Source organism: Lissotriton helveticus, chromosome 5_1 (genome assembly GCF_964261635.1).
Source record: "Lissotriton helveticus chromosome 5_1, aLisHel1.1, whole genome shotgun sequence".
Taxonomy (NCBI): domain Eukaryota; kingdom Metazoa; phylum Chordata; class Amphibia; order Caudata; family Salamandridae; genus Lissotriton; species Lissotriton helveticus.
This window is the reverse complement of record NC_136065.1, coordinates 2,016,946,219-2,017,234,576: the sequence shown is the minus strand read 5'-3', so window position 1 is coordinate 2,017,234,576 and position 288,358 is coordinate 2,016,946,219. Positions and strand designations below refer to the sequence as shown.

The 288,358-nt window shown below is 46.2% G+C and overlaps 1 protein-coding gene and 3 non-coding genes across 4 annotated transcripts; 2 read left to right on the top strand and 2 right to left on the bottom strand.

Moving 5' to 3' along the window:
• Positions 1-121,993: 121,993 nt before the first annotated feature.
• LOC144756187 (putative splicing factor YJU2B) lies at positions 121,994-251,842 on the bottom strand. The gene is made up of 10 exons (XM_078645786.1): positions 251,605-251,842; positions 246,676-246,725; positions 243,575-243,628; positions 226,581-226,663; positions 224,889-224,944; positions 221,589-221,649; positions 217,988-218,130; positions 181,304-181,476; positions 144,459-144,597; positions 121,994-123,078 (listed from the first exon to the last, which is right to left on the bottom strand). The coding sequence occupies exons 2-10, from the start codon at positions 246,676-246,678 to the stop codon at positions 122,582-122,584; spliced, it is 1,209 nt and encodes a 402-aa protein (XP_078501912.1). The 5' UTR covers positions 246,679-246,725; positions 251,605-251,842; the 3' UTR covers positions 121,994-122,581.
• Positions 251,843-252,253: 411 nt separating this feature from the next.
• On the top strand, positions 252,254-252,325 carry TRNAW-CCA (transfer RNA tryptophan (anticodon CCA)). Its single transcript has one exon. It is a non-coding gene; the product is annotated as a tRNA-Trp (tRNA).
• A 214-nt stretch (positions 252,326-252,539) lies between these two features.
• TRNAS-UGA (transfer RNA serine (anticodon UGA)) lies at positions 252,540-252,621 on the bottom strand. Its single transcript has one exon. It is a non-coding gene; the product is annotated as a tRNA-Ser (tRNA).
• Positions 252,622-253,257: 636 nt separating this feature from the next.
• TRNAT-AGU (transfer RNA threonine (anticodon AGU)) lies at positions 253,258-253,331 on the top strand. Its single transcript has one exon. It is a non-coding gene; the product is annotated as a tRNA-Thr (tRNA).
• Positions 253,332-288,358: the final 35,027 nt, after the last annotated feature.

The following is a 288,358-nucleotide window of genomic DNA, read 5'->3' as shown; positions in this document are numbered from 1 at the left end:
TCGATCACTAGTCTATTAAACTACGTAATTTGCAGGATCATCGTGAAACACCCAAGGTTTATATAGAAAATGTAATCTGCACTGGTTCAAGAAGGTCTCGAACTTCCTGGGGTCCCCATAAAAGCGCTCAGGGGGTGCCAACGGGATTCCCACGTTTTGTATGACGTGTACTGTATGGACAGGGTCAGTATGGGGAGATGTGGAAGGGGGATTTACAGGGGGATTAGCAAAAAAACCATCCCCTTCTGCTCCTAAAGAGGGAGTGTGTGTGGTTGAAACAGGAGGAGGCAGTGTAGCAGGTTTAATATAGGGAGTCCCACCAGTACCTTTACGTGTTAGTCCTGCTACCTCTCTCCGCAAGGTGCCTACTTCCTTATATAGTACCTGGTTCTCAGTTCTTGATGTGTGGACCTCTTGCTGCAAAGCTGCCAAGCTTTCCACCACAGAGGCCAACACGACCTCAATATCCATCGTCTAGGCCGGGCGTGTATACTTGGGCTTGTCAATCTGTCGGGATTGGCAGCAGCGCAAGAATAGATAGTCGCCACTAACCTTGTTCTGATGACCAGTAGAAACGATGTCTGGCGATAAGCCCCTAGTCCCGCCTAGACACGATCCCAACAGCGGAATTACTAACCCTCTGCGTGACTTCATGCCAAGGGGGGAAAAGGGGAAGTGGATAAAATAATAAACAGGCTGTGGTGGACTTCTGTGGGGTCCCTCAAGGGTCGGGCCAATGGACTGCGTGATATCAGAAGGAGTGTCCACACTGCGTAGGGGAATGACAAAACAGAAGGATTAACACCAATCCTCTGGTGAGCTATAGTAAAGCCCAGAAGCCTTCTCCTGTTACTCACCAGAATGTCGCACAACCCAACCATGTAATTCCGGCTCTTTGCATGACTGCAGACAAGACAAACAGGGAAGACGTTTTCAACCCGTAGGAGAAATGCTGATTTATAATTCCTCCCAAAGGACAGTCTACATATGCCGCCAGAGAACAGAACAACAGGAGCGCACTAGAAACGAAGTTCATCAAGGTATTAGTTTTTGTTGTTGATTGCACAACATGAGTTCAAGAAATGTCTGTTTGTAATGCTCCTCTGTGAATTACACATAAAACAGCAACCATCCAATTAGGATTCCCCTGTTTACAAAACAACGCAGTACAGAGTCAATGAGGAACTTGGCACCCAAAACGTGACCCTTGCTAGATCTGAAAGGTATTTCAGAGAGCGCGTCTTTAAGCAGCAGATGCGTTCCCTAACAATGACCTTCCTTTACCCGCAAATGCCAGGTAAACGCAAACCGCACGTTTAAAAGACACCGCGGCTATTACTCTAACGAAGTAAACAAAGGAACAGAAATAAACACGAAGGAGGCAAGCCCGCACTCCTTTCGTTCCAGTACTTAGCGCAATTCACGAACTGCACCCGAAATCCAGGAAACCAGGTCCGAAACGTTGTCCAGGCACAGCAGGCTACTATCTTCCAGCTGAAATCCGGCGGGGATCACCATCCGCCATCTCCACGCGATCCAGGTTGATTGACAAGCACCTTCCCCTTGGGAGGGAGGTGCTTTTGTAAGATCTGCCCTGTGACTCCGTCTGCCTGCCCTTTAGCATGCTGGTAGTTGTAGTGCTTCCGGCCGTTGTCACTCACACTTAATGGACACACAAACAACGGGGTACCCTAGGATGGTATGGCATGCGCCCCCTTGACCACGAGATCGCTACACAAGGTTGGTTTGCATATGGCTGGATCCAAACCGGAGTAGTGTGGTTAGCAAAAGAACAATGGGTTAAACCCAAATCTTTTAGTGGGGATAAATATTTTATTTGTTCCCCATTCTGTCTATCAGTTGTCTTGTGCTAATTCTTCACCCTAAGTGGGGTGGGTATACCCAGATGTGGGTCCTACGCATGCTGCGTCACAGTATTCAAGCTAGCTGGGGAGATGCCCCCAAACTAGTCCCAGCATGCTTGTTTTCCGAACCAGGGATGACCAGGCCTGGCAGTTCAGGCTTGACTGTTCCCCTAGGGAGCAGGGTCAAGACTGATTTGCACCCCCAGATCTGTGATGGGTAGTGAATGTTTGATTTGTTCCACATTCCTTCCATCAGTTGTTTTGTGCGGCCAAGAAGACTTGCCAAGAACCTGTACTGATGACAATCAGCTTAAATAGTGTGGGCACAACTTATCCAAGCCTGTCAATCGTAGACTCTGAGCAGACTAATTCTTTGCCAACCACGAATCAGCAGCATGTGCAGCAGATATGGGAAGAGTGCTCACACCGGGGCACAGCGGCACCCACTTGAAATAACACCTAGTAATCAAGAGAGAAACAGTGTCCAAAAGTGAGTCGTCACCAAAGGTGAGACGGCCATGACCACAGAACAAACAGCAGCAGCTCACTGCAGGAACTGTGAGAGAGAAAACCACCCCTTCAACAACTGTCCAGTGCAGGTGAAAACATGCGCCAACTGTGGAAAACCCAATCACTTAGCTTAGGTCTGCAGAAGTGGACAGAAGATCTGGGGGACACAGGCAAGGACAACACCCGAGAGACACAGTTCCCTGCTGATCTTGAACACCAGATGGATCAAAACCTGGAAGATCCCAAAGATGAGGAAGTGTTCCTCATTTCCTTCACAGGACACATGAAGAGAGTCGAAGGTTGCAGCCCATGTGTGAGGTAATAATTGCAGGGACGGTTGTCATAGCAGTCATTGACATGGGGGCATCAGTCAATGTAATGAGCAAACTACAGTATTCCCACCTCAAACCTCAATCAATCCTATCTCCGAACTCAACCAGGATATTGATATATGGGGAACTAAACTACTTCCACTCATGGGAGTGATGAATGTCACTGTGAAGCATAGAGACAAAAGAATTACCAATGAAATTCCAGGGTTATCTCTGTCTAACACTTCCGTCAGTTGCGCCACCAGACGTGGATGCTTTACTGGACCCGTTAAAGGCCCAGGTATTGCTGTGTCTTCAGTGTACTCCCATGTTGATGTTGGCATTCTTGAAGCCCCCACTGGATGCTTCAGCTCCTGTTTGAACAGATACCGGCTCCTCTACTGGCACACAAGTCATAGATACCATACAGGCTTCCCCAGCATCGGCTGTGGGCACTGCAAAAGATCATCTGTGCTCAATTGACTTGATCTGTGAGGTGTTGCAGGGATCGTCATCTGCGCTGGCAAGCAACAGTGGCGTTGTGTCTCCCAGCCAGGACACACAAACATTTGGCTCATCGTGTGCTGGGAAAATTTTGGAATTTTAAATAACAGACACTTTTACTGAACTGCATGGCTTTCAGGCATTCATAGTTGCTCGGACCATATATACGAACATATTTTAATAGACGTCTAGGCTTATGCTAGAATTTTAGCAATTCTTATGCACTTTTTCCTGTCTTTTTATGGACATATTAATTGTCTACTTAGTTAAAAAAAACATACATTAATAAACCTTTTTAGTATGTCGTCCAGTCGGATGAGGATTGGGTGTTATGTTTCATACAGGTACCCCAAAATAGGCTCCTATATTCCCCTGACATTACACTGCATAACAGTTCTCAGTACTGACCTTTTGCCTAGTTACGGTAATGCATAAATGACATGGGGTTTTCTCTGAAAATTAGCCTAATTTATTATGCATGAGGATTCTTTGAATCACAGCGGGACTACCATCTCCTGCATAACTATGTATAAGGGTCATTGCTCCTGTTATCCTAGTCCGACATGACACAGCAAGGTTATCCTCTGAGAGTACCACTTTTGGTATATAAATACCATATCTTTGCTGAGGCAGGGAGAGTAGAAAAGGACTTCCATGCTGACACACTGACATGAGACACTGAGGTTCCTGCATGCAGACACTCCTGCACCCAGTGGTCTGACATCCCTTGCGGGGTGTCCATCTCGAGACCCAGACAGGGTCCCACAATCTCTCACTTCAGGTAAAGGGGTTGACTTTATCCTAGGGATTCTTGGCTCCAAATCTGCATGCATGCGAGGTACACTTAAGTACAACTAGTTAGGCTCGCATCGTAGGAGTACGCATTTTATTGTCATGTATTTTTATACCTGCCTGTATTTATCGTTTTAGCACTATGGTAGAAATGTACCATCCTTTTACTCTGTTAGTGCTTATAATCATTAATATCTGTTTCTGTCTACTGGTTGTTTCAGCACACCTATTTTACACTAGAATAACACTGGTTCAATAAATGCTTATTGAAAAACGTCCCTACAGTTTATTCTGTGTATCTCTCTCTCAGACAAAGTGAGCACGAAAGACTGAGCAAAAAGTATCGCACTGTTTCCATGATCCCTGATGGGACAGAGTTGTCATGTTCGATAGTTGCCAAGAACTATTCTCTCTATGGTAAGAAGGGTTTATAGTGGCACTGTGATCTAGATGGTATATGTTATGTTAAAATGTTATGTTAAAAACTTCTTGTAAAGCGCATGTACACCGAATGGTTTCTTGGCGCTGTCCTAGGATTTTGCCTGAGCCCTTCATGTTTGGTCATTTGCTTAGTATTTAGATGTAGGCTTGGAGAAATAGTCAGGTCTTGAAAAGCCTTCTGAATCTCAGGAAATGGTATACGGGGTAACATACCCATTGGGGATGTCCGTAATCAGTCTAGACACCGATCCCATAGTCTATGTTGTCTAAACTCGGAGATCCTTTATAGGTTTATAGGAACTACAAGACACCTGAAGAGACTCAGTGATCATGGCTTCACTCTGTATAGCGACAAGTGCTTGTTCTTCAAGACGAAGCTAGAGTTCTTCGGATATGTGTTCACCAAAGATCGCATCCGAGTAGACCACTGGAAATCGCTGGCCATCCTACAGGCCCTTGCTCACAGGACTGTCACAGAGATCCGCAGTTTACTGTGGATGGCAATGTACTGCGGTAGGTTAATTTGGGGCCAGGACACACTAGCTGAGCCACTCCGCTAACCGTGGGTGCAAAATCCGTTCCGTTCTCGGAATTTGCGGATTTTTGGTAATTTCGCGGTCCGCGAATCCTGCGAATTTGCCCAAAAATGCGTAAATTCGCAAGCTGGCGAATTGTTTTGCTGGGTCGCGCTTGAAAAATACAATATCGCTATAGCGGCATTGACATACCGCGATTCTGTGTTCGCCGAGTTGTTTTTCTCCCGGTTTGCATGTGCTGCACCATTTTGGATCTTGCTGCGTGATCGCGCGAGAGTTTTTCGACCGAGATTATGTCATCGCGGTCCGCCATCTTGCACAGCGAGAGTTCGACAACGCGAGTACATCATAAGGGCCCGCGATTGCGCATCGCAGGATTAAACAATTGCGAACACGTAGATGCGGCGCGCAGCTGACTTCCGGCGGGAGATTTGAACAGCTCGCTTTCCCGAACTTGCAAAAATTGCAATTCTCCTCAAGAAATCCACCGCAGGCAGCATAAACCTTCTGAAAATGATGATTTTGATCAGAATAACTCCTCAGATTGACATTTGGCTGCACTTTTTTGTGCAAGGAGTCCATTTTTGTGGGGGGGGTGGGAGGAAGGTCTCCAACTTCCTGTTCCTGTCCAGCAGGCTCCTCCCAGTGCTTTGTCCATGCCCTGGTCACTTTTGATTTGGATCTGGAGCTGGAAGGATTACTTTATGTGGCTGCTGCTGGATATTTGTATTTGAGGACTTTGGAGTTTGGATCACTTTTGGGTTTGAGATTTTACAAGTAAGTTGGTGTTGTTTGTTTGGGGCATTGCAGTTGCTGCAACTACAATTTTCAAACTTTTTCACAACTTTAAAAAATATATATTGTGCGTAGCCACAGTATTCAGTAGGCCCAGGGTTAGTCATGGGTGCATGATACAACTGTTTCTGTGAGTTTTTGAACTTAAATCTCATTTATGTCATGGAATTTTTGCTCACTGTTATATCTGGATTTTTTTAAATTTTGGGGTGCCTGTAAAGCCTCACTAGCCAGTAGGCCCAGGGGTAGTGAGTGGTGCATGGACCAAGTCTTTCTGTGGGGAGTCTTGAATTTAAACATCATTGAGGCATTGGATTGTGGTGGTTTTTGTGTGTTTTTCGACTTTTTGGGGTGTTGTTGGGGCCTGGCCATGTGGGTGGGGGACATTTTGAGGCCTGGTCCAGGCAGGGCCTGGCCATGTGGTGGGGGTCAAGGGGCCATTTTGAAGCCAGGCAGTGTGCTCAGACCTGCACCCAGTTTGCCTGGCTTTCATACATTATGCCCAGGGGTAGTGAGTGGTGCATGTACCAAGTCTTTCTGTGGGGTGTCTTGAATTTAAACATCATTGAGGGCATGGATGGAATTGGATTGTGGTGATTTTTGTGTGTTTTTCGACTTTTTGGGTGCTGTTGGGGCATGGCCATGTGGGTGGGGGCCATTTTGAGGCCTGGTCCAGGCAGGGCCTGGCCATGTGTGGGGGTCAAGGGGTCATTTTGAAGCCAGGCAGTGTGCTTTGTGCCATAGGCCTGCACCCAGTCTGCCCTGCTTTCATCCATTATGCCGAGGGGTAGTGAGTGGTGCATGGACCAAGTCTTTCTGTGTGTTCTCTTGATTTTAAACATCATTGAGGGCATGGATGCCATTGGAGTGGGGTGATTTTTGTGTGTTTTTTGACTTTTTGGGGTGTTGTTGGGGCCTGGCCATGTGGGTGGGGCCATTTTGAGGCCTGGTCCAGGCAGGGCCTGGCCATGTGGGTGGGGGTATAGGGGCCATTTTGAAGCCAGGCAGTGTGCTCAGGCCTGCACCCAGTTTGCCTTGCTTTCATCCATTATGCCCAGTGGAAGTGCGTGGTGCATGGACCAAGTCTTTCTGTGGGGTGTCTTGAATTTAAACATCATTGAGGGCATGGATGGCATTGGATTGTGGTGATTTTTGTGTGTTTTTCGACTTTTGGGGGTGTTTAACCTCTGGCTTCCTTTGCTTTTAGGTGCACAAGAGAACCACCAGGGCCAGGAAGAAGTCCTGCAGCGGTGTGTGCAGCACAATGTCACGTGATGTCAGGTGTGGCCACAGACAACTCTGCGACTCGTGCAACTGCGGCCTGCTGTTCTGACATCTGAAGAAGATGGGCCCAAAGAAATGTGGCCGTAGCGCCTCTACGAAAAAAGTTGCCAGTGCCACTGCTAGTAAGAAGGAGCAGAAGAAGCAAGTGCCACCACCTACCAAGGAGACTGGTGTGCCCACAGACACCTTTTTTTGGGAGAGAAAAAAACTACGCCTGCAGCAGCAGCGGTGTCCGCCGAGGACCAAGCTGGGAGCAGCACCTCCGCTTCATTGGGCTCAGTGCCACCACGCCGAGTTAGGTCCAAGCCCATGAGTTTTGCAGGGGCAGCCACTTTAATTGTTCAATCACCATCGACCAGTGATGTTGGCTCATCGCAAGAAAGTAGCATCCAATCAACGCCGGGTGTAACTCAGCTGACGAGTGTTCAACAACCACAGCTGCAACGACAACCACAGGTGCAACTAGTACAAGCGCAAGTACAAGGGCAAGGAGAGGCGCAAGTACATGCGCAAGGAGAGGCGCAAGTACATGCGCAAGGAGAGGCGCAAGGAGAGGCGCAAGTAGAGATGCAAGGAGAGGCGCATCGAGAGGCACATCGAGAGGCGCATCGAGAGGCGCAACTAGAGGCGCATGGAGCGGCACAACTGCCCACAATGCTTGTTCCTCCAGAAGTAGGGGCACATCAGTATCATCCGTGGAAGCCACTCCTCCTGATGGTAATCCATCGTCTTCCAGATCCCGAGCAAGAAAAAGGTCAAGGAGGGCTACTACAAGTTATGTATGTTAATTGGTTTTTATATAGCGCTGGTTCACCATCAGGTCTCTCCGCGCTTCTGGAGGGGAATATTACAACAGACAATGCCTGTGAGCTAGTGTGGACGGGATTATTTCGTGGTCAGTGCCCCCACAAACAAGATAGTCTTGAGTTTTTTTCTGAACGAAAGGAGGACAGGTTCCTTGCGCAGGTTTTCAGGTAGGTTGTTCCAGAGCTGTGGAATCAAGGTGGAGAAGGCTATGCCCCCTTTACGAGAAGAATGTAATCGAGGGGTGATCAGGCGGCAGGCTACAGAGGAACGGAGGGTCCGAGCAGGGATGTAACTCGTCAGGCGATCCTTGATGTATGCTGGGGGCTGACCGTAGATGGCCTTATGAGCAATGCAAAGGCCCTTGAAGGATGCTCGCTGCCTGATAGGGAGCCAATTATGTAAGTATACAAGTTCTTCTTCAAGCCCCCTTCCTTCTGATGATCTTGATGTTGATTGGACCCACCAATACAGTCTGAGAGTGAGGCACGCCATGAGCCGACAAAGGTAGCTAAGCCTAAAAGGAAGGTTCCCGCAAGGCTTCCACTTATGGGTGATGACGACGAACAAGAAGTGTTGTATTCTGCTTTTGATGAACAGTCTGACGACGACCCAGTCATCACAGTCGTCACTCCAAGCCCAGCGGGCATGCAGCAGACAGACATCTTTACCCTATCCCGAATTGCTGCTGAGCGTGATGTGGGCGGCGTGGCACTGGTACCACCACCAATGCAGTTAACTACTACACCAACACGACCTACAGCTTCCATATTTTCTCGTCAGAAGGTCCGGCAGGGACCTCCATCCAGCTCGACCTCCATTACCTCAAGTAGTGGTGCTGTAAGTGCACAACAGAGTCAAATTCAACCACGCCCATCCTCCACTTCATCTGGCATTGAAAGTAGCACCTCCACCACCAGTAGACATCTCCAGTCCCCAGTTTGGGACTTTTTTAGTGTTGGCAAAAAGGCCGAAAACATGGTAGTTTGTTCGATTTGTAAAGCTGTAGTTAGTCGGGGTAAGCTTGGTACCAACTATGGTACCGGAGGTCCAAGATGTCATCTCCAAAAACAGCAAGCTATCATTTGGGAGGCGCACATGAGCAAGATCCGGGAAACCACACGTACAACAAATCCAAATGTATCCATTCATATTACATCTGATGATGACGAAGGGCTGATCGTGCAGGGGGAAGTGAAGAAGGGACAGACATTTTTTCTGGTACACCCAGTACCCCTGGCAGCAGCACTGCAGTGGTAGCGCCCACACCCTCTACCCCAGCAACATCTATGAGACACACTAAGAATCTGGGAGAGACACCAATGCGATAAAGTACATCAATGAGCCAAACTGGCTTGAAGAAGTCTGCATCATCATCATCACGTAAAATGGTCCAGCCCACCATTAGAAGCATTGTTTGGTCGGAGGCGCCATTTGAACGCAACCACCCAACGGCACGTCTGTATAACGCAAAGTTGGCTAAAATGCTAGCGCTGGACCTTCTCTCTTTTTCTTTCGTGGAAGGGGTGGGTTTTCTAGAATTTGTGGCAACAGTCTGCCCTAAATGGAAGGTTCCTAGCCGGTCCTATTTTGCCAGAGTTGCTGTTCCAGCACTACATCAAGATGTGCTGGAGGTGATTGGCGCAGCTATTCAGAAGAGTGCTGTTCACACTATCCACCTGACAACAGACATGTGGACCAGTTGCCAAGCCCTTGATTACATGTGCATCACTGCACACTGGGTCTCTTTTGCAGAGGTTAAAGACAAGTTAAAAGCAGGTGTTGACACAGACACAGTTTTTCAAGCTACTCGGAAACATGCACCAGTAGCCATGTTTGCCATGGAGAAATCTCATACTACACCTAAACTTTTGAAGGAGTTTGACAGGAAGGCCTATGAATGGCTGAATCCAAGAAATCGCATGATTGGTTATGTTTCCACGGATAATGGCAGTAATATAGTTAAGGCCATGCAGCAAGGTGGCTATTTCAGAGTGCCGTGTTTGGCGCACAGTATTAACATTGTTGTGCAAGATTTTCACAGTCAGCATTTTACTGACCACCTGCCGAAGAATCCGCACACATTTCAGCCATTCTTTTAAGGCCCGGAAGAAGCTGAGGAGCATGCAACATGAACGTAGACTGCCAGTCAAAGGACTCATCCAGGAGGTGGCAACACGTTGGAACTCAACCTTCTACATGCTTGAGCGTCTGTCTGAGCAGTGGGGGGTAATCAATGAGTCTTTGCCCTGGGTTCTACTATGAAATACATGAGGCTAGAGTTGGAGGAATGGAAGCTAGTTGCAAGCCTGACAGACATGCTTTGTCCTTTTGAGGTCTTCACGCGTGAAGTCAGCAGGGAGGACTGTTCTTTGGCAAAGCTATCCCATAGTTGCGCATGCTAAAGCACCAACTGAAGGCGGTGTCTTCAACGTTTCGGAATGATGCTGAAAAGCAAGACGCATATCAGTTGGCGGAGAAGTTATTAAGCCGCCTATTTGCCAATGAAAGGCTTAAAAACATACATACAGAACAACATTATATTTGTGCCACTATTCTGGATCCATGGTACAAAAAAGCCGTGGCCAGAAAAGCATTAATTCCTTTTGATGAAGCAGATGTTTCAAAGTACAAACATTGGCTAGCTCTGTCAGCCACTCGGTTCGAAAAAGAGCGGCAGAAAATTGAAGGAGCCGGCAGAAGTACTACTGAATCAGCAGGCCATTCTGCGTCAAGTTCCACTTCTGAATCTGTGGCCGAAGGGAGTCACTTTTCCTCACAGCCGTTAATGACACCAGCAACCGTATCATCATCGTCACCTGCACCAGGCCCAGCCATAATATTGTCGGAAGCAGATTGGCTAACTCATCAAGGGTTTGCTCGTTCCAGTGATGCAAAGGCCACAGATGGTACGCAAAGTGGAGCAACCCTGGAGAACCTTGAGTCGATGGCGCAGGCCTATCTGGATGACCCAACAGAGGTCTTTGTTAATCAGAACCCATTGCTGTATTGGTATGGGAAAAGGCCTCTATGGCGACTGATCACCAACCTGGCTCTAAATTATTGGTCTTGCCCACTCGCAAGCGTGTCTTCTGAACGTGTTTTCAGTGCTACTGGTGCCATTGTAACTTCAAAAAGGACCCGCCTCTCGCCCAAAAATGTGGAGAGGTTAACACTGATCAAGATGAATCAGCACTTCATACCACCAGATTACAAAATACGTGAATGCACGCAGGAAGAAGAGGACACCGACTTAGGTGACGTAAGGTCTTCTCTATTAGCTGACCTACTCCCGTCTCAATTCACATAGTTTGAGGACGAGCTCTACTTCCCTGACACCGAGCCCTGAAAATTACTTCCTTTTTTTTCGTCCTTATTCACTTTTATTCCTGTGTGTCTTTCTTTGTTTTGCAACTTTTACCACAACAAAACTCTAATCACCTAATCACAACAAGTCCATCAGCAGCACTGTCTTCATCTTATTTCCTTATTGATTTGAAGGTGCCACAGTCTGCATTCCAGAGGTTCACAAGTTCACAACTCAATCATGCTCCTCTATCCTCCTCCTCCAGACTCCCCCTATCCATTTCCCTCAAGGCAGATGGCTGGATTATGCAGAATCAAGAAACTTTGTCTTCGTAGATGATCTCAAGTGGGACTGGAATTACTGACTTCATGCTGATTGCTGACAGTTACTTCTGAAATTGACAGGAGAGGCTGCCCTGTGGGCCTTCACTTTCAGAACAAGATGTGGACAAAAAGTGGAACAGGTAATGAATAATGAGAAGATGGCATGCAGTGGACAGCAATGGCTGTCTGGCTCTGATGAAAGCAGTTGCTGTTTGTTTGTTGTGCATGAAATGAATCATATGTCTTTTGTCATTATTTAATCTTTTACACACTAAATGTAACTCAAGTCTACTCAGCTTTTTTTTACCTTGTTTAATTCAAATTGTACTTCAACGGCAGGGGCCACTACGTTGCATTTTCCAACATGCAAAATGTCCTTGGACTTACTGTTGGCCAATATACCATGATGATTGATTAAATAATATATCTTTTTTCTTTACAGTCACTCACTGGGATGGATGGATCATCAGCATCGGTTTACGGAAGAACTATGGCCAATTCGTGAGTGGTAAACCAGTCTACAACTACTACAGCAGAACTACATGTCTGTCTAGTAGTGGTATGGAGTGGTCGAGGCACTGTAGTGTTGTTATGCCAGGCAGAGTCCAGACAGCAGTTCATGTAAAATTGGGGCTATGTGGCTTGCTGCATACAATTAGATATGCTTTGTCTGTCTGTGACAAAGAGCCTAGGTATGCTACATCAGGTTGCTTCACTCATAGGTGCCTGCCTTGACAGTCTGCATGGCCCTGTCGCAAGCATGGGCCAAAAATCCGTTCCGCTCGCGAAATTTGCTGGTTTTCGGCGGCAAATTCGCAATACGTGAATCTCTGGAAATTGCCGAAAATTCGCAAATTCTTGAGCGTAACGGATTTTTGGCCCATGCTTGCGGCAGGGCCATGCAGATGGTCAAGGCAGGCACCACTGAGTGAAGCAACCTGATGTAGCCTACCTAGGCTCTTTGACACAGACAGACAAAGCATATCTAGGGTTTAGGGTTCAGTGCTGTTTACATGGGTTTTTGGGTTTAATTTGGTAGGGTTCCCGCGGAGTCTAGGGCTCAGGGCCCGAAGCAGGCTCGTTCATAATGATGTTGGCAAGGTTTTAGGGGGGTTTGGCGTTTTTGGTCCAGAATTGGCTGAATTGTGGCCTTTTTTGGTGTTTTGCGGGCGCGTGTGTTTGGGTGAAAACTAGTCGTACACCGTCCAGTGGATCGATTTTGTTCTGCCTTGCTGAGATTCGTGGGAATCGCTGGAACAAGTGTCCTGGTAAGTTTCAACAGGATCGAAGTAGTGGAAGTGCTGAAAACAGCAATATTTTGTCAAGGCACGATTTGCCATGTTTTGGGGATAGCAGTATTGCATGTTTTTGGGGGGCTGTTTGGTCATGTTCTACATTTTTGGGGGTGGGTTGAGGGGTCTGGTAGCACTGGTGGGAAGGTCTAATTTTGATTGCAAGTGGTTTGAAGAAAATCCATGGTGGCAAAGTTTTTTTTTTAGCAGTATTGCATGTTTTTGGGGGGCTGCTTGTGGGTGTTCTAGATTTGTGGGGGTGGGTTGAGGGGTCTGGGAGCACTGCTGGGAAGGTCTAATTTTGATTGCAAGTGGTTTGAAGAAAATCCATGGTGGAAAGGGGGGTTTGGGCCTATTTCAGGGAGCGTTTTGGCCCAATTTAAACTTAGGCCTAGTAGTATTGCATGTTTGTGGGGGGCTGCTTGGGGGTGTTCTAGATTGTTGGGGGTGGGTTGAGGGGTCTGGGAGCACTGCTGGGAAGGTCTAATTTTGATTGCAAGTGGTTTGAAGAAAATCCATGGTGGAAAAGGGGGGTTTGGGCCTAGTTGCAGACAGCGTTTTGGCACGATTTAAACTTAGGCCTAGCAGTATTGCATGTTTTTGGGGGGATGCTTGGGGGTGTTCTACATTTTTGGGGGTGGGTTGAGGGATCTGGGAGCACTGCTGGGAAGGTCTAATTTTGATTGCAAGTGGTTTGAAGAAAATCCATGGTGGGAAAGGGGGGGTTGGGCATAGTTGCAGAGAGCGTTTTGGCACGATTTAAACTTAGGCCTAGTCGTATTGCATGTTTTTGGGGGGCTGCTTGGGGGTGTTCTAGATTTTGGGGGGTGGGTTGAGGGGTCTGGGAGCACTGCTGGGAAGGTCTAATTTTGATGGCAAGTGGTTTGAAGAAAATCCATGGTGGCAAAGTTTTTTTTTTAGCAGTATTGCATGTTTTTGGGGGGCTGCTTGTGGGTGTTCTAGATTTGTGGGGGTGGGTTGAGGGATCTGGGAGCACTGCTGGGAAGGTCTAATTTTGATTGCAAGTGGTTTGAAGAAAATCCATGGTGGCAAAGTTTTTTTTTTAGCAGTATTGCATGTTTTTGGGGGGCTGCTTGTGGGTGTTCTAGATTTGTGGGGGTGGGTTGAGGGATCTGGGAGCACTGCTGGGAAGGTCTAATTTTGATTGCAAGTGGTTTGAAGAAAATCCATGGTGGGAAAGGGGGGGTTGGGCATAGTTGCAGAGAGCGTTTTGGCACGATTTAAACTTAGGCCTAGTCGTATTGCATGTTTTTGGGGGGCTGCTTGGGGGTGTTCTAGATTTTGGGGGGTGGGTTGAGGGGTCTGGGAGCACTGCTGGGAAGGTCTAATTTTGATGGCAAGTTGTTTGAAGAAAATCTATGGTGGAAAAGTTTTTTTTTTTTGCAGTATTGCATGTTTTTGGGGGGGTGCTTGGGGTGTTCTAGATTTTTGTAGTGGGTTGAGGGGTCTGGGAGCTCTGCTGGGAAGGTCTAATTTTGATTGCAAATGGTTTGAAGAAAATCCATGGTGGAAAAGGGGGGTTGGGCATAGTTGCAGAGAGCGTTTTGGCACGATTTAAACTTAGGCCTAGTAGTATTGCATGTTTTTGGGGGGCTGCTTGGGGTGTTCTAGATTTTTGGGGGTGGGTTGAGGGGTCTGGGAGCACTGCTGGGAAGGTCTAATTTTGATTGCAAGTGGTTTGAAGAAAATCCATGGTGGAAAAGGGGGATTTGGGCCTAGTTGCAGAGAGCGTTTTGGCACGATTTAAACTTAGGCCTAGTAGTATTGCATGTTTTTGGGGGGCTGTTCTACATTTTTGGGGTTGGGTTGAGGGGTCTGGGAGCACTGCTGGGAAGGTCTAATTTTGATGGCAAGTGGTTTGAAGAAAATCTATGGTGGAAACGTTTTTTTTTAGCAGTATTGCATGTTTTTGGGGGGGTGTTCTAGATTTTTGGGGGTGGGTTGAGGGGTCTGGGAGCACTGCTGGGAAGGTCTAATTTTGATTGCAAATGGTTTGAAGAAAATCCATGGTGGAAAAGGGGGGTTGGGCCTAATTGCAGACAGCGTTTTGGCACGATTTAAACTTAGGCCTAGTAGTATTGCATGTTTTTGGGGGGCTGCTTGGGGTGTTCTAGATTTTTGGGGGTGGGTCCAGGGGTCTGGGAGCACTGATGGGAAGGTCTAATTTTGATTGCAAGTGGTTTGAAGAAAATCCATGGTGGAAAAGGGGAGTTTGGGCATAGGTGCAGAGAGCGTTTTCGCATGATTTAAACTTAGGCCTAGTAGTATTGCATGTTTGTGGAGGGCTGCTTGGGGGTGTTCTAGATTTTTGGGGGTGGGTTGAGGGGTCTGGGAGCACTGCTGGGAAGGTTTAATTTTGATTGCAAGTGGTTTGAAGAAAATCCATGGTGGAAAAGGGGGGTTTGGGCCTAGTTGCAGACAGCGTGTTGACACGATTTAAACTTAGGCCTAGCAGTATTGCATGTTTTTGGGAGGCTGCTTGGGGGTGTTCTAGATTTTTGGGGGTGGGTTGAGGGGTCTGGGAGCACTGCTGGGAGGGTCTAATTTTGATTGCAAGTGGTTTGAAGAAAATCCATGGTGGAAAAGGGGGTTTTGGGCCTAGTTTCAGGGTGCGTTTTGGCACGATTTTAAGTTAGGGCGCATGCCAGGTAGCAGTATTGCATGTTTTTGGGAGGGTACTGTGGGGTGTTCTTGATTTTTGGGAGTGGGTTTAGGGGTCTGGGAGTACTGCTGGGAAGGTCTAATTTTGTTCTAAAATAGCAGTTTGCACCTAGTTTGAGAGGAAAGATCTGTAAAATGTGCCCATACTTACTAATTACTATCCTTGAAAAGGAGACTCAGAGTACGCACTTTCAAAATGATGCTTGTATGTAATACTGTCGACTCTGAAACTGAAAGTGTTATTTTTGCACTACACAGGGTACCTTATATTTTTTTCTCCGTGGTGTTTTAATATCACTTCTTGTTTTTCCATCTACAATGACAGGCCGGCTTTTACCCTGTGCAATGGGAAAAACGATGAACTCAGGCTTACCATTAGCGATCCGCAATTCCGCATCCGCCAGGCAGGCAGTGGACAAGGTGTCTTCTAGTCACCAACATTGATCGACTGAGCGTCACATGGAATGGAGGAGTACCGCGAATAAGAGGAATGGCTGGATGCATGCAACTTCCCAAATTCAACAGGACAACTACAACATACATGTTAGAAACGGGACCCCCGGCCGGCCAATGCTCACGCCAAGGTCAGTCAGGGATCGCCATTTCTAAGTCAGGGCAAGGGAGTCACACAACAAGATAACCCCTGCTCACCCTCTAGGTAACGTGACGCGAGCAGCAAGGCTAATCTCGGAGGCGATGTGTAAAGCGTTTGCGCGCGCACCCCAGCGACAACACCCTAGGCCCACCAAAAAGGAAACTCCACACAAGGTTATATCAAAAATAGCCTTTGTATTATAATAAAACACATTAGATAAGACACACACTTTACAATGTGCCAACAGGCACGGGCAAGATTTTCAAGGGATTATGTACAGGACAGGGCCACCTGGACCACTGTCAGGGGTATGCACTTTTTAGAAATAATACTTGTAGGTAGAACACTTAGCACCTAAACATATAATGACTGTAACACAAAAATAGTAAATGTAGCATACAACCAGTAACTACTGGTAAAGGGTAAATACCTCCTACGCCACCCTAAACACTGTAGGGAAATCACGCAGGGAACTAGGATCTTATCATCAGGACCTATGGAAGGAAAACCATCACCTAAGCAAGTCACATTTAGCAAAGGGAAGGAAACCTAAAATAATCACCTAAGCAAGTAACATTTAGCAAAGGCAATAAAACATCAACATTCCTCTAAGCAGGTCACTTTTAGCAAAGGGAAATGAAAGCATAAGGAATCACCTAAGCAGGTCACTTTTAGCAAAGGTAATAACATAAACAATCCTCTAAGCAGGTCACTTTTAGCAAAGGGGATAAAACATAAAGAATCACCTAAGCAGGTCACTTTTAGCAAAGGTAATAACAAACAAGTGCACATGAAACATTAAAACACATTCAGAGATGCAGGTAGAACATTTGCGCAGGAATCACATAAGCAGTAAATCATAAATTGCGCAGGGTGCACGTAGCACCACACTAGAAATGTCCCTCAGGCCAACTGGCCTCGCAAGGGCTGGAATGCCCTGAGTCTCAATGTCAGGGAAGCTGCGCAGGCAGCACAGCACACAAAGCCTAAACGTAGCAACTGTCCACTAAGTGCTGGACATTTGTGAATCACAGATCATGCCAACGTTGGAGCCTCGTGGGCTCAAGAACACAGAATGGCGCCCAAGAGCCTCTCTGGGGCTCTAAGACAAATCTGGGCGCTGTGAGCCTTCTCTGGGCTCTGAACGAAGAACAGCCCCCTCGAGCCTTGCAGGCTCGTAAATTCACTAGGGCGGGGGCCTCTCGGGCTCTAAATAAACAAATTGCCCCCAGGAGCCTCGGGGCTCCTACATACAAGGCACTGGCCCTCAAGCCTCTCTGGCTCTCTCCCAATGGGGCCGGTCGTTGGAGTCCCTCACGGGGAACTCAGAACAAATGAATGCCCCCTTTGAAGCCCTCGTGGCTTCACTCTAGAGACTAGCGCGAGCTCGCGCTACCGGGCAGAGGGGGGGGCGGACACCGACAATGTGTCCCGGTGCCCCTCCCTTCCTGACACTCACCGGCTGTCTGGGGCTGCAGGACGGCTCCTCGGCGACTCTGCTGGGGCCGCGGGCGGGGCTCCCCTTCACTCGGGAGCCTCGCAAGGACGCGGCAGGCTGCTTCCTGCGTCTCCCGCCTGGCCTTGTCTCGCTGCCCTCTGCCTGACTTCCGCTGGGGCCGCCAATGGCAGCGCGGCCCTGCGGGTCAGGAGGCGGGACTTCCGGGTCACACTAGGCAGCGGCCCGGCAACGGTTTCCAATGCTCCTGGGCTGCGGCGGTGATCACGGGCGGCCAATGCCGGGTGGGCACCGGCTTGTAAATACTAAAATAAACCGGGGCAATGCCGGGTGGGCACCGGCTTCCAAGATAAATATAAAGCGAGGTAGGCACTCGCGATGCGCCGCAATTCGGACAAATGCCGGGTAGGCACCGGCTGCACAAAACGCGCTCCCAAGCGCTATGAGCAAAGGGGAAAGCGCTCCCAGCGCTGGGAATACGAATAAAGCGCTCTTCAGCGCTAGGGGCAAAAGAAAAGCTCCAGCAAGGTCTGGAGGCAGGCAGGGGGGCAAGGCTGGGCCAGAGCCAGCACACTGGGTCTCCAGGCAGGGAGACAGTCCAAGTGGTGGTCCTCCTGGCCCCAGCAGCAGCAACAGCCCCCTCTGGCAAGGATCCAAAAGTAGAACAACTTCTGTGGGGACACAGCCCCATTTGTATACTAAGAAATCCTTTGTTTCAGGGTGCAGGGTGGGGGGAAACCAGTTGCAGCTGGCTTGGGAGTACCCTTGATGGCCCAACCACCCCTTTCATTCACTGGGGAGGCTTGGGTCGTTAGACAAACCACAGGGGGGCGGAGCCAGCATTGTGTGGGGAAAAACCCAGCCCATCCAGGACCCAGGTGCACTCCTCCCACACATCACTCATGCTGATCTCACACTCACCACCGGGCAGACCCATCCAGACTTCCTGGAGCCTGGCATGCCAGCCAGCTCCAGCCAATCACGCTCCAGCACCCTCACTGCACACATACATCAATGTCCAGAAGTAGCACTTCCCTTCTGGACACATACAAGCCGCACATACCATCGCGCAGCATTCATTCTCCCGAGTTCACACATACCAAACTCGAGCCTGCACTCCCCACACATCAGGAACTAACATGGACACACACATTCCCCATGCATTCCTATGGGAGGACAGGCCAGCCATACTACACGCACGCACTTTACTCTGGGACACAGGGAAAAAGTGCGCAGAGACCCAAAAATCACTAACACTGGGTCAAAAACAAAAGCAAAAAAGATTAGCGGTGAACCTGCCCTAAGGCCCAAGTCCAACACAACCCCCTTCCAGCCAAAACGCAGTGCAGACCAATCACCACCGTGATGGACTTCCCTGCTTGGGGCGATAAAACACGGACGCGGGCCAGCAACTGCAGGGACACCCTCCTGTTTTACGCCACGGTGAACCCCTAGGGTTCCTTCTAAAACTACTGTAGGGACTAACTGGGGTACCCCACTGATACTCTCCAGCTGCCCTCGGCCAGGACCAGGCCCTAGGCCACCCAGGTGCCACTGGATCCTGCCTACTCACAAAGTGGGTGGTAGTAACCCCTGGCACATAATAGCCATTTTCCACCCTTCCTGTCTGCAAGACAGGGCTAGACTGCCACTGGTTCTCCAACCTAGGGTCTACAGCCTCAGGCGGACCAGGAGTCGGAGGGAATGCTCTCCTCCCCCTACCTCTTCTCCTAGGGTTCCTCCTCCTCCTGCGAGGGGTCCCCTCTAAACAACATTCTCCCAACCTAGGGTTTAACCCCTCAGGTTGCACCGGGGTCAGAGGTGGGCTCTCCCACCCTCTGCACCCCCTTCCAGAGTCCTGCTCCCTCCCAACCGGGGCGGTACCTCTGGAAAAAGAACTGGTCAGGACACTGATTACAGTAGTCCCACCCTTCAGGTCAGGCGGATCCTGAACCTGGCCTTCCAACCTCCGATCTACAACCTTTGGTGGAACCAATGCCTGGCACTCCAGGACTTCTGGGGACTCACATACTATCCCCCAATCACTCCTTTCGCTGGACTCCTGTACCCTCCCCACTGGAGCGGTACTGCCAGACTCTAGAACCATAGAAGCTCCGCTTACAGATGCTCCAGGTCCTCTACACACTAGGAGATCTCCCTCAAGTGAACTAACAGGCAAGCCTAGGTTCCCATCCTGGTGTTCCCTAAAAAAAACATCCAGGCTCTGTGACAGGGCTTCGGGCGTCTGGGGACTCTCGGTCACACACTCACTCCTGCTCCACTGAGACAGGCAGTCAGCCCCTACACCCTCCTCACTAACCTGGGACCTAGCTGGGCTACTCTCACCCTCCTCCACCACGCTGGGCTGGAGGACACCTGACCCACTATTGTTGGAATCACTCACCAGTGACTCTAAAGAACCTCTCGCACTGTCCCAGCGGTCTGCTTCCTTTGCAAGCTCCCAAGGATCAAAGGTCAACCTCAACAGGTGTTGCCGCAACTCCGGCCGACAATGACTGAGCACCTGTTCCTTGAGAATAAGACAAAACAGTTTGTCAAAATCATGTCCCGTGGGAACCTCTAACCACTCAATCAGTGCACACTGACAGTCCTCTGTAAACTCCTCCCAAGACTGGTGAGACAGTTTCCTACTGTCCCTGAACTGCAACCTATACTCCTCTTCTAGGGAAACAGGTACCATACTTGGGGAACTGGGAGTGGGGCTGTCTACACTAACACTTAGATAGCTGCCACCACTGGATTCAACCCTCCCTGGGGAATCCAGAAAACCATAACTGCACTCAGGGGATAACCTATCCTCTAGGGTTACCTTCTCCCTGAACAAGGCCCTCTCAGCCTCTAGCTTGGCATGCTCCCACCTGAGCTGTTCCATCGCTAGCTGATGCTCCCGCTCTTCCCTTCTATCCAACCACTCCTCTGGGGACAGGACAAGGGATGGGGCGCTGGTACTGACACTGGACCCAGCAAGGGACTCCCTATCTATGGGGTCCTCACTATCTGTGGGTGTCCATTCACTGTCATCCTCATTCACTTCACATTCTTCAGGGCTCCCCACAGACTCACCACCCTCATGGCGTGCGCCCGGGCCCTCTCTCTCTCACTGTGCTCAAGATCCCACTGACCCTTTTGCCATTGGATCAGGCTGTCCCTAAGCTGGGACTGAGTATCCGACTCACTCACCTCCATGCCTCCCTCTTCACAGCATCTGACCAGCTCTGACCTACTGTACCTAAAAAGACCACAGAGATCAAAAACAGGCTCCATTTTGGCAGACGTTTTCAAGAAGAGTTTTGACACAGGGAACCTGGGGGTCTGAGCTTAACAGGAGTACACAATTACAAAAATTCAGCAAGATTCCTATCTCAGAGAACTTGCACTCCACTATCCAGTGTAACACACCCTCATTCACACACACCCCCCCTGGTAAGGCAGTTTCTACCACCCCTGACTTCTCAACCTGACCATAAAGTCACACAGGTACCAATGTGGGATTAGGGCGGGGAACAAGGTACTGGACACAAATCACAAAATGACACCTTTCAGGAGAAGCAATACTGATCTTCCCTAAAAAACAATAATCCCCAAAATGTGTTTATCTAAAATTGCAGAGTTTTGTAGAGTGGCCTGTCGCCACTGTGGTACAGCGCAAACGCAAGTCCAATCCGCACTGCTTGCCACCAATGTTAGAAATGGGACCCCCGGCTGGCCAATGCTCACGCCAAGGTCAGTCAGGGATCGCCATTTCTAAGTCAGGGCAAGGGAGTCACACAACAAGATAACCCCTGCTCACCCTCTAGGTAACGTGACGCGAGCAGCAAGGCTAATCTCGGAGGCGATGTGTAAAGCGCGCACCCCAGCGACAACACCCTAGGCCCACCACAAAGGAAACTCCACACAAGGTTATATCAAAAATAGCCTTTGTATTATAATAAAAACACATTAGATAAGACACACACTTTACAATGTGCCAACAGGCACGGGCAAGATTTACAAGGGATTATGTACAGGACAGGGCCACCTGGACCACTGTCAGGGGTATGCACTTTTTAGAAATAATACTTGTAGGTATAACACTTAGCACCTAAACATATAATGACTGTAACACAAAAATAGTAAATGTAGCATACAACCAGTAACTACTGGTAAAGGGTAAATACCTCCTACGCCACCCTAAACACTGTAGGGAAATCACGCAGGGAACTAGGACCTTATCATCAGGACCTATGGAAGGAAAACCATCACCTAAGCAAGTCACATTTAGCAAAGGGAAGGAAACCTAAAATAATCACCTAAGCAAGTCACATTTAGCAAAGGCAATAAAACATCAACATTCCTCTAAGCAGGTCACTTTTAGCAAAGGGAAATGAAAGCATAAGGAATCACCTAAGCAGGTCACTTTTAGCAAAGGTAATAACATAAACAATCCTCTAAGCAGGTCACTTTTAGCAAAGGGGATAAAACATAAAGAATCACCTAAGCAGGTCACTTTTAGCAAAGGTAATAACAAACAATTGCACATGAAACATTAAAACACATTCAGAGGTGCAGGTAGAACATTTGCGCAGGAATCACATAAGCAGTAAATCATAAATTGCGCAGGGTGCACGTAGCACCACACTAGAAATGTCCCTCAGGCCAACTGGCCTCGCAAGGGCTGGAATGCCCTGAGTCTCAATGTCAAGGAAGCTGCGCAGGCAGCACAGCACACAAAGCCTAAACGTAGCAACTGTCCACTAAGTGCTGGACAGTTGTGAATCACAGATAATGCCATTGTTGGAGCCTCGTGGGCTCAAGAACACAGAATGGCGCCCAAGAGCCTCTCTGGGGCTCTAAGACAAATGTGGGCGCTGTGAGCCTTCTCTGGGCTCTGAACGAAGAACGGCCCCCTCGAGCCTTGCAGGCTCTTAAATTCACTAGGGCGGGGGCCTCTCGGGCTCTAAATAAACAAATTGTCCCCAGGAGCCTCGGGGCTCCTACATACAAGGCACTGGCCCTCGAGCCTCTCTGGCTCTCTCCCAATGGGGCCGGTCGTTGGAGTCCCTCACGGGGGACTCAGAACAAATGAATGCCCCCTTTGAAGCCCTCGTGGCTTCACTCTAGAGACTAGCGCGAGCTCGCGCTACCGGGCAGAGGGGGGTCGGACACCGACAATGTGTCCCGGCGCCCCTCCCTTCCTGACACTCACCGGCTGTCTGGGGCTGCAGGACGGCTCCTCGGCGACTCTGCTGGGGCCGCGGGCGGGGCTCCCCTTCACTCGGGAGCCTCGCAAGGACGCGGCAGGCTGCTTCCTGCGTCTCCCGCCTGGCCTTGTCTCGCTGCCCTCCGCCTGACTTCCGCTGGGGCCGCCAATGGCAGCGCGGCCCTGCGGGTCAGGAGGCGGGACTTCCGGGTCACACTAGGCAGCGGCCCGGCAACGGTTTCCAATGCTCCTGGGCTGCGGCGGTGATCACGGGCGGCCAATGCCGGGTGGGCACCGGCTTGTAAATACTAAAATAAACCGGGGCAATGCCGGGTGGGCACCGGCTTCCAAGATAAATATAAAGCGAGGTAGGCACTCGCGATGCGCCGCAATTCGGACAAATGCCGGGTAGGCACCGGCTGCACAAAACGCGCTCCCAAGCGCTATGAGCAAAGGGGAAAGCGCTCCCAGCGCTGGGAATACGAATAAAGCGCTCTTCAGCGCTAGGGGCAAAAGAAAAGCTCCAGCAAGGTCTGGAGGCAGGCAGGGGGGCAAGGCTGGGCCAGAGCCAGCACACTGGGTCTCCAGGCAGGGAGACAGTCCAAGTGGTGGTCCTCCTGGCCCCAGCAGCAGCAACAGCCCCCTCTGGCAAGGATCCAAAAGTAGAACAACTTCTGTGGGGACACAGCCCCATTTTTATACTAAGAAATCCTTTGTTTCAGGGTGCAGGGTGGGGGGAAACCAGTTGCAGCTGGCTTGGGAGTACCCTTGATGGCCCAACCACCCCTTTCATTCACTGGGGATGCTTGGGTCGTTAGACAAACCACAGGGGGGCGGAGCCAGCATTGTGTGGGGAAAAACCCAGCCCATCCAGAACCCAGGTGCACTCCTCCCACACATCACTCATGCTGATCTCACACTCACCACCGGGCAGACCCATCCAGACTTCCTGGAGCCTGGCATGCCAGCCAGCTCCAGCCAATCACGCTCCAGCACCCTCACTGCACACATACATCAATGTCCAGAAGTAGCACTTCCCTTCTAGACACATACAAGCCGCACATAATATCGCGCAGCATTCATTCTCACGAGTTCACACATACCAAACTCGAGCCTGCACTCCCCACACATCAGGAACTAACATGGACACACACATTCCCCATGCATTCCTATGGGAGGACAGGCCAGCCATACTACACGCACGCACTTTACTCTGGGACACAGGGAAAAAGTGCGCAGAGACCCAAAAATCACTAACACTGGGTCACAAACAAAAGCAAAAAAGATTAGGGGTGAACCTGCCCTAAGGCCCAAGTCCAACACAACCCCCTTCCAGCCAAAACGCAGTGCAGACCAATCACCACCGTGATGGACTTCCCTGCTTGGGGCGATAAAACACGGACGCGGGCCCGCAACTGCAGGGACACCCTCCTGTTTTACGCCACGGTGAACCCCTAGGGATCCTTCTAAAACTACTGTAGGGACTAACTGGGGTACCCCACTAATACTCTCCAGCTGCCCTCGGCCAGGACCAGGCCCTAGGCCACCCAGGTGCCACTGGATCCTGCCTACTCACAAAGTGGGGGGTAGTAACCCCTGGCACATAATAGCCATTTTCCACCCTTCCTATCTGCAAGACAGGGCTAGACTGCCACTGGTTCTCCAACCTAGGGTCTACAGCCTCAGGCGGACCAGGAGTCGGAGGGAATGCTCTCCTCCCCCTACCTCTTCTCCTAGGGTTCCTCCTCCTCCTGCGAGGGGTCCCCTCTAAACAACATTCTCGCAACCTAGGATTTAACCCCTCAGGTTGCACCGGGGTCAGAGGTGGGCTCTCCCACCCTCTGCACCCCCTTCCAGAGTCCTGCTCCCTCCCAACCGGGGCGGTACCTCTGGAAAAAGAACTGGTCAGGACACTGATTACAGTAGTCCCACCCTTCTGGTCAGGCGGATCCTGAACCTGGCCTTCCAACCTCCGGTCTACAACCTTTGGTGGAACCAATGCCTGGCACTCCAGGACTTCTGGGGACTCGCATACTATCCCCCAATCACTCCTTTCGCTGGACTCCTGTACCCTCCCCACTGGAGCGGTACTGCCAGACTCTAGAACCATAGAAGCTCCGCTTACAGATGCTCCAGGTCCTCTACACACTAGGAGATCTCCCTCAAGTGAACTAACAGGCAAGCCTAGGTTCCCATCCTGGTGTTCCCTAAAAAAAACATCCAGGCTCTGTGACAGGGCTTCGGGCGTCTGGGGACTCTCGGTCACACACTCACTCCTGCTCCACTGAGACAGGAAGTCAGCCCCTACACCCTCCTCACTAACCTGGGACCTAGCTGGGCTACTCTCACCCTCCTCCACCACGCTGGGCTGGAGGACACCTGACCCACTATTGTTGGAATCACTCACCAGTGACTCTAAAGAACCTCTCGCACTGTCCCAGCGGTCTGCTTCCTTTGCAAGCTCCCAAGGATCAAAGGTCAACCTCAACAGGTGTTGCCGCAACTCCGGCCGACAATGACTGAGCACCTGTTCCTTGAGAATAAGACAAAACAGTTTGTCAAAATCATGTCCCGTGGGAACCTCTAACCACTCAATCAGTGCACACTGACAGTCCTCTGTAAACTCCTCCCAAGACTGGTGAGACAGTTTCCTACTGTCCCTGAACTGCAACCTATACTCCTCTTCTAGGGAAACAGGTACCATACTTGGGGAACTGGGAGTGGGACTGTCTACACTAACACTTAGATAGCTGCCACCACTGGATTCAACCCTCCCTGGGGAATCCAGAAAACCATAACTGCACTCAGGGGATAACCTATCCTCTAGGGTTACCTTCTCCCTGAACAAGGCCCTCTCAGCCTCTAGCTTGGCATGCTCCCACCTGAGCTGTTCCATCGCTAGCTGATGCTCCCGCTCTTCCCTTCTATCCAACCACTCCTCTGGGGACAGGACAAGGGATGGGGCGCTGGTACTGACACTGGACCCAGCAAGGGACTCCCTATCTATGGGGTCCTCACTATCTGTGGGTGTCCATTCACTGTCATCCTCATTCACTTCACATTCTTCAGGGCTCCCCACAGACTCACCACCCTCATGGCGTGCGCCCGGGCCCTCTCTCTCTCACTGTGCTCAAGATCCCACTGACCCTTTTGCCATTGGATCAGGCTGTCCCTAAGCTGGACCTGAGTATCCGACTCACTCACCTCCATGCCTCCCTCTTCACAGCATCTGACCAGCTCTGACCTACTGTACCTAAAAAGACCACAGAGATCAAAAACAGGCTCCATTTTGGCGGACGTTCTCAAGAAGAGTTTTGACACAGGGAACCTGGGGGTCTGAGCTTAACAGGAGTACACAATTACAAAAATTCAGCAAGATTCCTATCTCAGAGAACTTGCACTCCACTATCCAGTGTAACACACCCTCATTCACACACACCCCCCCTGGTAAGGCAGTTTCTACCACCCCTGACTTCTCAACCTGACCATAAAGCGACACAGGTACCAATGTGGGAGTAGGGCGGGGAACAAGGTACTGGACACAAATCACAAAATGACACCTTTCAGGAGAAGCAATACTGATCTTCCCTAAAAAACAATAATCCCCAAAATGTGTTTATCTAAAATTGCAGAGTTTTGTAGTGTGGCCTGTCGCCACTGTTGTACAGCGCAAACGCAAGTCCAATCCGCACTGCTTGCCACCAATGTTAGAAACGGGACCCCCGGCCGGCCAATGCTCACGCCAAGGTCAGTCAGGGATCGCCATTTCTAAGTCAGGGCAAGGGAGTCACACAACAAGATAACCCCTGCTCACCCTCTAGGTAACGTGACGCGAGCAGCAAGGCTAATCTCGGAGGCGATGTGTAAAGCGCGCACCCCAGCGACAACACCCTAGGCCCACCACAAAGGAAACTCCACACAAGGTTATATCAAAAATAGCCTTTGTATTATAATAATAACACATTAGATAAGAACACACACTTTACAATGTGCCAACAGGCACGGGCAAGATTTACAAGGGATTATGTACAGGACAGGGCCACCTGGACCACTGTCAGGGGTATGCACTTTTTAGAAATAATACTTGTAGGTATAACACTTAGCACCTAAACATATAATGACTGTAACACAAAAATAGTAAATGTAGCATACAACCAGTAACTACTGGTAAAGGGTAAATACCTCCTACGCCACCCTAAACACTGTAGGGAAATCACGCAGGGAACTAGGACCTTATCATCAGGACCTATGGAAGGAAAACCATCACCTAAGCAAGTCACATTTAGCAAAGGGAAGGAAACCTAAAATAATCACCTAAGCAAGTCACATTTAGCAAAGGCAATAAAACATCAACATTCCTCTAAGCAGGTCACTTTTAGCAAAGGGAAATGAAAGCATAAGGAATCACCTAAGCAGGTCACTTTTAGCAAAGGTAATAACATAAACAATCCTCTAAGCAGGTCACTTTTAGCAAAGGGGATAAAACATAAAGAATCACCTAAGCAGGTCACTTTTAGCAAAGGTAATAACAAACAATTGCACATGAAACATTAAAACACATTCAGAGGTGCAGGTAGAACATTTGCGCAGGAATCACATAAGCAGTAAATCATAAATTGCGCAGGGTGCACGTAGCACCACACTAGAAATGTCCCTCAGGCCAACTGGCCTCGCAAGGGCTGGAATGCCCTGAGTCTCAATGTCAGGGAAGCTGCGCAGGCAGCACAGCACACAAAGCCTAAACGTAGCAACTGTCCACTAAGTGCTGGACAGTTGTGAATCACAGATAATGCCATCGTTGGAGCCTCGTGGGCTCAAGAACACAGAATGGCGCCCAAGAGCCTCTCTGGGGCTCTAAGACAAATGTGGGCGCTGTGAGCCTTCTCTGGGCTCTGAACGAAGAACGGCCCCCTCGAGCCTTGCAGGCTCGTAAATTCACTAGGGCGGGGGCCTCTCGGGCTCTAAATAAACAAATTGCCCCCAGGAGCCTCGGGGCTCCTACATACAAGGCACTGGCCCTCGAGCCTCTCTGGCTCTCTCCCAATGGGGCCGGTCGTTGGAGTCCCTCACGGGGGACTCAGAACAAATGAATGCTCCCTTTGAAGCCCTCGTGGCTTCACTCTAGAGACTAGCGCGAGCTCGCGCTACCGGGCAGAGGGGGGTCGGACACCGACAATGTGTCCCGGCGCCCCTCCCTTCCTGACACTCACCGGCTGTCTGGTGCTGCAGGACGGCTCCTCGGCGACTCTGCTGGGGCCGCGGGCGGGGCTCCCCTTCACTCGGGAGCCTCGCAAGGACGCGGCAGGCTGCTTCCTGCGTCTCCCGCCTGGCCTTGTCTCGCTGCCCTCCGCCTGACTTCCGCTGGGGCCGCCAATGGCAGCGCGGCCCTGCGGGTCAGGAGGCGGGACTTCCGGGTCACACTAGGCAGCGGCCCGGCAACGGTTTCCAATGCACCTGGGCTGCGGCGGTGATCACGGGCGGCCAATGCCGGGTGGGCACCGGCTTGTAAATACTAAAATAAACCGGGGCAATGCCGGGTGGGCACCGGCTTCCAAGATAAATATAAAGCGAGGTAGGCACTCGCGATGCGCCGCAATTCGGACAAATGCCGGGTAGGCACCGGCTGCACAAAACGCGCTCCCAAGCGCTATGAGCAAAGGGGAAAGCGCTCCCAGCGCTGGGAATACGAATAAAGCGCTCTTCAGCGCTAGGGGCAAAAGAAAAGCTCCAGCAAGGTCTGGAGGCAGGCAGGGGGGCAAGGCTGGGCCAGAGCCAGCACACTGGGTCTCCAGGCAGGGAGACAGTCCAAGTGGTGGTCCTCCTGGCCCCAGCAGCAGCAACAGCCCCCTCTGGCAAGGATCCAAAAGTAGAACAACTTCTGTGGGGACACAGCCCCATTTTTATACTAAGAAATCCTTTGTTTCAGGGTGCAGGGTGGGGGGAAACCAGTTGCAGCTGGCTTGGGAGTACCCTTGATGGCCCAACCACCCCTTTCATTCACTGGGGATGCTTGGGTCGTTAGACAAACCACAGGGGGGCGGAGCCAGCATTGTGTGGGGAAAAACCCAGCCCATCCAGAACCCAGGTGCACTCCTCCCACACATCACTCATGCTGATCTCACACTCACCACCGGGCAGACCCATCCAGACTTCCTGGAGCCTGGCATGCCAGCCAGCTCCAGCCAATCACGCTCCAGCACCCTCACTGCACACATACATCAATGTCCAGAAGTAGCACTTCCCTTCTAGACACATACAAGCCGCACATACCATCGCGCAGCATTCATTCTCACGAGTTCACACATACCAAACTCGAGCCTGCACTCCCCACACATCAGGAACTAACATGGACACACACATTCCCCATGCATTCCTATGGGAGGACAGGCCAGCCATACTACACGCACGCACTTTACTCTGGGACACAGGGAAAAAGTGCGCAGAGACCCAAAAATCACTAACACTGGGTCACAAACAAAAGCAAAAAAGATTAGGGGTGAACCTGCCCTAAGGCCCAAGTCCAACACAACCCCCTTCCAGCCAAAACGCAGGGCAGACCAATCACCACCGTGATGGACTTCCCTGCTTGGGGCGATAAAACACGGACGCGGGCCCGCAACTGCAGGGACACCCTCCTGTTTTACGCCACGGTGAACCCCTAGGGTTCCTTCTAAAACTACTGTAGGGACTAACTGGGGTACCCCACTGATACTCTCCAGCTGCCCTCGGCCAGGACCAGGCCCTAGGCCACCCAGGTGCCACTGGATCCTGCCTACTCACAAAGTGGGGGGTAGTAACCCCTGGCACATAATAGCCATTTTCCACCCTTCCTGTCTGCAAGACAGGGCTAGACTGCCACTGGTTCTCCAACCTAGGGTCTACAGCCTCAGGCAGACCAGGAGTCGGAGGGAATGCTCTCCTCCCCCTACCTCTTCTCCTAGGGTTCCTCCTCCTCCTGCGAGGGGTCCCCTCTAAACAACATTCTCGCAACCTAGGGTTTAACCCCTCAGGTTGCACCGGGGTCAGAGGTGGGCTCTCCCACCCTCTGCACCCCCTTCCAGAGTCCTGCTCCATCCCAACCGGGGCGGTACCTCTGGAAAAAGAACTGGTCAGGACACTGATTACAGTAGTCCCACCCTTCAGGTCAGGCGGATCCTGAACCTGGCCTTCCAACCTCCGGTCTACAACCTTTGGTGGAACCAATGCCTGGCACTCCAGGACTTCTGAGGACTCACATACTATCCCCCAATCACTCCTTTCGCTGGACTCCTGTACCCTCCCCACTGGAGCGGTACTGCCAGACTCTAGAACCATAGAAGCTCCGCTTACAGATGCTCCAGGTCCTCTACACACTAGGAGATCTCCCTCAAGTGAACTAACAGGCAAGCCTAGGTTCCCATCCTGGTGTTCCCTAAAAAAACCATCCAGGCTCTGTGACAGGGCTTCGGGCGTCTGGGGACTCTCGGTCACACACTCACTCCTGCTCCACTGAGACAGGCAGTCAGCCCCTACACCCTCCTCACTAACCTGGGACCTAGCTGGGCTACTCTCACCCTCCTCCACCACGCTGGGCTGGAGGACACCTGACCCACTATTGTTGGAATCACTCACCAGTGACTCTAAAGAACCTCTCGCACTGTCCCAGCGGTCTGCTTCCTTTGCAAGCTCCCAAGGATCAAAGGTCAACCTCAACAGGTGTTGCCGCAACTCCGGCCGACAATGACTGAGCACCTGTTCCTTGAGAATAAGACAAAACAGTTTGTCAAAATCATGTCCCGTGGGAACCTCTAACCACTCAATCAGTGCACACTGACAGTCCTCTGTAAACTCCTCCCAAGACTGGTGAGACAGTTTCCTACTGTCCCTGAACTGCAACCTATACTCCTCTTCTAGGGAAACAGGTACCATACTTGGGGAACTGGGAGTGGGACTGTCTACACTAACACTTAGATAGCTGCCACCACTGGATTCAACCCTCCCTGGGGAATCCAGAAAACCATAACTGCACTCAGGGGATAACCTATCCTCTAAGGTTACCTTCTCCCTGAACAAGGCCCTCTCAGCCTCTAGCTTGGCATGCTCCCACCTGAGCTGTTCCATCGCTAGCTGATGCTCCCGCTCTTCCCTTCTATCCAACCACTCCTCTGGGGACAGGACAAGGGATGGGGCGCTGGTACTGACACTGGACCCAGCAAGGGACTCCCTATCTATGGGGTCCTCACTATCTGTGGGTGTCCATTCACTGTCATCCTCATTCACTTCACATTCTTCAGGGCTCCCCACAGATTCACCACCCTCATGGCGTACGCCCGGGCCCTCTCTCTCTCACTGTGCTCAAGATCCCACTGACCCTTTTGCCATTGGATCAGGCTGTCCCTAAGCTGGGACTGAGTATCCGTCTCACTCACCTCCATGCCTCCCTCTTCACAGCATCTGACCAGCTCTGACCTACTGTACCTAAAAAGACCACAGAGATCAAAAACAGGCTCCATGTTGGCGGACGTTCTCAAGAAGAGTTTTGACACAGGGAACCTGGGGGTCTGAGCTTAACAGGAGTACACAATTACAAAAATTCAGCAAGATTCCTATCTCAGAGAACTTGCACTCCACTATCCAGTGTAACACACCCTCATTCACACACACCCCCCCTGGTAAGGCAGTTTCTACCACCCCTGACTTCTCAACCTGACCATAAAGCGACACAGGTACCAATGTGGGAGTAGGGCGGGGAACAAGGTACTGGACACAAATCACAAAATGACACCTTTCAGGAGAAGCAATACTGATCTTCCCTAAAAAACAATAATCCCCAAAATGTGTTTATCTAAAATTGCAGAGTTTTGTAGTGTGGCCTGTCGTCACTGTGGTACAGCGCAAACGCAAGTCCAATCCGTACTGCTTGCCACCAATGTTAGAAACGGGACCCCCGGCCGGCCAATGCTCACGCCAAGGTAAGTCAGGGATCGCCATTTCTAAGTCAGGGCAAGGGAGTCACACAACAAGATAACCCCTGCTCACCCTCTAGGTAACGTGACGCGAGCAGCAAGGCTAATCTCGGAGGCGATGTGTAAAGCGCGCACCCCAGCGACAACACCCTAGGCCCACCACAAAGGAAACTCCACACAAGGTTATATCAAAAATAGCCTTTGTATTATAATAAAAACACATTAGATAAGACACACACTTTACAATGTGCCAACAGGCACGGGCAAGATTTACAAGGGATTATGTACAGGACAGGGCCACCTGGACCACTGTCAGGGGTATGCACTTTTTAGAAATAATACTTGTAGGTATAACACTTAGCACCTAAACATATAATGACTGTAACACAAAAATAGTAAATGTAGCATACAACCAGTAACTACTGGTAAAGGGTAAATACCTCCTACGCCACCCTAAACACTGTAGGGAAATCACGCAGGGAACTAGGACCTTATCATCAGGACCTATGGAAGGAAAACCATCACCTAAGCAAGTCACATTTAGCAAAGGGAAGGAAACCTAAAATAATCACCTAAGCAAGTCACATTTAGCAAAGGCAATAAAACATCAACATTCCTCTAAGCAGGTCACTTTTAGCAAAGGGAAATGAAAGCATAAGGAATCACCTAAGCAGGTCACTTTTAGCAAAGGTAATAACATAAACAATCCTCTAAGCAGGTCACTTTTAGCAAAGGGGATAAAACATAAAGAATCACCTAAGCAGGTCACTTTTAGCAAAGGTAATAACAAACAATTGCACATGAAACATTAAAACACATTCAGAGGTGCAGGTAGAACATTTGCGCAGGAATCACATAAGCAGTAAATCATAAATTGCGCAGGGTGCACGTAGCACCACACTAGAAATGTCCCTCAGGCCAACTGGCCTCGCAAGGGCTGGAATGCCCTGAGTCTCAATGTCAGGGAAGCTGCGCAGGCAGCACAGCACACAAAGCCTAAACGTAGCAACTGTCCACTAAGTGCTGGACAGTTGTGAATCACAGATAATGCCATCGTTGGAGCCTCGTGGGCTCAAGAACACAGAATGGCGCCCAAGAGCCTCTCTGGGGCTCTAAGACAAATGTGGGCGCTGTGAGCCTTCTCTGGGCTCTGAACGAAGAACGGCCCCCTCGAGCCTTGCAGGCTCGTAAATTCACTAGGGAGGGGGCCTCTCGGGCTCTAAATAAACAAATTGCCCCCAGGAGCCTCGGGGCTCCTACATACAAGGCACTGGCCCTCGAGCCTCTCTGGCTCTCTCCCAATGGGGCCGGTCGTTGGAGTCCCTCACGGGGGACTCAGAACAAATGAATGCCCCCTTTGAAGCCCTCGTGGCTTCACTCTAGAGACTAGCGGGAGCTCGCGCTACCGGGCAGAGGGGGGTCGGACACCGACAATGTGTCCCGGCGCCCCTCCCTTCCTGACACTCACCGGCTGTCTGGGGCTGCAGGACGGCTCCTCGGCGACTCTGCTGGGGCCGCGGGCGGGGCTCCCCTTCACTCGGGAGCCTCGCAAGGACGCGGCAGGCTGCTTCCTGCGTCTCCCGCCTGGCCTTGTCTCGCTGCCCTCCGCCTGACTTCCGCTGGGGCCGCCAATGGCAGCGCGGCCCTGCGGGTCAGGAGGCGGGACTTCCGGGTCACACTAGGCAGCGGCCCGGCAACGGTTTCCAATGCTCCTGGGCTGCGGCGGTGATCACGGGCGGCCAATGCCGGGTGGGCACCGGCTTGTAAATACTAAAATAAACCGGGGCAATGCCGGGTGGGCACCGGCTTCCAAGATAAATATAAAGCGAGGTAGGCACTCGCGATGCGCCGCAATTCGGACAAATGCCGGGTAGGCACCGGCTGCACAAAACGCGCTGCCAAGCGCTATGAGCAAAGGGGAAAGCGCTCCCAGCGCTGGGAATACGAATAAAGCGCTCTTCAGCGCTAGGGGCAAAAGAAAAGCTCCAGCAAGGTCTGGAGGCAGGCAGGGGGGCAAGGCTGGGCCAGAGCCAGCACACTGTGTCTCCAGGCAGGGAGACAGTCCAAGTGGTGGTCCTCCTGGCCCCAGCAGCAGCAACAGCCCCCTCTGGCAAGGATCCAAAAGTAGAACAACTTCTGTGGGGACACAGCCCCATTTTTATACTAAGAAATCCTTTGTTTCAGGGTGCAGGGTGGGGGGAAACCAGTTGCAGCTGGCTTGGGAGTACCCTTGATGGCCCAACCACCCCTTTCATTCACTGGGGAGGCTTGGGTCGTTAGACAAACCACAGGGGGGCGGAGCCAGCATTGTGTGGGGAAAAACCCAGCCCATCCAGGACCCAGGTGCACTCCTCCCACACATCACTCATGCTGATCTCACACTCACCACCGGGCAGACCCATCCAGACTTCCTGGAGCCTGGCATGCCAGCCAGCTCCAGCCAATCACGCTCCAGCACCCTCACTGCACACATACATCAATGTCCAGAAGTAGCACTTCCCTTCTAGACACATACAAGCCGCACATACCATGGCGCAGCATTCATTCTCACGAGTTCACACATACCAAACTCGAGCCTGCACTCCCCACACATCAGGAACTAACATGGACACACACATTCCCCATGCATTCCTATGGGAGGACAGGCCAGCCATACTACACGCACGCACTTTACTCTGGGACACAGGGAAAAAGTGCGCAGAGACCCAAAAATCACTAACACTGGGTCACAAACAAAAGCAAAAAAGATTAGGGGTGAACCTGCCCTAAGGCCCAAGTCCAACAATACAGTTACAGTATCCATCTTCATTTGTTATTGCTGTGAACTTCTTTGAGTGTGCATTTGTTTGCTCTCTGCTTCAATTCATCCCTCCAGCCATTGTATACGTTTTTCTTTGCTATTTTTTAAACTTATTTAATGTACTAAGTGGTTCTTCTCTCTGAAGGCAGATAGGCAAGTGAAATTGCGTAAATACTGCAGCCCTGTACTGTCACATTGTTTCTTCATAGTTAGTAAGTTGTAGAAAGTACTAATTAGTTTAAGTAACCTAACCATCCATTTAGCAATCAACTTCATGCATGCAGTAGTGCATGCACTTCCTTTATGTCCCTTAAAAGATTTCTGGATATCTTCGTATCCAAAGATTTGTGACCAGTGACCACTGTGCCTCTCGAGGCCGGGTCACCCCCTTGCTCACTCGCCTGCTGTCCTGCTAGACTCCTTGCCAGCCTCCTGCCTGCCTGCCGCCACCGCCGCCCCCCCAGCACCCCCGAGCGGCCCAGCCACAGTTGAGCCGCCCACTCCCCACTTTTCCCGCCGCTGGCCCCCTGCGGCCCGCCCACCACCGGCCCATTGGCCCAGACGCTCGCCCAGCCCAGCAGACCCGCCCTCCCGTCCCCCTTCTTATGACGCCCCCAGAGCGACCGCGCAGGGGACGCGCGCAGCGGGAGCACCGAATGAGCGCCGAAGGTGCGCCAAAGGTAAGCCCGTCTGCGCCCGTCCGCGCCTGGCCCGCGCCCAGTGCCAGGACCCCTGGCCCCCACCGCCGGAAGCCGACCAGACGAACCTACGACTCCACCGAACTCAACGCTCTCAACACCGGCCGAATCCCGGGCTGCTACCGAGCCACACCGAGACGCACCCACGGACCCTTCAGCTGCCACTCCTGCAAGTTCACCTGCGACCGGACCCACGCTACACCAGCACCCACCAAGCTGAACTCCAGCAGCACCCACCTGAAGTGCATCCTGCTCAACACCCGCTCCGTCCACAGACACGCCGTCGAGCTCTGGAACCTGCTCGACACCACAGACCCAGACGTCGCCTTCCTCACGGAAACCTGGATGAACGCCTCCTCAGCGCCCGACATCGCCATCCCGGACGGCTACAAGATCATCCGGAGGGACCGCGTCAACCAGACAGGAGGAGGCATCGCCATCATCCACAGAAACACCATCCGCATCACGACCAACACCGACGACAACCTCGCACCCGCCGAACACCTGCACTTCCAGATCCACGTCAACCCCAAGACCACCCTCAGAGGCACCCTCATCTACAGACCCCCGGGACCACGCACACAAATCAGCGAGGACATCGCCGACTTCATCAGCCCACACGCCCTCCCCTCCGCCGACTACATCCTCCTCGGAGACCTCAACTTCCACCTGGAGAACAACAACGACCGCAACACCACCACCCTGCTGGACAACCTCGCCAACCTCGGACTCAAGCAACTGGTGACCACCCCCACCCACTACGCCGGACACACACTCGACCCGATCTTCTCTTCCAGCAAGGACATCGCCTTCAGCCACGCCACGGGACTCCACTGGACGGACCACAGCTGCGTCCACTTCAGCTTCAGAAGGACCACGCTCCACCATCACCAGCAACAGGCTCCCCGCAAAGGCTGGAACAAGATCACTGCAGACCAGCTCACTACTTCCCTGAGCAAGAACCCTCCCACCAGCACAACGAACCCCAGCCAAGCAGCCACCAACCTCACGAAATGGATCAGCGACTGCGCAGACGACCTCGCCCCGCTGAAGACCCCGCCGAGCAGACCCGGCAGCAAGAAAGCCCCATGGTTTAACGACGAACTCAAGAGCTCCAAGAAGAACTGCAGAGCACTCGAGAAAACCTGGCGCAGAGACCCAACACCGGACAACATGACTGCCCTCAAGCTCGCCACCCGAAAACACCACCAGCTGATCCGCGCCACCAAGAAAACCGCATTCAAGGAACGACTGGACACCAACGCACACAACAGCAAGGAACTCTTCAACATCGTGAAAGAGCTGTCCAACCCCAACGCCGGTCAACGACATCACCCCTTCGCAAGACCTCTGCAACTCCCTCGCCTCCTACTTCCACAACAAGATCGCGGACATACACAACAGCACTCAACTAACGCACGCCACGACCGAACCACCGCCCCCCACCACCACCCTCCGCGCCTGGACCTCGATCAGCACCGAAGACACCATCCGCACGATGAACTCCATCCAATCCGGATCTCCGACAGAGCCCTGCCCTCACCACGTCTTCAACAAGGCCAACGCTGTCATCGCACCCCACCTGCGGGACATCATCAACACCTCCTTCGACGTCGCCACCTTCCCGGAGAGCTGGAAGCACGCCGAACTCAGCGCTCTACTCAAGAAACCATCAGCAGACCCCACCGACCTCAAGAACTACCGCCCCATCTCGCTGCTCCCGTTTCCGGCCAAAGTCATCGAGAAGACTGTCAACAAGCAATTGGCCGCCTTCCTCGAGACGAACGGCTCCCTCGACCTCTCGCAGTCTGGCTTCCGGGCCAACGACCGCCCTGATCGCAGCTACAGATGACATCCGAGCCCTGCTCGACAACGGAGAAACAACGGCCCTCATCCTCCTGGACCTCTCCGCGGCCTTCGACACTGTCTGCCACCGTACCCTAGTACAGCGCCTCAGCAACGTCGGAATCCAGGAGAAGGCACTGGAGTGGATCACCTCCTTCCTCGCCGGAAGGACACAGAGAGTCCGCCTCCCCCCGTTCAGAGGCCACCAAAGTCATCTGCGGCGTTCCTCAAGGCTCCTCGCTCAGCCCAACTCTCTTCAACGTCTACATGAGCCCCCTCGCAGCCATCGCACGCCAGCACAACCTGAACATCATCTCCTACGCCGACGACACCCAGATGATCCTCTCCCTCACTAACGACCCCGCCACCGCCAGAGCCAACCTGCACGAAGGGATGACAGACGTAGCTAAATGGATGTCGAACAGCCGCCTGAAACTGAAGTCGGACAAGACGGAAGTCCTCATCCTGGGATCCTCACCCTCCGCCTGGGACGACTCCTGGTGGCCCCCCGCCCTGGGCAGCGCACCCAAACCAACTGACCACGCACGCAGCCTGGGCTTCATCCTGGACTCCTCCCTCTCCATGACCTGACAAGTCAACGCCGTCTCCTCGTCGTGCTTCAACATCCTGCGAATGCTACGCAAGATCTTCCGATGGATCCCCACCGAGACCAGGAAGACGGTCACCCAGGCCCTCGTCACCAGCCGTCTGGACTGCGGCAACTCCCTCTACGCCGGAACCACTGCCAAACTCCAGAAGAGACTCCAGCGGATCCAGAACACCTCAGCACGACTCATCCTGGACATCCCCCGCCGCAGCCACATCTCCGGACACCTGAGAGACCTGCACTGGCTCCCGGTCAACAAGAGAATCACCTTCTGGCTCCTCACCCACGCACACAAAGCCCTACACAACCAAGGACCAGGATACCTCAACAGCCGCCTCAACTTCTACGCTCCCACGCGCCAGCTTCGATCGACCAGCCACGCCCTCGCCGCCGTCCCCCGCATCCGAAGAGCCACCACAGGAGGAAGGTCCTTCTCCTACCTGGCCGCCAAGACTTGGAACTCCCTTCCGACCCACCTCCGCCTGACCCAGGACCACCTCGCCTTCAGGAGCAGCTCAAGACCTGGCTGTTCGAGCAGTAGCGGACCCCCCCCCCCCCCCCCCCAGCGCCTTGAGACCCTCCGGGTGAGTAGTACGCTATACAAATGCTCTGATTGATTGATTGATTTATCTTCATTTGTTGTTTGTCCATGCTGTGTTTTTTTTTCCTCTCCCCACAAAACTTTCCCCAAAAACCCATTCCCATCCAATTTTCAAACCCTAACCCTCTTTCCCCGGGCTGTGTGGTTTTTATTGAGGTGTTACTAAATGACAACAATAATTCCACACACTTGCTGGCGAGGAAGCTACAGAAAATCGATTTCAAGGCTGGTGAAGGAATCCGAGGATATATTCTTACTCAGCTTGACACAGACCCATGACTATTTGCAAATCAAATCTGATTTTCATGGGCACCATCAACTGGATTGATCATCAAGAACATCCTCCTCCTACACGTGGCGAATGATTACGCTGCTGTGTCCTTCACCTTCAGTACTATTTCTTGTAGTAGCCAAAGCCAAACTCCACGCAACTAGTAGTTATACTTTGAATACTTTAGCATTTGTTAGGCTAAATTATGGCACTGTTCTTGTGTACTCCTCTATCTATCATACGGTTATAATGCTCCGCTCAGGCCACTCAAGGTTTCATTTTCTTTTTTTTCATATGCTGCTACTGCCACTGTGTACCACCACTACTACCACCACAACTATGCCATTTCACCGCCCAGGATTGCCAACCTTAATCGCCATTTGACATTCAGCCAGCCTGTGCCTAACCCTATTCTCAAACACGAATCACAGGTAAGATAAACATTTGGGGGGAGGAAGAATAATGGAGTAGGAGGAGAGAGGAGAGACTGCTGGTAGTACTAGTAAAGAAGTAGGACAACTGAATTCACTAACTCTGTGAGTGGCACTTACTTTTGTAAACATTTGGGCGATTACTTAGACAATTTAAATCAAGCAGCCCGTTAAGTTTCAGGAAAACAAACGTACAGTTAACCCCCCCATCTCCCCGCAAAACAGTAAAAACGTGTATGCTATGTTTAAGTTGAACATCAAAAAATGGGGTAGACCCTAAAGTCAACAGACCTGGGCAGTATTCATTATACAAAAACAATGGTCTTGGACGATTCCTTTTTCAGAATTGATTAAATCAATTATCAATTCAAAATTTAACTCATTAGATGGGCACATATACCATGTTACCCACGGTACACTCAATGTCTGAGTATATGAACAAGCACAACAAACATTTAGCAACAACAATGACTCAAAAGACAATTATTCTAGGGCAATTTAATTCATTGCATTTCTGGCTGTCTCATTCTTAAAGCAATTCAGGTTGCCCAAAGAGAATGTGCAGGAAATTAGAAATATAGTGTGATTTGAAAGATAAGTGAAGAGAAAGACATAAGAAAATACAAAATTTACAATATTTCACAGTACTATATACAATATACAGATTTGTCCAACAAGTTTTATCAAAATCCTGGTGTGTAAAGGCAACTACACAAAGTTCATCAGATGGTGGAGACACTGCTTCCACGCTATTGTTTGCACCAAAAATATATATAGGAAACCATCCAGGACAAGCTAAAGTGTCGACGTTTCGACTCGTCTTAAGGCCATCGAGGCGATTTAAACCTTGGCCGTGCGAGTCTTCTTCAGGACTGCGATTAGGGCCAACCGGAGGAGCAGCACCTGCCCTAAAACATAATTAATATATGTGTCATGATGTTGCTAATGTACCAAATCAGATCATCTGTAAATCGCATACGTGCAAGGTAAGAGTTAAACTTACCATGTGATGATTCAACCTTATTAGGAATGGCTCTTAATTCCAATGGTAAATTAATTACCTAAAGACATAACAGAAAGGTCATTAGACCTCATCTCTATCCACAACCCAACTCACTTAACGTCTTAACCTATGTATAACATAACCTTTGAATAAAAGGTGAAGACGGGAGTGATAATTCCTCTGAAAGGCCGGGTGTGTAATCCAATTTAATGACCCTGTTATAAAAAACATGGGTGGAGTAAGGGTAATGTTTAGAATCAACTGCAGCATTTCTCTGCGTAGTGATACAACATATCCAAATTAGATCTTACCACAACTGTGTAGGAGCGGAGTCTGCACAGTAGATTCCAAGCTTGTAATGTTCGGATTTTGATCACTTCCTATGAATTAAGAAGGCAGTAATACCCTGGATAAATGCCATCGTATATCAGTTAAAATCAGGGGTTAAGTGAAATGCAGACACACTCACCAACTCGATGTGAGTAATGGAAGTCCGCTTCGTGTCACGTTACACGCTGCAAGTATCCTAAGTGAACGCAAATGAGCTTTGATAAGTAAGCGTATGCATGGTCTAATATTTAGATAGACATAGTGACTCTAAGATGTATACGCTTACCAGGCTCGTAATTCACATGTCCCCACAGGTTCAAAGACGAGTGATTCGGCGTCCTCTTTCTCCAGCCAACAGAGCGACCAGTGGCAGGAGGGGACACACTACAGCTTAAACGGCATCAGTAAAAATAAAAAACGGCTTGGTCCCGTTAATACAAAGTGTGTCGGCCATTTTGGGTAGGGGTCACACCAACCTTTGAGCAACCAATCAAATACTTGATCTAAGAACAGTCTACTTGATCTAGGCATCCAACACAAATAACGATAATAATAATAATTCGGATGCCAAAACTGTGGAGATATAGGTATTGCAAGATGTACAAAGCATTTTGACATAGCGAGTAAGGGGGGTTCTTTCGCTTCTAAATCACCACGGTAACATAATAAATAGGAAGCATTTCAAACCCAAAATAATGTAAAATGTGTCGGCCATTTTTGAAAGCAGGGCACGGCCACATTACAACATCTAAGTACATGCCCAATACAGTGCGATCATACACTAAAGCTGCAAATGCCCATCCAGTAACGTAAATTATCACGGTAACATAGTGAAAAACATCATTATTGCCATCATAGTCAGCTAATTTACAAGCATGTGGCAAAACCACAATTCCCCTAAGTGTTGGGGATGCACTGAATCTACCCCTCATTCATTGTTGCAATTATACCGATCTTAAAAACGCGATAACATGACAGTGTATGCACAACTTCTCATTTCAAAAAGCTGACTTCCAAGGTTAATACATGACAATGTATTTCTACATACTGGAATGGCATTCAACGTTGGCATCTCGAATTACACCCTCAAAACGGACACCTGTCTATTGATCTCCTCTTGTTCATTTAGCCCTTGATTTACTGTGTTTAGTGAATAAATCCACTTGCATTCTCTAATATTTAGGACATTTCCAAAGTCCCCACCCCGGGCATTCCTGGCCACTTTCTCAATCACCCACCATCGGAGACTGTCACAGTCATGTCCAACGGTGGCGAAGTGTTCGACCAAAGGGGCCCCTGGCGTTCTACATCTAATACGACTACAGTGCTGTAGGATTCTGCACTTAACTCTCTGGGATGTTTGACCCACATACAGAAGGCCACAGGGGCACAAGATGGCATATATGACCCCCGCGGTATTGCAGTTGCTGTGCTGTGTGAGAGTATATATTTGGTTGTTATGATGGAATGTTGTACCTTCGTTTGTCAAAGGACATGCACGGCATGTACCACACTTCGTGTGGCCTTTGATTGGGGGAAGGTCCCACAGGGTTGTCTGGCCTGAAATTGGGTTTGAGGGTAGCAAAGCTCGCACCAGATGGTCTCTCACACTCATTCCCTTACGGAATGCATGTAGAGGTGGGGGCATATGTCCCAACTCCTCACCCACCAGGTGCCAATGTCGATTGATTGACTTATTGATCGCACTGCTCTTGCTGTTAAAAGTAGTAACGCATACAAGGCGTTCTTCACTCTGCTTCTTTTGGTTAGGTATTAATAGATCTTCCCTATGGTTATACCATGCCCTTTTACGTGCCTTTCTTACCAGACGGGTAGGATAGCCACGTTCTTGGAGTCTCACCATTAGTAAAGAAGACTCTTCAAAATAGTCCTCTTTCTTAGTGCAGTTCCTCCGCAACCTCAAAAACTGGCCAAAAGGCAGATTATCTCTGAGGTTGCGGGGATGATGGCTAGTGTATCTGAGAAAGTGTTACGCTCACTGTTCTTCCGGTAGAGGGTAGTGTATAAATGTCCGTCCTCTAACTTAATTAGAATGTCCAGGAAGTTGATCGATGTTTTATCATACTCCAAAGTAAATTGAATATCATCAGAGCATGAATTCAAGCCACTCTGGAAATCAAAAAGTTCTTCAATAGTCCCCTGCCAAATTAAAAGCACATCATCGATGTAGCGGGCCCATAAGGCAATCTGGTTATAGTGCTGATTCACCTGATTAAGAACATACCTCTGCTCAAATTCGCTCATGTATATTATGGCCAGCTTTGGAGCAAAGCTAGCCCCCATCGCTACCCCTTTGATCTGGAAATAGAGTTGGCCTAAAAACATGAAAAAGTTTTTGGTCATTGCTATAGTCAGCAACTCAATGATGAATTCAGTGGGCACTTGGTGCGGTCTAGGTCTCTCATCCAACACCTTTTCCATACACATCAGTGCTTCTTGTTGGGGGATATTTGTATACAAGGACGTAATGTCCATAGTTGCCAAAATATTATTTCTTGGATCAACACTACGTCCTTCCACGAGTTGAATCACATTCATAGTATCCCTCAGATATGTCGGGGTTGATACTGCAATCGGCTTTAAGAATATATCTATGAACTTGCAGAGAGGCTCCAGTAACGAACCACACCCGGAGATGATTGGTCTGCCAGGGGGATCTGTCATCCGTTTATGGACTTTAGGTAATGTATAAATTGTAGGCATCCGTGGATGCTTGTTGTTCAAAAATTCAAATTCTTGTTTCGTAATAATGCCATCACCCAGAGCCCTTGCCGTTACCAAGTTAATGGATGCACTGATCTTACATGTAGGATCGGATTTTAGAAGGGTGTAGTTATCCGCCACCGATAGTTGGGATAAAATTTCATTCTTATATTTTTCAACACTCTGGACAACAATGGCACCACCCTTGTCCGCGGGTTTTATCACAATTTTGTGATTATTTTTCAACGTGCCCAATGCCTCTCTCTCGGATTTGGTAATGTTATACGCGACATAGCGTCGTTCTTATAAGATTGTATCAACATCGCGCAGTACCATTTGTTCATAAGTTTTAATTTTGTGATCAATTTGGTAAGCCGGAGGATTAAATTTAGAAGGTGGTCTAAGGCCACTGGCTGAAAAGACTGGTTTAAAGGGTATCCTAAGGAAGTGGTATTTGAGTCTCACTTTCCTAAAGAATTGTTGAAGTTCCATTCTCAAGGAGAAATTGTCCGGCATAGAGGTAGGGACAAACGATAAACCCTTACACAAAATTTGTTGTTCATTAGGATTTAATTCATGGCCAGATATATTGATGATGGGATTTTCAGGGGCGTATCTTACCATCTGTAGACTTGCCGCCTCGTTTGGATCTCGCCATGCGAGTCCTGTTGGAACTGGACTTGTTTGTTGCCCCTGCCCCTGCCTGGGCCTCGATTCCACCGATATTGGAGGACCAATGGTGGGAACCACAAGGCCGATCACGCCCCTGGGGCAGACCCAGGGGTCAACGCCCTGGTCGGTGGAATCGAGGCCCAGGCAGGGGCAGGGGCAACAAACAAGTCCAGTTCCAACAGGACTCGCATGGCGAGATCCAAACGAGGCGGCAAGTCTACAGATGGTAGGATACGCCCCTGAAAATCCCATCATCAATATATCTGGCCATGAATTAAATCCTAATGAACAACAAATTTTGTGTAAGGGTTTATCGTTTGTCCCTACCTCTATGCCGGACAATTTCTCCTTGAGAATGGAACTTCAACAATTCTTTAGGAAAGTGAGACTCAAATACCACTTCCTTAGGATACCCTTTAAACCAGTCTTTTCAGCCAGTGGCCTTAGACCACCTTCTAAATTTAATCCTCCGGCTTACCAAATTGATCACAAAATTAAAACTTATGAACAAATGGTACTGCGCGATGTTGATACAATCTTATCAGAACGACGCTATGTCGTGTATAACATTACCAAATCCGAGAGAGAGGCATTGGGCACGTTGAAAAATAATCACAAAATTGTGATAAAACCCGCGGACAAGGGTGGTGCCATTGTTGTCCAGAGTGTTGAAAAATATAAGAATGAAATTTTATCCCAACTATCGGTGGCGGATAACTACACCCTTCTAAAATCCGATCCTACATGTAAGATCAGTGCATCCATTAACTTGGTAACGGCAAGGGCTCTGGGTGATGGCATTATTACGAAACAAGAATTTGAATTTTTGAACAACAAGCATCCACGGATGCCTACAATTTATATATTACCTAAAGTCCATAAACGGATGACAGATCCCCCTGGCAGACCAATCATCTCCGGGTGTGGTTCGTTACTGGAGCCTCTCTGCAAGTTCATAGATATATTCTTAAAGCCGATTGCAGTATCAACCCCGACATATCTGAGGGATACTATGAATGTGATTCAACTTGTGGAAGGACGTAGTGTTGATCCAAGAAATAATATTTTGGCAACTATGGACATTACGTCCTTGTATACAAATATCCCCCAGCAAGAAGCACTGATGTGTATGGAAAAGGTGTTGGATGAGAGACCTAGACCGCACCAAGTGCCCACTGAATTCATCATTGAGTTGCTGACTATAGCAATGACCAAAAACTTTTTCATGTTTTTAGGCCAATTCTATTTCCAGATCAAAGGGGTAGCTATGGGGGCTAGCTTTGCTCCAAATCTGGCCATAATATACATGAGCGAATTTGAGCAGAGGTATGTTCTTAATCAGATGAATCAGCACTATAACCAGATTGCCTTATGGGCCCTCTACATCGATGATGTGCTTTTAATTTGGCAGGGGACTATTGAAGAACTTTTTGATTTCCAGAGTGGCTTGAATTCATGCTCTGATGATATTCAATTTACTTTGGAGTATGATAAAACATCGATCAACTTCCTGGACATTCTAATTAAGTTAGAGGACGGACATTTATACACTACCCTCTACCGCAAGAACAGTGAGCGTAACACTTTGCTCAGATACACTAGCCATCATCCCCGCAACCTCAGAGATAATCTGCCTTTTGGCCAGTTTTTGAGGTTGCGGAGGAACTGCACTAAGAAAGAGGACTATTTTGAAGAGTCTTCTTTACTAATGGTGAGACTCCAAGAACGTGGCTATCCTACCCGTCTGGTAAGAAAGGCACGTAAAAGGGCATGGTATAACCATAGGGAAGATCTATTAATACCTAACCAAAAGAAGCAGAGTGAAGAACGCCTTGTATGCGTTACTACTTTTAACAGCAAGAGCAGTGCCATCAAGAAGTCAATCAATCGACATTGGCACCTGGTGGGTGAGGAGTTGGGACATATGCCCCCACCTCTACATGCATTCCGTAAGGGAATGAGTGTGAGAGACCATCTGGTGCGAGCTTTGCTACCCACAAACCCAATTTCAGGCCAGACAACCCTGTGGGACCTTCCCCCAATCAAAGGCCACACGAAGTGTGGTACATGCCGTGCATGTCCTTTGACAAACGAAGGTACAACATTCCATCATAACAACCAAATATATACTCTCACACAGCACAGCAACTGCAATACCGCGGGGGTCATATATGCCATCTTGTGCCCCTGTGGCCTTCTGTATGTGGGTCAAACATCCCAGAGAGTTAAGTGCAGAATCCTACAGCACTGTAGTCGTATTAGATGTAGAACGCCAGGGGCCCCTTTGGTCGAACACTTCGCCACCGTTGGACATGACTGTGACAGTCTCCAATGGTGGGTGATTGAGAAAGTGGCCAGGAATGCCCGGGGTGGGGACTTTGGAAATGTCCTAAATATTAGAGAATGCAAGTGGATTTATTCACTAAACACAGTAAATCAAGGGCTAAATGAACAAGAGGAGATCAATAGACAGGTGTCCCTTTTGAGGGTGTAATTCGAGATGCCAACGTTGAATGCCATTCCAGTATGTAGAAATACATTGTCATGTATTAACCATGGAAGTCAGCTTTTTGAAATGAGAAGTTGTGCATACACTGTCATGTTATCGCGTTTTTAAGATCGGTATAATTGCACCAATGAATGAGGGGTAGATTCAGTGCATCCCCAACACTTAGGGGAATTGTGGTTTTGCCACATGCTTGTAAATTAGCTAACTATGATGGCAATAATGATGTTTTTCACTATGTTACCGTGATAATTTACGTTACTGGATGGGCATTTGCAGCTTTAGTGTATGATCGCACTGTATTGGGCATGTACTTAGATGTTGTAATGTGGCCGTGCCCTGCTTTCAAAAATGGCCGACACATTTTAAATTATTTTGGGTTTGAAATGCTTCCTATTTATTATGTTACCGTGGTGATTTAGAAGCGAAAGAACCCCCCTTACTCGCTATGTCAAAATGCTTTGTACATCTTGCAATACCTATATCTCCACAGTTTTGGCATCCGAATTATTATTATTATCGTTATTTGTGTTGGATGCCTAGATCAAGTAGACTGTTCTTAGATCAAGTATTTGATTGGTTGCTCAAAGGTTGGTGTGACCCCTACCCAAAATGGCCGACACACTTTGTATTAACGGGACCAAGCCGTTTTTTATTTTTACTGATGCCGTTTAAGCTGTAGTGTGTCCCCTCCTGCCACTGGTCGCTCTGTTGGCTGGAGAAAGAGGACGCCGAATCACTCGTCTTTGAACCTGTGGGGACATGTGAATTACGAGCCTGGTAAGCGTATACATCTTAGAGTCACTATGTCTATCTAAATATTAGACCATGCATACGCTTACTTATCAAAGCTCATTTGCGTTCACTTAGGATACTTGCAGCGTGTAACGTGACACGAAGCGGACTTCCATTACTCACATCGAGTTGGTGAGTGTGTCTGCATTTCACTTAACCCCTGATTTTAACTGATATACGATGGCATTTATCCAGGGTATTACTGCCTTCTTAATTCATAGGAAGTGATCAAAATCCGAACATTACAAGCTTGGAATCTACTGTGCAGACTCCGCTCCTACACAGTTGTGGTAAGATCTAATTTGGATATGTTGTATCACTACGCAGAGAAATGCTGCAGTTGATTCTAAACATTACCCTTACTCCACCCATGTTTTTTATAACAGGGTCATTAAATTGGATTACACACCCGGCCTTTCAGAGGAATTATCACTCCCGTCTTCACCTTTTATTCAAAGGTAATGTTATACATAGGTTAAGACGTTAAGTGAGTTGGGTTGTGGATAGAGATGAGGTCTAATGACCTTTCTGTTATGTCTTTAGGTAATTAATTTACCATTGGAATTAAGAGCCATTCCTAATAAGGTTGAATCATCACATGGTAAGTTTAACTCTTACCTTGCACGTATGCGATTTACAGATGATCGCATTTGGTACATTAGCAACATCATGACACATATATTAATTATGTTTTAGGGCAGGTGCTGCTCCTCCGGTTGCCCCTAATCGCAGTCCTGAAGAAGACTCGCACGGCCAAGGTTTAAATCGCCTCGATGGCCTTAAGACGAGTCGAAACGTCGACACTTTAGCTTGTCCTGGATGGTGTCCTATATATATTTTTGGTGCAAACAATAGCGTGGAAGCAGTGTCTCCACCATCTGATGAACTTTGTGTAGTTGCCTTTACACACCAGGATTTTGATAAAACTTGTTGGACAAATCTGTATATTGTATATAGTACTGTGAAATATTGTAAATTTTGTATTTTCTTATGTCTTTCTCTTCACTTATCTTTCAAATCACACTATATTTCTAATTTCCTGTACATTCTCTTTGGGCAACCTGAATTGCTTTAAGAATGAGACAGCCAGAAATGCAATGAATTAGATTGCCCTAGAATAATTGTCTTTTGAGTCATTGTTGTTGCTAAATGTTTGTTGTGCTTGTTCATATACTCAGACATTGAGTGTACCGTGGGTAACATGGTATATGTGCCCATCTAATGAGTTACATTTTGAATTGATAATTGATTTAATCAATTCTGAAAAAGGAATAGTCCAAGACCATTGTTTTTGTATAATGTTTAAGTTGAAAGCAAATAATTATTTTTATCCCTAACAAAAATAAACTATCCCGCAAGACCCTACCCACCCCCTCCCTAACCCCAAAGAATGCCCGTGAAATAAAAACGGCCCCAAAGTCCAAAAAACCCAACTCCCAATTCCCCCCCCCCGCCCCCCCAAAAGTCTTTACAAAAGGGGCAAGGGACAGTCTCTCCTCTTTACTGCCGCTGGCGGTGTCCTTTGGCCAGGTAGTCCCGTTGCTCCTTGGAGCAGGGAGGTTCTTGAGCAGGGTTTTGACTCTCTCCATCTCCTGCTCAAGGTTGGACACCTGAGGGTTAGGCGGTGGATGCGTGCCTTGCACCTGCTGTGGGGGGCAGCTGCTTTTTTAGCTGCTTGGCGGTGGCGGGTGGCTGCGGTACCATGGCTCTGTACCACTGGAGGCTTGCGCTGACTGGCTGACCCAGGGAGCGCGGAGGAGGATGAAACAGTCGTGGTGGATGTTGTGGACTGAGACTGCGTTTCCTCATCCTCCTGGGCCACCAGCCGCCGATATTCGGCGAAAATCGCCTCCAGCTTCCTTTGCCGGGCCCGTCTAGCCAGCTCCTTCAGTGTTAGTCTGGAAGGAGCATCTATATGAAGAAAGAAAAACATACTGTAACCAATGCTCTTTAAGATGAACACAAAATAATTCAGCAGAAAGTTGTGTCACAGTAGCACTAGCAACTTGCAAGCCCAGTACATAACATTTGTGGCCTGTATCTATCTAACCTCCCACTTCGTCGGCCTCTGCTCTAACATTAGTGGGAGTTTCAGGAATCAATTCTACTAGCACTATATGGACTCACTACATTAGACTCAGACAGTACACCAGTCTTCTTCTTCTTCTTCTTCTCTCTTGTTTAGCGAAATTGGTACGTAAACTTCTGGAAGCCGGCATAATGCCAGCGCAGTCAACTTGCACCCGAGAAAAACATACGCAAGCCATGATGACACAGACTTGCGTTACTGTACCACTCTAGTACATGCAGGTGGTGAAGCTCTTACTTTTCTATTACGGGTGGCACTGGCCATACTCTGTTACAAGGGCTACTGCTTAATTAATTTAACTTTCACCCTTCAGTGACAATGACTACTAGAAAAGGAAAATGAAGAAGATAAATAATATGATTATCTATCCCTTCACAGGATATTTGCTTACATATGGGATGACTTTAGGTGCTTTGTTTTTTATTGAGTGAACACTGATAGGGCACACATGAATGACAGAGTTGTAATAAAATTATTAACAGAGGTAGTGAGTGGCCCCCGTAATCGCAGGATATATGCTGTGCTTGCAAACTACTGTTACTAGTCATGGTAGTATTCTGAAAAATTACAACTTCTTTTCCTCGCCTTTGCTACACTGGAACGGACGTGCGGGTGCAGTTTTAAATGCTCTTCAAAGTAACACTTACTTCATCCAGTTACCGTCTACTCTGTGTACATACACCTATGCTATCTATGAGTAAGATAATACCATGATCCAGGCATCCATCCATTCAAAGTAAATGTCAATCATTCTTCTTAATGTCTCAACTGGACAAGCCTTAGTTTTTCTCACGGAAAAACAACCTTTTTATTTTATTTTGGAAACCGCCAGCCGTGCATCCGTGCTTGACTTGCATTTGAATTTGAACCAAAGGATATATTGCGCACACATACAGTTCTGTTTCACCCACCCAGGCAGTCTTCTTCCCTTTCTCCTTCCACCCATCCTTGCTTCAGCCTTCAACCGGCCATGCATCATATTCCCAGCCACCTTGGGCAGCATTCAAAAACGTATCATTCTTTGCCAGTCATTACTTTTAACTCGCTCATCCTTCCTTACACCCTTCTTTCCCTTTTCGTTCATCCCATCCATCAAGTTCATCTCTGATCTGACTTGGCTTCTCGATAAAACTTTCACAGCTGTGTTGAAGTCAAATTTAGAGGCGGCCATTGGGTACTCGTCAACTCCCGCCGCTAATGCTATTGCTCATGCGAAGTCAAGGGTGAATGTCTTCTACCTGATTGACAAAAAAGTACTTCTAAATTTGTAAGTCTTCTTAAAAGTAAAGTGTACTTGTACTGTACAACATATACACCCATGCAGAGAGCACACTCTGCAGTCTGCAATCTCAATAAGTAAGGAATATAATAGCTTACCACTGCCCGCCACTACCGTGGCATCCCCCACTGCAGTTCCGGATGGTTGTTCCACCGCCTCCGCCCCAGGAGTGCCCACCTCCGCACTGGCCCCGGCAATGGTGGATGGATGTGCCGATGTTCCGCCTAGAAAATACATTTCATATTCTTAGATGCCATATAGACCACTCCCTATTTTGTCTAGGAATGAAAAAATGTTACTAGTACTACATAAACAAATTTAATAATTTGTGACTCTCTAGTCTCTAAACTACAAATTTCCCTTTCTTCAGGAAAGGTTTTTTGTATTTATGCTTAGCCGTAACATGTCTTGCTACACTTTTTGGCACAATTGATGAATGCTTGCTTTTTAACACACACCATTTTTCTCAAAACAGACAGCAGCTTCCCTTCTAAGAACAAGAGCAAGATCAGATCATCATCACTTGGAGTCAGCAACGATTCATCCCCACAAAGAAGACTTGAAGTTCCAACCAGGTGATGGCTTTCCCACAATTAATGTGTGAAATCAGCCACTTTTCAGTTTTGAATCCTTCACTGTTTATCTTATATAGTGAAGTTGATTTTAATAAATGTTTTTACTTTTAATAAAGCTTTAAAACTTACATAGACTCTGTGGTTTTTGGTCATGAGTGAGTGAGCGAAAGGGTTTGCAATTTGCAAGCATGAGTCCATGGCTCAGAGAGGTCGGGACTCTGACTCTGTAGTCTTATGTCATGGGTTGTATAATCATTGGGGATCAATCATCACTGCATTCGGGAGCTAAATGATGACTCTGACACACTAGCTAGTCAGTAAGGAGATTGGGGGTTCAACTTCTGTTATGACTGAGGTATGTGGAAAGTCTAACTGCGCCTATTATAATTTATAACCAATGCCCTATTTCTTGTCCATAGTTCTGTTTGTGCAGAATAGTCCCTGCAACAGTAGTAGTATGGATTGTCCTCCTATCCAATCAAAAAGTAAACTAGTATCTTATTCTTGGTGGCCATTGACATTTTATTGTTGTGAATTGTCAAAGCATAAACATTTAGAAGACTTCAATAGACATTAAGGACAACCCAGAGGACTGCACTCAGTGCATAGAGCTATTGCTGAATAGAATAGGAGTTTTGTTTAACACCTTTTGCCAACTGTGCAAGCTTAGAGGGGGAGAGGGGGAGAGGTGTGGCGCCGCGGCCAGGGCGACTGACGCTGGAATCTGGGGACCACGGTTCGATCCCCAGCTCTGGCGGCAGGGTAGCCCAGCACCATGTGACTCTGGGCAATAGCTCGCTTAATCTTCCCGACGGCCCCCAGCGCCTAGAGACCCTTACGGGTGATTGTGCGCTTTACAAATGTGGACTTTACTTTACTTTACTTTAGTTAGCTACACAGACAATAATCTAGTAGTACCACAGGGAGTCATACTAGAGGCAGGATAAGAATTTAGAAACAGTCTACAAGAAGATCAAAGACAATTTAGGAAAAAATAGAATGAGGAACGTTTGGAAAAAATACAGGTGCTGTAAAAGATAGGGAAGTATAATTATTAATATTAACAGGAAAACTTACTGCGGCCAGCAGAGGAGCCCTCCCTGGACCGATCCTGGCCTTCCTGCTGTTGTCCCTTCTACGCCGGCGCCGCTACCTCCTCCTGTGTCCCCTTGCCCCTGGGGGAAGCTGATGTACAACATGAAAGAAAGACACAAACATGGATGATTGTTGTCAACCACATCAAACATTTCAAAAAAACAATAACAAATTATTTCGGGGAAATAGACAACAATTACACAAAATTTATTGACCTATCTGATGTGGTCTACGAGGATATTGCTGGATTCGCGGACCGTCTACTTGGAAAGTTATGTTACTCACTAAACCAACTACAAAAAGGTTCTACTAGGACTGGCAGGCAGCACTCCGCAGCACGCTAAGTGACAGACACAGTCTGTCATGATCACCACCACTATCTCTTCTTAGTGGCAGGAGCACAAAGGAAGGACTGGACTTGAGTCTCTAATGTCTAGCATTACGCAGTTCTGTAAAGTACACTCATACATAATCATCACCCAGGCCAAATGAACACAAAATTGAAAACAAGTAAGCATAGTAGCACTGTCCGTGAGCAGGCCAGCACCTGCAATCACAGAAGCTTTTAAAACACAATTTTCCCTGCAATGTAATCGGCAGCATTCTTGCTCTTCGGAAAAATCAAACATTTGCAATATGATAACATAGAGCAGGAGAAAACAGAGTAGTGATTAAATAGCTACTACTACTCACCAAGCCCAGGGATCTCGACGCCTAGCAGGTTGAGCAGGTCGTGTTCCCCGTCCAGGACGTCGGACCACCGGTGCGTCGCCTGGCTGTAGATACGCCGGACCCCAGACTCACGATACATGGCCCGGCACACCTTCACCCATAGCTGGCGATGCTCCCGGAGCCCGTACCCGGCACCGAGCCTGCCGCCTGCCGCGACGGTTTTGGGGAGGTGGCGCTGAACGGAGAAAATCAGTGTGGCTACCTCCACTGCGCTGAAAATCTCCCGGGCTACTACTGCTTCCCCCCTTAAGCGCCCGCATGGGAGCTGGGTACGGGGTGCGGGACCCTTCCCCTTGCTCTTCCCGGCTCCCTTTGCCATGGTCCTGGACAGCTGAAAAAAAAAATAGGAAAGAATAGGGAAAAAGTAAAGAAAAGAAAAGAGTTTAAAAAAGTAGCTTTAAAGTAACCAAAAGTAGAAAAAAACACAAAATATGGATGTAGAAAAAGAGAGGGATAGATAATGAGTAAAAAAGATTTAAAAAAAGTTCAAAGAAAAAAAGGATTGCAAACATTAGGGGAGGATTGAAAAAGCATGCCCAGAACCATAGCAATGAATGAAAAACAAGATGGCCTCGCCCATTGAGGACCGCGTGGGTAAGTTTGCGCGATATTTCCCCCGTGAGCACACAGAAACGCACGTGAACACGTAATCGCGCCCCGCGAGCTTGCAAATAGCGCCCGGAAACGGAAATACACAACGCGGACAAGATGGCCACGCCCATGTACGACCGCATGGGTAACTTCGCGGTCGATGCGCTGCAAGCGGCTGCAAACACGCAAAAAGCCCCGCGAACACGCCCCAAAAAATCTGCAAATTCGCGCGAATTCGCTGTTTATGCAAAAAGCGAATTTGCTTTTGCGCGTATTCGCATACCGCGAATTTGCGCATTTCGCCCATACTTACACTCCGCACACTCATGAAAATAAAGGCGAACTGGTGTGTGGCCCCAGATAAAGTGACCGATTTGGTGGTGGATGCCAGTCCGGTAGGGTTGGGGGCTGTGCTGCCCACCGGTTGAGCACTCACCACCACGGAGACTCGATACACCCACATTGAAAGAGAAGCCCAGGCGATCAAGTGGGGCTGCAAATACCTTCACCTCTCCTTATGTGGGCGATCATTCAGAGTTATAACAGACCATCAGCCACTGGTCTCCCTAGTTAATGGAAGTGCACCACATCCACTACCTTGGATGGAGCGATGGACCTGGCTGAATTTATATCGTAGCACCTGATAACAGACAAAAGGGCACACTGCGGACCACTCAGCCATGGAAGAATAGATACAGATGGTGAGCCAAGAAGCATGCCTCGTTACCCTAACCATTCTGGAGATCAGCCAGGCAATTACTGAGGATGAAGTACTCCAAAAGGACACAGTGACCCTCCAAGAAGGAATGTGGAAGACGTTCCTCGCAGATGCCAACCAGTGAGTAGAGGGTGCTAAGACTAGATTGATCCACTTGAGAAAGGTCAGGAACAGGACAGGTTACTGCTGAGGGAGCACCGCAGAGTGCTGTCCACATCGCTGGCCCATCATATTATACAGACTTCCCCCTGGGGTACATCACAGGACAGCTAAAACGATAGTCAGACTGCAGGAAAATGTATGTTTCCTGAGTTAAACGAAGTGAAAGAGGAGCTAATATAACTAAATATGGCATACCAACCAACAAGTGAGGAAGAAAACTCTGCCTCATTATCAAGGAGGAACCGTGCAATGTGCCATGGTCAAATGTCAGTCTGGACTTTGGCAGTTTTCCCGATGCACACCTCACAATGGTAATGCAGGACGGCACTCCAAGTACCCAGTAGTTGAAATTTCCAAGATGACAGTTTCTCAAACGTTAGGCCCCTACTGGAGAAAGTCTTTGCCCTCCTTGGTGTTCCAAATGGAGTAAGAAAAGACAACGGGCCACCGTTTAAAGAAACTTAATTCCAAGACTTTCTTTGCCAGCTTCGGATCAAACACAGGAGAGTGACTCTGCAGTGGCACCAGTCCAATGGGGATGTGGAGCAGTTAATGTGCTCCCTCAATAAAACCCTACACATTGCTGCTCATGAAGGAACTGACCTGAAAACAAGCCTCCACAGGTTCCTTAAAACAAATATGGAGCACTCCGCACTTCACAACCCAGTGTCCTCCATGGTCATTGATGTTCAAAGGAGGCTGATGTGATACGATCTACAACTGGGCACTTTGGAAAGCCACCAGATATGACCCCGTCAGCAAACAGGAATGGAGAAAGCATACTAATGATCAGGCAAGCAGTAAATGTAAGGCCCAGAATTCTCTAATAGCCCTAGGAGGCCGAGTGTTGATCCGCTACTGTCGCCCAGCTGGGTGGTTCTGCACACAATTAGAAAAAGGACACTGGACAGTCATTGCTGTCCGCTGCACCATGGTGAGACCCTCCAGAAGAAGAGATATGGTGGCCAGAAACGTCTTCTGGTTGAAGAAAGTGTGGGCCCCACCTGAGAAAAAGCAGGAGGCGGAGGAATGAGACAACACCATTAACCCTAACGAGTGGTCTGAAAACTCATCAGTGAGAAATGGATCCAGTCCTTGTGGATCGACATTGGACATCCCCTGAAACCAGACATGAATTCATCTTATCTGTGTCAACATTGGAAATGCCTTCACACTAGACATTGATCCAGCTCTTGCGGTGAGTGATCAATGTTGGAAAACTCGTGCATTCTCCAAAACAATGTTATGTTATGTTATGTTATAAGTTCTTATATAGCGCACAGCTGCCCCAGCTAAGGGGCGTCCCGGCGCTTTAACAGACAGGAGAGTCGGCTACCGCAGAAGTGGACTCGCGGCTATAACATAACAAAGCAGTTAACAGAAAAGGTAGGTTTTGATAGCCCTTCAAAACCTCAGAAGGTCCTTTAGGCCAAGGACCTGGAGTGGTAGAGTGTTCCATAGTTTCGCTGTCAGGTAGCGGAAGGAGCGCCCTCCCATCCTCGCACGCTTTATTCGAGGGACCACTACCAGGTGCTGACCCTCTGAGCATAAAGTTCGCCGAGGGATGTAGGGGGTCAGGAGGGGACAAAGCATGGAAGGAGAAGCAAATTTCAAAATTTTAAATGACAGACATAGGGTTTTGAATTGGATCCTCTTATCCACGGGCAGCCAGTGAAGTTTGGTCAGGGTACTGGAAACTGAGTGGAAGCGGGGAAACCTATCAAGGCTCTAGCCGCCGCGTTTTGCACTTGTTGTAATATTCCCACCTCGGCCTGATTGGCCCCTAAAAGTAGAGAGCTCGCATAGTCCAGTCGAGATAAAATAGAAGACTGCACTATGAGCTGACGAGTGGGAGGATCAAGAATTTTAAAATCGGCTTAAGGTTCCGAAGAATCCCGAAGCACGTGGCGGCGACCTTTTTAGTGTGGTGGATAAAGTTAAGCGAGGAATCTAGCCAGACTCCGAGGTTTTTTACCTCATTCTTGGGCTTGGGAGGATTCCCGAGAATTTCAGGCCACCATTTATCTCCCCATGCAGAGACATCCTTATCTAGGAGTAAGACCTCAGTCTTGTTGGCGTTAAGCTGTAGGTAGTTAGATGTCATCCAGTTGGTGACTGCTGTTAGGCCTAGTTTAAAATTGGACGCACTCAGCCCTGAGTCTTCACTCAGCAATACCACTAGCTGAGTGTCGTCCGCGTATGAGACTATGGAGAGCTCCCAGCATTTGGCGACATCAGCCAGTGGCTGGACGTAGAGATTAAATAACGTCAGGCTGAGAGCAGATCCCTGGGGTACTACCTGCTCAATTAAGCATTCCTTTGATAGAAACAGGGGGGGTGGAAACTCGGAAGGACCTTCCAGTCAAAAATGCTCTGAACCAGTCTAGTGCTTGTCCACAGATCCCTGCTGCCTCCAGTCGATACAGCAATACCTCGTGTGAGACCGTGTCGAAGGCAGCGCTGAGATCTAAAAGGATCAGCGCTGCCGTCTGACCGGAATCCATGATGGTCCGCAGATGTTCCGTTACACTCAGGAATGCTGTCTCGGTGCTGTGCCCCGCACGGAAACCATGCTGGGAGGCGTCTAGAGTGGAGTTGGAGCAGAGGAATTTCGTTAGAATATTATTCACGTGGGACTCAGCCACCTTGGCTGGCCAGGGTAACAATGAAATTGGCCTAAAATGTTCCGGTCTTGTGGGGTCTAGCGTGGGCTTTTTAATAATAGGGGATACCCAAGCTTGCTTCCATCTAGTGGGTATGGTGGCAGATGTAAAGGATGAATTAATGATTTCACGAAGGGGGTGGAGTATGAGCGTAGAAGCCTCTCTGAAATGGGCAGGTTTTAGAGGGTCTGCAGGAGAACCCGACTTGATGTTCCCACAAAGTCTGAGAAAATCGTCCTGATTTAAGTCAGGTATAGTCATAAGTTTATTTGTTGGCCCGCTGCTAGAGGGGGGTAAGCCGGGAGTGGCTGGGAAGGAACTGTAGATAGTTTGTACCTTATCAATAAAGAAGGAGGCCAGTGTTTCACAGTGCAGATAAGAGGCAGTTGTCGCTACAACCGCTTTTTTGGCGCTAAGGTCTTTCAGAATTTTAAAAATAGTTTTCGAGGGGTTCTGACTAGCCTTGATCTCATTGGCATAGTAGGTGGCTCTAGTCCTACAGATTTTCTGTGATAATTCTTTTGTGCGGCCAGGTATTGGGTTTTTAACAACAGGAAATGCCTCTAAGGATTGTTTTATTTGCAGGGATGTTTTCCTTCCTTCAATGAAGAAGTGGGGGGACAAAAACTTGAAGGGCAATGCAAATTTGTATCAAAAATAGAAGGGGACATCTTCTCTTTGCCTTCAAAAAACTTTTGCAGCTTAATCTTCCTCATCATTTCTGACAACTCAATTCTACATAGAAAGGAGTCGTGTCTCGGGGTGGGAACAAAACCAAGTCCCTTATTTAAAACCTGTGTTCTGTCGATGTTAATTCATAGGAGGAAAGATTAACCACAATGTCATTGCTATTGGTTGTTTGACGTATGTTCTCGTCACCTAATTCTGGAAGGTTCTGCCTCTTCTCCGTGTAATGCAGGGGGAGTACGTATGCCATGTCGATTGAGCCCTGCCTCGTCCCCTCTGGGCTTGGCCCCCTCCCTCTCGAGCGCCTCTCTGGGTTTGCTCTAAAAAAGCCCTCAGGAGAACCCCCAAATCCTCGTCAGATCTATTGTCAGGTGCAAAGTTGACCTTGCTCTGATTGGATACTAGTGGCCGATCAGCCACCTCCTCTTCTTCACGGCTAGTATTGTCAAACGCCAATTGTTTGGCATTCGCCTCTGCCCTTTTAGACCACCCCTCTGAAAATTCTGCCCCCTTCTCTGGAAATTCTGAAAGCGTGGCTGTTCTACATGTGTTTCATAATATTCATCTTCAAGATAAGGGAATGCCCATGCATGTGAATAACGGTCTAGATATTTTCTGGTTGACCAAATAGGTTTTGTAATCCAGAAGATCTCCCTGGATCCGTGCTAGTTGCTCCTTAGCATCCGTAAGTGCAGTATCACTTTTTAGTGATTCTTCTAAATCCAAGATCTCTTTTAATAGAGCCTCATTTAACCTTTTGCCGCTGTTTATAATTAAAATCAACCAATTTCAAGTGCATTTGTTTGCTATGAAGCTCCAGTCAACCCGAAATTGTTTATCCTCCAGAAAAATCTTAGGTTCTAGTCTCACCAATAAACTTGGGGGAGAGGCTTCTGCACGCAACTACTCAGTCATGAGCGCCCCATGAAGAGCGACCCGTATCTGGCGTTTTTGAAGATTGGTCAATTTATCCCATTCCTCCCTTGTCGTGCTATTAGTTGTCAATGGAGCATCTGGCAACAGAGAGGGGCCAGAGAGAATTAAAGCTATCTGCTCATCTGAAAATGCAAGGCAATTCATTACAATTCAACAGTTGACTGATAAACCTGTGATTCAATAATCACTGCGGTGTGTTTTTTAAGAATTCAGTTCCAAGTATCAATTACTGTTGGTTCCCAAATAAAAACACGCTCAGCTAATATAACTCTCACGGCTAAGCCGCCGTACACAAAACAACCAATCTATAGGAGTTACAGGGGGACTTAGGTACATTCAGACAAATATCCCCAACAGATGGCCTCACCTTGATGACACCTAAATTGCCACAATCTCAGGGTATTATAATAATTCTTCTCTTAGTCCCCCAAGTGTGTTAATTAACACTACTGTCGTTGGTCACGGTGCACTTTAACTTTAGAAGGTCATCACAGGTCTAGTTCCACAAGTCTAAAATTTAGTGAACAAAGAGAGAGTACCTCATGGTAGCTGCACCCGAGGGGGTTGCTGGCTGCTGATTGCCAGTTTACCCACTTCTCATCATCGGCCACTCTCTCTTTGTTAGGTGTGAAAAAAAGAAAAATGGGATCCCTTTTCCAAACAATAATCGTGTGGTGAAGAAATAGTGAACGCAACCAATGTGCCCACTATTTGCAAAATGTGTATGTGCTCAGAGAACCCCAGTGAAAATCAGTGAAAATAGTTCTCACTTTTTAAAAAACACATGGTAAGGCTTGCTGGCCATCCAATTTTATTTTCTTGCTGCAAGACCTCCCAATTAAAAATGGTTACCAATATACCATGATTATTTTCTCATTGCCAACATGTTTCGTTGCTAATTTATTCTCGCAACTTCATCAGGGCTAGTAGGGGTTCTATATTCTCAATCTTCACTCTCACATATTCCCAAGACCTGCAATGACATTAAAAACAACACAAACCAGCAGTAAATATATGTCCGCCCTCTCCAAGGGGCATGCTTTAAACCATGATTTATCAACACACACTCTAATTTATGAAGATCAAACGGATTTAATCCTCCTCATCATTACCTGATGGTTGCCAAGTTACTGCATACCTACAACCATCAATGCGCTGGACGCCTTGTCGAAAGATCACGTGTCCTCCGATTTGACAATGGGCGTCATATTTAAAGGTCTTGGCGACATTTTGTTGAAGTTACCAGTCTACATGATCTGGATTTTTTCATTGAATTTTTTTTTTCCGTAGGGGGCTAGACATTGAATAGCCACTCGGAGGACACGTGATCTTTCAACACGGGGTCCAACGCATTGATGGTTGTAGGTATGCAGTGGCGGCTCTGCCATTAGGGCGGAAGGGCTTCACCTCACTGCTTTCTTGTAGTGCGAGAAGCAGAAATATAAAATGACAAAACTACTGCTTCTCCTACTGCGAGAAAGGAGAAGTGCCTGAATGGGCGGACTAGGTGGCGGGGGGCGGTCCTGCTCGAGGGCAGGGGTGAGTGGCCTGCCTACCGTTGCGGGCCCTGACTGTTTGGTCGGCCCTGGGGTCGACCAAACCAGTCATGCACACTCTCCCTTTTTCTCTATGTAGGCTGCATGGCGCCCGGTGGGGGGAGGGAGGTTGCCCGTGAAAAACGCAGACACAGCCAGGAGCAGCAGGAGCTGAGGTGGCGGCGCGTGACCAGGGAAAGGTAAGTTTTTTAAACTGGAATTACTTTCCTGCTCCCCCCTTCCACACGAACCCATGCAATCCCCCCTCCTCCCCCCACCACCACCCGCGCGTCATGCTGGCCGCAACTGTTTGCTCCTGTGACTCAGCTGAGCACGTAGTGTCTGCAGCACGATGGGTTCATGCCTGTGAATTATGGCCGCTTTTCTCAGGATTTCGTGCTCAACTTGGGATATTAAGGCAGTCATTATCAGTTTTGTAATAAATACTGGTAGTTCAGACTTGATTATATTTATTAGAGGGGGAAATGGTCAGTAAATAGTGCACTAAAATCTGCACGTTTTTTCAACAACAAAAAAACTGTTGGAGTCAATAATAATTGTTTGTTGTAAATACCTAACACCTCGGTGTCAGTTTTAATTGTATGTGACAATTATTACACCCCATTACCTTCAGCTCAAAATGAAGGGCTTAGCTTTTCAGCTGTACCTGTCAATGGGGTTCAGTATTAGTTCTGCAGGAATGTCACAGAGATGCGTATTTCACATTTTATGTCAGAAATATATAACGTATCCCATTCCCAGGACTATCTGCTGATATTAAAGCTCGTATTACATAGTGACGGACCTGATTCTCAAAGTTGTTTGAGCTTGTAAGCCAGAAATTCACAAATACCCTTACTTAGAGCTGCCAAAGTTGGTTTCATTCACATAAATGTATGGACTCACAGGAATATTTTCATGTGAATAAATGTAAAAACGTACGTTTTTGGGTGTTTACAAACTCATAGGCCATTCTTTCCTGGGTACGACAACTGAGGGCCTAGTCGTCCCTGACCCAAACTCATCAAAGACCCTTCATCATGCTGGAAATGGTTGACAAATTCTTGCTTTCTTAGCTGGCAACTCGGAGGCTCCATGGCATCAGCAGAACAGAAATGTGGTGCTGAGGAATGGAACCAGCAAGCTTGGCCCTTCCGCCACGGTGGATTTCTGCAGGCCTCTCTATTGCCCTTTCATGACAGGGCCTTGTTTCAGCGTCGGCTTTAGCTTTGTAAATTTGTATATCTTTTGTGTTTATTTTTCAGCTTTCCCTTTAGAAGGAAGAAGTAAACACAGGCTTTTAAGCCTGGGCACCGGCCTCCCATTTTCCAAGAGCCCACTCCCCGCCTCCCCCAACTGATAAAGTGATCTCTGGTTCTTCCCCTGTCTCTTTAGCTCAACCTCCTTCTACCTCCTTCTACCCCTGACTCTCTCTCACTCTCTCGCTACCTATCCGATGTCAGCCATCTTTCTATACTATCTCAGCCATCTTTCTATACCTACCCTCACCAATTTGTACCTCTGTCTACCTCCATTAACTTACTCTTCACATCATCTCCCTCTACCTTGGCTCTCTCTAATCTTTCTACCTCACTTCTTTCTACCTCCCGATATTGTAGTATCTTATCTCTCTATCTCACAATAAATAAATTGCAGCTCTTATCTATCTACCTCTGACTCTTTCACCTCCAGTACCACCCTCTAGGCCTCTTCTGCGCCTCACTGATCTCTGTCATGCCTCTGTCCTTACTTTGCCTGTCTCCTAACCCACGCACTCTACATCTTGATGTTCCCACTCCCATCTCACCTCTGTCTGTCCCACACCTCTACAGCACCCCTCAACTGTTGCAGGTACACTTCTATGTACCTGTCCTCTCTGTCACTCACTATCATGACCTCACCATGTCAGTATTCTCTTTGAACCCCACCACACTGTTCCCATGTCACTGCCTCACCTCTCTCTCAACCTCATCTTTTCTTTTAACCCTACTCTTTTCATCTCACTTTACCTCACCTCTCTTTGCCCTACTTTCCCCACACTTTCACTCACCACCTCCATTTCATTTCTCTCTCTTCCCCGTCTCACTCACTATTTATTTATTTATTTATTATTTTAATTATTTATATAGCGCAGCTGATACCTTGCAGGCTTCCTGGCGCTGGAGAATACTTTACTGAGGAAGAGACCGAGGTGTATAGAGACGGGAAGGTCTAAGGGAAAAGCCAGGTCTTAATGCGCTTCCTAAATGGAAGAAGTTGAGGGGTCTGGCGTATGTCAACGGGCAAGCTGTTCCATAATTTGGCAGCTGCGACCCTAAAGGATCTACCCCCAGTTCTGGCTTTATTGTATCTGGGCACCCTTACCAGATACGCCGAGGATGATCGCAGATCTCTGGCGGGAGTATACCACTGAAACAGGGCTTGCAAGGGCCTGGGCCCGAGTCCATGCAGAGCCCTGAATACAATGCAAAGGGACTTGAAAGCCACTCGCTGCTTTAGGGGTAGCCAGTGCAGATCGGCCAATGCCGCTGTGGCCGAAGACCTTCTCGACCGGCCAAGAGCCAGCTTGGCCGCGGCTGATTGAATTCGTTGCAGCCGGTCCAGTAACGTGACAGGGGACTCAAGGAGCAGGGCGTTGCAGTAGTCAAGGCGACTCAGAATCGTACACCTGACTACCAACGCCCGGGCTTGTGCAGGGAGAAGTGGCATAATTTTTCGCAGGGAGCGTAGCAAAGCCGTGCAGATCCCCACTGTTTTTGCAACCTGGGTTTCCATGCTCAGCTTGTTATTGAGCATGACTATCATCTTTGTACCCCACCTCACTCACAAGCTAACCTCTCAGTTTGCCTAACATTTATTCACGGCCTCACCTCTCCACCTCCCTTCTTTCTCCCGGTTTTCTCCTCCTAACTCGCCTCTCATTACCTTCCTCCTCTGTTGCTACCGTTTTCTCTACAGCAACCCTTTATTGAGTCTGTCGTTCTCTTTTTGCTCCACTTTATCTGTACCACCTCTGTTTTAGTCCATCCTATCTACCTCGCTCTTTACCCCTTCATCCATTGTTGGACCTGTCTCTCTACTTTTCTCTCGTACTCTACTTTATCGTTTCCCTCTACAAATCATCTTTCTGTTTGTTCTTCATCTCTCTTGCACTGTGCTTCTACTTGCTTTAGCTAACCTATCTTTCTACACCTCACTTCTCATTTTGTCCCTCTCTGTCACCACTCCACCTCTGCTTTTCATCTATTTATACTTTTAGAAAACGATAACATGGGAAGCCTTTACTATTACATACATGCATTTTTTATACAGGGTACTACTTGAAATGCATTCATATTTTCTGCACTTTTTTTTAATGGCATTTCTTGCATGAAAACAGAACATTAATTTAAGGAAATAGTGTAATCATATTGCTGTACAGCACTGCACAGTCAATGAATGTATTTATTGTATAGTTAAAACCATTACAAGTGTAGCAGTGTGTTCAAAAGTCAATATGGGCAAATGGTAACATCAACATACGCAAATATTGTCCTCATAACTCATAAAAATTAGCAATTTCTTAAATGATAAATAATTTAATCATATTGCTTTATTAACCTTCCTGCTTCCTCAAATTTCCTTGAAAATGCACCTTTTATCCACTCTTTTTTTAACTTTTCTTTTCCAAAGGCTGTTCAGGCTCGCACACTACGCTCGCCGCAGTGCAGTACGACAATACGTTTATGCCCGACCACTTTCAAATGTCACCAGTCGCCACTGAAGCAGAGGTCGCGGTAAGGGATGGGTTTCAAGCACGATCAGTGTGGTCTGTATGGGCATCTCTGTAAAATTTCAGCCGCCTAAATAATTAAGACGATACAACCTTGAAAAATAAAAAAAACATCAAGGCTGCACAGTACTAAAGTGTGTTGCGCTTATTTTGAGAAACCTATCTGATGAACCTCTAATCCTAATGTGTCAGCACTCTTTCGCTTAACTTTCTTAAGTGTGTTCTTGAGAAAAGGTTCAACCCAGCTTTGAGACATTTGACATGTAATTTTTATGCCATGTGGATTTGGCTATTTTCAGAGGACATCCAGTACCTACGTTTTTCTCTCAACTATTGTGTAGCGTCGGGCGCCTTCAACAGAGTGTATAAAATAGAGGCATGGCAGTCAGGTTTCAGATAATAAACAGTGAGTTTGTTAAAAGTAAGGACCCATAGCGACATCATGAGGAGCCAGAGCGAAGGACAGCAGTCAAGCACCATGTAGTCCACTATCCTTTAGTGGACTTGCTCCTTTCACAGTGCAGCTCCGTCTGGTAGCTGCTGCTGTCCCCGCTTGCTGCTGCTGACCCTAAGGTCAGGAGTTCGAAGCCATCCTCCACCCGCAGGCTCCTGCCTGCGCCTCATCCCTGGTGGTCCAGTTGTCGAGCGTCACTGCTCTGCTGCTTGACTGCCCTTCTGTCTCTTTTTCTGATTTCTGTATCTGTCTTTCTGCTTGTCACTCTGTCTTTTATTTTGCCTCTGCCTTTTGGGCTTTGCTTTTTCCTTATTCCTCCTGTTTTCCTCTTTTTGATTTGCCTCTGGCTTTTGGGCTCTGCTTCTCTTTCCTTTTTCCTTATTCCTCCTGTTTGTCCTGTTTATCACCCCCACCGAAGTGATCCCCCAAATCCCACCCACCTCCAGTGTCCCCCCTCCTCCCCACAGCACTACTTAATGGCGGCCATGTGCACAGACCCTGGTTCTCAGACCTTCCACCGCTACAACACCAGCACCCTCCTTGCCCTCAACCCTGGAGGCCATGTCACCTGCCGTCTCGTATCACCGTAGAAGATCCATGGACCTACTGGAACTGGAACCACGCCCTCACCAATGCCAACACACCAGCTCCTGTCGCCACTCAGTCGACCAACAGTGCACCTGACCGGCTCAACTGCATCCTCCTCAACATGCGATCCCTCCACAAATGGGCCACAGAAATCTTAGACCTCCTTGACGCCACCTCCCCCAACATCGCTATCCTCATGGAAACCTTGACTAACCCTTGCTCCGGACCGAACATCACCATCACCATCCCCTACGGCTAAAAAATCACCCGCAATGACCGTATGTCCACCCAGGAGGAGGCATCGCCATCATCCTCAACAACACCTTCTGACTAACTACATACTCTAACGATTCAATGACAACCAAGGAACACCTCCATTTCCAGACCAACGCCAAACCCACCCTACACAGCATCCTCGTCTACAGACCCCCCCGGACCTTGACCGCCGCTCACTAATGCCATCGTAGACCTCATCGCACACCAGGCTCTCCCATCCACCGAATACATCCTACGTGGAGACCTCAACATCCACATGAACAAACAGCAACCAGAACACCACCTCCCTACTGGAAAACCTCACCAGCATCGGGCTCAATCAGCTAGTCACCGCAATGACCAACACAGTCGGACACATGCTAGCGCCAAGATGCCCCCGGGCATGAGCTGCACTCTATAAGTTACATTTACATTACTTTACCCCGTCTTCTCCACCAGCAGTAACATCAGCTACAGCCACACCAATTAACTCTCCCGGACCGACCACCATTGCATGCATTTCGGCATTGCCACACCCACCGTACACTACCACCCTTACCGTCCCCCCTTCACAGCTGGATAAAGGTCACTGAAGAGCTTCTCGGCAACTCCCTCAGCACAACCATTTTACCAATGCTAATAGAAGCCAACACCGCAGTATGCAACCTCCACCGATGGAGCACCAACTGCGCCGATACTCTGGCACCCCATTAGGGAAAGACCAGGCAAGCAACACTCCAAGAAAGCCAGCTGGTTCACTCCCTCCCTCCCTCCACGAGTCCAGACGTACCCGCAGATGATTCGAGAGAGATGGAGGAACATCAAAACCACGGAAGAGCACAGTACCTTCAAATCTGCCATCAACGTACACCACCTCCTCCTCACAAAGAAAACGGCCCTCCAAGACAACATCAGCACCAACACACACAACAGCAAAGAGCTCTTTGCCATCATCAAGGAGTATTCATGGAGAAGTGTGGCTCACTGGTTAGAAGGGGCAGACCCTAAAGCAGAGGTCGGCCTGGGACCAGGGTTCAATTCCCGACGCGGCAGGGTCTTGGGTCAATGTCCGCGGACTCGACAATTCTCGCTTAGGTGCCTACGCTAATTATGGGTCCCACTCTGCAACTCTGGGCAATAGCTTGCTTAATCTCCACAACGGCCCCAGCAACGCCGGGGATGCCTGGCTTCACCTTGGGGTTCCCTCTCACAGGGAAAGCCAGGACGGGTTCCCCAGCGGTATACAGCGCCAGGACACCACGTAACGAGGTAACAGTGCGCTTTACAAGTATACATACATTACATTACATTACATTCATCGCCCCCACCGACTACTTTCGCTCCCTCCTAGTCCGGGGTGAGATTCCAGCCCTCATCCTACTTGACCTATCGGCCACATTCGGCACCATCTCCCACGCACCCTAATCACAAGACTTCACGACGCTGGCATCCCCGAAAAGGCACTGGACTGGATCCACTCCTTCCTCACCGGCCAGATTCAGTGAGCCAGATTACCCCTGTTCCTCTCAGAACCTACAGAGATCAGCTGCGGGCAGCCACAGGGTTCCTCCATGAGCCCCAACTTCTTTAACATCTATGTGGCCTCCCTCGCAACCATTGCAACCATTGTGAAGCCACGGACTCAACATCATCTCAGATGATGACACCCAGCTGATCCTCTCCCTCACCAACGAACCCACAACCACCAGAACCAACTTTCACAGCGGAATGAAGGCAGTTTCCACCTGGATGAAAGACAGCTGTCTCAAACTCAAGTCAGACAAGACCGAAGTACTCACCCCGGGACTCCCCCCTTCAGCCTGGGTTGACTCTTGGTGGCCAGGAACTCTGGGACACCCCACCCCTACCGCGACAGACCATGCTCGCAACCTCGGCATTATACTGGACTCATCACTCACAATGAACCGCCAAATCAATGCAGTTTTTACAGCCTTCTTCCACACGCTCCGCCTGCTTTGAAAAAACTTCAGATGGATCCCCACAGAATCCCCGAAAGACGGTTACCCATGCACTCATCACCAGCAGACTCGACTACAGTAACACACTATGCCGGCGTCACCCAGAACCATCTCAAGAAACTACAGAACATCAAAAATGCCACAGCTAGACTGGTCCTCGAAACCCCCGCCACATCAAGGAACACCTCTGACAACTCCACTGGCTCCCAGTCAACAAGATAATCACCTTCAAGCTCCTCACACATGCCTTTCATTCTTTGCTTATCTGACGTTTATTGTTATCTCTGTAGCGGGTTATGAGCATTTTTTAATTGTGGTGTATTGCCTTAATTAATTAATTCTCCGTGCAGCAGGCTTTTGCCCGAGCGCGTTCCCCCTTATAGACGCAGATCTCCTGGTGTGCGCCTCACGCGCTGCGGAGTTTCTGTCAGGCGCGTCAAGACCAAGCGAGGCAGCTCCGTCGAGCACTCCGCCTGGCTTTGACGCACGTTTAGGAATACAGACGCTGAGCTCGAGGCTGGTCAGATTCCTGACCAACCCTTTGACCTTGTCCATTTGACACCGCTTGTGGTGCTTTTCCCTTACACGATCGGCTTGCAGTGTCACCTTGTGGTGACTGTTATATCTCCTTCAGGAGACACATTTTGACAGCTGCAAACATTTTAAGCTGTTTGAGCACCAGAGAGGGGGCTGCCTGACATATAATGAAGGCGTGTTTTGTTCTCACACCCTCTACTACCATGTTTTCCTCTGAAGAATGCTTTTACTCCACCGTTCAGGAGGTGGAATAGAATGACCCACCCAGTGGCTTCCACCCGCTGTGGACCAAGCCCTTTTGCAAGCCTTCTCTAGGGCGTTGGCCCCCCTACAGGATAAGGTGAATCATTTGGCGAAAAACATTCCAGGGGTGTTCAGCGACCCCGATTATGCAGGGGTGGGTCCCAGTGGCTCACAGGCAGGGCATAAAAGGCCATGAAGCGTCGCGCGGGGCACTTGGAAGGGTTTGACAAACTTAAATAAACCATCCTTAAGAGTGCGCGAACACTCAAAAAGGCACCCTGCCAGGAGAAGCAGTGCCTTGAGAAATCGTCGACCCTGTCGCCCCAAATTCGGACCCGGATGGCGGTCTTTCCCTTGAGGGGGAGGGTGTATCGGAGGAAGATCCTCCGACAAGGAGAAGGACTCCTCTGAGTCCCAGGAAGGGGACGGGGGACACTCGGACATGTTCGAGCCTACTCAGATTTATCACCCTAGGTCAGCAGAGTGGATCCCCGATGCCACGATGGCAGAGTATGTGGCGGCTAAAATACGCCAACCGCTGGAGAGGGAATTTAGGATTAGGATGAGGTTAGAATGTCCGAGGCCCTCGCTTAAAGGGAAAGAGGCACATACTCTGGAAATTGATAATAAGCTCTGTACTTTTTTCGCCAAATATATGAGACCCCAAAAAAGGCATAGACAGATCCTGGAGAAACTGCCAGGATAAACTCCTGGATGTGGTGGGTCCCTTCACCCAAATCATCCAATTGGTGGAACGTTCAAAAGAGTCTGGATCCCCGTTGTCTACAGACATAGCCGCTGGTTGGGCACAGTGAGCGATATGCCTTCTCGGCAATGCAAATTGTGCCCTGGCAGCCGAGAGAAAAGGATCCCTCCTTATAAAGATTGACCACAAACTGGGGGACTTAGCTACATCTGAAGGGGCCCCATAGCTCAGGGTGAACTTTTTGGTGAACCTTTTGTAAAGGAGCTGAACAAATTTGTTACCACATTTTCAGCCCTGGATAAGGCACAGGCCTCCATAAAAAAGATTTTTTGCCGGGGCCGGAAGAGGCAGGGGTCACTCCTCCGACCTCGTCCTTCAGCAAGGCCCCTCCAACTGAGGCCAACAACTAAGAAATAGGCTAAAACGACGGCCGCCAAGGAACCTTTTAGCCCAGTAGAGGTTCCGGAAGAGGGAAAGGACGGAACAACAGAGGAGGCGCCAACGCTCCTGGAGGACCCTCTGGTAAGATTTATCCTTTCTTCCCCTCAAGATCTGGGGAGGAGGCTCCAACTCTTCTCACACAATTGCGGAAAGATAACGCAAGACCCTTGAGATCTACGGTGCCCCCACTCAAATGGTGTGCCCACGTCCCCTGGTGTTTTCGGCAGAAGAGGAGAGCCTGATAGAGTCCGAAATTTCAGAGCTCTTAAGGAAAGGAGCTTTTTGCAGGTCGGTACTACACCCAAACGGTTTTCTCAGCAATCTCTTCATAGTACAGAAAAAGTACGAGGGTTTCAGACCTGTTATCAATTTAAAGGAGTTCAATGAGTGGCTGGTCTATCGCCACTTCAAGATGGAGGGGATACACGTACTATAGGACATCCTTCTACCAGGAGATTGGATGGTCAGACTAGACCTGAAAGATGCGTATCTGACTGTTCCCATCTTCCCTCCTCACAGGAGATTCCTCAAGTTTGCTTGGAAGGACCAGGTTTTTGAGTTTCGAGCTCTACCCTTTGGACTCTCATCAGTCCCGTGGTGCTTCACGAAGCTGTTGCGTCCGGTAGTGGAGATGCTCCACAAGCGGGGAGTGAGAATAATCATCTACCTGGACGATATCCTTATCATGTATCAGTCTTTGGCACATCTCTCCCGCAATGTGAACATGACTATTGCGTTACTCCAGGACCTGGGTTTTGTCACCAATGCACGGAAGTCGGAGCTGTGCCCAGCGCAACAGATGATCTTCCTGGGCTTTCTCATAGCTTCCACCTCAGCCTCCCTGAGCTTGCCAGCGTCAAAGGTGAACAAGATACGGAAGGAACTCTCGCAGGTTCTACGGAGGGACAGAATCTCGCTGCGCAAACTAGCCAGGATCGCGGGACTTCTCCCCTCTTTGATCCAATCGATTTTCCCGGGCCCATTACATTACAGGGCCCTTCAGAGATTGAAAGCTCAGCACCTACGGAGGGGTCTTACCTACTCAGAGGTCATCTCCCTGACAGAGGAGGCCAGGACGGAACTCCAGTGGTGGATCGATCACATGGCAGCCTGGAATGGACGGGCGATATTCGGATCGATTCCGGATCTGGTGATAGAATCGGACGCCAGGAGATCGGGCTAGGGAGCCCGATGTGGAGAGATCTTGATGGGAGGCAGATGGTCGGAGGAGGAGTTACAGTTGCACATCAACTGTCTGGAGTTACTGGCGGGATCCTTTGCGGTGAAATCCCTTACCAAGGACAGGGTCTCTTGTTGCATCCTGCTGAGGATGGACAACCTTTCGGCTATACAATACATCAATCGCCTAGGCGGCCCACGATCACGGGTCTTATCCAACCTGGCGAAGGATTTTTGACACTATTGCCTCCAGAAACAGATCTCTGTGACGGCGGAATACCTTCCCGGCCTGCAAAATACGGTAGAGGATTGGAATTCCAGGAACTTCTCAGACTACAGCGATTGGCAACTAGATCGGGCAGTCTTCCTGGCTTTGATGAACAGATGGGGACCCTGCAGTCTAGACCTTTTTGCCTCACGACTGAACCATCAACTTCCACGATTCGTGAGCTGGAAACCGGATCCGGAAGCCTTGGCGGTGGACGCCTTTCTCCAGGACTAGTCAAAGGAACTCCCTTATGCGTTTCCTCCTTTCATGATGATTCCTAGAGTAGCGGCCCAAGTACGACGGCAGGCCGCATCCATAGTGTTGATCACGCCGATTTGGAAGGCTCAAGCCTGGTTCCCAACATTGATGGAATTGTCGTGGGATTGTCCGATACAATTTCCCTCGTTCCCTTCCATTCTCAAAGATCCCCAAGGGGGCCTTCATCCTCTGGTGCTTCAGGGGCATTTGCAACTCATTGCATGGAAGATTTCAGGGGACACTCGCAAGACGAACAGCTTTCATCTGACGCTGCAAACCTCATCCAACATGAGGAACAGTCAAGAGGTATCGCTCGGCTTGGAGACGATGGCATTGTAGGTGTCTGGAGAGACACTTGGATCCCAAGGGGGGAAAGGTAACACACATTCTGAATTTGTTTGCAGAGTTATCTCATGATGGTCTGGCCTATCGAATGATTAACTCCTTTCGTTTGGTCATCTCTGTGGGTCATTGTGAGATTGACGGCAAACTGGCAGGGGAACATCCCTGGGTTTGTAAGTTGATGCGAGGCATCTGGCGGTCTAGACCTCCTGAGCCTAGGTATTCGGGACTGTGGGACGTCAATCAAGTGTTGAGACTTATATCTGTCCCGCAAAGAACTGTCGGCTAAGCTGGCTATCTTCCTATGCCTCATTATCATGTAAACGAGTTTCGGATGTCAGAACTCTGGACATCACAGCACAAATATTTACCCCGGAAGGGGTCACCTTTACCATTTCACGAAGAACAAAGACTAATACAAGGTCAGTATCTTATCCTTCTTTTCCTGAGCATCCTAAGTTGTGTGTGGTGAGTTGCATTAAGGCATACGAGGAGATGACCTCGGAGCTCCGGCATCCCGGAGAGGGGCAATTTCTTATCATCATGCAAAAACCTTTTAAGGCACTTTCCTCACCTTCCGTTGCCAGGTGGGTAAGCTGGATCATGTCTGAGGCAGGTGTAGATGTTAGTAAATTTGGTGCACGTTCCAAAAGAGGTGCTATGGCATCAAAAGCCATTTGGGTAGGTGGTAGACTGGAAGATATTATGAATGCGGCTGATTGGTCGTCGGATTCTACCTTTAAGAGGTTTTACTTCAAACCTATTTCGGAAGCGCCATCTCTGGTCGTAAGCAAGCTTTAAACACGTATAATCCCAGCCTCCGTCCTGACATAGAATTAGACATTTCCTAGCTAACAAGAAGGAAAGTTTCAATTCTATTAAGGACTAGGGGGCGGGGATTATCCCTCCCTGTGATCCATTTCAATCTTTGCCCACCCTGTAGTTTTTTCGTTATCAGTAAGTAATGACTTCCAACTTCATATCGTTGATACAATGTTGAGGTCATTGGAAATTGGTTTTGTTCCCATCAATAAGTTGTTGTGTCGAGGTTACGTTGCAGGGAATGTCAAAGTTATTGAATTTTGGTACTGTGGAGGTTGCTTTTCTGCGTAATTCTTGTGATTCCTCAACATTGTGTCGATGTTAGTATACTGAAGAATGGGATAACGGAGTTGTCTCTGTGTTGCAGGGAATGAACAAATGTTTGAATGACGCCGTAATCCCAGTTTAACATCCTCCAGTGAACAAGAGGAAGTGGAAGGGACATCACAAGATTATATAATATGGACTGTTAGTTAATTGGACTATGATTACCATGGAGACTACTCCCCTAGGGTTCATGGGATGTGATGTCTGTGATGTTTATTGGTGTTTTGCTTTATGTTCTTTTAACCTGCTATGCAAATAAAGTGAAGAAGGAATTGCATAATCCCTGCCTCCTAGTCCTTCATAGAATTGAAACTTTCCTTCTCGTTAGCTAGGAAATTTCTCATTTCCTATACTGGTGATGAACGGGAACAAAGCTACTGTATGGATTTGTGGTGGATTTGTGAATTTTGACCTTTACCGTAGTATTTTCTTCTCAGATTCTCGGGCCTGTGCATAGTATTGGTAATCAGATACTATCAAGGACTACATGCTGTGGTTCTATAGGTGCATTGTTGCTGGCTGAGGGTTTCTTTCTTCAGCTTCATTGGTGCAGTGTTTCTGTACCTGTTCTGCTATTGGCCTGAGAATCTGGAGGTTTCCTGCGTGTAATTGGACCAGAGTCTGACATCGCATATTCTGAGAGGTAGGCCTCCTCACCAACCACACCTGTCTATGAAAGCCAATTTGCCTCACAAGGAGCGTGTGGTTGTCTCACAGGGAACATATGGATGCTGGATGGTGCTCATCGCGAATGGTAACAGAACATCCCTACGGCAGGATTTAAACCAACCCTGTCTACAAACACTGTCAGTTGCAGTTGGTGGTAGTTGCACGTGAAATCACAGTGGCGTGCACAAATTTGTTATCATGAACAGCGGTGACTACCTTTATTATTTTTATTCTACTTAACGTGTGGTTGGTGTTTGTGTATGGAACTGTTTCCAGGCACAAATTATTTCCACGATGATGCGCACACCTCCATATTGGATTGCAGTGACTACTTTTGTTGTTTTGGTGTTTTAGAGCCGTTTATTTTGTCCTTTTATGTATCTACTTCCTACCACTATGTCTGGCATTTTACCCCCTCCTTCATTTCTCACTACATATGGGGAGCCACCCATGGACTGTGAAACATGGGAGGCTGTTTTTCTAGTGTTTGTTGAACTTTTAGAAGGGGAAGATTGTGAACCTGAAAGGAAGTTGGTGCTTTTGAAACACTGTCTTGGTGGTATTAGATTAAAGGAATGTAAGAATCAACAAGTGATGGTTAGTTGTGTGTACAAGAGATAAGGGGCAATGTGAAGAGTGAAGTCCACGTTGTATCGAAAGCTGGGGATAAAGTAAAGAAATGTCATACTCAGAAAAATGATCCAATGCAGAAAACTGATGGAAGGCCTAAGCAGCAAAAGCATGATGGGAGAAGAAATGTTACCTTCTATTATAGGTGAAGTAGCAGTGCACACCTGGGCAATGCAAAAGTGTTCCCCGCAGTAGACAAAGTTTGTTCGAGGTGTGGCAAAAAAGGGCATTTTGGCAGAGTATGCAGGTCACCTATTTAGACAGTGACTATGGTACAAGGTTACTATGACTATGACAGCTCAAATGACAATAGCGAACTGGATAATAAAATAGTGTTAAGTATTATTGGAGGTTCTGGTTCTACCAAATTTCTCTCATGTGTAATTACCATTGATGGGGTTGTCCGACTTGTACTGGTTGATTCTTGTGCCTGGTACACTCTTATATAACAGGACATTATTAGAGAAAATTGGCCCAATAAAAAACTTCTACCTCCGGATGTAGCACCAGGAGGATACACTGGCTTTAAAATTGACTTGTTTGGCATCTTTTCAGCTAAAATAAAATTTTCTGGATGGCAAACGTTTGAGAAGATTTAAGTAGCTAGAAATGGAAATTTGTTGGGCTGGCAACACCAAGAGGAAATAAAGATCAAATTAGATCCTAGAGCCGACCCCCCCAGTTACACTGTTGGCGCAAATATTACTGTTGATGGGAGATGTTTCGGGTTTCATTCATGATTCAAAATCACAATTTACCAGTGTATTCAGTGGCAAATTAGTAAAGTACTGAGGTTTTAAGCATAGTATTAAGCTAGATGAAGGTTCTGTTCCCACTTGCCATAGGGGGAGAAATGTACCATAGTCTTAAAGAAGCAAACTTAAGAAAATTCTACATTGTCTTTGTCAATAGAACATTATTCACCATGGGTTTCTCCAATTCTTATTTCTGTCAAACCTTCGGGAGAACTGAGGCCTTGCATCAATTTGCACAGTCTTAATAATGCTATTTGGGTGGGTGCCCATTCCCCACCTTATTTACATGAGATGGTTACCACTTTAGCAGGGGCACATGTATTTTCGTGTCTTGATCTGGCGGGCACATACCACCAAGTCGTCTTGGGCGAAGAATCTAAGGACCGGATGGCATTCATAACTTCAGAAGAGCTATTTAGGTTTTGTCGGATGCCGTTTGGGCTTGCTAGTGTGTCATCTGTTTTTCAGAGGCTAATGAAAGAAACTCTTGATGGTCTAGAGGGTCATATTGCATCCCAAGACGATACTGGTTTTTGGCAGGGATGTGGAAGAGCATGATCACAATTTGAAGAGAGTTCTGGCAGCCTGATCAGCTAAAGGCCTTACACTACATTCTGACAAATGTAGGTTAAAACAAATAGGTTGAGCATTTGGTTATTGCATTGGTGGCATTTATATTAAACCCAAACTGAACCATGTTGAAAACATCCGAAAAGCTCCTATTCCCACCTCAATGGAACAGTTAGTGGCATTCCTTGGATTAATTGAGTTTAGCTCAAAATGTATTCCCAATTACGCTGCAAGTTGGATCCCTTTAGATACTTGTAGAAAAAAACGCAAAGTTTGTTTGGACTGAGGATATGTCTGCAGCATTTAATATTTTAAAGGAGTCTGTTGTGAATGCCTCATGTTTGAAACCACTGGTAGTTGGAAAGCAGTGTGTTGTGATGGTGCCAGCAATTGCAGTTTAGGTGGTGTGCTTATGCAGAGGGATCAGGGTAAACAATGGATTGTTGCTTATGCGAGCAGGGCTTTGCGGGATTCTGAGAAGAATTACTCCATATTAGCTAGGTCAGCAAGATTGGCCAGGTTGGATTTTAGGTTGCAAAATTCCCAGTATTAAGTGGATTTTGTGCATGGGAAGATGAATGTACACTCTGATTGCATGACCAGACAGACTATTTCAGCGAATGATCATGATGTTGTAGATAAAAAATGATTATGAGGTGGCATTCGCCACACAGGATGTTAATTTTTTTGGGGCTGAGCAACCTATTGTTCAAGAAGCCAAATGCGTATAGGAGATGGAAAGAGATGTTGAGCTCAACAAAGGTGTGCAGTGTATTTTGCGCGGATGGTCGTAGGAGAGGTAGATGCCTAGAGAGTGGATAGATTATTCCAAAGTGCGGGAGGAGTTGACTTTGGAGAATGAAATTGTGGTACGTGGGGACAAGTTTTTTCCTCTGTTTAATCTGTGGAAGATGGATAGAGCCCATGAAGGTCACATGGGAATGTCAAGTACCAGAAGGCGTGTCAGGGAGAGCTTCTGGTGGCTCGGAGTGGATGTTTTTGTTGAGCATCGGGTAAGGTTGTGTGGCAAGTGGGCTTCCAGTGACAAGTTAGCTAACGCTATGTGTACTGAGCCACAGTCTGTTGAATTCCCTATCACTTCATGGCAGAAATTGGGGAGGTTAGATATTATTGGCCCATTTGCAGTATTGCCCAGACAGGAGGCACATTTGGGATTGTGTTGATTGATTACTATTCCAAATGGTGGGTTAGTTAACATGGTAAATGAAGTCACCTCACAGAATGTCGTTGAGTTATTGGCAGACATTTTTTGTAGGGAGGGTATCCCTCAGGAACTTGTAATTGATAATGGGCCTCAATGCGTCAGTACATTTATGGAGAGTTATTTGGAAAAATGTGGAGTGACACATAAAAGAGTCAATGTTTTACATCCAGATGTGAATGGTAAGGTTGAGAAGTTCAACTGTGTGATCAAGGAAGTGATCCAGTTGGCTATGAAGGGAGGTCTCAATTGGAGGATTGCATTGCAGTCTATGTTAGTAGCATAATTATGTGACCAGTTTGAGTCCTTTCAAGTTGTTGTGGGGCATAAACCCAGTACCAGGTTGGTTCCTTGGTGGTTGAAGAACAAACGTAATATGAATGGTGAGATTACAGAGGTGGATTTTAAAGGGATTAGACGCAGGATGGCGGAGTACAGGTATGAAATGAAACAAGAGTTAAGAAGGAGGAAAACTCTTGTGAGCAAGCAAGCAATGAAAATTGGTGATATGGTCCACATCAAGGGAAGGATGGATGGTAAGGGGTGTGCCACTTGGTCGGATCCCACCCAAGTTTATCAGGAATGCAGTATGACCAGATGGTGGCAGTGTCTGGAACCTTAACAGGGTATCTTTGTTTAAAGGTGAGAAAGAGTGTATTGAACAACAGGGGAGCAATGTTTTCTTTGGAGGTGGGAGAAAAAGAGTGTGAAAGAAACACCGGCTTGAGTGTTGAATACAGTGACAAGGACACTTCTAGAAGTGTGAGGTCTCAACATCTACCTAGGAGGTTCCAGGACTATGCTGTTGGTTTAAAAAGAAATATATATATATATATATATATATATATATATATATATATATATTCCTCGGATATAGGTAGTTGTACTAACTATATCTCGCACGCCCGCAATCCACTGCTGATGATGTCACATATTACATCATTCATGACATGGTCAGTGACATCACTGATGACATCATCCAGTGAATGTGGTTTGCTTTGTTATTTAAATATGTATTATATAAATAGCAATTTGCATTGAAGAATGATTGGATATATACATATAAATATCTGGATGGAGGATTTAGTAGCAGTGTGATTGACTGTTTACTTGACTAATTTAAAGTGTCTCTCTAAATATATTGGTTAGTGACTATCTGTGTCACTTCGTTTAAACAAAGATTATATATATATATATATATATATATATATATATATATATATATATATATATAAAAGGGGAAGGTGTGTGGTATGTGCATGAGCACCTTTTCTCCTGCCCACGCGTTCAGGTATTTATATTTGTACCTGGCCACATTGTAATGAGATAGAAACAAGCGTGACACAGTCATGTATCGCTCGTGTCTGTTTTAGAAGGTACCTTCTGTTGGAACGGTCTCCCCGCTCGTGTAAGGCAATGTGTATGTTTTCAAGTGAGTGGGAATTGTATATATATATTTCAAGGGGTTGGAAGTTACAGGTATTCAGTTGTTGGCCTTACTTGAGAAGAGGGCACTTGTCGATAAACACTGAATCATTAAGACAGAACATTTCCTGGTCCATGTCTTCTTTCTGTATGCATCGCAATTTCCTACAGACGATAAGTACAATTTCCCCATTACTGCTTGGAGGAGCATGGCAGGCCACTGTCAATGGTTGTGGATTTAACACCTGATTAGTGGAATCTCCACTTATGCACAAACTTGCACTTGGAAACTGTGAATGGTGGGACTTGGGGGAACAGTAGCCACCACCCATCTCTACCTAAGTTAAAATCAAGGGCGATGTGTGTTGGAAAATGTGAAAAATAAATTTAAAAAATGATTTTCACAAAGAATTTTCCTAGACAATTTGAATACAAATCATTACATTTTCCACTCAAAGCTTGCGGGAGATAATGGATTTCAACCTTAATAGACTTTTAGTTTGAGTATTCTAACCTAACTCAAATAAAATGAAAACTAGAGTGTGAGAAAGTGGCTCTATATATACTGGTTTTGTAATTTGAGAGTGACCCCTTAGCACACCAGGGGAATAGGGTACTTTAAACAGTAAAAAAAGGGGAGGGGGGTTCTTCCCTTGGCGGACGACTAGAAATACATACACAACGTGATTGTCTAGGTCAACTAAACACATGAAATGAGTTCTACACTCTAAAATATACCCACACAAGCAATATAGTTTTGTTGTTTATTTAAAAAGAGAATTTTTCTTTCTGTGTGTTATGCTACTTAAAAACAAATTATTGCGCGCTTTATAAAAATAGTTTACAGTTTACAACTTGCAATAAAATCATTTTATACACATACTAATAAAAAACATTAAATCACATTGCATCACAGTTGATTAACATCAATTAAAAAAGAAGGGACAAAAAATCACATATGGGGAAGAGACAAAACAGACACTTCGTATTAGTCTTTTTGTTTAACACATCTGAAACCAAATATTCACAAAATCTAAACCTGGACCCGTTGTGATTTTTTGTCCTTTCTTTTTTAATTGATGTTAATCAACTGTGATGCAATGTGATTTAATGTTTTTTATTAGTATGTGTATAAAATGATTTTATTGCAAGTTGTAAACTGTAAACTGTTTTTATAAAGCGCGCAATAATTTGTTTTTAAGTAGCATAACACACAGAAAGAAAAATTCTCTTTTTAAATAAACAACAAAACTATATTGCTTGTGTGGGTATATTTTAGAGTGTAGAACTCATTTCATGTGTTTAGTTGACCTAGACAATCTTGTTGTGTATGTATTTCTAGTCGTCCGCCAAGGGAAGAACCCCCCCTCTTTTTTCTATATATACTGGACCAGAATAAGGTACAGTGTGTATAGAGTCCACAAACCCCAGAGGTATAACAGAGGTTAATGCCAGGTGTGACCTTACTCTCTAAATTAGTAGCTTGGTTGAGCAGTAAGGCAGTACCAGAGGACAGTGTAAAGCATTTGTTGTACACACTGAGTCAGCAAAAGGTTTCACACACTCAAGGACTGAACTCTAGGCCAATTGTTTTTATATCAAAAGATATAGTTGTTTTATTTTTAGAACAGGTATAAAAATGTACTTTTCTCGATATGAGTACTCTCATATAATTACTTTGCAAAGAGGCAATAAACTTTGTAAACACAATAGGTACAATTCTAAACACAATTTGAGCTCAATGGGTTTTCTACATAAATGCAGCTAGTTACTTTATCGATTACTTTTGTAGTCCCAGGACTGGATCATAGAGTCAGTCTTGGGGTCTAAACTGGAAACAGTTTAGCAAAAACGATTTGGCTATTGCTATGACTTTTAGGAAATATAAAGCTATTTCAAAAGTTCACACTAAGAAACTTTTCAATGAAAATCTGGCAATGTTATCCAAAGGGGGGAAAATCAAGTTGCAGATAAAGTACGTTCTCGTTACTTTGGTAATCCAGGACTGGGCTCCTAAGTCCAGCACTGGGGTCTCTACTTAAAACAGGTAAGCAATTACGTTTCAGTAGTAGGTATGATTTTTAAGGAATAGTTGTAATTTTCAAAAGTAGATACTTAGAAGAAATTTCACAGAAAAACAATCAATGGTTTCCTATGGCAGAAATTTAGATTACTAGCAAACACGGTTATGATTACTTTTGCAGTTCAGAACTGGGCTACAAGGTACAGTAGTGGCGTCTCTCCTGATCCCAGGTGAGTAATTCGAAATTCGTTATTTGGCTGATTTTAGATGAATATTTAAAAGTTTAAAAACTTCACACAAGATTTTTCGAGTCAAACCAGTCAATGTTATCCTATGGCAGGAAAGTGAGTCATCGGTTTTCAGGTGAGTACTCGACTGGTGAAGTTAAGGTTCTGGGCATAGACTCAGGGATCCCCCAGGGTCAGGTAGGTACAGTTAGTACACCCTCAGCGGCACAGGGGCGGCCGGGTGCAGAGGTAGTTAGGCCCAATGTTATCCAATGAGAGGCATGGGGGCCTTCGGTTGGTGGCTGCTGGCTAGCAGGCCACGCGGCTGTGGGAGCTGGGATCCTGGTCACTTGCTCAGGGCAAATGGGGAAGTAGAATAGGGTACAGGTTGCACTGCCAGGGGCACTCGGGCGGCTGGGTGCAGGGTGCTTTTGAGCCGTCGGGCACTCAATATTATCCATAGAGGATCTTGAAAAGGGAACAAAGGCTGCAGGCTCGGGGACGGTGGATCTTCAGGAGCGACCACCACTTTAAGGGGTAAGCTGGGATCTTGGAGGATAGGTAGGCACCCAGGAGTTGGGCACAGGGGGCCGTGGGGCACCGGGTGCAGGGGTATCTTTTGAGGTCGGGAAATCTTACCCCCTGCTGGTCGGGGTCGGAGGGGTCCTTTATCCTGAGGGTGCAGGCGTCGTCTGTGTCGTCGAGGAGGGTCCTTGGGCACTGGATTCCGATTCAGAATCGCCGGGGGGATATCCTCAGGGTCTTAGTTCACTCCAACACAGGCCAGGCTTGGCGGGTGCTGAGTGTGCAGGGCTCGCGGTTCCGGGCTGAAGCCAGTGCTTATTACTTGCTTTGAGCAGTACCACTGCTCGTGGGAGACCCAGGTAGTCAGAGACACAAGGCAGTCAAGTCCTCAGGGGTTTAGAGGTTGCTGACCACTGGAGAAGCCGGGGTTTAGCAGGAGCAGGTTCGAGGGTCGACAGGCCGGTAGAGCTGGGGCCAAATCAGTTGGTGTCTTCCTCTTCTTAGCAGCTGCACGGCAGGCCTTCTTGTTTCTTGTTTCGGTATCTGGATCTAAGGAAGGAGGGTTCAGGGAGCCCCTAAATACTGAATTTAGGGGCGTTACAGGTAGGGCAAGGACAGGGACCAAAAGGTCCCTGTCCTGGGGTGGGTAGACCCCCTAGAATGCTCCTCTCCTGTGGGAGGAGGACAGGAACCTAGCTGTGACTGGGCAGGGCTCTTCATCTTCAACATGGCCAGAGCCCGGGATCATGCTTCACCTAGTCCCCCGCACTTGAGGGGTGGGGTTGGCACAGGCTGGCACCCCCCCCCTACCGGACGTAGTTTCTCCCGCCAGTCTTCCCGCCAGAGTGGCGGTCAGGACTGGTGGGGGCCAGTTGCTGGGTACAGAAAATGGTCTGGAGAAGCTCACAGAGGCGGTATGCTTTTAAAGCTTCCCCCTGCCCATCCTGGGGGAGGAGACCTAGCACCTCGCCCAGGATGTGCATTGTTGCAGGCCCAGGAGAGCGGGGGCTCTCCACCCAGGGGTCCAGCAGCATGTCAGCTGTGTGGCAGCCTCTGCAGCCACTCAGCCCAGACATGGTTTGTAGGTTAGGTTTCAGGGGGAATCTCTAACATGCCCTCTGTAGTGCATTTTACATTAAATCCCACACTGGCATCAGTGTGGGTTTAATGTGCTGAGAAGTTTGATATCAAACTTGTCAGTGTTCAGTGTAGCCATTATGGTGCTGTGGAGTTCGTAATGACAACCTCCTAGCACCATATACTCTTAATGGTATCACTGTACTTACAGTGCCCAGGAATGGCCCTGAGTACTGTAGGGGCACAGGGCTCATGCACCTGTGTCCACCCCACTGGCATAGGGCACCCAGCTAGAGGGGTGGCTGATGTATGCCAGGGCAGTGAGGTTGTGGGCATGGCACACAGGGATGTGTGTCATGTCGACTCTTTGTTTAGTTCTGCACCTATACACTCAGCCTGCAAAGGCAGTGTGTGGGTGTCAAGGTACAGGGCCCCTAAGGGTGGCACAATAAGTGCTGCAGCCCTTAGGGGTATTCTCTGGTCACAATGCCCTGGGTACCCAGGGTACCATTTACTAGGGGTTGATATGTGGCCAGAGATGCAAATTGGGCTTAGGCTTTAGCATAGTTTTTAGGGAAGGAACACAGGCCCTGGGTACCTGATTGGCAGGGACCCAGGGCACACCTAGGAAAAGTGCATCAGGTATCAGGCAAAAAGTAGGGGGGGGGGGGAGTACTGCAACAGGAACTCACATTCTCACATAGAGTGATTGTTTTGTTATGTTATCGGATTTGGAGCGCATGGCTGCCCCAGCGACAGGGCGTCCCAGCGCTAGATCCGCAGATACTAACCAAGGAGCGAGGGCATGACAGAAGATTAATCAGGAAAGGGCCAGGTCTTAATTGCCCTCCTGAAAACCTCATGATCCTGATAGAGCTAGGGAGAGCATTCCAGAAAGATGAAGGTAAAACTCGGGACAAGCGGCCTCCTGCTTGGGCTCTTCTAACACGGGGAGTGGATAGCAGATGTTGGTTCGAGGAGCAGAGGGTACGTTCCAGTACATTGGGGATGAGAAGATTGGCTAGAATGAATGGGGCTTGGGCATAGAAAATTCTGTGAGCGTTGACCAAAGATTTGAATTGAATTTGCTTTCCTATCCAGAGCCAGTGTAGCTTACGTAAGTATTTGGAAGTAGAGCAAGATTTCGGAAGGGCAAAGAGGGTACGGATACCGGCGTTTTCCACCCTCCTTACACAATTAATGTCTGTATTATTAGCACCCAGGTACAGAGAGTTACAGTAGTCCAATCTCGAAAGGATAGTAGACTGGATGATGGTCTCGAGAGTTTGAGTGTAAAAAAGCCTGAGCAGCGGTTTCAGACCGCGTAAGAGTCCAAAACAGATGCCAGCCACTGATTTTGTCTGTACCTAAAAAATAAGTGCACAGTCTAACCAAACGCCCAGGTTTACTACGGTATCCTTGGGGAGAACAAAGTGTGCATAAACAAAAGCCGAAATAGGAAAACATAGCGATTTACCTTAATTAAGGAGTCTATTGATTCCACCATAGTGATATACAGAAAGGAAAATGGCAGCAGCAAATGCGTTGTCTGTGAAAGGAAGAATAACACCTACTAACCAAAAACAAGTAGAGCAACACATTCAGTAACACCAGCAATCCAAGTCCTCTCAGTGAGACTCAGAGCAACAGCAATAAATACGGAAGGGGGGCTTTGTGTTGAGAAATGATTGCATGTTTTGTAAATGGTGGTGACAAAGACTGGACAGAATCTTCCGGCACAGACAACCATACGAGTATGAGATGTGAGGAACCGAATTTGCTATTTACAGCAAGTCTTTTGGTTAGAGGTGTGCAAAGTTGTCATGATTTTCTCTCTAAATGTCAGTCAGTTTTCTTCTACACTTCACAAGCTCTGACAGTTGTGAAAATACAAATACTTGATCAGAAGTAAAAAATTCTGACTAAAAAAACAGCAAATGCAAAAAAAGATTTCAACGAATTACCCCCACAATTCTTTTCAATTCTTTGCAGAAGCAAGTGGAGTTCTGCGAAGTTTATAAACATTGGGAAACGTCAGCATGTACATTTGGTATATCTTCACAGGTCTAATTTACATCTAGACAAATCCTGGACTAGATATCTTTAATGCTCTGCCTTTGCGCATAAACAGGACAACTCGGTGCGTGAGGATCAAACTCGGGTTCATTCACTCATGCCTACATGATACCAAGTGTGCGGATCACTCTTGAAGAGAACCTGTGCTCCTCCGTGCCAGAGGCCCACCATGGAGCCAAGGAAATCAGGCATATTCGAGAGATCTTTGCTCGGTAGATTTCAACCCTCAGGCACTTGATTTGCAAGGCTGCCACAGATGTAACCTCTGGATGACATTCAATTCTGCTAGATGGTCACGAACACGGCAATGGAGGGCCCCGGGGGAAGCGAAGGCGCAGTCTAGTCTTCTCCCGGGCTCTTTCACGCGGGGAAGGGCCAGGCTGGGGTTGGGGTTGGGGTTGGGGGCGTGGTTGGGGGGTGGGTATAAGAATGTAGGGAGAGGAAGGCGACTTCCTCTTCCTGCATTCTGGCATTGCTGGGTGGGAGTAGTTTTTTGTGGCCACCCACCCACCCCACAGTTTTTAGGGTTTGGGGGTAGGGTTGGCGAAGCGTGCCATTTTAGGACGGGCTGCGGGTTTGGCGGTATTTGGGAGGGGTGGGGGAGTCACTAGCAGGCGCACCCACCTCTCGTGGGGGGGAGGAGTGAATGATGGAAAGGGCGACTGGTAGCAGGAGAGTAGTGCCATGATGCGGAGAGATTGGAGGTAAGGTTGAAGAACGGAAGGTGGAATGAAAGAAGAGTATGAGGATGGATTTTTGGCGTTGGGGGGAGATTTAGTTGTTGTTGATTATTGTTGTGGTTTGTGTTGTGCAGCCTAGTCCTAATAAATGGCCTTTTACGCTTAACAACAGTGTGGCCTGATTATTGCGCGATTCTGTGATTGCGAGAGGACGCTCACCTCCGATTGCCGATGTTCGGGGCATCACAGGAGCATCCTCGCCAAGGATGAGATTTCACAACGTCCATCGCACACCCCCTTCTTTGATGTTGCCTCATAAATTGGAACAATGTACCCCAATGGAGAAGCCCACTACCTTCATCATGGATGGACGGTGGGGGGGTAGCTTCCCACTCCTGCTTCCGATGAGCAAATCAGAGCCCATAGCGCAGATGACATCACAGTGCTGCATCTTCCAGGCTGGACTTTATTCTATAAACAGCCTCACTGATGTCACAATGCACATCCATCTCTGTCAATTGGCCAATCAAAAGCCGTAAAACCAGCACAAACCGTAGCCTGTTATAATGTATGATTTGCTTAAGCTCTTCAATGGAATTCTGCACCTAGGAGATAGTGGAGAAGATGGCCGGACACTCCAGTTGAAATTAAACCAAATGTCAAATTATTTGTGCCACACATGCAAATGTTGTTTGTGGCGTGGAACTCAGTGAATGGAGCATGAAGGCTTTTAACACATCCGTCATATCACTTATTGGCTAATGTGATTTGATCGTAACAATATTAAAACGTTAAAGATTAAAATTTGTGCCAGAACTTTCTCAGTAGCCTGCAGGAGCTCCGTACTGTGCACGCTCCTGCAGGAGCTCTGTACTGGTCACATTCATTTAGGATCACCGTACAAAGCACGCTCATGCAGGAGTTCCGTACTATGCACGCTCATGCAGGAGCTCCGTACTGTCCACGCTCATGCAGGAGCTCCGTACTGTGCGTGCTCATGCAGGAGCTCCGTACTCTACAAGTTCATGCAGGACCTTCGCACACTCATGCAGGTGCTCCGTATTGTGCACGCTCAAGCAGGAGCTCCGCACGGTGCACGCTCATGCAGGAGCTCTGTACTCTGCACGCTTATGCAGGTGCTCAGTACTGTGCACGCTCATGCAGGAGCTCCGTACTCTACACACTCATGCAGGCGCTCCGTACTGTGCACGCTCAAGCAAGAGGTCCATACGGTGCACGCTCATGCAGGACCCCTGTACTCTGCACTCATGGAGGCGCTCTGTACTGTGCAAGCTCAAGCAGGAGCTCCGTACAGTGCACACTCTTGCAGGAGCTCCGTACTGTGCGCACTCATGCAGGAGCTCTGTACTGTGCACGCTCATGCAGGAGCTCCGACCTCTGCACACTCATGTAGGCGCTCCGTACTTTGCACGGTCATGCAGGAGTTCCGTAGTGTGCACGCTCAAGCAGGAGCTCCATACTCTGCATGCTCATGCAGGACCTCCGACATCTGCACACTCATGCAGGTGCTCCATACAGTGCACGCTCACGCAGGAGCTCTGTACAGTGCACGCTCATACAGGAGCTCCGTACTGTGCGCGCTCATGCAGAAGCTCTGTACTCTGCACGCTCATACAGGAGCTTCGTACTCTGCACGCTCATGCAGGAGCTCCGTACTGTGCACGCTCATGCAGGAGCTCCGTACTGTGCATGCTCAAGCAGGAGCTCTGTAGTCTGCATGCTCATCCAGGCTCGTACTTTGCACACTCATGCAGGAGCTCCGTACTCTGCATGCTCAAGCAGGAGCTCTGTACTGTGCAAGCTCAAGCAGGAGCTCTGTACTGTGAACGCTCATGTAGGAGCTCCATAATCTGCACACTCATGCAGGAACGCCGTACTCTGCACACTCATGCAGGCCCTCCGTACTGTGCACGCTCAAGAAAGAGGTCTGTACGGTGCACGCTCATGCAGGATCTCTGTACTCTGCACGCTCATGCAGGACCGCCGTACTCTGCACAGTCATGCAGGAGCTTTGTACTCTGCACACTCATGCAGGCGCTCCGTACTGTGCACACTCAAGCAGGAGCTCCGTACGGTGCACACTCTTGCAGGAGCTCCGTACTGTGCGCGCTCATGCAGGCCCTCCGTACTGTGCACGCTCATGCAGGAGCTCCATACTCTGCAAACTCATGCAGGACCGCCGTACTCGGCACACTCATGCAGGCGCTCCGTACTGTGCACGCTCATGCACAATAACTGTGAGGTTCTTCCTAGCTGTAATAGAAAGGCATACCTGTGCAGAGCTCAGTAGCTTTTAGTAGCTCTGTACTGTGCACACTCATGCACAATAAATGTTATGTTCTTCTTAGCTGTATTATCAAAGGCATACCCGGCTGGAGCTCAGTAGCTCGCAGGAATGGTTTTAGTATTCACCTGTGAACAATGGGAGAGTTTATTCCGCCTGACTCTGTTTTTCTTGCAGGCTGTGAGAAGGGTGTAGGGCGACTTCTATTAGTATGGAATGGGTGGGGTGGTTTAATTCTAGTTCTGAAATTGTGCCCAATAGTCTACCTTGGGGTGACAGTTGCTGTCGAGGGTCATGGAGTGCAGCTTCAGATAAACAAGCAGCGACACACGTGCACTGGCCCTGTGCTCATTTCACATTGAGGGGAGACAGTGTTGGGGACACAGGTGTATCCCTGTTTAATCACATTTGTGGAGTTCAGATGTTTGAGTCATTATATGGTCTCCTGCCCCTCTGTATTTTGAGGTTCCATTTCAGGACTGTCACTCACATCACTAGACATAATCAAGACTGTTACATTCGCTTCCTTTGCGGTCACCAGAACTGTCACACTCACCTCCTTAATGGTAATCAGGACTGTCATTCTCACACCCATAGAGGAAATAAGGACTGTTACATTCACCTCTTTAGTGATAATCGGAACTGTCTCACTCCTCTTTATTAATAATTAGGAGTGTCACACTCACCTGCGTACTAATTAGAAGTGCTGCACTACATCTATCCTTGGTGGTAATCAGGGCTGTCACACTCCAATACTCAGTGTTAATCAGGACTCTCACACTCTAATACTTAGTGATAATCCCGATTATCACTAAGGATGTGAGTGTCCTGATTTTCAATCACTAAGAATGTGAGTGTTAGTGATTGTCCCGATTATCACTAAGGATATGAGTGTGAGTGTGACAGTCCTGTTCATCATTAAAGAGTTGAGTGTGTGTGTGTGACAGTCCTGATTGTCACTAAGGATGTGAGTGTTACAGTCCTGAGTACCACGTAAGATTACCTCCGTGGAGTTGAGTGTGACAACCCTGACTACCCATAAGGATGTGAGTGTAACAGTTCTGATTACCATTAAGGAGTTGTGAATAACAGGCCTCATTACCATTAAGGAGGAGAGTGTGACTGTCCTGATTATCACTAAGGAAGTGAGTGTGCCAGACCTAATTACCACTAAAAGTGTGACAGTACTGATTGTCACTCACACTCACTTCCTTTGTGATAATCAGGACTCTCACACTCGCATCCTTAGTGATGATCAGGACTCTCACGCTCACATCCTTAGTGATAATCAGGACACTCACACTGCTAGTGGTAATCAGAACAGTCCTACTTACCTCCTTAATGGTGTTGAGGACTGGTACTCACATGTTCCTTAATGGTAATCAGAACTGTTACACTAACATCCTTATGGGTAGTCAGGATTGTCACACTCAACTCCATAGTGGTAATTTTACGTGGCAATCAGGCCTGTCACACTCACATTCTTAGTGATAATAAGGACTGTCACACTCACACACTTAGCGATAATCCCGAATTCTCACACACATTCACATTCTTAGTTGTACTCAGGACTGTCACACTCACATCCTAAGTGATAATCAGGACTGCCACACTCACACTCATATCCTTAGTAGTACTCAGAACTGCCACACTCACATCCTTAGTGATAATCAGGACTGTCACATTCACATCCTTAGTGATAATCAGGACTGTAACACTCACATCCTTAGTGATAATCAGGACTGTCAGTCATACTCACATCCTTAGTGATAATCAGGACTCACAATCACATCCTTAGTGATAATCAGGGCTATCACACTCACATCCTTAGTGATAATCGGGGCTGTCACTCACACCCTTAGTGATAATCTGGACTGTCACAAACACATCCTTAATGATACTTGGGACTGTCACTCGCATCCTTAGTGATAATCAGGACACTCACACTAACATCCTTTATGATAATCAGGACTCTCACACTCACACTGCTAGTGGTAATCAGAACAGTCCCACTTACCTCTTTAATGGTGCTGAGGACTGGTATTCACACGTCCCTAATGGTAATCAGAACTGTTACACTCACATCCTTATGGATAGTCAGGATTGTCACACTCAACTCCATAGTGGTAATTTTATGTGATAATCAGGACTGCCACACTCACTTCCTTATTGATAATCAGGACTTTCACACTCACAGCTTTAGTGATATTCAGGACAGTGATTCTCAAATAGTTAGTGGTATTCAAGACTGTCACACTCACATACTTAGTAGTACTGTCATATTCACATTGTTAGTTATAATCACAGTCAAACTCACACTCAACTTCTTAGTGATAATCAGGACGGTCACACTCACATCCTTAGTGATAATCAGGACTGTCACACTGACACTCACATCCTTAGTCACAATCAGGACTGCCACACTCACTTCCTTATTGATAATCAGGACTTTCACACTCACAACTTTAGTGATAATCAGGACTGTGATTCTCAAATACTTAGTGGTATTCAAGACTGTCACACTCACATACTTAGTGATAATCAGGACTGTCACACACACTCACATCCTTAGTGATCATCGGGACTGTCACTCACACTCGCATCCTTAGTGATAGTCAGGACTCTCACACTCACATCCTTAGTGATAATCAGGATTCCCACACTCACACTGCTAGTGATAATCAGAACAGTCCCACTTACCTCTTTAATGGTGATGAGGACTGGTATTCACACCTCCTTAATGGTTATCAGAACTGTTACACTCACATCCTTGTGGGTAGTCGGGATTGTCACACTCAACTCCATAATGGTAATTTTACGTGGCAATCAGGCCTGACACACTCACACCCTTAGCGATAATCAGGACTCTAACACTCACATTCTTAGTGATAATCAGCACTGCCACACTCACGCTCAACTCCTTAGTGATTATCAGGACTGTCACACTCACATCCATAGTGATGATCAGGACTGTCACACTCACATCCTTAGTGATAATCAGGACTGTCACACTCACACTGTGATGTATTCCTATAGGTACTGTATCGATTCCCCTATTCCTGACCCTGGTTTGGTTAATAATTAACTAGCAGCCATCCAACGGTGCAAAAACCGTTATCTGATTAAGCCACACCACGGCACAGAAGCGCGTTATCTGATTAGGTCATAACGCATGCAATCTAATTAGACAAGCGATATTCCTCCAGCCCCTGATAAGGCATACGGAGTTCTCAAAACAAATCAAACCTACAGCGACCTGGGAAATTCCCATAGCCATTGTTTTGATTTCACCGAGAACTTCAGCAAAAGAATGTGCGAACAAGCCCGTTCATATGACATCCTTATTGACGTATATATGTCAATCCTTACGTCAATCTCGGCACCTTTCAGGTATAAATATTACCGACATTGCCTTAAGCAAACACACGAGGTGGTGACGAGATTGGAGCAGCGAGATGTGCCGAGGAGCCCAGCAGAGAGCGAAGCCCACAGGCGCTGCCCCTCCTTCCTGACGCGCTGAGAACGAGACGCTGCCTTTCTCCTGCTGAGAAATCCAGCTCCGGCGCTTCCAAGCAGCCCTCGCAGGCAGCTGGAATATCAAGACCTGGGATAAGAGATACCAGCCCTCCATCATTCTAGATCTCAGGTACAGAACTGAATAACCCCTTGCAGAGAATTCTTGAGTCAGTCCCTTGGCAAAACAAACTTAACTTAAACTGCTACTTATCTACTCCCGCCCACGTATTAGGCTTAGGTCAGGTACACTGGGGTAGGCGTGGTTAGAAGCACCAGTTGAGTACGATTAGTCAAATGTATATATGTATGTATCTATTTTATCCATTTTAAAGTATCATATGGCTCAGAAACCATATCAATGCTTTTACAGTATTATTTTATAATTCTGTCTTTACTGTATGCACTTTACTTAACTATCAGTATTACAATAATAGCGATTCATTTCTCTTGTATGAGAAAGGAGACTGATCAATAAATAACATCTTTTTATTGAACACGCCCGTCTCTTCCTTTTCTCTACAATCTGGTGAAACTAAGAATGCACTGAACTGACTGAGTAAAATAAGTTGTCTTTTGTTTTCACACGACTCTAGAGATGCACTCTTGATTAGGGGAGAGCAAAGTTGTCATGTTCTATGGTTGTCGGAAACTAAATCCCTTCTTGTCTATCCAAGGAGGTTAAACTCCTCCTTGCCTATTCGAGAAAGTTTCTAGTGAACTCTGAGCTAGCTGGCAAACACAAAACTTTAAGTCTAATATCGTCGGTAGAAGACCTAGTTAACCTCTGCCCTAGGTCTATACTATTGAAGATATTATTCCAATGCGCAGAGCCTATTGGGATAATAGGAACTACACTACATGGCGCCCAACGTTTGGATAGGCGATAAAACTAACGCAAGACATTAGAGTAACTCAGTCGTGCTTTTTCACACAGACCCCTTTCTTCCCATAATACTCCAAAGACGTCTGGAGTGGGTGAAAGGTCATATCCGCCAAACCTCGCAGGAGGAGACTCCTATGTATGAATCTTGGTTTATTCAACGTTGAAGGATACACTGTTCCAAAATATTGTGCATCTAATCTTTGTTTCCATAGAAACCTGATCTGCAAACAAACAGAATAACCTTCCTGTCAGTAAAATGACAGAAAGTGAAGAAGAAAGGGAGACAGTTAGAATAGCAGCTGAACTCCTAGTAGCAGACAATACTCTGCTGCAAAATGACCTGGATATAATACTCATCCCGGTCAACATAAGGAAATCTATAACCCTAAATCTTATAGAAAATGGACTGACACCAAGTGGTGGTACAGTCATATTCGTAATTGAGGCACACGAATATCGGCAGACAGAGGTATTCTATTCATGGATAAACTTTCCAGCAGCAAACGCTGTAACAAAGGACTTCCACTATTACAAAATAGAGGAACCTCCTAATGAGTACACTCCTTTCGAGGAGGTGGAAATACCACTCAAATTCCAAGAGCACCTGCTCTTGTTTAATGGCGCCCTAAAACATAATAATCACATCACCAGGCTCGGTCCACTAGGTAGACCAGGAGCAACGTGGCCGGTCCTAGCCGGATACACACCACATCCAGACATTGAAGAAATGCCTGCACCAGGTCTTTTAGCACAGCTAAAACAATTAATAAAAATACATAGACAATTAGTCCAATATGTAATGCGGACTTCAACAATCCAACCAGCAATCAAAATTCCATAGCTGACCAGTCATCAGGGGAACACAAATAAAATTACACCACAGAACATACAGTCCTGTCTAGGTAAAGTACCCGCAAAACGGGAACAAATTCCTTTCTGGCTAGCACAAAAAATCACTCAAATAGAGGCGGTGTTTCCAGATACCACCCCTGTTGAGAAACATAGGATTCTGACTATCTGTCTTCCAATGGGAATCGCACCACATGTGGAGGACTGTCACACTTGGGGAACAGTCTTTGCTTCCATTTACACAAAAACACATGGTGTACCATCCATGTCAGTAATACCAGATGTGCTAAAACAGATTCAAGATGAATACGGTCCAGAACCTGCTTTAACTCTCGGTATGAAATTACTGAAAGACTTCAAGCAGGTCTCTGCAATATTATTAGCCAACTAAAGGGAGAAGCAGCAAATGTGGCGATTCGCCAGAGGTTAAAAGAGACAAATATAGCAGACCAACCATCTGAAATTGCCAGAATCATAGAAAAATCCTATGAAGAACTAGGAAGAGATAGTTTGGGTGGAATACCAGTGAAACCCCAACTAGTTGAAAGTCCTGAAAAGGTATTTATTAAAAATAATTTAAACACTCAAACAAAGAGCTGGGATGGAAATAAACAATCCAATCCTAAAGAAAAAAGATTCCAGTCCAGAGGAAGGTCTCCTCGGCGGAGAGAAAGATCTCCGGACCAAGGACACAAGTCTCCCCAAAGGGAGCCCTCTGTGAAAAAATACAACCTTAGAAATAGGGATAATATAAAAAAACCTGATAGATATCAAGATATTGATACACGTCCCTCTCAATCTTTTCAGACTTCCTCGCAGAAATCGGAAAGAAGAGGACGATCAGAACACAGGGAAGAGCACGTCAAGTCCAAAGACAAAGAACCTGCTCATCTGAATAAAAAATTACTATTTCCAAAAAAGAAGGTAGCCAGTATTAAAGTAATTAACAATGCCGAGAATACTGAGGACACAGCTGAAAAACGGAGAATGGGCTCAGACAATGCTAGACAGCGCAGCAGAAGTGAGCATAGCTCGCAAAGTCCTTATGAATCATCTGGAGACAGTGGACACGAATGAATACATTCAGGTGGAAACTGCAGATACCAGAGTTAGCAAACCTCATAAAATATATGAAATAACATTGTGTATAGAGGGGGATAAGACTAGAAAAATAAGGGGTCTATTTTGGGATAATCTCTCCAAGGGCTATGACATCCTTCTAGCTGAACGAGACTGGCCTCCAGAGTTTGTCAGGGAGTGCCCACATGGCGAAGAAATAATTATGCCTGCCTTCTCAAACCATATTCCAATTCATAAAAAATATACACTTGCAAGAAAGTGGGCAGTAGCTCAAGCCCCTGCCTTATATAAAAATCATGTGGGATGGGATGAGGACTCTCCTCCTCACAAAATCCAGTTAAAATCACAACCTACTGCACAGAGGCAGTACCCGATTAAGCAAGAAGCTAAAAAACAGGTAAAAGAGATCCTAGATCAACTTGAATACCAGGGGGTGATTGAAACTTGCACCTCACAAATTAACAATCCTTTGTTTCCTGTCTCCAAACCAGACAATTCATATCGTCTTGTTTTGGATTACAGACATCTTAACTCATGTTGCAAAACATTTGCAGTACAAAACTCGCATAGTGCTGCACTAATGAATAACATAGTGCGCAAAAAATACAAAACCACATTAGACATTTCTAATGGATTCTTTTGTCAAAATATAGCACCAGAGAGCAGATATTTGACGGCGTTCTCAATAAATGGCACGCAAAAAAAATTCTGTCGTTTGCCCCAGGGGTTCAAGAACAGCCCAGGATTATTCTCAGCGAGAGTAACAGAATTACTTCAAACATATGATGACGAGGTTATGTCGACGACATCTATCTAACAGATGATGACTTGGATACTCACTTGAAGAGAGTGAACACCATAATACTTGGGTTCGCAGCAGAGGGTTACAAATTCAACTTTAAAAAGTCAAGAATTGCCCATCTAACAGTCCTGTTTTTAGGATATGAAATATCAAGTGAAGGCAAAAGCCTGGCCGACAATTTCCTAGAGAAATGTGCTGTAATCCAAGCACCTAGAACACTGAAAAACTTACAATCAATTCTAGGCTTCCTAAATTTCGGAAGAACTTACATCATAAATTATGCAGAGAGAATTAAACCTCTCTATGATCTAATAAAACCAGATTTTAAAAGAATCAACTGGACTCAAAAACACACAGAAATTTTGAGATCTTTACAAACAGATATGTTAATTAAAACAAAATTACAAACACGTGACAACACACGCAACCTTGTGATTCGAGTCATCCCAGGAAGATGCGGATTCACATACCTGACCTCTAATGAGGGAGAGAAGGTACCAATAGCATACAAATCACATTTGTACACAGAAGCTGAAAAAAGGTTCAGCATTAAGGAAAACATTGTTCATGCGGTTCAAACAGCTGTAGCAAAAGAAAAATACCAAGCAGACGGTAGACAGGTTACAGTCAGAACAGCAGAATCAGCTTTTGAGGCATTAACAACACCATGTAATTTACCGACAACTGCACTAAATCCAGAATGGATACAATGGGTAAATTCTGTTGCTACAGACAAAGTAAAATACTATTTTGACCCGGAAATGAAAGAATTAAAATATCTAGAATATGAGAGAGAATACCCTCTGCCAATCGACATTCTGCCTTTAAGACAGTAAGTACGCCTGTGTAATATATACAGACGGACATGCTCAACCCTCAGTTTGGGGAGAGCTGGCTTACAACGCCACATGCGAAATTGTAAAAGAAGTGTGGCGCGGAGGTAAATTAAAACCTCTACTCACAAAAACACACTCAGTGGAAAATAATTCAGAACAACAAACTGAAATAATAGCGTTAAAAATGGCGCTAGATAATGCCGATCGCGAATTCCCGACACTTATAGTGTGCGATTCGTATTACTGCGTCAAATCATACAATAACGACTTACAGAAATGGATTCAAAACGGTTACAAAGATGACACAGGTGCAACAATAAAGCAAAAAGTGCTTTGGGAACAAGTAGTTCTTTTACAGAAAGAACTACCAAAAACTCACGTGATACATCCAGTGAGTCATCAGCGTGATGGCGTTCACGTTGCAGGGAATTCATTGGCTGAGACAGCCACAGCGGTAGCAACTAAACCAGCCTTCGTAGCTACAAAAAAGCGTACAGTAAAACACATTGACGGTGAAACTGTGCTGGCGGTGAAAACGTCATCAAAAGGCGACTGCTCAGCGCTACCGATCAATTATCCACTCAATTATACATACATAATCGATGCAAACTCAGTCCCTTTTGCTCGAATCCCTGGAGTGGGGGATAGAGTAATTCCAAACACGGACAGGAGAGGCTTGTTAATAGCAGACGCACATATGGGTGAGGGTCTCGGACACCTTAAGCTAAAAGATTCTCTGGAAGAATTACAATCAGTGTACTGGTGGCCAGGCATGAGCCTGCATCATCACATTTTTGTAAAAAACTGCCCAGACTGCAATAGAGATCGCAGTGGCGATGAGGAGGACTATTGCCATGGCACTTCGCTCCAGAAAAACAACAATAAGAAGGTACCCATCACGAAAAATCGTTATATTAACATAAAAAGACTAATTTTCACTTATAATGTAGACCCCAGCGCTCGGCTGACGTCTGGACTGTTATACAAAGATTTGCGAGTCTAGAATGGCATATACGCTAGGAGCATGCTATGTTTTGACTAATGTATTCCTTTTAGCCCTCAAGCTTATGGGGAAGCATGGCCAAATGAGCATTGCATAGCGGGACTCTTCTCACTTCCTGCCTGAGGGATACGGGATGGTGTAAAGAAAAAACCAAGACATAAAGCAATCTATAACGGAAAAGGTATTAGGTTCGGGAGCTGGGTGGGTCAAACATTTAATAAGTGTCCAACGTAGTCTAAATAACCTGCCAAGAAATTCTCTGAAAGGGTTCAGCCCGTACGAACTATTGTTCGGGACTAGAATGATGATCCAAGATCTTGATAGTCAGACTTCAGTGGTTAAAAACAAAAACTTTGATATCAAAGATCGTTTGGCTATTTTGCAGGACTTAAATGAAACAAGAAAAGACCTGAGCAACATAAAGTTGAAACAACAGCCAACAACCACTGAAGAAAAACCACCTGTCCCAGCAAGGCCTGTCTGGATTCCAAAAGTCGGGGATCTGGTCAGAGAAAAGATCGCGGTAAAGAAGGAATTTGGGCCTTCTTACAGAAAAGCAGTTCCTGTCTTGTCTATCAACGGGACAAGATCAGTAGTACTACCGCCCCTTGCTGGTAAAAAGGAGAACCGAGTCATATCCATCGACCTGGTTAAACCACAATCATGTGGCCGATAACAAATAGTAGGCCAAGTGGACTCCCAAGAAGTAGCAGAACACCAATGTTTGCTACGAATACAGAGGCTCAAACTGGAAGACTGATCACATTTGGAAAATCTACAGTGAAACAACAAGGACTATGCAACAAAGCAATGGAACTTGAACCTCTTAAAACCCAAATCAAAGCTTTTCATCAAGAAACAACAACCTATGATGATGTAACTGCAGACTTTGCTAATGAAACAAAGCAAAATCCAAAAGCAATTGGAACAATTGACAGAACAGCATCCGGCTACTTCATCAACTTCGATGATTCATCTGAAGACCTGAGTGAAGCAAAGAAACAGCCATCAACAAAAACATTTAAAGATAAAGCTAAGGAACTTTTTCAACAGCTGAAAGAAACCTATCTGATTTCTCCATGGATTGAATTTTGGGTGGCCTTCGGTGCATTTATCCTCATTCTTTGGCTCATCATGGTACTATGCTTGGGACATTTCATTGAAGGAAAATATGCTAAAATGGACACAGCAAGCCAGAAAATCAACTTGGTCCTTAAACCACACACATCTTCACACATCGAGAAAAGAGAACTTTCTTCAGTGAACTTCACAGCCAATCCTATACCAGGCGGTGTAGCATGGGACAAAACTGATTATGAAATCTATGGTCCGGTTGAAATCCTGAAGTATCCACACCAATTCAAGATCTCATTGAGTGACTTTGTAAAACCAAGCTCATTTGCTTATGATTGGGACTTTGAAAGTATTAATGATATGATGTCTGATCTTGTGATGTCTGCCAAATTCACAGAACATGATTATTTGCAGGGTTCGTCTAATTATGATCAGATGTTCTGCTACAACCACTATGGTAACCATTATCTACATAAATCTGCACAACCTAGAAATGTTTTAAATTATAACCAATGGGAACATTGTGCTACTCCTCCAAAAGATAGCTCGAAAACATTTTATGATAAATATTCATACTTTTCAGGGTTTAACACAAGTAATGCAGAAACATTTTATTTCAAATTGTCAAATAAGACAGGTATGAAGACCATGCTTACAAACACAAAATTGATATATTCCGATTCATTTTTTGAGCAAATGAATACATTTGGGTTTGATTTCTGGAACAATAATATTGAAGCAAAAACTGTTTGGGGTACAAGAGATTGGCAAGTACAAGGTATAGAATCATTGTTTAGAGCCTGCATGATCCCAGAACAAATTATATTCTTGAATGACACTATTCAACAAACTACCTGTCTTGGCTTAGCCAAAATCAAAGATTTGAACAAACCGTCTATTCCAAAGCCAACAGTGAACATTAATAGCTCTATAGATGTTGAGATAGACGTAAACCATATATTAAACCAAAACAGAACACATCCTGAATGGAAAAAATGGTTGATCTGGCCCACAGATACGAATAACTGTCAAGACAGATTCCTGAACAAAATACAGGGGTTCATATTGACTAGGCCAGACCCTAGATATTCCCAAAGACAACCTCCAGGGATAGTAACCACCTACAGCGTGGGCATGCTCTGCCTTCAATGGCTACAAACGTCCACACTGGCTGAAATTAAGCAACACCTAAACTTTACTTACAGAAGGTGCTGACTTGCGTGATTTCATTATGGGACCACGCAAACAGCGTCAAAAACGTTTCATAGCGGCCTCTATATATGCAGCTTATAACGAAGTTTGGAAAGTAACTCAAATTGAGACAGCAGAAAAAATACGGGAAATTGACCGTATTCATTTGGAAAAATCACTTTCTGTGGTGGACAATGGGTTAATGACTCTGTCCTCCAGAATATATTCTCTGGACAGCATTGTGTCTTCAGCAATCGATATAATATCGCAAGACTTACTGATGTTACAACACGGTCAGTCCCAATTGCGTTCTATTGTACAGCTTGGCTGGACGTTACAAAATCTGCGTTCTGGCTATGTGCCTTGGCGTTTAATCAACACAACGTCATTATTTAATATCTTTAACCTTACTGATAAACAAATCAGTTTGGCGCAGAAGGGTGCTGACTATACAATTCTGAGCATTGAAAGACTTGAGAGATTACCATTGACAATGTCAGAACGACCTGTCGTTGAATGGATAATACATGGAATAATAAATATTCCGATAACTACTTTCCAGTTTCAATTCTGCCAAAAATATATACAGGCAGGCCAGTATGAAAGGTTGGGTAAAGGGTACATTAAGTCAATATGGAACTTGCCCTATACACACGAATGTGTCAGTAATAAAGGCCAGAAAGTGTTTCTCAGTGGCAATAATTGTGCAAAATCACTAAGCGGTACACTTCTGTGTCAGGGTATTAGCTTGCATGGAGCCTGTGAAGGGACTTCGAATAACCTTTCATGTTACCAGCTAGGCACACCTGCAACACAAATAGAACCATTCTTTAGGAGACTCTCGAACAGGAGTTACATTCTAATAGTAGATCGCAGATGTTGTAGTTTGCTGCCCGGAAAACCTTATCTCATAACCGTGACTAGGAAGGTCATGTGCTGTGAACGAGTATTGTTCCCGAACGATTCTCCAGACAGGGAGGCAAGGTTATGGCCCGATTTGAAAATTGCTTCTATTCGAATAGATACTTTAAGCAGAATGAAGACTGTGCTCCTACAGATGCCGACCAGGCTCACGTCATCAAAAGAAACGTATGATCTCCAAGTTGCAAGGACAACAGAAGAGATTCATTCATTATTATCAGCTAATTCCCCCATACATTTCGCAGAAATACTGAACGAAATCTTAAATATTTCTGATACCACTGGTATCTCCAGTGTATTTAACGCAGTGTTTTCGGGTGCTTTAACCCCATTCAAAGCCATCCTGGGTATTTTTCCAGACTTTGTCCATTCCATTTTTGGCGGACTTCCACTCCTTTTGGGACTAGTAGCGGGTATTCTATTTTTGATCCTGTTATTTCGCTATGGCAAACCATGTCACAGACAAAACACCTGCGACAAGGGAAGAAATGATCCTAGCCATTGGCTACCTACCGGGTAACTAAAATCCTTGGACTATCCCGGCTTAGAGACCTGAACATGACTTGGTCTCTTTCATTTAGACCAATGTGGCAAAGTTGTGTTATGCCTGTATTAAGGTGCTTGCTATGCGGCGAAGAATGCGTGTTGGACACCTGTCTGGCACTACAATCGGATGTGCCAATGGACGCAGATACCTTGTTGGGTCCGGTAACGGCTCATGCATTGTGCTGTCCCCAGCGGCTACCAATCCTGATGACGGCATTCGTGGAGACTTCACCACTACGATTGAGGGGTAGTGAAGTACAAGATGAAAGCAGCATCGATCAGGTACGACCTTCAGTCAGCTATGCTGATCAAAACATCAATGGAGGCAATCATGCTCTGGCTCATGAATGCATGGTAACAACTTTTTCCGAATTAGTGGAACTTACGCAAGAAGCTGTTGACAGTTTTTTCAACAGTCTAAATTATATGATGTTTTCACCAGAGCAGCAGGAATAACTTTGAGCAAACTAGCACTTGGAGTTCCCTACATGCTGAATTTGGCCTTCAACTTTTAAAAATAAAAAGCGATATGGAAAAAAAAAATTTTCTCATCATTTTTCCAAACTGCAAGAGCTTTTTCCCCAATTCAAAAATATTTACGATTTTTTGGGACACTTATCTTCTGCTTAAAGTAGACATTATTCTTAGAGAACTAAATTTCTATTTTAGGTAGTCACGAGACATTCGCTATCCTCTAGCACTATTATACATAACTTTATGGTTGTGATGAAATGGTCTCGCACCTTTTTTTTTCTGTATTAAGAGCCATTTCATGTGTCTTATTCGCATTTTTTCATGATAAATTTAAAATATGCGTTATATGTTTAGCATTATTAGACTGCTTGTGCATATAGTACATGTGATAGTACATGTGATTGTGTTTCGTATTTCGTAGTTCCAATTTTTCAGGATACATATGAATGTATTTTGGGGTGGTACGGTATACACAAACGCTACTGGTTTCACTATGCCTAGATTTGTAAATATGGACATAGTCTACGTGGAGTGGGTGTGATGTATTCCTATAGGTACTGTATCGATTCCCCTATTCCTGACCCTGGTTTGGTTAATAATTAACTAGCAGCCATCCAACGGTGCAAAAACCGTTATCTGATTAAGCCACACCACGGCACAGAAGCGCGTTATCTGATTAGGTCATAACGCATGCAATCTAATTAGACAAGCGATATTCCTCCAGCCCCTGATAAGTCATACGGAGTTCTCAAAACAAATCAAACCTACAGCGACCTGGGAAATTCCCATAGCCATTGTTTTGATTTCACCGAGAACTTCAGCAAAAGAATGTGTGAACGAGCCCGTTCATATGACATCCTTATTGACGTATATATGTCCATCCTTACGTCAATCTCGGCACCTTTCAGGTATAAATATTACCGACATTGCCTTAAGCAAACACACGAGGTGGTGACGAGATTGGAGCAGCGAGACGTGCCGAGGAGCCCAGCAGAGAGCGAAGCCCACAGGCGCTGCCCCACGCGCTGAGAACGAGACGCTGCCTTTCTCCTGCTGAGAAATCCAGCTCCGGCGCTTCCAAGCAGCCCTCGCAGGCAGCTGGAATATCAAGACCTGGGATAAGAGATACCAGCCCTCCATCATTCTAGATCTCAGGTACAGAACTGAATAACCCCTTGCAGAGAATTCTTGAGTCAGTCCCTTGGCAAAACAAACTTAACTTAAACTGCTACTTATCTACTCCCGCCTACGTATTAGGCTTAGGTCAGGTACACTGGGGTAGGCGTGGTTAGAAGCACCAGTTGAGTACGATTAGTCAAATGTATATATGTATGTATCTATTTTATCCATTTTAAAGTATCATATGGCTCAGAAACCATATCAATGCTTTTACAGTATTATTTTATAATTCTGTCTTTACTGTATGCACTTTACTTAACTATCAGTATTACAATAATAGCGATTCATTTCTCTTGTATGAGAAAGGAGACTGATCAATAAATAACATCTTTTTATTGAACACGCCCGTCTCTTCCTTTTCTCTACAATCTGGTGAAACTAAGAATGCACTGAACTGACTGAGTAAAATAAGTTGTCTTTTGTTTTCACACGACTCTAGAGATACACTCTTGATTAGGGGAGAGCAAAGTTGTCATGTTCTATGGTTGTCAGAAACTAAATCCCTTCTTGTCTATCCAGGGAGGTTAAACTCCTCCTTGCCTATTCGAGAAAGTTTCTAGTGAACTCTGAGCTAGCTGGCAAACACAAAACTTTAAGTCTAATATCGTCGGTAGAAGACCTAGTTAACCTCTGCCCTAGGTATATACTATTGAAGATATTATTCCAATGCGCAGAGCCTATTGGGATAATAGGAACTACACTACAACACTCTTAGTGATTGTTAATCAGGACTGTAGCACTCACATCTTTAGTGATAATCAGGACTGTCACACTCACACTCACATCCTTAGTGATAATCAGGACTGCCACACTCACATCCTTAGTGATAATCAGGACAGTCACACTCACATCCTTAGTGATAATCAGGACTGTCACACTCACATCCTTAGTGATAATCAGCACTGCCACACTCACGCTCAACTCCTTAGTGATTATCAGGACTGTCACACTAACATCCATAGTGATAATCAGGACTGTCACACTCACATTCTTAGTGATAATCAGGACTGTCACACTCACACTCTTAGTGATTGTTAATCAGGACTGTAGCACTCACATCTTTAGTGATAATCAGGACTGTCACACTCACAATCACATATATAGTGATAATCAGGACTGTCACACTCACACTCACATCCTTAGTGATAATCAGGACTGCCACACTCACATCCTTAGTGATAATCAGGAATGTCACACTCACATGCTTAGTGATGATCAGCACTGCCACACTCACGCTCAACTCCTTAGTGATAATCTGGACTGCCACACTCACATCCTTAGTGATTGTTAATCATGACTGTAGCACTCACATCCTTAGTGATAATCAGGACTGTCACACTCACATCCTTAGTGATAATCAGGACTGTCACACTCACATCCTTAGTGATAATCAGGACTGTCACACTCACATACGTAGTGATAATCAGGACTGCCACACTCACAACCTTAGTGATAATCAGGATTGCCACACTCACATCCTTAGTGATAATCAGGACTCTCACACTCACACTACTAGTGGTAATCAGAACAGTCCCACTTACATCTTTAATGGTGTCGAGGACAGGTATTCACACCTCCTTAATGGTTATCAGAACTGTTACACTCACATCCTTATGGGTAGTCAGGATAGTCACACTCAACTCCATAGTGGTAATTTTATGTGATAATCAGGACTGCCACACTCACATCCTTAGCGATCATCAGGACTCCAACACTCGCATTCTTAGTGGTACTTGGGACGGTCACATTCACATCCATAGCGATAATCAGCACTATCGCACTCACAATCTTAGTGGTACTCAGTACTGTCATACTCACATCCTTAGTTATAATCAGCACAGCCAAACTCACACTCAAACACTTAGTGATAATCAGGACTGTCACACTCACAACCTTAGTGATTGTTAATCAGGACTGTCACACTCGCATTCACATCCTTAGTGATAATCAGGACTGTCACACTCACATCCTTAGAGATAATCAGGACTGTCACACTCGCATTCACATCCTTAGTGATAATCAGGACTGTCACACTCACATCCTTAGAGATAATCAGGACTGCCACACTCACAATGTCACACTCACATCCTTAGTGATAATCAGGACTGTCACACTCAGATCCTTAGTGACAATCAGGACTGCCACACTCACTTCCTTATTGCTAATCAGGACTTTCACACTTACCCTCACAACTTAAGTGATAATCAGGACTGTCACTCTCAAATTGTTAGTGGTATTCAAGACTGTCACACTCACATACTTAGTGATAATCAGGACTGTCACACTCGCACCCTTCGTGATAATCGGGACTGTCACTCACACTCGCATCCTTAGTGATAATCAGGACTCTCACACTCACATCCTTAGAGATAATCAGGACTGTCACACTCGCATTCACATCCTTAGTGATAATCAGGACTGTCACATTCACATCCTTAGAGATAATCAGGACTGCCACACTCACAATGTCACACTCACATCCTTAGTGATAATCAGGACTGTCACACTCAGATCCTTAGTGACAATCAGGACTGCCACACTCACTTCCTTATTGCTAATCAGGACTTTCACACTTACACTCACAACTTAAGTGATAATCAGGACTGTCATTCTCAAATTGTTAGTGGTATTCAAGACTGTCACACTCACATACTTAGTGATAATCAGGACTGTCACACTCGCACCCTTAGTGATAATCGGGACTGTCACTCACACTCGCATCCTTAGTGATAATCAGGACTCTCACACTCACATCCTTAGTGATAATCAGGACTCTCACACTCACACTGCTAGTGGTAATCAGAACAGTCCCACTTACCTCTTTAATGGTGATGAGGACTGGTATTCACACCTCCTTTATGGTAATCAGAACCGTTACACTCACATCCTTGTGGAGAGTCAGGATTGTCATACTCAACAACATAATGGTAATTTTACGTGGCAATCGGCCTGTCACACTCACATCCTTCGTGATAATCAGGTCTGCACACTCACACTCACACTCTTAGTGATAAACAGGACTCGAACACTCACATTTTTAGTGGTACTCAGGACTGTCACACTCACAAACTTAGCGATAATCAGGGCAGTCACACTCGCATTCACATCCTTAGTGATAATCAGGACTGTCACACTCACACTCACATCCTTAGTGATTGTTAATCAGGACTGTAGCACTCACACTCACATACTTAGTGATAATCTGGACTGTCACACTCACATCCTTAGTGATAATCAGGACTGTCACAATCACATATGTAGTGATAATCAGGACTGTCACACACACTCACATCCTTAGTGATAATCAGGACTGTCACACTCACACCCACATCCTTAGTGATAATCGGGACTGTCACTCACACTCGCATCCTTAGTGATAATCAGGACTCTCACAATCACATCCTTAGCGATCATCAGGACTCCAACACTCGCATTCTTAGTGGTACTCAGGACTGTCACATTCACATCCTTAGTTATAATCAGCACAGCCAAACTCACACTAAACCACTTAGTGATAATCAGGACTGTCACACTCACACTCACAACCTTAGTGATTGATAATCAGAACTGTCACACTCACATTCACATCCTTAGTGATAATCTGGACTGTCACACACACATCCTTAGTGATAATCAGGACTGTCACACTTGCATGCGTAGTGACAATCAGGACTGCCACACTCACTTCCTTATTGATAATCAGGACTTTCACACTTACACTCACAACTTTAGTGATAATCAGGACTGTCACACTCACACTCACATCAGTAGTGATAATCAGGACTCTCACACTCACTCACACTCACATTCTTAGTAATAATCAGGACTGTCACACTCACATCCTTAGTGATAATCAGGACTGTCACACTCACATCCTTAGTGGTAACCAGGACGATCACACTCACATTCACATCCTTAGTGATAATCAGGACGGTCACACTCACATCCTTAGAGATAATCAGGACTGTCACACTCACATCTGTAGTGATAATCAGGACTGCCACACTCACATCCTTAGTGATAATCAGGAGTGCCACACTCACACCCTTAGTGATAATCGGGACTGTCACTCACACTCGCATCCTTAGTGATAGTCAGGACTCTCACACTCACATCCTTAGTGATAATCAAGCCTCTCACACTCACACTGCTAGTGGTAATCAGAATAGTCCCACTTACCTCTTTAATGGTGATGAGGACTGGTATTCACACCTCCTTTATGGTAATCAGAACTGTTACACTCACATCCTTGTGGGTAGTCAGGATTGTCATACTCAACAACATAATGGTAATTTTACGTGGCAATCGGCCTGTCACACTCACATTTTTAGTGGTACTCAGGACTGTCACACTCACAAACTTAGCGATAATCAGGACAGTCACACTCACATCCTTAGTGATAATCAGGACTGTCACACTCACACTCACATCCTTAGTGATTGTTAATCAGGACTGTAGCACTCACACTCACATACTTAGTGATAATCTAGACTGTCACACTCACCTCCTTAGTGATAATCAGGACTGTCACACTCACAATCACATATGTAGTGATAATCAGGACAGTCACACTCACACTCACATCCTTAGTGATAATCAGGACTGCCACACTCACATCCTTAGTGATAATCAGGACTGTCACACTCATACCCACATCCTTAGTGATAATCGGGACTGTCACTCACACTCGCATCCTTAGTGATAATCAGGACTCTCACAATCACATCCTTAGCGATCATCAGGACTCCAACACTCGCATTCTTAGTGGTACTCAGTACTGTCATACACACATCCTTAGTTATAATCAGCACAGCCAAACTCACACTCAACCACTTAGTGATAATCAGAACTGTCACACTCACAACCTTAGTGATTGATAATCAGAACTGTCACACTCACATTCACATCCTTAGTGATAATCAGGACTGTCACACTCATATCCGTAGTGATAATCAGGACTGCCACACTCACAATGTCACACTCACATCCTTAGTGATAATCAGGACTGTCACACTCACATCCTTAGTGACAATCAGGATTGCCACACTCACTTCCTTATTGATAATCAGGACTTTCACACTTACACTCACAACTTTAGTGATAATCAGGACTGTCATTCTCAAATTGTTAGTGGTATTCATGACTGTCACACTCACATACTTAGTGATAATCAGGACTGCCACATTCACACCCTTAGTGATAATAGGGACTGTCACTCACACTCGCATCCTTAGTGATAGTCAGGACTCTCACACTCAGAACAGTCCCACTTACCTCTTTAATGGTGATGAGGACTGGTATTCACACCTCCTTAATGGTAATCAGAACTGTTACACTCACATCCTTGTGGGTAGTCAGGATTGTCACACAACTCCATAATGGTAATTTTACGTGGCAATCAGGCCTGTCACACTCACATCCTTAGCAATAATCAGGACTCTCACACTCACATTTTTAGTGGCACTCAGGACTGTAACACTCACAAACTTAGCGATAATCAGGAATGTCACACTCACATCCTTAGTGATAATCAGGACTGTCACACTCACATCCTTAGTGATAATCAGGACTGTCACACTCACACTCACATCCTTAGTGATAATCAGGACTGTCAAACTCACACTCACATCAGTAGTGATTATCAGGACTCTCACACTCATACTCACATTCTTAGTAATAATCAGGACTGTCACACTCACATCCTTAGTGATAATCAGGACTGTCACACTCACATCCTTAGTGGTAATCAGGACGGTCACACTCACACTCACATCCTTAGTGATAATAAGGACTGTCACACTCACATCTTTAGTGATAATCAGGACTGTCACACTCACATCCGTAGTGATTATTAGGACTGTTACACTCACACTCACATCCTTAGTGATAATGCTGACAATGCAAACATTCACCCCCAGTCAAAAGATCTGGGTTAAATCCATCGTTCTTTGCCCACTACGCCACCTCATTTGTATGCTGTAACACTTTTCGCCCTAAGTGGGATGGATATGCCAAGACATGGGTCCCTTGCTCACTGTGCCACAGGATTTTAGCTCGCCTGGCTGAAGAAGGATGACATACCCTGAAACTGGTCCCAGGATGCTTGTTTCCGGTCCAGGGAGGACCTGGCCCGGCAGTTCGGTCTGGACTGTTCTCATAGTGCACAGGGTCAGGAATGATTTGCATATGGCTGGTTCCAAACTGGGGTGGCATAGTGGGAAAATGAATTATGGATTTTACCCAGAACTTTTGACTGGGGGAGAATGTTTGCATTGTCAGCATTACGTCCACCATTTGCTTGCTGTAACACTGGTAAGGAAGTGTAGCAATATAACTTCCAACAAAAACCCAACGTAGGGTAAGGCACAACCCTACAATAGTAGGGTCCCTATTGAGCAAGCTCGTAGGCAGTGGCTCAAAAGAAAGGTAAACACTGCTAAACTAGCTATAGCAGAACATGAAAATAACACGGCTGAACAGCCACACAACCCAGAATATCTGTAACCCACAAGGTGTAACAGAAAAGAAAGTGACGGTCAGGACAGAGCTGGGCGGCGCCCCCTTCCGGCGTGCAGGTATTGCTGGGGAAAAAGATTTTCCAGATCCAGTCTGATGCCTGGGGAGATATTCTAAGTTAAGGAATCTGCAGCTAGATGTCTCTATAAGATATGATTTACCAACAGGATGCCGGAGGCCATGAGGCCCAACAGCCTCAGAGTCAACCTCAATGAAATCCAGATTAGCGGCTGAAATATCGGAAGCATAACCTGAATATCCTGGACTCGCTGCTCGGGAGGATAAGCCCGAAACTGCACTGTGTCCACAACAGCTCTAATGAAGGGAGCGTCTGAGGAGTCAGGTGTGACTTCGGCACGTTTATAGGGAACCCCAGCGAATGCAGGAGGTCCGCCGTAGTCTGAAGGAAGGGAAATGACTGCCTGGGGCAAGGACGCCTTCAACAGCCAGTCGTCGAGGTAGGGGAAGACTGAAACGCCCTAACCTCCACAGAAGAGGTGAAACCACCACCATCCCCTTGGTGAACACCCGAGGAGCAGTTGTAAGGCTGAAGGGGAGCACAGTAAACTGAAAGTGCTCGTGGCCTACCTTGAACCGTAGTTAACACCTGTAGCCCGGCAGGATGGGAATGTGAAAATACGCATCCTGCAGGTGTAACGCCACCATGTTGTCTCCTTGGTCTAGGACAGACAAGACCTGAGTCAATGTGAGCATCTTGAATTTCTTCTTTTTTGAGGAAGAGATTGACGGTCCGAAGATCAAAAATGGGCCGAAGCCCCTTGTTCTTCTTCGGAATCAGAAAGTAGCGGGAATAACAGCCACTGCCTACTTCTGAAGCTGGAATGCTTTCTATAGCTCCTTTGACCAGAAGAGCTGTAACTTCCTCTTGGAGCAGCTTTAAATGATCCTCCGCCAGCCGTTCCTGACTCGGCAGAATGGTAGGAGGAAAGGAAAGGAAGAGAATAGCCCTCCTGGAAGATCTGCAAGACCCACTTGTCTGATGTTCGAGATCTCCAGCGGGGAGATGGTTACCAATTCTCCCACCCACTGGAGTAGTGTTGTCCTGCAGAATCAGCCTAGGATTGCTTGGAGGCTGCGGCTGCCGGGGGCAGTGTGGTAGATGACTTCTGGCCTCCATTCAGAGGACGGAATGTACCGCGTCCATGCATGGCTTGGGCAGTCTGAGCGGGCGGTGGCTTGGATAGGGCTGACGAGGCTGGAAACCCCTTCCGCTGCCATGAAAGGGGTGGATGGAAGACAGGCCTCAAGCAGTGGAGGAGAGGCCCAAGGATCTGGTCGTAGCTCGAGAGTCCTTGAACCTGGCAAGGGCAGGGTATGCCTTCCCCCAAAAAGGCAGGTTCCATCAAAAGGCATGTCTATCAAATTGGCCTGGACATCCCCCGAGAAGCCAGTTGGTGAAGCCAGGCGTGGCGCCTCAAAGCCACTGTTGTTGAAATAGATCTGCCCAGCGAATTGGTTGTATCCAAACTACACCAAATGGCAAATTTTGCTGCATCTCCCGTCCTTGACAGCTTGGGAGAGCACAGCCCAGGCCCCCTCCGGGATCTGTGGCAGGACCTGCGCAACCGTCTCCCAAAGAATGTGGGAGAAACGGCCCAATAAGCATGCAGTATTCACCGACCACAATGCCAGACTGGAGGAAGAAAACATCTTCATCCCAAATGATTCCAGTCTCTTAGATTCCCTATCTGGAGAGGCACAAGGGAATGTGTCCAGGGACGTAGAGGCCTCCACCACAGAACTTTCTGGGGTGGGGTGGGGTGTTGACTGAGGAACTTTGGGTCTTCCGGTGCTGGGCGATGGTGCATGCAATCGTCCTGTTCACAGGTGGCCCTGTGCTAAGCTTGGACCATGTTTCTAGAAGGACGTCCGTATGTGCCTCATTAAAGGGCAAAAGGAGTTAAGAGGTGGAAGCCCCAGGTTGAAGCACTTCGGTCAGGAGATTAGTCCTGACCTGCACTGAGGGCAGCTCCAGTCCAAGGACCTCAGATGCCCTCTTAACCACTGTGGCATAGGACGCACCCTCCTCTGTAGCCACTGTAGGCGGAGAGAGCATGCCAGTGTTTGGGGAAGTATCCAGACCACTGGCTTCCCCAAGTTCACCATACCAGTCCATAGTCTTCTCAGAGACATCCTGGTCTAATGGGTCTCCAGACTCCTCCCATTCCTCTCCTGAGCCTAGCATGTCCACAAAGTCCTCAGGCGACAACATACAACCCCTGGGTTCTGTTGATGTCGGAATCGGCGTCGCTTGACGCCGCTCGGCTCCGTGTTGTCGGTGATGAGGATTGGTCTTGCACCACCTATGGGCGCCGGCGACGTCTCGTGCACAGACTTCAGGTTTGAGACCGGGGAAGGTGGCGTTGGCACGACCGGCATTCAACCAGATCCGGGATCAGATCCCTGAGGCCCCACTGGCGCCGTGGCCAAAGCCGACTGAGTCAAACCAGATGGGGCCCCATCCAACCCTGCGGGGCCCGAGGGCTCACCAACGGGTTTGTTCCACTCAAATACGCAGCGCATGGCCTCGTAAAAAATCTTTCATTTGAGCGGGAGACGCTCCGGCTCCCAGAAAGGGAGGGAAGCACAAAGTTGACTCTGGCTCCAGCTCCACAGAACCGTGCATTAGAGCGTCTGTGTTACTTACCTCTTTCGACATCGGATGCCAGTTGAGGTGAAGTCGAAGTCTGCTTGGTCTTCTTCTTGTGCCTCTTCCCCGAGTGTCCAGATGACCTCGAAAGAGAGGACGAGGACTTAGGGCAACGTGACCGATTCCGCAACCTTCTCTTCCTCGAACGGGTTTGTGACCTCCTCGGAGTCTCACTAGACGGTGTCAACTGCCGGGCCGTGAGCAACTTCATTGCCCACTCCCTCAAGGTCTTCGGAGCCATCGCCCCGGAGTCTGAACACGACTTCGAATCGTGGTCGCGTTCAAGACACGAAAGACATACGCGGTGGGGATCGGTAACCGACATCATGCGGGTACAAGTCCCACATGGTTTAAAACCTGTCTTGCAACCAGACATCCCTCGCACTCGAAGTCGCACTTCAAAAATATTGACAAAAGTCGAGAACAAGCATTCACAATGCAACGGTTTCGCCTTTGCAAAAGTTTGAGCAATTGGCATTGTAATGTGGCAATAGCTTAATCTCTCGCAAATGCGAGAACTGGCACATGGAGACACATACCGACTGTCATACAAATAAAAGAACAGGCACACCGACACTGCCACAGATACACATACAGAAGCAAATACACAAAGATGGACTAAGACTTGAGCACAGCGGCAAGAACACACTCAGGCCATCGAAAGTCCCAGTGCACAAACACAGAAACTCAAATGGACGCAAACTGATATTCCCAGTGAAAAGAAAATAACACATTTATCCAGCACACATAACGTTACCAGCCTATTCATTCCAGGACCAGCATACATGAACTTTTATGTGAAGTTCCACCAACCATCCACAAACCTTCGCTCTGTCTCCCTCATCCTTGCACAGACACCGCGCGTCCGCCACAGCGGAGGCTCCTCTATCTCCCACCTCACCAATAAGTCCTGGAATGCCCTCCCTTTCCAACTCCAAACATCACCCTCTCTGATGGACTTCAGGAAGAGACTCAAGAACTGGCTTTTCTACTAAGCCCTGCAACCCAGCACTTGTATACCCTCACGGGTGAAAAGCCATGCTCTCAAAAGTACTGATTGACTGACTGTGGAATGTGAGAGTGATGCTACAGGGCAGATGGGTGAAGGGGTAGGTGCAGATCCTGAGGAGTAAATAGAGTGGTCAGCTTCTCAAGTGCTGTGTGAGGAGCAGCAGTGGGTGGGAGTAGCAAAACCACAAAAGACAGAATGGGGTACATTTGATCAGCACAACCACAATGAACATGGGGAGCTTCTGGACGTGGCGAGGACAAAATGGTGCGGGCGATCCTCGTCACGCAGCGGAATGTGTTGAGCACAAGGGGGTGGCAGCAGTCGGGATCGCGCACAATAAATGCGTAAAGGAGCACAGGATCAGCCCAGCCCAGCAAGAACAGGGCACGGGGGTCACCTGCAAGAACAGGGCATAGGGGCCCCTGCAGGAACAGGGCATAGGGGCTCCTGCAAGAACAGGGCACGGAGGCACCTGATGAAACCGCTGGGGGGCGGATGGATCGGCAGGAACTACGGAGTTAGGGCAGCGGCAGCTGCAGGAACTCCAGAGGATGCCTTAATGAATCATAAGCAGTCTCCTGGAGGGGGCATGGGGAGACGCATGCAGGAAGCACGGGGAAGTACTTCGAGAAATTATTGGGGCACATATAGGAAGTCGGGAACCTTAAAGGACACCAACAGGAACCGCTGGGGGCACCTTCAGGAACCACCAGGGATGGAAGGGGAGCCTGCAGGAGCCGAAAGAAATCACTGGAATGTACCTGAAGCCGCCATATGGAGTCACCTAAAAGAACCACATGTGAGCTATCCGCACTATTCGTCGGATGGGTATGTCAGGGGCTGTAAACTCTGAAATCTACCGAACGATCTGTGTGTCGACACCATCTGCACCTCCTTTGAATGATTTGCAATGACAGCACTGCGCAGCAGGCACACTATCCCACCCGGCTATCTCACCGTGACTCCAACTTCCTCTGCCCGTCGTGCTGCTCACAGATGGATCCGGCGGCGGGGGTTATGTAATGTTATGAGGCAGATGCGGAGCCCGATGTCTTCGGATGTCCTGTGCTATCCAGGGCAGACCGATTATGTAAGTGTGCTAAGTACATTAACCCAATGCGTTCTCTTAAAGGGACGTGGACTGTATCCTGTCGGCAATAGACAGGTAACCAGGGGCGTAGCTTGGTCAGTAAGATTAGGGAGGTGTGAGCGATTTTCACCAGCCATGCTGGCATTGCATGGTGCAATACGTTATAAGGGAAGCAGTGCAGAAGGGGGGTTTAAGAGGCGGTGGAAAGGAGCGGAGGGCAGATTTTAAGGGGGTACATTAAATATAATATCTTGCAAAATAACAAAACAAATAGAGACATTTAAAACATAGACGTGCGTGTGCGTCTGGTTATGTCTGTGTTTTTAAGTAATAATTCCAGACATACTGCTCATCACACCCGGCTGAAAAACCCTGTACCCGACTATTGCCTAGAGAATGGACAGCCCCCCACACCCCTAAAGCTACGCCCCCGCGGATCACCGCTGCAGGTGCGCTAAGCCACTGACATACTACGAGGGTTGGAAGCTGTCACTTGCGGATTACACACACTCCGAACAGGTGCATGGACTCACTAGGTCATATCACCAAGTTTGGAGCCTGTCATATACAGGTTACCAGAGCCCCCAACAGATGCAGGAAGCCGCTGAGGTCTCTCAACCAGAACCAGACGCCCCCCCTCGGGTTACATATAATGGATCCCCGCGTCAGACGCCAGGATCCCTCGATCTGTCCCGCACTCTGAATATACAGATCAGCAGCTCTTACTACAGGCTCTCTCGCAGCTTGGTGCCGCCGACCCGCGGGGCCCGAGGCCGGCTCTGTCGGTGGGGTCGGGTAGCTTGTCCCCACGGTCTGTGCTCCTGATCGATCCTGGCCCTCCTCCAGTTCCAGATGGGATGCGCAGGTTCTGGGTCAGGCTGTGGTCCCCTGCCGCATAGGCGCGCACCGTTCCGGCCGAGATGGTTCCCGCATCCCCGGGGGTCGGATCCACCGCGCCGGGTCACCCGGGCGTCAGCCGCTCGGTGCCATTGGTCGTGGATGGGCCTGGGTCGTACAGCGCCGGGGGCGCCGTTCTATTCTCGATGCCCTGAAATACAGCCCGCGCCTCGTGCTCCTCCAGTCTGCTCTCCTCCCAGGGATGCTCTGAGCTCCCAGCCTGCTCCTCTGCTCTGTCAGCCTCTCCCCCACCCCTGAGATCCGCCCTGCGCCCCCTCTACTTCCCCCGTCTCTCACTCTTTACCAGGGTCATCTCAGGATTCCTGCAGACCATCTTTGTAATAATGATTGCATTGTTACTCCTCTTCCTGCTTGTGAAGAGAAGCGTTCGCCGCTTTGTTGTGGAGCATGTACTGAGGTAGCTTCCCATGACACGGTGGGCACCAAGTGATGGACGGATAGGTCCACTCCAAGGTTTCCGTCTGCCTTTATCCACTCACAATGCTAAAAACCGAGCCAAACACTCACCAAATTTAGTCTGGGTGACCACGGGCTGGAAATAGGGATTGGTCAACACAGGTTAAAGCGTGCACTCGCGGGAACCCCGCAGCCAATAAACAGCTGACAAGAGCTTTGCTAGCCAATCCTATCACACGAGAGCATTATCCAATCCCATTACACTCTCTATCACTCTGTTTTCTCACACCAGGTTGGTTTGCGTGGCTGCGAGCACCCGTTGACCGCAAGGTGTTGTCCCTGAATTATAGGGAGGGCATTGTTTCGAGATTAAATGTGCGACGGAGAAGAGCGGGGGGCGTGTTTTTCGTGCTCTCCCCTTCCCATTGGCTGGAAGGTAAAATTCCAGCCAATGGGAAGAGGAGAGGGCGGGACTTAAAAAAAGAGTCAGAAACGCCCACGATTCGCGTTCTGACGGGGAAAGAGTGATGGACAACCATGTCTTCCAATGGCTAGCCTCCATTTATGGAGCTAGCCAATGGAAGAAGGGGCGGTTTCAAGTCCCCACTACTGAGATAACATTAGATTTCGCCCTGGCGGAGCACTGCTTCGCAGTGCTACGGCCAGGGCGAAACCTAAAAAGCCTGCCTAAAATCGGTAGAGCGGTAGCTCTTCCCAGATCGCCACTTAATTGGCGTGGAAAGAAAAGAACAGATGTCCGCGCGCCTGGGTGGCGCCTATGTAGGCACTGCGACGTCATAACCGAAGCTACCGACGCCAACTATGTCACGCGAAGCCGAATGGAGCCACCTGATATCGCGCGCAGGTTGTATTGCTCAGCAAATGTTTCCGGATCCAGCCTGACGCCTGGGAAATTCAAAGGTAGGGAATCTGCAGCTAGAAGTAAATCGGATTCAGCTGGACATCGCAAGAAGGTATTGAGCCACGTGGAGCCATGTTCCGCTATAGCGTGTAGTCTTGCTCCACTGGCGGAAACTAGCTCAAAAAAAGAGATCAAGGCTGAAGTTCAAAATCTTTACCGGGCTAAGCCAAAAGTATCTTGTTGGCAAAGGACATTCCTTAGACGCGAATTTAAAATTACACCAGCCCACAGCATTCCCGCAAAAAGTCAACTGCTTCGTAGGGACTTCGTCCATAGGCTAGACGGCGTCATGGAACCTATTTCTGCCAGAACCTGCAGCCTTGCACTCAGGAGGATTTTTGACTTCTATTTCAGAGATTAAGTCAGATGGTAAAACTTCTGACTGGAATAAATTGGTCTCTGTATCTGACCCGCGCTCCATCGCAGTGGACCATAAATATTAGCCTTGCCCCGGTCTAGCTAGGCCAGTTGCCCGCAGTTGGTGATCTGCGTTTTTTTCCATTAAAATTGTCTCTATTTTTAGATGTAGGAGTGGAATTCTTATTGAGTTATGTTTTTGACTTTTTAACTGTTTTAGTATTTCTGAATGCTTTAGACATTTTCTTACGTTAAGTATGTCTTTATGTGCCAAAGCTATCATATCAAATCAGCTTAGGTTTAAATTACTGAAACCTTAACTGGACCTAATGGGAATAGTGACATTGTTACTTCTGGTGGACTACCATCCACCCCAACCAACCATCAATTTTCTCACAGGATGCAGCACCCTTTCTCCGATGTTTCAACTTCTTTACTTCAGGCCTGATATTGGTTGGTTTTCCTATTTTCCTTTGAACTATTCAGAATTTCGACCAATACAATTTCCAAAGCCTCAAAATCTAACTTCGGAGAAACAAAACACATCATACATTGTTGAAGAGCCGACCAGTTCAGTTAGCTCCACCAGTCAGCTGCAGACACAGTGCTGGCTGAAATCAGTATGTCAGCAACACACCTTTAACTAAATATAGTACTGAGCTCAGATCCAACGACTGGTGGTCATTAGCAGCCGCCACAAACACGTAATACAAAGTGCTGCAACATTTAATGTGCTATTTTTTTTAATATTTAAAAGGGCTACACGTGCTGGTATTCTGTGTTCCCAAAAGAATAGAAGATAGACAAAAAAAAGTTACATCAAAACGTTACACCCTAAAGACAGCACAGAACAGTGTATGTTAGGCATGCTGTTCAATTTACTAACTCAAATCTACAGATCTCTGCCTTCCGGTTTGTGTTTCTAATACAATGATAATTGAGGGAGAGACACAGCTAGATGGGGTCCTGGAAGCTACAGCACCACTTCTGTGGCCCTTCCTTTGGTTCACGTCATTTGATAGGGCCTTCTTTAACCTGCTATTGAAAGGGTTCTGGGTAGCCATACGCAATTCATTTGAGGATTAAGTAATTTGACACTTGCACTTCCTGAGTACTGTCGATCTGCACAGATCAGAGCAGGTGGTTTAGCACAACATCGGAGCTGATATGCCAGGAGTAGGCAGGGTTGTAGATTCGAATAGTGAGTTGGAGATGCAGAAGTGATGAATGTGGAGTGGTGATGTTAGCTATAAGAGTATCCGGCCAAGTGCAAAGCAGGGCAGTGGTGCAGATGCAGTAAGCAGGAGCAATCGACTGACACCCTGCAGGGATCAGTTTTAGAACAGTTTAAAAGTGACTTTCTTGTGGAACCTCAAGCACTCAGTATCTACATGGAATAAAGAGGTCACACTGGAGTGGTGAGCCAAGGTTCCGAAAACTCTGAAGCCAGAAGGGGACAACGCTGCATAATTAATCACTGGGTAAATGTGATACCTTGTCTCAGGTGCAACGTAGCATGTTCAAGAGGAAAGGAGTATTTTGTTCCCCCGCGAGGATCCATTTGATAACACACTAGGGAAGCTGGAGGAGAGTAGAGCCCCCACTACTACGGTGTTTAGGGTGGAACTTGGGCCATTGTGTGGCTAAGGTTCTGGAGAGCAATAGCTCCTCAAAAATACTTGGCAAGTCTGCACCTCTGCTCATCACACTGGCCCTCATAAATCCATCTACATTCAGAAGGCAATAGTGCGGTCACATATTTTAAAACAGATATATTTTATCGCTGTAAATAGAAGCAGTTCTAAACCCTTTATGTCCTTTCTTCTCATTTTGTTCCATCCTTTCCCAGTTCTTCTTGTTTTCCCTGTCCTTGTTTGACATTTGTAACATTTGGTTTCATTCGCTTGTGAAGGGTAATCTTTGTTAGAACAACAAAAGCAGGTTAGAAGTTGTAGGTGGCAGATAACCACCCCAGGTATGACGACTATTGAGGTAAATTATGACACCTACTAAGATGGCAGTAGTGTAACATAAATCTGGATTACTTGAGGTTGTGTTTCCGGGACATAAGTGTGGTCTATTTGGTTGCTGCTGACGAGAAGTGTTTTTAAGCAATATTCTCAATTTGTTTCATTCTTGCTAGTTACCCATTCACAAATAATGGAGAATACCATAACACAGGAGGTTTATTATTAATATTATTTTCATAGAGCAGCTCTTTTTTAATGCTTTCTAACAGTTCAGGGCAAACATGGATTAGAAAGTGCTTTACAACTTAGGATCCAGGACTGCAAACTGTCTGCCACCTCGAGGTACACACTTGGTGGAAGGAACCACATAAAGGGACGCATCAGTTAACCAAAGAAATATGCTTCGGCAATACAAAGAGTTTACACAGCTGGCCCCAAACCCTGTAAGGCCTTAAACACAGAAAGGACTATTCACAAAGATACATTTACACAGGTAAAAGTACTCACATGTAAATGTAATCCTGCACCTCAGTGCCAATCTACACTTTTGTGCTATTGACCATTTCAGAGAGCAGATTTACAACTCAGTGCAGACTTGCATGTCTCCATCCCCTCAGTTCAGGAGATGCAAATATTTACGACCGAATTTGCAGCTGTAAATTTACTACAAGTACCTTTTCACACATAGGTGGAGATCTCTTTATGGGAAAGTATAGGGAGAATTGCTAAAGTGTATTAATATTTAAAAATACAAATCTTGAAATGTAAAAGTAAAATGATCTTAAAATGTTACCAGAACTAATCAAATAAAATGATACAGCACATTAACTCATTAAATCTGTATAAAAATAATGATTTTAAATATATTTGATTTATAAATAATATTTTCTGTTATAATTAAAACAAATATCAATCCAGTGTAATAATTAAAACAAATATCAATCCAGTGTAACATTTTTGTTTTAGTTTAATATCCCTTACACTCTATTAAATGTTGTGTTGAATAAATTCCAATTTTGTTTTATTTTTAGCAAAAGTTCAATTCGTTCAAGTTCAATATTCTCCATAAATGTGAAAGAGGAGCCGATTGCACCCGCCCCGCAACCCAGGTGCGCCACATACCATGATTGGTCTAGAATAGACTCCCTGAAATTAAAGGAACAACTGTTACTATCAAATCTGCGCTGCACCAGACAGTAACACTGCCTCAAATCAAATTACGAGCTGGATAAATTCAGCGGTTAAAGTTGCAGTCCCTCAAAAAAAAGTCACTTTTAGGAGGAAAATCCCCTCTCAACCGTGGTTCACTGACTCACTTAAAACGCAAAAGCAAAATTGTAGAAAAGCTGAGAAGAGATGGAGGACCAACTATGACCAAGGGCTGAAAGAAGAATATAAAACCTCCCTGGCCATCTATAAAAAATTGATGTTAGCAGAAAAAAGTAAATATTTCATTTGAAAAATTAACAAAGCAAACAATTCTAGTAAAGAACACTTCACCGGGGTAAAAAAACTAACAAAAATTGGCAGTAATAATTCAGCAGTAATTAGCTCCGAATTCTGCAATATTCTGGGCCAATTCTTCGTCAATAAAGTGACCTGAGTTTAGGAGTCATTTAAAAGGACTGACAAGCTTCCGCCCGTATGGCCAAACACTGATCTTAATGAGGAACCACTCCCACTAAAACAGGATCCCTGGTTTCATTTCCCGCAACCTTCAGTGCAACAGATTTTGCAGGTGGTTAGGACCACCAGGTCCGGCGGTCCAATGGACCCATGTCCACCAAAGGTGATACAGTTATTTCTCGAACTGCTGAGTTAGCAATTAGAAAAGCTATTTCTACAAATAGTCAAATCAGGCCACTTTCCAGGTGCATGGAAAACCACCTCAGTGTTGCTACTACTAAGAAAACCAAATCTAGACCCACAAGAACCCGGGAACTACAGACCTATTACGAGAATTCCTTTTGCTGCAAAAGTTCTAGAGAAACTACTTAATAAACAGCTAGCCCAATTCCTATCCGATGGAAATGCCTTAGACCACTCGCAGTTTGGTTTCCGAGAGGGACACGGAACGGAAACAGCTTTGCTAATGGCAGTAGAAGAACTTAGGAGTGTACTGGATGCCGGAGGAAAGGCCGCCTTGGTTCTTCTGGACCTTTCGGTGGCATTCGATACGGTAAATCATGGGACACTCCTGACCCGACTGGCCGAAGCCGGAGTTCATACTTCGGCACGAACGCTACTGGCATCCTATTTGTCTAACTGATCATTCACAGTTGAGTTGGGGGAGGCAAAATCCAAACCATTCAACTCCCCGTGTGGTATTCCTCAAGGGTCTTCTCTAAGTCCCACCCTTTTCAACTTGTATGTAGCACCTTTAGCTGCAATTTTAAGGAGCTGTGGTTTCCTTCCTGTTTCGTATGCCGACAACACCCAAATAGTGGTATCTATTGCTAAGAATGCTAAAGTTACGGCAGATAAATTTAAAAACTGCATGACGCAAGTCAATCGATTGGATGCAGAGTAACTGCCTAAAGTTAAACGAAGACAAAAGCGAAGTAATGTTGCTAGGGTCAGATCCAGATATCTGGTCCCCGGAGTGGTGGCCATATAGTCTAGGCGACTGCCCAGCCTCAGTCAACAAAGTGAAAAATCTGGGTATGACACTGGACAACAAGCTTTCATTTGACGCCCAGTCAAACAAAATAGCATCCTCAGTGTGGTACATCCTGAAAATGATAAGGAAGCTCCTGCCATTTATCCCCCTTGATTCCCGCAAAACAGTGGTAACAGCTCTGGCCTTATCAAGGCTAGATTATGGGAATGCCGTGTATGCTGGAGTACATTACCCAGCACCTGCAAAACGCAGAAGCGAGGCTGGTGCTGGACATTCCAAAGTCTGAGCCAATTGCACACAGACTAAGCTCCCTCCATTGGCTTCCAATTGACCAAAGAATAAAGGTTAAGTCTGTGTGTCTGGCCTATAAAGCTCTTCATGGATGTGGCTCCCAGTCGCTAAAAACTCATCTAAAACTGTACGAGCCTTCCAGGAATCTACGATCTAGCCAAGCCAAACTGATTCAGGTCCCAAAACACGAAATTGTTATTGTTATTGTTAGTTCCGGCTTTTATAGCGCCAACTCACCGGCAGGTCTCAGGGCGCTTGTGACCGAAGGGCAACAACTACATCATTATCGGAAAGAAGGGATGTCAGATGAGGAGGGGTGGGGAGGGGGGTTTGGAGCTTTCTGATGCATGCAGCCAAGGCCTGGAACCTCCTCCCAATCTCCATCAAAAATAGCCTATCACTGCTCTCCTTCAGGAAAAAGGTAAAAAAGTAGCTATTTATTTCCTGAGGGCGGATAGTTCTTAGTCTTGACAGATCTCGAGTCTCTCTGAATCTACCCAGCGCCAAGACGCCTATGGGCAATCGCGCGCTTTATAAATTCATGAATCGAATCACAAATACTCAAAAGTCAGATTCATTTTTATTTATTTAAGATGATTTCTTATTGGGTGTTATTTTATGTCCCGGTCTCTAATATTTTATATGCGAATGTGTTGCAGTACTTTCGAGTGGAGCGTGACATGCTTCACGGCTGGGCTGGAGAACATTTACTGCTGTTTTTCACCTTCAAGGCTGTTGTAACTTTAAAAGCTAAGTTTGTGAATAGCTATGGGCTCACACTTTTTTAGGTGGGTATTTGTAGTAACCTGTCCCTCCGTAGACTCATCCTTATTTTTACCAAGCCCCTTCCATTTTGTGGTAGATGTTAACAATTTTCCTGTCACTCTCGATGGTTAACCCACATTTACTACTGATTAGTAAATTTACATGAGAGGAGCTCCCCCCCCCATAGAAAATACAGGAGAGGTGGAGATCTCAAAGCATAGGTTTGTGTCCTCCATTTTAAGTACTCCAAAATGCAATGTGTAAAACATGCGCTATGGGTAATGATTTACAAAACTATTTATCATCCTCACTGTAAACCAATGAATGAACTTTCTGAAGTGGGATACTCTTTCTTTAACACAAAGCAGAATTCTAGGTATGCTGCATACGCCGTAGCAGTATTTTCGTGAAGCCCACCCTCAGTGGCGGCTCCTCCACTAAGGCAGAGGAGCGTCGCCTCACTGCTCTTGGATCAGTGTAAAAGAAAAAAGACAACAATAACAGAAATTGTTTTTGGTTTTATCATTTTATTTCTAGTGTCAACAAGGCGGGGCTGGGCTCCCGTGACGCCCGGGAGGAAGATTGGTTGCTGCACTCCTAAGTGTGCATGGCTAATTGGCCAGCCCTTTCGGGCCATCCATACAGTCCCACACACTTTGTATGTTTCCCACCAGGCTGCATTACAAAGCCTGATGGGGGACATGCCCAGCTTTCCATTCTCCATCTGAGCGCTGAGTCACGACGCTCAGACCAATCACAACGCTGCATTGCAGCGTTGATTGGCTTAGGGGCTGGAGCTTGAGTGCTTCCTAGTTCCGGACGGAGAGACGATGAGGGATGACTGAGGAGAGAAACACAGCAAGGAGGTAGGTGGTTTTGGTTGTTTTTTTCGTAACCCTCAGCAAACCTCCCCCACCCCACCCTGCAACCCTCCCACCCTCACTCTGGTTGCCTGCTAGCTGCTACTGCCCACCCTACAGGTTATGTTCACAGACCTCTGCAATGTTTTTGATAGCTTTCACTAGCACCTTATGGGCTTCTGTAGAAAGAGGTGTAGCACTCTGTACATGACAAAGCCCGAGTCCATAGTCCCTTGTTAATTAGGGTTTCCAATTGTATCTGCAAACTCTGTAGGCAAGAAAAGCAAAACCAGAAGCAGCACACAGAGCAAAAGGGAATAGAATATCTTCTCTTTTGGCAGAATGAATTTTCGGTGCTCTGCACTTAGCAATCAGTCATCCTATTCAGACTTGCGATGACCTCACTGAATGACTAATGTACAAATATGTTTTCAATCTAGATAATATTACACTTAAAGCCTAATACAGCAATCAGAAAGAAATGGAAATGTTGCAACATGTTAAAGGAACTCCAGGTAAAATGTGTTTTTGTTGTTCCTGTCTCAGCTTTTTGTTATAAAAAAAATAAACAGCGACCACAAGATGTGATATGGAAGGAAAGGTGATGTCATTGAAAGAGCCATTAAAAGATACTGAAATGTTTTTTTCAAGGCCGCCGAAGGCAGCAAAGTGTTTAAGGGGGTAACAATGTTGTTTGCAACATTGCCCAACATGCTTGAGATACACTGAATCAACCTTGGTGATCTGCTGGAGATTTGGACTATAATGTTGATGTTCAGGCCTGTACAATTCTGATATTCTGTTCTTGTCATCCTGGCTTAAGGGCAGACAGTTTTTTTTAAAACCCTCACTGACATACACAGTAAATCAAGAAAGATTCAATTTTGTACAAAAGGAGAAAGAAACGAGTAACCAATAAAACTGTTCAATATAATTTAGAAGACTGCAAAGAAATCTCGGAAAAAATAGAGATAATTACTTTTACAATTCAAGCAGCCATAAAGAAACTGTACATGAGTGCTTTTACTGTAGTAAAAAAAACGTTAAATGGTCACCATGTTCGGAGATTTTATAAAACTGAGGTTGAAGATGTGTAAAAGGTTCTCTAAACGGCAGTTTCTCTTTGAACAAAAGAGGGTCAGACGTCCACAAACTCATGCCACAGAATCCGATCAAGACCCGATGCCTTTGTTCATTTCCAAAGTCAATAACTGGCACCCTCTTATTTACATTCAAACATAAGATGCCTCTTCAAGCATTTTTATATGCTGAACAACGAAAGTGACAGAAAACATCAAAAAACGCGGAAAATCGTTTAAATGGTATGTAAACTACCTAACATCTTAGTGTGCAAAGTACCTCCAGGGGCATATGAAGAACAGCAGCAAAGATCCCATTTGATCTCCTTAGGTCATGTGACATTCAGTGTCCTCCAATGTCTCCCGAGGCAGTAGTGCAACATCTGAAGAGACAGAAAGGGTTTTCTTGGGTGGAAAGTCAGGGGGCCTCAGACTCAGAGCTAGAGTCTGAATAGTCTGCAACCAAGGAGGAGCCCAGGATAGCTGAAGACGAAGAAGCAGGTGGGGCTGTTGGCGGGCAAGACTCACTCCTCTCACTGTTCTTCTGCTTTTCAAGATCTTGATGATCTACCAAAGACAACAGAGATGCGCCATCCTGGAGAGAATTATCAGTCTGCTTCGTGATCCCATGTTCACTGTGTACCTGCTCCCCTGTGTCCTCGCAACGCGTTGCGGAGTTCTTGTTACACTCCAAGCCCTCCTTGGATTTCCGCCTCACGATGCCCAAACTGTCTGCTATTAATCCATGTCCATCGACAGAGGGCAGCTTTGGGGCCACCTTTCCTCCAAGCCCCAGCTTTTTCAGGGTGTCACTCACTTTGGAACTGCTGCTGGAGTTAACAGGGCCCTGAGTAGAGGTGAACCAAGATCGGCTGGATATTGCTGTCCTTTTCTGCTTCTGTTTGTCCTCGTATGCTGGAACGATAAATAGAAAATGTTCAGTCATAATCCAAATGGACCGCCTAAACTCATGTTATAGAGGAGTACTAATCTATATTTAACATTTCCTGCTCATAATTCCTTTATAGCCTAGTTTTGATATCAGAGGTGGCCTGTACGAACGCACAACAGTTATGTTCTGATGTCTCAACGCCTTCGGCGTATAGATAGCATGCCAACATATTACTTTACAACACTAAATCTGCTTGTGTTATCATCATACACTATTAAAGCACCAATCTTACTCCTGTGTAAGGAGCATAGGCATATCACTTTAAAGGTAGGTGTGTGTAGGTGTGTGTAGAGGTGTGTGTGTGTGTAGAGGTGTGTGTGTGTAGAGGTGTGTGTGTGTAGAGGTGTGTGTGTGTAGAGGTGTGTGTGTGTGTAGAGGTGTGTGTGTGTGTAGAGGTGTGTGTGTGTGTGTGTGTGTGTGCGTGTGTGTGTGTGCGTGTGTGTGTGCGCGTGTGTGTGCGATATTCATATAAGGCACCAAATGTACTTTTGTAGAAGAATCAGTGCTGTCAACAGTGCAGTCAACATATCCATTTAAAATGCCAATGTACTTGTGTGTATTGACTACAATGATCTAATTTAACAGTAACACACTTATGTGCCACTATATAACTGTACTACATCAAACATACGTGTGTATGGGGAATATCGTCATTGCGTTATAGCACCAAACGTACTCGTCCATTACGAGCACCACCATATCGCTTAATACACCAAACGTACTTCTACGTGTGGCATATTGCATATTACTTTATAACATTAAATATACTTGTGAGAATGGAGTATTGTCATATCATTTTAAAGCACCAAATGTACTTTGGGTGGAGTGCATTTATGGACATTTTATACATTTGCCTATTGACAATCTCCACACTAACACAGAAAAACATGATTTTGAAATAATATTTGCACAAAACCTGTACATCCCCATAAATGCAGTGGTCCAGGGCAGAAACTTTAAACCATACAGGTTTATACACATCTTACTGTTCCTACAAACTAACCACAACTGAAGTTTCCGGTGTCTTGGGGTTACGACGCACACAGACTATGAAATTCTGGCCTGTAAGGCGTCATCAAAAATTGAGAGAGTCTGCATGCAGTTCAGATGCAGGTGCTATACTGCCCTTGAACATGAAAAAACAAGAGAAAGTGAAATTCTAAATTACATAATTCAAAGCGAAAGTCAGAGCTTAATTAACCCACCACTGAATCCTGCCATTGGAGCAAGTACCCAGGGCACCTTAAGGTGTTGTGTCCTCCCCCCATCCTCTGTCTCCAAGTACATTTCAACCAAGAGTTTACCAAACTCCAGCCAACATAAATTCAAGCAGCAAATGCAAGCAGCATCTCTCTCGAAGTACTGAGCAGGGTGTGTGAAATCCACACAATTTGCTCTTGCGTAATTACGCACAAGCTTGTGTAAATTACGTGAAACTATGCACAATTACACAAAATCCAAGAATTTTATTTGTTGTTTATTTTAGCACGAAAAACGTCCTTGGGTCAATTTTTGTTGCAATGGCTTATTTCAATCTGCAAATAGTGTCACAAAACACAATTGCCACATGCAACGCACAATCGCATTCCAGTTGTTCCCGCACTCCGACGCTGTAACATTGCTGTGAGAGTAATTAGGTGACCTGGTGTTATTTCGTGAATTATCGAGAAACAGTCATGAAGCAAAATCTCCAAATTAAACGAATTATGCCGGCGTAATTAAAATTTCACCCAGGCGTCGTACTGAGATCTGGTACCACAAGACAGTGAACCAGGACTGCCAAACAATTTGTCATTTGCCTATGCTGCTAGATCCGAGTGCGCCTCGCACGCCCTATAACCCAGGCCTTGCACTCGCTCCCTTCTAACTGCCCTGCGCCCACTACCTGCAACCATCTACAGTACCAAGAAGCAAAACTCAGACACTTATCAAGTTAGAACTAACTTCCCCATCTACATGAAGAGTCAGATTTTGCCTACTGCATCAAATGTGGCCGTGTCAACAATTCCAGCAGAGGGTTTAGAATCTTGGACTGTGGAGGGAGGCCCAGATTGTGCACTAACTAGAAGGCTGTGACTTTGCCATGAGTCTTGATTGGTCAGCACTGAATGTCTGGGCCGGTCAGGATCCAGAAAAATGGGGAGTCATTTGAGAAAACCTGTTGGAGTATTTTGGGGCAGACTGTATGTGGTGAATGAAGACAAGTGATCCCCAGAGAAGGATGATGAAGACAACAAATTAACATGTCCCACATACTGTATCTGACAGGGCTGCAGTGCACTTCGATAATCCAATGATATCGTTATTTGGTCCTTTCCCTCGCCAAGTTTGAAGAGGCAAAGATGACCACTTTCTGCTCTATTCTACCCAACATGTAGAGTCTAAATTTCAGCAGGACTACAATGGTACTTAGGCACCAGGGGATAACCCCAATTTTGGGCATTTGTTTGCGTCTGTATCTCTCAACATGTCACCATGTTAAAAGAACCACTGAACCCCTCAAGCTAGAAACGCCAACTTTTTAAACAAGCATTTACAATGCAATTGGTCTCGCAATGACAATGTTTTGAGCTATTGGTATTGTAAATGATATTGGGGTTTTTTCCCTTCATGAAGCATTAACCGCTTAACCGTGGTGCGAATTCCACTCCTTTGAAGAGGTTTTAATGAGTGGGCGGGCCCCGTTGGCCAACGGACATGCGCTGTGTGAGAAAGTGCCATCTTTCTTGCATTGGTATGCCCCCACTTTTTATGAACTGCTGATGTGCTTTAACTGAGTGTGCCCTGGGCTACTGCCAACCAGGTACCCAGGGCTTGTGTTCCTTCCCTAAAGCTGTATTGAGACAAAACCCAATTTGCCTCTCTGGCCACCTATCAGCCCCTAGTAAATGGTACCCTAGCTGCCCAGGGCCTGGTGACCAGAGAACACCCCTAAGGGCTGCCACACTTATTGTGCCACCCTTAGGGGCCCTGTACCCTGACACCCACGCACTGCCTTTGCAGGCTGAGTGTCTAAGTACAGAACTAAACAGAGAGTCGACATGGCACACATCCCTGTGTGCCATGCCCACAGAACCCACTGCCCTGGCATACTTCAGTCACCCCTCTAGCTGGGTGCCCTATGCCAGTGGTGTGGGCACATGTGCATGAGCCCTGTGCCCCTACAGTACCCAAAACCATTCCTGGGCCCTGTAAGTGCAGTGATGCCATTAAGAGTATATGGTGCTGGGAGGTTGTCATTACGAACTCTACAGCACCATAATGGCTACACTGAAGACTGACAAGTTTGGTAACAAACTTCTCCCCCGGAAAACCTAACCTACAATCCACGTCTGGTCTGAGTGGCTGCAGAGACTACCACACAGCAGACATGTTGCTGGACCCCTGGGTGGAGAGCCTCCCGCTCTCCTGGACCTGTAACAATGCACATCCTGGGCGAGGTGCTAGGTCTCCTCCCCCAGGATGGGCAGGGGGAAACTTCAAAGGCATGATGCCTCTGTGAGCTTCTCCACACCATTTGCTAAACTCAGCAACTGGCCCCCACCAGTTCCAACCCCCACTCTGGCGGGAAGACTGGCGGGAAACCCTACGTCAGGAAGGGGGGTGTGCCAGCCTGTGCCAACCCCACCCCTCAGGTGGGAGAGGCGAGGTGAAGCACGACCCCGGGCTCCGGCCATCTTGCTGATGGGGAGCTCTGCCCAATCACAGCTAGGCACTAGCCCCCCCTCCCACGGGAGAGGAGCAAGCTAGGGGGTGTACCCACCCCAGGACAGGGACCTATTGGTCCCTGCCATTGTCCTACCTTTAACGCCCCTAAACTTAGTATTTAGGGGCACCCTGAAATTCCTTCTGGAGATCCCGATAAGAAAATCAGAATGAAGATCAAGAAGAAGAAGACCCGCCGTGCAGCTGCTAACAACAGGACGACACCCACTGACTTGGCTCCAGCCCTACCGGTCTGTCGATCCTGGAACCTGCTCCTGCTTAATCCCTGCGACTCCTGCGGACAGCAACCTTGGGACACCCGGAGGACCTGCCTGCCTTGACCCTCTTAAAGACTAGGACTCCCATAAGCAGAGGCTCTGCTTCAACAACCACCCCCTGGTGCCAGCCAGGAAGCTCAAGACCTGTCCACTCTGCACCCGCCGAGCCCGGCCCGTGCCCGAGTGACCCATGACCACGAGGACGTCCCCCAGGCAACTGGGACCCGAAGTCCAGTGCCCAAAGACCCTCCTCGACGAACCACACGACGCCTGCAGCCTCAGAACCAGGGACCCCACCAATCGCGACCAGCCGAGGGTAAGATTCCCGACACCAAAAGACACCCCTGCACCCTGCTCCCTGCAACCCCCTGTGCCTGCCTTTGGGGTATCTACCTCTTCCCCAAGATCCCAACTTACCTCTCTAAGTGGTGGTCGCTCCTGAAGAATCACCGTCCTTTGTTACCTTTTTACTTTCCCCATTGAATAACATTGAGCGCAGACGGCTCAAAAGCACCTTGCACCCAGCCGCCCGAGTGCCTCTGGCTGTGCAACCTTTGTCCTACCCTACTTCCCCCGAGCAAGTGACCAGGAGCCCAGCTCCCACAGCCGCGTGGCCTGCTAGCCAGCAGCCACCAACCGGAGGCCCCCTGCCCCTCATTGGATAACATTGGGCCTAACTACCTTTGCACCCGGCTGCCCCTGTGCCACTGAGGGTGAACCAACTGTACCTACCTGACCCTGGGGGACCTCTGAATCTATGCCTTGGACCCTAACTTCCCCAGTCAAGTACTCACCTGGAAACCGGTAACTCACTTACCTGCCATTGGGTAACATTGACTGGTTTGACTCGAAAAATCTTCTAAGTGTGAAGTTTTGAAAACTTAAAATATTCCCATGAAATCAACCGAATTCCGAAGTACTCACCTGTGATCAGGAGAGAAGGCAGTACTGCATCTTGTAGCCCAGTACTGAACCGCAAAAGTAATCCTAGTCGGGTTTACTAGTAACTTGAATTTTCTCCATAGGAACCCATTGTGTGCTTTTCTGTGAAATTTCTTCTGTCTACTTTTGAAAACTCAAAATATTCTTTAAAAATCATACCAAACATTGAAACGTAATTACTTACCTGTTTTAAGTTGAGACCCCAGTGCTGGACCTAGGAGCCCAGTACTGGATTACAAAAGTAACAACATCATACTTTAACTGCAACCTGAATTTTGTCCCATGGATAACATTGCCAGATTTTCATTGAAAAGTTTTAAGTGTGAACTTTTAAAATAGCTTAAAAATCACTGCAATAACTAAAACGTTTTTACTAAATTGTTTTCAGCTTAGATCCCAGGACTGAATCTAGGATCCAGTCCTGGAACTACCAGAGTAATCTACAAAGTAATCAGCTGTATTTATATAGAAAAACCCATTGAGCTCAATGCATGCTTGTGTTTAGAATTGTGTTGCCCACTGCAACCCCTGTACCTATTGTGTTTACAAAATGTATTGCCTTTCTGCAAAGTACTCATCTGAGACCTCTCATATTGAGAATAGTATATTTTGATAGCTGTTGGTTCTACAAATAAAAACTATATCTTTGATATAAAAACAATTGTCCTGGAGTTCAGTCTTTGAGTGTGTGAAACCTTTTGCTGACTGAGTGGGTACAACAAATGCTGTACACTGTCCTCTGGTACTGCCTAACTGCTAGACCAAGCTACCACTTTAGAGAGTAAGGTCACACCTGGCTTGACCCTCTGTTATACCTCTGGGGGTTGTGAACTCTATACACACTGTACCATATCTTGGTCCAGTACATATAGAGCCACTTTCTCACACGCAGCACTAGCCAGGTATTGCTCGCGACAGCTGTTGGCCGAGGGGAGCATGGAAGGAGTTAATCAAATGGTGTAATGCAAAATGGCAATAGCTTACTTTGTTGTAATTGCAAAATCTAATGCATTGCATTTGTACTAGTGTGAGTTTTGTATTGTAAATGGTACTAGCTTTTATTAATGTATGTTATCACATTAATCTAATGCATTAAAAATGTTAATACCCCAGGCCTCAGGACAGCAAAAAGCTATTATCATGGCCACTGCCTGCTCCGCTTATGAGGACTGCTGCAACAGGCAAGAAACCACTGGTCCTTAATGAAGTGCTTCCTGTTGCAAATGGCCACTGTATGCTCCGCAAACAGTGATACCCATTGAACCAGAGCATGTGTCCGGACCTCAAGCACACACCTACTCTTCCCATATCGGACACACAACCACACACTCTCCTAACCACACATACAGGCCGACCTCTTATTGCCATGAAACGTTTGAGTGCCAACATTTCACATACTGATGTATGGTCCCACAATCATGCCAACTGTTTTTGCACACCTGGGGTACCCTCTCCGAATCTTATACAGCATACATGCCCCAGCTTCTACCCACTGGCACGCGTCTGTTCAAGAATGTACCCTCCTAACCCCACAGTGTGCCTTATGGGTGGACGTCTTTCTGCTTCGAACACATCTTGTTGTGCCCGCCAAGTGCTTAGAAGCCATCTATAACGGCTTCTGAACAAGCAATAAATTATTTTAATTAAATGCTCTATGGATTTGTTTTTATTGCTCTGTCTAATAAAATATAACTTTATTGTGGCTCCAGGTTTGTAAGTCTTATTATGAAGCTGCACTAACAACAATAAATTGTTCCTAATCAATTCTATGACGTGTATATTCCCGATAGAGAGAGAGATAAAGAGAAGGGGAGAGAGAGAGATAGATAGAGGTGGAGAGAGAGAAAGAGAGAGAGAGAAGAGAGGGAGAGAGCGGGAGAGAGCGAAAGAGAGAGAGAAGGGAGAGATAGTGGTATAGAGAGAGGGAGAGAGGGATAGAGAGAGAGAGGAATGTGTTTTAATGCTCTCTTCTTTAAATAAAAAGTCATCCCTAGAGTATGCGGACATGCCTCTATTACAGAGCCACATGTAGAAGACATCGCAGCTCTGTTTTAGGTCTGCTTTAGCACTGTGTCACAGCTCACATCACCAACACCAAAAGCATGCACAGAGATTGTCTTTGGGCCAGCCCCATGGGTTTTAGTCAACAGGCCTAAAGCGCACTGCAGTGCGTGGCTGGATAAAAGAAGCATCCATTTGCTGCATCTGAGGTTGATTTGCATTTCTAAAAGATCTCCAGCAGTGATTTTGCATCTAAATGAACTGAGTCCACTACCTTGGCACCCGCAACACAGAGCCGTCAAGAAAGAGCTGTTGTTGTTGAGGGGGGGTTCACTGCTCGCGCTGCGCACAACAAGCGAGGCTCCATCCTCTCCGCCATGAGCTTTATCCCGCACCAAGGGCACCTTCCGTTGGCACGGATGCGGTAGGTTGGCAATTAACATGTAAATAACAGGCAGAAAAATAAGCAAGTATTAGCATTTTCAGGGTGGGAGCTATGCAGCTAATCGGCGCTTCAATCAATGTTGTCATTTACAGCCCACTACCTCCCCCATTTATTAGCAGAGTGAGCGGTGGGGGAAGGGCCATCCCATCGCTGGGTACGTAAATCACCCCAAAGGATGGAGGGTACGCAGACCTCCTTCAGATGAAGCCACGGTCAGGTCTATTCCTCAAGATGTCATAAATGTCTAGGGGAATCGAGGGACGCATTCATCAGGCGCTAAGTGGCCGCACCGCGCGCTGTGGCGAAGCTGAAATTAAGCTACGTGTCACGAGGAATTAAGTACCAGCACACGGAGACCTGCACCCCTCGTTATTCCTGCCTTGGTAAACGGATCCGTCATCTGTAATGTGTACACCAAGTAATATTAATGCGGGGCCGCCCCTTGGAGAAGGATGCATCCCGTTCTCCAGAGGGCCTGAGGGTTCGCAGAGTCCATGAGGTGGGAGCCGGGCCGGAGGGTGTGGGGAGCGGTCCTAGCTCAGCACTCACAGAGCATCATATAACATCATGTAACTTAATGTACGTAGCATGACATGGCCGGTCAGAGTCACGGGGTACACTGACCAGGGCCGGCAAAACCATTATGAAGAACTGTTTCTGCCATTTTCCATATTCTCTTGTTTCATAGTACCTTGGCGCAGCGTCAGGCAGTGGGTAGGCACTGGCAAATGTGACTTAATGTCTGAGGGAGACTTAAAAGTATACAATTCACCCTCCTTTCCATCACCTTTTAAACATAGTCCCAGGCCTGCTAACGAGTTTGGAAGGTCGCATCCAGAGGTATAATTAGAAACAGATGGCCCCGTAAAGCTTGTTCTGCGGAATGAAGCAAACGATTAACTAATTAGAAACAGATGGCCCCTATAAGGATAAGGAATTGCTTCACGACAGCCGTGATACAGACGATCCAGTTCAGCTGGGCAAGACAAAAAGGCAAAAGGGTGGCAACCAAAAAGCCTCAGTTTCAATCAGCGGCCAACGTTTTACATAAACTGTGACGCCAGCCAATTAATAAGAGGGGCAGAGCTTCAAGTCCCCTTCTCAGTTCTCCTCATCCACAATATCTCTCGCCGAGCAAGCAGCGCATGCGCCCTGCAACGCTGGGCAAGACCTAAAAACATGCACAATGGTTCAATCATTCTTTGGGACTGCTGTGAACATTTCCCTGTTCTGTGGACGACAAGCTCCTACACAGGGCTTAAGAAAGCACTAAAATTATTCTTTTTGAGATACATTTTGTATCTAGTTCTTTCTGAATCATCTTGTGATCTCTACTTGGCATCTACACTTCTGTTCTAGAGCTCTTATGCCATATCCTTCGAAGGACACATTCCTTATTTTCCATTGTCTTCCAACTGCAATCTTTCCTGTTTAACTTACCCGTCCTTCCTACTCTATATCAATTCCTACCTCAACTCAGCTAATAAGCTCTTCCCTTTGACCCTGCCACCAGTCTTGATTATTGTAGCATTGTGCAGGTCTCTACTTTAAAATAAGTGAGACTCATCTCATTTGCATCACATGTTATCATTAAAGAACTCGTATTAGTCTTGGTGATATCCTGTATACTTATAGTTTTTATTAAACATGTATATGTCCTTGTGTATTTCCTTAAGCATACTCATAAATTATTGTTCTCCATTACTATACATCTGTAAAGATGTGATAATCCACACAGCGCTGTAAACTCATGGGTATCAGAGCGCTTTACAGATGATAAGGAGCAGAGACGTATAAAACCTATAGTGTCAAACAGGGTGTTGAACCTTCAATATCAAAACAGGTAGGTCAAAAAGACAATAGCCTGACAAGGGAGTAATAATAATCACAAAAACCAGCACAGCACTGGTTAAGACAACACCTGCGAAGAGAGTGGTGGCACGATTATGGTAATGCAGATAGATCAAAAAACGCAATAGCATATCAAGCTAGCAATTATCCTAATGTCATAATCTAGAAAAGAACAGGATCAGACCAAAAAATATGGTGGTTCACAAAGAATGGTTATAGTGCCTCTTTCCAGTGTAGCAATCTCATCTCCGGTTTAGCCATCTCGAAGGAAATGCGCCCTCTGCTGTGGAGAAGGTGGAATGCAGCTACGGTCCTTGCAGGTAACAGCGGTGGGGCAGTGGGGCCCGGTAGGGAGGGATTTCGAGGGATGAATCAGAGGGAAAATTAAATAAATAATTAATGTTCCCTCTGCACCATCCCTCGAAATCCCTCCTTACCCGGCCCCACCGATGTTACCTGCATGGACCACGGCTGGTGGAATGTAAGCAGGTACAGAGGGCAGTGCATTAATGCAATATTGCCTGCACACAGCAATGCCAGTGCCACTCTGCCAAGCCCACCTATGAAGATGCTCAAGCCGCCTGGTGCATTATCTGGCAGCACTAACATAATGTTTCAAGTCCTGTGCGTGCAAGGTCACAAAGTGCTTTCATGCAGGAACATGAATGAGCAAGACTTCCTGAGTGATAAAACACGGTATACCTGGTTAACGTAGTGTGGTTTGAAGTTGCCATGAGAGGCGTGCAGCATGGTAGGAACAAATATACTATCACTTGTTTACCCTACCGCATGAATAAAGGCGACTTGAAAGGGTGACCGATTACCCAAAAGGGTTTCTTGGTGCTAAGTGAGAGGACAGCCACTGGATCTAGCAAAAGAGCCAAGTCTTCAGACCTTTACAGAATGTAAAATAGTTGGCTTCTGACCAAAGGTGGATCCTGGGCAATCTAAGAGCTACATGGAATTGAAAATTAATCCATCAATTAATTAATTAAACCATGCATGCACGATATTCTGTATTCTGCGAAATATTCCCTAGAATAACAAAGCTAGATGTTTGCCGCTGCCCGGGCTGCACATATAGTTTTAACAGCTTTTTTCAGATTGCCCCTATCAGGTGCAGGCCTATTACTGAAAGTCTAATTATTTGAACACACTGTTTCAGAGTTTGTGCTTTTTTTCTATTCTGAAATTGAAGTTGATATTATAATATTAAAGAAAGGGAGACAATTCTTCCCTTCGATGACATCAGGTTCATGCCTTGAGTAGAGTGCTGGACACAAGCGCAATATTACATTTATTGTATGCCTGGGCGATAAATTCCGTTCCGCTCGAATTTGCGGAATTTGGGTAATTTCGCGTTGCGCGAAGATCGCGAACCTGCCCAAAATTCTGCATTCCGCGACTTCGCGAAATTTCTTGCTTGTTCGCGTTCTCAAATGCGTGTTCGAGAGATATTTCCCCCCGAGCATGCAAACAGCGATTGCGAACAGTAAAAAAGCATCGCGAACAAGCAATTCCGCACGTTTGCGGAATTTCTGCGTGTTCACGGAGATTTTTTACCGTTTCGCAGAGATCTGCGTAACGCGATTACGCGAATTCCGCCCACCCCTAATTTATTGGCCTTTGACAGCTGGAATACCTACCCAAGAGGAAGGGGAGCCGCCTCCTAAGATCTCATCGCCTTTCTGAAGGCACTGAAACAAAAAATTGAGAGGATCTGTTGATTCACCCACTCCCATGGTTTACATGGACTGTGGCTAAGGATGGAGGGGTGGTCACTGCTCCCCCACCCATGGTGTGATCCCCGCACTGTGTATCATCCACTGCGCCATGGCTTGAAGGGACCGCAGCAAAAGATCCTGCGTAGCTCTGGGTCTCCTGCACCCGGGTCTTGAAGACACTACACAGCTAAAGGCGGCGTGGGGCTACTATCCGGCTCCACACAGAAATGAAATGAAATGAAAATTATATTTATATAGCGCATAGTCTACCCTGAGGCCTCGCAGCGCTTTAACTGAAATCAGAAAGGCGGCAGGATAGGGTGCTAACAAGCTCTTCCGAACAAATGAGTTTTTAAAAGCTTTCTAAATGCCAGCAGATTGTTGTTCTCTCTAAGGGCAAGAGGAAGGGAATTCCATATTCTCGCAGCATTGTGTGAGAATAAGCGGCCACCCCAGCGAGCTTTGTTTATCTTAGTAGTGGTGGCTAGATGTAACAAGCTGGAGCGGAGAGCTCTAGGGGGGAGGAAGGGAATGGCTAGAGGGTACATTATGGCTGGGCCTGTTCTGCGTATAGCTTTCTGGACCAGACACATGGCTTTAAATTGTACCCTAGCTGCCACAGGAAGCCAATGTAGCTGCCTCAGGGCAGGTTTGGCCGACTGCCAGCGTGGAATTTGAAAAAGCAGTCGGGCCGCACAGTTTTGGGTGACCTGAAGTTTGTTGATGGCGGCCACCGGGGCTCCCAGGTAAAGAGCATTACCGTAGTCCAGGCGAGAGAGTATCAGGGCCTGAACCATGATTCTCCTCGCCTGGAACGGAAGCAGAGGGAGAACTTTCCGGAGCATTCTCATCAACACAAAACAGGTAGATGAGGTTTTAGTGGCCTGGAAAGTGAAGTCAAGTGATTTATCTAGCCAAACTCCCAAGCTTTTTATCTGTGGTTTGGGAGAAGGGAGGGCGCCTAGGCACGTAGGCCAGATGGGGGCCAAAATAGTAGGTGAGGGGTTGCCCAGTAGCATGATTTCCATCTTTTCCCCATATAATCTGAGGCAGGAGGATTCCATCCATCTGGCCACTGCCTCTAAACAGGGGCTCAGAGTGCTAGACGACCCCTCAGCGTGGTTCAATGAGACCACAAGCTGAGTGTCGTCTGCATAGGTGACAATTCGAACGCCAAATGGATGGACTATCTCCGCTAGGGGCCTTATGTAAACATTAACCCCACAACTGAGTGGCTGCTTGGTGGATACAACCTCTCCTTCAAAGACCTGAAAGAAGCGCTCGTCCAAGAAGGACGTAAGCCAAGTCAGGGCCGCGCCCGACACTCCCATGCCATTGAGTCGATGTAATAAGGTGGCATGGTTAACCGTGTCGAACGCGGCGCTGAGGTCTAATAGTATGATGGCTTCTTTTCCTCCCCGGTCCAGCACAGTTATTGTTTCTTCGGTCACTGCCAGCAAGGCTGTCTCAGTCTCATGTTGGGGACGAAATCCCGTCTGGGAAGCACATAGCAGATCGTTGGATTCTAAGTAATCCACTAGGATGTTGTTAATGTGCTTCTCGAGCAGTTTGCTCATCCAGGGTAACAGGGAAATAGGGCGGAAGTTAGCCAAGTTGCTTTGGTCCAGATTGGGCTTTTTTAAGAGGGCCCTGACCATTGCACATTTCCAAGAAGTCGGAACTGTGCTCGAGATGATTGAGGTGTTAAGAACATCGAGAATGACTGGACGGATTGAGTCAATGACCGAAGTAAGGAACTGTGGCGGTGCTGGTTCTCTAGGGGATCCTGAGGTATCTTTAGGAATTATTTTATCTAAAGAGACAGAGTCTAGGAGGGTACATTTCTCCAGCGTACAGGAAACCGGTATGCTGGGGTTCACTATTGTCGCAGCATCAGGGTCAGTTCTGTCAGAGACAAAAGCTGAGTAGATGGTCTGAATCTTCTGATAGAAAAAAGTTGCTAAATTATTACAACGGGCCAGTGCCCCATCTAATGGTGCTCGCTCTGGGGGAGGGGAAATCAAGGATTTGGCTATAAGGAAAATTTCCTTAGGAGCATTTGCAGCTGAATTAATTTTTAGTTTCAGAAAACTGGGCTTGAGCCGCCTTGATTTTGGTTTTATATAGCCTAATTGCGGCTCTATAATCTGCCTTCTTATGCTGCAGCTAAAGGTAGCGGGGAGTTACAAGAGGAGACACGCAAGCCTCCGTCTAGGGAGAACTGGACACCAGTGAAGGGGGTGCTGCCTCTGGGGGACACCTGGCCTTCGGGCTCAACTAGGCAAGCCGTCAGATCTCTGGTGACGTCATCAGCACCGCGCAGAAAGAATACCTTACCGCAATAGTGGAGTTGTCTGCACTGGTTGGAAAGGCATACTCCGGAGGAAAAGGTGACCTTCAGGTCGACAAAGCATGGCTGGTTTGGAGGAAGGTACAAACACCCCACCTCCTCCTCTTACTCAAAACACCTCTTTCGAGATAGCGAGGAAAGACTCAGAATGAAATAGAAGGCAGCAGTAAGTGGGTATCCATTCCCAACACTTAAGTCTTCAATCAAAAGTCATTTTCATTAGTTCTCTCAGCCGACTCATGTCTAACCTCCAGGGGGTCTGTGGAAGGTATACCATGTTGCCTTGTGGGCAGATGTTACTTTAAAGCAGTGGTTCCCAAACTGTGCACCGTGGCTCCCCGGTGCGCCACAAGAACTTGCCAGGGGCGCCGGGCACTTCTGGTGGACGTGTGAAAGGTAGCAAACTTTCAATTAGTAAGCTTCAGTTTTAGTTGAATATTTGAAATGTGCACTTGCGGCCCGAGTAAACATGTCTTGCAGGGGAGTTTTGGAAGCCGCACCTGTCAGCCTCTGGAATGTTTTGGACCAGCGTAGGACATGTTGCAAGGCAGGCGCAAACATTCATAACATGATACTGAGCGTTATTGTTGCTCGTGCTCTGCAGTGACTCTAGTAATGGTGTCCACTAGGAAAATCGGGTAATCATTATAAATGTGAGATTGTTTAATTAAAACTTTTTGTATATTTACCAGCCCCTTCAGCCCCAAAACGTGTCCTTCGTGTGTATCGGAAGAACTCCAGTTGGCAAAGGTGACTCGTGGGCAAAACATGTTGAATGCAAGGAAAGAGAGGCCTTGGAAGAGGGGCGCAGTTGCAAATGCTAATGAAACTTTCCACTCAATACACATGATAATAATATCCTAATCATGTGTGCTGCTGATTTGCAGATCACTGAGTGCAGTGTGGTTCATTCAGATTCATGGCATGCAGTCCCCCCCCCCCTTTAAATCGAGCACTGGACCTGCCAATTCCTGCCAAGAAAGAAACAACACACAATTAAATATTAATTAACTCCCTGCTCCCAGAGAATAGAGCCATTTTCTATGTTCTGGATCAAGTAATCAGCTCAACAATAAAATAAACAAAAATAATGGGAAGTAGCAGATAGGGAAGTACATCACAAATTATATTTGCTTTTTGAAGCATGTACAGATCATAAGGGCAATAAAAAATACCAGCTTTGGGTGCAGTTGTTTATTTTTGGACCAACTGGGACTTGAAATTACCGGTGGTGCTGGTAGAAAACTGGTCAGGCGGAAACCCTAACGGCTTGTTTATTTACTGTTGAGGTTTTTGTGTGCATACCACTTTAGCACAGTCTGTCTTTGATGCAGAACCCCCCTGTGTTTTTGAACAACCATTGGATGTCTTGGTAAGCAAGTGGCCAACTACTGAACAAAAGAGGAGAAAAATGGAAGTACTCCAGAGGCCGGGCTTTCAACCCGCCACCCGATAAATAAAATTACCTATGGGGCGCCACGGACAACGGCCAATAGATAAAGGGAGCCACTCGTCGAAAAAGTTTGGGAACCACTGCTTTAAAGTCAGGATCGTAGTTGCTACTTGCTACGCTTCAAAAGAAACTAACCTACCTTGAGGTATCCGCAAAAAAACGTGCATTCGTTACATTAGTCAGCCATCTGATGGTTCAATCCAGAATCGCTTCAAGAAGTCAGTGTATGTCAGAGGCCAGGCCTGAGGACATCAACACGAACCCAAGGAATGATTGACGGGATTCAACCTTGAGTAAGTGCGCTGTGAGCGGATGGGTGGCTTCACAACTCTGTCTTAGAGGCTGTGTTGGGACAGATTGGCACTTTAAGGCAGTGGTCCCATGGAATTGACCATTATTACTTGTTTACTTTCTACTACCTGTATTTCTTGTTTTCGCTTTAGTGGTTAGCTCTTCCGGTTGTGAAGGGAGGAGACGGATACATCCTTCTAGCCGGTTCTCTCTCACTATAGATCTGGGTTAAGCCCCCTGGATTTAAATTCAGGTGCGGGTCATGTTTACTACCCTGGATGCTGCTAGGAACCCTTGGGGGCTGATTGACAAAACCTTGTGAGAGTACGGTAAGTCGTACTCGCACATGCCTTTGTGAATCAACCCCAGAATATCTAAGTCCCTGTTTATAAAAGTGCAAAGAAGGAACATTCCGTTCTACTTTTACTAATCGAATATGGACTTTCCGTTTTACTCCCAGTTTAGCTCTTTAGTGTCCATTCACAAAGGAATGAAGGATACATACAATATTGATACTGGAGCACTACTTTATGTAATCCAAAATGACTAGGCTTGTTAGTCTCTCTCTACCCAGAAAATCTATTTCAAAGTCCTAATCAATACATTTACTTACAAAAATGCAGGCTAAGTTGCAAAAAGGGAGAGCTATGGAGACAGCAGTTGCAAACCAACTACAGAGCTTGAATTTATGGTGAAAGTGTTATATCAAGACTTGAGCTGAAAGGCTTCACCAGGTTTTGATACAGGCCTCTTCTGAATATTGGTCAGCATGGTTTACGAATTAAGGCAGTAGACCTAACAGGCGACTGTCTGCCTGTGGTGCTACATCATTGAGGCCATAGCGATCTAGGGCTGGCAGGTTGTTCCCGGTGAACCCTGTGGACGACTCATAGTATGTTTGGGACACAGCACACGGCTCAGAGTTGCAGCTATCAGTCTCATGTGCCACGGCCCCACAAGCACATAACTTCACTTGTATTTTGATATTCCCTCAGTCACCTGAGTCCACTGTACCTTTATACGCTCTGCAACACATCTAACGAGGTTAGAGTATAAGGAGAGCCCATTCTTCATGTTACAGATCAGCTTCAGTCCCTGGTGCACTTGTCTTTTCACTGGTGTAATGAGTATGCTGTTCTGTACTTAGTGAATGACCTGCTGTAACCTCGTTGTGCCAGTGTCCTTGTATTGCACGTCCCAGTTCATGTGTTGCGTTCTTTGACTGGGATGGAAACATGAACAGGGCCCTCCTTGTACACCGTCCTTAATCGATACATTTACCTGCAGAGCAGTCTCTCTCTCACAGTACAGACTCAAGTCTTCATCTGGAAGGAGTGCCCGTGCACCAGTCCTTAGAAGAACTTGGTTTGGGGAGTGTGGTGTGCGTGACAGTATGAATGGAAAGAAGCAAAGGATGTCAGAAGGAGGGCGTAATCGGTTCGTTATGGATACGCTGCTCCTTTCTGCCTGTTCATCCTAAATGAACATTACCTTGGAATTCATCTGGCTTGGAGACCATCATTCTAGGAGCTGCCTTCTATGAACTCAGTAACAACTATCAAGCCAAAATAGATCAGCACAGATAAACCACTGTGTTTATAGACTGTCATTAGGGATTTATATAATACTATTACTAGCTACTTGAGCACTGTATCATTTAGTGATTAACTCTTGGAAGTCGCTACCAGAGCTGATGTTCCATGCTACCGGCTCCAGATAGATGAGAGGCGATGTTCCATGCTACCAGCTACAGATGTGAAATCCTATGCTACATGCTATCAGCTCCATACAGATGAGAGTCCATGTTTCATGCTACCAGATGTGAGAGCCGATGCTCCATGCTACCAGCTCCAGATAGATGAGAGCCCATGCTTCATGCTACCAGCTCCAGATGTGAGAGCCGATGCTCCATGCTACCAGCTCCAGAAAGATGAGAGTCCATGCTTCATGCTACCACCTCCAGAAGTGAGAGCCGATACTCCAGGCAGATCAGAGCTCATGCTTCATGCTACCAGCTCCAGATAGATGAGAGTTCATGCTTCGTGCTACCAGCACCAGATATGAGAGCCCATGCTTCATGCTACCAGCTCCAGATATGCGAGCTGATGCGCCATACTACCAGCGCCAGATAGATGAGCACCCATGCTTCATGCTACCAGCTCAAGATAGATGAGCCCATTCTTCATGCTACCAGCTCCAGATAGATGGGAGTCCACGCGTCATGCTACCAGCTCCAGATGTGAGAGCCTATGCTCCAGATAGATGAGAGCCCATGCTTCATGCTACCAGCTCCAGATGTTAGAGCCGATGCTCCAGATAGATGAGAGCCCATGCTTCATGCAACCAGCTCCAGATATGAGAGCCAATGCTCCATGCTACCAGCTCCAGATGTGAGAGCCAGTGCCCCATGCTAGTAGCTCCAGATAGATGAGAGCCCATGCTTCATGCTACCAGCTCCAGATTTGAGAGCTGATGCTCCATGCTACCAGCTCCAGATAGATGAGCACCCAGGCTTCATGCTACCAGCTCCAGATATGAGAGCTGAGGCTTCATGCTACCAGATCCAGATATGAGAGCCAATGCTCCATGCTACCAGCTCCAGATGTGAGAGCCAGTGCCCCATGCTAGTAGCTCCAGATAGATGAGAGCCCATGCTTCATGCTACCAGCTCCAGATTTGAGAGCTGATGCTCCATGCTACCAGCTCCAGATAGATGAGCACCCAGGCTTCATGCTACCAGCTCCAGATATGAGAGCTGAGGCTTCATGCTACCAGATCCAGATATGAGAGTCAATGCTCCATGCACCAGCTCCAGACAGAAGAGAGCCCATGCTTCATGCTACCTGCTCCAGATAAGAGAGCCAATGCTCCATGCTACCAGCTCCATATAGATGAGAATCCATGCTTCATGCTACCAGCTCCAGATGTGAGAGCCGATGCTTCATGCTAGCAGCTTCAGATATATAAGACCCAATACTCAAAGCAACCAGCTCCATATAGATGAGAGTCCATGCTTCATGCTACCAGCTCCAGATATGCGAGCCGATGCGGCATGCTACCAGCTCCAGATAGATAAAAGTTGATGCTCTTAGCTGCATATAGATGAGACCCGATGCCCAATGCTACCAGCTCCATACTTTAGAACTCATACTCCATAGAGATAAGCCGATGTTCCTTGCTACCAGTTCCAGATAGATAAGGCAGATGCTCCATGCGACAAACTCCTTAAAGATGGGAAACAATGCTCCATGCTTCCAGCTACAGATAAATTAGAGTCCATGCTCCAATCAATCAGACACTTATAGTGCATGGTAAATCACCTGTGAGGGTCTCGAAGCGCTGTAGAAGATGGTTGCTGCATGGAGATTCAATTATTCGAACATCCAGGTCTTTTGCTCTCTTCTGAATTGCTGGAGCGATGGAACAGTCCTAAAGTTGAGGGGAGGTTGTTCCAGGTCTTGGCTGCCTGGTGTGAGAAGGAGCGGTTGGCTCGGTGGATGCGTGGGATGTCTGCGAGGATGCTGATCGGAGGTGTTGTGTCAGTTGGTGAAAGGTCAGAAGCTTGTTGAAATGTGCTGTTCCTTCGTTGTGCAGGACCTTGTAGGCGTAGGTCAGCATCTTGAACTGGCATCTCTTCTGAACCGGGAGCCAGTTTGGGTTCCTGAGATGAGATGAGTCATGCCGCTGTGTTCCGTATCATCTGGAGGTGTACCTTGATTCCTACATGGAGCGTGTTTTTCTAGTCCAGTCTGCTTGTGATAAGGGCTTGAGTGACACTTCTGGTGCTGGCCGGGAGCCACCTGAAGATCTTCCATAGCATGCGAACGGTGTGGAAGCGGGCGTATGATACTGCGTGGACTTATTTCTTTATATATAGCTTGCTATCCAGGATGATGCCAAGGTTGCAGGCATGGTCTGTTGGGGCAACGGTTTTGCTGAGTTCTGCTGACCACTGTGTGTTGCTCCTAGGTGAGTAGCGGATTCTAGACGTCACGCTGTTCAAAGTAGAGTTCTTCATTGTTCAATAGCATCCTGTGAGGCTGCTTGGAAGTCACAAACAGAGCTGATGCTACAGCTACCAACTCCATGTAGATAAGAGCTGATGCTCCATGCTACCAGCTCCAGATAGAGAAGTGCGAAAACAGCTCCTTGCTACAGGTAGATTAAAGCTGAGGCTCCATGCTACCAGCGCTATTTAAATGTGAGGCAATGTTCCATGCCTCCCCCTCCAGATATGAGAGCCAATGTTCAATGCTACCAGCTCCGTATACAGTTAAACAGATGCTGCATGCTACAAGCTCCTGATAGGTGAAAGTCAATGCTATCAGCTCCACATAGATGAGACGATGCTCTATGCTACCATCTCCAGATAGAACAAAGAGTCAGAAAATACCTGAATATCATACAACCAACCAACATGTCTTGAAGGGGCACCCTCTTGTAAATCAGAACTGCCCCTCACTCATTCTTTCACTGAAGAAACTGTGACAGCTTTGGTCCTTTCCCCCGTTTCGGAGTTTAGATTAATGCACATCAATTTTCCTCCTGCAAGAGTTCTTCTCATTAGGAGTATTTATAGTGCGGACCTATTCTGGGGACAGCTTAGGTATGTCCATGAAGCACAGATGTACCTGGCGATGAATGCTCACATACTGGACGCAGATTTCTGTTGTTACTCGTAGCCCTAAATGTTAGGACTATGGGCGTTAAATGTGATAAAGGCCGTGAGGCGGGGAGGGTGACTTGGCTGGAGAGAAGGGGGTACAATAGCTCCTTTGTGTTGATGATTAATGGACTTCATCCAGTGGTACAGGTCTGTCATGGCCAACACCCCTTTATTAAGGGTATCAGCAGGTCACACTTGTATTGAGCGACTGGGAAGGAAAAGGACTACTGTTAACCAAGCACAGCTGCCTTGGGAACTTGAAGGGGTTGTACTTGGACTCATGGTCTGCCTGCCATTCCCATGCAGGAGTGTGATATCAAGATTTACTCCTGAAAAGTAAATGTCATTGTTACACGTGACTTGTAGAGGAAGTGATGTGCGAGCATTATTTCTTTTCATCAGCCCATCAGTGCTTCTCTGGTGTGAGGTGGCATGTATGCCCCACCCACGTCAAAGTTAGTTCAGATGCCTGCTTAAATCTACCGTTGCTCCACCCATCTTCATTATGTGGCTGCAGTTGCTGCTGGTAAGTTGTTTTGCACAGTAGCAGAACTTTCAGACAGCAAGAACGCAGAATCGGGCATTTTTAAATTCAATGTTCATTCTCCCATAACACACTCCACACTCTCGAACAGGCAAACACTATAGTGTGAATTGTGGAGGACATAGAGCCACTTAGCCAGCAAGCGATCGCCTTCCGAATCAGAGGTGCACACCTTTAAAGTAAGATCACCAAAATGTGTACTTTTCTGGAATTGAAGCGCAGTGTGTCACTCTGTACACTCTCGCGGGGTGGCCTGAAAGAAGAAGCCAGCCAGGATGCCCAGTAAGACAGGAAGCATGAATGGATCTGTCCTCCATTATTTTACTTGCAGTTCCACTCAAAGCAAGTATATCCTAAGCGATCCATGCTGCGAAAACAGCTGATAAGTGTGTCAAATGCTGGCTGTGCAGCTTAGTGAAAATCTAGGCCAATACATGATGATCAACTGAACTATCAAACACTGGAACAGGTATTTAAATATATGAAAACCTACTTTTTTTGCAAACGGACCAGCCATCACCAGTAACGGATGAGCCACTATAGCAAGATATGAAAGCGATGAAGAGAGGTACAGAGAGATACTTGAATAATTAACCTTCTTAGCGATAAAATCTACTGTGAGATTTGGGAACACTGATATTGTCTAAGCAAACACAACAGGACATTACATATTTAAGACTTTTAAAGTATTCACTTAAAATGAGTGGAAAGATGTGGTATGCACCTTTAGAAGGCATCGCAATGCTTTACAAGAGAACAAGACGTTACACATTTTAAGGCACGGGGAGAGTAGGTGATTTGCCCAGGATCAGAAGATGTCGTGCCATGGTCAGGATTAAAACCTAGTTCCCCATTTCTAAAGTCGGCAGCTGTTGTCACTGGATCGCATCTCCACCCCCGATCATAGTCTTTGCATGATTGATTGCACTACACATATAGATTGTGACATTGAAGGATGGTGACTCGACTACTTGTTCTCATGAACCTCTGGAGATGTTAATAAATTATGGGACTGAATAAATCTCTGGGTTCGGAGATGGGAGAGACCTCAATCCTTCCACCCCCATGACTACAATGATAACACCATACATACAGTCCAGGCTGCGGTACTTGAGGAGAGCCGCCAACTGTCGGTCCTCTTCAGATTCTTGCACAAGGGGGATGTCGAGCGACGCTTTATCCAACAGGGCCTGGTCCTTCTCTTCTTCGTCTTTTAAAACTTTCTTCTCATCCTGAATCAAAGAATATGGAACATTAATGTAGAAATTAAAACCCATTATTTAAAAGTAAGCATACTATATTTTTCACAATTATGGAATGAATACATTAAAAATTAATTCATTTTCAGGGCTGCAGGCAAATTTATTAGGTTTGAACTGATGGTGCAGCTGCCTACAGGACCTATTTTCTTTAACCCCTTCGGTGCTCATGACGGAACGGTTCCGTCATGAGCGTCGGTTGGCCTATGCTCATGACGGAACCGTTCCGTCATGGGTCCATAGGTTCTTTAGAACCTTCAGCACCGCAGCGGAATTCGCGCAGCACCGAAGGGGTTAATGTACAGAGTGGGTTTTGAGTCAGTCCTCTTTAGCCACTGTCTTTGAGTGATCCACTGCTTTGAGACATTGTCATCTGGATCATAATTTCTCTCTCATTGTCATGTTACTGGCCATTGGGTGTTTGTCCTAGACGTCCCACGCAGAGACCACATCACCTCGCACCTGAGAGACCTGCACTGGCTCCCCGTCGACAAAAGAATCACTTTCAAACTCATGATCCACGCACACAAAGCACTCCACAAGACCGGCCCAGCCTACCTCAACAGCAGACTCTCCCTATACGTACCCAACAGGAGGCTCCGCTCCGCCGACCTATCCCTGGCCGCCGTCCCGCGCATCCACAGAGCCACCTCTGGGGGCAGATCCTTCTCCCACCGCGCCGCTGTGACCTGGAACGCTCTCCCCCTACACCTACGACAGACCACAGACCTCCCGGCCTTCAGGAGACTACTCAAGACCTGGCTCTTCGACCACTAGCTGCAGCTCCCCCACCCCCCCAGCGCCTTGAGACCCTAACGGGTGAGTAGCGCGCTTTACAAATTGACTGATTGATTGATTTGTCCATCGCACAGGAAGTGGTTCATTGTAATACATGAGGCAATATCTTACATGTGAAAAGCTGACTTAAGAATTACACATTGTCGCCTTTGTTTCATACATGCATTGTACACAACAAAATACTTTTTTCAGGACAGTATTTTTTATGGTCTGACTTGACAGCACAGCTGTCGCCGGACAATCCTTTGAGAACCACCTGGAGATTTAGCTCCACCCACATGTTGGGAGCCGGATGTACATATTTTGATTGAGCGGAAATTGTGTGCTTCCACAAAAAAGTGACCTCTCCACACAGCTGTGATAATTTGTTTTGTTTAGGGCCACATGCATAACATTGTAATGCTATTCAAAGTATCTTAGCTACCTAGATAATATATATTGTTTTTCACTGGCAGCAGCACAGATGGAAGGAGGGCATCATTAACATGCATTGATGTTTAGGTCGGACTTGACAGTGCGACTCTAGCCTGACCTTTTAACCTACACCAAGAGTATTTTGTAATTCTCTGCTTCCACACAAATACATATCCATTCCCATGCGATTTAATTGTAATGTTGAACATTAAACAACATCCCCTTATGGCTAGACCTATTGACATTGTTAATGTTTGTTAACGCTTTTGTAAGGAGGGTGAGCCAGACATCAAGAAGGTCAACTTTTTTATTTTCGGCTCCAAATATGATCCTGTATTTATCACACCCAATAAAATCTAACACCAATGTACTGGGTATTTATCATGTGCAATAGTTATAGTCTACTTCGAGTTTTACCCACAAGAATGAGGCAAAAGATGCGGATTTTAGTACCTGTCACCCTAAAATCTACATGTCCCGTTATTTATCGGGCATTTTCCCCAGTACGTTTCGGCAGGGATGACCTGCCGAAATGTATTTGGAGATAGTTGCAGGGGTGCAGTGTTAGCACAAAACTCATAATTCCAGTGGATGTGGTAACATGAGTTACCCCATACACTAAACTTTAACAGGCCACTCGTAATTTGATCCTAGCACATTCCCTGCCTCCAGCGTCCTGGTTATCGCTTCACTATTAGCTCAAGGCGGTCCAGCCACATTCTCTGCCCAGTCCTGTTCCGCACCAAGGATCACAGCGACCCCTGCACCTTCCTGATCACCACTTCACTATGGCTCATGGCTTTCCCAGGAACTCATCTGCCCGGCCTTCCTGCTCCTCACCGGAGCTCATGGCGATTCTGACTCCTTATCTCCCCGCTATCTGTGTCGGTTTCATAGCTTTACAGGTTGGAGCAGCATTGTTTATTCAGTTTTAAAAGTGATTCCTCTGCCACCGGTTCGCCAGGATCTGTGAGTGGAAGTGAACATTAGTGCTTAACTCTTCAAGGGTCAGGCTTTTTAGACCAAAATATGCGTCACGGATGTACGAGTCAGCTCTTTAGTTCCCAGAGGAGTCTCCTACAGTATTCAAAGTCTGAGCACTGAGGACTAATTCAAGCTCCACTGAACCCACTGGAGGAGGACAGGACAAAGGAGTAACTGAGAACTCTGGGGCCCCTCACAGCTCAGCAAACATACTACACACTAGTATAAATGAATCCAATACATAAGGATGTTGAGATGACTTTAACCAGCATATACTTTAATAAACACATTAGCATACGTAGTTTACAACTATTGTCTAAAATGACATCGAATGAAGCAAGTAACACAACACTTATTGAGTGGTGCATTTCATATTGGATTGTTGAATGACTCATTGTCATCTATGCATTATTAGCCCAGTGGAAAATATAGAGAATAAGTGCATTTCTGCCCTATGAAGCTATTGGCTGCTCAAGAAGAAAATATGTAGTCCATGCAATACTCTGTTCTGTGCACAAAGTTTTATTTCCTTAATTTGTAATGGACCCATTATTTCATTCAGTTCAATTATAACAATTGTGTGGATAAATATATTTTTAGAATATGATCCTACAATTAAATATGTAAGGCAGACTCGGATAATTAAGGTACTAATGGGGACCACGTGATCTTCCTGGATCAGGTAAATGCTTTTATTGCTTTGTTACAAATTGGGTATTGTTACAAATGTTATAGGATGCACTATCATAGTGGAAAAACCTATTGAGATTCCTCTTGACATGACACTGTTTATTGTACGATTCTTAAACTGATGTATTCAAGGATTAAGGGTAACATTTGTGAGAGACACAACTTAAATTATTATAGTGAACAAGGCTGTCTTGAAAAAACTCTTTATAAGAAACATAGGTAATTTGTTATTGTCTTTTCAGCTAATAAAAGGCACTAAATATCAGAATGACTCACAGAATTATATTTGATCATTGTTTGTGCACTAGCAAAATTATTTATTGGTGGGAATGTTACCATAGAATCCAAGGCTGGGTCTGCAAACGGCTGAATAGGTAAATGCCCTTAACAGTATATCAGCAAACTGGCAAACTTAACCTCACACTGTTGGTGTTGGTAGTGAGAACATCCACACTGACTACAGTGTGGTATTGAGCATGAGGAAAATAGGTTTATTAAGAGGATTTCCTGAAGTGCCTCGACCGATGGCTGCCAGTTAAGGAGTGTTGCTTCAGCACATCTTACGCATGTTTGTACGTCAGCTGAGGTCTCCCTTTAGAGGGCACTAAGTGGTAGGTGAACTGAACCAGCTCTGATTAGCAGACGGGAGCTATGCTGAATAAAGGACAGCTGTTTGAGAAATAAACATAATTGCTGCACGTGCGCCACACAAATTAAAATCCTTTGACTTCACGGCCACATTAATGAATCTTTGCTGCGGGGAGCAGGTTTCCTAACGTGAAATCTTTATACTCGTGTATTACACTGTGACTTCGAATGGTGATATACCTGGAAATGTTGTGATATAACCTCTTAGCCTTGAGAAAGCCCTGGCGCTACTCGCCCTATAGGGTGAAACACGTGTCGGCTGTCCTCTACTCTGTGTTCAATAAAGTTATGAAAATGTACATTGTTAATGGATTTCTTAAAGGAGATGAATGAACAAAATATGTATCAATTGAGTTTGCTATTTTACTACATGCAAAAGGATGGATTTATCCGTGTTATATTAAACAGTAGTTATTCAAAATACTAAGGAACATATGCTCAAACCCAATTTCAATTCTTTTCTTTGAAGCTCCTATGGTCCAGAGCTTTGAGCATTGTTCCCTCACTGATTGAACTTTTTATGAAAAAAGATCTAGACCTGGGACTCCTGGACCTTTCACCCTGGCTGCAACTAAGTGGGAGGTGAGGCAGGCTTTCAAGCAAACCAGACTTCATGGCTTGCAAGCCGCAGCAATGCCCCAAAACCAGATTACAGGCAATCAATGTCACACTATTGACTGATTCAACTGTAGGATTCTTTAGCAATTCTCCAGGATGCCTTCAGTGACACATCAAGGTCAATCAGTTTCCACAGCACAGAGACTGCCCTCCTCGCTGCCACAGACGGCATCTGCTTCCTAATTGACCGGGGCAAGACCGCAGCCCTCATCCTAGTAGACCTTTCGGCTGCCTTTTACACCGTCTCCCACCGCACCCGAATCACCAGACTCCGCTAGGCCGGGATCCATGAGAAGGCCAAGGAGTGGATCCACATCTTCCTCATCGGCCGGACCCAACGATGCAGAATGCCTCTGTTCCTTTCAGAACCCACGGAGATCAGCTGTGGAGTCCCCCAGGGTTTCTCCCTGAGCCGCCCTTCTTCAGCGTCTACATAGTCCGTCGCACAGCCATCGTCAGTAGCCACGGTTTTAACATCTTCTCCTACGCCGATGACACCCAGCTGATCCTTTCCCTCACCAATGAATCCTCGACCGTCAGAACCAACTTCCACAATGGGATGCAAGCCATCGTTACATGGATGAAAGACAGCTGCCTCAAGCTTAACTCGGTCAAGACTGAAGTTCTCATCCTGAGACCCACCACATCAGCCTGGGACAACTCCTGGTGGGCAGCCGCACAGGGTGCTTCCTTCACCCAGACAGACCACGCACGCAACCTTGGCATCCTACTGGACTCTTCGCTCACAATGAACCGCCAAATCAACACAATTTCCTCAACCTGCTTCCACACTCTCCGCCTGCTCTGAAAGACATGAAATGAAATTAAAAAGATTTATAAAGCGTATGGCTACCCGGGGGCGTCCCCACGCTATGGAATGTGCTAGAGGAAACAATGGAGTTTAAGGAAAAAGTCAGGTTTTCAGTAGTTTACGGAAAGATAGAAGGTTGGATTCGCTGAGGATGGCAAGGGGCAGGGAAATCCAAAGCTTGGGGGTATTGTACAAGAAGAGACGACCCCCTGTGCGTGTCTTCTTGATTCTGGCCGTGAAGGCTAAATGGAGGAGGTCAGACTGTAGCTTTCTATTGGCTTTGTATGGCCTGATCATGTCTTTTAGGATGGGGGGGCCCTTGCCATGAAGGATCTTGTGAGTAGTGCATAGGGTTTTAAAGTAGACTCTCCTGTATTGGGAGCCAGTGGAGAGATCTTAGGGCGGGCTGTGAGGAGCCTGGCTGCCGAGTTCTGAACGACCTGGAGTTTAGCAAGGACTGTTTTAGGAGCACCCAGGTACAAGGCATTACCATAATCCAGTCTGGAGAGGATAAGCCCCTGGATAAGAAGTTTCCTGGAATCGGGAGGTAGGAGGGGAAGGATTTTGTGGGTTGTTCGGAGAAGACCAAAGCAGACGCCCGCGTTTTTCCTTGCTTGGGTATTAAACGTGAGGTTCTGATCAAGCCATATTCCCAGGCTTTTTATGTCTTCTTTTGGGATAGGTTCTGGTCCCATGCAAGATGGCCACATAGTATCGGGTGAGAAGTTAGATTGGTTGCCCAATACCAGGATCTCTGTTTTTTCACTGTTCAGCTTGAGGTGGGAGCTGTTCATCCAGCAGGTAAATTCTTTGAGGCAGGCGCATAGATTTTCGGGGGAGCGATCCAGCTGCTTCAGTGATACGATAAGCTGGGTATCATCTGCGTAGGTGACCAGTTTAATACCATGAGGGGTAACTATTTTCTCCAGGGGGGACATGTACACGTTGAAAAGTGTAGGGCTCAGGGATGAGCCCTGGGGAACTCCACAGTGCAGAGGAGTCGGTTGGGATTAAGTGTTGCCCTCAAGGACTTGGAAGGTTCTGTTATGTAGGAAGGATTTCAGCCAGGACAAGGCCGACCCGGTGACTCCCACTCCATTGAGCCGGTGAACCAAAGTGTGGTGGTTCACCGTGTCAAAGGCTGCGCTCAGATCCAGGAAGATCACTGCTACTTATCCTCCTGAGTCGAGGATCTTTCTCGCCTCTTCCACTACTACTACCAGAGCGGTTTCAGTGCCCTGACCAGGGCGGAAGCCCATCTGGGAGAAGTGTAGGAGTCCAACTGATTCGAGGAAGGCGGAGAGCTGGTGGTTGAAGAATTTTTCTGCCACCTTGCTGATTCCTGGCAGTAAGGAGATGGGGCGGTAGTAGCCCAGCTCGGTTGGATCCAGGTGGGGCTTTTTAAGAGTGCTTTTACTACGGCCCTTTTCCAGTTCAGGGGGACAGTGCCATGAGATAAGGAGGCGGTGATCAAATTAATGATGGGTCGGATCATAGTGGGTGAGGCTAATTTTAGGATGTTTAGTGGAGCTGGGTCGAGCGGGGAACCGCTTTTGATTGATTCTAGAATGGGGAGAAATTTTTCCTCTGTGATTGGGGAGAAAGATTCTAAGGTAGGGTCCTTGTGCTGGGGTGCAAATGGTTGGGGTTCTGGTCGGTGATCAGTATTGTTGGGAGGGAGGAGTTTAAGAATATTTTGAATTTTGTTGGCGAAGAATTCTGCCAATTCATTGCAGCGGTGACCGAGGGGACAAGGGGAGGGGGAGGGTCGGGAATTTTTAAGAGTTTTTTTTACAAGCGGAATGTTTCCCTGGAAGAGCTAGTGGACGATCGAATTTTTTCTTCGAAGAAGGCAGCCATAGTTGTTTTGAGGGCCGTTTTTGTAGACTGTGATAGATTGTCTGTTATCTGTTTTTTTATTGGTAGCATAATCTTTCCTCCATGCTCTTTCTGATTTTCTACATTGTTTTTTCAGGAGGCGTAGTTCACAGGTAAGCCAGGGGGATTTGGTCTTTCCACCTTGTTTTGGAGCAACTTTTCTGGGGAGAACTATGTCCAGTGAGTTCTCAATCCATAAGGAGTACTTCATATCTGCTACTAAAGGATCAGGGTCGTATGGGGGCGAGGAGAGTTCCAGTTGATGCCTCCACTCTTCAAAAGCTAGTTTCGACCAGGGCCGTTCGAGGGTGGGGAGAGCTGGTCTGGGGGGGCGTGGTGGGGGATGTGCCAGCTGAGCGTGAATAAAAGATGATCTGACCAGAGCACGGTACCGGCTCCAACAGGTGAAGCTGGTAGGCTGCAAGGTCAAGTGCTAATTCGCTCGCCACTTTGTGCCCGGGGTTATCAAAGTGGAGATTCAAGTCTCCTTGGATGGTGAAGTTGGGTAAGGTGCTGGCCAGGGAGAGGGAGGCTTCAAGTAGCGTACTGCAGAATTGCCATAGTGCTTCCGGGGGGCGGTATATGAGGATCCCAGATAGTGACTTCAGAGGGGAAAATTGAATAGTGAAATGAACGTTTTCACAATCTGAAATGGGGCTGTCCAGAATACGACAGGTAAGGCGATTTTTAAATACAATTGCTATTCCTCCCCTCTTGCCACTAGTTCTGTCGAGGCGTTGGATCAGGTATCCCGGAGGGAGAGCCTGGACAACGTCTGGGTCGGCATCTGAGGAGAGCCAGGTTTCCATCAGAAACAGAACCTCAAGGCGGCAGTCTTGTAGGAGCATGGAGATCTCCAGAGCATGTTTGGGCAGGGACCTGCAATTCTGCACGGCCATGCTAATTTGATGCCGTGTTGGATGTTGAGTATCTAATGGGGATAACTTGTAAGAGCAATGGGAGCAGTGACTTTGTAGTTCCCCAATGGAGATTGAATGAGCACAGTGAGGCTTTGGAACCTGTCTGAGTTGAAGAAGTGTTCCCTGGGGTAGTGTAAGGGGGCCATGGGGATAGAGGCAGAGGTTCCTGACCCTGGGCCCGGTCTGGCGCGGACGGGCTTACCTTTGGCGCGCCGGCGGCGTGCCCGCTGCGCGCGTCCGCTGCACGTTTGCTTCATGCCGGTTAAGTGCTGCTCCGCCTGCCGCCTAGCCAAAGCGTCAGACGTGCCAGGGGGTGTGTCAGGCCGGTGTGTCCGCCCTCCACTCAAGCAGCGTCAGCTGTGGTGGACCAGGGTCAGAGCACACGAGCCTGGACCAAAGTGCCTAGTGCGATCAGGTACAGTGCAATACAAATGAATTTTTAAAACAAGAAACGGCGCTAGTTAAAAAGGTATTTTCTTAAAAACAAACGTTCGCACGCGCAGCACTCACATAAGTCCGCTGCGCGCTCGGTTCGTGCCAATTAAGTACTGCTCCGCCTGCCGCCTAGCCGAAGCGTCAGACGTGCCAGGGGGAGTGTCAGGCCGTGTGTGTCCGCCATCCACTCAAGCAGCATCAGCTGTGGTGGACCAGGGTCCGCTCACACGAGCCTGGAACAAAGTGCCTATTGCGATCAGGTACAGTGCAATACAAATGAATTTTGACATTCAGATGGATCCCCTCAGAATCCAGGAAGATGGTCACCCATGTACTCATCACCAGCAGACTCATCTACGGCAACGCACTCTAAGTTGACGCCATCCAGAAATAGCTCAAGAAACTACAGAAGGTCCAAAACGCCACCACCAGACTGATCCTCCACATCTCCTGCCGCAGCCACATCACGCAACCTCCAACAACTCGACTGGCTTCCCATCAACAAAAGAGTCACCTTCAAGCTCTTCACCCACGACTACCGGGTCCTACATTACAAAGGACCAGTGTACCTGAACGAAGGCCTCACCTCCCATGTACCCAGCAGACAACTCAGAACATCAGAACCTCCTAACTTGCCCTCGCCTCCATAACCCGGATGCAAAAGACCAGAACCGGAGGAAGATCGTTCTCCTATCGCGCTGCCAAAACTTGGAACACCCAGCCCCTGCATCTCAGGCAATCAGCGTCACTGACAATTCAGGAAGGACCGCAAGACTTGGCTCTTCGATTGATCCTCCACTGAGTCTGTCTGGAATCCCCTCTCTCCCAGCACCTCAACTCCCTTCGCGGTGAGTAGTCACACTCTACAATCCCGCTGATTCATTGATTGATAGAAGGACAGTCTGAGGTTGTGCAGATGAAATGTGTGGTGCTTGCAGGGTTGGAACACCCACATACGACTGAACATGTAAGAATGTGATGTACCCAGCTGAATTTTCAAATGGTATCCAATATCGTTTAATTCTATGTCAGGAACCGGAGGCGAGAATTAGGCTTTTCTTTCTTCTTTAATTTAACCAGCAGCCTTAAAAAACAACAACAGTAAAACATCAATAGGACTTAATTTCCCACGAAGCCTATAGAAAACAAGCATTGGCATAGCCAATAGGTCCTGCTTTTGGGACCTCATGTGTTTATCCTGAAGTTTTGGCTAAGTTGGTGAGTATTGTGGTTGATGTGTATTATGTTGAAAAGTTATAATGAAAAGTGTTATATGTGGTACTTAGTGGTATTATCATGTGGTGTGGGTTTTTGCTGCATTGAGTATAGTGTAATTACGTGGTGTGTAATTATGTGGTACTGAGTTTTGTTATGTGTAGTGTATTTATATTGCATTGAGTGTAGTCTAAATTTGTGGCGTGTTATTACGTGGCACTGAGTGATATTATGTGGATTGTATTTATGTTGTATTGAGTTGTGTGTATTTATGTGGCAGGTAATTATGGGTCACTGAGTGGTATTGTGTGGGGTGTATGTTGCATTTAGTAGAGTGTAATTATGTGGTATGTAATTATGTGCCAGTGAGTGGTATTATCTGGAGTGTATGTTGCATCGAGTGCAGTATAATTATTTAGCATATAATTATGTGGCACTGAGTTGTATAATGCAGAGTGTTTTTGTGTTGTATTGAGAAGAGTGTAATTATGTGGAGTGTAATTATGTGGCACTGATTGGTTTTATGTAGAGTGTATGTATGTTGCATTGAGTAGAGTGTAATTATGCGTTATGTAATTATGTCGTAGTGAGTGTTATTATGGGGGGTGCAACAAGATTAACTGTTGCATAGTTTAACACTTATAAGGTCCCAAAGGCAAGACCTATTTCCTATTTTAAAGGTAATTCCCCGTCTTCCAGTATCAGCTGTATTACCACTAGTACCAAGTTTACTAACTCCTCCCATTTGAAGAAGTTCAAGACATCACAGGACATGACCACTTAAGAGGCTAAGAGTCCATAGTAAGAGTAGAGTACTACAGCTGCCTCTTGTACAACCATTGAACTGCTACTATAAGTATCATTATTATTGCTATTGGTGCTACTACTTTCTCTATTAGCGATAGTACTGCCAAATCAAAAACTTCTAAAGGTAGTGCTCAGAACACCACCATTACCACTGCATGTAAGTCACTTCAGATAGACTCTTTCGTGCACCTTGGGCTATCCAACACAACTTGTTCACAGGAGACCGGGACCCAACAATGTTTGGCCACAGCTTTACAATAACTGACGCTATAGTGCTCAACTCTCCAACTAATAATGGATGAAAGAAACTAGATCGTGAGATCTGGTCTGAGAACGCTGACCCTGGAAATGTAGTCAAAAGATATGATTAACTTTCCACCACTCTTTAAAAAAAAATATGATTGTCAAATTATGGATTTTAGTAACTACTTAGCTCTTACTATCTATACAATGGATTGATAGTCAGTGGGAGAGGGGTTGTCCCGTTAGACGTTTCATATTGAATACCGTTTTATTTTATTTGCCCACAGAGCCTATGAAAACGTAACTTTTAACAAGCATTTACAATGCAACGGTCTCGCCTTTGCAAAAGTTAGAGCTATTGGCATTGTACATGACATTATTTTTATGTATGTGTTGGTTTTGAAAACCGATAAATAAATAACATTGTCATTTGCAATGCATATAGCTTAATCTCTCGGAAATGCGAGACCTATTGCATTTGCACCCACATACACACACAGAGAGCCACACACACACACACACACAGAGCCACACACACACACAGAGCCACACACACACACAGAGCCCCACACACAGCGAGCCACACACACACACACAGCGAGCCACACACACACACACAGCCACACACACACGCACAGACAGCCACACACACACACACCCACACACACACACACAGAGCCACACACACAGACAGCCACACACACACACAGACAGCCACACACACACACAGACAGCCACACACACACACAGACAGCCACACACAGACAGCCACACACAGACAGCCACACACACAGAGAGAGACACACACAGAGAGACACACACACAGAGAGACACACACACAGAGAGACACACACACACAGACAGCCACACACACAGACAGCCACACACACAGACAGCCACACACCCACAGATAGCCACACACCCACACACAGACAGCCACACACACACACAGACAGCCACACACCCACACAGCCAACACACACACACACAGAGCCACACACACACACAGACAGCCAACACACACACACAGAGCCACACACACACACAGACAGCCAACACACACACAGAGCCACACACACACAGACAGCCACACACACACACAGACAGCCACACACACACACAGACAGCCACACACACACACAGCCACACACACACACAGACAGCCACACACACACACAGCCACACACACACACAGCCACACACACACAGACAGCCAAACACACACACACACACACACACAGACAGCCACACACACACAGCCACACACACACACACACACACACAGCCACACACAGACAGCCACACACACACACACACAGACAGCCACACACAGAGCCACACACACACAGAGCCACACACACAGAGCCACAGAGCCACACACAGAGCCACATACACACAGAGCCACATACACACAGAGCCACATACACACACAGAGCCACGCACACACACACACACACACACACACAGAGCCACACATACACACAGAGCCCCACACACACACAGAGCCCCACACACACACAAAGAGCCCCACACACACACAGAGAGCCCCCCCCCACACACAGAGCCCCCTACACACACACAGAGCCCCCTACACACACACAGAGCCCCCCCCCACACACACAGAGCCCCCCCCCACACACACAGAGCCACACACACACACACAGAGCCACACACACACACACAGACTGACACTTCTCCAAAAAGGGCATATTTTATAGGATTCAGTAGTGAAACCAACACACTTGTCATGGTGAGATCCGACATAATAGGGTTGTATTAATAAGGTTAAATACACATTTTTAAGTAAAATATGATACAAGAAAGAAGAAACACCTGCTTTCATACGTATTTATAATAAGGATAACATTAAACAAGAAATGATCATGATGATTGAGCATTTATAGAACACTAAAATAATAACATCCGGAATGAAATAATAGTCTCCTTAATTGACTCAAGGAAGAGGCCTTGAATTCTTTCCGTCGGTATATAATGAATGTCGTTGCAGGTTGATTAGGCTGTCATGTTAACTGAGCACGTTTAATTTAAACAATGTTTTCGAATAATTGAATGAATGAATGAAATATTATTTGTAACGCGCAGCTATGCCCAGTGGGCGTCAAGGCGCCTAAACCAAAATATAAAGCTGATAGCAGACAGAAACAGAACCTACTGGTATGCCTCAATAAAGAGCCAGGTCTTCAATGACTTCCTAAAGAGGTCAAGGGAAGGAAGTCGTTTGATTTCGAGGGGGAGTGAGTTCCAAGTAAGAGGTGCCAATATGGAAAAAGCTTTGGACCCCCATCTGGCCTTCTTGGCTCTGGGGATTACCAGTTGGTGTTGCTCGCTGGAACGTAAACATCTACTCGGAACATATCTAATAAGTAATGAACCAAGGGCATCAGCCGAGCCTGCAGTTAGAGCCTTATAGGTAAGGCAAAGGAGTTTGAAAATGACCCTTGACGGGATGGGAAGCCAGTGGAGGTTCTTCCTCGCTAGGGTCATAGAAGATAACCAGGGCAAAGCGAGAGCAAACCGCGCTGCCGCGTTCTGTATGACCTGTAGACGCTGGAGCAAGCCCTTGTTGGCCCCGGCGTACACTGCGTTACAGTAGTCGAGCCTTGAGCCAACAAGGGCAATCACCACCTGTTTCCGCGCCTGTGGGGACAGATAGTGTACAATCCTTTTCAGGGTCTTGATGACACCCCAACAGGTCGCCACCGTTCTATTCACCTGTAGCTCCATGGAGAGCTGGGTGTCAAAGATGACCCCTAGGTTTCTAGCAGATTTGGTAGGTATAGGGCAGCTACCTAGAGAAGGAGGCCACCAGTCATCTGACCATATGTCCTGGTCCTTGCCAAAGACCAGGACCTCTGTCTTGTCCCCGTTCAACTTCAGGGAGTTGGAGACCATCCACTCTGCAACAAGTTGCATGCAGGCCCTGAAGTTAGAAGCAGTTTCACTGACAGAGTGGGTCAGGGATACCATAATCTGCGTGTCGTCAGCATACGACACTACCTCCATCCCCTGAGATCTTACAAGTCTTGCAAGGGGGGCCACATAGATGTTGAACAGGGTCGGACTCAATGCCGACCCCTGTGGCACCCCACACTGCAAAGACTTGGCAGGGGAGAGGTATTCACCTAGCATGACACGCTGCTCTCGATGTTGTAGAAAGGAGCTCAGGAGACTGAGCGCTGGTCCGACTACCCCTGCCTCCCTTAACCTAGATGTTAAAGTCAAGGGAGACAGGGTGTCGAAAGCTGCTGAAAGATCAAGCAGCACCAGTACGGTGGTAAGACCCAAATCTACTTTTCTGCGGATGTTGTCCATGACTTTTGTCAAGGCAGACTCCGTGCTATGTAGCTTTCTAAAGCCATGTTGGGACCCATCCAGGAAGCCAGAGGCGTCGAGGAAGTTCGAAAGATGGAGATTCAAGTGGGTCTCCAACATCTTAGCAGGGGCTGGCAGCAGAGAGATGGGTCTAAAATTTTTCAGCACTCCAGGGTCTAAAGTGGTCTTTTTCAGAAGCGGCTTTACAATAGCTCTCTTCCAGAGTGATGGAAAAGTGCCCTGTTCCAGCGCTCCATTCATTACCTCAAGCATAGAGGGAAGAATTATCTCTCTGCAGTTTTTAAGTACCTTAAGGGGCAGAGGATCAAGAGGGGATGAAGATTTAGTTTTATCCAGTAAGCTACTGAGATCTTCTAGCGTAAGAGCCGGGAAGTGTTCAAGGGATGGAGGGGAGTCTACATTCCAAGCTTCCAATCGTGTGATTTGCACGGAATCCTCCAAGCTGAGTAAGTTCCTCTGCGCCTTTAGGGCTATGTAGATATCGTCTATCTTATTATAGAAAAAGTTCGATATATCATCACATAACTCCTGGGAAGCAACAACTGGATCAGGAACCTGAAAAGAGCAAAGGGAGTCTACAATTTTAAAAAGCTCTTTGGAGGATGTTAACGAACAGGTTAAGTTGGAAAAATAGACCTGTTTTTCCTTGATGATTCGCTTTCTATACTCCCGTAGTAGACTCTTGTAACCTTCTCTATCTTTTAAATCCCAAGATTTACGCCAGCCACGTTCCTTCTGTCTACATTGTTGTCTGAGCAGCCTCAGATCGGCAGAGAACCAAGGGGCAGATGGCTTCTGTCTAGCTGCAAATTTCAGGGAAGGGGGGGCAAGCTCATCAGCAGCTTTGATAATGACATCAGTTAAGTCTTGAGCCGAGTCATCAACCTTCTGTTTAGTTGAAATACTGATGTTGCGGAAAAAAGGTGCAAGTGCTTCCTTAGTAAAATTTTTGAAGCTCCTTTTAGATTGTTTTTTACCAGTGTCAGCCGTGACATCAGGACAAGGAATGTCTAGAGAAAGCGGGACTGCTAGGTGATCTGACCATGTAATTGGTACCGGTAAACCGACTTCAAGTCTGGAATCGTTGGAGAAAATCCCATCAAGGATGTGCCCCGCCTGATGGGTCGGGTGGAGAACAAGTTGGACAAGATCGCAAGCCTCCAAGGAATTAAGCAGAGAAGAGGTATCTTTAGATGCAGAATCCTCTAAATGGAAATTAATGTCACCCAGAATAGTAAAATGAGGCCTACCAAAATAAGGTTCTAAAATTCTAAAAAGTTCTGGGCAAAAATTGACTCTGGACCCGGGGGGTCTATAAAGCAGTATGCCGGAGAAAGAGCTCACCGGAGTGTGCGTAATACAGAAATAGAGTGCTTCGAAAGGATCTGAGGAGACTGATAAAGGTTTTATTATGCAGGAGAGAGTAGATTTAAAAAGAATGGCTATTCCACCTCCTCTACAACGTTCTCTGTCTAACCTTAGAAAGGAATAACCTTCAGGTATAGCCAGGAGAAGATCATGACCAGCGGACTCAGAAGCCCAAGTTTCTGTAACAAAAACCCAATCTGGATTTCTCAAGCTAACGAAGTCATGAAATTCAATCCCATGTTTAATCAGAGAACGAGCATTAACCAAAAAACCCTGTTTGGGTTGAGAAATATAACTGGTGGACTGAGGAGGGGTGGTACGAATAGGGGATTGACTAGAACAAATAAAAGAGCTGTTGCACGAGGGACAAAAACGAGCCCGGCTCAGAACTTCAGGTCTGAGCCGGTAATGGCAGCAAAGTGCACGAGGTCTCAGAGAACAAAGGGTATTGTAGAGATTCTCTGGTGGAGGGGGAGAATGAACGACGGAGAGCCCAGGGTCCAGCCCGTCCTGCAGCGCGTCCTCAGCGCGGACGGGCGCAGACGGGCTGAACTCTGGCGTAACTCCGGCGTCAGTCTGGCGTCCCCGCAGCGCGTATCCGCTGCGCGTCTGCATGACTCTCTTAAGTATCCGCCTAGCGTCCTCCTGGCGACTAGAGCGCGATACCAGCCAATCAGCGATAGTGTTAAGCCATCCCTATCCAAGATGGCGCTGAAAACGGACCTGCGCCGGGAAGCGGACCCGCCAAACAGCGGTGGGTGTCACCAAGTTAAATGCAGGTAAGGGCCAGGTGCAGCGAGCGCTATTAAAAACAGGGGATAATAAATGAGGAATAAAAATAAATGAAAAACGAGGCAATATTAAAACGAGCAGCAGCTCGGTTCCTGCAGTGCATTAAGCGCATGCACAGTTCAACTGTCAGCTAGAAAGAGAGAGCAGAGGGTTTACCTCTCTTAAGTATCCGCCTAGCGTCCTCCTGGCGACTAGAGCGCGATACCAGCCAATCAGCGATAGTGTTAAGCCATCCCTATCCAAGATGGCGCTGAAAACGGACCTGCGCCGGGAAGCGGACCCGCCAAACAGCGGTGGGTGTCACCAAGTTAAATGCAGGTAAGGGCCAGGTGCAGCGAGCGCTATTAAAAACAGGGGATAATAAATGAGGAATAAAAATAAATGAAAAACGAGGCAATATTAAAACGAGCAGCAGCTCGGTTCCTGCAGTGCATTAAGCGCATGCACAGTTCAACTGTCAGCTAGAAAGAGAGAGCAGAGGGTTTACCTCTCTTAAGTATCCGCCTAGCGTCCTCCTGGCGACTAGAGCGCGATACCAGCCAATCAGCGATAGTGTTAAGCCATCCCTATCCAAGATGGCGCTGAAAACGGACCTGCGCCGGGAAGCGGACCCGCCAAACAGCGGTGGGTGTCACCAAGTTAAATGCAGGTAAGGGCCAGGTGCAGCGAGCGCTATTAAAAACAGGGGATAATAAATGAGGAATAAAAATAAATGAAAAACGAGGCAATATTAAAACGAGCAGCAGCTCGGTTCCTGCAGTGCATTAAGCGCATGCACAGTTCAACTGTCAGCTAGAAATTAAAACCATACCCGCAACCGCGTCATATTGCGCGTAGATGACTATGGCTCGAAGGTGCTGTTAAGGGATGGCGTTGATGTTGAACTTGCCACACACAACCTGTACCTGTGTGTCGTGGCCAAAACCAATCTAACCTCAGTCTATTATTACCATTTCCTAAAGCGTTAATTCAAGGAGACGAAAATCGGAACACCAGGAATTGAACGCTGACCTTGGGAGTGGGAGTCTCAGAGCATAACTACTTGCCACAGGCGCGAAGGGCTGCCGGGGAGGGGTAAAAGCGAGGGGCCATGAGTGGCCAAGAGTACCCTGGTTGATGTAACAGACATACAGCATCGCGTGTGGGCATATTTGCTCCATATATGTGCGGGTGGCATGGGGTCTCTGCAGGATCACTCAGAATAGTGTGTGAAGTTAGAGGGTCGTCGGGTAGCGTGTGCCACTACCCTTAACACACGAGCAGGGAGAGCACCGCGGGCGCACACGGTCCATAAGTGCACAGATAGGGGGGCAAGAGGGGGCAGGGTCCTGTGGGCGCGCCGAGCTCGGCGCACTTGAGGGAGGCGGCCAGCACGGGGTATCTGCATGGCTCTGGGTATTTTGCACCAGGAGAGCTGTGCGGCGGGTGTGTGTTGTGTGGCGGGGACATAGAGGGTGGGTCCATGGAGGGAAAGCTGCCTGAGGAGGAGGGAGAGGTGAGGGTAGGGAAGTGAGACAAACGGTGGGTGGCACAGGGGCGTGGGGTACTTGTCGGGACAGAGGCTGAGAGAGTGTTGAAGTGAACAATGGCCGCGGGATGTAGAGAGGGGCTGAGGTTGCACGGAAGGACAAAGGTGCTAGGGGTGGGCAGGGGTCCGGGTCGTTGTTGGACAGTGTTGTGAGGCAGAGGTGTGCAGCGTACAGTCGAGCAAGAAGGACAGACCTGGGCAAGCAGCGTGGCACTGAGATGAACTGAGGTAGACAGGCAGTGGGACAAAGATGCGCAGAGATGCGAGACCGCGATTGGTTGTGGGGCGGGTGTCAGATGTTGACAGAAGTGTGGGACAGAGATGGTCAGAGGCGTTTGACACATACAGACAGAGGTGTGGAAGAGATTGGCAGTCAACTGGGTTAGAGATGATCACAGGCGTGGGGCAGAGACAGACAGGTGGTGTGGGGGAGAGACTGGCAGTGGGCTGGGGTCAGAGATGGACATAGACGTGGGACGGGGTGAGCAGAGATTGGAAGTGAGCAGTGGACAGAGAAGGAGGTGTGGGATAGTGGTGTTGGAGAGAGATTGGCACTGGTGTGGGGTTGAGAGATAGACAGGTGTGGGGTTGAGAGATAGACAGGTGTGGGACAGAGACAGACAGGGGTGTGGGACAGAGACAGACAGGGGTGTGGGACAGAGACAGACAGGGGTGTGGGACAGAGACAGACAGGGGTGTGGGACAGAGACAGACAGGGGTGTGGGACAGAGACAGACAGGGGTGTGGGACAGAGACAGACAGGGGTGTGGGACAGAGACAGACAGGGGTGTGGGACAGAGACAGACAGGGGTGTGGGACAGAGACAGACAGGGGTGTGGGACAGAGACAGACAGGGGTGTGGGACAGAGACAGACAGGGGTGTGGGACAGAGACAGACAGGGGTGTGGGACAGAGGTTGACATGTGTGGGCAGAGACAGGTGTGGGAGAGATTAGCAGTGGACTGGGGTTAGAGATGGGCATTGAACAGAGCTAGACAGGGTGTAGGACAGTTGTATGGGACAGATTACAGGTATAGAGGCGGATGGAGTTGCAGGCCAGACATATACAAGGGTACAGGAGAAAGGGACGGAAATGGGCACTGGCAAGGAGAAACAGGGCCCATGAACAGGATGCAATGATATAGGGCGGAGAGGGACAGAGTTCTTTGGCTTAGGCGGGCAGCAGAGTAGGGCAGAGATTCAAAGAGGGGCAGGAAAGGGATGCAGAGTAGGGAAAGGTTTGGGGAAGAGATGGGGAGGGTGGGGCACAGTGGTATGTATGTTGCATCGAATGGCAGGGCTGGGGAAGAGATGGACATATGGACCAAGCTGGGGTAGAGGTTCAGAATGGTGTCGGGCAGAGAAAGACGCTTCTGTTAGGCTGAGAAGGAGAGAGAGGTTCAGGGCGGAAGGTAGCCGAGGAGAGGGCAGATCACGGGGGGGGGGGTGCACACGGGTGGAGGGGGCGCCAGCGCTCTGCCCCGGACGTTGGGAAGGAGGGGGAACTCGGCCGCCTGGGAGAGAGAAGTGCCCGGGCAGGGGGAAGGAGTTCGGGGGCACTTGGGCCGGATAGGAAGCACAACGAGGGGGCAGACGCACAACGAGGGGGCAGACGCACAACGAGGGGGCAGACGCACAACGAGGGGGCAGACGCCAGAAAAACAATCACAACATGGCAAGAAAAGCGAGCACTCACCGGAGGACTCGGCAGCTTCTCTACTTCTTCCGCCGGCGGTCCAACAGAAATGGCTTCTGAAAAGCCCCGACATTTTCGGATTCGGGGGCGTGGTTTTCTTTCTCTCCTTTTCCCATTGGCTGGAATGTAAAATTCCAGCCAATGGGAAGAGGAGAGAAAGAAAACAGAAAGAAAGTAAAAAACACGTCCCCGAATCCAGTCTTCAACGGAGTGACGCCCCTCTCTTCCATTGGCTGGCCTCCGTTTAGGAAGCCAGCCAATGGAGAAGAGGGGCGGGTTCAAGCCCCCATACTGTAAACATAAGATCTCTCCCTGCGAGACTGCGCAAGCGCAGCCTACGCAGGTCTCGACCTGAAAAGCAATCCAGTGGATGAGCTGCTCCATGAAAACGGACTTAAAGTAAGATGCACTCAGTGAGTTAACTGAACACCAGTGGGCCTGGAGGTCTTCATATGCTGCTAATAAATATTTAATTTATAAAAGCATGATGGAAAACAAGAGGCAGATACAACTGTGTACATTAGGCAAGAGTTCTGCAATATTTGCATCAATGTTTCTTTTTCGACTACATAACACTTTTTTTGCACAGTAACTACTTTTGTTAAGTTGGTGGCGGTCTCTGGGTCGAAGGTCAGCAATTCAGCTTAATCAACCTAAGAAAACTGTTGATTTTTTGCAAAAATATTTCAGAGAAAAATGATGTTAGAAGGCAGCTAGCTCAACGTGCTCTTACGACATTCTGTTAACAAAATGCATTCCATAAAGCTGTTTTTCAGCCATGACCTAATAATCTAGGGTCGAATTCTATTAAAATTAGGGAATTTGTTTGATAAGCCTGCTGTTCAAATATTGATTCGATGACCATTTTTTATAGAAGAAAACACATATATTACACCGAAGTAACACACATGCAGGGCCAGCCCACATTTTCCAATAAACTAGAAAAAAAGATTATACCATGGCTGATGCTAAGTGAGATCTTGCTCGCCTGGTTAACACGTACTATTTTATCCATCCTGGAGCATACTGGGTCTGTGCACTTATATCACTTCCACACCCAACAGCTTTTAGGTCTTACTCGCCAATCAAGACCCTGCTTCAGCACAGGTTGATTCTCCACGGCCTCCCCCAGTCTAACGCTATTGCCGAAGAACAGCCTCTGGTTTTCACTCCTGCCTGGGACTGGCGGAAGTATGTTTGATACAAGGGGGAATGAGTTTACATGGGGCCCGAGTGTCACTTAAAGCCAAAGACAGGCTTCGAAACACCGCCTGTTAATACTGCCAGCCAGGCCCAAAAGGGTACACGCGCTCCTAATACCAGACTGGGCCACTGTGCCCACCGCTACCCCTGACCAATAGACCCTGTTTATAGAAGGAAGAAAGCTGCTAGCTTGAGCAGTAAACACACTGTTGACACTGACTGTACAGAGAAGAAAACAGACTTCCGCTAATCACAATGTAAAACTAGAATTGTAGCACGAGTTTAAGGGAAAATATCTATCTGCAAAAATATTGAAAGCATGATTGGCAAGGTCAGTGAACCAGCACTTTGCCGTGTGAACCATTGGAGCAGATAATGGTAAAGTCAGTACATTTTCATGCTGCTTTCATTAATTTTGTGCAATGCAGCAAGTGGAGGATGTGATTAAACCAAAACTGACCTTCCGAACATTCCAGGTGTGACCAGCCCAAGCACAGAGGAACCCAAGCAGGAGGCGAACCACACCAACCACCACGAGGAAAAGCCGGCCAATGGTGAGTAGAGCAGAGTGTAGGGCGCAGGTTTGAGATCCGCTACTACCTTTAACTTCGGTGAACTGGCGATCAGTGTCACTTCTGAAATGAGCTCCAGAGATTAATGGGCGGAGTCGCAAATCTAACGGGTGACAATTGAGTGATTGAGTCGAAGATTATAAATGTATAGATGCCTCTAGGGAAGTGGTGCTTAAATTGTAAAAAATTAAAAAGAAAGCGAGATTGGTTTAGCAAGGGCTCAAATTATTTTGTAGGAACCTGGCACTTCCCATGCCTCTTTTTCCATCAACCTACCCATCTGTGGCTGTATCAAACTCTTGCAGATTATTTTTCATTCCCGATTTCCACCTTTGTCACTGTTTTCCTGTCTTTATCTTCCCACTTTCTCCTTGCTCTGCCTTTCTCTATATTGCTCTGGTTCAGTCAGTCACAAAACTTCATTTGGCCAATTATGGCCCTAAAAGTACAGATAATAACATTTCATAACCAGGTGAAGTAAAGGTCTGGATAAAAGTCTGATGAAGAAAAATAATTCCAGCTGACCAGAAATGAGTGCCAATGTCAACCTGCAACCACTGCCACTAATGAAGCAAGGGCAGAAGGAGAGTGTTCTGGTAGATGCAGCAGTGAACAATGTGATTGGATAACCGAGCTTCTAAGAATCATGCGGCTTGGAAGACTCAATAGATCTGTTAAACAGACCTGCGTGTGACGTGTGCTCTCAGTGTAGTGACTTGCAAGCATTTGGGTTATTGGTGCCTCTGATATTTGTCTTTTTGTACATAGGGATATAGGTTTGCTTATTGTGCAGTCTGAATGCGGTTTCTCTCTAGAATAGACTAGCAGTTTATCTTGGGCACGTCATTCAGTTATTGTCAGTAGATGGCACTGTTGTACCGAGAAAGTAATTTATTTGCATGCCGGCACGGATCCAAGTCGTATTTTATTACGTTAGAAAACGAGGTGCCCTTTCAACGATACACAGTTGTGAGGACATTTGTACCAGAAGTGCCCGGAGACACCGATTCCTTCTATGCTCTCTTGGGGGAGCACCCATAATCACGCGGCTCTGCTAAAGAGACTGTGCTGGGAGGCAAGCCTTCCCGAAATCGTGAATTAGTGCCCAGAGACACGTGAACTGTGAGCTACAAGGCCAGGCGCGTGAGCCGTGGGTCCTTGCGCACGATGCATCTGAGGCATACAAGAGGGAGTCTCCGGGTTGGAGAGCGGAATGCCTACTGTAGAGAAGGGTGACTGAACAATAACAAGCGCGTGCGCCTCACAGCAGGGGGAGGGGAGAGAGGAGGGGGCCTGCGCGATTCACTCGCAGAGAGGCGCGGCTGGCGCTGCAATAATTGCTGCCATATGCCAGCCGCTCGCTCCCACGAGGAGATCGCCAAACGTGCACGCATTGCAATAGAAAGCAATGCAACGCGTGCATGTTTTTGGGGAGAAAAGCTCATCGATGACATGAGGTCTTCTCCTATGCAACGCATGCGCTTTGCGTAGGCGAGACCTAAAAACCATGAAGTTCGTAATACAGTCCATCAGCCAATCAGGCGCCTCCTGGGATGATAATAGACCATGTTCCCTGCTGGACCCCCTCTTTCTTCGCTAATAGCAGCCTCCTTCATATAAGCTACACTTCCCTCAGTACTATTTTTATGCTATGTGGATTTGGTTTGTTTGATCTGGATTTAAAATTGTCATAGGTGCCTCTGCTCCTTTTTACGCGGTTGCTCAATAACATTGTGCTGGTATTTATGTAATTTTGTTTATTTCTATTGCATGTTATCAGTACGATTTCGGAGCCTCTGCTCCGCTTTGCAGTCGTTTACATATGTGTATTATTGCTTGAATAATTTTTTTTTCCAACTTGTTGGAGCCTCCGCTCAGACTTGACCGCGGGAACGCTTCGTTTGCTCCTATTCGGCCACGAGGGTTGTGCTATTACCGGCGGGAGTGCCCGGCGGTCTGCCGACTGCCAGAGGGCATGTCTCCCTTCTTTCCTCAGGCATATCCTCAGCGGGACGCGGGCAGAGGTCTCCTCAGTTGCGGCCATCGCCTCCGCACGCATCTGTGCTGTCGCGCCTAGTTTGCCGGCATACCTGGAGAGTGAACACCCCCCTGGGGGTAAGATCAGTTGGTTTTCGGTGCTGAGCAGCACAGTTCTCCCAGGTTTATAATTATTTAAGTGCCTGTGTAGAAATAAGGGTGTTTTTTGTGCTACTCCAAGTGTTGGTGTTACAGCAAACAAATGATGGACGGAATGCTGACAATGCCAACATTCTCCCCCAGTCAAAAGATCTGGGTTAAATCCATCGTTCTTTTGCACACTACGCCACCCCAGTTTGGACCCAGCCATAGGCAAATCATTCTTGACCCTGTACCCCATGGGAACAGTCCAGACCGAACTGGCAGGCCAGGTCCTCCCTGGACTGGAAACAAGCGTCCTGGGACCGGTTTCAGGGTATGTAAGCCTTCTTCAGCCAGGCTAGCTTGAATTCAGTAGCAGAGTGAGCAAGGAACCCACGTCTGGGCATACCCATCCCACTTAGGGCGAAAAGTGTTACAGCAATCAGATGATGGACGGAATGCTGACAATGCAAACATTCTCCCCAGTCAAAAGATCTGGGTTAAATCCATCATTCTTTTGCCCACTCTGCCACCCCAGTTTGGACCCAGCCATATGTAAATCAGTCTTGATCCGGTGCCCCATGGGAACAGTCCAGACCAGGTCCTCCCAAGTGTTGGGCCTACTAGAGGAGACCTAGATAGTTAGGTCTGCCCCTCTTTGGAATTCCGCCTGCCTGGGGTAAGTTATTTTCCCTTGTTTACACTGTCTGGGTTCTGTCCCAGTACTGATAAGCCCTCTCACCTGGTGGGTGGCCACCTAGATACTTACCATACTCACCTGACTCCTACCTCAGGTTCTCAGCTTCTCCTGTTTTTAGGGGCATGGAGGACTTTGACGATTATTACAAGGAGGAAGAGGAGAGCCAATATTTCCCACTAACAGACGACTTCTGCGACGCGGTTGATGCCTCCATCTTCAGGGCGGTCTCAGAGGCGATGGTTCCTTTGGAGAAGAGGTTAATTGACCTGGCGCAGAGGTGCCTTCAACCCCTTCCCGCGAGGGAAGAGACTCCGGGACCTTCGGGCCCCAAACCTCCGGAGTCGGGCCCGCTATCCCCCCTGAGTAAACGCAAACACTCCTATCCCGAAGGGGTGGATTTGGATGTGTTTGATAAGTTGAAGCAGGCATTTTTGGACACCAAAGCTCCAGCTACGCCATCAGGTCTATCCCCTTCAGATATTCCGCCTGCAGGAACCCAGGGACCAGTGGCTTTCCCGCAACCTTCAGAGGTCTCTCAGGGCGCCTCAGGCAGGGATTCTCATCATGGGAGGTCTTGGCGCCCCTCCCCCTCTCGCTCCTTGGACCCCCCTCAGGCCCCGGCTCCTTGGAGCGAACCCCAGTCTGACCTCCTAGATCCAGAGGACTTGTTGTACCCCCGCTCCTCGGAGTGGGTGCCCTGTGAGTAGGTGGTCAAATATGCGACAACGAATCTGCTAAACCCCTAGACAAGGAGGCCCGATCCCGCCTTATGGCGGAATGCCCTCGCCCGTCCCTTGAGGGCCAGGCAGCCGTAACGCCTGAGATCAACGCTTAAATGGCGACTGTTACTAAATATATCAAAGAACAGAAGAAGGGTATTGACAGGTCCTGTCGTGCATGCAAGGACAAGTTACTGGACATCACAGGACCATTAGTCAAGATTTTTGACATGGCTGAGGACGCAAAGGCGTCAGGAGCCCCAATTCCACCAGAAGTCTTATGTAGTTGGGCCCAAAGGGTGATTAGTTTTCTAGGAAACGCGAACTGCGCCATCTCTACGGAGAGGTGCAGGTCGGTTCTCATCAAACTGGACCCGAAACTTGGCGAGCTGGCCACCTCGGAGGCGGGTCAGGTAGTTCAGGGCGGCCTGTTCGGGGCCTGTTTATTAAGGAATTGAGCAAATTTGTCTTCAAGTTCAATTCCCTGGACAAAGCTCAGTCCACTGTCAAGCCCATTTTTAATGTGATGGTTTTCGGCTGAGCCGGTCGTGGCAGGCTCGCTGGACATTTCTCCCAGACAGCCTCCTGTAGAAGGCAGCAGTCGCAAAGGGGACAGCAGAGGGAATACCAGGACTCCTCGCGCTTCGGTGGTTTCTACCCCACCAGAGGTCGATCCCGCCACAGCGCAAAACGGAACACGAGGTGGAGGTGCACCCCCCGCTCACGGTGAGTTCGGTCATCATCTCATGTCATTGTTTAGGGGGCAGGCTGGCCCACTTCATCAACAATTGGTATTCCCTCCTGGAAAAACTGGCAATTTGCTATGCGTCTCCCCACCCAGAAGCTTTTTTAAGCAATCTTTTCCTAGTTCAGAAACAGGATGGGGGTCAGCGCCCAGTGATAAACTTCCGAGACTTCAACTGCCGCCATTTCAAAATGGAGGGCATTCACTTTCTTCAAGACCTTTTGCGTTCCAACGACTGGATGGTCCGATCTACCCGACAGTCCCTATATTTCCTCCCCACCGTCGTTTCCTGCAGTTCCAGTGGTAGGGCAACATTTTCAAGATAAACTCTCTTCCCTTTGGCCTGTCATCAGCACCCTAGTGTTTCATCAAGGTCCTGCATCCAGTAGTGGAGATATGGAGATCGCAGGGAGTCAGGATGATTACAAAGGCTAGGAAATTTTTCATTTCCTTTGCTATTCATTGTGTATTCTTATGCGTGAGGCCTGTTGCCCGGCACCCAGAAACCTGCATGCTCAAGGGCGATGTGGACTTTTGGTTGAGTTAATAATTTTCGGCTTCCAGAAATTGGACTGTGAGGTCTTTATAATGAGGTTATGATAACAAAAGACAAATGCTGAGCAGTAAACCTGACTCCAAGAAACAGCGGATGACATGTGACAGTAAATTTTCCACAGCAAGTACAGTTTTTAAAAACATCATTAAAAAACATTGGAATATCCTGCGCTCAGAACCAGACTTCAAGGGAGCTTTTGAACTAAATCCTTTGTTTGCGCACACACGCTCCAAAAACATTGGTCAACTGTTGAGACCCCAAGTAAAAACAGATCCATATAAGATTTGGAAAGGCACATTACCATGTTTGAATTGCAGCAATTGTGCGAATATCAAGAAGGGAAACCAGTTATTTACCCCAGAATTTATAATCAACATCAATCTTCGAGTAAATGGTACATGTGACTCCACAAATGTTATTTATGTTTTAACTTGTCCATGCAAACTGCATTATGTTGGCCATACAGAGCGCAAATTGAAGACTCGTTTAAATGAGCATAAGAGTAACATTCGAACAAAACAATTGAAATCAACAGTTGCTGTACATTTCATGGAAGCAGGTCATGACCTCAGTGATTTGAAAGCCTGTATCTTAGAAAATGTGGAGAAACATGATGGAATAAACAACAAAGTTCAGCTTCTCTAAAGAGAAAATCATTGGATATACCGTCTCCGGACCCTTAAGCCGTTGGGGCTTAATGAAAGGGTAGAGTTTCAATGTTACCTGTAAAATATGTATTTGAATTCTGCAATGACTTTATGCATGGGTGCTCTAATGTTTATGGTGTAATATGTTACTTAGATACATTGCATGAGAACCTTTTGGCATTATTTAACTCGGAGTAGAAGGAGGCTATAGCCTACAAAGTCCAACATGCTTAGCGCTAAATGAGGAGATGTCACTCCTCCCCTTATTTTATTTAACTTCCGTTGCCATTCACCGCAGTAACTAGCTGAACCTCACACGCGGTTGAGAACGGCCGTTAGCTTTAAACAGGTAAGCGTGGACGCTTTAGTAAACTGGGTAGCGCATACCGCTGTACTACTAAGAATAGCATGTTAACAAGCGCGCATGATGTTTATGTTATGAGAGCGAGTTTTATCGACTCATTTATTTGAACAAACATGCTGTCAAAATTTAGGGACGTGGTCATTTAAATGTGTAAAGCCTAACAGCGTAACACGGAAGCTAGCGTCTAAGCGCCATCGCGCAACTCGGTACCATGATACTAAATTAGTTATTTACAAATGTGCTTGGTTTAGAAGAAGCATTGTGTAGAATGGTATACTATGTTAAGATAGGTGTCAAGAGCGTTAACGAGTATATGACATTTAAAAACGAGGCTCAACAGCAACGTATGTAACACGTTACAACTTTTTTGTTTAAAACAACTGTGCATTAAGATATGGTGTATTAATTGTAGGGCACTAGGTTAGTGCAAATAGTTTTGTGTACTGCGATAGACTGTTGGTAATGATTATTGTTTAAAACTTACAGATCCCTTGATAAAGGCGCGAGGCCGCGCCGAAATGCATTGGGAGGCCATTGAAGGCCATGTATTTGGCGATTAAAATGTGCACAAATTACAGAAAAGTATTCATGAAGATATTACTTGTGAAGTAACATTATGATATCTGGAAAACTTATGAACAAAGAATAAAGAAACGACTCAACACAAATATATTGTTGTTCAAAAACTTTATTGAAAAACGGTTGCGGATGCAACACATACTGGTGCCCAGGTACACGAGTTGATTATAGAACTTGTATATTTTGTTAAGTCTTTATAATGAGCCCCGCTTGACTCTAGGTCATTTTTAAAGACACTGCCAGGGTGTTCACCTCAGAGATACAGGCCCACGAGTACATACTTAAAATTTCACGCAAATAGATTTACAGCACATTGGTAGCGCTCTGAGTTCACTCGCTGCAGGATGTCTGCAGCGATGTCTGCAGCGAGGGTGCTTCTGATGGCCGATGATTGGCAGGGATTCCCCTGTTTTTAAACATTTTTTTATCCTCCTTTTAATTTTGTTTTTTACTTTTTTCATCAGGATCTCCCTGTGTAGAGGCTAATTTCTGTTTATTGGGTTCTTTTCTTCTTTTTTGTTCTGAATTTAGAGGGAGGGCAGCTAGGGGGCACATCAGGACACAGGAGGCATTACAAAGGATCATGGACCTTTATTGCCTAATTGAAGGAGTGTGGGAGAGCGGGGTTCCAAAGGAGGCCTTTTGCGGCTTTTGTGGCAATTATGGCAACTATATCTAACTTGATCTGGGCTCATTGGAAATTGAATTATTTATTTATTTGTAATTATATGGGCAAGCTTAGAATAACATCTATTAATATCTGTGGCTTCAATAATCCCCCCAAAAATGTAGGGTTGGAATGGATGTCCAATTTCTGAAGGCCGACATCCTCTGCCTTCAGGAGACACATATCGAAGTAGACAGATGGGAAGTCTCAGAGCTAGCAGGTTTTCAATTAATCTCCAGCACTACATAAGGCATAAGGACTAAAGGGGTGGCAGTTATGGCACGAAAGGGGATAGCTAGGTTTCCACTGCAAGTTCTGACAAATTAGGGAAATGGGTGATCATTCAATGCTGCCCAGAAAACTCGATTTTCACTTTGTGCCCGGTCTATGGCTCGGTTCTCGATGATCCGGAACTGTTCGAATGGCTAAACCTAGAGTTGGCCACTTTCTCTAATAATTTGTGGGGACTTCAATATTAACATAAACTGCACGCTGGACTTTCAACAGGGCTTTGCGTGGCGATGAGGGCTTTGTACATCATAGGAAGGTCTGAATACCTAGGTTTATCAATGAGAATTTGGGGAGTGCCAACTTGCATGTAGTCTAGAATGCCCTTAAAGCTGGAATTCGGGGGGAGACCTCGAAGTATGGGTGGGCGAGTCAAAAAAAGAGAAGGAACTTCTACAACTGATAGAAGCAATAGCCGAAGGGGGAAACTCAGAGGCAGCACAATTGGCAGGATTGGTTGCGAAATAAGCAATTATAGAAATGTCAGCCAAGAAATCCGCTGGAAGATTTATGGCCTGGCACAGCAGGGTATATGAAAGCAATGAAGGAGTAGGCCATATGCTGGCAGTCCGCACCAGGGAAAAGGTAGTACAGGGTAGAATCGCAGGAATTAAAGATCCAAGCAACGGTTTAGTCCCAGAACCTGTGGCAGTTTGCTCCGCGTTCAAAAAGCTTTGTCAAAGGCTGTATACAGAGGATACCCAAGCAATAAAAGAATATCTACAGGGTTTGTCTGTGGAGTAGGTCTCCCCTGAGGAGAGAGAAAGTCTACGAGCACCTATAAAGGAGGAGGTGCTAAGAAAGGCGATCGATTCCACACCATCAGGGAGAGCAGTATGTACAGACTTAATTCCAGGTGAATTTTATAAAAAATGTGCTCCATTTATATGCAAGAGATTTTTTTAAGAGCACAGTCAGGGGAGGAGGCTCCCGAATCCTGGAAATCGGCCAACATTGTGGTGTTACTGAGAAAGGGGAAACCCATCAATGAATGGAGTTCATACCGACCAATTACGCTGGTCAATAGCGATATAAGATATATGCTAAAATCTTAGCTATTAGACTGGCCGCAGTCATTAAGAAACTGGTTTCCCCTCTCCAACATGGATTTGTCCCAGGACGGGGCACGACTGACCATATACGCAGAACTATCGCCCTTTCCGACTCTTTCAAGGTTTATGGAGACCCTATGGCTTTAATATTATTAGATGCAGAAACAGCCTTCGGTAGGGTCTCCTGGCCTTTTTAATAGGCCATTATGGAGAGACAAAAGGCCTGGGCAAAGGGTTTATTGGCGCTATTCAGACCATGTACCAAGAACCTATTGCTAGAATAGCTTTGATGGGTAGTACCTCTGATATATTTAAGATCCAACGCGGCATGCGACAGGGCTGTCCCTGTTCCCCCCTACTATTCGCCTTATGCTCTTTCAGAAATTGAAAGGGAGGCAAGCTATTTTGGCGGTATCTCAGGGTACCAGCTTAACCCCAGCCAAACGCAAATTGTGATGAATGATAAGGTAGAACTCGAGGATGAACGAGTATCCCCGCTTGCTAGGTACCTAGGGGATGAGGTTACAGCCAACATAGAGGAAATATGTGGATTAAATTTGAGAACACTACTCCAGAAATTTAAAACAGTCTTTGTAAGAATAAATAATTTACACCTTACATTAATAGGGAGGAGCAACATTATCAAAATTATATTCTTACCAAAACTACTATACCTTTTTAGGGCCACCCCCATTGAAATTGATAAGTCCTGGTTTCAAGTTCTGAACCAGATGATCTCCAGATCTTTATCGGCCAGTCAACGCCCTTGAAGAGCCCTAAAAATCATGACCCTTCCAAGAGATCGGGGGGTGGTTCTGGGCGGTCCCTAACTACCAACTGTAATACTGGGTAGCAACTATTCAGCAGGTAGCTGGTCTTCTGGGTAGGGAGCAGGCTGAGCCTGGGGAGGAGCCGACTGTTTCCATATATGAATTAATATTTGGAGGAGAAGCTAGAGGCTGTCTTATGCATCACATCGACTTCGCCTATTTCAAGAGGTTTAGATTTAAGATTTTTATCATTTCTTTTAAGGTTTGGACTGCACTACAAAAGAAACTGGGACTTAAAAGAGTACACATATACACCCCCTGTTTATTAACAATTTACTCCCCAACTATATTTCACGACAGATATATGAAATGCTGGGATGAGAGAGGAGCGAGGGAAATTGGCGATCTTGTTGAGGAGGGAGCGATATGCCTGTTTGAATAAATCAAAGAAAAATATGGGTTGGGTAACAACCATTTTTTTAAATATCTACAAACAAGGGACTTCCTAGCTAAAACATTAGGAGGAGCAGTTGGCTTCTCCAAGGTCCCCTTACTGGATATTTTGCTTGGATCCCAGCCAACACTGACTAGAATATACAAGCTGTTAATTACACAAATGGGTGATGATCTTTTAAAACACACAAACCGGTGGCAGGACCTTCTGCAGGCGAGGACAGGGGAATGCGAGGACTCGCTCCTTTTGGGTCAGTCTGCATTCATCTCGGCTAACCTCCAGGTACAGTGCTTTACGACTTGGCATAATTTATATATTACGCCTGCACGAATATCCAGGTAAGGGGGATCCTCGGGCCTCCACTGTCCACTGTGTGGATATTTTGCTGCCGATAGTGTTCACATTGCTACATGTCCCAAACTTGACGCTCTCAGACTAGAGACTGCCAAACATCTGGAAGACGTGGTGAGATTTGTGCTGGATTTGACACCCCAGGTGATAATCCTTGGTGGGAGTAATCAATATATGCCCAGGGCAATTCAGACGTTTGTGTTTACAGCTATGACTGTACTAAGACTATGTCTGGCCACTATCAGGTTAGACCATGAACCCCCTTCTGTACACTATTGGCGATGGAAGATGGCGGTGTACGAACATAGGGGGCACAGGGCTCTGAAAAAAGGCTCTGAAATTTGGGCTCCTCTGGGCAGATGGATCAACAGGGTTGAAGGATCCATAGCATGCAATCTGGGGCATGGGGAGTAACAAAATGTGTATAAGAACATATTGCCCTATTATCTTTGTGACTTTTTGTTATGATTTCTTTCTTCTTTTCTATTGTTCGGAATTCTCTTTTTCCTCACTAAACTCCAGATGTGTTAAAGTTTTCCAATAGCAGCTGGCTTTGAATCAGGGGTGGGAGGGGTGGGTTGGGGAGGGGACCAGCTCTAATGGTGTGGTGGCTACAATTGATGTATTTGCTTTGTTTGGAACATATGTTTGAAACCTTAAAATAAAGACTTAAGAAAAACAGTATAGAAAAATAGGAAGCCTTATCCCAGACCAACCCAATCCCTCTTACCCATTATCACCACCAATGACATCAGTGAAAAGAAACAGCCTCCGCCCTTTGCTAGTTCAGAGAATCTAAATGGGTTAACCATACCAACAAAAAGACTCAGACTCAATTAGCAGGTTTTTATAAACAATTCTGGTGAAACAGCCACAGTACTCAAGTCACTGAACACTACTTGGTCTCTCTCCTCTTCAAAAGAGGAACACTACACCCACTAGACCCTAACAACTACCCGCTTGCTTACATAGCGGAGCACAATCTGGATAAAGTAGCCACATGGCAACTTTAAGGCCCTACAGTCATCAATCATATCCTACATATTAAACGGCTAGGCATCTGCCTCAAAGACACCACAAAAAGAGTTCAAGTCAATGTTTGGAACAAAGTTTTGAGAGGCATCACACTATGGGTCACTCAGCGGGCTAATTCTCCTTGAGCTCTCACCTTCGATTCGGTTGACCACGTCACTGCTAGGTACTGCCTACAACCGCAATGCACATCTCAGATGAATCCCTAAAATAAATCAGCGTTTCATTCAGAACATATTAAAAAAATAAAAAACAGACTAACGACCTGATCTGCTTATTTAGGCTCACTCAATTCCAGAGTCCCTGATGGGTTCTCTCTGCTTCCTCCTTAGGTATTTACCCGAAACCTATCATTAAAGTCCTCGGAATCCCTAACCTCCACTTACACTGTTATAGAGAGGAGACAGAACTCCATTTGCTTGTATTGGGGGGGTGGGGGGGGGGGGGTGAGGAAGGCTGGGGAAGATAGAGCCACAAATGTTTCCAAATACTTGAAAAGCTTATGGTACAACTGCACCAAAACAGAAATATTCTTTTTGGGCCACATCACAGACTCAATAAAGTTGCTCTAATATTCTACGTGCTTACATTCTTCAGAGACACTGGCCTATTAAAGCAAACGCCCGGAAACTAGGGATCATGTGGGATGCCAACCTCATTCCTAATACTGAAATATGGGTGGTAGTCATAGAAACATTGTAGCAAAAGAAAATCCTTAAATACATGCCTTGGCTTCAATACAGAAGCATAACACTGTGCTCTGGAATTTGTGCATACTAAATATTTTTTTACAGAAATCCAAAAATGCAGTGTGCAGCACATCCGTCTTCCAGAACATTAGAAGGATACACCAAAGCATCAATTTTCTATACTTCATAGATAAATGTCTAGAAAGTTCAGCACCAAGTACTTGCAGGAAAGAACAGAATGCTACTTTTGGCCTCTCCTCTCAGATGAACCAGCGACTTTCCCACTGGACTTCCAAAACAATTTACAATGGCAGTGAAGACAGGCGCTTCACTGTCAAAGCCCACACCTCTGAAATTACTTCCACCCTGAATATCCCCAGGCAAACATCACCACAAGTCCACATACCTACCAAGTAGTTCACACGTGCCACAAAAACTTGCTGTGCTAACTCAGCCCCATACACGATGAGTTATGTGCACACGCAATAGGGATGTCCTCGCATCAAGGCTGTCACATACTACAGCATAGAGTGAAACTGTAAAATGCCTACTATAGGCACTCCCACGTGTACTACTACTGTTGCTCGCAAAAACAGGATATCGAAATGTTAATGCACCTTGGAGATCTTGGTAACCCTCTCCGATGTAACAATAGCACAAGCTCGCCCTAAGCACCTAGAGCAATAAAGTTATGCAATGTGCTGCATAAATATAGCATCCTGAATGCCTTTCCCATCACTCTTTCCAACAAGTATAGGGCCATGTTTATGAGAGGCATCAGCAAGCCTGCCATTCTAACCCTGGGAACCTTCTCTGGAAGAATAAAAAAGTGAACGAAAGGCAAAATAAGTAAAGAAAAAATGTAGTTTCACTCATAGCAAATACAAATGCAGAAAAGTGTCTGCGAAACTATGGGTTACAACAGGAGTAGCACACTTAGGGCCAGATGTAGGTAATTTTTATTTACCGACCTCTTAAATACCGAGTCATACCGACTCGGTATTTAAGAGGTCGGAAAATAAAAATACCGAGATGTAGGTAATTGCAGATGTGCAATTACCGAATCGGAAACAGTCGGTAATTTCCGATGTGGTAAATACCGACCAGTCAATGCCCATGCATTCCTATGGGCTTTGAAGCCCATAGGATTGATTGGGCATATACCGGTCGGTATTTACCACATCGGAAAATACCGACTGTCACAAGGGTGCAGGGGGTGTCACTTTGACACCCTCTGGCACCCCCAAAAGAGGCTCGGGTGCCATGTGGCAGGCATACCTGCCCTAAGGGCAGGTCTGCCTGTCATATGGCATAGGTGTGCATGCACACATGTGCATGCACACCAGAAACGGTATTTTACCATCAAGTAGTATTTGATGGTAAAATACCGATGTTGTACTGCTTGTGGGACTCAGAAGAGTCCCACCTACATACCAATTTTCCGGAATCAGTAATGATACCGACTCGGTATTTTACATACTCGGTAAATTTACCTATCGGTAAATTTACCGAGTCTGTAAATTACAGGGACCTACATGTCAAATTGCTTTTACCGGGTGGTAACGGCCGAATTCGGCCGTTACCACCCGGTAAAAGCCTACCTACATCTGGCCCTATGGGCCTATGGGCCAGATGTAGGTAGGCTTTTACCGGGTGGTAACGGCCGAATTCGGCCGTTACCACCCGGTAAAAGCAATTTGACATGTAGGTCCCTGTAATTTACAGACTCGGTAAATTTACCGGTAGGTAAATTTACCGAGTATGTAAAATACCGAGTCGGTATCATTACTGATTCCGGACAATTGGTATGTAGGTGGGACTCTTCTGAGTCCCACAAGCAGTACAACATCGGTATTTTACCATCAAATACTACTTGATGGTAAAATACCGTTTCTGGTGTGCATGCACATGTGTGCATGCACACCTATGCCATATGACAGGCAGACCTGCCCTTAGGGCAGGTATGCCTGCCACATGGCACCCGAGCCTCTTTTGGGGGTGCCAGAGGGTGTCAAAGTGACACCCCCTGCACCCTTGTGACAGTCGGTATTTTCCGATGTGGTAAATACCGACCGGTAAATGCCCAATCAATCCTATGGGCTTCAAAGCCCGTAGGAATGCATGGGCATTAACTGGTCGGTATTTACCACATCGGAAATTACCGACTGTTTCCGATTCGGTAATTGCACATCTGCAATTACCTACATCTCGGTATTTTTATTTTCCGACCTCTTAAATACCGAGTCGGTATGACTCGGTATTTAAGAGGTCGGTAAATAAAATTTACCTACATCTGGCCCCAAGTCTCTAGGAAGCTCATGTCTAGGGCAGCATATATTGGTCCTTCAACGAACGTGTATCTGGTAGCCTAGATTAGGGTTGAATTTACTACGTCTCAACAGGTTACCAAGTCCACCAGTCAAACACATGCGAACCATGAATTATCACCAACGATGAGGTTAAAGGCTTCAAGAACTACCTTAGATGGAGTGGTGAAAGCACGGCCCGACTGAGCGTTGGACCGATCCCGCCATTTTCACAAAAGGTTCTAGAATATCATAGAGTATATTGTTATTTGGAATCTCTGCTGCTACATGGTACACTATTTTGCCTTCTAACAGCCCTTGAACAGATTATGATCCATCAACCCATGAGGCTACAAATTTATTAAATGTAATACAAAATCAACAAACAGCTTTTTCAATAAAAGAAAATCCCCAACATCATAACAAATTAGAAACATATGATTTTGTGCACCAAAACGATTACACAAAAAGACGCAAAAAAAATAAAAACATCCATAGTGACTCACTATTCGATACTGCAGGCTTTTCCAGTATGAATGCTGCCACTCGGGAGCATGGATGGGTGATTTCTGTAGACTTCGATAGAGACATGCGTCCTGTTTTTAGTGGCTCTAATATGCTCATGTTTAGTTGGCATGTGGGGTGAAAAGTGGCCAGTGTCCACGATTCCGGATTTTTCAGGATGACCACCGAATGACTACACTTCAGATACACCACAGGTCCAATGAGCATTTAGCAAAACCACTTATCTATACTTACTAGGCAGGGGGTCAAAGGCATAGCCTGGCCTCACAACTTTTTTGTTTACAACTGAAATTTCTGGGTGCTCGTACATATTCTTAAGGCATTCAATGCACCAAGCTCTCACCCAGTGGTGCTCAGGATAAATCGAGGAAATGGTTGGTCCAGTACTGGTTGCCAGACTACAGTCGAAATAAGCCACTAATTATAGAACAAATACCCGTTTTTCTTTTAAACCAGATTTAAAAAGTTGACCTTGGAATACACTGAAAAGTTTTTGATTGTTTTTATTATACTATAGTTTTGTGCGACAATTGCTGATCACATTTATTACATTTTATATTTTGAAAAATCATGTTTAAATATTCATTTTAGGAAGGGTGCAACTGTATTTCCCCGTAATAAAAATCTATGACGAGCAATACTTTTAAGTTTTCCTTTTATGTTTTTTAATAAAGAAAAAGGTGAGCTCACCCACGGATGCTCTTTTATCACTAAACCCTCCAACCCTTTTTCAGCTGCCTGCAATGAAGCCTATTTTTCAATGTTGGGCTTCGAGAGGTACAGACTCTCTGCTGCTGCCCCTTCCCCCCTCTGAGAATGGTACTGCCTCACCCAGGCCAGGATATGAATCTGATCTGTGCTCCCTTCCGCTGTGGGTGCTGTCACAGGTGATCAAAAGGCGAGCCCCACTGCAGATTTTCTGCTACTATCAGTCTCCGCGTAAAGCATCCTGGAGAACAGTTTTCGTAAGGAAACTTTGCTTTCCAATAATTTTATAAAGCAGTCTGTGTTGTTTGGTGTGTGCATTACCCTGTAACTTTGAGCCAGAGATACACCTCACTGCACACACTGGGAAGCATGTGGAAGAGCCTCAATACAGAACTGACAGAAGCAGAAGAAGGACAAGCATGCCTGCCATCCTACCCGGAACTTCTTCCTCAGAAGGCTGTTGAGTGCAAAGTCGTCCTTCCACGCACTCTGAGCCTCTTGGATGTTGGCGAGAGTCGGGATAGCTTTCTGCAGCTTCTGCTGGTCTTCAGTGCCATGCTCCAACCGGTACATAGGATCCGTTTCCAGCTTCTTCTTTTCATCATGTTCTAGGAGACAGACAGACAGACCAGCTCAATACAACTGACTGCAGCATGAGGTTTCAACTACGTTTAGTGAACACCCAACACCAAACGTTTGTCTAGTTAGATAACTAAAGATTAATGCCCCTGGATAACTTGAAGAATGATTTTATTTAAGCATCTTAATAGTAGTTATTAGAAGACTGTTTTTCACCCCATACTTTTCTTCCTTCTTTCTACCTGCCTTTCTCTCTTCTTCAATAAATAATGCCATGTGGGGTTAACTATATAAACACCGATGTATAATCGATATCTGTCTCAACCTATGTTAACCCTGTAACAGATGTCGCAAATGTATTCTGTGTAAAAATAAATTAAAACAAATATATAAAAAAAGACCAGGAAATATTGTTTTTTATTATCTTAATAATGTTTTAGGCAATTTTTTAAAACCATGTAACCAATACTAAAATACAGGTTTTTCAAAGCGTATTGAAATGGAAAAGAAGAAACAGCGCTGCAATAAGATATACCATATCTTTCAAAATATATTCTCTAACTGGAAGCAATAATACTACTTCAGGTTATATGTAGGATGCTTAAGGATATTTCCTGGGATTAGGAGTAAAATGGTATGAGCGTACGTTATGGCCAATATTTGGGAAAGCGTTCTTTGATTAGAATACACACTAACATTATAAATACATACAGTATTAACCATTAACTGAATAAAATAATAAGGATCATCAACTTGAGGGCAGCAGTAGGGAAGGAGCGTAAAGTGTTGTAGCTCCACAGCTTTCAAATGGTTAGCAATGGACCCAAGATTATAGAGAAGTCCAGTATTCAAGGTTCTAACCTTCCTTTTACAAGACCTGTCTGGTGTGGCTGGATTAAAGAGCGTAAACGTTTGTCTAGTCCCACTGGTGGCCCTTTTGAAAAAAATATTTTACTGTCAACAGTCACGGGGTCTATAATTTCTCGGCACGATCTGCTCTTCATCTATATTTATACTCTATGTCAGCTTCAAAATGTGAGAAATACAGTTTCCTGTTGTACCTGGCACTTTTACTTGTTTATCCCCAAACTTTTTGCCTTCTTCCCCCTATATTTATGAACCTCTTTTTGTTGGTTTTAGCACTCTGGACACTTTACCACTACTCCGTGCTAAAGTGCTTGTGCTCTCGCCTCTAATACATTGTATGAATGGTTTGCACCTATTTTTATTTACACTCCTTGTACAGTGGTACTGCATATATCTAGGGCCTGTAAAGTGAATACTATTAGTGGGCCTGCAGCGTTGCTTGCGCCACCCGCAGAAGTAGCCTTTCGAACATGTCTCAGGCCTGCCACTGCAGGGCCTGCATGAGTATTTTACTGCCACATTGAGTTGCCATTTTAAACTATTCGCCAAGCCTTAAACTCCCCTTTTAGTACCTATAGGTCACCCTAAGGTAGGCCCTAGGTAGTCCTACGGGCAGGGTGCTGTGTAAGTAAATAGTAGGACATGTGCCTTTATTATGTTTCATGTCCTGGTAGTGACAACCAGCCTATTTCGTTTCTGACTGTTGTGAGGCCTACTCCGCTCATAGGCTAGCATTCGGAATTCCCTTATATATGTTTAGGTGGTAATTCCTGATCTTAAAGGAGTAGGGTTGCCATGTATGGTATGTTTGGAATAGTGGTGATAAATCCTGCTTAGTGATGCAATTTATTTTACATTACTCTTTTAGAAATGCCATACTGCTTGTGACTCCTTGTGCTTTGCAGCCTGACTCCAATCCATATCTAGGCCTTGGTGACAGCTGCACATTAAGCATACTTTCCAGACAACCAGGTTGGATGTGACAGGGTTACTTGTCCATACTGATAGTCTTCCTGGGCTGTGTGAGAGGGAGGCGGGCACACTTGCATTTGTATAGGCTGTGTCCTGCCCTCACAAAGGGTTGATTTACCCCGTACTTATGTCTGGAGCCAGGGCTGGGGTTGAAAGGGAGTGTTATGCACTTCTAAGGATTCTTTTGAAGTGCCCCCTCAAACAAAGACAATTTTGAGTACAAGTACAAGGGCTCTGGCCCCATGATGGTAGTACACTGCTCTAACTAGAAGAAACTATGCTGGAGTAAAGGCTGTTGTACTTAAGAATAGCCATCTTGCTGTATTTGATGGTCCCAAGGGACTGCTACTCTGCCTCCTTGAGCTGCCCTGCTGACAAAATATCCAGAACACTCCCAGAGTGACTCCAAGGGCTAGCTGGCTTGCCCCCTGCTACCTCGAGGTCTCGGAGACATCAAAGACCAAACATCACCCACAAGCTGCATCTGGTAAGCGGCCGTGCCTGTGTGACTGCGGTGGATCCTGAGCCTGCCTCGTCACCCTGTTAATGCTCCGAGGACTCGCACTCTTCTCTAAACACAAAACCAAATCAACAACCATAATGCCAATACTGATAAAAATTTCAAACACTTAAATGGATGGTGCAAAGACACTCAAACTATGCAACCATAAGCTCTTCAATAGCCTTTATTTCAATATCAAAAGATTAGTTCTTTGTTTGCATATATCATAAGGGGAACATACTGGTACATACAATACATCAAAAACATATAGAAGATTTTTTCATAACATTACTAACTTCAATTTACTAGCACATCGCTTACAATCCAACTCTCGCACTCACTCCGTCTTCATTCAATCACCACACTCACCACACACCACAATAGTCCTTTGGGCCAATATAACTTTATTCCACAACCTGTGGAATGACCCTACCACCAACCAAACAAAACAATAATAAATTCTATTTTTCGTGATGCACGTTACAAAATAATAATCAAATCAATTTTAATTTTTAAATATAAGATTATGTTCCATGTGCACCAAAAAAGCCACAAGTTTTTAACAAATGTTTGGTAGTGAGAAACAACAAAAGGTCTCTAAACACAGTGCGGTGCATCCTGATTTCGCCGCTGCTTGCTAGGTCTGCTAGTCTATGCGTTCTGGCCTGAAGAGCCAGCCTGTGACTACCCGTCTGCCAAGGAGCTACGAGTGCTTGGCAGCACGAGTACGTACTGTGCACACTGTCTAAGACAGAGGTCTTCAAACTTTTTGATGCCGAGACCCTATTCTCAAAGGTTTTGAGGTGTAAGGACCCCCTCCTAACAAAAAAAATCTAGAAGCTGTTACTCACCATTGATAACCATAAACGCCCTTAATTCCCGTGGCAAATAATATTTACTGTGGGGCAATATTATTAAACAGTGTGTTCTGTTAATGTTTTGGGTTTTTCACTGCCGGGTAGCTAAGTATAAAAAGACGGGTAGATTAAGTGAAAAATAAATTAAAAAAGTTGTTAATCAGTGAGAAATTCACAATAGTACATTATGAAACCTTTATTAGTTTACTCCACTGAAGTGGTATATGTGTAACCAGGGACCCACAGAATTCTGTGATGGTGCAGTGGAGAATAGTGACTGGTGCATTTTTTGTGCTAGAAGGTTATGGCTGGTTACAGAAAGCACTGTGAATATGCAAGTCATTTTTTAAAACTTGCATTTTAGTAATACCCGGATTGTACGCAATTCCTTTTTTTTTTTTTTACACAAAATTCCCTTTAACACCTCCTGGTGTAGTAAGCGTTCTACATATTCAATTACAATTTAAAGCACACACTTCACAGCTCAATTGTTCTCTTTGCACTACCACTCAAAAAGAATGAATCTTTGTCATCACAAAGCTTTGAGTGATTCGATTAATTAAAACCAGTACCTGCTTTCAAGCACCCTTTATTTACATTTGCAGATTAACTCCTTGCACACATGCTGCTGTACCCTGACAGTTAATTGTCTGCCCGGCTTTCGTTTCACAGCACATGACACTCCTGAATGGCACTCCAGTTGAAGCTTATTAACTATCAGAATTAACCGTCCCAGGAGGGTTGTCTTTTTCCAGAAAGTAGTGGAATGGCTATTTAAATATTTTTGCGAGTGCTTTCACTGAGGAAACCATCTTCATCACATCAAAGGTCGTGCAACTGCAGTCTATAAATATAATATTTGGAAGAATTAAGTCTCAATGAGAGCAAACAATAAAACATTAAAAGTTAATAGAAATACATCTTAAAAATAGTCTGCAAATATGTATTTAAAAGGAAATATAAATATTCTAGCACCAGACGTCAATAAGCCTTTCCAGTACAGGTTTTTTATGAACCACAATAAAAACAAGCATTGGCATTGCCAATAACTCTCGCTTTTGGGACCCTATAAGTATTTAGTTATGCAGTACAATATAGTTGGTGCAACAACATCAACTGTTGCATGGCTAAACACTTATAAGGTACAAGGATTAGCCATGCAACAGCTGATGTTATTGCACCAAGGATATTGTGCTGCAAAACTAAATACTTATAAGGTCCCAAATGCAAGACCTATTGGCTATGCCAATGCTTGTTACTGTTAAACCAGCGGATAGGAGCCCATTTACTTTGCTTGCGAGGGGGCCCATGGCACTCTTACTGAGGCACTGGATTTAAAACGTGTCCCGTTGTTGCCTAGAGGCTGCCTGCCTGTTGGAACGCATGCCCGTGTAGTAGGAAAAAGTTCACGTGAGGTGCCTGGCGCATGCACATAACTGTGCGTCATTCATCACTTCTGCAAGACTCAGAAAACAACTCTCTTCCTTGCTGCCAACCAAGCTGTGAAAAGACACAAACATCACGATATTCGTAACACAAGGCTTCCCACTGCATTGAACGGGAGTGTCAGCTTCTGTTTCAACATGAATGAGCATAGAAACGCGGTGCTGTTGACTTTGTGGGGCGGGTCAGGAACATGAATGAGCCTGGAAACGCAGTGTTGTTGACTTTGTGGGGCGGGTCCGGCAGAGGTTACAGACACTGACCTCGGCAGCTGCCGCGGTTGTAGGACACAGAAATAGCCCAGGCGCTAATAATGTTTTCTGATTGGTCTTAAACTGCAGAGCCTGCAGCGGCGGCGCGAGAGGGGTGTTTTCTAAAGCAGCACGTTTGGTTTCACTTTACATAAGATGGACGGAGATCGCGCTGTGCTTTGAAAGAGGCGATTTGCATGTTGGATATAGTGGGTGCAGACAGGTAACGTGTTTCTGTTTGTCGGCTGAAAGAAAAGTTAAAGAGTACGCACTGTGAAATAAAACAAAACACGCGAGTGGTGACGCGATCTGTGGTGGGGAGGGAATTGAAGCGCAAGCAAGGCGGAGAGAGGCATGCAAGGCTCAATGAGCCATGACACAAACCCACATGGCGGCTGCGCGCATGACCGCAAGCTTGAGACCAGCAAAAGACTCTGGTAGCACTTTCAAAAACCCCTTACTAAATGTCTCGCAGAGCAGCGCATGCGCTGGCTCAGGGGAGACCTAAAAATCTAAAATCTAAAACCACATTAAATACAAGAGCCCTTTACAGTATGCATTATAAAAGTATTTGTGTAGTCTAGGTGAAATAAAACAGAAAAAAGGACAGATTTCGAGATAGCAGAAGGTAAGGAAAGTTCGTAGTTGGGTTGTTCTGGCCTCTGATTTCCATTCATCCGATTTTAACCTTGCTGAGAAGGCCCCCCACCCTCCCCAAGCCCAGCTCGCACCTTCCCTTGTGGACGCAATGCATGATCAGGCCCAGCACGGGCTCTGTTGGGGAATGCTCGCCCCCCACCCCTTCAATTGACTACGGGCCCCCTGGGGGTTGTGCCCCACAGATTGAAGACCTCTAGTCTAAGAGCTCTCAGGCCCAAGCGGTCTCAGGGAGTTCACACTGCTCCCCCCGCAGCAGTTTGGGGACACTTTACATTTTGCCTCTTGACCCAAGCGGTCTTGGGATTTCACTGCGCTTTTTACAGTTGAGTGAAAGTTTGCTTCATTTGTTCCAATAACTCGACTTGAGCGGTCCATACATTACGGCGCTGCACTCCTGCAGCGGAGAATTTTGCCTCTTTGCCTTTCCACCCGACCCCAGCGGTTTTTGAGGTTGTGCGGCGCCTCCTGCAGTTAAGTGCTTTATTGTTACAGCCGCAGCAGTGAACACTTAACTACTTTGGACCCGAGCAGTTCCAAAGTAAGTATACAGCACCCCTCACTGTTGGTGAGACATACGGCGTCCTTGTGCTTAGAGCAGACAACCAGAAGAGACCACTGGAGGTCTTCTATGCCCGCAGTTCGACTGTAATCCCAGTAACTTCAGCAGCTGCCCTGTGCGCTCGCTGGCAGCTGCACGTGGCGGACTTACATCGATGGATTTACAGTGTGTGTGCCTCGAACTGTGTTTGTGCCTGATCTTGGGGCAATGGAACTGCTTTAGTGGTCCCTTGGGGGTAAATCGTCAACGGAGACCCTGTTCGCCACTGGGAAGTGGCGTGTCCTCATATAAGATCTTGCCTAATTACTTTATCACCCCTAGAAGGTGCACAGGAGGTTCTGTGCAATCCCACCGAGTCCACATTTCCTTTTCAATCAGGTGCTCTTCAAACCCTGCTAATAGGAGGGCAGGGATCTTGATTCCTGCGAGGGCTTCTTGTTACTGATGCGCTGATGGTAATAAGTGTCGATTTTTTTACTCACAGTGATGCCTGATGATTTATGTGCTTGTTCCTACTGTCACTGTTGCATTTCATATCCTGATGTTCCAATGCATGTCATTTGGATCCTTGCACTGTCAGGATAACAAGTATTATTTCAGGATTTGCATAATATGCACAAAATGTATGATTCATTCCATTGTGGTCTCTATATTAGATTAATTCCATTGTGGTCTCTATATTATGCAATATACACTATATGTTTTATATAATCTTGTGTGGAGTCTCTTTTGTGGTGTATTCATTGTGTTACTGGTGTGAGTGTGTTGAGCAAACGCTTTACACATTGCCTCTGATGATAAGCCTTCCTGCTCTGCAGCAAGCTACCAGAGGGTGAGCACGGGTTATCTTTGGTGTGAAAGTTACTTGCACTGACTAGAGTGGTGGGTTCTGCCTGGCTTACGTGCATACCCTAGCCAAGCAGAAACCCCATTTCTAACACCAGTGATATCATCCAATGATTTGCAGAGTGTGCTGTAGGCTTTGTGGGCTGCAGGTAATTCAACAAGCTGTATCTCTTTTCTATCAGTATTCAAAAGATAATAGACATAACTGTTGGCAACCTGCAGGACACGTTTCATACCTCACAACTCCACATGTGGTGGATGTCACCCTCTTTACTGGTATTCACCCGCCTAACAAACAAAATGTGTTCATAGACTTTAATGAGGCCACCCACTTTTTAAACCTCGAACATCCTTCTAAAAAGTATTTATCTAGTCACTTTGATGAAATAACCCTATAAAGCACTTCATACGGCCCACAATTTTGAGCCAAGAGGTTGACGGGTATTCATTAGCCACTGATGAGGCACCTTCAGCCAGGCCCTATGGACAGCCCTTAGTAGTTAGGTAAAATACAATAACCTTCCTGAGATTAGTAGAATGAGGGACAAATTTAAAGACATGCTTCCAACCACACTTTGAGTTAGGCTTCTACGTTGTACATTCTTCAACAGTGGTGTGCAATGCCTAAAAATCTTCAGGGAAATTCTGCAACAACAGTACACGTCTTAAAAACCTCCACTTTGCATAGAATTTGTTAATCTCACTGTAGAGCAACTAGTTAACACAGGCATGTGCCCATACATCCACTAGTGGATAATCTATTAAGGACAAAAACTTTGGCTTTTCTCACAGACTTTTGTCTTTGGCTTTAAGCCACAACCTACTTTGAAGCGTACCTGTGCAAGCACCAGGTGTGCTAAGCCATTACCTTGTTTAACATGGAGTACTGGACCTAAAACTTTACTGACACGTAAACTGTGCACCATATAACTTTGGCATGCACAGCCAGACGGGGCTCAAAGGCCTATGCTATTTCCATTCTCTGCACACAAACATACTCACAGTAATACCTGCTGTATATTACTGTAGGCCCTGTACTATCAACATTCCGTTTTAAAACGACTTGGGGTTTAAAGAGTAAAATGAATAGCAGTACCATGAATGTCATCGGTCACCGGTGATGTAATTTGAAATGTACCTGACATGTCTTAATTTTTAACATGTGTTCTTATTCTCAACAATAATTATAACATCAATTTGAACACAGCTTTTCCTCAATTAATTTGTTTATTTTGAATCATATTCTAAATGGAATTTGATTTTGGACCGCATCTCTATTTATGGCTAACGCCCAACTATGCCCTGCACCACACCATTTGCAGGAGTCCAGCCACAGTCGCAGACAGCCTACAGATGTGCACAGTGGGAATAGGGCAAACAGCCTTGCTTGCCGGTTTCAGCTTGGATATACAGTCCCCCGGACGCAAGCTTCCCACCATGGAGTCCCGTAGAAACTTTTGTCACTGTTTTCGGGCCCCCCCACACCCAAAGGCCAAGTCCTGCATCCCACACTCGGAGCGACCAACCTCACGGCAAACAGTGAAGTCAGGGTTGCACCTCGACCATGACGGGCATATGACCCCCCATCACTATGCACAGCCATAAGATGTGTACAGTGAATCTCCAGAAAGTTTTGTACGTCTTCTTTTAGAAGTTTCTCTGTAAATCGTTGTAGAGCATTCCACAGAGATCTACAGTACGTCCCCAGCAGGCTTCAAGCACCAGCAACTTTCACCATAGATGCTGATGTTCCACGCATCTTTTTTCCCAATGCATCTATATATTTGCTCTCTTTACACAGTGGTAGGGAAGAGGAAGGAGCAACAGTACGAGACTTCTTTGCTGCTACTTTAATGACCGTGGGTCCTGGTAAGGAGGCCTATATATTTTTTAAGAAGTCTTGAGTTAGCAGACTTCAAAGATTCATGTGTGAGAAATATTTGCATTGCAGCTTCCAATCGGCCAGGTACTAGAGAAAGTAATGGTCTTGCTGTAGTTCTTTGATTTAACGTCTCAAAGACAACAGATGATGACGTAATAGGAGTAGGTATGTCAATGTCTACCAATATCTACTTCAGGTTCCCTCAATAAGGAGGGCAAGACTGGGTGGAAGAGCTCTTTCATTTTTAGGTCCCACCCTTTGGAACAAACTACCTCTCACCCTCAGACAGTATACCAATCACTTAGAAAAATGCTGAAGCGCTTTCTGTTCTGATTCCATCTCTGTCTTCAATTGGTGAGCATCTCACCTGTACCTGTAGGGCGAACAAAGCGCAGAGATACTCCTTCGGGAGTCGTGTCCAGCGCTATATAAGCCTATAAATAAAACAAAAACATTTTCGTTTTGCTGCTCCTCTTATTAGTACCTTGTTAAATGTGAGAAGATCATCTATTTGAGAGACTCTCGCTGAAGGTGTATCTGTCAGGGTAGGTGAAAAACCTTTGCCAATGACCAAGTAGTGGTTGTCCAAGATGGAAATCTTCTTCTCTACCAAGATCTTGACCTCCTTTTTGATCTTCTCAAATGTCTGGATATTGATCAGATTTTTTATGTTCTCCTAGATCTAGTCCTAGAGCTAGGTGATCTTGGACTCCTAGAACTTTGTGGAGATCCTTGTAGCAAAGTCGAGAGTTGCAGACTTCTCAGGGGGACCTGTGGGAGTAGTAGGTGGCGTAGTATCAGAAGATGGGCCCGAAGAGAAGTGTGCTATCATTATTATTCTGGTTTTGGACTTGTAGAATTTGATGAGAACTCTTGACATGAGATGTATTGAGGGGAAATGCGTAAAGAAATTCCCTAAACAGTCTATCAAAAGGGCTTTCCCTTTTGACCCTGGTTGTGTAATCATGGCATTGTTTGTTGTTTGAGTCTGCAATCAAATCTATTTGTGGATAGCCCCAATCTTGAAAAACGTCTGGCAATAACTTCTGGTGTAGAACCCAGTTGTGGTTTTCTTGAAATACTCAGCTGAGTGAATTTGCTTGTACATTCCGAACACCTAGAAGGTGCACAGCGGTTATCGTTAGATTCCTGTCTATTAGGCAGATAAACAGCCTTCAATTCTTGAAGATTGAAATTATAATTATTTTCTTCATCTTACCATATGCCTTGGGTTTGCAAGAGTCCCGTATGAGCTCCCCATCCCTGAAAAGACGTGTCTTATCAATGTTTGAATTGGAAGATTAATCATCAGGAAAGAAATTGGATTGCGTACTGTGAGAGGGTCCGTTTCTTTTCCCAGTGGTCCGATAACAGATTCCACTGATCCTCTAGGCATTGTTACAAGGGCCTCATGTGAAGTCTTGCATGTGGGACCAAAAAAATGCAAGACTTCATCAAACCCAGTAGGGATGAGATCCGTCTTGCCCATGAATGAGACTGTGACACTTCAAACTGATTGATGAGGACATCTCCTCTGAAGGATACACATTTGCAAACTGAGTATCCGGTATCGCGCCATGGTATTTTACTTCATGTACTGGGTAAACTGTAGACTTTGAGACTTACTCGAAGACCCAAATTGGTTACTGTTTTGAGACAATCTTGGAAATGCTCCCATGTCTTTATTGTGGCTATGCCTTTTATTAAAATAACAATGAAGGGAGGTAGAGTAAAAAGATAGGATTCCTACTCCACAGGCACTGATAAATAAACAAGAAGAATCCTACTTCCAGTGTGCACCACAAGGATGGGGAACACTCAGTGTTGTGTAAAATACCCCTCACACACCAACAGGCCCCTTGGTGTCATGCTTCATCATCGGGGTCTTCGCACCCCGCTAAAGGGATGCGGCACGCTACGACCTGCGACTACGCGGGAGCGTTGACAAGAATTGACTATGTGTGGTGTGTGTTGAGTGCATGTGAGGGGATTAATGTGAGTGAAGGGTGTAGTGAAAAATTAAAAAGTACCTGGCTAGTGGGTGGTGCGAAAAAACTTTATTCCGTACCCCTAGCTGGTGCTATTAAAAAGGTGTGCAAAAAACGAGGTTAGTTGTCTTAATTAGGGACAAAACCTCTGGTGTGCGTCGACATGTTTCGGAACTGGTGTTCCTTCTTCAGGACGGGGCACAACTTCCCAACCCTACTCACGTATTCCTATAAAAATGTGTTATTCTAATTATTTTTTTAAATTTTTTTAACAAAAAGTGATAACAATCTCACGAAGGCTAACAATGTGCCTACAGCGGTATCTTCGGTTCATGCACTTGCATGCCCTGAAAAAAAGAAAAACTTACTTTAGTTTGGTTGCCATATAGGACTGGCTCAGACAGGTGCAGTCACCTGGAGCCCCAAACAGTTAAATTAACCTGTAAAAAAGGGACATACATAACACACAACATATAAGACACACTTAAAGGTTTTTTATATATATTTTTTCTTTCTTTTGGACATACTCATAGTCACTGTTGTATATTGCGTCATGAGCATATCCAGAAACATCAGGGTAGGTAGGTGGATCCACAATCTGTGAGGGTAAAGAAGTAGTTTCAGTATTGTTACTCCTTTTACTCACTGTTGGACTCCACGCTAGATCTGGATATCTGAGAGTTGTTTTCGGTTTTCATATATACTCACGAAATCCGCCTAAATTGGCCTCCTTCTACCACCCTGTGCTGCTCCGCCGTGAATGCGTTAGCGAGCAACATTGCGGTATATATTGGGGACTTAGGTGTTGTCTCATTCGTTAATTAGCGGAAGTCGGAAGATGGCCATAAAAGGGACATCCGTGTTCCCACCTATCGTGTACCTTTTCACGCTCTCAGTGTAACATGTATCCTTTTTTTCATTCGTTAATTACCGGGTTTCTTGGCAGAGCAAATACGGAGTGTCCGCTTCCCTGCCTATTGCGAGCCCGGACATAAGTTCCTGTCGACACGGGTCCTACTACGCATGCCTTGTTATTGAACTTTTCAAAGAGCACGCGCATGCGCATTTCGTGTTTGCTGTGCCCTGGTTTGCTAGTTACCAGCGCATGCGCGGACGTGTGAATCGCACTGATCTCGTGCGGTGTATCGGAAATACTATTGCTTTTCACGAACTTTGAATACTCTTTACTTCAATTCCGGGGCATCCCATAGGGCCATCATTAAGTCTGTTTGTCATGATGGGCAAAAGGCCTGAACAGAAGCAATTATTAGTGCTGTCCTAGTCCATTTATGTGCATGCTTTTAAAGGGCTTTCTGTGATTATTTATATCATTCTTTGGGTAAAAGACACATCAGGGTAGTTTGGTATTATAGGTTCTTCTTTTTCCAAACCCAAAAAAATGATAAAATGAAATTAATGACGTTGTAGTGTTTCAATTATGGTCCAGTAATTTGGCTCCATGGAATGTCATCATTAAGACCTGTAATATGGGTTCCCAAGCGAAATACCCATCGTTGTTCTTTCTGGAACAGGCCTGTATCAGATGTTAGACGTTCAATAACCGTCCAACGTAAATCATTAATGCAATGCTGAAGTTCCAAAAAATGTGATGCCATCTTGGTGGTCGTTTTTTTACAACGTATGTTGCTTTTATGTTCCCCTATCCTCACTTTGACAGGTCGGGTGGTCATGCCTATATATTCTAGACCGCATGGGCACGTTATCATGTAGACCACGTTCTTCGTGTTACAATTAGAGAACTGGCGTTGTTCCCATGATGTGCCATTTCTAAAAGGTTAGGGTTTTGCTTTTTTGGGTTTGATGACAGCAGCTGCAATCGCCACAGGGGAAGTGTCCTTGAACCCCAGTCACATTCTGTCTTCCTGTGGGGTTTTGTCGTGGTCTAGTATGTACCAGCATGTCTTTGATGTTTCTGCCCCTCCGGTGTGCATGCATTGGTTTCTCAAAAACCAGGTCTCCACAGTTCAGTATTCCCCAATGTTTGTTTATGACTTTCGATACCTGGTTTGATATGGATGTATATGTCGTAACACAAATTGGTCTTTTGTTTGCTCTTTTGTCTTGTGGATTGTTTTCTAGAAGTGCCTCCCTGTGGTTGTTCCTTGCGCGTTTCATCGCCTTATCAATGGTTTTAACAGGGTATTGTCTCTGTATCAGTTTGGTTTTTAAATCTTTGGCCTGATTGTTGAATTGGTTCAATTCTGTGCAGTTTCTTCTGAGTCGTAAGAATTGACCATACGGTAGATTCTCCCTTAGGTGTCTGGGATGGAAACTATCGTATCGCAACAAACAGTTCCTGGAGGTGGGTTTAAAATGGGTGGTACTTTTCAGCCTTCCCTCCTCCGTGTATATATTCAAATCCAGGAAGACCATTGATGTGTTGGAGATAGTACTGGTAAATTTCAGGTACTCATTCTGGTTGTTGAGCCAGGTTACAAAACTCGTGGCACTGTTTATATCCCCATTCCATACGATGAAGATATCATCTATGTACCGTTTCCAGGTGTCAATCTGGGAACGGTATGGGTTATCTTCATGTAGGATCTTATGCTGTTCCAGATGGTGGACGTATAGTCCCGCTAGACTTGGGGCAAAAGTGCTGCCCATGCTTGTTCCATGGGTCTGTAGGTATAGGGTCTCCTTGTATTTGAAAAAATTGTCTTTCAAGGCCATGGTGATGCATTCTAGGACCAGGTTTCTTGGTGTCTGGTACTTCCATGTATTACTGAAGAGCACTTCCTCTATGATCTGTAGTGTCTCCTCATGAGGCAAGCTCGTATATAAGCTCTCCACGTCGAGGCTTAGTAGGAGCTGTGTGGATGGATCAAATTCCTTCTCTTCCAGTAGCTGTAAGACCGCTTTTGTGTCTTTCAAATATGTGTTTGTGGATTGTACCATTGGTCTGAGGAAAGCGTCCGAGAATTTGGACAAAGGCTCCAGAATCGACCCAATCCCGGAAACAATGGGTCTTCCCGGTGGATTTTCGATGTTTTTATGTATCTTCGGGATACAGTAGAAATATGGTATTTTTGGAGTAGGTTGTTGAAGGAAATCCGCTTCCTTTTTGCTGAGCCAGTCATGGGCTAGGCCTTCCTCTACCATGCCGCCGATCCGGATCCGAAGTCCTTCCGTTGGATCTCTTTCCAACATTTTGTAGTTCCGTTCATCCGATAGTAAACGCTGGCACTCTTTTATCATATGCCTCAAGGGTTTGCAATACTATCGCTCCCCCTTTATCTGCTGGTTTTATAACGAGCTCATTGTTGGTTGTCAGTTCTCTTAGGGCTTGTTGTTCATCACCACTTGTGTTATAGAAGACGTTCTTCCCTTTTGTATTCAGTTGGTTGACCTCAGTGGTCACTGCCTTTTCAAAGGTTAGGATTTCTACGGGAATTGTAGAATCTGGTGGGGTGAAGGTTGATTTCAACTTCAATCCTGTGTCTGTTTTATCTTCTGGTAAAGGCTTGTCTTTGAAGAAGGCCTGTAGCTTTAGTTTCCTGAAGAAATCCTGTAGCTCTATGTTGAGTTTGAAGATATCTGGTTTCTGAGTTGGTACAAACCCCAAGCCTTTGTTTAAAACAGTCTTCTGTGTCGCTGTTAATGTCATGGGTGTGAGATTCACAACTAGGTCCCTCTCTTGCTGGTTGACGGTTGGTTGGGAAGTGATCCCGTCATGCTCCGGGTTGTCCGGGCGATGGGCATTTCGCTTGGGAACCCATATTACAGGTCTTAATGATGACATTCCATGGAGCCAAATTACTGGACCATAATTGAAACACTACAACGTCATTAATTCCATTTTATCATTTTTTTGGGTTTGGAAAAAGAAGAACCTATAATACCAAACTACCCTGATGTGTCTTTTACCCAAAGAATGATATAAATAATCACAGAAAGCCCTTTAAAAGCATGCACATAAATGGACTAGGACAGCACTAATAATTGCTTCTGTTCAGGCCTTTTGCCCATCATGACAAACAGACTTAATGATGGCCCTATGGGATGCCCCGGAATTGAAGTAAAGAGTATTCAAAGTTCGTGAAAAGCAATAGTATTTCCGATACACCGCACGAGATCAGTGCGATTCACACGTCCGCGCATGCGCTGGTAACTAGCAAACCAGGGCACAGCAAACACGAAATGCGCATGCGCGTGCTCTTTGAAAAGTTCAATAACAAGGCATGCGTAGTAGGACCCGTGTCGACAGGAACTTATGTCCGGGTTTGCAATAGGCAGGGAAGCGGACACTCCGTATTTGCTCTGCCAAGAAACCCGGTAATTAACGAATGAAAAAAAGGATACATGTTACACTGAGAGCGTGAAAAGGTACACGATAGGCGGGAACACGGATGTCCCTTTTATGGCCATCTTCCGACTTCCGCTAATTAACGAATGAGACAACACCTAAGTCCCCAATATATACCGCAATGTTGCTCGCTAACGCATTCACGGCGGAGCAGCACAGGGTGGTAGAAGGAGGCCAATTTAGGCGGATTTCGTGAGTATATATGAAACACGAAAACAACTCTCAGATATCCAGATCTAGCGTGGAGTCCAACAGTGAGTAAAAGGAGTAACAATACTGAAACTACTTCTTTACCCTCACAGATTGTGGATCCACCTACCTACCCTGATGTTTCTGGATATGCTCATGACGCAATATACAACAGTGACTATGAGTATGTCCAAAAGAAAGAAAAAATATATATAAAAAACCTTTAAGTGTGTCTTATATGTTGTGTGTTATGTATGTCCCTTTTTTACAGGTTAATTTAACTGTTTGGGGCTCCAGGTGACTGCACCTGTCTGAGCCAGTCCTATATGGCAACCAAACTAAAGTAAGTTTTTCTTTTTTTCAGGGCATGCAAGTGCATGAACCGAAGATACCGCTGTAGGCACATTGTTAGCCTTCGTGAGATTGTTATCACTTTTTGTTAAAAAATTAAAAAAAAAAAATTAGAATAACACATTTTTATAGGAATACGTGAGTAGGGTTGGGAAGTTGTGCCCCGTCCTGAAGAAGGAACACCAGTTCCGAAACATGTCGACGCACACCAGAGGTTTTGTCCCTAATTAAGACAACTAACCTCGTTTTTTGCACACCTTTTTAATAGCACCAGCTAGGGGTACGGAATAAAGTTTTTTCGCACCACCCACTAGCCAGGTACTTTTTAATTTTTCACTACACCCTTCACTCACATTAATCCCCTCACATGCACTCAACACACACCACACATAGTCAATTCTTGTCAACGCTCCCGCGTAGTCGCAGGTCGTAGCGTGCCGCATCCCTTTAGCGGGGTGCGAAGACCCCGATGATGAAGCATGACACCAAGGGGCCTGTTGGTGTGTGAGGGGTATTTTACACAACACTGAGTGTTCCCCATCCTTGTGGTGCACACTGGAAGTAGGATTCTTCTTGTTTATTTATCAGTGCCTGTGGAGTAGGAATCCTATCTTTTTACTCTACCTCCCTTCATTGTTATTTTAGTCTCTAGGCAGCGCGCAGCTGCAGGAGTTATTTTCTCCAGACATACATCGTCACACACAGAGACACACACTTAGGTATAATAAAAGAAGCCAGCGGTCCATTCAAAATGGAAGATGAACACGGCCTCACTTTTGCAGAGGACGAAATTGACAAGATCCTATCTGATACCAACCTTTTCGAAGGCCTGTGTAACCAGGAAACAGGCCCACAAACAAATGATTGGAATGAGTTGCTGAACCTTAGACGTAACCAAATAAAAGCAGCCTTACACGGGCTGTTCATGACTCAGTACCTTCGTAACAAAATGGCACCACCTGGCCTAATTGTTAAAAATGAACCACTCATTTTCCAAAACGATTTAATTTTTAAGAAAGAGTGGTCATTGATTTCTTGGCACTGTTCAAGAGACTGGTTAGTTCTCATAATTAAGACAGCTACCAGGATTACACAGGAACTGAAAATTGAAATAAACAAAATAGAGGTCCAACTGAAAACATACATTCCACCAGAAGAGTTGAAAACTAGACTCGAGGAATTAAACCAACAAATGACTGACTTCGAGTTCCCTCTGAAACAGAGTAAAACCAATAAATTAACTAAAGATGTGGCAAAGTTTACCCCCGAAAATGCATATCCATACACGAAGGTGGATTATGTCTCCAAGAGCACCTACAGCGACGCGGATAGCGACACTTCTGATAATGGGTCCTCAGGTTCCAATTCGAGCGGAAATCGAGGAAACAGACAACGCAGAGGAGGTTGGAGACAAAGGAGACAGCAGTTCCCTAGACAAAGGGGATGGCGTGGGTACCAACCACAAAACCAATTCCCACAATTCATGGGCCCACCACAATTCAACCCTTTTCAGTTTGGACCAATATGGAATCAAGAATATAGCGATGGTTACTATGGCCAGCAACAACCGTATGGAGGGCCACAACAACCTTTTTTAGGGGCACGCCAGAACACACGAGGCAGGAACCGGAAAGGCAACACAGTCGCTTGGGAAGACCAGGAGCAGCCCAACGCCCGGACAACCCGGAGCATGACGGGATCACTTCCCAACCAACCGTCAACCAGCAAGAGAGGGACCTAGTTGTGAATCTCACACCCATGACATTAACAGCGACACAGAAGACTGTTTTAAACAAAGGCTTGGGGTTTGTACCAACTCAGAAACCAGATATCTTCAAACTCAACATAGAGCTACAGGATTTCTTCAGGAAACTAAAGCTACAGGCCTTCTTCAAAGACAAGCCTTTACCAGAAGATAAAACAGACACAGGATTGAAGTTGAAATCAACCTTCACCCCACCAGATTCTACAATTCCCGTAGAAATCCTAACCTTTGAAAAGGCAGTGACCACTGAGGTCAACCAACTGAATACAAAAGGGAAGAACGTCTTCTATAACACAAGTGGTGATGAACAACAAGCCCTAAGAGAACTGACAACCAACAATGAGCTCGTTATAAAACCAGCAGATAAAGGGGGAGCGATAGTATTGCAAACCCTTGAGGCATATGATAAAGAGTGCCAGCGTTTACTATCGGATGAACGGAACTACAAAATGTTGGAAAGAGATCCAACGGAAGGACTTCGGATCCGGATCGGCGGCATGGTAGAGGAAGGCCTAGCCCATGACTGGCTCAGCAAAAAGGAAGCGGATTTCCTTCAACAACCTACTCCAAAAATACCATATTTCTACTGTATCCCGAAGATACATAAAAACATCGAAAATCCACCGGGAAGACCCATTGTTTCCGGGATTGGGTCGATTCTGGAGCCTTTGTCCAAATTCTCGGACGCTTTCCTCAGACTGTGGAAAAGTAAATTTTGCCATGTTCTGTGTCCCTACGTGTCGTCCATCATATGTTATGTGTGCATGATTAAATATGCATATGTACTCCCCATGTCCGATTAATGACGCAATTACAGTTGTGTCCACCTCTAGTATGCCAGTTTCCAGTCCTCGTGAATACTACGAATATCAGGCCTATGTAAAGCTACGTTGCCACGTTTCTCAGTGTGCACGTTATTCTATTATAAAGTCCCCGTTTCTAGGCCTCAAAAGGGCCTGGACACTAGATTCAGCTCCTGTCTCCTGAAGCCTCGCTGAGGAGCGATACAGCCCCCACCTGTATCCTCGACCCTTCACTTACTTCCTGCCTCGCAGTGCCCGGTCCAGCCTGGCTCTGCCTCTGAGTCTGCCAAGAGTATGTTATGATTCCAGTTATCAGTTCAGCCCTCCTTCCCTGCATTCCTAAAGCTACTGAATCGCATCAATAGTTTCCGTCATTGTCTAGCCTTCAGGGCTCCATGTTAGAGAATACTGTATTTAATGGTCATTTAATATTCTTCAACACGCACTACATGTAGAATAATGCATGCTCCAGTCTTAGAGTCTGTTAGCCTTTCCCCTCTTGACTTCTAGTTTATATCAACATGTTCCCTAAACATCAGATACTAGATAGGGTTTAGGTACATGTCGCTCCGACCCTCCAGACTTCAGTCTCTGCTCCTAGCACAGAGTTCATAGCCCCCAGCTTCTCCTAGTAATACGTCATTGCCAGTTTGCGCGCACCACTAGGTTAGAGGTCCCGGCTCCTCAGGTAGCCCCCTCCATGGTTTCCGCCCCATTCATGACATATTCTGTTACGTTTGCATCACATGTCTATGTATACGCCCTGTTACACCTTCTTCTCACCCTTATCTTTCGCGACTGCTACGCGTCACACCTACTGCTCCACCCACTGTTACGCCTATTGCAATGTAATGCTATGTGTTTGCGTTATGTATATATGCTCATGTTTTGTTATTAAAAATTATTCCTTCCCTTGTCCAGATCCTGCCCCCGGCAGCGCTGCCATCCTATTCCTGTGCAGGTTGTCCTGATCCTGTCCTTATGCTGTAATAAACCTGCAAAACTCCCACTACCTCGAATCTTGACTCTTATTTTATTGAGCTATCTGTTATTCATTCATGCACTCAAAAATAGGGTATTATTTATTTATTTACCACATAATGGCGCCCGAACAGGGACTTGCCCTTTCCCCACGCGTCGGTGAAGCCACGCCGACCCCCTGACCCTCTGCAGTCGTGACGGAACTCTTCTGCGCAGTGGCAGATATTTCTGCTCAAGTATCCCTCAGGCCCACGGAGGAGACGGAGGAGGCGGTCCAGCATCCAGACGAGACGGTGGAGGAACGCGGCGAGTCCCGACCAGAGCCCAAGCCAAGAGTCCAAGGTCCGAGGTATCCGGAGGTCCACCCGTAACTGAAGTCCGAAGTCCGAAGTTCGTCGTCCGTCGTCGTAGCAGTCCAGTCCAGTCTGAGGCCTTCCGTTCTTGCTGCCCGGTGAGTACCGTTACTGGGGTGGTATCTAGACAGGGTCAATTTAATTGACTCTGGTCTGTGGGTTGGTGGTACACAGTCCCACAAACGAAGTGTCCACTTCGGTGGATGCGGGTCCTGACGTGTCTCTTTACGAGACCGGTAAGTTTCGTACTGTTTCAGCAGTGCATCTAGTTTCTGTTCTAGCCAGTTTCTGTTCTCGAGAAAATTTATGTGTTCTGTTCTCAATATTTCCAGGTAGTATTCTGTTCGAACTGTTATTTTAAATGTTTTTCATGTATTTTAATGTCGTGGTATGAATGGGGAATAAGTATCGTGTTCATTGTGTATTGTATTGTGTCTAGATTACAGTTCAGTCATGCCCATATTTTCCAAGTTACGTCAGTTAAAAACTAGAAAGGGTCTGCTGGAAGCAGCAGTTCCCGTCCCGCCCAGGGACAGTCCAGGTCACTTTATGTATCAGAAACATGGCATAAGCGCCATATTGTATCTAGATTTATGGGTAGAGTATACCAAACAGTTAGAAGAAAAGTATAGATGGCCCGTATCGGGTACATGGGATGCTGAGTGCATCATGAGAGTAGAAGAGGCATTATGGAAAAAGAAAGCCAGACAGTCACAGAAAGATGCCATCGAGTTATGGCGCAAAGAAGCTCATAAAAGAACCGAAAAAGAAATCAGAAAGTCAGAATTAAGTAGAGAATCCTTAGAACGAGCCCAAGAAAAAGAATTAATCGAGATAGGTGAACAAGTCAAAACTGAACAGAGAGACAGACAGAGGAATGCCCTTATTAAGGGTATGTACCCTCTTCTTGCCGAGGGCTTGCCAAAAGCGACCCCAGAGGCATCCAGTAATTTCCCGTCACCATTAGTTCCGACCAAGCTACGTCACAAACAGACCGCAGCTGATATTTTCATTTCGTCCTATCTGGACGACACAGTCCCTGAATATGCAAATCCTGTTCGCGCTCCGCCAGTCCCAGTAAATCAGGCACATCCTGCTTCTCCAGACACCGGGGCACCCCATGCAGTACCTGCTACGGTACCCCCGGTCCAGCCAGCATTTCAATTTCCCGCTCCGCCACGAAGAATATCAGTCGACGATTCTAGTCTAGGGGCCGCAGGAGGAGGTCCTCCTCAAACCCCGCCGCCACGCAAGCGTTTATCAGCACTCGAATTACATGCTCAAGCATCACAGCGTACTCCCAAGAGTAATAAGTCTGTCGCAGAAATCAGGCAAGCCCTTGGCGAATGTGCCTATGACCCAGTCCCAGGCGAGAATAATATGGTTTTATATTCAGTACGCGTAAGGAGGGTGACCGAGTATCTAGTCACCCTACCCAATATGAAAGAAGATCTAGACAGAATCTATCGTTTCATCCGTACAGGGGATGATCCAGAAAGTATTAGTGATGCCATGTCTCAAAGGAAAGCTGAGATCCAGCGTATGATATTAAAGTTTTTAATTAACTGTCTAATAAGAGAACAAGATTACCCGTCTAAAGATCAGGCCGAAATGAAAATCCTGACAAAGTGGAGTGATAATATAGCCGAGGGTAAGCACAATACCATTAGTGCCATGGAGAGTATGTACAAGAAAATCCGTAGAGAAATAATAAAGATACACGAACAACGTAAAGCAGCACAAGTAAGCGAGAAAGAAAGTAACTCTGATCCTGAAGAGGAAGACGACGAGAATACCGCCAGGATAGCGTATGTAGGAAAATCTAGATTTCCAGATCGCCATTTACGCCTAGAACACAAGTCAATTTTCCATCATTCAGCACCAGAACAAGGTTCCCTAGAACAAGTATTCCAAGCTACCGATTACATTCTGAAATCACGAATCGGTTACAGTGAATTAAGTACCATGCATGAGCAAGAACTAGCCCGATCAGCAGTCCGATGGATTACTGATTCTACCACTTTTCCAGACGAAATAGTGGCACAAATGTTTCTGAAATTGCCCCCAGCCGAGCAACGACTGGTGGGTATGTATATGATCCAGCACCTCATTACTTTGTATGAGGGTCAGCACTCTGATCCAGGTCCGTTACATGATATCCTGAACGAGTTACTCCAGTATAGATGGAGAGGTCTAGGTACCGATTTAATTAGTGTCATTCTAGAACAGCGTCACAAATATAGAACGTTTCTGAACCCGCATTTTGTTCATGTCTCACCCCCAGAAAGTAAACCATTTTACATGGAAAGACAGAACCCGTTACGAGAAGTGCATCCAGTTAAGACAGAGGACGGTGAAATGCAACGAGTGTTTGTTTACACCCCGATTACAAAGATGGAACTCCTCGAAATGAAGAAATTAATTCCCTGTCATGACAAAGATCCAGCAGGGTTCCATAGAGAATTAAAAGACATGCTCCGTATGGGAGAATACACTTACCCAGATATCATTAAAATGTTAAAGGTCCTGTTGCCTGCAGGGGTGTATGAAAAGCTAAAGGAAAAAGAATGGGAGGTGGGAGAGAAAAAGATAGATTGGACAGTTCTAGAAGCAGAAGATAAGTCACGTGTACCAGGTACTGGTCTTGGAGATAAATGTAAAGAATTACCAGAATTATTGATTCAAGTTTTACCCAGATTATTAACAACGAGAAAGGAAGACTGGGATGCAATCTCAGCCTGTAAACAGAAACAAGAAGAAGACATTAGTGATTTTTATTCTAGGTTTGAAAAATGCTTTAGCATCAATAGTGGCCTCAAGACAAGTAGCGAGTCATACCCTCATCTCTTTGTTACTAAATTAGTCGAGAATTCAAGTCCACAAGTTAAAAATCGAGTTTTGAAAGTTGAAAGTACCTGGCAAGCTAATACCCCGTCTCAGATGCTCCAGATGCTCCAGTACCACCAGAATAGAATCAGGGAAGAGCAAGAACACGAGAGAAAACGTATGAAAGACACGAAAATGAAAGTACTAGTTGCACAATCTGTTCCTCAAGACAGTCAGAAGAGGGGTCCGAATCAAGCCAGTCATCCTGCAGCTCCCGTTAAAGGGAACTGCAACTATTGTAAACAGCCAGGTCATTTTATAAACGAGTGTGCAGTTCTGAAACACAACATAGCTACTGGTAAGACTAAAGAAAGACCACGTCCGCCTAGACAAGAGCAAGTTTCACAGATTCCTCAGCCACAGAATGCACAACAGACAGTTACAGCACCGCAGCCTATTGCTGCAACCCAGCATGTCACACAGCAGATGTACCAGTATGCACAGTCTGAGTATCCAGAGTACCAGCAGTATTCATGAAACAGCCTAGAGAGGGAGGTAGGCTTGCCTCTCATCGAGATACCTGTAGATCAAGAAGGTCCCTATGTTCATAGTCAAGTATTAGGGAAAGACAGAAAGTTCTTAATTGATACAGGGGCAAGTAGGACCACAATTAGTCACGCCGAAGTTCCAGGGGCTCCGCTCTCAGGCTCAAGAAATGTTTCCCTTGGATTTTCAGGAAAACCTATCGTAAATGAGATTTCAAAGCCAGTTACTCTAGAAGTAGGTCCATTGTCCCGTACTACTGATCTGTTACTTACTAAGTCATGTCCAGAAAATCTATTAGGCATTAAAACACTGAAAGAGTTAGGTGCAGTTATATGTTGTTCCCCAGAGGGAATACGTCTGTTCCTACGTGACTTTAAGGGTCACTATGTTTTACGTGATTTTGATCCCAGATTGTCTAATGTTCCGCAGCATTTATGGGCGCAAGGTCCAACTGATGTAGGGTACATGCAAATCACACCCCATCGTGTGACCCTGAAACCAGGTGTAGTGTTACCACGAATCAGACAGTACAGATTGCCACCTGAGGCTGTAGCAGCCTTATCCAAAATTATTGACGAGCTCATCGCTCAAGGAGTAGTTGTAGAAACTGACTCCAATGTATGTAATTCTCCGATCATTCCAGTCATGAAACGTACTGATCCAAATGCACCCCCAGTATATCGATTAGTGATCGACCTACGAGAACTTAATAAATGTATTATTCCTCAGTACCCAGTTGTCCCAGACATCTCTTCCCTATTGACAGCCATTGATTCCGAAGCCACGTTCTTTACAGTAATCGACCTCAAGAATGCATTTTTTAGTGTTCCAATTCATCCAGACAGCCAGTTTCTTTTCGGATTCTGTTTAAATGGAAGGAGCTATATGTTTACACGAGCTCCTCAAGGTTTCACAGAAAGTCCTAGTATTTACAGTCAAGCACTCAAGAGACAACTAGACAACATTCACATGCCAACTGACACTGCCCTGCTCCAGTATGTCGATGATCTACTGATCACAGCCCGTTCCGAACGTGACTGCGAGCGAGCGTCACTGACGGTTCTGTATTTCCTAGCCGAGATGGGGCACAAGGTGTCCCCTTCGAAGCTTCAATTCTGTGTCCAGCAAGTGGTCTACTTAGGACACTTACTGTCCAAGAGGGGTAGGCAGTTGACACCAGACCGTATCCAGTTAATAGCGAGTCTTCCTCAGCCCAAGACCCAGAAGGAGGTACGTGCCTTTATCGGCCTTACTTCTTATTGTAGACAATGGATTCCTCAGTATGCATTTCTAGCCAAACCACTGATACAGTTAACGACACAGGAGGCAGCCGCATCGACTGTTCTCCCTTGGACATCTGAACATACACTTAGTTTCAATGAGTTAAAGAAAGCTTTATGCCAAGCTCCAGTTCTAGCTACACCGAACTACAGTAAGCCTTTTACACTTTTCGTTACTGAACGTGAAGGTACAGCATTATCTGTTCTCACACAAGATCAAGCAGGACAAAACAAGCCCTGTGCTTATTTTTCGAGCACATTAGATCCAGTCGCCCAGGCGTTGCCTGCGTGCCTCAAGTCAGTTGCAGCCACAGCACTAGCTATCAGACAAAGTGATTCCATAGTTTTAGGACACTTCTTGACAGTACAAGTTCCACACTCCGTAGAAGTTCTTTTGAACCGAACACAGACTCAGCACTTGACAATTGCACGTCTAACAGGTTATGAATTGACACTGTTCCAGCCACACATAGAAATCAGACGCTGCAACGTCCTGAACCCTGCTACACTGTTACCATCAGCTAAATCAAATCCTGACCCACATGACTGTGTGGAAGTAGTTAACATTACGACAAAGCCAAGACAAGATCTGACAGATATTCCGTTACCAGACCCTGACCTGACACTTTATGTGGATGGTTCATGTATGAGAACTAGTACAGGAGAACTAGTCGCCGCGTATGCAGTGACTACTGACACTGACGTTATTAAAGCACACCGTATTGACACTCTGTCCGCTCAAGCAGCAGAGCTAGTTGCTCTGACACAAGCCTGCATACACGCCAAGAACCTGAAAGTTAATATTTACACAGATTCACGCTACGCATTTGGAGTCGTACACGACTTTGGAGTGCTCTGGCAGGAGAGAGGTTTCATGACTTCTCATGGAACCAAGATTCAGCATGGTCTCCTTATCCAAGCTCTATTAGATGCAATACATTTACCGACATCCATTGCTATCATGAAATGCAAAGCACACACGAAAGTCACTGACATTATTTCCCAGGGTAACGATCTAGCAGATCGCACAGCCAAGCTTACAGCCCAGACTCCAGACATTCCAGTTAACATGACACATACTCCAGATCCGATTACATGTATGACAGTTAAGGACCCTACTCAAGATGTCATAGATATCCAGTTACATGCTACTCCCGATGAAATCAAGAAATGGTCCGAACAAGGAGGGGTCCAGACAGATCAAGGATGGGTAACGAAGGGTAGAACCACATGGTTTCTCCCCGACTCTATGGTTCAAGTCATTATTAATACCGCACATAGTCCAGCACATTTAGGAGAAAAAGCTATGTTAGATAGTATCCAGAACATTTGGTTCAACAAGCATTTACGAGCTGCAGCTAAGCAGAAAGTCCGTACCTGTATGATATGTTGTCAGTTCAATCCAGGTAAAAGTGTCCCGGTGGAACAAGGTGGTTTCCAGCCCCCTGACCACCCTTTTGAAGTCCTCCAGATGGATTATATTCAGATGGAGCGATGTCGAGGTTTCAAGTATGTCCTTGTAGTTGTATGCGCTTTGTCCAGATGGACAGAAGCATATCCAGTCCCAGATTACACAGCCGCGACCACTGCCAAGCAGTTGGTTCGTGAATTCTTCCCTCGTTATGGACTCCCTAGAGTCATATATTCTGACAACGGCCAGCCATTCTCATCCGAACTCATGAAGCATGTTTCCCTTTTGCTAGGGTACCAGTGGAAGTTCCATTGTGTACGCCATCCTGAAGCAGCCGGTCTCGTTGAGAGACATAACCAGACTCTGAAAATCCGTATTGCAAAAGTGTGTAAAGAGAAGGGTGTGGACTGGCTAGTAGCTCTGCCAGTCGCTTTATTTTATATGCGCATGGTCGCACATTCCAGATCAGGTCTGTCCCCGTATGAGGTCATTTTCGGCCGCCCCCCAAATATGTGGGGTACTCCTAGACCCCGAAGTATTACCGATGTTTCAAGTAATATGCTGACAGATTACCTAGCTTCCTTGATGTCTGCCCTCAACTCATGTCGTTCACAGGTTGCCGCCGCATTTCCAGACAATACCGAGGTGGCACCGCATGAAATCGTCCCAGGATCCATGGTGATGGTCCGCAACTTTGACAGATCAAGTCCGCTGGAGCCTCGTTGGAAAGAGCCCCGACAGGTCCTCCTCACCACCCGTACAGCCGTGAAGTTGGAAGGACGCAAGGGCTGGGTGCACCTTTCTCATGTTAAACTTTTTAATGGACTGAAACCCGTCTTTAAGAACATTTCCCAGGATTTGAAGGATTGCCAAAGCATTGTTCTCAAGGACTGTCCCGCAAATGACATTGATTCAAAACCCCCCCTGTTAGAGAAAACTCCGCAGCAGGAGTATAAACAAAAACTCCGGTCTAGTAAATTAAGTCAGCCAGTTTGATTGTCTAAGTCCTCCCCTAGGTGAAACGGTTAGACTGTTTCTGACATGTATAAAATAGACCCCCATAGTGAGAGAGTTAGTCAAAACTCAATCCGATGTATCGTTTTTCTATGTTTCATATTGTTTCTCAGCATTATGATTTCCTGCACCAGTTATGCATTTTACCTATGTTTCCCAGTTTCACATGTAAATAAGTCTGCTAATGCTACAGTAGAGCACACGTTTAGTGATCTGCCTCCTCATGAACTCTCCTACCGCCTCGCCATGCGTAATAACTCATTTATCCGCATGTTACATTACTCACACCAGTCCAGCAATGCCACTAATTGTTGGGTGTGTGGTCGACTCCCCCCTTTCCAGACACCGAAGGGAGTTCTGCCACTCTTTCCTTATCCTTTTTCACATAATGGTTCGTGTGGGGCATGGTCCACGTTAACGTCATCCTCAACAGATATGTCTTTTCTTAACAGTACATGTTTCCCAGACAAGCAAGGTCTCCCCCACAGAACCGGGTTAGATCTAGAAAATGAAGTGTATAATTTAGGTAATTATTCGTCGAATTTCATGGTCCTGAATGTTCAGTCTGATACTACTCCAGACTTACCTGCTATTTCAGTACTACCAGTCAAAGGCGAATTATGTGTCCGAAATAATGGTTCCATACATGTAGGACATAGTGATTGTACTACTGTTGTCAAGTATAGTGACAGTGGGAAATCTATTTTCAAAGCTTCACGTCATTCATATTTTATTTGTGGTCAGACCGCATATGTTCGTCTGCCCCTCGATTGGGAGGGAACCTGTTACATTGCCTTCCTACTGCCACCAGTTTTTCTAGCCCCATCTGATTATCATAGAAACACACATCTAGTACACATTAGACATAGAAGGGAGTCCCCGATTGTCGATTATACTGAAACTACTCTAGAACAATATACCGATTTCAATAAAGGTTTCTTCTTCTTTATAGGCCCTGTCCAGAATAGTAAGTTAATCCGTAGATTAACAAGAACCCTTGAAGCTGTAGTAAATGAGACTGCCTCTGCTCTAGGTAACCTAACCGAAGAGCAATCTGCTATGAGATTTGTCGTTTTGCAAAATTGTCTCGTCCTTGACGTCATACTGGCCGATAGGGGCAGGGCCTGTAGAGTCATCGGATCTAGTTGCTGCATTTTCATTCCAAATAACGCGCCGTCTGTTTATTCAGCTATAACCAGACTCCATAAAATTGCCCATCTGTTACACCAAGATCCAGGCACCTGGACATGGTCCGGTTGGTTCTGGAATATAATTTCCGCATGGGGATGGAAAGTCTTGTCCTTTCTAGGTATAGCAGTAGCGATCATATTCAGCTGCTGCCTCTGTATACAATGTGGCCCTGCGATTTGCGGCATGTGTGCTACATCCTGTATTCCTAGTATAACTCCTAGTCCCAAGTCCCGTTCTAAATCCCGTTCTAAGAGAATTCGAGATGAGCAAATGATACTGTATGAAATGATAGATGGTATCATGAATATTGATGTTTCCTGATGGAAACGTAGTGACAAGGAGGGAATGTGGAAAAGTAAATTTTGCCATGTTCTGTGTCCCTACGTGTCGTCCATCATATGTTATGTGTGCATGATTAAATATGCATATGTACTCCCCATGTCCGATTAATGACGCAATTACAGTTGTGTCCACCTCTAGTATGCCAGTTTCCAGTCCTCGTGAATACTACGAATATCAGGCCTATGTAAAGCTACGTTGCCACGTTTCTCAGTGTGCACGTTATTCTATTATAAAGTCCCCGTTTCTAGGCCTCAAAAGGGCCTGGACACTAGATTCAGCTCCTGTCTCCTGAAGCCTCGCTGAGGAGCGATACAGCCCCCACCTGTATCCTCGACCCTTCACTTACTTCCTGCCTCGCAGTGCCCGGTCCAGCCTGGCTCTGCCTCTGAGTCTGCCAAGAGTATGTTATGATTCCAGTTATCAGTTCAGCCCTCCTTCCCTGCATTCCTAAAGCTACTGAATCGCATCAATAGTTTCCGTCATTGTCTAGCCTTCAGGGCTCCATGTTAGAGAATACTGTATTTAATGGTCATTTAATATTCTTCAACACACACTACATGTAGAATAATGCATGCTCCAGTCTTAGAGTCTGTTAGCCTTTCCCCTCTTGACTTCTAGTTTATATCAACATGTTCCCTAAACATCAGATACTAGATAGGGTTTAGGTACATGTCGCTCCGACCCTCCAGACTTCAGTCTCTGCTCCTAGCACAGAGTTCATAGCCCCCAGCTTCTCCTAGTAATACGTCATTGCCAGTTTGCGCGCACCACTAGGTTAGAGGTCCCGGCTCCTCAGGTAGCCCCCTCCATGGTTTCCGCCCCATTCATGACATATTCTGTTACGTTTGCATCACATGTCTATGTATACGCCCTGTTACACCTTCTTCTCACCCTTATCTTTCGCGACTGCTACGCGTCACACCTACTGCTCCACCCACTGTTACGCCTATTGCAATGTAATGCTATGTGTTTGCGTTATGTATATATGCTCATGTTTTGTTATTAAAAATTATTCCTTCCCTTGTCCAGATCCTGCCCCCGGCAGCGCTGCCATCCTATTCCTGTGCAGGTTGTCCTGATCCTGTCCTTATGCTGTAATAAACCTGCAAAACTCCCACTACCTCGAATCTTGACTCTTATTTTATTGAGCTATCTGTTATTCATTCATGCACTCAAAAATAGGGTATTATTTATTTATTTACCACAAGACCAATGGTACAATCCACAAACACATATTTGAAAGACACAAAAGCGGTCTTACAGCTACTGGAAGAGAAGGAATTTGATCCATCCACACAGCTCCTACTAAGCCTCGACGTGGAGAGCTTATATACGAGCTTGCCTCATGAGGAGACACTACAGATCATAGAGGAAGTGCTCTTCAGTAATACATGGAAGTACCAGACACCAAGAAACCTGGTCCTAGAATGCATCACCATGGCCTTGAAAGACAATTTTTTCAAATACAAGGAGACCCTATACCTACAGACCCATGGAACAAGCATGGGCAGCACTTTTGCCCCAAGTCTAGCGGGACTATACGTCCACCATCTGGAACAGCATAAGATCCTACATGAAGATAACCCATACCGTTCCCAGATTGACACCTGGAAACGGTACATAGATGATATCTTCATCATATGGAATGGGGATATAAACAGTGCCACGAGTTTTGTAACCTGGCTCAACAACCAGAATGAGTACCTGAAATTTACCAGTACTATCTCCAACACATCAATGGTCTTCCTGGATTTGAATATATACACGGAGGAGGGAAGGCTGAAAAGTACCACCCATTTTAAACCCACCTCCAGGAACTGTTTGTTGCGATACGATAGTTTCCATCCCAGACACCTAAGGGAGAATCTACCGTATGGTCAATTCTTACGACTCAGAAGAAACTGCACAGAATTGAACCAATTCAACAATCAGGCCAAAGATTTAAAAACCAAACTGATACAGAGACAATACCCTGATAAAACCATTGATAAGGCGATGAAACGCGCAAGGAACAACCACAGGGAGGCACTTCTAGAAAACAATCCACAAGACAAGGGAGCAAACAAAAGACCAATTTGTGTTACGACATATACATCCATATCAAACCAGGTATCGAAAGTCATAAACAAACATTGGGGAATACTGAACTGTGGAGACCTGGTTTTTGAGAAACCAATGCATGCACACCGGAGGGGCAGAAACATCAAAGACATGCTGGTACATACTAGACCACGACAAAACCCCACAGGAAGACAGAATGTGACTGGGGTTCAAGGACACTTCCCCTGTGGCGATTGCAGCTGCTGTCATCAAACCCAAAAAAGCAAAACCCTAACCTTTAGAAATGGCACATCATGGGAACAACGCCAGTTCTCTAATTGTAACACGAAGAACGTGGTCTACATGATAACGTGCCCATGCGGTCTAGAATATATAGGCATGACCACCCGACCTGTCAAAGTGAGGATAGGGGAACATAAAAGCAACATACGTTGTAAAAAAACGACCACCAAGATGGCATCACATTTTTGGGAACTTCAGCATTGCATTAATGATTTACGTTGGACGGTTATTGAACGTCTAACATCTGATACAGGCCTGTTCCAGAAAGAACAACGATGGGTATTTCGCTTGGGAACCCATATTACAGGTCTTAATGATGACATTCCATGGAGCCAAATTACTGGACCATAATTTAAACACTACAACGTCATTAATTTCATTTTATCATTTTTTTGGGTTTGGAAAAAGAAGAACCTATAATACCAAACTACCCTGATGTGTCTTTTACCCAAAGAATGATATAAATAATCACAGAAAGCCCTTTAAAAGCATGCACATAAATGGACTAGGACAGCACTAATAATTGCTTCTGTTCAGGCCTTTTGCCCATCATGACAAACAGACTTAATGATGGCCCTATGGGATGCCCCGGAATTGAAGTAAAGAGTATTCAAAGTTCGTGAAAAGCAATAGTATTTCCGATACACCGCACGAGATCAGTGCGATTCACACGTCCGCGCATGCGCTGGTAACTAGCAAACCAGGGCACAGCAAACACGAAATGCGCATGCGCGTGCTCTTTGAAAAGTTCAATAACAAGGCATGCGTAGTAGGACCCGTGTCGACAGGAACTTATGTCCGGGCTCGCAATAGGCAGGGAAGCGGACACTCCGTATTTGCTCTGCCAAGAAACCCGGTAATTAACGAATGAAAAAAAGGATACATGTTACACTGAGAGCGTGAAAAGGTACACGATAGGCGGGAACACGGATGTCCCTTTTATGGCCATCTTCCGACTTCCGCTAATTAACGAATGAGACAACACCTAAGTCCCCAATATATACCGCAATGTTGCTCGCTAACGCATTCACGGCGGAGCAGCACAGGGTGGTAGAAGGAGGCCAATTTAGGCGGATTTCGTGAGTATATATGAAACACGAAAACAACTCTCAGATATCCAGATCTAGCGTGGAGTCCAACAGTGAGTAAAAGGAGTAACAATACTGAAACTACTTCTTTACCCTCACAGATTGTGGATCCACCTACCTACCCTGATGTTTCTGGATATGCTCATGACGCAATATACAACAGTGACTATGAATATGTCCAAAAGAAAGAAAAAATATATATAAAAAACCTTTAAGTGTGTCTTATATGTTGTGTGTTATGTATGTCCCTTTTTTACAGGTTAATTTAACTGTTTGGGGCTCCAGGTGACTGCACCTGTCTGAGCCAGTCCTATATGGCAACCAAACTAAAGTAAGTTTTTCTTTTTTTCAGGGCATGCAAGTGCATGAACCGAAGATACCGCTGTAGGCACATTGTTAGCCTTCGTGAGATTGTTATCACTTTTTGTTAAAAAAATTTTAAAAAAATAATTAGAATAACACATTTTTATAGGAATACGTGAGTAGGGTTGGGAAGTTGTGCCCCGTCCTGAAGAAGGAACACCAGTTCCGAAACATGTCGACGCACACCAGAGGTTTTGTCCCTAATTAAGACAACTAACCTCGTTTTTTGCACACCTTTTTAATAGCACCAGCTAGGGGTACGGAATAAAGTTTTTTCGCACCACCCACTAGCCAGGTACTTTTTAATTTTTCACTACACCCTTCACTCACATTAATCCCCTCACATGCACTCAACACACACCACACATAGTCAATTCTTGTCAACGCTCCCGCGTAGTCGCAGGTGGTAGCGTGCCGCATCCCTTTAGCGGGGTGCGAAGACCCCGATGATGAAGCATGACACCAAGGGGCCTGTTGGTGTGTGAGGGGTATTTTACACAACACTGAGTGTTCCCCATCCTTGTGGTGCACACTGGAAGTATGCCTTTTATTAGCCAGTGTGGTAAAATACTTCAGTTGGATTGAGATCTAGCCCTTGATGAACAAGTTACTAACCTTCTGTAACGATATATCTGTAAGAAACATAGGTTAGTTATAGATTCCTTACCTTAGAATTACCCCCAGGCATCAGACTGGTTCTGGAAAGTTTTTTCGTCAGCAGTACCTCTGAGCATCGGAAAGTGGAGTCTGTTGGCTCCGCGTCCGTCATTGGCGTCGTGGTCGCCGGGATGATGTTGCGTTAGCTACTTAGATGATGTCCTTGCGCACGGACGTCAGTTCTGTACACGACTTTCCACGCCAGAAACGCAGAGCCATGCAAGACACTGACCACTGGTGCTCAAAACTAGGGCCCTGAAAGGATGTCCTTAACCTTAGAAATCAGTTCACAGAACGGGGAGGATGGGTGCGGCGGTAAGGAATCTATAACTAACCTAGGTTTCTTACAGATATATCGTTACTGAAGGTAAATAACTTGTTCATCTGACAGAAACAATTAGTTATAGATTTCTTACCTTAGAATAGCTACTCCAGCAATAGCAACCAAGGAGGTGGGTCTGCTTACCAAGTTCACCCCAGGAAGTCCTGGAGGACAGAACGGCCAAAGAAGCAGTCCCTCTGGACTTGGCTGTCCAGGCAGTAGTGTTTTGTAAACGTGTGCAGCGATGCCCAAGTAGCCGCCTGACAGATGTAATTAAGAGGGACACCTCGTTCCAAAGCAGTAGTGGCTGCTGTCGCCCTGGTGGAATGGGCACGTAGCCCCACTAGAGGCTCTTTTTTGCTAAAGCATAGCAGGCTTTAATACACAAAACAACCCATCTGGAGATGGTCCACTTGTGTACGGCCGGACATTTCTTGGCGCCCTCGTACCCAACAAGAGCTGGTCATCCACCCGAAACTGTTCGGTGCGATCCAGATAGAAGGAAAGCGCACGTTTTGGGTCCAGATGGTGGAGCCTCTCTTCCTTCTTCAAAGGATTGGAGGCGGAAAGAAGGTGGGCAAAGTGATGGTTTGCCCAATATGAAAGGAGGTGACCACCTTGAGAAGAAAGGATGGACGACTTCTTAGGACAACCTTGACAGGATGTACAGCCAGAAAAGGAGGCTTGGAAGAAAGAACCTGGAGCTCACTCACTCTTCTGGCAGATGTGATGCCTACCAGGAATGCAGTCTTAAGAGTTAAGAGTCTGAGAGGACAGTTGTGATGCGGCTCTAAGGGAGCGCACATCAAATAGGTCAAGACCGAATTCAAGACCCACTGAGGCATTACGAAGGGGATAGGAGGAAAGAGATGAGTAATGCCTTTTAATAAACTATTTACAACCGGGGATTTGCAAAGAGAAGGCTGATCAGGAAGCCTAAGAAAAGCAGAAATGGCTGAGAGATAGCCCTTGATAGTGCCCAGAGCAGAGCCCTGCTGGGCCAAAGAAAGGAGGAACAAGAGAACCTCATAAAACGGGGCATAAGGTGGTACTACAGCCTTTGCTGCGCACCATGTCACAAATTTGTTCCATCGGCAGACGTATACCGTCTTAGTGGAAGGACGCCTGGCTGCCAAGATTACATCACAGACTTCGGGAGGCAAGTCAAATGACGTCAACTGCTGCCGCTCAATCTCCACACAAGGAGGTGGAGGCTGGACAGGTTCGGGTGGAAGACCGTCCCCTGCTGCTGTGACAGAAGATTCTCCCGAAGAGGCAGTCTGATCGGAGGATTGATAGCCATGTTGAGCAGCTCTGGATACCAGACTCTTTGTGCCCAATCTGGCGCCACAAGAATGACTTGGGCCTGGTCGTGCTTGAGCTTCTTCAGCACTCAGGGCAGAAGTGGTATAAGCGGAAAGGCGTATAAAAGACCGCAACCCCACTCGCGACGAAAAGCGTTGCCCATGAGTGCCGCCTTAGAAATTCCAACGTGCAAAATTGCTAACATTGCGCGTTCTTTTTGGTGGCGAATAGATATAACCAAGGATCTCCCCACTGCGGAAAGAGACTTTGCATCACCTCAGAGTGAAGACGCCATTCGTGATCCATCATGCACCTGCGGCTGAGTTTGTCCGCCATGGCGTTCAGAGAACCTGCCAGGTGTTGAACCACTAGGGATATGCCCTGATGTTCCAGCTATGTCCAGAGGTGGAGGTCCTTATGACAGAGTCCATTACCCCACTCCGCCTTAATTGTTGCACTACCGCATAGCGGTGGTGTTGTCTGTGAACACCTGCACTACTCTTCCCCGGACAGAGGGACGCTGGTAAGGCCAAAGGGGAGCATGGTAAACTGGATGTGCTTGTGGCCTACCATGAACCGCAGGTAACTCTGGTGGCAGCACGGGGATATGAAAGTAAAAGTCCTGCAAGTCCAACGCTACCATCCAGTCTCCAGGGTCTAGGGCAGACAAGACCTGAGCGAGAGTCAACATCTTGAACTTCTCCTTCCTGAGGAAGTGGTTGAAGTTTCTTAGGTCCAAGATAGGACGCAGACCCTTGTCCTTCTTGGGTACCAGAAAGCAGTAGTAATAGCAACCACAACCTACTTCTGGGGCAGGAACGCGCTCGATGGCCCCCTTGCCCAAGAGAGCCGTGACTTCCTGTTGGTGAAGGCTCAGATGACCCTCCGACATACGATGGTACTCAGTTGGCATGGCTGAGGGAGTAGCCTTGAAGGGGAAGGTGTAGCCCCTTCGAACTATCTGCAAAACCCACCTGTCCGACATGATGGGGCACCAGTGGGGGAGGTGATGGTGGATCCTACCACCCACTGGCTATTAATGAGCTTGAAATGTCGGACTAGGAAGGTTTGGAGGCAGAAGCAGAGGGGGGTTGGTGGACTGGCCCGCTCGCTGGCCCCCAAAACCACGGCGAGCCGGTGTCTGGCACACCATCAAAAGATGCCGTTGATACACTCCACGTTAAAGCATTCTCCACAAAGTCGCCGTCAACAACACATCGACTCTCGCCATTGAAAACATTGTCGAAAGACATCAGACATTATACGTTGAAACCTACGTCATCCTTACCAATTCCATTATCTTCCATTGAATCAAGACATCACTCTACATCTCCTCTTATAGTGTCTGACTGGATCTCCCTCTAGGACAGTCCCTGGAGCAAGAATAAGACGTTTTGGAAAAAGTATTAACTTCTCCAAGGCCTTTTGATGACCCAGCTGCTGTGCCTTGTCCTCTTTATTGGAGCCCATGCAGCCTGATTTGATCTCTGTCCTTGAGAGTTCTTCCGGAAAACGTGCGACAGTGTGTACACGTGTCAGGGCGATGATCTTCAAGAAGGCAAACAATGCAGACAGAGTCAGGATCTCTCTGAGCCTTCTTATTTCCACAGGAAGGACACTTCACAAAAAGTGAGAGCATTCCGACAACAAAATATTCTATTTCCTGCCATAACAAAATGTAATTGCACTCTAGGTGCTGAAAATGTTGAATGACTCAAATAAAAGGTTATGGAAAGATTTTTCAATATTTTTGGGCCAAAAAGGCAGAGTGTTAGTGCCCCAGGATCCTACCTACAGGAGACGTAAAAATGAACTGAGCTGTCACCGATGAGGCACGATGGGATACAGAATGTAATGTGACCTCCTAAAGGGACAGTGTCATTTTTTCTTCACTACGCTTAGCATGGAAGCCTACTGGCTAACAATGTCTTATATTCCCTTTCCTTTTCAAGAAGGTTATGAAATCTGGCAATTTTTAACCTTTTTTGAAAACATGTATATAAGGTACTATGGTACAGCGTTTATATACACATATTTATAATGTTTAAAGTGCTACAGGGTCCCAGTGCGTAGGCAGGACTACTCGTGCTTATGACTATTAATGAGGATCCACTGGAAGGTAAGAATAGATAGTGCTCATGATTATCAACCAAGATCACATGGAGAACAGCACCAAGAATTCACGAGCTGTCACCTGCCACACTTACTTTCCTGTTACACCCTAATATAAATATTTTAATCCTTGCACACACTCACCTGTGGTCAAAATCTGTTCGTTATCCTTCATATCCCAACGTTCCTCCTTTCGCTGTGCACCACTAACTATGACATAATCACAGTTGGCAGGATCAGTTTGCATCTCAATGTGATTTACACAGAGGTGGCATTTCATGCGAAACCTGTCCCACAAAAGAAAGGCAGAGAGGAAGGTCAGCTGGCAGTTGGCACACTGGCATTGCTGCATTTATCTAAAAATCTATCCGCCATGTTGTTTTCCCACACACAAGACTCTTACCATCACCTCCTCTAACCATACCATGTTTGCTCGCCTGTTGACATAGCACCGGGAAACCCCAAGTGGGTAGTTTTTGTGCTATATAAGCATGTTAACTGTCAGCTAGTTTTGCTTGTGCAATGATCCATTTACATCAGAATAAACATATTGCTGAGCAAAACAGGTAACCCAGCTGAACTGATGTAATCATCAATTTTATGCTGCCACTGCCTTGTAGTGGTATAAAACAGAAGTGCTCCTCATCTCGAATAAAGATGAAAACCACCAAATAGTAGAATGGCTCAAAGACTTAAATGCCCTTAATGTTCCTCTTGTGCCAAAAGACTCTGTAAAATCCCTAGGGATTACTCTTGACCCCAAACTGGACATGAAAAAACACATCTCAAAAACGGCCAAAAGTGCGTTCCTTAACCTGAAACTTCTCTACAAATTAAAACCCTTCCTCCCCCCGAAAGATCTGAAACAGGCCACTCAGGCACTGGTGCTCTCCAGAATTGACTATGGCATCGCAGCTCTGACTGGAACAGCCAAATCTCACCTGGGACCTCTGACCACTACCCTCAACGCCGCAGCATGAATGGTCACAGGAACAAAGAAATACGAGCACATCTCACTAGCACTCAAGGATCTGAAGTGGCTCCCTATTGACCAACGAGCCAACTTCCGTACAGCTTGCCTCACACACAAAGCCCTGCATACAGGCAAACCAGAACCAGAACATCTGGCCACCAAACTCAAAAGGGCCGGTCAGCCTAGGAACCTCAGAAGCTCCAACACGCTCCTACTCATCCATCTGAAATCACAGAAACACAAAACCTCAAATAAATCCTTTGCGGGTAATGCTCCCAGGATCTGGAACTCCCCCCCCCCCCCCCCCCCATATCAGAATGACCGCCTCCTTCCCGAAATTCAAGATGCTACTCAAAGCCTTCTTCCTTGAGCGCTCTGGATCGTAACGAGAACCCTTCGTCTGACTGTGAAAGACCACTATCTCTATGATCCCAGAGCCGGTTGATTCGCTCCCGATCTCCGTCCTGTAGTGCGCTCATGTTGTTACTGTGTAGACTTTTACTTCCCGTCTGTGCTCCTTGTTCTTGTTTACCGTCCACACTGTCTTTTTGGTGCTTATTTGTATTTGCTGTGAACCGCTCCGATACCCTCGGGTCCAGCTAGCAGTATGCAAAACTTCAATAAATAAAGTATGGGTTAAACACAGAAGCAAGCTATAGTAACAAACTTCCATTTTCCGACCTTCAGTCGGTGGATTAAATGGCCGCAATCTGAGTTGGAGGCCTCAAGATAAAAGTGGATTCACAACTAGGGCAGAATGCACTTTGAATGTAGACTATGCCAATAATTAACATCATTTTAGGCTGCCTTAAAAGGGGTGTAAAATAGTCAAGTGGCTATGTACTTCTAGTAACTGTCATTCAGGATTCAGGATCACTATATCACATCAACAGAAAGGGTGCAGCGGCCTGAGTGCTTCACAAACACACTCTGCAGGCTCCTGTCATAAGAATCTCTGTAACAGAGGCCCTCAACTCTGGCCGGTGGAATGTGGGTGGGGAATACATCTGCCTTCGGTCCTCAATGAGTGGCATCCTTTAACCAACAAATTGTCAGAGCAGGAGCCGCAAATGCCGGTGTGTTGAGTCTGGCTACAAGATTCATTCATTTAGGAAAGATGACAAGGGACAGGAAGGGGAAATGCCATAACCCTATACCGGATGGGTGGTTTTACGAGAAACCTCAAACTACAACAACTCACTGCACGGTTTCTGTGCATACATTCTTGAATGGAATTCATAGGTAATGCCCTTCACTATTTTGCATACCTATCCAATAGATGCCAGTTTGTTCATGTGGGTACCTCGAGATCCCAAAAGATTCATGTTTTTAGGAAAAGGCTTCAATACTACTATTCAAGCGCACATATTCTTGCATCTGGATGGTGGTAACGCTTTGGTGTTTGGACCCTCAATTCCACACTGGCACTCACTGAGATCCCACATTCTGCAGCAGGGCTCAACCAGCGCTGATTGAAATATGATCACATCACACCCATCCTGACGGAACTTCATTGGTTCATCTTGCCAGCCTGCACCATCTTCAAACCCAACGTCATCAATTACAAATCCATCTTGACCAGCCCCCGCTTATCTTGCGGACAAGATTGCCCTTTCTGCTCACTTGCAACCAGACCACTATTAAACTAGAAACTAAGAAATGTAAAAAATAAGAAGGCAGCAGGCCTTTTCCATCTATGCACCCAGGATCATTCTAGAGCAAAATTCCTGTATCCGTACAAACCGACAAAACGTCTGCTCCAATTTAGGAAACAGTTTTAGACACACATTTTTAAAGAACACTACATCAAAAAGCAGTAAGAATCCAATAACAAGGCCATTCTCCTCTCACTTGCTGACTCTATTGCCTTTGATAACACCCCGCTGCCTTTTTAGCTAGGTTTGCACTATACAAATATCACATACAGACACACAAACAAAGCAACAGCACCACAATACCAAAACACAATGAACAGTATAATTACAAAGCATAAGGTAACAACTGATGTATGAGGATCACACGATTTCAAATAACAAAAGTAACACAATGTCATACAGTAAAGAGGAAAAACTCACTTTTTCACAAATGACATTCAAAACAAATAATGGAGGTAAAGAGCACACACCCAAAGAAAGGGCTGCAATGCACAACTCAGCTTTATGATAATTTTCTCCAACCACCAATGGAGGAACTTTGCTTGTTGAATACAAACACTCACAGAGTTTGACTAGAACACGGAACCCAAGTTCAGTAGTGGCACGCCTTATTTACTTTCTTTTGTTTAGGGTGTAAAAGAAAAAGTCTGTTTTAGTCTTGTCACAATTTCTAACAAACCCTATGTAAATGCAGACCATGGACCGTCTGCACGGAAAGTACTGTATTTCCTGGGTGTCTGAAAGTCCATTGTTGCGTTTTAACATTCCTTGGTTCATATAGCACAACGAGCATTCCTGGGAGACGCTTTACACTGAAGTGATGCCTTCCCTTTCAATGCCGCTAATGCACCAGTTCTGTACGAGAACCTTACACTCATGGGCTGCAAGGTCACATGGAGAAAGTGTATGTGCATGCACTTCTGCATACATGTAATGCACTCGCCAGCGCAGCCACTGCCAGGCTCTACCACGGCCCCCCTGAACCGGGCTGGAGGAAGCCCTGCAATTAAATTGCATTAAACTGGTAACAAGTCACTGCCGTTATTTATAAGGTAATGTGATTGCACAGTCAAAAACGGAATGCTAAAACTCCTGTTAATTACAACCCGAACTTTACCTGTAGATGGGTGTTGTATAGTAATTGCCAACTTTCTTCTTCTCTGCGTTGTATCGCACACCTAAAAAACAGGAACAAGAGAAGGAGTGTAGTGAAAGAAGCATTGCCAGAAAACAGACAGCGGGGAGCCCCATAAGCCCACCCTTTGTGGTAAATCTGTGAATCATAAACACTACTAAATATTCCAGGGGCGCTTTAGCAGAAGGCTGGCTGAGCAGGTTTTATACTAGAGGATCGTATAACCATGTAATCTAATGATGCACTGTTAACAGAGTCACGGTCAAATGAGTGATCGTGACAGATGAAAGGAACGCGGTCTGTGACTCCCCTTTTACTACATATCAGTAACCCCTAAGCTAGGCCATAGCTAGCCCTATGGGCAGGGAGCGGTGTAGGTAAAAGATAGGACATGTACCTTAAATGTGTGGCATGTCCTGGTAATGACAAACAGCCTATTTGGTTTCTCAATACTGCAAGGCTGCCCTCTCATAGGGATGCATTGGAGATTCCGTGATATGTACTTCAGTGGTAATTCCTGACATGAGAGGGCTAGCGTTCTCAAGTTTGTTATGTTTGGAATAGTGGTGATAAATGCTGCGTATTGGCGTTTGTGGATTTATTATCACTATTTTAGAAATGCCATAGAATTAGACATTTCTGTGTGCTGTGTGTCTTTGTGCCTGCATGTTGTATATTGACTGTCTGGCCTTGGAGTGACAGGGGCCTGGGAGGTGCAGTGGCTCCAGAGAGTCTGGATGAGTCAGCGCTAGGCTGAATAGGCCTGGTCTGCATTTGGAGTGGTGGGAGGAGTAGCACCTGAACCTGAATAGAGCTGTGTATGCCTTCCACAATGATGGCTTCGCCCCATTGTAGTGTGTCTGGGCCAGGGCTTAAAATTACAGTGGGGAGTGTTGAGCACTGACAAGATATTTGTAAGTGCTCCCCAGAATAGGTTTGGACTGAGCTCAGAGCCCTGGGCCAGGGGAGGACAAAGAAACCTACTGGTATAAGTACTGGGGCTGTGACCCCATGTGTGGTGCCTACTTGGAACTGAACGGACTTGGATTTGAAGAGCACTCTGCCAGGAGGAACCGCCCTGGGACCCAGTTGCTGCCTGAGGGGGTGCACTGCATGAAGTGCGGGGTTCTGCATACCAGAAGCGCGTGGTCGGCAATTTTCAAGTTCACCTCTAAGCCAAGAAATGGGATCTTCCTATGAACGTGGCAAGAGCAGCTGTGCCGCAAACCGGTAGTCAGGCAGAGAAAGCCTGAACATGGGCGGGGCTCCCTTGAAGAAAAGGAGAGTCCCGCATGTTCTCTGAGTCCGGGTGTGGGCGGGTCAAATGCTGTGAGAAGCTGGGCGGAGAAAGGCCCCGGCCGAAGGGAGACTTTCTGCTCCGTGCCTTGGCGGACCAGGAGGAGGGCCCGACCGGAGTGCTGAGAGTGCGGCCAGCATCTAGAGAAGGCGAAGACCAGGGCTGCTGCACCCGGCACAACACTGTGAGCTCTGCAGCGCGTCACCTGGTTACCAGAGGTGAGGCTGCCCACGTGAGCCATTCTTACAGCCGTCTACGAGGCCTCCTCGGAGGGCTGCGTACAGGCCGCAGCATTGTAGGGCTGGGGTAGCTCATGTCTGGCAGAAACGGTGTGTGTGTTGCACCTCCGCTCCTTTAAATTCAAAGCATTGGGGCATTATTCATTTCAGAGACAGGGTGAGTTACACTCTCGCCCCCTTGCTTGTGGCATTGTGCCTGGAATGGGATGTGACCTTGACGGAGACCCCCGGGGACAAGAATTGCCACCTTCCAGGATATAGGCAGGCTCGTGGCCCGGAAGCCTGTACATAGGACACCAGGTACCCCAAAGGAGAGAGCAGGTGTCACGATAATGGGGGTGTTGAGGTAGCAGTGTGTGCACTGCTACAAGTGGGCTGTGGTGCACGACTGGATATCATTAGGGTGCACAAATGTATCTGGAACTTATGTTCCTATAGCCTCATCTGAGAGAAAGTGATTTGTGACTTATGTAATGCTAATGCTTGCATGTAAGAGGGGTTACATGGCCCAGGTTTGCACACTATGGGCCAGAGGTACGACCCTTTAATTTAGCGCCTCGCAATGAAATGTACAACAGTGTTATTACACTGTTTTGCGATTCCCAATGGGGACGCAAATTGCGAGGCTCATTAATATTAATGAGCCTCTGGCAATTTGCGAGCCAACTGGGAATGCCAGGGGTGGTGGACTGCTGGACTCAGCAGACCACCATGTATGGAACTGTTTTTTAATAAAGTAGCTTTTTCTTTTTTTTAAATGAAACGTTTTCGTCTCATTTATAAGCGCAGGCAGTGGTCCCTGAGACCGCTGCCTGCCATTAAAAAATGTTTTTAGAAACAGTCACAAAGTGGATGGAATTGCGACTGCATTACCACCCTCTTGAAGAGAGTGGTAATTTGCAATTGTTTTGCGACCGCATTTGCGGTCATAAAACATTCACACATAGCATTTCTGACGCAATTAGGGAGGGAACGCCCATTCCTAATTGGGTCTCTCAATTCCTAAATTGCGACTCGCTATTTAGGAATTGTATATGGCCAACAGTGATTTTGCATGCACAAATGGGTTCGCAAACCCGTTTGCGCATGCAAAATCATGTCGTACATCTGGCCCTATGTACTGTGATAGTGATTTTATTAATGTGTGCACACTGCTAGTAGGTACTATAGTGCACTACTAATGATGTTTAGACATAATGTGTTGTGCTAAGTTCAGTTCTAGCCAGTAATTACTGGTTATCCTTACTGTAATGTGTTTTTACAGTGGCCTGATTGGCCAAAGGATTTGTATCATTTGTAAAGTCATGACAAGTGCCTGGTGGTACCGTGTATAAGTGATTATGTTATATTGTGTTCTTATGGATAATACAAAGGCTTATTTTTTTAGAACCTTGCGTGAAGTTTTTTTGGTGGTGAACCTAGTGTGTCGCTGCTGTGTGAGTGTGTTGCGCAAACGCTTTACACATTGCCTCTGGGATAAGCCTTACTGCTCTGCCAAGCTACCAAGGGGGTGAGCAGGGGTTATCTTCAGGGTGTAACTCCCTTGCCCTGACTAGTGTGGTGGTTTCTGCCTGGCTTAAGCGAATGCCTTGGCAACCAGAAATCCCATTTCTAACAGTGAGAAATAGAAAGTCGGAATAACAAAGAAGGCCAGAGCGTAAGAGTCAAGTGTGACACAAAGCATACATGTAATGGCCTCTCATTATCCACTGATATGCTGAAAAAGGCATAAAGTACCACACTTACCCATGCCAATGTGATTCTTGCAGCCATCACACCAGATGTTATATGGCATCTCAAATCTGTAGGATAAAGAGAGATGTAACTCATGCTTGTTGTACCAGATCCAGATAACAGACTGCTGGCTAGGATTCAGAGGTATTTGAAGACAGCACCTGCTAGCATGACCAGCAACCAAGGCAGGGTCATCATATCATATCGTTAATAGTTTTATATATATAGTTTGCAGAATAACAGGCAAAAAAACTATTGTGCAAGGTCTGAAGCCTATTCCTTATGCAAGGGACTCCTTTTATAAGGGATAATGAAATCATCCTTTCCATTTACCACACATGTAAGGCAAGTATAATTTAATATGTACATGTTTTTAAAGAACACTCTTTTCCTGTTTTGTGGGAAACCCTTTATCACCACACAGCCCTGAACCCTGAAATTACCATTACATTCCTTTAGCACTATTCACCCCTAAATTTACTCTTAGCTCCCTTTACCACTACCCACCCTTGAACCCTAAAAGTACCTCCCTTTACCTATTGTTATTTAAAATACACACACAAAGACACATACCTTACCTGTGCTTCCGATGGTTAAAGGCATGCACTGTTATGGCATGTGTCATTAATGCATCTGTATAGTAGAGGATGCGTAGTAAAGGCGAGAGTGGAAAAGACTTTGTGGGAAGGCATATTGCCACTCTGGGTAACACTGAATAATATCTATCTCCCGGAGGTATTGGCTGCCTGCCTTATGTTTGAGGATTAATTTAGAAATTAAGCTAACTGTAAACCTAGAACACCGGTCTAACAAATATACTCTAAAAGAGGGGACATTTGGTTAAAGACCATCTACACTAGGGGTTCCCTGCTCAGACGTGAATTCCAACACCGAGTCGCCTAACATAATGCAAAATGGACAATACAATTTGAATAATGAGCACCATTACAAGTCTGTAGATCAACTTGTAATTTATTTGAGGTGTGAGAGGTTATTTTCTCAATTAGTCATAGACTTTTAAGTTAAATAATATACAGTCATAAAATTCTACATTTAAGAAATTAAAGTGACAGACCTGCCTCATATAACATACACGAAGAGTGTTACTGTCAAAATAAAGGTTTGACATCAGTTTTGGAAATCTTGAAATTCTTGTTGACTTCTCAGGGCTAAAGTTAGTAAAAATACCCTTAAAACTTTGGCACCAGAAAATATTTTCCATTTTAGTGTACACTTGGCCAGAAGATCGATCTGAAGCTAAATTTTAAGTAATAACACTACGGCTGATATTATTAGGTAGGTACTATATTTATTTACTTTTTTATGTAAGGATTTTAAATTGGACAGTGGCAGTACAAAAAACATTTTTAATCAGATGGATTAATTTGTTTACCTTCAGTGCTGGTATAGAAGAAATGTTCTAAATTTGAATCAGTCACTCAAAGAACGATTACAAACACTCATACTATAAACACTGTAGACTAAAGGCCTGCTGACATGATTTCCTAATGAGACATTCAGGATACCAGTAAAGGAAACAGGTGACTTCATCCATAACATGAACCGAACATTGACTGATGTTGTAAATAATGTTACTCATTCTCTCCAGGGAGCACAGAAAAGCTCGGACACTGCCACCTTGAAGATAGAGGAAAAGGCCTTTCTTTTTGTGTACCTGAAGTGAGTGTAGGAATGACATCTTACCTGATGATGAGAATGCCCTGAGAGAGCTTGCGTGCTCTTTCACGGAGAGGGTGACTGTTCTTATATCTGTTGAGAGATCCATGCTGTAAAAATAAATACAGATATATTACTTCCAAGAACATACAACACAATCACGTAACTTGATAGATATACATATACACACACAAACACACACACACACACACACACACACACAGTGCTTGCTCAGATTAGTGCCTCAGGCCCGCATGACGCGAATGACTGAGACGGACACCAGGAGATTGGGTGCAGTAACTGGCCACGAGCACGTGCACCTGGGCCCTTTTATTGGCGGTACAAAAGGGGATGATGGACGGAGCGTTTGAACAAATCAAACACTCACCCCCAGTCAACTGATCTGGGTTTAATCCACCACCATTCTTTAGTTCACTCAGCCACCCCAGTTCAGACATGGCTTTATGCAAATCAGTCTGACCCTGTGCCCCATGGGAACAGTCCAGCCCGAACTGCCAAGCCATGTCTTCCCTGGACCGGAAACAAGCATCCTGGGACCGGTTTCGGATCTTTTATTGGCGGGGCACGTCACTCATGACAACCGTGATTAATGGGTGTGGGAGTGCATGTGTGTCCAGCCCTCAAGGGAGAGGCTGGGAGTACAGCTTCCTGCTGAACAGTAGAACGTGTCCAGCAGGACACAACATTCCTCCCCAACTTTATTGAGGAACAAACAAAACGTTAGTCCAACCTGTGGGGACAAAACAAACAGTTAACCAAACACCACATGGTCCATCAGTCTTCTGTGCCAGGTGGCAGGAAGACGTCAGACATGAGCTGGTGACTTTGCTTGCAGCAGGACCATCTCGGCGGGCACCCGTAGTTTAACCTGAGGGGTTAAAGACACGACCCCTGGCTTGGAGACGTCCGCTGCATATCGTCAGTTCACTGATGACATGTCTAGCTGCCTTGCATGGGTTCCACTTTGCTGACGTCGGTGATGGTCTGTAGTGAGTTCTAACAGTTCCTTATAGTGGGATGCGTCATGAACTTGGATGGAGTCCATGGTGAAAATTCAGAGGTATTGCCGGATCGACTTTCTCTGTTGAACTGCTTGGCTGTAACTGGTAACCTGTTGGTGGGGCAATGTCTCTGCTCGCTCTCCCGCCTGGGAGGCCCGTTGTCGGGGATGCTGTGGGACTGAAGGAGGGCTGCGGTGTGGCCGCTTGTGTGCCAACTGGGGGCAGCGGCAGGACCGCCGAGGAGCCGTTACTTAGTCGCAGGCACAACCCGCATGAGTGGATGAGTCGTGGCCAAGACTTGCTCTCGCGGTTCAGGTGTAGGCCAGGTTCACAGGTAGCTTCTGATTTCTTTAGTCGGTTGGTGTGGCAACGGTGTAGGACGCCAGTCCATCTGTACTCTGGTAGTGGTGTTTGACGCATGTGCTGAGGGCTTAACGTGATGGCGGTTGCCAGCCATGTGGTGAGACAGGATGACAGATGGTGGTGACTTGCTGGGAGAGTCGGGTGTCATGAGGGACCAAGCAGCCCAGTGTCTCTGCCTGGCTGAGGTTGATCGTCGGTGGCGGCTTGACATGTAGAGTGTACAAATCCTGTCTTGCCTGTCTTGGGGCCACTGCCGACTCCATCTTGAGGCGGTGCGTGGGCGGACACTCAATGCTGATCTTCACCCGTGGCATCTGCGAACAGGAGCATGGATGCCGTTTGACTTAAGACTGATGACACTCTGGGTCGGACGGTCGTCTGGGGAAGCATTGAGATGAGACTCGGTTTGCGCTTGCTGCGGCTTATGTTCGGTTCTCCCGTGAGGCTGTATCCAGGGGCGCTGATTGACGCTCACCTGGGGAAGCGTTGTGATGAGACTCGGTTTGCGCTTGCTGCGACTTATGTTCGGTTCTCCCGTGAGGCTGTATCCAGGGAAGTCCGTCCGCCTTAGTGGCTGTCTGGCGTGTCAGGATGTGTTCTTGGCTTGCTGTGTGAGTCCTCGGTCTTCTCCCTTTGTTAGTCTGTTCAGCCCACCTGTGTTAATCCGGTTCTCACTCTTTTCTTTCTTCGAGGCGGCGCTGTTGTGGCACCGACTTCTGCCTTTCTTCCGGTGTGCTCGTCCGGACTGGTCACTTTGCATGACGGGCTCCTTGTTTGCTGCGCGATGTGACATCCGCCGGTTGTCGGAGCATCTCTTGCTGTGGCGGCTTGCCACGTGCAGTGTGCAAATCCTCTTTTGCCTATCTTGGGTCACCGACGACTACATCATGAGGCAGTGTGAGGGAAGGTTGTCTTCGGCCCACTGCGGGGCTTCGCTGGGGCCATAGAGGTGTAGAAACTCTATTTGCTGTCTCCAGCATCACTTCTTCTCTTTGGAGAGGTCTCTCTCTTTTGGGCATTTGCTTGTGCTGACAGGCTTCTGGGAGTTGTGTCGCGCTTCTCAAACTTCGAGCTCTTGGATCTTCTGTAGGGGGTCGTCTTCTGGGGCTTGGCGTACCCCTTTACCTAGCTTACGGTGATCTCGGTTCATTCCTGGGGTGTGTGTTTGTGGGTTTCCCGTTTGTGACCTGGTGTGGTCATTGCAGCAGAGAGTCATGTGGCTGTGGCTGCAGGTGACCACTGAAGTGTATCCTGTGCACTTCTAGCTGTCTCGGTTTTCCACTGCAGCGGAGGCTGTCACTTGATACTTGCTAGGTGGCAAAACTACTGTGTGCCCTGCAGGAATGTTCATTAGGATGCCACAGCAGTCGTTTCTTGCAGGCCACGTCACAGCAGCTCTCTTTTACCAGGGGCTGAGAGTGTTGGCATCACAGGCCTTATTGTGGATCGCTCTGCATGAATTGCTTCTGGCGAGGTCATGGGGGTGCATCATGAGCTTGCTAGCACAAGAGCGTGAGTCAAATGGTCACCAGCCTTCCTGCAGTGGTGACATATGGCCACCAGGGGCCTGCAGTGCAACTCTGGCCTGTCTTTGCTTAGTGTGCCTGAGTGCTGTGATCCTAGTTGTATTGGTGGCAGGAGTGAGGGCCGACAGGTATCACTTAATGTAGGGGTACAGCCTGTGTCGCACCCCATCATGGTTATACGTCTCTGTACCTCTTTTATTTACTATGCTAACCGCCTCGCAACGTGCCGAGGGTGCCGGTGTGGTGAAGAGGGCAGCGAGGTGGCGATGTTGACGGCGGTCCTTGCAGGCCGTGTGAGCCGGGCCGGTGAAGTTCGTTGGGCTGTCGCAGGAAAAGATCCCTTTCACTTTTTAGGTCGAGGACCGAAGGCTGCGCTTGCGCAGTCTCCGGGAGGAGATTTAATGATTTGGACTTTCAGTATGGGGGCTTGAACCCGCCTCTCTCCTCCATTGGCTGGCTTCCTAAACGGAGGCCAGCCATTGGAGGAGAAAGGAGTCACTCCAATAAAGCCCTGTCTCTTTCAGATTCGGGGGCGTGTTTTTGGCGTTCTTTCGCCCTGTGACGTCATCCGTCACTCACAACGCCAAAAACACGCCCCCGAATCCGAAATTTTCGGATGCTTGCCGCCGCCATTTTTTTCTTGTTTTGCACCGTGCACCAGTTTCACTCCAAACGAAAGAAAACAACCACGCGTTTTAATGTTTCGGGCCAGATCATAAACACCTATTTCTCCTTAGAAATAAATCTGATTTTAGAAGACTCCGTGCTAGGGGCGCGCGCACGCCAAGGTGTGGTGGCCTTTTCCGCCCTGCCAATCAAGTTATTCAGCAATGATCCAGAGTGCTCGCCCGAGCCCGCGCGCGGGATGCTGCCTCCGCGCGCCGGGACTCGCCCGCCTCGCGCCACCGAAACTCCACGCGCCGCCTCCGCCCAGTGCCGAGGCCACCCTGTCCCTCCCCCACGCGCCGTACCCGGAAAGTCCGCACAAGACAGCGAGCTATTCTTTCCACTTGCTCACCAGTCTTAGAAAGTATTTTGTTTTGGGAAATTCACGTTTATCTCCCCTTATTTGTACAGCGCCTCCTCCCCGCGCATCTGCTTCGAGGCACGTAGCCCAATACAATTGATATACACAGCACTTGGGTGGCATGGGGTGTGATATTTCTTTCTGGCAGTAAATCCACATTGTGGGCACAGGATTCGAAGGCGTGCAGGAAGTGGGAACCTAGACGGGCAGGCACTCCTTATCCCAGAGCAGCACCTGTTTGCTAAGGAGCAGGGGGCGGTTCAAGCCCTTTAAAAGTATTGCGGCCCTGCTGAGGAGTGCAGGTCCTCCCCTGTTCAAATTGGGGACTCGGTCCCTGCTCATTCAAAGCACTGCCAAAAATCGATAACATATGCACTAGCGCTGCGAGTGTGCACTTGGGCACTAGCCGGAGCAAGGAAAATGGGGCCTGATAGCTGATCATGCAGTAAAGTACATCAATAATCGTGTTCACTAGACCCCCTTAGACTCCCCCCCTACCATCGCGCCGTCGGCACCATTGATAACGATTCCCCTCAATAGAGTAAAAATTGGGGTACACTGGGCCCCTTTATTCTTTTGCCCCCCCCCCTTCTTCCCGGTGCCGCTGCACCTGATGCACCATTGATAGCTATTCCCCTGAAAAAATGCAGGCTGTAAACGCAGATTAGAACGTGTGCACCTTTTGTTCAAATCGAATATGGCTTGTCCTCGTTATGCTTTGCATGTGACAATGGCCATTTTATTTATTTATTATTTTTTTTTTTTTTGGGTTAAAGACTTTTATTTCAATCTGCTTCGGTTACACAGCATTTACCTACAACCCGGAGGCCGGCTGCTATAATGGGACATTTCGTTATACATCTCAGACATTATTCGTTCTGCAGCTTCCTCGGTCTTCATTGCACAGTTCCAGTTAGCAGAAAATGTATGGATACTTTTCCACACAGATTTATAACCGTCTTATTTTTATATTTTATAACTACAACTAAACGTGTGACTCAGATATTGGTACAGATGTTTGTCTTTTTTGACACTCATTACTGCTCAGTGCAGTACGCGATGCAGGTAGTAAATATTCACATCTCGAGATTCCCAGGTCTTAACATTCCTTTTACGGGACGTGCAACCAACCCACCAGCGCTATATCAACTCTATTTGTATGCGATAAAGCAATCTAAGTGCGTCTCAATCAACATCCCCCTCCTCCTCAGAGCGGTCTACATCTTCTTCTGATAAGGGCTCACATATATCCCCTCTGTAGGTGTTCCACGGCATTCACAGCTTGTTCCATTTCCTGGGGTTAGCTCTCATCTTATAGACCGCTCTTTCAATCACTAATAATAAGTCCATATTTCTACACCATTGTGCCAGTGTCGGTGCCTCTACTGCCCCCCACTTTTGCGCTATATCCCGCTTGGCCACCATTATCCCTACGATGGCCCATTGCTGCCCCTGACGAGTCAAATCGTTCTGTTTCCATACATTCAGTAGACATACACGAGGGTCTGGTGTTAGGGATACCTCCAGTGTTTGTGAGATGGTGCGTAGAACCTGTCGCCAGTAGGTGGCGATAATTGGGCACTCCCAGAGTGTGTGAAAGAGTGTGCCTGGTTCTCCGCAACCTCTAAGGCAGGTGGGATGGTCAGCTCTGTGCATTTTGCGTAGAGTAGTTCTCGTATAATAGACTATGTAATATTTTAAGCTGCACCAGCCGATATCTCGATGAGATACCCGCTTCTTTTGGTGAAGCCATCGCTGCGTTCCATTCTGCGTTGTCCATCTCACCTAGCTCATCCTCCCATTTTGCTTTCAGTTTTACTAGTGGGTCCTGCAAATTATTCATTATTTTACGATAAGTCAGGGAAGTTGCACTGGCTTCCATATATTCAGTCAATAGGCGGTCCTCCAGCGGAGACGAGTCCGGCACCTTTGTACCTAATTCGATGGCTGTCATTAGTGCATGCCTGATTTGTATGTATCGGTATGTTTCATTTGGGCCTAACTGATATTGCCGCTGGAGTTGTTCAAACGGAGCAACTCCCTCGTTTGTCCACAGATCCCCTACTGTGGAGATCCCGATGGTGTCCCACTGCGTGAAACCCTTACTGTGTCGCAGCTGACCCAGTGCTTTGATATCCCACAAGGGAGTCATTTTGGTTATGGTGCCTCCCCATTTGAGTCTCGTCTGTGCTTTGTGCCACAGTGCCACCGTATGGTTCGTGGGTCCTATCAGTTTTGCAGCGATGCCCTTGTTGTAAAGTGGGGCCAATAAGCTGTGGGTGCCCAGCTGCGCTCTGTCTGCCAGGTATGCTGGGTCTCCCTGTGGGGCGTGAATCCATTGATTTATGACCTTTAGATGCGCCGCCCAATAGTATAGTTGCACATCCGGCAATGCTATCCCCCCGTCGTACCAATCTCTGACCAGCTTTACATTCGCAATGCGGGCGGGTCGATTGCCCCATAGTAATCCTGATATCGCAGCCGTTACCTTTCTGAAGTATTCAGGCGGTACCAGAATAGGGGTATTTTCTAGGACATAGAGAAAGCGCGGCAGCGCATTCATTTTGAACAGCGCTGCCCTTCCTAGCAGAGTTAGCGAAGTGCCTTCCAGTGTTGCACGTCCGCCTTCAGTCGAGTCAGTGGCGGTAGTAAGTTTAGGTCGTGGAAAAGTCCTCCGTCCTTTGTAATATGTATCCCAAGATATTTAAAGGAAGAGTCCGCCACCGCCAGTGGGCAGTTCGCGGACATGGGTGGGAAAGGGCCCTTTAGTACATAGAGGATAGATTTCGTCCAGTTAATTGTATAACCAGACGCTCGGCCATGTGTGTCGCAGAGTGCTAGCAGTGCCGGTATGCTCCTCTCTGGTTCCGACAGGTAGACTAACATGTCATCCGCATAGAGGGAGATTCTGTCCTCCCAGTTATCTCCCCATGATATTCCCTTCAAGAGCGGGGAGGTCCTGATCACGGCTGCCAGTGGCTCTAAGACCAATGCAAATAACAGAGGAGATAGTGGACATCCTTGTCTTGTTCCTCTAGCCAATGGTATCTCGCGCGAGATATGTCCATTTGCTGTTACATGTGCCACCGGGCTCGAGTACAGGAGTTTTATCCATGAGATAAATCTGGGGCCAAACCCCATGTGTGTCAACACCGCGAAGAGATATTGCCATTTCACCATGTCGAACGCCATCCTGGCGTCCAATGACAGAATGGCTGCTGGCCCGGTCAGTAGGGGGGCCCTAGCCAGTGCCCCGTGCACTCTCCTAAGGTTTAGAGCCGTACTCCTATGCGGCATGAACCCTGACTGATCCGGGTGAATCAGTTGTTCCAGGTGGGGCATCAGTCTGTTCGATAAGAGCTTCGCTAGTATTTTGGCCTCTGCGTTCATCAAAGATATTGGCCGAAGAGATGTGCACTCGTCCCGCGGCTTAACCGGTTTCGGGATTGCCACGATCGTAGCCATTCTCTGGTCGTAGGGTAGGACTTTTTGTTCTAAACTGTCATTGTACATAGCCATCAGAGGCTCACTTATGACCTCGGATACGGCCTTGTACCATTCAATGGGGATACCATTGGGGCCTGCCGCCTTCCCGGTATGGAGCGCACTAATTGCCAACTGTATCTCCTCCTGCGTTAAATCTGCCTCCAACTCCTCTACTGCTTCTTGGTTTAGGGACTGCGTTGGTACATTGCTAAGAGCCATCTCCGCCATCTCAGGTGTTACCCTGGTTTCAGGCGTATATACCTTCAGGTAGTAGTCCGCTAGAATTTCAACTATGTCCGACGGTCGCGTATGTAGTTCACCATCAGTGCTACGTAGCTGCATGATATGCCTGCCTTCTGCCTGCTTTTTGTCTAACCATGCCAGAAGTTTGCTTGCCTTGTCTCCTACATTGTAGACTCTGTGCGCCGTTTCTTCTATATTTCCCACTACTCTGCGCTGCAGATGGTCAGCGTGGAGCCGTTGACTTAGTTGCAACGTGTGTAATGTGTCTACCGTCGGGTTGTTCATGTGCGCTAGGGTTGCACTGTGTAATCGTGTCTCTAGGGCCAGTAATTCTTTTTTCTGTTCCCGCTTGTGTCCCGTGATAGTTGCTATGGCCTGACCCCTCAATACCGTTTTATAGGCCTCCCACACTATCGTAGGTGATTCGACTGAATTTGTGTTTTCTGCAAAGTATTGTTGAGTCACCTTCTTCAGTTCTTTTCGTATGGGCCGTACCTGCAAATATCCCGGGTAAATCGGGTAGATCCGCTTACGAATTTTTTCTGGGCAGATCAGTATCATTATAAGTGGCGAGTGGTCCGAGACGCCCCTAGGTTGAATGTGAATGTTGTCAATGGTGAGCGAGCCCCCTCCCAACGTGAGGAAGTAATCAATCCGTGACAGGCTATTATGTACTGTAGATTAGTATGTGTACTGCTTTTCCTCTGGGTGTAATGTTCTCCAAATGTCCACCAGCCCCTGCGCTTCTAAAAAGTCATGTAGTTTAGAAAGTCTCACCGATTGCACCCGATTCGGGAATCTATCTTGTGTGTCGTGTGCCACTGCATTGAAATCGCTCCCTATAATAAGGTCCCCGTCTGGCAGTGCAAGTAGGAATTTCCCTAGGTCCGGAAAAGCAAGTGCGTGGAGTGCCGGAGGGAGATACACCGAGACTATGTTAACTGGCCTACCTTCCCAATTTCCATACACTGCCGCAAAGCGGCCTTGGTCGTCCGTCTTTGTGGATTGGACAATGAAGGGTGATGACCTCCGCATCAGGACCCCAGTCCCACGCGACCCGGAGGTAAAGGCTGAGTGTACTATCATCCGATAGCCTCTCCGGTTCAGCGCCTGCGTAGCTGTACCCTGCAAGTGTCTCTCTTGTAGTAAGACTAGGGCTGGGTTACTCCTTCGGATGTTTTGCAGGACCAATCCCCTTTTTATCTTATCCCCCAGTCCTCTAACATTCCACGACATCAGGGTCAATGGCGTTATCGGTCCCACGTGATGGTCAACATTTCGATCACTAACCTGTGAGTCTCGTGCCATGGTCCCTCTGAGTTAGGTGATGTGTGCCTGCCAATCCTTCCTGTACCAGTGTTGCTTGTAAGCCTACTCCTTCCCGCCCCTCCAGCCCTCCCCCTCTGGCTTCATGCTCTCCAGGAGTCGACGCCATTGGGCCATGTGTGTCCCGAGCAACATGATAGCCAGTACAATTGCTTCGTGCATGAATCTCTCTGGATTGTAGTGTGTCTATTTCCCACCTCCCCCCTATCTGAGTCAACAATGTAAGAAAAAGATAAACAATCCCGTCCCCAACTCCCCCCCTCCCTGCCCCCCTGCTGTACGGGCTCCCAACCGCCCGCCCCCCCAACTTAGCAGAGTGCTTGACCCATCCCCAATACAATTTACTTGCTCGTCGGGGTGGAAGAATCTCCGGAGTCTTCGGCCCCTTTCCTCCTCTCTGGAGGGCTTTTGCCCAGTGTCCACCGGTAGTCTTTTCATGCGGGCATACTTTTCATTTATCTTTGTAGACAATGGCCATTTTAAACGGAGTTATGCTGACTCACTTGCGCACCCGAAGATCCCATCAAAGCCACACGTGGTTTCTCAGCCCTTACGCAAATACGTTCTTTAAGGAAAATGAGCTGTTAATTGGTGAGGTTTACCCTGTTGTGCTTTCTCAGAAGGTGGTCTGCCAGGAACGCATCAGGAGGGGTGCATTATGGGATGATTAGTAACCGGGTGAGATCAGGGGTAGTCCCTGGCACACGTTGAGACACACAGCACTGCTGCCATGTTGTGTTGGTCTCCATCCGGTGAGTACGACCTACTGTGGCAGATACAATTGTTTGCTGCTTGCTTTACTCAGCGCCCTGTGCAGGCGGTGGGGGCGTTTGTCAGTCACCCGGTGTATGCACAGAGTTCCCGCTGGGGGAGTGTTGGAACTAGTTAATCACAGAGTGCTTCCAAGTTCTCTCAAAGGCATTACTTTTGGAGTGTGTCCAGTTCTCAGTATTGACTTTTCTCATTATGTTGAGTTACTCGGTCCAAGTCAATGCGCACAAGTTTACTGACTACATTCCTGTTTTATCAGGCCTTGCACTTTCCACCTCTGCTCTGCACTGTTTGTAAATAAACTGCTGGGAAGTGTGCCCTGCTCACGTTGCGCTGGTTATGGATGCCTCCCTATGTTGGATGTACAGGCAGTGCCCTGCTCACGTTGTGCTGGTTATGGATGCCTCCCTAAGTTGGATGTACAGGCAGGGAAGGATGAGGCAGTGCCCTGTCGGCTGCAGACCAAACCCCCCCCCTACCTGAGCACAGTATCTTTAGGGAACAATCCCCACAGCCAGGGCAGGACTGGCCATAGCGGGCACCAGGTGTTTTCCCAGTATGCCACTAGGGTGGGGGACGGTTTTGGGCCCCTGGGGAGCAATTTTTGTCCTGCGAAATAAGGAACCATGCTGGCGAGCCATGGGAAGACCTCGGCATCCACTTGCACATGCATGTAATATAAACATTCTCAGATCCTTCACACCCATTTTAATCCACCAATTGTGTGAATTGCTGAAACCGTAAATTACCTCACAAAGCAGTGCATTCTCACAGATAATGGTATTAGTTTTGATGAATAACTTCCTTCTAAGACTCCCCACCTCCTGAACTCAGACGAACATTAGTAACAGGCACTGACGGAGGAAGGGCAATTGGGCCAAGCGGGGAAGACCTATGCTGAACACCTGCCCCCACAATCAGTGCTTAATTTGAAACTGGCACGAACTTGTCAACATCAGTGCTTGTGACAGTCTGCTGCAAGGTGGCGCGGTCTGCCTAATTTAGGCAGACAGCGCCTAATTTAGAGATTACCAGAACAGGTAATTATTAATTCAATATACATTAGAAATTTCTATTACCTGCTACTCAAACCATTCTTGTTGCTTTGAAGGTCTAAAATAGTAAGAATTATCACACTTGTCAGCACTGGCATTGGCAGCACTGTCAGGGGCAAAGTGTGGTGCAAGCTGCAGTGGCCTCCTGGCACTTAGAGGGCGCTCCTTGATCCCCACACACAGCTTTGTTGCAAAAGGATGGTGGCAGAACATTCATTTTCCTGAGAGGGGGCAAGCAGCAGAAGTGCAGCACAGACTCCAGTCAGTGATCAAAAAGCTACATTCTTCTTACTGCCTTGTCTGGCGCGGGACCACAGACTTTCCCACGGGCGCACACTAGTTAGGTCGAGGACCGTAGGCTGCGCTTGCGCAGTCTCGGTCAGAGAATTAATGTCTCCTAGAGTGGGGCATTAACCCGCCCCTTTTCTCCATTAGCTGGCTTCCTAAATGGAGGCCAGCCATTGGAGGAGAGGGGCGTCACTCCCTTTAAGCCCGTCTTTTCCCGATTCGGGGGCATGTTTTTTGCGTTCTTTCTATCTGTGACGTCATCCGTCACTCAACAAAAAACACGTCCCCGAATCGCGAACATGTCGGAGCTTTGCAGCAGCCATTTTTTTGTTCTTGTTTACAGTTGACATCCGAAAAGACGTGCTAGGTCGGGGAAACAACGCAGTAATCTGGAGTGGCCGGGAGTGTCTTGCCTCCTCCCCACACTTCATTTTTTCCCGCTTGGACTTGTTCACAGTATGGGTCTGAATGGATAATTCAACTAGAGTTGTCGTCTCTCAGCTCGTTCCTGCGTCACTTTTATTCCCCCCAGTTAGTTTTGATTGTCTGGGATCTGGAATAGGGCTGCGCTTCAGCCGAGGATAAATAAACCGCCGGCGCCCCTCCTCGCCCATGGCGGCTCAATGCCGGGAGCCCCTGGAGTGCTGAGGCCGGGGCCCACGGAACGAGGAGAGGAACCCCCGCACCTGCAGGCCGCGGCCAGCCGCCCCCCTGAGGCCAGACCTCCGGTTGGCCGAGGCTGATGGGGCTCACGGGCGTGCACACCCCTCCCCAGAGCAGAGGAGTGTGTCCAGTAACCGGCTCAACAGCACCACACTCAAGGATGCGCAGCTGAAGGACTTGCTGGGGAAAGGTACGTGGCTAGCTTCTTCTCCTGTTCTTCGCCTCTTTCCCGTTACAGCTTGCAGCTGCTCTTAGCTTGTGCTGTGTGATATTTGCAGTATTGTATTGCGCTTTAGAAATTGCTAATTGCTCAAATAAGGTAATATCATCAGTGGTGTGTCTGATGTCTGTAGTAGAGCAGAATGAATGTGTTAGAACCAGCGATTCTGTGTTTCTTAACTGTCATTTTCATGTTGTTCTGCCTACTTTTCCCACTGTCTCCAATGTTTTTCCTGTATCTGACTTCACTACGTTGTACACGGCTGTGTGTGCCCTGTAAGGTTTTTACAAGCAAGCAAAACCGCGGTACTCTTTTTCACCAGTGTTCTGTTTTTCTTCGAATCACCAGAGCCTGTTGTAGCTCAACCCAAGTTTGACTATTGTGTGCAACATTCCGTTTCATCAGTTCATGCTCTTTATCCCCATCTCCCAGTTTCACCATTTTAGGCGCAGTTACACGTTCAAACGTAACCTGTTTCAGTTTAACCAGTGCATGCCTGTTTATGCCACTGGTTACATCTTTATGTAATAAACAGACTTTAAACCGACAGGTGCTTAAACTTGGCATGTCCATCAAAATTGCCCTTGGAATTCTTCCAGTGCACAGCGACTTTGCCCATTTTACCAGTGTGCTGTGTCCGTTCAGTTTTACTAATGCTCAGTGGCCCAGTAACTTTCACCAATGGCCCTTCCAGTTTCATCAATGAATATTATAGACCAGCTCGTCTTTGCTATTTTAGAATGAACTGGCTAATCTGCATGTAGAACCCTCTATCACCAGTGTTTGCACAATCTACTCCAACCTTTCAAATCACTATGCACGCGCCTCAAACCTTACCTTATCTCGGAGAAGGCTGTGAAGACTGTTATTGTATGTCCACCTTCAGGGGTGTAAACCCTTTTGGGGATCTCATGTCACCATGCCACCAGGGCTTGGAATACATGTGTACAGACTGTGTGTGCTAATGAGAGCCGCGTGTTGGGTGGGGTTGCTCCGTGTGTCACCCTTAAGCCTGGCTAGCTCTTTAGCGTGAGTAATCCTTCTGGTTTCCTCTTATTGCAGCCCAAGGTTGGCAGAATGGAGATTGTCTGCCAGCACGAGCACAAACACTTGATGGGTTGAGTAGTTCTCTTTTCCCCCTCACCAGGTCTGTTTTGAAATATTGCCTTTGCCACCCCTTCAAAGGTTTATTTCGCTTTACCCACACTTTGTGTAGCTTCTGGAGTTGAGACTGTTAGAGGAAGTACAATCGCTCCACAAAATGTAGATTTTCCCTCCTCTGCCAGGTCGTCATTAGTGGTGGATGGGGTTCTTCGTAGGATCTATCACTGGAGAGGAACCTTCGGGCCATCCCAGGACAAACTAAGGGGGTGGGTAGGCTGAAGGGAAAAGGCGAGAAGTGTGAGGATGTGCTAAGTAGTGTCCTTACCACCCCTTGATGCTTTTGCTTTTCATATATATATGGGAACACAGCACACATTCAAAGTGAATGTTTCCTACAATTTTGTTATGTTATTGTTCCACCTTTCTGGCCAGTTTTTGACTCTTCTGAATAGAAAATGTACTTTGATTTGGATGAAATTATCTATTGAATGCTTGTTTGCAAAAAAGAACAATTGATATGTACCAGACAAAAGAGGCTTTGCTTAATTTAAGACAGAGTAAAACCCAGGTCTAAACATAGCTTGAAATTGTTTTTGTTTAGCGATTAAGCTATTGGCATTGTAAATGACAATGCCATTTATTTAACGATTAAGCTATTGGCAATGTAAATGACAATGCCATTTATTTATGATTTAAAAAATTAATAATAATAATGTCATGAGCAATGCCAATAGCTCTATCTTTAATAATGCCGAGACCATTGCATTGTAAATGCTTTTTTTGGTTGCAGTCTTTCAGCAGCTACGGACCGCGCTGGGGCAGAAGCTGAAGCCTGGGACTCGTGGTGCTGTGCTACGTTCGACCACTAGAATGCGCGGCTGGTGCTCATACTGTGCATTGCAGCAGTTCCCCCTCTCGAAGGCAGGCTACCCGGGCTGGATCTGCTGGCTGGAGTTTGCTTGCGGGTAACTCCTGAAGACCGCTGGTTTGCCACGCTTCTCTAAATCAGCTGCTGGAGCTTGAGGCTGTTCGGTGGTGGCATCCAGCACTGGGCCCAGACACTTGCTGGCAAATAGAACCCACGGCTGCACGCCTGCCTCCGGACCATGTTGATCGCTGGAGGAAAGTAGGGGGGAACAGTAGGGGCGGTGCACATGGGCTGGGCGGCTTGCTGGCAGCGATGGAGGTGCCTTGAGCACGGGTCGTGCTGCAATGTATTTCTCTGCGTCCCGGCTCACACAGATGCAGGTTTGACACCGGGTGAAAAGCAGCCTCAGTTCTCTTCCTCGCTGTCTGGGTGTGCACCAGGCTGGCGGGTGACGGCCTTCTCGCTCCCACACACAATGTGTGCATTGGGCGCCGCTTCGCGCCAGTGCGGTCGCTGGTGCCTCGCAGATGGAGGAGGCATGGTGACACTCACCACCCTCCCTTCGGTGCCAGCCGTTGTCAAGGGCTGTGCTGGAGTGTGCTGTGGAGCAACTGCAGGCCGTGCACGTTACATCCGCAGGCCGGGCCTCATCATGCACTGCACCGGTGCCGTCGTGCTGGTCTGTGGCTGCGGGCAGTGGCTGGGGGTGTGCACACCGGTGTCGTTGTGGAGCCTCCCTTTTTTGTGCTGCGGATGCAAGGAGAGCAGTCGGCAGAGCAGTGCTTTGCTCAGGGGTGGCAGATTCTCTTTTGGTCGCTGCACAGTGAGGATCGCACGGCTCTTTACTTGCGGCGGCGATTGCCTGAGTGTGGCGGAGGCCATTCCGAGAGCATGGTGGGGAGACTCACGCTTTCCTTGGCGTTCAGGCAGCCGCTCCGGGGGGGTGCTCGTCCACTCCTCCATTTGCCAGGGCGATGTGAGAAGGAGACAGCCTGTCTCTGTGCCTCACACCTTCAAGGCAGGGCCGCGTCGCGATGCTGAGCTCAACCCTCACCACCGTCACGGCGATGGTTCAGTACCTCCTCATGGGGTCATGGGGGGGGGGCGAGGAAGCACAGAGCAGCGGGCATGCGGGATAAGCTACATGCCTCGTTGCCAATGTGGTGTCGGGCCTCAGGCCCGCATGACGTGAATGACTGAGACAGACACCAGGAGATTGGGTGCAGTAACTGGCCACAAGCACGTGCACCCGGACCATTTTATTGGCAGGGCCACGTCACTCGTGACACCCGTGATGGATGGGTGGGGGGTTGCATGTGTGTCCAGACTCAAGGGAGTGGGTGGGAGTACAGCTTCCTGCTGAACACTAGAACGTGTCCAGAAGGACACTACAACTACGCCTACCACTGCACCCATTTCGATGGGACTGACTCCTACCGGTAGTTCTCACTGAGGGTGGCTCCTTTCCCGCTGGGCTCAAATAGCATTACGCTAACACCAAGGGCCTTTTCACAATGGAAGTCCTACTAACAAGTTTTCACACCCTGCTATGACACAGCGCCTTGACACCTTTCTACCACAAAGTGCTTTTTCACAGTCTACTAGCATAAAGCAACTTTCTACCACAAAGTGACTTTTCACACCGTAGTAGTGTACTGAAAAGCGCTTTTCACACACTACAGCCAACAAACAACTTTTTGCACTGGACTTTCACCAAGGAAATTTCCAAACGGCAGTGCCAACATTCGCCGTTTTACGCAGGTGAGATACCAAGTGCAGTTTTCATGGTGAACAGCCACTGACCTCCTTTTCACACCAGACTCCCACCATGCAACGTTTTAACACAATATGGCCAAGCACGTTTACAGTCGATGCTGCGTAAAAGCTTCCTCCTGTCTCCAATGTTGGCGTACTATATCCCCGTCTTTCATGGTCTTCTGGTCATTTATTTACACTTCTCTGATAGACCACAACAGACAAGGCAGGAAGATCTACAGCCCCTGCAGACTGCTGCATACATTCGTGTTTTATTCCTTCATTTTTTTCTTTGAAAAGAGGATTGTGAAAATAGTAGGCACTTTTTTTTCAATGTTTGTAACTTCTTTAATTTAAAAAAAATTATGTTTAGCCATTACTTTCTGCGGACAGGCTACACAATTGCTTTTCTTCCAAAAACTGGAACTTACAAGGAACCTTAATTTCAGATATCTGTATTTTAAAAAGTGCTTCAAGATGCGGCCAGAGGCAGAGCTTTTCAGGTCTTTTGACAAGCAACAAAGATCTCATTAATACGAAGAAAGGATATAGTACACCCACAGTAAAATACAACCCAATAAATGCTAAAAAAAAAAAAAAGGAGGGTCACTCCCGTTCCCTACCACTGTAAATGTTATTTAATCTTAAAATAAGCAAGGGGTAGAACACAGATTGATAGATTTCTATAAAAAGAGAACTCCCGCTAACAAATGGAGCATCTTAATGATCACCCTAAAAAAATGGACACACATCCCCACATTCACCGATACGCTGATGTGAAAATTACCTTCCTTTCCAAGGGCCTATCAAGCTTTATCACCAGGTCAGATGGAAAGTTAACCATCCATAGAAAAACCATTGCATGATACCTACTCAAGGGTTGGGATTTCAGAATGAGGGAAGTTCACTGTGAAACTACTTCACCGCCAAAGAGACTATTAAGCAAAATCAGGCCAGACTTTCAATATGTCGCAATTCTGTTTCAACATCCAGGAGTTTGGATGCCTAATAAGTGAAATCATTCCATGAATTCTTAAAGGTTTGAGATTTCCCTATGGAATCAGAGCACTCTAAACTGGGTAGCAAATGATTAAAAGGTGGAACTGAAGAATGTTGATTGCACATGAAAATACAAGCACTCTTTCATGCGAAGATACTTTAGCAACCCATTCTACCAGTGCAGTCCTTCACAATCAGTTAAATGAACCATTTGATACTTTTCTGTCATTCAAGATGCCAATTGCTACCAACTGTGTCGCACAAAAAAAGCGAATTTCCAGACTCCAATAACCGCACTCTCTTACCTTTGCAGGATCAAAATCTGGAGGGTAGTATTTATTGACCCCTTTTCTTTCACCCTGAAAATAAAAAAGTAAAATGAATTATCAGTATTCAAAGTTCATTACATCCCCGTTTAACATAAAATTGCATAAATATAACACAAGATGGGTTTGATTAAAGTTTTTAGTGTATGAGTACAATGTAGAAAAAAATCATGGAGTGTCTATCATGTCCCACGTATTCTTTTCTTATTCGACTTCCAAACAAATGCATGGTTTTACATCTTCTCGCCTAGTTTCAGATTCGGAGTTTGAATATTTCACATGCCAATGAAATGAAGGCAGATGGAATAGATAATATTGGACTGAGCCAAGCTGAAAGCGAATTTGACTCTCGAAGCCCAACCTCAGGTTGTAATAACTTCCTGAGAGGAAACAATCAAAACATCCAAGTCAAACTTCATGCATTTGGCTGACACTCAACCTGTGTGAACATTGTGGAAGTTTATCTAGGTGAGACAGGCTAAGGGAGGATTACATTTACATAACGCTACAGCCAGATGTACAAGAAGTTATCTCGGAAGCCCCACATTACGTGCCACAAAATCTAGAGTTGAAGCGGTTATGAATGTAATTTGCCACTTCATCAGAAAAAACAGACTTATGCTCCTCCCTACAGGCAATCGTAAATCAGCACTAGAGTCAGACAAGGTGGTCTCTCCCATAATGGAAGGAACCAACTTCACCCTATCAAATATGCCAACAAAAGAAACAACTTCAAGGGTAATAATCTAAAGGACCCAGCACGAAGGACAAATCATTCCGCCTCACATTGTGCATAGTAAAAAACAAAAAGCTCCATCTAGCAGACGTCCGTAGAGTAAAAGATCCAATTCAACTAACAGGATCAGGAGACCCCCTTATGAGTGAAAATTGCAAACTGCGTAGGAAAAACACGCACCCTAGCAGTTCTAGCTGTAATGTGCCACACAGCTATGCACAAATGTTGTTTATCACATCAAAGCCTGCTCTATTAGCTATGCCAAGGTTGGAAAAACGTGGCAAAAAAAAAAGATCGAGTGTGACAGAATACGCAGTAGTCTTCAGCACCAGAATGCTGCTATCACAAGTGCAAGCCAAGCCACCAGGGCTCTTCAGGGGCAGAGCCTGTCTGGTAGAGCAGTCCTGGTCATAGTAGGCACTACTGCAAGAGATGCTGTTGTAACGCTTATACAAAGGTCGCTCGGAGAAGGTTCACTAACTGTAATCCTTTCTACAGATCAGGTTGGAGGATAGCCCCCAAGTGAATGGATTCCGGGGCACGGAAGATGGCACCACAATGTTTATCCACGAAATCACACACCCTGAAATGTACACATCAAAAAAAGAAATTGGGGATACCTTTGAGGCTTAGCCTGTGTCTTTAGAACTATTACAGGAAAAAAACACCTTGCAGAGGATTAGTGTGGGAAAATATATTATTGTTGAAGATGGTCTTCTAAGTAATAATTTAATCCTGCTGGGTTTATTGTAGTCACAACCAGTCACTCAGGGTTCATACGAGAAGCCTAGTGACAGAGTACTTCTGTCAATGGAGGTCTTGATAGGAGTTAACTGTTATGGGCAAAGAAAAAAAAGTGTTTGCTGTAGAACTTTCAGCCACTGAGGGTCCTCTCATCTCAGTGCTGGATCTGCTCTACATGGCAGTATTTCCAGTTGATAGACTTTAGGCGAGGAAGGTTGGTGCACCGACCTCTAAGAAACCCCAAATGTACCTCTCCTAGCTTTGAAATGACTCCAGAAACGAAATGCAAAACATGTACCTCAAGGAGGAAGTTGCTTTGACTCCTTCTGGGTCTGAGCTAATACAACTCATTTAAAGTGAAGAGAGCAACTGAACGTGCACTGGAATCAAATACTCACCTAAGTCTCTGCCTTATCTTAACATAGGAAAGAGAGACTCAGATCTAAGGAGGAATGGGGGATTTGCTCTACAATTCGCTGGTCCCCACATCTCTTTACATTAGTGGGGCAGGTGATAGTGGCCAAAGACCAGCAACCTCAACTCCATATGCTTGAAAATAGCAATTACTATGTTTCTGGCTACCTATTCAAATCAATTTAATAGGTTTAGTTTAATTAGGCTGGATCCACTTCCACGCTATATTATCATACGTTCACTGAGAGGTAGCCTACTGTGAAAAAGTGTCGGAATTTGGCTTTATCAGTGGTTGCCAGATTCCAAGCACCAGTTAACTTCCACATGTACTTGTACCTGAGGAATAAAGGTACCAGTGGGAGCTAACTAGTGAAAAGATATTTGACAATCATCGTCATTGCCAAATCCAGACACATTTCTGCAGTAAGCTACCTCTCTTGGTGAACGTATTGTACCTACTAAAGTGGACCAAGGACCGTCCTCTCCCAGAACCCTGTCACAGATATAGAATTATTCTTGCATGTGGGCCATCTGTGCTATGGAACTTTTACCTAGCTCAACACCCCAGCACAAGAAACTCTAAATACCTACCAAAAGCATTGAACCCAGGAACTCCAATCACTTGAAGGGAACTAAGAAGAGATGTGGCAAGGAGTGCTCATGCACTTTCAATCAGATCTTACACTAATGATGCCTTGCACTAAACTCTCAAAGTTACAGTCTTAGTTAGCCATGTGCCTGAACATTTGTAGTCTTGAGTGACTATGTTAATATCCTTCCAACTCTTTCTCTCTAGCTCCATCATCCTCCACATACAACTTCCCTCACGATGAAGCAATAACATTACCTGCACAAGCAAGTGATTAATTATGTATACTGCTGGGCAGTAGTCATAGGCTGTTCACTTACTGAGTGAAACAAATGCTACTACAACAGCAACAAAAGTAATTCATGGTTGCTTCTAGTTTATACAATACAGAAAATATAAAGTGTTAACATTATATGCTAAACATGAACCTGCTGACCCATTTAACTGTACGTCCAAATCCATAAGCAGGCACTAAAAACAGACAAGAAGTTATTACAATAACAGCCAAAGCAAGAGGGGCTGTTGTGAGCGAAGTCTGCAGATAAATTACTAAAACATAAAATATAGATAAAGGATACAAATAGTAAGAATCCTTACCATGTTTAATTGTGTCTTTGTTCAACTCTCTGTCAGACGACTAATCTGTACTGTAAAAGAAAACAGGGAGACAAAAAAAGGTTATGTACAGAAGAATAGTTGAAAGGACGTTGAGAACTAGATACGGAATGTGTGTATGATGGTAGCCACTAAGGGCCCCAATACAATGACGACGCAACGGAAAACGGGATCGATTGCCAGGGGTGTGGCGGTCCCGCAGGGACAATTAGGATGCGACTGCCACCCTGGCGGTCGCATCCCGCATCTTTTACACTGCGGCGGGCGGTGCTGTAAGCAGCACAAGCTGCAATGTCAAATTTGCATGGTGTGCATATGCATGCACAACGTGACAAGCACCGCGTGGTGCCTGCCACCTTGTACATGCCAATGTAGGAGAGTACCATGGGTACCCCCCAAGTGCACCCCCACCACCCCAACAACCCGGGGGCCCCGACGGGCCCCCAAAACCAAAGACTGCACGCCTTTCCATGGCGGCATCGCCAACATGGAAAGGCATTGAACCGTCTACATCATATAATGGTAGGTGGTGTCTGCTAGGCACCGCCACCATATTAGGGCCCAGGTCCGCACGGCAGGCAATCTTGACGATTGCCTGTCTTCGGAAAAGCGGTGGACGGTCTTTCCGTCCGCTGCTGTATCCCCGTCCATTGTAATATGGCGGTGGGTAAATAGCTGGCGGGCGGGGATAGATGTCGAGCTGATCGCCACCGCCGGTCGGACGGTGGCAATCCGCCCGACATCATAATGACCCCCTAAGTTCATTTCAGTTTTATGGTAATACATTTAGTGTAATCCCTGTGGAATATGTTTAGCCCAAGACTTTAATCAAATCCTCTGCCCAAGATACTTTTTACCTGAATACATTAAAAAAACTAAAGATCTTGTAATGGTATTAAGCAGCAGTTACTTACATTTAGCAGTCTAATAAAGTTAGCCATCAAAATGTTTTGGGTGTTTTTGTGCTCGCGCTGCTTCTTTAAACCTGATGAAATTGGTATACACCTGATTGGCATATTTAACTTACACTGAAGTCCCTAGTATGTGGTACCAAGGTGTACCCAGAGCCTGTAAGTTAAATGTCACAAGTGGATGGCGGCAGCCATTGTGCCATCACCTACTGCGATAATGTAAATAGGACGGCAGGCCTGTCACCAGTAGCCTGGGTGTGCAGGTTTTACCTGCACATGCAACCTGTCAAATAAAACCATTCGGAGAGTCCAAAACCTTCCTTTTAAATATTTATATATCACCCCTACGTAGGCCTTATTGCCCAAAAGGCAAGATGCATGATATTTTAAAGTAGGACATATAAAAGTTTTGTATTAAACATATCCTTACAGGAAAAAAAAGAGTTAAAAGCAATTTTCACCATAGAAGGGTTGGCTGTTCCATAGGAAAGCACCGGGGTATATTATTATTTTTAATAAATGGTATATCCGCCTAGGCAACACCTAGAAACTTTATTGGGGACATTTTGAAATAGAAATATTTATTACAGGCCCAATATCCTGCTGAAATAGTATTTGTAATAAATATTTTGGAAAGATAACTTTTTAAAAGATACCTTTGCCCCATCTGAAACCTGTGGAAACTAAATCTGCATTTTGTCTACCACAGCTACCAACCAGTAATTAGCATTTAAATAGATGTGACAGAGGTGCGAAGTTGCTCCCAGAACGGGTACTAAAGGCATTAGGTGTTGGGGGGTTGATGCTGTGCCCTGGACAGTATGGCCTGTGGGCTAGGCCAACTACTTAATAAACTTCAGAGAGGACTACCCTTTCATAGGCAGACCTGGCTAACACACAGAGCTGCACCCAACTTTTGTTCCCCCAGCCAGACCACCCTCTATAACAGTGGGCATCTTGTTGACATCATAGGGCCAAATCCTGCTGCAGTGTCAAAACCCAAGTGACAGGTCTGCTGGGTTTACATATGACATTTGGTGGACACTTCAGAGAAAGGAAATAGAATGCCAAAACAATTTGTGTATATTCACTGTCTAGTTGCTTAAAGTCTACCTGGGTTCTACCACACTGCTGTCTCTAGGTTTGTTAGGGGGTAGAGCCAGGGGCTAAAACTGGATTTTAGAGTTAGGACTCAGTATGGCACTAGGATTACCAAAGTGAATTCCAGACACACATGGCATGCAGAGCCAAAGTTTAGTCTGGCCGTAGACTTTAGTGAGCTTGAAAATACCCAAAGTGGGTAGGGTTAGCCTGTGGGAAATTCACTACATTGTTATGGCAGTGGTCTCCAACAGGTAGCTGGGAAGCTCGACAATATCCTAGAAATAGTCCCCTGAAGTGGAGGCCAGCACAGTAGTTAATTCAGAAGGTGTACTGTAGTCATACTGAAGAAGTTCACTTTCCATGAACAGGACAAGAACTTCTAAGGATGTGTTAACCAAAATTGGAAAAGGAGTATAGAAAATCATTTATTTTGAACAAGTAAATGCATATGTTTGAAAACAAAATTATTGCAATCCAAAACACACTTAAACTGGTCTTTGAATGGTAGTCCATACGGAGTTGTGAAGAAGTATAGGTTTTATTGTTTTCTTTAGGACAGAGGGTGATTTCTGCTGTGGCTGATATTTCATTAGTCTTAGAATATAGACTAACACAATATCTTGAAGAAAAATTCAAAAAGGTGAGTAAAATTGTATTTATGTTCCAAGTTCACAACTATTTACCTGGAAGATATACAGATCTACAAGGTACGGAGATGTGGATTTTTTTAATAGTAAATATATACTAACCTGTATAAGTACCTTAATTATGTTGCATTAGTCAGTATTCTGTATATGGTATTTTGAAACCACACAATATTGTGACATACATGTGGTTGGCCACTACTGGGAAGGTCTCTGTCGTGGTCAGCACTGCAGCAATTGTCAGAGTTAGTAACACTGGACTATTTTCAATCAGAAGTAGCTCTTGTTATAAAAAAAGACTGCAGAATCCTGGATTATGGCACCCCGACAGGTCCTTCCCATTCACTCGCTTGTGCCAGGCATAAATGTGGCATCTCCAGGAACCAACTCCTGGGTCTATGGTAGATAAGAAAAGACTTTAATATGCTGTATGAGATCTGAGAAGAGCATTGAAGAATAAAACTGCTTGCCATATGTAAAGAGGTTATCGAGCTGACCTGTTAAAGCTACAGGGACACAACAAGCTACAGGCCTTTTCCTGCAACTGCCCAGTAGAACAGTAGCAACTCGATCTGCACTGGACCCTCCTCTGCAGCCACCCTCTGAGCTTTCCAAGTGCCTACTTTAAGGTCCTCTGGGGCTTTAAAAGTGTACTCCTGTGGTGGACTTGGACTTAAAATACTAAAGTAAGAAGGTCAAATCTTTGACCCGGACGAACCAGGTTAGTGTATTTAACTGGTGCTCCATCATGGTCAAATTGCAAAAAGGTCCTGTTTTACCGCAACTATTCACTATCATTAGCACTTTGTGCTTCTTCATATCTCCTGTACCCCTTTTTGGATTTTTGCCATTTCTCCATTATGCTGTTTATCACATATTACTCTATTTTCTAATTCTTTTAGGGGTTTTTATTGTTTTGCATTTTAACTGTTTTTTATCATTTTAGCACTGCAATATATAAAGTACACATGGTCTCTGTGCCATAGCTACCAAGAGGCAAAGCTCAGGTTAATTTTGTGACTTTTTGGGTTCACTCTAACAAGGATTGTGTCTTCTAAGGAAAGTTTTTAAGCTAGTAATGGAATACTTGCAGCACACCAAGGCCTTTGAAGACTTGAAATATATGGGTCAGATTTACAATAAACTAATGCAGCAAGTCATTTTGCTGCGCCGCGCTGCATTAGTTTTGAAGCACAAACTGCTGCCATGCGCCGACACAGGCACCCTTGCACCATGGTGCAAAACTGCCTTAGTCACGGGATGATTGTTAATGTGTAGGAAGGGTTCCCTTATTGCACATAAACAATCAGAAATTGTGTTTTACAACTTCTATGTGTGCTGCATTAGCACACATGGAACTTGTAAAACGTAATTGATTTAAAGGATTGTTTATGTACAGGAAGGTGTCAGGACACCTTCCTGTCATAAACAATCACCAGAGGAAAAGAAGGAGGACAAATGATTCCATTTCTCCTCGTTGCACCTCCCTAAGCCTCCCCTGGGGAGGCGTAGCATTCAGGCCCATTTCCTGATTTACGATTTCTTGTCAATCTGGAAATATGTCTGGATCCATGGGAGTTGCGTGGGAACACCCACACCAACGCCCCTTTCACACAAAGTGCTGCGTGTAAAGGGGCCATTTACAAGGACAGGAAAAGCCGCACAGCGAGGCTTTTCCTGTCCTTGTACATATGGGGCAGAAAAATGCGCTGCCGATGCGCCACATAAAGTGACGCACTGGCAGCGCAAGGGGCTTGTAAATCTGTCCCTCGGTTCGTTTACGAACATTCAATGGTGGCTTTTGATCAATGCTACCTAGTTTAACCTACAACAAAACGTCTACATCCAATTATACAGTCTCCTTCCTCTGCATAGCAAAACTCCCCCAAACCCAATCTCCAATACAACACACATGGAGTGCACACGACACTGCCATCAAAATATGGCACAGACTGCCCACTACAAACCCTCACACCTTACCACGCCACAATTCACTCCTTTTCACTAATGATATGGCACAGACACTACATCAAAACCGTACACCTGGTAGTGGTACAGAAAAAAAACAGGACCACAATCGCACACAACAAACAAACAAACATGAACTGAAAAATAAACAAAGTTCCAGTTAGAGCATTTGCCTCTATTTCCAACTACAAAAGCACCACAACCAGGACTACACCGACACACATCCCCAGCGAAAGTCAGAACAGGCACATGTAGGCGACCTGGTACCCGGTACAAGACTTTACCTTCCTGTCTCACCGGTGGCGGTCTAATCATCCAAGCTCCCCTGTCCCTTCATGCTACCCGGAAGTGCTTGAACTTCTATGCTTCCCACCAGAGACATGACCGGGAGGCATGGGAATGCCGAAATATTTGAGAAGAGGATTGTTTTGTTGTTTAACGCCAGTCCTCAACTATTATGGGGAAAGCGTTTGTGCTAATCGAGAGGATAAATAATCGAGAGGATAAAAAAAAAAGATACATGCGGGTGCGCATGCGCAACAGGCACCGAAGGTCCGCTCTCCCAGTGCATGGTGGGAAGGGACTTTCATGGTCCAAAGGGACTATCCCCCCATACACTCATTCAATGCGCCACAACAAACATAGGAAAACATTTTAGAGGTGTGCGTTTCAGACCGCAGTGGACGTTGCTGATGTGTGTGTTGAGGAGGTAAAGAGATCACGGCTGTCCGCTCATAAACCAGAAGTATATTTTATAGATGTAACCGTAATATGTTTTACAGTCCGTATGCCACAAGACAATATACAAACATTGCAGACAACGGATTCACTAGTTGCCTCTTAAGTGTGGCGTAGATAAAAATATACGTATGCTAAACCCGACCACTCCGTTCTCAGTGTCATTTTGAGGATTTCAGTGCACAGTTGTAAGTAGACCTCGTGGCGCAACGGTAGCGCGTCTGACTCCAGATCAGAAGGTTGCGTGTTCAAATCACGTCGGGGTCAATTCTGTAATTTTGATTTTTCTTTCTTACAAAAATATATATTTTTATTTTTATGGGACAACTGAACACTTACTGGTGTTTCTACCGTGTGCCAAGTACTTACATAGTTAAGATTTAATTCGGCGCAAGTAAACACTAAGAGGATGAAGCCAGTGCATGGATTGGCTCCCAAAGTATTACAATTAAATAATTTTACTGAACACAAAAGGACAAGTCGTAGTCGGCAGGATTCGAACCTGCGCGGGGAAACCCCAATGGATTTCAAGTCCATCGCCTTAACCACTCGGCCACGACTACCGCTGAAAAGACAATTTCCATGATGATAGTCTCCAATGTATCTGTATTCCGAAATATCATTGATATTAGTGGTCATTAAAACAATTCCAGGCGACACATCACAACAAACCCATAACTAATGAATGTGCAGCACTGTACATTTAACGTACATATTCATTTAACGTACATATTGTGTCAATATAGCACACTGTAATATGCTGAACTGTACTCTTCCATGCTGTGTCAATATAGCACAGTGCAAACTCTAATGTAGCATTTCCATGGAATTTACCATTTCAAACCGCGTGCCACACTGTATATACAGCACTGCCAGCTTGCCATATTACGTTCTAAACATGGCTGCATTAAAAACAAAACAAATATAAATTATCTAATCATACAGAAAGCAACAAAACAATGTCATTTTGGAAAATACCGCGAAGTAATGGACATTTAAATACGGTTATGTATTAATAAAGCACGCTGCAATCAGTCAGAGAAAATGATCATTTGATGTAAGGGGAATGATATTTGTACGGACGTGAGCTCGGTATATTAACACTGGTACCCCAAATGGGGTAAATGAACACTTCCAGAGCGCGCGTGTTCGCTCATTATCAGTGCCTAGTGAAGATCTGAACTTTCATGAAATCACAAGGCGCTGTGGCTTAGTTGGTTAAAGCGCCTGTCTAGTAAACAGGAGATCCTGAGTTCGAATCTCAGCAGTGCCTACGTTTTTGTTTCCTTATTTTAGCTTTTGATTTGTTTGGATATTTGCATCATTTCCAGATCACGAGTACTGAAACGAAAACATAAGATCCCGTTCCTTTCGTGCTGTTTTATTGCTTGGTCTTCGCTTTCAGGACGAAACCCACAACACACAGCGGCATGCAAATAGCCTCTATTGACCCAGTTCCGTTCGATCATCCGAAACTAACCTCAAGCAACTTGCGCCCTAGGGTATTCTTACTCAGCCGAATAAACCGTATGCGAGCCCACATCACAAAGATTCGATCTTCGTTTTTTTTAAACTAAAGGAAAAGGCTCGACTACAAAAAGAAGAAAGACGGAATAAAACTAAAGCGAGAAAACAAAAACGGAAAAAAGACTACCTGTTAAACAAGCACAGACTAAGGCAATACACCCGCCCAAGGTAGGTAGGTAAGCCATCCGATGGATATTACTTTTAGATTACAGCACATCACAAGAACGAAAATGTAATTCTTATTGTAATAAATAGGAAGTGCGACTGCTTTCAAATACTGTATCCAGAAGAGAGTTTAAACAAAAAAGGATGACTATATAATAGAAAGATTACAAAAGAAAAACAATATTGCTAAAGTATTACACCATCAGCCGTGGCAAAGAAGTGGCAGATAGGCTAGAATGGGCTCACTCATTGGCGCTCACTCATGTGGTTGTCAGAAGTAAAATGTGAATGACAGCTGAACTGATAAGTACATGAAAAGAGTTGACCCGAAGCCCCTCTATGTGTCAATATTTGTGTATTTGTTAGTTAGGATATTTTGTCTCATTACATGCGGCTGGCTACAGATGCAAATATCTCTAGACTAACCCACATTCTCCCCAAAAACGACGCAGATTATAGTGTTCTTTTAAAACCCAGTCGAGAGGATTAGATTGGCTTTTTTTTTAGGCTCTTACAACAAAGTGCCATTGGAAAATGTATATAATCATTGCCAAAGCTAACATATGTGTCTACTGTAAAGCATGCACATTCACGCAGAGCACACAAGCAGGCCACCACATCCTCAAACACTGATTTACACAAACTCCAACAAATGTATAGACTGACACACCCATTGACATAGATAAACATATTTATAGACATCACTGCACGCAGCTCAACACACATACACATCTATGATGTGAAGCAGGGGCATAGGGCGCTGTGCATATGATGCGCAGCAAGGAGCACGGAGTGAAGTTATTGTATAGCACAGGAGAACTAGCAGATGCGAACCTTAGGAAAGGCCGCACAATGCCACTTGGTGTCACACAGAAGAGACTTTACCCAAGGTTAGGTGGGTTCTTTAGGGTAGGTGTGTCTGTTAGAGCAGTGCAAGGGAGCCAAAGTCCAACTCTTCATGGCCCCACCAGCTCCTCAGGAGCCACTTGCTACGCCCTGCACGATTATACTGTGAAATGTATTATAAGTTTGGCTGACAACAATTGTACATCTAACAAGGGTGAAAGTTCTAAGACAGGGATCTGCCTAGGGCGAAACACAAATCACTGTTAAGGCCTCATTGGTAGTTTTCCAGCCAAATCGCACCATGCTTTCAGTTTGCTGTAGCTGTCGAGTAGCGGAGGTGACTAGTATCACTGCTGAAGCTAAGTAGAAAGGTGGTGAGATTCTAATGCTTCTTCAGCACAGTCTTTGTAGTGCAATGGCTGTTCCAAACAGATCTAACCTAAACTGGGACCAGAAGCTCCTAATGAAGGGTATAACACCTCTTAAATGTGGCACCTTTGATGGTAGGACTTCAGCCCATAGCAGCCCTGCAACAGAATGTTCGCTGGCCTGTTTGACTGGCGCCCTATATCTTAAGGATGTTCTGGCTACCAACAAAAGGAGCTACTCTTCTTTACTCGCCTTAGTTTAAAAATGTACCTCAGTTCATTCCTCTGAATGTGGGTTAAAGGCCTATCAGCCGTGTTTAAATAAACCTCAGAGGCATACAGCCAGACTGTGGATGGGGATCATGGGACAAGCAGGGGCTCCTGGGCCACAACTGGGGCAGTTGGAGTTTTTTTCCTGTGATGTGCCAGAGTCTGCAAAGTTGACCAAGTACAACTCTTTCTGCACTTGACTCTTAGGTTAGAAAGGGTAAGCATTTATTGGCTTCTCAGGGAGATAGGGTGGGTATGTTTGAGTATAGCACACAATCAATCAACAACCCATTCGCATCAATGTCCATTCTAGTGCTTATCTATTGAACTTTATACACAATCATACTCAATACTACACACTAGTGGTAAGTGAAAAGAGGTCAGCGTCCCTGGGCGCTGCTTTTGCAGGTGCTGTGCCCACCTTGATCCCATGCTGTCCCTACTGTTTGCACTATTAACCTGGAGCACAACATAGGAGTAATCAAAATACTAGATCTGTTTAAGTTGATCGTACTGTGAACTACAACAAAATGCTCATTTTGGTAACAAATATTTAACAATATATGCTGTGTAAAGCTGACATAGTAAATATAGATTGTAATAATCGGAAATAGCTGGTGGACCTTCTTAGAATTGATTGCTAATTTTAAAATAACTCACTCGCGCCGAATGTCACCTGAGAAAGATTTTATAACTGCACGTTGTGTTTGAAATTGATTGCTAATTTTATTCACTCACCCTCTGTGCACTAACGATACTCCCCAGAACTGTAAGGAGCATCAGGGGCTAATTTCCTGGTTTGCGCTCAGTGTTCAAGCCTGCACGCCCCGGTCCGACTCGGTATCCATTACCGTAGAGCGGAGGGAGGGGCAGGTGAGAGCCAGACACGCCCAGCAACCCAGAGGCAGTCGAGCGGTTAGCGCTCTAGCATCACGTTGCCAAGGACTATTTAGCCACCCGTCGGCCCAAGCGCGCAGCGGTTGCGCGCAGAGGGGGCGCCTTCGACAGCGCCAAAGACTAGCCTAAGACCATAGTACAACAAATAAGCTCTCGCAACTACAGGTGTGTATAACAAGACAGGGTACAATGACCAACAGTAAAAGGAAACGCAGATGCAGGTTCTTTGGTGTGAAGTTTCTTATTACAGCAAGACGTTGACTTTTCTCCAGACTTAAAAATGATATCAAACGCTGACACGTGTTTCGTCGTGTACGGGTGAGTCAAACACGACTCTTCAGGGCTTATACTCCCAATCCACAGTGTGGTTGGAGTAAGTCTGGGTCTTTAAAAGCTCAGTTATAGGCAATGGGTATTTGGTGTGTTCATATATAGGCGAAACTGGTTGATAGGGTGATTAATTGCGGTAAGAGAAGCCGGCACTCTTTAAGAATCCCCTCCCGGCTTACCGCCTGATGACACAACAGGATACAGCGCTTTTACAATCTGTACAAGACTACCTACGGGATTGGACAACTCCATTCTCTTACCGCAATTAATCACCCTATCAACCAGTTTCGCCTATATATGAACACACCAAATACCCATTGCCTATAACTGAGCTTTTAAAGACCCAGACTTACTCCAACCACACTGTGGATTGGGAGTATAAGCCCTGAAGAGTCGTGTTTGACTCACCCGTACACGACGAAACACGTGTCGGCGTTTGATATCATTTTTAAGTCTGGAGAAAAGTCAACGTCTTGCTGTAATAAGAAACTTCACACCAAAGAACCTGCATCTGCGTTTCCTTTTACTGTTGGTCATTGTACCCTGTCTTGTTATACACACCTGTAGTTGCGAGAGCTTATTTGTTGTACTATTGTCTTGTCTTTTGACCTGTTGAGACGGTTAAGGGCGTTTTGCCGTCTGCTCTTTACGCACTACACAACGACACGTTTGTTCCTTACACACTTTGTAACGTTTAACCCAGGTAGTGCGCCCCTGTAGTCCTACTTTTCTAAAAAACCCCATGCACAGTATCACTAGCCTAAGACCAGCCCGTCTGCGCCCGTCCGCGACAGGACGGGGCAAGGGGCCATGGGGGCTACTACTTTCAACCTGGAAATCGCCCCTTCCTCCAGGAGAACCTATTCCCCTCAGGTACTTCATAATTAGGGCTCCCGGTTTTCCGTTTTTACGGATTTCTACATATAAATACAGACGGAAATCTATATTTCCTTTGTCTGTATTTATATTTAGAAACGGTAAAATACTAGAAAATTTTGCCGCGCTGGAATCCAGAGTTCTCGCCATACCCCTTCCTGCTGCTTGAAATTCCTTCCTGGGCGCATACACACACACAGCAGCACCCGAGTACTTCACAGGTCTTTTCACAGACCATTTACTTGTTAATGAGGCTTAATTGTTCTGTCACCCCATGATTGTTCTGTCACCCCATGCCGTAGCCTCTCCCAACGCCCCCGACTCCCTGTCCCAGGCCCCAAAATGTGCCTCCTGCAAAGGTGTGACTGACAGTGCACCATGCAGATAACAGACCTGAGTGTGAGTGAATTAGTAGCGCTATAAAAAATGAAATGCATATAATAGCGTGGCTAAGGGGATATGAGGGGCACTGTTGGAAGGCGGTAATGACGAAATTCGTGGATGGGAAGGGGGGGAGCCAAACATATTGTAACACCGGTCGCGAACAGCGCTAAAGCCGGCCGTGCACGCTGACTATCATCTGTGTGTTTTGTTGTCATAAGTGAGCTGCTCGGATAAGTCTGAGAGGTATGTGTGGTAATGTGCCCCAGGACTGAGGGAAGCAGGTGTCGAAGGTCAGCCTGAGTCTTAACTTCTGAGTTGTCCAAAGATAACTGCAAAATTGTGGAAAAACCTTGCTGCCTGCGGCTATACGTCCCACCTGTTGCTCTGTGACCTCACCCCCCTTCAGTTAAACAAACAGCCACTCAGTTTACTCCGACATCATGTATATTTATCCGAGTTCTAAATAAAAACACTTTCCTTGAGCGCTCGTGCATTTTATTTTGTGCTTGTCCTCGGTTAAATTGAAATGTTGGCAGAAACAAAATGAGTTTCAGCGTTTTTTCGGCAGCTAATAACACTAACTGCCGTTTGCAAACACCTCTCATCTACACGCAGCAAATAAAATGGAACATTTTAAGTGTATATTAAAGAAGAAAATGTATCGTCACTAACCACATATTTGAAAGTTAATATAAATGTGGTTATGAAATCCGACGGTGCTTAATAGCTATAATGTGTTATAGGAATTCTTCCAGCCAGGAAACCTACAGGAAAGCAGAAGGGTTCTTGCTGAGCATAGAAAATACTGAATAGCAGTCCCCAATGGAAATGTCAGGAACCTGCAGCTTAAGCCTGCTGCCCACAGTTAATTTGGATGATCAACTGCACTGCACAATTAAAATGCCCCAATTACTGAACGGTTTGTTAAACATTGGAAATCTATGTACTGTACAATTTTCTTGTGTCGCAAATTGACATAGTCCCCCTGGATTTTATTTGGAAACCTTCACGAGCCATAGGTTTCCCTGGAAGCGTCCATTCCTGAAGGAGCTGGTAATCTGTTGGAGTATACCAGGGGCCTGCCTCTGAGTTGGGAGTTAAATTAATGAGGTAAGACCAGTGTTTAATTTGCACATAAACAAATAAGTGCCAGGGATCTTGTCAGGAGGTCAACCCAGCTTGCACCACCCATTGCCACTGCCGTCGCTTACAATGACAGTACTTACAAAACTACTGCAAATTGATTACTTTTTTACACATTCATGAACAAGAACTGAAAGCTAATACAGCTCAATGATAACTATGCTCTTTTTTCCGCATTGTATACCCCCTTTCTTAGACTGTTACATACTTGTTTATTGTACTATTCTCCATGTGTCATTTGTCTGGAAACTATGCATTTATTTGTCTGAGATATATGCGTTTATTCCTTTTGTATATTCTTACTTGTGGTCAATACTGGATTCATGTCCTTCCTCCCTTCCTTTGTAAAGCGCTCCGATATCCCTTGGGATCTTCTTCGCGCTATATAAAACTTTATAAATAAATAAGCACTTAAGTTCACAGTGCTGCAGCAGCGCATCCTGGCACATGGCTTAAAACTAATTGCTTTCTTATTCGCTGTACAAGAAATAAAGTACGTTGGTCATTTAGAAAGGAAACCTAACATCTCACTCAGTTTGCGAGACGAAGGCGAGTGCTGAATTCCTGTGTATGCCTGATTCCTTGAACATAACTCGCTCATTGGCACAACTGTACATGCTTGGCTGTCCCGCCCCAACTGGAACACCTGAATGGGGAAGCATATGCGGCCACAAGAACCCCTCAGTGGTCCTTACAGAAAGTCCCCACATTGTAAGTACTGTGCCCTCTCACTGATGTTCCCCATTTACATCAGTGTGAGCTGTGTGATACACTGCATGTCTGGGTACCATGGCGACAAGAGACACGAAGTGACAGGACAATAAAAATGCACGTGTACAGCACTGGGTTTTTACTGTGCACACTTTTAATCCGTGTTTGTTTTAGGATGGCATCCTTCCAAGAGGAGGGGGCGCGGTTCCTCTGAAGGGGGTAGAGTTAAGTGCCTGTGACAGGTGGCTTTAGATGGAAAAACAGAAGCGCTGGCACATGTTTGCTCCTGATAAGTGCTTGTACTCTTCCTAAAGTGTTTTTATAGCAGAACTGAGAAGCACATGTACTCTCCTTTTCAAATTACTCAGTACTGGACCATTTAAAGCACTGCCAAAGCCACAAATCGCTAGTTTAAGTGAGCGCATGTGTGCATTGTCAATTTAAATAAATGTGGAAAAATACTAGCTATAGCATCGCATTTTACTTGTGGCAAAAATAAATGTGGATAAATACAGAAAAAATGCCCAAAAAATAAATATGGATAAATACAGACGGAAATGGCAAAAAAATAAATACCATAAAACCGGGAGCCCTATTCATAATCTATGGGTCAAACAAATACACGATTGTGTTACGGGAGGGAGCCCTTATGTGGAGGGTCCTTTTTCTCGCCACCACTGTCGTGCCCAGTTCACTATACATATTCAAGAAGTTTGCACTAATGGGTGTTCCACCGTTCATACACCCACCCCCAATGTCACTAATAAAACCGCCAGCACTCTCATTGGGAGGAAAAATCTTCTTTGCAACATAAGGTCGCTACCCAAACACACATCTGAGGTATGGGACCTAATTTCCTCTAACGAACCAGATTTATGTTTTCTCATTGAAACTTGGCTCAAACCCCATTTGACCCCCTCCATTACACTAGCAATCCCGACCGGTTACAAAATAATCAGACTAGACCGTCCCACAAAAATAGGAGGAGGGATCGCGATCATACATAGGCAGGAAATTAACTGCTCCATAGTAGCGGAACTGAGCACCCCAGACATCGAATTATTGATTTTCAAATCTGCTCTTTCCCCCAAACAAAGCCGGATGGGAGCTCTGGTCAACCGCCCACCTGGACCTTGCACAAACTTCTCCAACACACTACTAGAGAACCTTGCCCCTTATGTTCAAGTTCAAGTTCAGGAATTTTTTGTATAGCGCACTACTCACCCAGAGGGTCTCAAGGCGCTTGTGGGAGGGGGTGCATTATTTATCGAATAGCCAGGTTTTAAGTTCCTTTCTGAAGGAAATGTGGTTCTGTGTGAGGCGGAGGTGAGTGGGGAGAAAATTCCAGGTCTTGGCCGCCAGGTAGGAGAAGGATCTTCCTCCTATGGTGGATCTGTGGATGCAAGGAACTGCGGCGAGAGCTTGATTGGAGGATCTTAGTTGGCGGGTGGGTGTGTAGAAGGACAGTCGTGTGTTGAGGCATTCGGGTCCTAGTTTGTAGAGGGCCCTGTGTGCGTGGGTGAGGAGACAGAACGTTATTCTCTTGTTGACGGGAAGCCAGTGGAGGTCTTTCATGTGGCCGGTAATGTGAGCTTGGCGAGGGATGTCCAATATGAGTCTGGCTGATGCATTTTGGATGTGTTGGAGTTTTTTCTGTAATTTGGCTGTCGTTCCGGCGTAGAGGGTGTTTCCATAGTCCAGACGGCTAGTGACCAGTGCGTGGGTGACAGTCTTTCTTGTTTCGGTGGGGATCCAACGGAAGATTTTTTTGAGCATTCGAAGTACGTTGAAGCAAGAGGATGAGAAGGCGTTGACTTGTCTGGTCATCGAGAGGGAGGAGTCTAGGATGAAGCCTAGGTTAGGTGCGTGGTCTGTGGGTATGGGTGTTGTACCCAGGGCCAATGGCCACCATGAGTCGTCCCAGGCAGAGGGGGATGACCCTAGGATGAGGACTTCCGTTTTGTCTGAGTTAAGTTTTAGGCGGCTGTTTTTCATCCATTCGGCTACTTCTTTCATGCCTTCATGAAGATTGGTTTTGGCGGTGTTGGGGTCTTTGGTGAGGGAAAGGATCAGCTGGGTGTCGTCAGCATAGGAGATGATGTTGAGGTTGTGTTGTCGCGCGATGGATGCGAGGGGACTCATGTAAACGTTGAAGAGGGTGGGACTGAGTGATGATCCTTGTGGTACTCCGCAGATGACTTCGGTGGCCTCTGATTTGAATGGGGGGAGTCGGACTCTCTGGGTTCTCCCGGCGAGGAACGAGATGATCCATTTCAAGGCTTTACCTTGTATTCTGACGTTGCTGAGGCGTTGTATGAGGGTGCTATGACAGACTGTATCGAAGGCGGCGGAGAGGTCGAGTAGGATGAGGGCAACTGTTTCTCCGTTGTCCAGTAACGATCGGATGTCGTCTGTCGCTGCAATGAGGGCGGTTTCGGTGCTGTGTTGGGCTCGGAAGCCAGACTGTGAGGGGTCGAGAGAGTTGTTGGATTCAAGGAAGGCGGCGAGTTGGCTATTGACGGCTTTCTCAATGACTTTGGCAGGGAATGGGAGGAGGGAAATGGGGCGGTAGTTCTTAAGTTCAGAAGGGTCTGCTGTGGGTTTCTTCAGGAGAGCGCTGAGTTCGGCGTGTTTCCAGCTTTCTGGAAGGGTAGCGGAGTTGAAGGAGCAGTTGATGACATCACGGAGATGGGGTGCGATGATGGAGTCTGCTTTGTTGAAGATGTGGTGGGGACAGGGGTCGGTTGGCGAACCTGAATGGATGGAGTTCATTAGGCGGATGGTGTCTTCAGTGGTGATTGGGTTCCAGGCGCTCAGGTTGTTAGAGAGCGGTTTAGGTTCGGAGGTGGGTGGAGTGGACTGTTCTTTGGAAATGTCTTAAAGCTGTTATGTATGTCGGCGATTTTGTTGTAGAAGAAATAGGATAACGAATCACAGAGGCCTTGGGAGGGAGTAATGTCGTTTGAGGCTGCGGTGGGGTTGGTAAATTCTTTTACGATGTTGAAAAGTTCCTTGCTATTATGGGCGTTGTTGTCGAGTCGATCCTTGAATGCTGATTTCTTGGTGGATCGGATCAATTGGTGGTGTTTGCGGGTGGATGCTTTGAAGGTGGTCAGGTTGTCAGTGGTTGGGTTTTTTCTCCATGTTTTCTCGAGAGTACGGCATAGTTTCTTGGATTTCTTAAGGTCATCGTTGAACCAGGGGGCCTTTTTGCTACCCTGTTTGGTTTGGTGGTTTTTCAAAGGTGCTAATTCGTCAGCGCTGAGAGTGATCCATTGTTTGAGTTTGGTGGCAGCTTTGTATGGGTCCGATGAGAGGGTGGGAGGGTTTTGGTTGAGCGATGTGAGGAGTTGGTCGGTGGTGATTTTGTTCCAGTTTCTTCGGGGAATAGGCTGTGGGGGGTTGTGGATCGTGGTAGTTTTGTAGCTGAAGTGAACACAGCTGTGGTCCGTCCAATGGAGTGCTGTGGTGTGATCGAAGGAGATGTGTTTGCAGGAGGTGAAGATAGAGTCGAGCGAATGTCCGGCTACATGGGTGGGGGTGTCAACGAGTTGTTTGAGTCCAAGATTGGCCAGGTTGTCCAGAAGGGTGGTGGTGTTGCTGTCGTTTTTCTTTTCTAGGTGGAAGTTGAAGTCTCCCAGTAGAATGTAGTTCTCGGAGGGGAGGGCATGTGGGCTGATGAAGTCAGTGATGTCTTCGCTGAATTGTTTACGGGTTCCTGGTGGTCTGTAGATGAGGGTGCCTCTAAGTGTGGTTCTGGGGTCGGTGTGGATCTGGAAGTGAAGGTGTTCGGCGGTAGCGAGGTTATCGTCGAAGCTGGTCGTGATTCTGATGGTGTTATTATGGACGATGGCGATGCCTCCTCCTGTTTGGTTGATGCGGTCTTTTCGGATGATCTTGTAAGCGACCGGGATGGCTATGGCGATGTCGGGTGCTGATGATGCGTTCATCCAGGTTTCTGTAAGGAAGACGATGTCCGGTGACGCAGTGTTGAGTAGGTTCCAGAGTTCAGTGGCGTGTCTGTGGACCGAGCGGGTGTTCAGCAGGAAGCACTTCAGGTGGTTGGGGTCAGAGCTGTGTTTGGAGGAGGAGGATTTGGTGTGGGTCTTGATGCAGGCGAACTTGCAGGAGTGGCAGGCGAAGGGACCGTGGGTACGTCCTGGGGCAGCCTCGTAGCATTGTGGTGTGCGTCCGGGGTTAAGGGCTAGGAGGGTGGCGGCGTCATATGTTATGCGGGAGGAGTGCGGTTTGCGGGGGCCAGGGGGTCTGGCGCTGGGCGCGGTCCAGGCGCGGACGGGCGTAGACGGGCTTACCTTTGGCGCGACCGCTGCGCGTGAACGCTGCGTGCGGAGGAATCTGTCATATGTGGATAGTGGAAGGGGAGGGGCGAGGGAGGAGCAGCTGGGAGGCGGGAGACGGGGTGGAGAGCCGGGGAGGGAAGGCAAAACAACAACAATCAAACCAAAATGGCAGTCAGCCAAAAGCGATGCAGAGTTGGGGCACATTAATTGTAAAACGCTATGATAATGACACAATCAGGCACAAAGTGAAATAAAGGCAGCACAAATTACAAGAGCGTTGCAGCGCGCTATGGGCGACTCGCGCTACGGTGATATGCTAATGAGTATAATTCAACAGGTATTGAGGCGATATGTGGCGATCTGGCGCACAAGGCTAATTAATAAATATTATATGCGTCTACAATGCAGGCAGTGGACTTGCAGTAACGATACCCGTCTGGAATCAGGGCAGGGAGCAGCGTGAGGAGGAGCGACCGTGTGTGAGGAGTCAGGACGGTCACAGAGGATAAGCGGAAGAGCGGAGCCTGACGATCTGTGGGAGGGAGGAGCAGGCGGGAGGCGGGGTGGAGAGCCGGGGAGGGAAGGCAAAACAACAACAATCAAACCAAAATGGCAGTCAGCCAAAAGCGATGCAGGGTTGGGGCACATTAATTGTAAAACGCTATGATAATGACACAATCAGGCACAAAGTGAAATAAAGGCAGCACAAATTACAAGAGCATTGCAGCGCGCTATGGGCGACTCGCGCTACGGTGAAATGCTAATGAGTATAATTCAACAGGTATTGAGGCGATATGTGGCGATCTGGCACACGAGGCTAATTAATAAATATTATATGCGTCTACAATGTAAACTTTTTTTTTTTAATTTATTTATTGAATTTTCTGACAGCAAGTAGTTAAAACAAACAACCAGTTCCCAAAGTAGAAAACAAAATAAGAATAAATGAAAATACACAAAACAAAGATTATCATTGCAATAAGCATATTATATCCAGTTACAGATGGGTGCCCAGAGCTTTTGACCAAATACTTTCTTTCTCTTTCCCTTTAAGTTATAAATTGCTTTCTCAAGTTGGTAGATATTTAATAATTTGATTTGCCATTGATAGAACGTGGGGGGATCAGCATCTAACCAGTGAGAAGTTATACAATATCTGAAAACCGACATTGCAATAAACAAAAAACCCTCTTCGGCATCTGTTTTAGAAACATTTGGGTCAAACTGAATTCCAAAAATTATTAAATCGGGAGACAATACCAATGATTTACTTAAGATATTGTTTAAAAAGAATTGTATATCATCAATAAATTGAGATAATCTGATGCACTGAAAAAACATATGAATTGAGTCTGCACCAAGAAGACCGCCTCTATTACATTTGATGCCACTGTTAGCTTTCCATTTCAATAACTTCGCTGGGGTGTAATACAGATCGACTATACTCATAAAATGTTGACTTTTAAGTGAACCATTACACAAAACCAAATTTGCCAATTCTAATGATCTAAATATGTCAACATTTTCCATTCCTAATTCTCTTTGCCACTTATTTTCAAACGTTTCTACATTATCTTCAATTCGGTTTAGCATTGTCTGATATATTACCCCAATTTTTTTTTCATTCTGTAACATTCCAGGACGTCAAATTCATTCATTTTACTAGTATTTAAGAGATTTTTTCTCTCTAGAAAACTATGGATTTGAAGATATTTAAAAAAGTCCCCTTTAGTAAGTCCATATTTTGTTTGATACAAAATTCTCACCCTGATAAAGATCTCCTAATAAATATACCTTGGCGCTATGCCAGCGTTGCATCACAGAGTCTCTAAATATTGCTGGAAGGATAGGATTATTAAACAATGGTGTATAGTAATTTAATTCTTCACAACAGCAGAACCTTTTCCTGAATTGTTTCCAGATTTGGTGGGCCGCAATTAAGATTTTAAATTTAGTTTTTTTATAATAACTAGGTTCAGTAAACCTAAGTAAACATTGTCTCGCTTCAGCTCCGAGAATCATCTCGTATATTGAGGGGCACATTGAATCGTCAATAACAAAATCATGGAAAATTAGAGTGCCCATTAATCTGAGCGAAACTGCCCAATAATAAAGCCGAAAATCTCGGAAGTGTGCACCATTTGAGAGCTCTTCTGGCTCTCCTGTAACCCCACAGAAACCTAGAAACAATCCTATCAAGTCTAGTAAAAAAGTTAGAAGGAAACAATAACGGTATAGTACGGAAAAAGTAAAAGAATTTGGGAAATATAATCATCTTCACTACGTTAGTGCGACCATAGAGGGATAGATGCAAGTTATTTAACCTTTCTAGGGACCTAGCGGTAGAGGCAAGTAGAGGATCTAAATTGAGCCCCAGTATATCGTCTACCTTAGCTGATAATTTAACTCCTAAGTATACGGCCGTAGATGATAAAGCCACTTCATCTGGTATCATTGTGTTAGAATGAATCACTTGTGTTTTAGAGATATTTAATTTGTATCCCGAAAATTTCCCAAATTCATGTGCTAATTCGGCAATTTTAGGAAGTGCCATTTTTATATCTGAAGTCACAATCGCGACATCGTCAGCATAAGCGAATATTTTATACGATTCGTGATACATTGTAACAGGCGGAATGCCAGTTTCTTTAATAAATCTTTGTAAAAGCGGATCTATATATAAGGCGAACAACAAGGGGGAGCAAGGACAGCCTTGCCTTGTCCCCCTTGTGATCGAAAAAGGCTCAGATGTCTCGTTAGCCGCCCTTATTACGGCTTTAGGATCGACATACATCCCTCGTATTGCTCTTAAAAACTCAACAGGAAAGCCCCTCCAAGCCAGCACAGACCAGAGGAACCCCCAATCGACCCTGTCAAACGCCTTTTCGGCATCTAACAGGGCCAAACCGACTGGGGATTCCGTGGCCTGCGCCCAGTCGAGGAGAGCAATAACTCTTCTGACATGATCTGTTGTGTCCCTTTTTTTAATAAAACCATGTTGTATTTTGGAGACCAATCTTGGCATTATATTATTCATTCTATTAGCTAAAATCTTAGAAAATATCTTGCTGTCTGCAGTAATAAGAGAGATTGGTCCATATGACCCCAAATCCGTGGCTTCTTTCCCTTTCTTTTGAAATACAACTATTGTTGCCAACGACCAAGAAAGCGGAGGTTTGCCTAAAAATGCCTGCTGAAAAATCTTAATAAGTTCTGGTTTAAGCATGTTCCGAAAAATCCGATAAAATTCTAAAGGGATATTATCGGGTCCCATCGCCTTACCCGAAGCTAACCCAAGAATGGCCGTTTCAATTTCTTCCCAAGTAACCGGGTCAGCTAATAAATTTTTTTCTATGTCCGTTAAGGGGAGATTGTCCATATTCATCAGGTAACTGGCAGCATTACTATCAGTACTAGTCCCATCATTCGATTTATTGTATAGAAATTGATAAAATTCACAAAAAGCGTTTAATATGCCTAATCTAGATGTTTGAGTGGATCCTACTAAATCAGTAATTTTTATTATGTCATTATAAGCTGCTTTCTGCCTCAGCCGTTGTGCCAAGATTCTGCCTGTTTGCTCATTCAGTTTGTAACAATCCTTTTTAAATTACTTGTGCTTCAATGCAACCTGGTCAGTCAAAAATGAATATACAGTAGAGCGTTCGCTAATCAACATAAATTGTGCTTCCTCAATATCTAAGCCAGATTTAAAACTATCGGCTAGCTTTAATTCTGCCTGTATTACCTTATCTAATGCTGATTTGAACTCATTCTGTTTCTTTGTCCGGTGAACACTAGCATAGCTCTTAGTCTCCCCCCTTATTACAGATTTAAAGGCATCCAAGACAGTCTGGATAGAAGTGGTTTCGTTATTGAATAAAAAAAATTCATCGATGATTTTAGCCATGTGGAAAAGATAATCTTGGTTTAACAACAAGTCTCTTTGAAACGACCAGTGCCTATGCCGTGATCGTTCCTCTGAAGTTAATAATAATTCTAAAATTATAGGGTTGTGATCAGAAACAACCTGCGGTAAGATTTCAATTTTTATTTTCTCCGTCAAAGTAGTAGAGATTAAAAAATAATCTAAACGAACGAGCTTTCGATGTGGAGCTGAAAAAAATGTAGCACCAGGTTCAGTAGGTCTTAATTTATTCCAAACATCTATTAGCCCGTTTCCTAATATTAATTCGCGGCGAGCTTTAAAAGTCTTGATCTTTCGGCCTTTGTAATTCCATGCATTCCTAATATCAAAATCTGCATCGATGTGAATATTGAGGTCGCCGCAAAAGATAATCGGTTGGGGCCAGGAAGCCAGCTCTAAATTGATTGTATTTAATACTTCATTATCGTCTAAGTTCGGACCATATATTGAGCAGACAGTGTACTTCTTTCCTTCTATAGCAACTTCAGCTAGCCCCCATCTTCCCCATTTATCGGCTATGGTTCTAGTACATTTTCCAAGTTTAGGTTTCATAAGAATTGCTATACCTCTCTTAACTCCGGACTGTTTAGAGCAGATTAAAAGTTCCAGGCCCAATTTTTTAAGTATATTCCGCTTATCCCAAGAGACATGTGTCTCTTGCAGACATAGTATGTCGATTTGAAGTAGCTGAATTAATTTGTATAATGCCCCTACCTTCTTATAGTTATTCAGACCATTAATATTTAAAGTACATATTTTTATTTTTTTATCCATCTGATGTCTTTCATCGTTACCATCGCTAAAATTTCGACTTTCTGGTTCTTAATCACCCTTTGCCTTATAACTGCCAACTTCGTCTGTTCTACTGGATATACTACCTGAACTACTGCTGTCTTACACCCTAAAACTCACCACCAACCCAGCCACTGCCTGACCTTGGTCAGTGGGAAACCCCCCTCCCCCCTCCCCAACACATGAGGCTCAGGAACTCTCAGTTCCTGTAAAGTATGGAGTACCGTGTCCCCCCGACCCCGAGAACCCTAGAAGGGAAAAAAGAAAAAAAGGAAAAGCCTAAAATATTATAAGGGCAAAAATAATGATCATGCGTACACTAACTCAGAGTTATAATTCAGACAGAATCTAAGAATTCCTTAGCTTTAACTTCAGATAAGAAAAATTTGGTCTGCCCTTTCCAAATGACTTTCAATTTGGCAGGATTTTGCAGGTAAACAGTTGCCCCTTTCTTCTGAAAGTCAGGGATTAGTTGTCTAAGATGCCAGCGTTTGGCAACTGTTGCCTGACAATAGTCCGGCCTGACAAAAAACGTGCATTGCTTGGCCACTGCTTTTTTATCGGGTCTAGCTAAGGCATAAATCTCCTCTCTAGCGAGGAAGTTATTAAAACCCACTAGGATCGCCCGAGGGTATTCGTCCCCGCCCTGCTGATTTTTTTTAACAGAGAAAGGAAAACGATGTGCCCTTTGTACTTCTTTCGCCCAGTCCCAAGACGTCACCCCTGGGAAAGCCTCTGTTAGTAAATCTACTACAAATTGCCTGACATTGGTTCCTTCACTTTTCTCGGGAATACCTAGAAAACGTAAATTATTTCTGCGGGCCTGATTTTCTAAACCCGATAGTTTGTATGAGAGATCGTCCCTATGAGCTTTAACAGTCTCAAGTTCTTGTTTCTGCAAAGTTGATTCATCCTCTAGAGCCGATATCCTTGCTTCATTTTCAGTCACTCTGTTTGCTGTTTCCATCCCAGCTTTGGCTGCACGGCGGATGGCATTCTTCATTTTCGAGCAGGTAGCATGAATACGGAGATTTTCCGCTTTACTCTCAGCACGGTGTGCCATCATTGTGTTATAAATCATAGTTAGAGTGACTTCTGAGTTCGTTTCTAGAGTATTCCCATTATCTCCGCCCTCGTGACTCATTGTAGTAGTGGTCCCGATACTAGCTGCACCGTCCTGATCGGCATTTAATATAGTCCTGCTGATCACTTTTGGGTCCGCCTTTTCACAATTTTTCGCGGCAGAATGCCGTGAGCCTCTTTTTTTCAGTCTTTTAACAGTCGATGCGTTACTGTTAGATGAGGCTGATTTAGTTCTCAATGCCTCTTCAGCACCCGAGCTGCTTTCAGCGGTGTAATCAGCCCAGTCTTTGCTCAGGCTCATGCTTTCATCGGAGGTATGATGTGACAAAGAAAAAAAGTTTTCAACTACTTCCCCTACTTCTTGTAGTCCAAGCGCATCATTACCTGATCGGGTGCAGGTGACAACGTTAGTAGGGATATTGATCGTATTGACCTGTGGTTCTTGAATTGAGAGGCCAGGACTGTCTAATGCAGTTGGAATACACACCGTTCCGGTCTGAACTACATCACCCACAATCCCTCTGACAGCATTAGTTACACCCGGAATTTCATCCTGCTGAGACAGATCCAGAAAACTCTCCAAGTTTGATACGGCAGAATGAGCAGTCTCATTTTGAATCAGAGAAGGTAATTGTTTTGCAGTTTTTCTTTCAAATAGCAAAGTTCCTTGTTTAGTATTGCGCTGTGACACAGTTTTTTTGGAAGATTGGTCACCCCTCGCACTACCGCCATTAACAATGTCAGCTTCATAGCTTTCTCCGCTTGCAGCATTCATACCTTGTTTAGATGGCTCTTCAAGAGTCGGATGTTTCGTTTTAGCCCCTCGAGTAGTGACCTTCGTTTGAGGTTTAGGTGGCATTCTCCTCAATCCGGTTATCCCGCTGCCTCGCAACACAGCACTCTGAAGCCCAGCCAGAACCGCTGGAAATCGCCACAGCGGAGTGCGCCGTAAGGGGAGAAGTAGAGCAAACTGCATTCACTGCTCCGTGTAGAATCAAAGGCGAAAAGCGGTAATCCGTCTTGTCAGTCAGCCGACTCCCGCAGAAACAAAATAATGTAAAGCGACACCCAGCTTGTGTCGATTACGGTCAGAAAGAGTAAAGTATTTTCATCGGGCGATCATCCGTTCAGCTGCAGTTTTCATCCGCTAGCGGGGCTTTGTCCGTTAGCTATTCCCTTTCAGAGAACGCGGAGCAGAGGGTTGAGCTACTCACACAGCCCGCGCCACGGTCGCCATCTTGCCTCGCGTCTACAATGTAAACAATGACAGGGATTTCGTACTAGTAGGAGATTTTAATATACACAGCGAGCAGAAAGACTGCAAGGAGGCGCAATCTGTACTAAATGACCTATCCCTACTAGGACTAATACAACGAAACTCGGGACCCACACACCAGGCAGGTCACACTCTAGATCTGATCCTATCTAATTCCCCTACAGTCACATGCCTACCCCCTATCCAGGTTAGCTGGACCAACCATTTTATCATCGAATTTTACACTCCTCACTCCAAACCTGCCCCCTCTGGGCCAATTTCCCTTCCCAGCGAACGGCGTCAATGGCACAAAGTCAATGAAAGTACATTTAAAGAAAGATTTACTGAACCCTCCCTCACCCCCTCTGAAAATATAGAAAGTGCCCTCAAGAAATTCGAAATAGCATCTAGGACTGCCATAGACTACATAGCCCCCTTAAAACAATTTAGACCCCGACCAGCCAATAAGCAAGAAATCTGGTTTTCTGATGACCTCAGGGCACTGAAACAAGCAGCTAGGAAACTATAAAAGAAATGGAGAACTTCTCGTCTGACGACTGACAGGAACCACTACTGGATCTTACTATCCACCTACCACAAAGCCAAGTCAAAACATACTTTATTCGATTAAATAAAAAGCATAAAAGTATACTATGCAAATACATAAAAACATCATACAGAGTTGTTATTAACTGTACATTTAAAATTCATTAGCAATACATAGGAGTTGTGTGGCACATAGGATTTACACCAAATATCAACAATGTTTCACAATTCATTATAGAGCATATATAAAATGAAGCAGAACCTGGAAATTTAATAATACTATCAGGCATAAGGTAAACATTCAGCTATACTCGTCTGGAGTCTCTTCCGTCTAGCGCGAATTGATGCAATCAAAAAATTCGCTACACAGAACATGACCCGATGATTTTCCATTAATTGAAGAAACAACAATGCAGGTTTTAACTGTAAAAAGCCCATTTCTCTTAGGAGGGGCTTAATATATTTTGCCCTACCTTCCGAAAAGAAGGGGCAAAAGAATACAAAATGTATCAAATCCTGATCAGAGAAATTGTCACATTCACATGGCACATTATCCATTGGGGCACACCATTTCTCGTAAACACCCAGCAAAAAATGTGCCTGATTAAATCTAAATTTGGTCAGCAACCAGCGATGATATGGGCGTGTGACAATGGTCAGATATGGTTGCACTGATATTGAAGTAATCAACATAAAATGTGACCTTACTGTGGGTTTAGAGATTTCAGTCGACTCTCTTTCCATTTCTCGGATCTTAATAAAGTTCAGTTTTACCCAGTTGATGTCTTCTTTATTCAAGTTTTTCGGGTCTAAGTATAGTTCCGGTCGACCTAAAAGTGCTGAAGTTTTTTTAATATAGGCCAGCCATTTAATATCAGCCACTTTGTCCCGCCCCAGACAATCAGTAAGAATCTTATGATTCAGTGTAAGTTTGGCGTTAAGCCAGGTTCTAATCCATAATAAAAGCGGTGCCATGTTTAGGATGTCCGCGATATATCCCATTCCCAGCTCAGAGTCAACCGCAAAAGATGATGTGGATTGGGGAAGGCCCAGAAGGGAGCGTAAAAATTTGTTTTCCTCTCTCTGTAACACAGTTAAATCTTTGTAGCCCCAGATTGCTGCCCCATACCTGGCTATGGCTATTGTTTTGGCTCTGTATATCGCCAAAATTGCCTCAGGGGGTTTCCCACCCAATCTTTTCGCAAAGCCTAGGATAGCGGCCGATGATCTTTTTACTGCCACTCTTTTATTGGTAACTTGGGGAACCCAGCTACCCAGATCATCAAACACTACCCCAAGGTATGTAAAGATTTTTACTTTTAATATTACTGAGTCATTGCAAGAGAGGGTCTTGATCTTATTTCTGCCTTTCCCAACGAACATCACATGCGATTTTTCTACATTAATCACAAGGTCTAGATTTCGCATAAAGTTCCCAAAGCCATCCGTACTGCGCGAAAAACCCATATTGCATCCCAAATCACAGCCGCAGGGAACTCCCCCAGGGTCCTTTACCAAGTATTACAATCCTTTGTTAAACCTGTAGCATGTGAAAGCTCTGAGCTGGCATCAAAACAACTCTGCGACAAAATATCTCTATTTTTTACCAATAAAATAGATACCATCTATGAGGAAATAGTCAACACCAATAAAGCCATGATCACTGACATAGCCCTTGTCCAACACGATACAGAACATAAGCAAAACATACACACCCTGGATATTTTCACCCCTATCACCCCCGAGGAGACATCAGCACAGATCACGCAGATCAAAAGCGGCAGCCCGGATGACACTATTCCAGCCAGACTAATGCCCACTCTACTAGAATACTATGCCCGATGATTGAGAAACTCGTTAATCTGTCACTTAACACAGGCACCGTCCCCAGAGAATGGAAGCGCGCCCTAGTAAGGCCTATTAGGAAAAACACTTCCACACCATGGACCGAACTGGCCAATCTCAGGCCCATCTCCCTGCTACCCTTTCTGGGGAAACTGACTGAAAAGCACGTCAACCGTCACCGATCCAGCTATATCGAACTTGCTGGCGGCCTGGACTACTCCTAATCTGGGTTCAGGATGAAACACAGTACAGAGTCCACCCTTCTGTCTGTTACTGATGACTTGCACATGTACCAGGACAAAGGCTACTCAGTGATCCTGGTATTATCGGATCTGTCGGCAGCGTTCGACACCGTGTCTCATACCATCCTGATTGACGGGTTGGCGAACATGGGAATCAAGAACAAAGCCCTTGCCTGGCTAAGGAGCTTTTCATCCAATCGCACCCAGACCGTCACCATGGTTGCATATCGTTCAGTGGAGGATGAGATTTCAAAAGGGGTGCCCCAGGGCTCATGTCTGAGCCCAACCCTCTTTAACATCTATGTGGCAACCCTGGCAAGAGTGATGCGCAAATTTGGTTTCATTCCCGTGTCATATGCTGATGACACACAGCTCCTCTTCCCCTTTAAGACTCTCTCCGCTGAAGTAAAGAGCTCCTTCTCATCAGGCATGAAGGCAGTAGCACAATGGATGTCCACTAACTACCTTCAGTGCAACGTCAGTAAGACAGCGGTCATGCTGTTCGGGGAGGCAAAAATATTATGGACCCCAGACTGGTGGCCGCATGACCTTGGAACTGTCCCAGAACCTAAACAGGTCGTCAAAAATCTGGGGATCCGACTTGACCAGGAACTATCGCTGAAATAACACATCAACTACGTTACTGGCTCATGTTTCCACACCATCAGCCTGTTACGCAAAGTCTTTCCCCTGCTGCCAGACTCCTTCAGGAAAAGCTTAGTCCAAGCCCTTGTCTTAAGTCGAATCGACTACTGCAATGGCCTGTTTCTCTCTGCCAATGAGGGAGTGCTGGCCAGACTCCAGGTAATTCAAAACACAGCGGCCCGCCTAGTCCTCAATGCCCCCCAAGAACTGCATCTAAGCCCCTCCTTGACAAACTGCACTGGCTCTCAATTCGACAGAGGACTAAATTCAAAACATGCTGTCTGATACATAAGAGCGTAAATGGACAAGGCCCCACGTACCTGGAAAAAAAATTCATTCCATATATTCCCCCCAGATCTCTCAGATCCAGCAACAGTCATCTACTTGTAGTGCCTCGTGTCAAGAAGGCTAGACACGGAGGTAAGGCACTCTCAGTAGTGGGACCCACACTATGGAATAAACTACCTCTGACTCTCAGATTGTGTTCTGAACATCTGAAATTCAGGAAACAACTCAAAACTCTTCTGTTTAAAAATGAGATCTAGTCCCAGCCAATACTGCATCCTCTGTTTATGCTAACTGGCCCAAAAGCGTAGAGATACTCCAGTTGGAGTCGATTCAAGCGCTATAAAACCTCATAAATAAATAAATAAATAATGTCCTCGTCTGATAACATTTGTTACTTTATATGAGATGACAGCTTATAAAATCCCCCTTAATTTTTGTGTCATCTGATACAGTTTACATGTTTCATCAATATGCCTTTTTGAAGGCTTTGGAACAAATATTTTTAATAAAAAGACCAATGACAGGTTAATTTACTATTGAGTTATCAAAAGTAGATGGGAAAAACTGTTATAGCCTATTAACAAATGCATTCTGCAGTACATAAAGTAGTACATTTTTTTACGTTCTGTCATGCCTTGGCCATATCTCCCCAAAACATCTAAAATTGAAAAATTCAGTCAATATTAATATACAATTAATACAAATAGAAAGGACTTTGCCCTTGTTGAACCTTCTCTATTGGAGTTTGGACGTTTCATGTCCAACAATAAAGCATGTAGGAGTACACATAAGAGTTCTCCTGGAGTACTGCTTCCCATTGTCAACTGCTTTTGTGAATTGGTCTGAAGTAGTTTGGCACCATGAAGACATGGCACTATCCTTATCTTTTCTGGCTACTGGGACGCACTCGGTTTCACTGTTATCCACAAGTTGGCATGATTTTCCAAGACTACATTTAGACCTGTAGACCTGACATTTGATCAGCTGCAGGGTTAAACTATACTTTTTTTCCCAAGTGCTTTTTATTTCCAAATTTGTGCATAGTGATCACTACCCAAATCAACTTCAAAGTCAGCCTACTATTTGCTTAAAATGGGCACGGTCATTTTGCCATTTAAACAGCTTAATAATAATGCATGCAGGCAATTCAAGATCACGATACATGCCTGCAACATCTGCCGTCTACAATGTCTACTTTGTTGATGCGCCAAATCTCATCTGTGGTGTTTAATTTGTTGCTTTTAAATTGTGTATCTAACTTACCCTTGAAATCACCTGTAACTAAGACCCAGCACAACTATTTCCATCAATAATAGCCTGTACTTCTTTTAAGACATTGCTGGTGAGGCTATTCCTGGATAAATTATTTATTTGCAACACGTTTGTGCCATGTATTATGATACATTCTTGCTTGGCTGTCACTCAGATCTTGTTGTGGCCTACAGACCTTGATTTCAAACACTCTGATCTAGAAACCCTGATCTAGAAAAACTGATGGAATTAATTTCTGCCCCATGTAATATTGCAAACCACATTTTGTGTCTACTATGCCACTCTAGACAGAGTCTAGCTATATGTAAATGAATCTTGGCTCCGCTCTAACAGAAACAGTCCAGACGAAACTAGCAGGCCAGGTCCCCTCCAGACAGAACACAAGCAACTGTATAAGACGCTTCACGGTGACTGCGGGGCTGCTGCTGAGGAGACGGACCACACGCCCCAGGAGCCAGCGGGGCCGAGTGCCGATTTGTTTCCCCTCCCTCCTCCTCACCGGGAGATTTAAAAACAGTTCGAGCCTCCCGCTTCGCGGGAGATGCTTCACGGTGACTGTGGGGCTGCTGCTGAGGAGACGGACCACACGCCCCAGGAGCCAGCGGGGCCGAGTGCCGAGTTGTTGCCCCTCCTCCTCCTCACCGGGAGATTTAAAAACTGTTCGCGCCTCCCGCTTTGCAGCAGGAGACGCTTCACGGTGACTGCGGGGCTGCTGCTGAGGAGATGGACCACACGCCCCAGGAGCCAGAGAGGCCGAGTGCCGAGTTGTTGCCCCTCCATCCTCCTCACGGGAGGATTTAATCAACTAGTCTCTCCCGGCCCCCGGAGACTGTACAAGGCTGGGCTGGGCCATATCTCTCGGTTCCATTTATATTACTGAAGTGTTTTAAAGGATAAGCCTCAGTGACAGCGAGTAGCTGGCTTGCCTAATATATCTAAGTGTCTTCCTTCTGGCTAAGGTTCCCCTACAGTCCTTCCGGAACTTGGCTGAACTGTTTGACTAATATTTATTTTATTTAATAGGCTTTGTGTTTGCGGTTTATGAGATTGTACTGTTTAATTAGATATTTTAGAAAATGTCTAAGCGTAAAGGAAATAAAATCCCTGTCGAGCACGCGGATGTAACCATTGACACCGACCTTGTATAAGCAGTGAGTGCTATCAATGTAGAAATTGATAGAGCTGAACGTAAACTTTCGCTAGGTCTGGGTAGTTTGTCAGCAACGCCCCTTGTACCCTTCATTGAACCCCCTGTAGAGCGTAGTGATTCCTCCAGCCTAGGTATTATACCCGCCAAGGCTTGTGTCGAGGTAGCCACAACAGCATTGTCTATAGAGCCTGCAGATGCCCCCAGTCTGTCTACTAGTGAGGCACCCGCTCCTAGAGCAAAAAGGGGCTGTAGGAAGCCTCAGCTTAAACGGGGGACAACTAGTGTTGATAAAGTATCTAAATCTACTCCTGCCCCCAATATAGGAGAGCAAGTAGCTAATATTAACCCCGGGGCTCTAAGCGGTATACAGGTTAACCAGATTATTAATGCTCTGGCTGCTAAAATTGACATATATCTTAAGCCGCTGTTTGATAAATTAGACTTACTTAATGGAGAAGTCACTAGGTTAGGCGGGGAGTTAATACTCCAAATTGAGTTAATTAAAGCAATGAAAGATACACCTATGGAACGCCCTAAAAATATCAGTAATGCATTTGCAGTAACATCACCGACAGAGGTAATTGGCACTGTTGGGCGGGCAACGACTGTTCGTGGGGGCGATAGTAACCAAATTATTGGTAGCAGGGAGAACATACAGGAGACTGAAACCCGGGCAGAGAGAATATCTATGGAGGGGAAACGTAGCAATACAATAAATCTACCCCCAGATTGTTCTCCATATATGGCGGTTTTGATGAATGTACAGGTCCTTAACCGAACCCAAATGGAAACCCATGATTCGCTTAAGAATAAAATGGTGCACTGGCTTAATCACCACTGTGGGTTTCCAGTGAATCGTGCTGACCAGATCCTTACAACTAGAAGGGTCAATTGGATAGGCCCAATCAAAAAGAAGAATATACGGGGTGACTGTGTTGTTATTAATTTTAAAAACCCTTACTATGCTAGCACCTCTTTGATTAGAGTAGCAACTTTACCAATTAATGAACAGGGTGTTTCCCTACGCCCGCTTGGCTTCTTTTATAGCCACTTAATGAATGAACCCCATGGAGGGATAACCCCGGACCAACATATAACTAGAAGTGCTTTACCATCACAATCCCTGCTCGATGTACCCGTGTCCAACCGATTCCAAGCACTTAGTACCCTCGATGTGAATGATTGACAGGATCTGGACCGCCCTATAATTGATATGGCGGCTAATTATAGGTTTGTTGTCACAGAAGGGGAAAATATAGTTGGACAGGGAGCTGTGGTCGTGGATGACCCACAGTATGTTACAGATCTAGGAGGCGAAAGCTATTTTAGTCAAGATGTGGTGGTGCCCCATGAAGGAAATACCATCCAACTGGTAGAGCCAGAAGGTATATGTAATATTAAAGGGCTATCTATAGCCAGCTGGAATATAGCTGGGTTTGCTTCTAAAGGGGAAAAGTTGGGTTGGATGGACTTCCTTAGTTCCCATGATATTATCTGCCTTCAAGAGACTTGGTGCACTGAATTGGTCAGCTATGATGGGTTTGCCTCGTATAATTTACCAGCACAGGGTTTGTGGCTAGTAGAGCAAAGGGGGGCCTTTTAACTCTTGTATTAACAAGTTTGCCACTAGAAGTGAAAAGGTTCCTGAACATCGGGGCATATTTGCAGATCCTTTGGCTTTATCAAAAACACGCCCGGGATGTTCTTTTAATTAATTTTTATAATAACATCTTCGATAATACACGGTCTAAAGTCATCAAGGATTTAGAGATTGCGATTGAGAAGTCGAGTACAGAGGAAAAAGTTATTTTTTACTTTATTTGGGTTGGTGATTTTAATATTTCTTTATGTCCTATGTCTACAACAAGGGTTTGTGGGGTGAAGAGAGATACAGGAGAAGATGATTTTCACTTTCCTCGCAATTTATATGGCGAGTCATTAAATAAAATTATGGCAGATTATGACTTGGAACTCTTGCAATGCGCAAGAGATGGATGTGGAAATGTGATCCCTACTTTTACCGGTAGGAATTCAAATTCAATAATTGATCACGTCTTGGTATCCTCAAATATCACCCCTTTATGTATGGTCCCCAGGATTGAAGAATCCTTACTCAGTGACCACAATTGTATTATTTTGACAGCTGTAATCTGGGAAACGAGGTCTGTAAATACTACAAGAAATGTGGGTAACATTGAACCGCAAAGACCCAATGGTACCAGATTAAAATGGAAAGGGGTGCATGCAGATAAGGTGTTAAAAAATATTGTAATGGATTGTTCTGTTGAGATAAATGATAACTTGAATATTAACTGTGAGGCTGCATTGATCTTAGAGAATTTTATTAAAATTAACCATTCTATAGGTACCATTTTTACAAGGTTGGTTAACGGGGAAACTACTTATAATAAGGGATGGTTTGACCATGTTGCACCACTTCGCTTTCGCAGCTAAAACAGGCGTTGATGAGTAGACCCAGGGACCCGACGCTTGTAATTAAACTTAGAGCAGATTATAAACTTGCCCTTAAGCGTAGGAGTTACAACAAGAGGCCTGGGATAAACTTACCCAGGCGGCCGAGACATGAAACTGCCAATTGTTTTGGGCAACAGTTAACTCCCCTTTTTTAAAAAACGAATTGGTCCCGGAGTTAACGTCTCATGTAAGTAGTGAGGCCTTGGTAACCCATTTCTCCGGTATCTTTAGAGCTAGTCATTGTCCAAGCGTCAATACTAGCTCCTGGCCTGTAGTACAGCTACATTTTACCCTAGAAGAAGTGGAACAAGGCATTAAAGCAAGTAAGGGAGGTAAGGCCCAGGGTCCAGACGGGGTCCCAATTGATGTTTATAAAGCCGTTCCAGCTTTATGGGGCCCCTTATTAACAATTGTTTTTAATGCCGCTGTAACTAACGGAGTTCCTTCTACATGGGGAGAATCTGTTAATATTCCCATTTATAAGAAGGGGGAGAAATCGGTTGCCAAAACTTACCGTTCAATTTCCCTTCTAGATTCCTCCATTAAAATTATGAGCAGGATTTTGTTAGTTAGATTAGAAGAGTGGGCGGAGGTCAATGGGATTTTAGCTAATACTCAATATGGTTTTAGGAAAGGGCGAGGAATGCTTGAACAGTGCATAAACCTAGACTTACTAGTCGGGAAATATACTCATGCTAAGCAAGGTTCCCTTTACCTTTGTTTCGCGGATTTAAGCAGTGCGTTTGATTTATTGAACCATTTAATTTTATGGCGAACGCTACTAGAGCTTGGGGCACCTGAGGAAATAATTTATTGTTTGGCACGGTTGTATGAAAGATTGCAAACTTCTGTTCGGTACGGGACTAGAGGGGAATGTACGCCTAAATTTGATGTTAGATGTGGCATCAGATAGGGCTGCGTCCTCGTCTCTCTGCTTTTTACATTTTTTATTAATGAGGTAGACGCAGAACTTAAATTAGTAAAATCGGATGCCCCTCAGGCTAAAGGTATAGATGTACCGGTACTGCTTTACGCAGATGATGCCGTGTTATTGTCCAGGACCCCAATCGGTCTTCAGCGGCTAATAGACAGGTTCGCCGATTTTATAACTAATAGGAAGTTGCAGATCAATCAGAGTAAAACCTATACTATGGTTTGTGGCAGCAGTCGTAATAAATCTTATTCATTTTTTATAGATGGACAGAAAGTCCAACAAGTGGACAAGTTTTTCTATTTAGGGATTACATTTGCCAGATATAGAACGTGGTCTCACGAGATATTAAATGTCCGGGCAAAAATGGCTAAAAGTGTCCACGGAGTCTTCAGATTTGCAGCTAAATTAGGCAATAGACGCATTAGGGACATGATGCAGATCTATCAGTCCAGATGCGTTTCGATCGCACTTTACGGTGCTGGGGTATGGGGATACTATCCCAATAGTAGTTTACAAACAGAGGAAAATAAGTCCCTCAAAAAACTGCTTTGCCTACCAACTTCAGCACCAACAGAGTTAATCCATAGGGAAGGCGGGTTTAGTTATCTGTCGGATCTGACAGCTTTAAGGCCTCTACTGATCTTGAGATCCATATGGCAAAAAGAGGAGACTGCTTTTAACAGATTAATAATTAAAGACTGCCTTGAATTGGATAACTATCTTATGATACCCTGGCTAAAGTATATTGTACATAGCTTCAAGGAAGTTTATGATTTGAATATTCTGGATGACCCCAACGCTGTAGCAGAGATGCCCAAAACAGTAATGAGGAATTCCTTTCTGTCATATAGATTAAAGGGGCGTCTGAGCTACAGCGGGCAATTAACGACATGTATGTTTTATAATAGATATTTAGTCTTTGAAGGTTTCCAAACATATTTGAGCCAGGTACCAAGAATCTCACATAGATATGTTCTTACCAGATTAAGGTTCGGGCTGGCGCATCATTTGGTAGCTTTTCCACGGATGTATGACGGTACCACGCGTACTTTTACAACGCGTACCGTTACAACGCTACTTTTACCACGCCATTCGTTACACCGACTTGCGTGGAGGGGCGCTGGATAGTACATTTTTTAATTTACTATTCCAACTCCAGTCCCCGTGGACTCTAGGGAAAGGAGTTGGATAGTAAATTAAACTATTTACTATCCTGGAGCGCCCCCCAGCGCAAGTCGTTGTAACGACTTGCATGGTAAAAGTAGCGTGGTAACGGTATCGCGTTGTAAAAAATGCGTGGTAACCGTTGTATTATTATTATTATTATTATTAAAGGCAATTTGTATGGCGCAACTAAGCCCAATGGGCGTCAAGGCGCATAACCAAACAGTAACAGCTGTTAGAAATACCACTATGCAGTTATACAACTATTACAGTTATACAACTATTGCAGTTATACAGCTATTGCGGGTAAGCCTTGACGAAAAACCAGGTTTTAAGGGCCTTTTTAAAAGAGGAAAGAGAGGACTGTGTCTTGATATCTTGGGGGAGAGAATTCCACAACTTAGGTGCAACAATTGAGAATGCCCTATCTCCCCATCGTGCTCTTTTGGCTCGAGGGACAACCAGCAGATTCAGCTCAGCAGATCTAAGCGCTCTCCCCGGCTGGTAGGGAGTAAGCAAGGCGCTTAACGGGTGCGTAGATCTTTCTGATAGAGCTCTATAGGCTAAGCAGAGAATTTTAAAGGAAATCCTCAGTTGAATAGGGAGCCAGTGAAGGGTCCTTCTGGCCATAGTGGCAGATGAAGTATTTGGGAGTGCTAGGACAAAACGGGCCGCAGCATTTTGGACAATTTGTAGTCGCTGGGTGAGCCCTTTGTTGGCATCTGCATATAATACATTGCAGTAATCCAACCTCGAGCCCACCAATGCCACTACTATCTGCTTCCGTGCTGGGAGAGAGAGATAATGAAGAATTCTCCTGAGTATTTTTATAACTCCCCAGCAGGTAGCAACCGTGCGATTAACCTGTAGGGTCATAGACAGCGAGGTGTCGAAAATAACGCCGAGATTCCTGGCTGACTGGGAAGGAGATGGACAAGTTCCCAGCGTAGACGGCCACCACTCAGTAGACCAAATATCCTGGTCCTTGCCAAAGACCAGGATCTCGGTTTTATCGCCGTTCAACTTCAGAAAATTCTGAAGCATCCAGTCAGACACTGTCTGCATACAGGTTCTGAAGTTGGCGGCAGTTGTATACCCTTTTCCACATCTTACAAAGCACCCGGTCGGTCCATGCCCTTGTGATGGCCACACCAAACAATGCACACTGCACTTTCTTCTTATGTGTGATCTTTATTTGAATTTTCGCATTGCATACTTAAAACCACTGTTTTTAAAAATTGGTATTTTTAATGTGGATGCAGCGATGAGGCTGCTTTTTATTATGCAGGAACCAGATATTTGCCTTTTTACTGCAACTTTTTTACTTAAATCAATTAATGCAAGTAAGAGTATGATATTTTAATTGTGGGTTTCAATAGTTTATTATCTCTGTACTGTGCAATCTAAATGTGTATAATGATGCATTTCCTTTTATGTGCTTTTATGGTTGTTTTTATACGAACCGAAAAAAGCTTAATGAAATATATAACAAATTCGGCCATCTTACATTTCATAACAGAGGTATAGCTTGAATCTAACAAGAGACCCACACATGAGCATACCTGTTGCACTTAGTGCATCTTACTCAGAAAAAAAACCAACAAAGTGATTGGAGGAATGCTTGAATTAAACAGAGTGTCCTGTAATTAATCAGTCCATAGGACAAACCATATTCTATTGCCCATTATGCTACTCTGCAAAGAGAGAGGCCATATGCAAGTCAATCTTGGTCATCCTTTGATAGTAATTCAGTATGAACTGCCCGGCCAGTTCTCCTCCAGAAAGGAATCCCAGCACCCCTGCACAGTTTAGGCCTTTGGGCCTTGCCATTCAGGAGCTGCCTGAGTCTAATAGCACAGTACTACTCACCAATCTAAGCAGTACAGCTATAATAATGTCCATCGCAAAAACATTATTCGCCGAAAAATAACTAGCATTGGTAGAACCAACTACTATTAAACCCCTGGACCGTACAAACATAACAATAGGGTTAATCAAAATTAGTATACTTTTGTTAGGACCTGTGTGAAATGCATCTGGATGCAGGTACTCAACCATGTGCAGAGAGCTGCGGGCGATGCTCAGATGCCTGCACCTTTTTGAAAGCCTGCAATTTAACTGTGACTCCAGTATGATGAAAGAAACTTTTGATGCCCTGATGGTGCATTTACTTTCCAACCCACCAGATTCATGTTTGATAAGACTTGAGTGGGATATTTATTAGCTGTTTAACTGAGACAATCTGATCTTTGTGCTATTCTCCAGGTTACTTTATCTGATCTATTTGAATTATTAGTCAGTCTTTCTTGTGGCATTACATCAAATGTTAGAAAGAACTGATTTTCATTTCTTTTCTTTGGCGGCATTATGTGACTTACATAAGGGTTCTCAAGATATACTGGCACATGTGATTAGGTCATACAATAGGCAGCAGACACCTAATGGGTGGGACGAACATTTTTAATGGTGTTCTGGTGAGGCTTGCAGAAGGAAATAAAAGGTCAGATGAGTTATGTACCAGACCAGTTCTTTAAAAACGCTATCACCACAACAGATAACATCCGCCTGATCAAGGACGAAGGAGAGACTGCAGCTTTCATCCCACTGGACCTCTCTGCGTACTTACACATGGAATTACAACCCATCCACATCAGATTCTTACACAAGATCAGCATTCAAAGACCCACTCTCCACTGGACCTGCTCAAATATCCGACAGAAAGAACTCAGTCAGTATAGCACTGTACATTCTTGGAAGCCCAAAATCAAATCTGCGGTGTGCCGCAAGTTTCCTCCCTCAGCCCTACCCTCCTTATGCATAGCTAACATCATCGGAACTCATTACATCAACATGGTTCTATATGCTGATGACGCACAACCCACTCTGTCCCTCTCGGACAAAATCCTCAAGGAAATAGTTCACTGCCTGCATGAACGAGGCAGCCACCTTGATGAAGTACAACTATCTCAAGCGAAATAACGACATGGCAGAACTGATCTATGGAAAAAAGCACTCCATCCTGGGACTCCACCTGGTGGCCAGCTGACCTTGGACCCCCACCTTTCACGCTAGGAACTTTGGGATCATCACTGAGAACAAGCTGGACATATCCGCACCAGTCAACTTTGTCACAGTGTTAGAAATGGGATTTCTGGTAGGCTCAGGCTTGCGCCAAAGCCAGGCAGAAACTACCACTCTAGTTAGGGCAAGGGAGTTACACGCCAAGATAACCCCACTCACCCCCTTGGCAACGTGACACGAGCAGTAAGGCTCATCCCGGAGGCAATGTGTAAAGCATTTGCGCACACACCCACCAGCAACATCCCAGGCGCCCACAAAAGGAACTCCACACAAGGTTATATCAAAAATAGCCTTTGTATTCTCAAAACACATCAGATAGTAATCACACAATATACATTGTGCCAACTGGCACGGGCAATATTTACAAGGGATTGTTTACACATGACAGGGCCATGGGGGCCACTGTCAGACTTAGCATTTGGTAAAGAAATAGTAAAATAGATAACTTGGTAAAAGTGAACTATTTAGTTCACTTTTACCAAGTTATCTATTTGACTATTTATTTATTAATATTTAGTTCACTTTTACCAAGTTATCTATTTTACTATTTCTTTACCAAATGCTAAGTCTGACAGTGGCCCCCATGGCCTTGTCATGTGTAAACAATCCCTTGTAAATATTGCCCGTGCCAGTTGGCACAATGTATATTGTGTGATTACTATCTGATGTGTTTTGAGAATACAAAGGCTATTTTTGATATAACCTTGTGTGGAGTTCCTTTTGTGGGCGCCTGCGATGTTGCTGGTGGGTGCGTGCGCAAATGCTTTACACATTGCCTCCGAGATGAGCCTTACTGCTCGTGTCACGTTGCCAAGGGGGTGAGCGGGGTTATCTTGGCGTGTAACTCCCTTGCCCTAACTAGAGTGGTAGTTTCTGCCTGGCTTTGGCGCAAGCCTGAGCCAACCAGAAATCCCATTTCTAACTCTGTGACAAAGTTGACTGGTGCGGATATGTTCAGCTTGTTCTCAGTGATGATCCCAAAGTTCCTAGCGTGAAAGGTGGGGGTCCAAGGTCAGGTGGCCACCAGGTGGAGTGGTGTGGCTCACTGGTTAGAGGTGGCAGACCCGGAAGCAGGGAACGGCCCGGGACCAGGGTTAAATTCCCGACGCGGCAGGGTCGTGGACCAGGGTCAGCGGACTCGATAATTCTCGCCTCGGTGCTACTCTAACCAGGGATCACACTCGGCAACTCTGGGCATTAGCTTGCCTCATCTCTACAACGGCCCCCCACATTCGCCGGGGATGCCTGGTTTCACCTTGGAGATACCCAGTAGGGACCATCTCACAGGGATAGCCAGGACGGCTTTCCCAGTGGTCTACAGCGCCACGACGCCTCAGGGCAGCAGTACGCTTTACAAGACACATACATTTACTTTACAAGACACATACAAGTAAAAATAAGTCATAGTACGTACAGCCAGTAAACACTGATTATAACTGTACTTTGCAACAGTCTGTGACATGAAATCCATCATGCACAGTATCCCACAAGTCTAACTATATTAGACCCTAACCACCTAGGTAAACATTACACTAGGGGCGTAAATCACACAGGGAAGTATCATCTCCCTAACACAAACCTAAACAGGTAAAACAACCTCCTATGCATAAACCATATCTAGAGGTATCAAAACAGGGTGCGCAAAACATACTATACACAATACATCTCCTACCACCCAAAGCATTAGAACATAAATCACATTAGGGCTTGCGCCCTATAATTGTAACAATCCCCCCTGGCCAACTGGCCATCTCAAATAAGGGGGCTCAAACGCCCTATGTCCATAAAGTCAGGGCTGCTGCCTAAGCAGCGAAGGTCAAGGTTGCGCCACTGCGCCAAGCCTAAACGTTGCAGCTGCCCACTACTCGCTGGGCAGCTGAGATCAATTAACTGGGGCCTAAACGCTGCAGCTGGCACTAAGTGCTGCGCAGCTGTGGAAGGCCAAGGTAGGGCGAAGGGAGTGCGTCTCACTCCTGGGTCCACAAAGAACATGTCCCCTAAGAGAAATGCCTCAACGGTCCAGCTGCCCACTACTTGCTGGGCAGCTGTAAATCAGCAAAACTGAGGCATAAGCTCTTACTGGCCCTCAGGACAACTTGCCACACGTTGGAGCCCTCTAGGCTCTAGAGATAAATATGAGGCAAAAATGTGGGCAAGAACATGGGCCTTTAAAAGAAATATAGCCCCTGCTGGAGCCCTCTAGGCTCAGTAAAGAAAAGCTGGGGACAACACGGGCCCCTCAGTATGGTGACCTCTCAACGCCCCCCTGGCACAAGCAAACACCCATGGGGTGCTTCGGGGGCCTCAACTGCAAAGCGGGAAGCCCTCACACTGGGGCACGGAGGGAAGGGGTCACGGGCCCCCTCTGGCTCTATTCAATAAAAGCCTGGGCCCTTCAAACAATCCGGGACCCACGTTGGAGCGGCCCCCTGAGAACACGGGGCCGCTCTGACTCAGTCTCTCTCCACCTGGTCCAGGCCTGACTCACCGGGCTGCTGTTGGAGGAGTCTCTCCGTCTCCGGCTCGGGGCAGGACTCCACTTCCAGGGCTCCCTCCAGGGCATGGGAGCCCCGCAACACTCTGGCTGCTTCCTGCTGGCGGCCCTGGGGCTCTACCCAACTCATGGGAGCCCGGGCAGTGGGAGGCCATTACTCTGCACTTCTCTTCTCTTCTGGGTGCGGCAGGGGGGCAGGAACCGGTAGTGTGCCTCGTGCCCCCCCTTCTCTGGAATAGACGGCGGCGCTTGCGGGGCTCTCTCTCCTGATGAGAGCCCCGCTTCCTCTCGGCGCCAGTCTCCACCCGGTCCCCCTTCTCGGGACCGGGACTCGGGACGTGGAGCCCTCAAGGCTCCGGGCTAACTTATTTTCCGGCGGCGGGCACGGGACTTCCTTTGGAAACTGGAAGTACCGCCCGCCGCCAGGCACCATAGTGCCTGACTTACTGTTTTGCCACGGGCTGCAGCGGTGATCTCTCTCCGTGCAATACCGAGGGGTAGGCACGTAATTCAAAATGCGAAGTGGGGTGGGCACCCACTTAAATTACGGATCAAGTCACGGGGTGGGCACCCGCGCACTAAAATAATTAAATAAGCGGGGTAGGCACCCGCGCATGAAAATGCAGCCATAATGCAGGGAAAGCGCCCCCGGCGCTAAAGGTGCAGCTACCTAGCCCCTAAAGGGCAAAAATAGCGCAAAAGGGTCCTAGGGCATCAGGGAGGCAATGTAGTGCCCAGGGGCCAGCACACAGGGCACTCCAGCAAGGAGACAGCCCCCTTGGTGGTCCCTCCTGGGCCTCACCAGCAGCAAGCCCTCTATCAGGATCCAAAGCAGAACAAAGTGAACAAGGTCCAGGAAGTCCATCAGGCATCCAGGGGCAGGGCAGGGCCCTCCAGCAGGGAGGCAGCCCCCATGGCGGTCCCTTCTGGGCACCACCAGCAGCACGCCCCTGGTAGATTCAAGTACGAGAACAAGAACAAAATCATGGGGTCACAGCCCCTCTTTTATACACAAAATCCCTTTGTTTCCAAAGGTGCAGGCAATGGGCGAACTAGATGCAACTGGTTCTTGAACACTTTGTTTTGCTCAGCCCCTCTGCCTATTCACAGGATGGGTCAGGGACATGAGACACACCACAGGGGGTAGAGCCAGCATTGTGGAGGGAAGGCCCAGCCCTATTCAGGTCCCAGGTGCACTCCTCTCTGCCATCAACATGCAGATCTCCCCATTCACCACCGGCAGACCCATCCTGACTCCTGGAGCACGACACACCAGCCAGCTCCAGCC

Excerpts from the sequence above, each read along its gene's own strand:
- LOC144756187 (XM_078645786.1), bottom strand. Across the intron at positions 224,945-226,580 it reads CAGGGCATTCTCATCATCAG|ATTTGAGATGCCATATAACA; the intron begins GTAAGATGTCAT and ends TTTATCCTACAG. Across the intron at positions 144,598-181,303 it reads TTCTGAGGAAGAAGTTCCGG|GATGAGAAGAAAGTTTTAAA; the intron begins GTAGGATGGCAG and ends TCTTTGATTCAG.